Genomic DNA, 218,857 nt, shown 5'->3' with positions numbered 1-218,857 from the left:
AGGCTAAATCGTATGATCGCTAAAACTCAAGACTAAGAAGGGAAAGAGTTAAAGGATAGTACTTCCTTGGCAAGGAAGCCAAAGACAACCCCCCAAAAAAACAGTGTGTGTGTTTGTTTGTTTGTTTTTAATCTGTTTATTTGTTAGCTATACTGGAAGGAAAAGGATTTTAAAAGGTCTAGGACATCTGTTTAGGAAGGATGGGATAGTAACTGACAAGAGAAAGAAGTCAGAGCTGCTTAAGTCTCGTTCCTGTTTTTACTGAAAAATTTTACTGGAAATGACGGAGCAAAAAAGAATAACAGGAAATTGATATCCGAGATAAGTAAGGAGATGCTAAGAGAACACCAATCTTGATGAATTCAAATCATCTGGCCCAGAAGAAGTAAGTCCTCAGGTCCTGTGAGAACAGGCAGATGTGATGACTAAGCCACTCTCAGTGATATTTAAAAACAGGAGAGGTACCAACAATTGAAAAATGACAAATGCTGCTCCAACTTTCCAGAAGAGAAGAGATTAGGAAACTGTATACCCCGGAGTCTGACTTTAATCCTAGGAAAATTCTAGAAGATGTCATTAAAGAGACACTTGCAGAACAGCTAGGAAAGAAATGATGACATGATGACAAAGAGTCAATATGGCTTCCTCAAGAACAAACCTCATTTTCTTGAAAGTTAAAAGACAGTACTAATAAATCTGAGACTGTGTGTCCAGCTAGTATAAAGAACAATATTCAGTGGATAGAGAGCCAAACCTAGAGACCTAGAGGTCCTGGGTTCAAATCTGACCGCAGACACTTCCTAGCTAGGTGACCATGGCTTAACCCCCATTGCCTAACCCTTACCCTTCTTCTGCCTTAGAATCAATATATATATATATAATCAATAAATATATAATATTGATTCTAAGGCAGAAGAAAAGGGTTTTTAAAAATACTTTATTGAGAAGATGGCGGCTTAGCAAGCAGCAAAAGTTCAGACCTCGTGGAAGACCCTTCCTTACCGATACAGACTGAATGCTCCTAGGGCACTGAAATTCAAGCTGAACAACAGGACAGAAGCGGAAAACCCTCCTTCTGGACTCAAATCAAAAGGTACACCCCCCAAAAGCCAGAATCCGAGAATACTCAGGGCTAAGGGGAAGGCAGAGCGAAGGTCCCAAAACCCCTCCCCCACAACCCAGAGGGCTAAGCCCCCAGCAGCAGCGGGAACCTCTGAGCAGGCAAAGTTGGGTTTGGAGGGTCTACCTTGTGAGCAGTGGGGCTCTGGGCTCGGAGCATCCAGCTTGGACAGCAGGGAGGAAGCCAGGGAGAGACAGGGCCATGGCTGGGTCCCTCCATTGGGCTCCAGTCTCACCGTTGCCTCGGGGCACATCCAGACCAATCCAGTTGAACATAATTCCATCAGAACTCCTCAGAGTTTAGGGAGGCAGGCAAAGGCACTTGTGGACAGCGGAGAAGCAGCTGGAGAGAACTGGAGAGAGCCTGGGAGGCCCAGCCTTCCAGGAGTCTTCAGAACCTCAGAGCTTCATACTACATACAGCCCGACCCAGTTGAACTCAATCCAATCAAAAGTCCCCAGAGGACAGGGAAGCTAACATTCCTCCCCTAGAGACTGTACCAAGAGATCTGACAAAGCTCCAAGAGGGGAGACTGACAGCCCCAAAACCAAAACAAAATGAGAGGAGCAAGAGCACAGCCAAATGCGGGGAGCAAAGAAGGGGTAAACTCGAGCAAACAACAGAAAAAGAAGAAAGAAATTACAATAGACAGTTTCTGCACAGGTAATGAGCAAAGAGCAAATGAAACAGAGGGGGAGGGATCAGAAAAGGAAAAATCAGAAATCCCAGCGAATTGGATACAGGCTTTGGAAGAACTCAAAATGCAATTCAAAACACAATTAAGAGAGACTGAAGACAATTGGGAAAAGAACTTAAAAACTAAGATAAGTCATCTGGAAACAGAAAATAGTGTCTTGAAAGCCAAAATCAACCAGCTGGAAAATGAGGCAAAGGAGATGAAAGATGAGGCAAAGCAGATGAAAGATGAGGTAAAGAAGATGAAAGATGACCTCCAAAGAAAATCTGACCAAAAGGAAAAGGATGACCAAAAAACTAAGGATGAAATCCAGTCTTTAAGAACCAGAATAAAACAACTAGAATCATGTGATCTCACAAGGCAGCAGGACACTATAAAACAAAACCAAAAGAATGAAAAAATTGAGGAAAATATGAAGCAGCTCATTCACAAAACAGAGGATTTAGAAAATCGTTCAAGGAGAGACAATTTAAGAATTATTGGCCTACCAGAAGACCATGACAAAAGAAAAAGCCTGGACATTATATTACAGGAATTTATTAAATCAAACTGCCCCGAAATCCTTGAACAAGAGGGAAAAGTGGAGATTGATAGAATCCACAGATCACCTCCTGTACTTAATCCCCAACTGACAACACCCAGGAATGTCATAGCCAAATTCAAGAACTATCAGACCAAAGAAAAGATATTACAAGCTGCCAAGAAGAAGTCATTCAGATACCAAGGAACCACAGTGAGGATAACTCAGGATCTGGCTGTATCCACACTGAAAAAAGAAAGGCATGGAATACGATATTCTGGAAAGCAAGGGAACTAGGTCTACAACTAAGAATCAATTACCCAGCAAAATTGACTATATTCTTTCAGGGGAAAGTATGGTCATTCAACAAAATAGAAGAATTTCAAGAATTCATAAAGAAAAGACCAGACCTGAAAAGAAAATTTGATGTACAAGCACAGAACTCAAGAGAATCATCAAAAGGCAATTAAAAAAGAGGGGGGAAAAGAACAAAATAAAAAATTTTTAAGAGACTCAAAAAGTTAAAATGATATGTATCCCTATAAGAAAAGAGGTCATTGGTAACTCTTAAAAATTGTTGTTATTAGCTGGGCAGCAAAAAGAATTATACTTAGTGGGAACAGCAACAAACTGTATAGGATGAAAGGACAAGACATAAATAGGTATATAGATATATGCATGCAAAAATACATACGCATGAGTATGCATATATATATATATATAACTAGAGCTTAAAAATAGGTTAATATTAAGAGAAATGGGAAAAGAAACAAATGGGGGTAAATTTATATGTCATAAAGAAGCTCATGGTGGGAGGGGGGAGAACATCAATACACTGGAAGGGTAAAGAGGTTGGAGACAGGAAATACTCAACTTTTACGTGCTTTGAAAGTGACTCAAAGAGGGAAAAACAATCCAATCCATTGGGGACAGAGAATAGATTTGCACCCTATAGGGGAGTAGAAGGGTAACAAACGGTCTGGTGGGGAGGGAAGCAGTACAAGAGAGGGAGGGAGCGGGGGATTAACCTTAGAAAGACTACAGGGAAAATAAGGGGGGGGAATAAGAAGGGGGGTAGAAAGGGAAGTAAAATAAGGGTGGGAACAAAGGGGACTGTTCAAAAGCAAACATTGGTGTAGAAGGAAATAGTGAAAGAAGAAAAGGCAGGAAAAGGAGCAGAAATCAAAATGCTGGGAAATACACAGGTAGTAATAACTCTGAATGGGAATAAAGCGGTGGTTATCAAAACAATTTGGTACTGGCTAAGAGACAGAAAGGAGGATCAGTGGAATAGACTGGGGGCAAGAGACCTCAGCAAGACAGTATACGATAAACCCAAAGACCCCAGCTTTTGGGACAAAAATCCACTATTTGACAAAAACTGCTGGGAAAACTGGAAGACAGTGTGAGAGAGATTAGGTCTGGATCAACACCTCACACCCTACACCAAGATAAATTCAGAATGGGTGAATGACTTGAACATAAAGAAGGAAACTATAAGTAAATTAGGTGAACACAGAATAGTATACATGTCAGACCTTTGGGAAGGGAAAGACTTTAAAACCAAGCAAGACTTAGAAAGTGTCACAAAATGTAAAATAAATTATTTTGACTACACCAAATTAAAAAGGTTTTGTACAAACAAAACCAATGTAACTAAAACCAGAAGGGTAGCAACAAATTGGGAAACAATCTTCATAAAAACTTCTGACAAAGGTTTAATTACTCAAATTTACAAAGAGCTACATCAATTGTACAAAAAATCAAGCCATTCTCCAATTGATAAATGGGCAAGGGACATGAACAGGCAGTTCTCAGCCAAAGAAATCAAAACTATTAATAAGCACATGAAAAAGTGTTCTACATCTCTTATAATCAGAGAGATGCAAATCAAAACAACTCTGAGATATCACCTCATACCTAGCAGATTGGCTAATATGACAGCAAAGGAAAGTAATGAATGCTGGAAGGGATGTGGCAAAGTAGGGACACTAATTCATTGCTGGTGGAGTTGTGAATTGATCCAACCATTCCGGAGGGCAATTTGGAACTATGCCCAAAGGGTGATAAAAGACTGTCTGACTTTTGATCCAGCCATAGCACTGCTGGGCTTGTACCCGAAAGAGATAATAAGGAAAAAGACGTGTACAAGAATATTGATAGCTGCACTCTTTGTGGTGGCCAAAAATTGGAAAATGAGGGGATGCCCTTCAATTGGGGAATGAACAAATTGTGGTATATGTTGGTGATGGAATATTATTGTGCTCAAAGGAATAATAAAGTGGAGGAATTCCATGGAGACTGGAACAACCTCCAGGAAGTGATGCAGAGCGAGAGGAGCAGAACCAGGAAAACATTGTACACAGAGACTGATACATTGTGGTATAATCGAACGTAATGGACTTCTCCATTAGTGGCAATGAACAATCTACAGGGATCTAAAAAACACTATCCACAAACAGAAGATAAACTGTGGGAGTAAAAACACTGAGGAAAAGCAACTGCTTGACTACAGGGGATGAGGGGATATGACTGAGGAGAGACTCTGAATGAACACTCTAATGCAAATACCAACAACATGGAAATGGGTTTGAATCAGGAACACATGTGATACCCAATGGAATCTCGTGCATGGGCTATGGGAGAGGTGGTAGGAGGGGGGGGGGAGGAAAAGAAAATTATCTTTGTTTCCAATGAATGATGTTTGGAAATGACCAAATAAAAATAAATAAATACTTTATTGATTCTAGCTTAAACCATCTGAACAAAATTCATGTTATATTGCTTTTATTTTATTTAAATGGGCATGAACACACACATGAAAACCATGGCATAGGAGATAGAGGGACAGTCTCAGAGTCAGGATGATTTTTAGTTCAAATACTTTCACTAAGATACTCTATGTTTGGCTTGAAAGTCATTTAACCTCTTAGTGACTCAAATAATCAGTTCTCAAGACTGGAAGTTTCAAAACAATTGCCAGAATATTGGTAGAGGGAGTTTCTTCTTAGGATGTTGTTTATGTAGCTTAAAAAATTTATAGATAGATAACTGATTTCAATATCATGGTTTTCCTTTGCAATTTATATGTATTTTATTTTATGCATTTAAAAATGTTGTTCTGAGCAAGGGGCCATAGGCTTTACCACATTGCCAAAGGAGTACATGATACACTAAAAGGTGGAAATCTTCCTTCCCCCAATCCTATAATCATATAAACATAATCATGGATCTCAACCCAAAAAAATTAAAAATCAATACAGTCATAAATGGAAAACATTTGTGAGTGAGGGTTCCTACCTTGAAGTCATTCTGACAGTCTTCTGTGCCTTCCTCCAATTAACAATCATTGAAGACAACTGGGTGGCTCAGTGATTTGAGAACCAGGACTAGAGAAGGAAGGTCCTGGGTTCCAATCTGACCTCAGACATATCTTAGCTGTGTGACCCTGAGCAGGTCACTTAATTCCAATAGCCTATCCCTTACCACTCTTCTGCCTTATAGTCAATACTTAATATCGATTGTAAAACAGAAGGTAAGGGTTAAAAAAATTTTATTGGTACATGGTTTGTGTGTTTGCTGTTTAGAAATGTTTATAGTGATTTGGGATTGGGGCAGTAAAGAGTGGAGATGGGATCATGAATCATGTAACCCTGGAAAAATATTCTAAATAAATAAAGAAATATAAAGAAATGTTTATAGTGGGGGCAGCTAAGTGACCAGGACTAGAGATGGGAGGTCCTGGGTTCAAATCTGACCTCAGACACTTCCTAGCTGTGCAACCTCGGGCAAGTCACTTAACCCCTATTACCTAGCCCTTACTGCTCTTCTACCTTGGTACTAATACACAGTATTGATTCTAAGACAGAAGGTAAGGGTTGTTGTTGTTTTGTTGTAGGTTTTTTTTGAGTGTTTGTAGCCTGAAATTCTATTAGCAAAAACAGTTGAATGAATGTTAACCCAATTCTCCATGTTGCTCACTTTAGAGATGTATTATTCCCTACTGGAGATGAAATCAGTTCCACAATTGACAGCCTTCCTAATGGGGTCTGTGCCTGACTTTGACCTGGGCAGTGTAGCTGATGATTATTCATTCATTAAGGATGCTAAGTGGAGGCTTTGGAACAGATTGTAAAGAAGGGACAAACACATATTCCCCACAACTAAGATGACATTTATCAGAATCCTTTGTTACTTTCTCAGTGGTGTTATTTACCTTCATCCAGGGATCTGCTTCTGCTGAATTTACCTGAGCAAAATTTCTCAGTAACTTCCACAAATTTTTAAGCAAGAGGTCTTCAGAACAACAATTCCTTTGAACAGCAGCAACCATCAATGGCAAACAAAATATTGTTGCTTCTTAAAAGGATAGCTTTAAAAAAAAACTGCTTTGGTTGCAGAGAAGGACATGGGAAGGAAGAACCACAGAGGGGAATATGAGAATTGCTGGAAAAGACAAGATAGAATAAGGCAAGAAAGGAGCAGGTACATTTAAAAATGTGATAGAACAGTAAGAAAAAAAAATCTGGATGAGAAATGGCTTCTCTTTTCCCTAGATATGCATTCTCTTTGTTGGAAAGAATATCTTTTTTCTCATCTCTATTTAATCCATTGAGTGTAAAATGGTGATGATTCAGAGTCCAACAAAGAGGAGAAGGAGTGGGAATGGGAAGGCAGAGAAGACCTGGGAATATTTTCTTTTAATATTCACAAGGAAATCTTGCTGGCATTTTCTCTCTATCAAGCATAGTGACTTGGAATTAGAGTTATGTTAAAGAGTAAAGCTGAGGCTAATGTTCTTGCCTCTTCAGCCTAGAAAAAAACTTTCAATGTTCTTCCACAGGAGACAGAATGAGCCTGATGTTACTGACTATCCACAGGGGGTGTTTTCTGGTGTTTCTTTGGCACCTCCCTTGCCATCTTTTGCCCGTTGGCCATACGGGGCTCTGCTGGAGACTGAGGCACAATAACTTGCCTTGGGGCCAATAAGTGTGACTTCACTAATTGGTGAAGTCTGTTCAAGTGTCTAGCCACCAGCTGGCAGACACAAGTTTGGGGAGCAGCAAAGAGGGAGAGTGGTTGGGGGAGGGGGAAAGGAGGAGAGATAAGTAAGGGTGGGTGTCCACATTGGTGATGGCCAAAATGCTGTTGCGGGAAAAGCTGGGCACAAAGATTTTGATATGATTCAGCTTCTCCAGCCTCTAGCCCATCTCCCTCGCCCCACTCCCATCTCTGTTAATACAAAAGGACATCAGCAACGGAATTGGCTGTTTGTGTCAAAGACGATACAGTAGAGAGAAGTAGGGTGCTCACTCAGGGACATCTGCTCTACAAAGCTTCTACAAAAATAACTGTGTGACGGCGGGAGTGAAACGCTGGTGCAGAGCAAAGCACGTTGGGAGAGGGGAGGAGGAGGAAGACAAAGAGGAGGTAAGGACCAGCGGAGACCTAGATAAAGTGCCCCACCGAGCCCGGCTACACCTGCCATCCGTTCCGTGATTAAAGCTCAGTGCTGGGGGATAACGATGATTTGTGGCAGAATGAAATGTACTTCTGTCTTGTCTCCGCTCTGTAGAATCCCTAGCTTCATTCAAAATACAGCTCAGGTGCCGCTTTCTGTACCAAGGGCTTTCCTAATCATCATCCCCCACACTCTCCCTCTCTTGGTATCACTTTATATTTCTTTATACGTACACCTATGTAGTGCGTATGTATGTATAGACAGACGCACAGCACCTGGGCTGTGCTTTGAATGAAGGAAGCTAGAGAGAGATTTGTTGAGGCAGAGGTAAGGAAGAAATATTAGTGTGATATATACATATACATAGAGCCTTTCCCCCTTTTCCCTTATTGCTCTTTTTTCTGAAATTAATACCCACAATAAAAAAATTTTAGAAACAAAAAAAAATACCTATGAAAGGAGAAAGGGAAAACAAAAACTGCAGGTCCACAGAAGTTAAAAGACAAAGGGCATTGAAAGATAATAAGGAAAGCCTTCAGATACAAAATAGGCTATCCCAGTTTTAGAAAAGGTGCCAGTGGGATTTTTTATTATCTATGAAGAGGCCTTCTTTTATACTCTTTATTCCTAGCTATTCATCCCCAAAGAGTGTATAGGAAGTGCAAATGACCAAACTGAAAGTAATCACCCCAAGGCAAAATGAAGTGGCTTAAGAAGAAAAGGACCTGTTGAGCAAGGAAGAATTTGTTGAAAGGAGAGGCATGGGATAGCTAGGCAGCTCAGTGGATAGAGCACCAGGTGTAGAGATTGGGGACCCTAGATTTAAATCAGGTTTCAGACACTTCCCAGCTGTGTGACCCTGGGCAAGTCACTTACCTTCCATTGCCTAGCCCTTACTGTTCTTCTGCCTTGGAACCGATACTTAGTATTGATTTGTTTAATACTCCTTGCAGAAAGAAACTAATTTCTACCTTCCCTCAGTTTCCCCAAAATTTTAATCATAACAGTTGAATTTTAACTGTTACAGATTCTAAGATGGAAGAAAAGGGTTTCTAAAAAAAGGGTCTGGTCACATACTACGCTGTGCCATGTAAAGAGCCAGCCCAAATGGACACTGGGACCATTCATAGTGAACTTTGTCGGGACCATGTGGGAAGAGAAAAAAACACTGATACCCTGTAGTTGTTGCTTACTTTGACTATATGTATCCCCTAAATAAATGCTTCCCTACCATGGTACTTTTAGTTTATGGGAGCCCCATATTGGACATTGGTTGTGTTGTGGAAGACTCTTCTATATTTGAATGAAATGTTTTCTAACTGCTTTCCTTGCTGTGCCATTTGAGTAAATGATATTATGAAAAAGGAGAGAGTCTATTGGCTGATTAAAGGGAAGTGCACAGTGTAAGGATAATTTAGGGTCGTGACCTAATCTAAATTTAATTTTTGGTCACCAGGGGATATCCCAAATAAAAATACCCAAGTCAGTTTGGAAATATATGGTGGTTTAATCAATATGCAGGGAAGAAATCAAGGAGAAGAGAGAGGGAGAGGTATAGGATTTCTCCCACCCAGCCTGTGCCAGGTGAGCCATGAGATCCTTGAAGATTAGAGGCTTTCTTTAAGAGGATAGTGTTTGGAAGGTAAAGGAGAGTAAAATCAGCCTAAACTCCTAGAGAATCAGAGAAGAGCCACACCGAACTAAGTTACTAGGCTTCCTCCAGTATGGTATCAAGGAAAACTCACTGCTAACCCTGGACAATAGCAGCCGCCACACCAAGATGCTGACATGCTCAACAAGCTGCTGCCAGCCACCTCTCTGTCGACAAAAGAGCCGGAGAGAGGAAGTGATGCAAAATATATAGATGGTTTTACATCACTTTCCTGCATCTCACATATACCAATGATATCTTGGGCTTGACTTAGGACAGCCCAAGGGTATGTCAGTTGTTTCTGATTTTTCATTTGCTAGCACATATCTGTCATAGGCCATCCTGGTAAATACTTAATCCTTAAGTATGGGTATAGACACTCCTGATTGCGTTAGACTAAGTAGGGTGGAGTAATCTAAAGTTCACAATTTTCTGATTTTTGTTAGACTAAGTAGGGTGGAGTAATCTAAAGTTCACAACAGTTGGGGGCTTATAGCCTAGGCTGGCATTTAGTAGTGTGGCCATCCACAGAGTTACCCCTAGACCTCTGAGCATAGTAACAGCCAACCTTCTGGGGACGCAAGATGCCAGGGGGTAATGTAAATTAAGAGTCTGAGCCTGGGTATTACATATGTTTTGTATTTATTTATGTTCATGTTGTATCTCCACAGTAGAAAGATTTCCTTGAAGGAAGGAACCATTTTCATTTTTTTCTTTATATCCATTATACCCAGAACGTTGCCTTATACATAGTTGGTGCTAAATAATTATTTTTACCCTAAATATTGAAAATACAATTGGGCCTCTTGGAAGTGGAGAAGCAACTAGGATTTCACAAATATGAGATCATGTTTCAACCCATTCACTACAGGCATTCCCTGACTAACATCTTTTATTGGTTTTAATAAAACAGGATATTAGGTGAAACAATGGGAGAGGAGTGAGGCAGTTAGTTCTATAGGAATTATATTCTAAATATTTTAACTTTTATAAATGTTATGACTTTGGCAAGTATCCAATGAATGTTAACAATGTGGTTCTAAGTCTACAATAAGGTTGGTTATGACATATTAATAAGGTTATTATAAACGATAATGTTGGACCAACTTTATGTAGAGTGTGCAGAAATATGCTGGTAACACTTTAAATAATCAACTCTCTGGAGAAAAATATATATACATGATACACTTTTAATTTTAATCTACATTATTAAGATTTTCTCCACCACTTTCTTGAAACCAGACAGTGAACAAAACAATAAAATAAACTGATTTCTGGGTCTGGTGATTTCCAAGGGATGAATGTTCATACTAAAAATTTAAAAATCAGATTTTGTGAATTATTATGATCTAGCTTTGGCACTTCCCAGGAATGTATATTTATCTACTCAAGCCATCTCAATAAATCAAAAAATTGAAAAAAATTATTTGAATGGAAACTGGAACACAAAAGCAGCCATTTGTTCAACAAATTTAACAAATATAGCATCTAGTACAGTGGTTCTCAACCTTTCTAATGCCGTGACCCCGCAATACAGTTCCTCATGTTGCAGTGACCCCAAACCAAAAAAATGATTTTGGTGGCTACTTCAAAACTGTAATTTTGCTACAGTTATGATTCGGAATGTAAATACCTGATATGCATTATGTATTTTCATTGCTACAAATTGAGAGGTTGAGAACCGCTGATCTAGTATATATAGCTTATAAAACCCTACTAAGTTAATCATAGTAAGATCATTGTGAGATTTTCCCAAGTAGAATCATATAAAAATAGACTTTCAGATTTGGAAGTGATCTCAGAGCAATTCTTGCTCAACCCATATTGGAAGCATGAATCCTCTCCATAATATTTCCAGGAAGAGGTCATTTAGCCTTTACCTGGTAGTACAAGGGTCAGATTATTTCCAGTCAGCAAGCTGAATTAATTCTTTTAATGTAGAACTTTAGGGGTACAGAACTTCTGGGGATTGATGACTTTCTATGGAATGTCACAAGGGATGCGGAAGAACTTCTGAATTCTAAATCACTAGCTTGTGACCATTTCTCCCACTTTCTGACTCTCTTAACTAACCCTTCCCCATCTAGCACACTGTCGCTTTTGAAAAAAACATGTATAACCTAGGGCCCCACAAGATTCTGGGCTCCCATAGAATAAGTCTAATTCTTTGGAGACTAACCCAAAATTAATTTTCTCTTGGGGGCAGTGGTGTTAAGGGATCACTGACTCTGGAGTAAGCTCCAGGAGAATCTCCCAATTTAGCTTACGTATAGCTTTTGTCTAGATTTTCTCAGTATAGGTAAAAGGGATGTCATGTTACTATATAAATACTTAAGAAATAAATGAAAACTGAATAGGATGGTCTTTATTTCACTCCACAAAAAATAAAGTCAATGCAGAGGACCCACAAGAGTTCATAAAATGATATAGAAAGCCCATAAGGCATTATCATAGAAACGCATAAGAAGATAAAACAAACCATTAAACTTCCCCTGGTACATAATAATATTTTGGGACTACCGAACAAGCAATATTCCTTTCTTCCAGGCATGTATTATCCAAATTAGTCACCATAGTATTGAGAAGTAGCAAGAGCCAAGTCCCTTGTTTCCCCTAAGATACATTTCTCCTTCCTTGTTCCTCTTCATATCTTGAGTAGGTGAGACTAGATCTTAATCAACCAATCACTCACAGGCCTTGGACTAAATGACAAAAGGACTTTGAACTGGAATGATAATGGACAAGAATTTAAATGAAACTTGGTCATGCCCCAGGAATCATCTATAAATTAAAATCTCCAGCAAGTTTAGAAGGATAAAATTTCAGAAAATGCATCAAAGATGGCTTTACATTTCATCCCTGTGGAGGAATCACCTAGCAGGGAAGAAAAGTTCTCAGCTCAGCTTTAGCCAGGTTTCATTACCCTCTCGCTCCTACCTCTGGCTAAAGGAGGGCCCTAAATACTCTTTAGAGTGCACAGGATGTTGGACCTTCCCATAAGATTCCTAAATGCATTCCCAGATGACCAGACAATAGTGTTTGTTTTAAGAACCAAGGGCAGAAGAATGGAGATTCACCATATTTAAAAAGAACTTCTGGAGCATTGCTTGAATGAAAGAAAAGACTTTTAGTAACCAGAAGATGTGTTACCCTACACACACACACACACACACACACACACACACACACACACACACTCACACACATACACTCTCCCTCTCTCACACATACTCACACACATGCACACATACACACACATACTCTCCCTGTATCTCTCTCACACACACACATGCACACACACACATGCACACACACATACACTCTCCCTCTCTCACACACACTCACACACACATGCACACATATACACACATTCTCTCTGTCTCTCACACATACTCACACACATGCACACATACTCACACACACACATGTATACACACTCACACACATACACTCTCCCTCACACATACTCACACACATGCACACATACTCACACTCATGCACACACTCACACACATACACTCTCCCTCTCTCTCACACACACACACACATGCACACACACATACACTCTCCCTCTCTCTCACACACACTCACACACACACATGCACACATATACACACATACTCTCTCTGTCTCTCTCACACATACTCACACACATGCACACATACTCACACACATACACACACGTACACACACTCACACACATACACTCTCCCTCTCTCACACATACTCACACACACATACACACATACTCACACACATGCACACACTCACACACACATACACTCTCCCTCTCTTTCACACACACACATACACACACACTCTCCCTCTCTCTCACACACACTCACACACACATGCACACATATACACACATACTCTCTCTGTCTCTCTCACACACATGCACACATACACATATGCACACAGTCACACACATGTACACACTCACACACATACACTCTCCCTCTCTCACACATACTCACACACATGCACACACTCACACACACATACACTCTCCCTCTCTCTCACACACACACATGCACGCACACACACACACACATCTATGAGATGTATGCTCCCTAACTTTAAGTCTACTTACCACTGGACTCTGCAGTTACTTAGAGATAAATATATCGCAGATTTTCTAGGAGATGTTTGCTACCAAATTTTTTATTGCACCACATTAATGTTATCTTTTCTGAAAACTACAGAAAGGTGGCTGACTAAATTGATTTTCAACTGGTAATTTGAGGGAGAAGCATGCCAGTGGGGGCTCAAGCTAAGGCATTAGAGAAATATTCTTTCAGCTCTTCAGAGGTAATGTCTAGAATTCTGAGGTGACCGTGTAGATAGTCTTACTCTGAAAGAATGAGATCAGGGCCAGCACTACATATCAATTCCCCAATTGCTGCCATTTTTTGAGTTGGGAAAATCTAATCATAGGGCCTCTCCTTTCAGCCTGCATAGACAAATACATAGATAAATACAAGTTCTTCACACAGAAGAAATAGCTCTTCTCTGCTCTGCTCTGTAAGGTCTTGTCTTCTGAACAAGTTTTTAAAAAAAGCAAAAAGATGGAGAGTTTTTTTGTTCACCTTTAACAGACTGATATAAAAGGGCAATTTCTACAAGTCTATCCTCCTGAATTTCATCAAGTCCATCATTGTGCTGGCAGTTCTAGGCACTAGAAGTCAATAAAGACTTGTCAATTATCCTCTTAACAAGGTTCCAGTATGTCCATCATCTATAGAGGAAAATGCATGTTCAAATACAAGTGAGTAACACTTTCTTATTTCCCTTTCTGACCAAGAGGTTAGTTTAAAAACCATTAGGAAAATGTTCAAATGCCCTAATGTAGCCTGACCATAAGCCAAACTAATTATCTGAGGGAAAATGATCATAAATTCTTTCTGCAGGTTTCTGATTTTGGTAGGTAATATTACTCTGGAGCCAGATATATTTTTTGCTAAGCCCTAAAAAAGAAAGGAAAGGGAATAAGCCTTTATATAGTACCTACTATGTGCTAGGCACTACTCTAAGGTCTTTTACAAATATTATCTAATTTAATTCTCCCACAACCTTGTGAAATAGGTGGTAATATTATCCCCATTTTACAGTTGAGGAAATGGAGGCAGAGATTAGGTGACTTACCCAGGGTCACATGGGTAGGAAGTAGCTGAGACTAGATTTAAACTTAGATCTTACTAACTCCAGGTCCAGTACTCTTTACTGACTTTCTAGGTTTAATGCCCTGGACACCCTATATATTCATCTGCTCTCTGTTGGTTTTGTTGGTTTAACCAACACCAAGTTCAGTGTCTTTGTGTTTCTGCCAAAGATTATTATACAACTATAATCTTTCTAACTTAGACTTTTATCTGATGCATAATTATGCTTCTAGCGGATGACCAACATCCCAACAGATGATCTAAAATAAAAGTTAAACAGATATAATTTACATTTATTTTTGTCTTATTGTAACCAAATAATATAAAATTGTTGGTCTATTTTGCAATAATGGTTGGAAGCAAGTAGATAATAGCTTTCTTATAAATAGCTTTCTTGAAGTCAGAGCCAAAATGGTGGAAAAGCAAGAAGTACAACAAGTTTCCTCTACTCCAGCACCTCCAAACAGATCTAGAAAATGTAGCAGATGGAATTCAGATAGGGAAATTCTAAAGGGGGGGGGGGGAGACAAGCCACTGAGTCATTTTTCCAGTCCAGGTCAGCACAGGAAGACAGACAGAAAAGTCTTTGGACATGAGGGCTTGGGACTAGCCAGGAAAGGCCACACAAAGCATCTCCACACAAGGAGAGGCAGTGCATCAAAGCATGAAGAAGTCATCTTAGGAAGCTTGCACTTGAACAGAGGGTAGGAAGAGAGGAGAACTGGTAACTGTTGCTCATTAGCCAGATCCAGGGCTGACTGTAGAGGGAACATATGCCTGGGACTGGGCATTCCAAAATGAGGAGCAAACAGAAGCTGTGGCTCAAACACTAGGAGAGGAGCAGATTCTTATTTCTAGCCCCCAGACTAGTATAACGCCTGCCCCAGAAAAATCAAGATAGGGAACGCAGGCACACACATAAATATAAAAACATGTACATAGAGATGCACACATATAAATATATACACATGTAAATATATACCTATATATAGATATACACATATACATATGTGTATATAAAGTATATATTTGAACACAAATAATAATTGAATTTGTTTTGCTTTATATATTTCTATTAAAGTATATGTATATTTTATCTTCTATATCTATGAAATAATATATTTATATGATAATTTATAATATATGTGTATATGACAATATATCTATATTACATATATATGATATATGTTGTACATATATAAAATAGACAATATATGTATGTAACAATAGAATATATAACGTACATTTAATATATTAGATATATCATATATTTCTATCAGGTTTTGTTTTTCTTACTTTATTAATAGGAGGAGGAAGCAGGAGGGAGATAATTCAGAGTTGAATATAAAATAAAATTCATTTTAAAAAAGAAACAATGAAAGAGATGGTTTCAGAGAAACCTGGGTAGACTTGTATAAATGGATGCAGAATGAAGTGAATAGAACCAGGAAAACAATGATGACAATAATGCAGAAAAAACATATCATTTTGAAAGACTTGGGAATTCTGATTAGCATAATGGTCAATTATGATTCCAGAGAACTCATGATTTGCTACCCATCTCCTGGTAGGGGAAAGAAGTTCTCAAAGTAAGAATGAGACTTGGGGGAGGGGAAATGAATTATGTGAGAATCTGTTTTCCATGATTATAAATGTTAGTAACAAGTTTTTCCCCCTTTCTCAGGGAGGGGTTTTTAGGGGAAATGGGAAGGGGGAAAAGTCAGATTTTTGTTCCTTAAAAAAATTTAATTTCCCAAGTAAAATATGCAGGAATAAAATTTCTATTTATATATTTATATAAATTTTATATTTAAATAAATGCAGGAATGCAGGAATAAATTTTATTTGCTAAAAGAAAGGGAAGAAAGGGATAAAGCTAGTTCTGTTGCCCATCAATAACTTTTTTAGGTTTCATTTTTGTTTCCTAATCTTCATTTTCCAGAAGGGCTGCTCTTTGAAAAATATTGCTCTTTGAAAAATTAAACCTTGTCAGAAGGAATGACAAAAATCATGGTAGTAGGCTGGAAAGAGCATTGCATTTGGAATCAGAGGACCTGTTCTGAATCATGGCACTCCATGGTGCAATCCAAGTTCTCTCACTTATTTACAATGTGACTTAGGGTGAGTTACTCTGGCTGTGCACAAGAGGAATGGAGTAGACTTTCCCACTCTAGATCTATGATATTTATTACCTTGGGAGAGTTACTTTGCTATGTTTGGTTCCTATTTCTCAAACTCTAAAACATGAGCTCTAAAATCCCTTCTAGTTTTGAATACTCTCATCTTATGCTTAACTGAGTTAATACTTGTAAAGTACTTAGCATGATGCTAGATGTGTAGTTTGTCCTTCATTTGGAAGAGGACCAATGTCATCATAGGTGATGTCTTGATTTGGAGACCTCTGAAGAGCAGAATAAAAGTGTTACCTTCTTGAGTATAGAATCCAGAAGTGGGATGATGGGGGGTGGAGAACCTCGGGGGACAATTAGTTAGTCAGTGAACATTAATAAGCACTCACTTTGTGTCAGGTTATGGGGTGTGGAAGAAGGACCAGCAACTCTGGTGTGAGGACTCGCCAAGCCCTTTCCAAGGCCACTCACCCATCTTTGATGTCTATCTGTCACTCAGCTGCCACCTGTGATTCAAGAAGCCACAGCCCAGTTAAACCTTCTCAGCAGCTGGTCTAAACCAGTGGAGAGTAACCAACAGTCCTCAAACTCATCAGTGAGTAAGGGTAATGTCTTCCCCAAGAAAGTGAAGACTTGTCCCAGTAGACTGGGTGGACAATTTGGTCCAACGACCTAGAGCTGGCACATAGTAGGTGCTTTATAAATCCTCATCCTTCTTCCCCTGACTTATGAGCTTACAGAAAACAACCCAGACGTTTATAAGGGATAACTTTCTAGGCAGGATACAGAAACATAAGCAATGTAAAAACAAATTATATCAATAAAAATTTATTTTAAAAATAAAATAAATCAATCAAAAAAGCTATTTTTTCTTCAGCAAATAAAAATATGATGATGATCACCTACACTTCTGTATAATCTTATTCAATGATGTTACACAGGGATCTTTACAACAAGTAATCAGTGTACATAGCAACTTATTAGTATTATTAGTTTGGGAACTAAAAGGGACCTTAGAGACCATCTAGGGGTTCTTAATCTGGGGTTTGTGAGCTTAAAAAATGTTTTAATGTATTTCAATAACATTGACTTCCTTTGGAATCCTTTGTATTCTATATTATGCATTTTAAAACATGAATATGAGAAAGGGTCTGTAAGTTTCACCACAGTCTAGCAAAGGGGTCCAGGGCACAAAAAAGGTTAAGAGCCTCATCTAATCCATTCTCTCACTTTATAGAGGAAGAAACCATAGTACAGAAAAGTTAAGTGATTTACCCAAGACCATATAGGTGGTAAGTGACAGGGCTGCCAAAAAGAGAAACCAGGTCCAGTAGTACTACTCTGAGTCCAAAACCAGGGCGCCATCTTGCCCCCTTGGCTAAACTTTAGATTATTCTCTAAAACTTCTGCCTGAAACGCAACCATGTAAAATTCCTAAATCCCAGAGAATATCAACATTTCAACCTCAGTATGCCTAGGTCATTAAAAAACCAGAGTGAAATATTGGATAGTTAATTTTTCCCTTTTGGTTATGACTTTGGCAAGATCTTCTTATTCATATAGGGTACACAAAGTTGCACAAGTAATTATGGAGTATATAAGTATTTATAGAATCCTCCTTTGATAAGAGAATTTGTGGCAGGAAACCCAGACTTTTTTCTTATTTTTGAGAGGCTTATAAGAATATACATTAAAATGGATGAACTAAAATGGCAGTTTTCAGAAATAACCTAGATGTCTCAATATTTCAGCTCAATCACTGGTAAGGGAATCTTATAAATACTTAATATTGTTTCATAAGATTGTGATTAAGGCTGTAAAGGAGACAAAAACAAGGAGAAGAATCTTACCTTAAGAAATTTATCTGGAAATACTTCATCATTTGAAAATGATTTCATACTTCCAGATTATGATATCATTCTTGCTAAAATATATATATATATATAATAAAAATTGTGAACTAGGTAAATTAATAGATGACAAATTTATCATGGATTACTAAGAGAAATAAGGGCAAACCAAGGTACTTGGGTATAGCCTTCACTTATCAAGGCTGATATCTAAAAGAACCATTTCTTTCTCTCTTCCCACAACACATCCCTTTGCCAACTTGTCAGAGATAAAGTTCTAGACTTCAGCTACCTTCTCCTATCTCCACTGTGGCCCCTTTATACCACTGGTGAGCTCCTCCCAAACTTTCATTATGAGGAAGGGCCCAGAATTGTCATTATTCATTCTCTGAATTTCACTACCATGCCCCTAATGACATACTTCTCCCACCTCTCCCACCCTCATCCCTACTTTCCAGCTCCCTTTCATATATTTTCTCCCATTAGAATAAATGTTTCTTCTGGAGAGTCTTTTTATTTTTTGTTTGCATATGTATTCCCAGACCCTAATATTATGCCCACCTGACACATAGTAAAAATTTTTAATAAATGACTTGAAATAACTCAAGACTAAATGAGAAATTGGTGAAGAAGGTACACAAAGACACCTGATCTCTATGAAATTACTCTATAGACAACTTTGATATATCACTTCCAAATGATTTCTGGAATGGCAGAACCTACAAAAGGATGGGGGGCGGGGAACAATTTTTCAGCCCAGAACAACTTAGAAGAATGCCACAAAAGAGCTATAACCCTGGGGTTAAAATAAAGCACAACCATCTGTGCTATGAAAGGTCTCACCTCCACAAACCAGCAAGGGCCTGGGGGAAGGCTGAATCAGCAATAAAGGCTTCCAGAGCTTTCAGTAGCAGATGGTAAGGAGGCTTAGATTATTGCTCAATAAGAGATTACAGGGGTCTCTTCACTGTCTCTGTGTGTAAGACTCTGTCACATTGGCCATATACAGAACCAGGTTGTAGTCGTAGGTTATAAACCCAGCTTAAGGAGTAGCACTAGCATATACTTGCACTTGTAGCAATAAGGGAATAGGGGATCCTGGTCATAGTTCCAAGATGGAAAAAAGTACTTATGGTTGCTCAAAGACAAGAGCACAGGTTAGGAAAGTATTAACCACACCTTTCCTTCAACCATGCCATTTTGGAAGAACTGAAAACTTATAGATCCCAAGAGATAGTTCTGGAGGCAGCTGCCCAAAGAACCTGATGCTTGGAATAGTGCTCCCTTCATCAAAGGAACAGAGTCCATCTGTAATTTTTTAAGTTAAAAGACAAGGGAAAAGCTGGAAAGAAAGAAACAACACACAAAGTTACTTTGGTACCAGGGAAGATGAAAACACAAATTCAGAAGATAACAAAGTTAATACTGGTATACTCAAAGTGTATAAGAAAAATATGAATTTGGCTCAATCCCAAAAAAGAATTAATAGAAGAGCTCAAAGGGGATTTTAAAAGTCAAATAAGAGAGGAAAAAGCAAAATTGGAAAATCATGAGGAAGAAAAACAGTTTGTTAAAGGAGGCACAGAAAATATTAAAGAAAATAATACCTTAAAAAACAGAATAGACCAATTGATGAGAGGCACAAAAATCCCCAGAAGAGAAAAACTTCCTAAAGCAGAAATGGCCAAATGAAAAAGAAAATATAAAAATTCACTAAAGAAAGAATTTCTTAAAAATTAGAATTGGGCAATTGGAACTTAATGACTCCATGAGACCACAAGAAACACAGAATCAGCTAACTGCCCAGTGAATTAAGAACCAAGACTAGAAATGAGAGGACTTGAGTTCAAATCTGCCTCAAACAATTCCTAGCTATATGATCCTGGGCAACTCACTTAACCTCCATTGCTAAACCCTTACTATTTTTCTGCCTTAGAACCAATATGAAGGACTGATTTGAAGACAGAATGTAAGGGGAAAGAAGCAGAACAAAGAAAATAGAAGAAAATATGAAATCTCTTATTCAGAAAACAACTGACCTGGATAATAGATCCAGGAGAGATAAAATTGCAATTGAAATACTGAACTGCCTGAAGCCTTGATCAAGAAAAAGTGCCGAGATGTCATCATTTAAGATATTGTCATGGAAACTGCCCTGATATTCTAGAATCAGAAGGTAAAATAGAAATGGAAAAAATTTACTGATCACCTCCTGAAAGAGGTCCCCAAAGGAAAGCTCCCAGGAATGTTATAAATTACAGATCCCCACATCAAGGAGAAAATATTGCAAGCATCCAAAAAGAAATAATGCAAAGATCCTGGAGCCACAATCAGAATAATACAAGATTTAGCAGATTCTACATTAAAGGATCAGAGAGCCTATAATATAACATTCCAGAGGAAAAAGAATTAGGATTTCAACCCAGAATTGGCTACCCAACAAAAACAAACATAATCCTTCAGAAGAAAAATGAGCATTCAATGAATTACAGGACTTTCAAACATTCCTGATGAAATGATCAGAACTGTGTAGAAAATCTGACTCTCAAATATATAAGACTCAAGAGAACCATAAAAAGGCAAACAGGATTTCTAGGGGCAGAGCCAAGATTGCAGTGTAGAAGCAGGGAAAGCTCAAATGCTCTCCAACCAACCGTATAATAATTCTTCAAAACAAATTCTGGAATGAAAGAACCTACAAGCAGACAGAGTGAAGCAATTTTCATGCAGAATACAACTTGAAAGGTAGGCAGAGAGGGTCTAGTTTATTGGGGTGACAGGGGAGCACTTCCCACAAGAAGCCATGCAAGGAGTACCAGCACAAGCTATCAACAAGCCTCCTCACCCCACCTCTACTGTTCCAGGCTCTGAACCTGGCCAATATTAAGACCCTGAGACTGCCTAAGCCAACAAAAGTGCAACACCAAGCCCACTCCTTAAATTTCCAAGCCCCAATTCAAGCTTGCAGTGAGGTCCCAAGCCCTAGCCCAAACTGAGGCCCAAAGCCCCAGTGCAAGGCAGTCTGCAGTGCAGTGCAAGCCCAAGGGGAGTCACAGAGCCCTTACCCAAGCCATCCGTGAAGTCCTGAGTTCCAACACAAGTCAATCCACACAGCACATCAGGTTTGTGTCAGCATAGAGTGGGGCCAGGAGCCCCACCCCGAGACAGTCTTCAGCACACCTGGCCTGTATAAGCCCAGAGAAAGGCCCCAATCCCTACCCAAGCTCAAGGCAAATTGGAAGTAATAAAAATTAAAGGAAAAATTAATCAAATGGGAAGTAAGAGAACCACTGAACTAATAAATAAGACTAGGAGTAGGTTTTTGAAAAAACAAAAAAGAGAGAGCATTGGTTAATTTGATTTAAAAGGGGAAAGAAGAAAATAAAATAATCAGCATCAAAAATAAAAAGGGTAAACTCATCGCTAATGAAGAGGAAATTAAAGCAATTAGAAGCTATTTTGCCCAATTATATGACAATAAATCTGACAATCTAAGTGAAATGGATGAATATTTACAAAAATATAAATTGCCCAGATTAAAAAAGAGAAAATAGAATATTTAAATAATTTCATCTCAGAAAAAGAAATTTAACAAACCATCAATGAACTCCCTTAAAAAAAAAAATCCCTAGGACCAGGTGGATTCACAAGAGAATTCTATCAAACATTTAAAAACGGTTAAAATCTCAACACTATATAAACTATTTGGGGAAAAAGACAAAGCAAGAATCCCACCAGATTCTTTTCATGACAAAAATATGGTACTGTTACCTAAACCATGAAGAGCAAAAAAGAGAGAAAGAAAATTATAAGCCAATTTCATAAGGAAATATAGTTATAAGCTCCATGGTAAGGCAGTCCACAGTGTATATGAGCTGATCAAGCCCAAAGTGAAACCAAAAGCCCCTAGACAAGCCTAAGACTAGACCCTGACCAGGTGGATTTATACCAGGACCACAGGACTGGTTTAATATTAGGAACACAATTAGAAAAATTGACTATATCAATAACCAAACTAATAGAGATCACACAATTATCTCAATAGATGAAGGAAAATCCTTTGCTAAAATAAAACACCCATTCCTATTAAAAAAACTAGAAATCACAGGAATAAATGGGTCATTCCTTAAAATAAGAAGTATTATTTACCTAAAACAATCAGTTTTAGGTATCATCTGTAATGAGGATAAGTCAGAAACCTTCCCAATAAGATCAGGTTGATGCAAGGAAGCCCATTATTACCACTATTATTTAAATTGTACTAGAAATGCTAGAAAAGTTTACCTCACAGATCTATGAAGAAGGGAAGAATTTATTTTATTATTTTTAAACCCTCACCTTCCATCTTGGAGTTATTACTGTGTATTGGCTCCAAGGCAGAAGAGTGGTGAGGACTAGGCAATCGGGATCAAGTAACCTGCCCAGGGTCACACAGCTAGGAAGTATCTGAGGTCAGATTTAAACCTAGGACCTCCCATCTCTAGACCTGGCTCTCAATCCACTGAGCTACCCAGCTGCCCCAGAGGGGAAGAATTTATGACCAAACAAGAGAGAGAGAACATAACAAGATGTAAAATGAATAATTTTTATTATATTAAATTTTAAATGTTTTGTATAAACAAAACCAATGTAACCCAGATTAGAAGAACAACAAGTGGGGGGGGGAGGATTTATAATTAATATCTTTGATAAACATCTAATTTCTCAAATCTCTAGAGAACTAAGTCAAACTTATAAGAATACGAGCCACTCCTCAACTTGAAAATGGTCAAAGGATGTGAACAAACAATTTTCACATGAAGAAATCAAAGCTATCAATAATCTTATAAGAGTTCCAAATCAACCTTGATCAGAGAATTGCAAATTGAAACAATGCTGAAGTACCATTTCACACCTATTAGGTTGGCCAATATGACAGTGAATGAAAGTGATGAATGTTATAGGGAACATGACAAAATTGGGACACTAATACATTATTGGTGAAGTTGTGAACTGATCCAACAATTCTGGAGACTCATTTGGAACTATATCCAATGAACCACAAAATTGAACATTCCCTTTAATACTGTAATACCACTACTGGGTCTGTGTCCCAAAGAGATAATAAAAAATGGGGAAAGACCTACTTGTGCAAAAATATTTATAGCAACTCTTTCCATGGTGGCAAAGTAATGGAAATTGAGAGGATGTCCATCAATTGGGGAATGGCTGAACAAATCATGGTATATATGCTGATGATGGAATACTATTGTGCTGTAAGAAATGATAAGCAGGATGACTTCAGAAAAAGCTAGAAAGATTTACCTTTGAATTACTTTGAAATAATGCAGAGCAAAATAAGCAGAAGAGAAGAATATTGTGCATAGTAACAGAGTTATTGTACAATGATCAACTGAAAATTTGGCTACTCTCAGCAATGCAATATCTGGGACAAATCTGAAGGACTTATGACAAGAAATGCTCTTCACCTTCAGAAAAAGTACTGTTGGAGTTGGATGGATGTGGATCGAAGCATACTATCTTTCACATCAGTTTTTATTTTGGGATTTTGGTTTTCTGTGAGTGTGCTGTTACATCCTTGACCAATATGGACGTGTGTTTTGCATGTTAATACACATATGGTCCAAATCAAATTGCTTGGTGGAGAGGAGGGAAGCAAGGGAGGGAGACAATTTGGATCTTATAATTTTGGAAAACTTATTTTGAAAATTATTATTACATGTAATTGGGAAAATAAAATATCTTTAAAATAGAAGTGGTTTTTTTTTGTTAAAAAAAGAAAAAAGGTTAACAGGAAAGAGAAATCCAAAGACATTCAGTAAGGTTAAACTGCTTATATCCCAACATGAGAAGATGATTCTTATTGACTCCTAAGAACTTCATCATTCAAAATCATTAGAAGGAACATACAGAGACAAAGGACAAGGATGTGAATTGAATATGATGGAAAGATATCTTAAAAAATCATGTTAAGGGGTAAGAAAAAAGAAGTGCATTGGGATAAGGGTAAAGCAGGAAATAGTATGAAGTAAATTATCTCCCATAAAAGAATATTTAAGAGCTTTTACAGTGGAGAGGAAAATGGGGGAAGTGAGGAGGGAAATGCTTGAAACTTACTTTCATAAGAACTGACTCAAAGAAGGAAGAACATACAAAATCAGTTGTGTACAGAAATTGATCTTACCCTACAGGAAAGTAGGAGGGAAAGAGGAAAGGGAAAAGAAAAAGGAGCGGTGGTAAAAGAAAAAAAGGCAAATTGGGTAAATTGGGTCAGAAATTAAACACTGTTGAATATAGAATGAAAGGAGAGAGAAAATGGTAAACAAGGGAAACTAGGATGGAAAGTAATACACAGTGGTGATTAGGGCAAAAAAAAATTTTAGAAGTCTCTAATAAAGACCACTTCTCAAATACATAATGAGTCAAATACATAAGAATACAAGTCTAAAGCTTCCTCAGAGGGGAGAGAAGCTTTAAGGTAGGAAGATAGAGACAGGATAGAAGTTTTAGATACCACGAGGGGGATGACGGAGTCAAATTAGAGATATGAGGTGGCAGGAATGAGTCTTTATTAATTATCCATAAGCCACAGCCAAGCTTTGATCAAAGGACCCTTCCGAAGGCTTTTACAGGCTCCAGCAAGGACAGCCATCAGTTAGCCTGAAAGAGAGAGAGAGAGAGAGGCAGAGCTTGCTGGGCTATATATAATCTTTGATATGCAAATATACACAGTACATAGGGATGATTCTCATTGGTTAATGACAAGGTATAGGTGTGGTTTCTCTTAACCAGGTGAGCACAAAGAAACGTGTGTTCCCGCCTAACCTGGGAGAAGCTGAGGTCAAGGGTCAGAGGCTTTCCCAGCCATGTGCAATACTGAGCATGCTCAAGACTGAGCATGCTCTCTTCTAAGACAATCTGTACATACCAACAGTTTCCCTTGCCCATAGCTAGGGGTGGACTGCTACAAAGTCATTTCCCAGTTGATAAATGGTCAAAACATAAGAACAGGTAGTTCTCAGACAAAGTAATTAAAGCTCTCTATAGTGGTGTGGAAAATGCTCTAAACACTATTAATTAGAGAAATGCAAATTAAAACAACATTGAGGTTCCACCTTCCATACCTATCAAATTGACTTTTATGACAGAAAACAACAAAATTTGAAAGGGATGTGGGAAAATTGAGACACCTATGTTTTATTAGGAGGAGTTATGAACTGATTCAACTATTCTGGAGAACAATTTGGATCTATGTCCAAAGAGCAATAAAATAGTACATACCCTTTGATCCAGAAATACCATTACTAAGTTTGTATCCCAAAGAGATTTAAAAGAAAGGAAAAGGAAACTATACATACAAAAATATTTAAAGCAGCTCTTTTTGTGGGGGCAAAGACCTGGAAAGTACGGGAATACTTATCAACTGGGGAATGACTGAGTATGTTATAGTACATGATTATAATGGAATATTATTGTGTTATAAAAAATAACAATCAAGCGGAGCTCAGAAAAACCTGGAAAGACTTACAAAAGCCGATGCAGAATGAAGTGAGCAGAACCAGGAGAACCTCATACACAGTAACAACAATATTGTATGATGAAAAATTGTGAATAACTTAGCTACTCTCAGCAATACAATGATCCAAAACAATCCCAAAGGATTCATGATAAAAAAAAAATCTGCTTCCAAAGAGAGAATTGATGGGGTCCAAATCCAGACAAAAACAAACCTTTTTCACTTTCTTAATTTTTTTTGTTCATGTTTCCTTACACAAAACGATTAATATGGGGAAATGTTTTAAATGATTGCACTTATAAAATCTATATCAGATTGCTTACCACATCAGGCCAAGAGGGTAAAATCTGAGACTCATTTTTTTTTCTAAATGTTGGAAAAATGTTTTTACATGTAATCAGGGAATAATAAAATAAAATAAAAAAAAACAACTAGGTAATACCTATATATAACAATTCTTCTTTGAGAAGTGATGGCATAGTAGAAAAAAGTCTAGTATTTAGAATTAATAACCTGAGATTAAATATAATTCTTACTTCCTATGTGACATTGGACAGATCACATCCTCTCTCTGGATCTGAGTTTCCTTGTCTATAAAATAAGGGGGTTGAACTAGGTGGTCTTTGGTGGTTTTATAGTTCTAGATATATGACTTAACTTACTTCCTGTGGAACTTTGGACAGATCACACATTCTCTGGGCCTTTAGGATCCTCATTTGTGAAATAAAGTTGTTATCCTTATCCTTATTTTTTTATCCTCATCATTGTTGTTTTGTGCCCAACTCTTTGAATCCCCATTTGGAGTTTTCTTGGTAGAGATACTGGAGTGGTTTGACATTCCCTTCTCCAGTTCATTTTACATATAAGAAAACTGAGGCAAACAGGATTAAGTGACCTGCCCAGGGTCACACAGCTAGTAAGTGTCTGAGGTCACATTTTAAATCAAGATGGGACACCCAGACGAAACATTCTACATACTGTGCCGCCTAGAGCTTAAATGAATTTTATGGTCCCTTTCAACTCTAAATCTATAATTTTATAGTTTTTATACATAGTTAAAAGAAGTAGTTATTGCTGTCCTTAATAGAGATGACATGGTCATAATTATTTCTTGTGATATAAATGCAACCATTAAGAGAATTTGCAAAATAAGGGAGATTTGATTTAGGAGACAAGCTCTCTTCTCCCTTGTGTAGAAACAGAATTATAAGGGGGTAAGAGAAAGTGCAAATTGTCTCCAAAAAGACTGAGGAAAAATTTAGCCCTCACATTCCAGAATCTTTTCCCAGGGTCAGTGGCTAAACTTTTCTTCAATCTTTTTGGAGACATTTTGCACTTTCTCTTATCCCCTTATAACTCTGTTTCTACACGTTCATAATCAACACATTAAGGAACACTTCAAAAAGGAGTACAGGGTGAAATAAGGGAGAATGATTATACTATTTTTGAAAACATATTCATATATTTTTTAAATTGCTGACTTCTTTCACAAGCAATTAGAAGCAATTTTATTGTATTATCATTTTCTTCATAATTAGACATTTTTAAAGTATATTTTTTCAAAGATAGCAATGAAGGGACTCTCAAAACAGAAATAAAAAATTAAGAAGTACCTTCATACAAAATAAGCCTTAAAGTTCCCCTTGAACACAAACCTACTATACAGGCTGGAATTTTCAACATGATGATGTGTAATTTACAATTTAGTTGTATGCTTGAATAATAATAATAACAATAATACTACCAACTTAAATTTCTATAGAACATTAAGGTTCCAAAGGACAGCTGGGTGGTAAAGTAGATTGAGTGTGGTTCTAGAGTCAGGAATACTAGAGTTCAAATACAGCCTCAGACATTTACTAGTGTGAACTTTAGATTATTCCACCCTACTTAGTCTAACAAAATTAGGAATGTCTACACCCATACTTAAGGATTAAGTATTTAGGAGGATGGTCTATGACAGACATGTGCTAGCAAATGACAAATCAGAAACAACTGACAGACCCCTGGGCTGTCCTAAGTCAAGCCTAAGGTATCATTGGTACATGTGAGATGCAGGAAAGTGATGTAAAACCATCTATAGATTTCACATCACTTCCTCTCTCTGGCCTCTTTGATGGTGGAGAGGTGTCTGGCGGCAGCTTGCTGAGCATGTCGGCATCTTGGTGTGGCGGCTACTATTGTCCAGGTTTAGCGGTGAGTTTTCCTTGATACCATACTGGAGGAAGCCTAGTAACCTAGTTTGGTGAGGCTCTTCTCTGAGATCTCTCAGAGTTTAGGCTGATTTTTCTCTACTTTACCTTCAAAACACTATCCTCTTAGAGAAAACCTCTAATCTTCAAGGACCTCAAGACTTTGAACTCACCTGGCACAGGCCGAGCAGGAGAAATCCTATACCCTTCCCTCTCTCTTCTTCTTGATTTTTTCCTGAGAAAATCCTATACTTTTCCCTCTCTCTTCTCCTTGATTTCTTCCCTATATATTGATTAAACCATCATATATTTCCAAACTGACTTGGGTATTTTATTTGGGATATCCCCTGGTGACCAAAAATCAAATTTAGATTAGGTCACAACCCTAAGTTATCCTTACACTAGCAATATGACCCTGGGCAAGTCGTGTAATCTTGCTTGCCTCGGTTTCCTCATCTATAAAATGAAATAGAGAAAGAAATGGCAAACCACTCTAGTATGTTTGCCAAGAAAATCCTAAATAGGGTCACTAAGAGTCAGACACAACTGAAACAACCAAACTACAACAACAAAATAAGGGTTCTGAAGGATTTTCTTCATAATAATGCTTTCATAGGTATTATTATTCCTTTTAAACAGGTTAAGAAACTAGGTTTCTGAGAGGCTTAGCAATTTGCCCAAGGGTCACATAATTGGAACCAGGTCTCAAGACATAGTTTGATTCTAAGACCAGTGCTCTTTCTCACAGCTCATCAATAAGAAGGCAAGCGTGAGTTATAGGAGCTGCCCCTGAGCTGTAAGAATCAATGATTCAATGATCCTTTGAGAGAGAGAGAGAGAGAGAGAGAGAGAGAGAGAGAGAGAGAGAGAGAGCGCAAAATGCCTTCCAGCTAACTCTCTAACTTCAAATCTCTGAAGGGTCCTCTGTCCTTAAACTCCTTGTGAAAGTATGGACTCAACTTAGATGAGCTTGCCCTTGAGCTTTGGTTGCTTTTTTCTCTGATTTGTGTTTCCTTGGGCAGCAAAAGCAGCTAATGGCCTGGCTTGCCAAAAGACACAGATTTTGAGGAACACAGTATATAGCCAAGGTGAAATGTAAAGTTCTTCATGTTGAAATGAGATTTAAGTATCAGCATCCAAGAAGATTATAAATGAAGCTACTAAATCCTACTTTAAATTGTTCTGTCAATGTGTACCATGAGTCTTTTGTGTCCTTTAACATTTCTTTTGAGGGTATAAAGTAAACATCTGTTCCATGCCACTATTTACAGTTCTTTATACATTGACTATCTTTTTACTACCTCCTTTGGGAAAACATAGACATAAACCAAAACCTAAAGCCATCAGCAATTTTTTTGTAGAGCACCAGCGCAGAGAAAGATACAATGGTGACATGAGGGAACTTAACATCTCTCATTAGAGGCAAAGCTTCTCAAGGACTGAACCATGCATGTGGTTCCAGAACAGATGGATCCTTCAGTGGAAATGGAATGGACCCAGTGGCCAAGTCCTCAAGCCAAAGAGCAGTACTTTAAGGTTGACTATTTCACTCCCCAGTGGATAACTTAAGAAGTAGAAATAGTACTTAAGTAAATGAAGTCTCAAAGAGTAGCTGAATTAGTCCAAATACACACCCAGGAAATCTGTACTGAAAACTACACAGTCTTAAAAACATTGAAGCATCATTTTAAAAGAGATATTAAAGAGAGGAAGATGCTAAAAGAACTGAAAAATCACAGACAGTATTAATACCCCAAAAGATGAAGAGGAAATCAGTAACTATTGACCCAAATACTTTATCTTCTCTATTTTTATAAGAATGAGCTACATATGTATTCAGGGATCCCAGATAAAACTATGAGAACACAGTCTTCCATAAATATTTTTAAATCCTTTCCTTTCATCTTAGAATCAATACTTTGAATTAGTTCAAAGGTAGAAGAGTAGTAAGAGCTAGGTTTGCCCAGAGTCACACAGCTAGGAAGTCTCTGAGGTCAGATTTGAACCCAGGACTTCCTGTCTCTGGGTCTGACCTCAAACTGCTGAGGTATCTAGTTGTCCCCCATAAATAATTTTTTATTACAAATCACAAGGATGAATAAGCGAATGGAACACCATTCTATCTTGGCAGACAGGCTAAACCAGGTTGCAGGTGGCCAAGAGACTTTAAACCTTTTGGTGATCTAGAGGGATGTCTTCTCTAAGCATGTCTACTCTAACTTCTCCTAGCTGACCAGTAGATGAGAACGATTTGTTCCAAATGCCACAAAGACAGCTGAAGCAAACATTGTGAAACATGTAGAGCTTAAGATACCAAGGTCATACATTGCATCCCAAGCCATTACCAGCTGTTCTGAATTTTGTCTTACCACTGGACTAGGATGACCCTGGAGGAGCATATGAGGTTGAGGATTTTACACAGCTTCAGCTCACTAAAATCTCATCATCATGCATCACAATATAGTTGATCTTTTTCAATAATGAAGTATTAACATTTTTTAATTATAAAAAGTTATTTGACTGGATAGAATAAAATATAGCCTTAAAATAATATTGGGGGTAGGGATAGGGGGACATTCAGTGCTGCATTCCTCATTGGGGTCTCCCACTGTGGTGGCAAGGTCCTTGGATTATCACAGGTTTTGTCCTCCAACAAGAACTCAGATTCATGTGTCAATATCGTATAAGATTCCTAGATAGAGGCAACTATGGAGATTGCTCTTCAAAAGCTCTATAATTATTAACTACAAATACGACATGAAGCAGAAAAAAATATGTACTTAACTAAAGTTGCCCACCATTGTTATGGAAGGTGATCTAGAAGAGGCCTAAGTAGAAAAGGCATTCCCTATAGATATTCTCCAGATACTCTGGTTTATGCATGTTATTCTATTAATCGGGGAGCAGCTAGGTGGTACAGTGGATAAAATGCTAAGCTCTTCCTGAGCTCAAATCTAGCCTTAGACAGCTGTGTAACTCTAGACCAGTCCCAAAACCCTTTTGCCTCAGTTTCCTCATCTGAAAAATGAGCTAGATAAGGAAATGGCAAACCACTCCAATATCTTGGCCAAGAAAACCCCCAACTGGGGTCACAAAGAGTCAGACATAACTGAAAAATGAATGAACAATAACAAAATTATGCTAATTGCATTAGGTCCCAAATTATCATCAGCAAGATTCTTAATCAAAATGACCAAGAAATTCACATAGGGAAAAACAAAGTGGATGAAAAATTCATAATAAAAAAAATTTTTTGTTAAAAAATAAAATCTATTGGAGCCTACTCATTCCTATTGTGAATGAAGAAATGAAAGAATAAATAAATGAAAGGGTAGATTAAATCTGCCTTTATCATTTTTATCACTGCTTCCTATTGGAAACAGCCCTGAGCTCAAGATTTCTGAGAATAGCAGCACCTCCTATACTACTTGTCATATTTCTAGGATAGCCCCTTCAACTAACATCCAGAGGAAAATGCTTGTGCAAAAAGGGCTGCCATCTTTAACACCACCAACACCAATACACAGAGCAACTCCCCCTTGAAATGCAGGTCAATAAGAGCCCTACTCTAAGCAGGGTCCCCCAGACCATTGTACCTGCTTTCAATCTATACCCACAGCCATCATCCAGGGAAACAACCTTTGTGGAGAAGGAAACTGGCAAATTCCTTTACATATGCTGCAGTTCCTGCCTTTTGTTAAAAGACTTAAAAAAGGAAGCTCTTATTCTCAAAGTTCTTGGCACTCTCCAGTGATTCAGTATTAGAAATGGAAATGGCTTTATCAATGGAAATGGCATTAAAGAAAATGCATTATCATCTGCCTTGAGGCTGTACTCCAAGGACTATGGGACCTTTCCACCTGACTTGCTACTAAAACCTCCTTTGTGGGTTTTTCTCCCCCAATGGAGTGGGAACTCATTGAGAATGGGGACTGTCTTGCTTTTCTATATGAATCTTTAGCATATGCTTTGGATATTACAAGCACTTAATAAATGCTATTTCATTCATTCATTCATCTATGATGCCATGAGTAGGCTATGCTATATTTCATTTTCAACATAATTTTTTTTAATGAACTTAATGAACATCAACAAACAAGAACATTTCAACATGACAACAAAGAACAAAAAGATTGTTTGTTTTTTTAAGGGCATATTAAATCCAACACAGTAGTAGCAAAGCTACCAAGCTTATCTGTATCCCCTTCTGCTCTGCTCTCTTCTGTGTATTCAGTGTTTTATTGATGCTCTGTTTTTTTTGTCATTATCCCTACTTAAATTGCCTCATGGAGAATAATGGATTAGAATTGGTATCCCCCATGAAAATTCAATTAACAGGGGGAAAATATGAAACTATGTACCATGGGGAATATATTTGAAACTTGATTGTTTGGGTTTATCATGTATACTTATGCCTTACTCATAAATGTCCTGATTGGGCATCAGTTTGTCATTTCTTCCTTGGTTCCCAGAGAATGGTTTTCTTGATCTTATCCTCCATTTGGACTTAGTTTACATCATGATTGAATACACGATTTATAAACCCTTGACCTATCTCCCCATTCCTATGGTGTCTCTAAGTCTCTATTTAAATTTGTCCATATGTTATATATTCAGTCTCAAATCAAACCATCAATTACATAGATTGGGGTCCCATCTCTGCTGGGACCAGTCCTACCTTTCCTCCCTGGAAACAAAGGAAACCTCAAGGCTCAATCTCCTTGAAAAATGACTGGGACTGTCATTTTTCATCTTTATCTCCTGAGAGCCTGAAACAATACCTCATACACAGTGGGTACTTGGGAAATATTTACTGAATTAAGTACCTTTTCCACTTTCTAAAAACACTATACAAGAAACTTCCTAGTGATAAGAGAAGCAACAATTGGTAATAATTTTATGTAATGATTGCTATTAAAACCAGTGGTTTTTAAATCATCTTGAAAGAGGGATGGGAGAACACAAATTGGGGTGTCTGTTTACACCGATGAAACAAGCATTTATTAAACTCTTATTAAATGCCAGGCACTGGCAAAAAAAAAAAGCAAAAAAGATAGAAAGTGCCTGCACTCGAGGAACTTATATTTTTATGGAGCAAACTACCATGTAGAAGGAAAGTGAAAAGGGGAATGAAGGACCTGGGAAGTTTTCTTTAAAAAGGAGGTTCTAGGAGTAACTAACTAATCAGAGGAAGGGGAAGAGTGATCTTCCAGGGAAAGAAGGCTGCTGGATTATGGAAGAGAAAGAAGTCCAGAGAGTAAGGAGCAGAGAGGAACAAAGGCACGAGCAAAAAATCTTTTCTAATATTTGTTTGCCCTATTTCCAGAGGCAGCAAAGTGACTCAGTAGGCAGGGTCTGGAGTCAGGAAGACCTGAGTTCAAATCCAGACTCCGACACTCAATATTCTAAATTATAAAAGGGGCATAATAACATCAAGGATCTTCCAAGCTTGTTAAGAGGATCAAATGAGATAATAGTTGTGAAGTGCTTAACAGGATACCCGGCATATAGCAGGTACTTACTAAACATTTGTTTTCTTTTCTTCCTCCCTCAAACCTAACCATTATGGCTTATAGAGAAGGAGAAAGGTTTGACCTAACATAGACATTCTCCTATTGATTTATTCACAATTGAGAATGGGATTTCTATAAAGGTTATACTGGAATTAGGAGTGCCCTTGCCAGGTCCTCTGGAGTCATTATTGCATCATTTCAATCACTATAGAAGTTTTTTGTATTCATTTATTCAGGACTACTTGACTACTTTTAAAAAGATCTGGTTTATCTATAAAACAAAACACTACAATGAAGAGTAGGAACAAAGGGGAGACCATATGAATTAGCAAAGAGAATAGATACTACTAGAAGCAGATTTCTTTTTTTTTTTACATTTTATTTTTTTCTTCAAAGTATTTTATTTACCCAATTACATATAATAACAGTTTTCAACATAGTTTTCTGAAATTATAAGATCCAAATAGCATCCAAATAAGATCCAAATAAGCAACCTAATCTGGGTTATATACACATTAGCATGCAAAATATACTTCCACATCTGTCATTGTTGTAAGAGAATATTCCTATAAAACCAAACTCCCAAAATAAAAACATAAATAAACTAATGTGGAAAATAGTATGCTTTGTTCTATCTGCATCTGACTCCAACAGTTCTTTCTCTGGAGGTGAGTCTCATTCTGTGATTTCTATACGTGAGTACTTTATTTGGCTCTGGGTTTAAGTGAATAAGAAAATTTACTGGATTATAAAGTTTTCTTTTTCTTTCCTTCTTTTAAAAACCTTTACCTTCTGTTTTAGTATCAGTTCTAAGACAGAAGAGGGCCAAGGGCTAGACAATGGAGGGTGAGTGACTTGTACAGGGTCACACAGCTAAGCAGTGTCTGAGGCTACCTTTGATCCCCAGACCTCCTGACTCCAGCCTGGCACTGGATCCACTGTGCCACCTAACTGCCCTTACATTTTCATTTTCTACCCAAAGAAAGCGTGCAAACTTCTCTATAGATATAACGTTTTCCTTTGAAATAAACTGAAGGAAGAATTTATCTTGTGTGTCTTTGTATGAAGAAAGGTTGATATGTTCTTCAATCGCTTTGGAAGAGACATAGAAACACTATTTAAACAGTTGATTCTTGCATCCATCCTTTTACAAGACTGGGAAAGTAATATTGAATTTTAATTCAGTGAAGGAATCAGCAGGAAACTGAAAGAAAGCAACATCGTAGTGGAGGTGTTTCTCTTGATCATGACATACGTTCCTTAAGAAGTATATATCTTCGAGACTTCCGGTTAAGATGGCGGCTTAGAGAAAGCTGAAGTTCAGATCTCCGGAAAACCCTTCCCGACCGATCTCAAACTAGAAGCTCCTAAGGCGCCGAAATTCAAAACGATCAACAGCACAGACCCTGGGAACCCTCCTCCTGGACCTGGACCCGGTTCAAAAGGTACGGCTCCCCTTAAAAGCCAGAACCCGAGATCCCTCGGACCTCAGGGGTAGGAGCGCAGAGTCCAAGGCTCCCGGAAGCGGCAGCCGCGCCGGGCTCAGAGAGCAGGGTCTGAGGAACAACAGCCCTCAGGGTCTTCTACCCAAGTCCCAGTCCGGGTGAAAGTTACTGCCTGGGGCTTCCGCTGCAAAGAGCCTGTTGGTCCCGGTGAAAGTTACTGCCTGGGGCCTCCGCTGCAGAGAGCTGGTCAAAACAACAGCAACCCTCAGGGCGGGCAAGACAGCCTCACGGGCTGGATCCTGCTATCCAAGTCTCAGTGAAAGTCTGTGCTCTCGGAGCTTGGGGAAGCTGCAGCCCATCCCCCCGCAGGCCGACTAAAAAGCCTCATGGCCAGTGACTCTGAAGGCAACTTCCGGAAAGCGAGCCGGGGGGGGGGGGGGGGGGGGGGGGGGGGGGGGGTAGTGTGGCCTCGTGGTCCGACCCTTCCATTCCAGTTCCAGGGAGGCATATTCAGTTTAACCCAGGGAACGCTCATAGAACCAACATCTGCCCAGGACTAAAGCCTCTGATCACCAGATAAAGACAAGAAAAGCCAATCCTCCACGTTCAGAGATGACAAACTCCACAGAAGCACAGAAGCCCCAAAATACCAAGAAAAATAAGAAGAAAGGGGCGACTCTGGACACATTCTATGGAGCCAAAATACAAAATACAGAGCAGATAGAAGAAGATATACAAGAAAATTCTCCAAAATCTTCCAAAGGAAATAGAAACTCTCCACAAACCCATGAAGAATTTGAATCAGAAAGGACCAAAAAGATGGAAGCCCTCTGGGAGGAAAAGTGGGAAATGATGCAAAAGAAATTCACGCATCTACAAAACCAGTTTGACCAAACTGTAAAAGAAAACCAGGCTTTAAAGCAAGAACTAATAAAGCAAAGCCAAAACACCAAGAAATTAGAAGAGAACATAAAATATCTCACCGACAAGGTGATAGATCTGGAAAACAGGGGGAGAAGAGAAAATTTAAGAATAATTGGACTCCCAGAAAAGCCAGAAATAAACACCAAACTGGACATGGTGATACAAGATATAATCAAAGAAAATTGCCCAGAGATTCTAGAACAAGGGGGCAATACAGCCACTGACAGAGCTCACAGAACACCTTCTACACTAAACCCCCAAAAGACAACTCCCAGGAATGTAATTGCCAAATTCCAAAGCTATCAAACAAAAGAAAAAATCCTACAGGAAGCCAGAAAAAGACAATTTAGATATAAAGGAATGCCAATCAGGGTCACACAAGACCTTGCAAGTTCTACTCTGAATGATCGTAAGGCATGGAACATGATCTTCAGAAAGGCAAGAGAGCTGGGTCTCCAACCAAGAATCAGCTACCCAGCAAAACTGACTATATACTTCCAAGGGAAAGTATGGGCATTCAACAAAATAGAAGACTTCCAACTTTTTGCAAAGAAAAGACCAGAGCTCTGTGGAAAGTTTGATACCGAAAATCAAAGAGCAAGGAATACCTGAAAAGGTAAATATTAAGGAAAGGGGAAAAATGTTATCTTCTTTTACTCAAACTCTCTTCTATAAGGACTACATTTATATCAACCTATGTATACTAATATGTGGGGAAAATGTAATGTATAAATAGGGGGTAAAGAAAGACCAAATAGAATAATGGTTCTCACACAAAGATTCACAGGGGAAGGGGAGGGGAAGAAAACTCCTATAAGAAGGAGAGGAAGAGGGGGGGGGGGGTTTACTTAAACCTCAATCTCAGGGAAATCAGCTCTGAGAGGGAAAAACCTCCAGATCCATTGGGATCTTGAATTCTATCTTACCCAACAAGGGTAAGGAGAAGGGAAAACCAAGGGGGGGAGGGGGAGAGGGAGAACAAAAAGGGAGGGTAAGAGAGGGGGGAGGGGGAGGGAACAAAAAGGGAGGGACTAAAAAGGGAAACATCAAGGGAGGGGACAAGGGGGACTGTTTCAAAGTAAATCACTGGACTAAAAGGTAGAGCCGAAGAAGAAAAGGTTAGAATTAGGGAAGGCAATCAAAATGCCAGGGAGTCCACAAATGACAATCATAACTTTGAACGTGAATGGGATGAACTCACCCATAAAACGTAGACGAATAGCTGAATGGATTAGAATCCAAAACCCTACCATATGTTGTCTTCAAGAAACACACATGAGGCGGGTTGACACCCACAAGGTCAGAATTAAAGGATGGAGTAAGACCTTCTGGGCCTCAACTGACAGAAAGAAGGCAGGAGTGGTAATCATGATATCTGATAAAGCCAATGCAAAAATAGACCTGATCAAAAGGGATAGGGAAGGTAATTATATTTTGTTAAAAGGGACTCTAGACAATGAGGAAATATCATTAATCAACATGTATGCACCAAATAATATAGCACCCAAATTTCTAATGGAGAAACTAGGAGAATTGAAGGAAGAAATAGACAATAAAACCATACTAGTGGGAGACTTAAACCAACCATTATCAAATTTAGATAAATCAAATCAAAAAATAAATAAGAAAGAGGTAAAAGAAGTGAATGAAATCTTAGAAAAATTAGAATTAATAGACATATGGAGAAAAATAAATAGGGATAAAAAGGAATACACCTTCTTCTCAGCACCACATGGCACATTCACAAAAATTGACCATACATTAGGTCACAGAAACATAGCACACAAATGCAAAAAAGCAGAAATAATGAATGCAGCCTTCTCAGATCACAAGGCAATAAAAATAATGATTAGTAATGGTACATGGAAAACCAAATCTAAAACCAATTGGAAATTAAACAATATGATACTCCAAAACCGTTTAGCTAAAGAAGAAATCATAGAAACAATTAATAATTTCATCAAGGAAAATGACAATGGCGAAACATCCTTTCAAACCTTTTGGGATGCAGCCAAAGCGGTAATCAGAGGCAAATTCATATCCCTGAAAGCTCATATTAACAAACAAGGGAGAGCAGAGATCAATCAATTGGAAATGCAATTGAAAAAACTCGAAAGCGATCAAATTAAAAACCCCCAGCAGAAAACCAAATTTGAAATCCTAAAAATTAAGGGAGAAATTAATAAAATCGAAAGTGATAGAACTATTGATTTAATAAATAAGACAAGAAGCTGGTACTTTGAAAAAACAAACAAAATAGACAAAGTACTGGTCAATCTAATTAAAAAAAGGAAGGAAGAAAAGCAAATTCACAGCATTAAAGATGAAAAGGGGGACAGCACCTCCAATGAGGAGGAAATTAAGGCAATCATTAGAAATTACTTTGCCCAATTATATGGCAATAAATACACCAATTTAGGAGAAATGGATGAATATATACAAAAATACAAACTGCCTAGACTAAAAGAAGAGGAAATAGAATTCTTAAATAATCCCATATCAGAAATTGAAATCCATCAAGCCATCAAAGAACTTCCTAAGAAAAAATCCCCAGGGCCTGATGGATTCACCTGTGAATTCTATCAAACATTCAGAGAACAGTTAACCCCAATACTATACAAACTATTTGACATAATAAGCAAAGAGGGAGTTCTACCAAACTCCTTTTACGACACAAACATGGTACTGATTCCAAAACCAGGCAGGTCAAAAACAGAGAAAGAAAACTATAGACCAATCTCCCTAATGAATATAGATGCAAAAATTTTAAATAGGATACTAGCAAAAAGACTCCAGCAAGTGATCAGAAGGATCATTCACCATGATCAAGTAGGATTCATACCAGGGATGCAGGGCTGGTTCAACATTAGGAAAACCATCCACATAATTGACCACATCAACAAGCAAACTAGCAAGAACCACATGATTATTTCAATAGATGCAGAAAAAGCCTTTGATAAAATACAACACCCATTCCTATTAAAAACACTAGAAAGCATAGGAATAGAAGGGTCATTCCTAAAAATAATAAACAGTATATATCTAAAACCAACAGCTAATATCATCTGCAATGGGGATAAACTAGATGCATTCCCAATAAGATCAGGAGTGAAACAAGGATGCCCATTATCACCTCTACTATTTGACATTGTACTAGAAACACTAGCAGTAGCAATTAGAGAAGATAAAGAAATTGAAGGCATCAGAATAGGCAAGGAGGAGACCAAGTTATCACTCTTTGCGGATGACATGATGGTCTACTTAAAGAATCCTAGAGATTCAACCAAAAAGCTAATTGAAATAATCAACAACTTTAGCAAAGTTGCAGGATACAAAATAAACCCACATAAATCATCAGCTTTTCTATATATCTCCAACACAGCTCAGCAGCAAGAACTAGAAAGAGAAATCCCATTCAAAATCACCTTAGACAAAATAAAATACCTAGGAATCTATCTCCCAAGACAAACACAGGAACTATATGAACACAACTACAAAACACTCGCCACACAACTAAAACTAGACTTGAACAATTGGAAAAACATTAACTGCTCATGGATAGGACGAGCCAATATAATAAAAATGACCATCCTACCCAAACTTATTTATCTATTTAGTGCCATACCCATTGAACTACCAAAATACTTCTTCACTGATTTAGAAAAAACCATAACAAAGTTCATTTGGAAGAACAAAAGATCAAGGATATCCAGGGAAATAATGAAAAAAAACACATATGATGGGGGCCTTGCAGTCCCAGACCTCAAACTATATTACAAAGCAGCAGTCATCAAAACAATTTGGTACTGGCTAAGAAACAGAAAGGAAGATCAGTGGAATAGACTGGGGGAAAACGACCTCAGCAAGACAGTATACGATAAACCCAAAGATCCCAGCTTTTGGGACAAAAATCCACTATTCGATAAAAACTGCTGGGAAAATTGGAAGACAGTGTGGGAGAGACTAGGAATAGATCAACACCTCACACCCTACACCAAGATAAATTCAAAATGGGTGAGTGACTTAAACATAAAGAAGGAAACCATAAGTAAATTGGGTAAACACAGAATAGTATACATGTCAGACCTTTGGGAGGGGAAAGGCTTTAAAACCAAGCAAGATATAGAAAGAATCACAAAATGTAAAATAAATAATTTTGACTACATCAAACTAAAAAGCTTTTGTACAAACAAAACCAATATAACTAAAATCAGAAGGGAAACAACAAATTGGGAAAAAATCTTCATAGAAACCTCTGACAAAGGTTTAATTACTCATATTTATAATGAGCTAAATCAATTGTACAAAAAATCAAGCCATTCTCCAATTGATAAAGGGGCAAGGGAAATGGATAGGCAGTTCTCAGATAAAGAAATCAAAACTATTAACAAGCACATGAAGAAGTGTTCTACATCTCTTATAATCAGAGAGATGCAAATCAAAACAACTCTGAGGTATCACCTCACACCTAGCAGATTGGCTAACATAACAGCAAAGGAAAGTAAAGAATGCTGGAGGGGATGTGGCAAAATAGGGACATTAATTCATTGCTGGTGGAGTTGTGAACTGATCCAACCATTCTGGAGGGCAATTTGGAACTATGCCCAAAGGGCGACAAAAGAATATCTACCCTTTGACCCAGCCATAGCACTGCTGGGTCTGTACCCCAAAGAGATAATGGACACAAAGACTTGTACAAAAATATTCATAGCTGCGCTCTTTGTGGTGGCCCAAAACTGGAAAACGAGGGGATGCCCATCAATTGGGGAATGGCTGAACAAACTGTGGTATATGTTGGTGATGGAATACTATTGTGCTCAAAGGAATAATAAAGTGGAGAAGTTCCATGGAGACTGGAACAACCTCCAGGAAGTGATGCAGAGCGAGAGGAGCAGAACCAGGAGAACATTGTACACAGAGACTAATACACTGTGGTATAATCGAACGTAATGGACTTCTCCATTAGGGGCGGTGTAATGTCCCTGAACAACTTTCAGGGATCCAGGAGAAAAAAAACACCATTCATAAGCAAAGGATAAACTATGGGAGTGGAAACACCGAGAAAAAGCAACTGCCTGAATACAGAGGTTGAGGGGACATGACAGAGGATAGACTTTAAATGAACACTCTAATGCAAATACTATCAACAAAGCAATGGGTTCAAATCAAGAAAACATCTAATGCCCAGTGGACTTACGCGTCGGCTATGGGGAGTGGGGGGGAGGAAAAGAAAATGATCTATGTCTTTAACGAATAATGCTTGGAAATGATCAAATAAAATATATTTAAAAAAAAAAAAAAGAAGAAGTATATATCTTCAAAGTAAAAAAAAAACTATTGAACTAATAAATGAGGCTAGGAGCTGGCACTTTGAAAAAACAAATAAAATAGATAAAGTACTGGTTAACCTAATTAAAAAAAAGAAGAGAATCAAATTAACAGTATCAAAGATGAAAAAGGTGATCTCACCTCTAATGAAGAGAAAATTAAGGTAATTATTAAGAACTACTTTACTCAATTATATGGCAATAAATATGACAATCTAGGTGAAATGAGTGAATATTTACAAAAATATAAATTGCCTAGATTAACAGAAGAGGAAATAGAATACTCAAATAATGTCATCTCAGAAAAAGAAATTGAACAAGCCACCAAGGAACTTCCTAAGAGGTATACACGTTCCTTGAGGGCAGGGATTATTTCATCTTTGTCCTGGTACCCCAAGCACCTCCCACGGTGTCTGGCCCCCAGAAAACACCTAATAAAATTTGCTGATTGATCAGGGACTTTGATTTCTACAATTTAGAGAATCTAGAGGAACGGCTCGCTAATTAATATATCCATTAGCCTGACCTTCTCAAATGTCAGGGGGCTTAAACCTGAAAAGGTCAGAGAAAGAGAGATCCAGGAGAGATGTGTTCATGGGGGAAGTGGGAGAAAGGTCGTAGAGTCTCTCAGAATTCTATAGCCTGCACAGCAGTTGTTATTTGTTTAGAACAGGCTTTTAGAATTCTCTAGGCAGCTTGGCACTGGCTGTTCTGCATAGAACAGAGGGGCTTTGGGGAGGAGGTTAAAACAATTTCCTTAGCACAATGTCCCTTAATCCATTTTTAAAAATATTTTGAGGAAATGGATCCCTGAGGAGATTTACCTTAACCAAGAGGAATGATGAATCCTAAAATGGATTTCTGAATATAAATTAGGTGACAGCTGAACTGAGAGGCACAAGGGAGGGCATTGTAGTTCAGTGGGGCTCAGAGATGAGAAGAGTCAATCAATCAACTTAATAATAATAATCGCATTTATATGGTGCTCTAAGGTTTACAAAGTATTATTGCTGTGTTGGATAGATATGATATATATCTATAACAACATGTGAAATCTTGTTTTCTCCTTACAACTACCATGTGAGATAAGTACTATTATTATCCCCATTTTATCAGGGTGGAAACTGAGGCTACAGGAGATTAAGCGATTTGCCCAAAGTTTTATATTTAGTAAGCATTTACTTTTTGCCAGTCACTGTACTAGGTATTAAGGATTATTAAGATTAAAATTCTCTGAGATTGTACCTTAATTTATCTTTATTTATTAAATAATAAAGAGTGGATCAGAGAAAGAAAAGGCAATAGCCACACGTGGTCAGCTGATCCCTTCACACATCTGTTCCCCTAGGTCACCCAGGCTCACATTTCGTTGTCTCACTGTCTTTTCCATGGCAAAGAAAGAGGTGGGCTTTTCTCAGACCTTAAACTTAAGTCTCCCGAGTCTCCAATTTTCTGGGGCTCTCTGACTGACCAAACTTGACCTCAGTCCAGTCTTCCAAATGCCAGGAGTCACATGGAACAAGGGACAAGCATCTTCCAAGTGCCAGGGGACTTCTGGAATCCTCCCAGAGTGTGCATGGGTCCACCTGAAACAGATAAGCCCCAGACCTTGTTCTTAACACAATCAAAATATGGGGTGGGTCATTATAACCTCAAAAGAAGGGGGGAGTTGCCAGTGGAATTGCTCATTGACTATGGGAGGGGGGAGGGAAAAGGGGAGGGATGAATCATGTAACCATGGAAAAATATTCTAAATTAATTAATTTAATTAATTATATATTTTTTAAAAGAATAGGGGTTCAGGATAGTAAATTCTCACAGGATACAAGGACAAAATTCTCCTTAAGTAAGGAGATTAAGTGGAAAGGGAAGCAAAGTTCTGGGGCAGATAAGTGGCTTCGAGGCTAATGCACCAAGTCTGGAAACAGAAGATCCTGGGTTCAAATTTAGACTCAGACACTTCTTAATTGCATAACTTGTCAAGTTATTTAATTGCAAATGCCTTACTCTTACCACTCTACTGCCTTGGAACTAATACTTACTATTGATTCTAAGACAGAAGGTAAGTAGTTTTAGAGATAAAATAAAAGTGGATCAAAGATATGAAAAAGAGAAATAATTAGAAGAATTCTAAGAAGTCAAAGGAGCATAGATTCTTTCCTGGTACAACTTGACTAAAAGCCATTGGCTAAAGAAAGCCTTACTAGGGAGATTAAAGTAAGTGTCATGGTTGATGGCTAAGAATTCTGGCTTAAGAAAGGTGCAAGGAAAGGCTTACTTATCATAGCACCACTGCTAAAGGGGGTGATTGAGCTGCCCATCCTTCTAAGGAGAACATCTCCACTGAGAACTCTGGGTTAAGCACTAATGGGTTGACAGAGGTATCTAAAAGAGATTAATTGACCAAATTAATACTCCCTCACTTCCCTTCACCCCCAGTAAATAAGCCATAAACACATCATTCCTGTTGGATGTTGTTTAGGGATATAAAGTGACTAGACAAATAACTGAAGTTAATCCACCTGGAACAGAAAGTAAGACCCAGTGGAGAGTAGCATAAAACAATACGTTGTAGAAAGAAATAAAGAATGATGCCCAGTGGAAGCAGTAGAAATCAATTCTGAACAAAAATAATAAAAACCATATGATTATATTAATAAATGCAGAAAAAGTCTTTGACAAAATAAAACACTCATTCCTATTAAAAACAATGGAAAGCATAGCTATTAATGGGGTTTTTCATAAAATGATACAAAGCAAAGAAATGCAAACCAAAACAATCTGAGATGTCATCTCACACCCAACAGACTGGCTCAAATGACCAATGTTGTAAGGGATGTGGAAAGATGAGGACACTAATACATTGTTGGTGGAGCTGTGGACTGAACCAACCATTTTGGAGAGCAATTTGGAATCATACCCAGTGAGTGATAAAACTGTGTATTACAATACAAGTGCTGGGTTTGTTTCCCAAGGAAATCAGGGGAAAAGAAAAAGAACTAATATGTTCCAAAATATTTATAGCAGCTCTCTTTGTGATGACAAAGAATTGGAAACTGGGGGGGATGCTTATCAATTGGGGAATGGTTAAACAAATTGTGGTATATGACTGATGGAATACTATTGTATTATAAAAAGTGATGAGCAGATGTGAAAGGAAATTCTTAGTTCTCTTTGTCTATTCTGTTTGCACTTGTGAAAAGAAAATCCTTTGTTCTCTTTGCCTAGTTGGAGTTAACACTTTGGAATAGCAATAACTTAAGTACCCTTTCTTAGTACCTCACCAGACTGGGGACAAGATTAGCTCTCTTTTGTCTACTTTTGAATTAACCAACAAAAGCAATACACCCATACTTAATCCTAAAGTAAGGGAAGTCCACAAACTCTTACTCCTAGGAGGAGAGTTAACACCTTTAGAGGTGAGAAGCCAATAAGAGATACTTGGAGAGCTCCACCCTTTTTTCTAACTCAAACAGACAGAAACTTTTGAATTGTTTTAAGAGTTCACACACTCAGAAATATGTGAATCCAAAGGTGACAACTCAGAGATGTGAATACTAGGAGGAGAGTTGTCACCTTCAGAGGATTAGAGGTATAACAATTTTGGAAACTGTGATTGGCCCCTGTGAAGAGGGGCAGGAAGAGGAAACTACCATAAAAGCCACAAAATCCTTTGTCTTGGAGTCTAGTGAAGTTGAATCTCCTGAAGAGTGTCTCCTGGAGATAGTCTTCCAGAGAACTTCACTGGAGACTGGCATGGATTGTGACTTGAATTTAGACTCTGACTCCTGGACTACTTGGTTGTATGAGTGAAAAGGCTGACTCCCTTCCTAGTTTCCTAAGAGACTAGCTTCTATCTTGCAGGAGGCCACATGATTAGTTACTACCGGCCCTTCTGGCTGAGGACTAGTATAGGTATTTTCTCTAACCTCTTTCACATTTCTCTACTTTATTGTTTCCCCTCTATTTTGGTAAGTAAACTGTATCCAACCATTAAATTTAACCTTTACACAGGCTAATTTATTATAAATTTGAAGAGAACTCCAGGATGATGAATAGTGAAATGAATAGAACCTAGAGAACATTATATACAGCTACAGAATTAATGCTGGCAGAATAAACTGTAATATTACCTCCAGAGAGGTAACTGAACAGTAAAACATGCATGAAAGACTTAATTTGTATGAACAAGACAATCTTCAGGGAGATACCTTCTGTGATGTGTAAACCTTAAAATTTCTTAGACTTATAAATGTTGGAAATTTCACCATTGGGAAATTTCATACTTGAAAAATTTCCTACTGATAGTCTATTGGAATGTGAACCCCCCCTTGGCATGGGAGGGTCCTTCTCCTCCCTACTTAAGATTACTTTAGGACAGAAACCTTTTGCTGAACAATGGAAAGGGCTTTGACCTATGCTTAAGCATAGAACAGGAAGTTCTTTGAGTCATGATTGATTTTAGAATTGATACAATAGAGATACTTGGAATGACAGAACCAGGTCTTGGAACTTCCAATCTCCACCCTACTCAGGGTAACAGGATTTAGGAAGGGCTGCAGCAAAGGATCAAGATTTAATTATTTGAGAATATGACCTTCAACAGACATGTGCAAAGCCACAGACCTTTGGGCAGTCCTGAGTTAAGCTAGAGCCACCATTGGCACAGGGAAGACATGGACAGTGATTGGTAGATGTGAGAACTGAGGGGAGGGAACTTGGATGGTTTCCTTAAAGATAGCGGGGTCTGAGGACTAGGGAGGTTGGAGAGGTTTTGCTCTGAGAGGTTGTGCTCTGAGAAGCTTGCTCTGAAGGAAGCTGGAGGTGGAGGCCCCTGAGACTGTTTCTCCATTTTGGTCACGTGAGTGATAGGGACTGATCTCTTTTCTTTGCCTCAGCTATCTAAGGGCTTGGGCCTTTTGGCCCAGCCTAAACAGAGGGGGTATTTAAGCCCTATTCCCTTCTCTCTCTCTCTCTCTCTTTCTTTCTCTCTCTCTCTCTCTCTCTCTCTCTCTCTCTCTCTCTCTCTCTCTCTCTCTCTCATACCTTTCTTCCTCCTGTTTGTAATTAAACTCCATATAAGGTTGACTGCTGACTTGAGTTTTCATTAAGGAATTACATAGCTGAATTCCTTGGTGACCTTAAATTAATATATATCAGTCTTTTAAAGTGATTTCCTTGTCACAGATGTGAGGAGAATAGGAAAGGGTTAAGAAATTTTATTTAATTATTAAAATGGAAGAAACTTTAGAGATCATCTAATTTAACCCACTCATACTTGGGGATATTATCTTACTATTACAGTTCTCATTAAGATAATTATACTTGAATTAATTTATAATTTCATTACTTAATCTTTTAAGTCTATCTCATTCATATTCCCGTGATTAATTTTCATTTTATTGTATTATGGTATATATCATATGTAGTTCTTTTTACTTTTGAGATAAGCTTTTTATTTTTATATATCTATGAAAATAATGAAAGGATTGGTTAATTTTTTAAAATTATTTAAATCCCAAACTGAGTCACATTAAAAAAAAATCAATTCTGTAGGGGAAAAAGGCTAAGATAGTAAAATGCCTTAGGAGAATTGACAACAATGGTTTGCAGAGAGCAGGTCCAACAAAGCGTGAAAATGACTATGCAATATTATAAGTGTGAGTTTCTCTTTCACATATAAATGTATGCAACCTGATCATCCATGCTCCCTCTGTGTGCCTTTTCACACTAGCCCTGTCCACAAGCGTTCCTCCTGAGTGGATGTTCCATGTATGGTGCTCATGGAAGTCCAATATTCAGATATGTGGGAGGATGAACTCAAGGTTTCCTGTGTGTTTGAGGGGGAGTATAACTGTTAAGGGGGATGTGTCATATTACTATTTTGTTTACATTGTTATTTAATCAAAATGTCTATTTTGGAACTAAGTGTGCCATCTGCCTGACTGGTAAAAAAAAAAAAGTAAAACATTAACTCATGAGTTATAGTTTATAGAGAATTCTAACTCAAAAAATAACTAGAACTGGGGGTAGATCCCTGCGCAGGCAACTGTTCCAGGCACATTGATAATTATGTCAAGTCAGAACTCCTCTGCAAGCTAAACTTATAAGTCCTTAGCAGGTGTTAAAAAATAGTCAATGAACAATTGTTGTGTTAATAATCTGTCATAGGTTAAAGTGGGAGGCATGTACTTTAGATGTGAATCAAAATGAAGAGGGTAAATTTGTAATATATTGTGCAAATTTCAAAGAACATCTGGTATTTTCACTCAAGCAAAAGACTAGCTCCCTTCAGTATGAGTGTCGACTGCAGGGGTAGTTGACGGTTGAGCCAATATTGTCAGTAGCAAAGAACTTTGGATCTCAAGAATTTTTACAACTGCTTGGTTTAGATCTCACAATTCTAGACCATAGAATATCAAAGTTGTGTCAACTGCAGACAGAAAGAAATGGGACAGCTATATGAAAAGTCACAATATACTATGTATATACTTTTATAATCTATATATACATTAATAAAATACTTCCATAATATATAAATGTTTATATAATAATTAGCTATTAAAACCTATATAATAATGAATAAATATTTATTAACATAAAACTTATATAATAACAAATAATTCTCTATTCATTTAATGTTTTTTTACATTTTTGAAGCTCTTATTTCTTTTACACTATTGTCATAACAATCCTCTAAGTTAGATTGGAATAGATATTAGTGAACCCATTTAACATATGAGAAAATAGAGGCATGAAAGAGTTAAATCAAAGTGACCAAAAACCAAGTGTTTTAACTCTGGGTTTAGAATTTCTTCCCCTACTAAAATATCTAATTTTTTGTCTCTTTTTTAAAAAACCCTTACTTTCTGCTTAGTAGCTTTTTAAAAAAAATTTATTTAGTCAATTTAGAACATTATTTCTTGGTTACAAGAATCATATTTTTTCCCTCTCTCCCCTCACCCCACCCTTCCAGCAGTCAACATGTAATTTTATTGGGTATTACATGTGTCCTTGATCAGAACCTATTTCCATGTTGTTGATGTTTGCACTAGGATGATCATTTAGAGTCTACATCCCCAATCACATCCCCCTCGACCCATGTAATCAAACAATTGTTTTTCTTCTGTGTTTCTACTCCCACAGTTTTTCCTCTGAATGTGGATAGTGTTCTTTCTCATAGATTCTGTGAATTGTTCAGGATCACTGCATTGACACTAATGGAGAAGTCCATTACATTAGATAGTACCACAATGTGTCAGTCTCTGTGTTCGATGTTCTCCTGATTCTGATCCTTTCACTCTGCATCAATTCATGGAGGTCATTCCAGTCCACATGGAATTCCTCCAGTTCATTATTCCTTTGAGCACAATAGTATTCCATCACCAACAGATACCACAATTCGTTCAGCCATTCCTCAATTGGAGGCATCCCCTCATTTTCCAATTTTTTGCCACCAAAAAGAGAGCAGCTATGAATATTCTTGTACATGTATTTTTCCTTATTATCTCTTTGGGGTACAAATCCAGCTATGGCTGGATAAAAGGACAGACGGTATTTTAGCACCCTTTTGGCATAGTTCCAAATTGCCCTCCAGAATGGTTGGATCAACTTCACCAACAATGCAATAATGTCCCAACTTTGCCACATCCCCTCCAGCATTCATTACTTTCCTTTGCTGTCATGTTAGCCAATCTGCTAGGTGTGAAGTGATACCTCAGAGTTGTTTTGATTTGCATCTCTCTGATTCTAACTTCTTTTGTTTATTCCTTTCCCAAAGTTCTGACAAGTATACTATTCTGTGTTCACCTAACTTGCTTATAATTTCCTTCCTTATATTCAGTTAATTCACCCATTCTGAGTTTATCTTGGTGTAGGGTGTGAGTTATTGATCCAAACCTAATCTCTCCCATACTGTTTTCCAATTTTCCCAGCAGTTTTTATCAAATAGTGGGTTTTGGTCCCCAAAACTGGAATCTTTGGGCTTCTCATAGACTGTCTTGCTGAGGTCATTCACCCCAAGTCTATTCCTCTGATCCTCCTTTCTGTCACTTAGCCAGTACCAAATTGTTTTGATGACGACTGCTTTATAGTATAGTTTGAAATCTGGGACTGCAAGGCCACCTTCCTTTGCATTTTTTTTCATTATTTCCCTTGATATCCTTGATCTTTTGTTCTTCCAAATGAAATTTGCTATGCTTTTTTTCTAAATCCATAAAAAAAGTTTTTTGGTATAGTTCAATGGGAATGGCACTAAATGAGTAAATTAAATTGGGTAGGATTGTCATTTTTATTATGTTCGCTCATCCCAACCATGAGCAATCAATGCTTTTCCAGTTGTTTAGATCTAGTTTTAATTGTGTGGAGAGTGTTTTGTAACTTTTGTGTTTCATATAGTTCCTGTGTTTGTCTCGACAGATAGATTCCTAAGTATTTTATATTGTTTAGGGTGATTTTAAATGGAATTTCTCTTTCTAATTCTTGCTGCTGAACTGGGTTGGAGATATATAGAAATGCTGATGACTTATGCAGGTTTATTTTGTATCCTGCAACTTTGCTAAAGTTGTTGATTATTTCGAGTAACGTTTTGGTTGATTCTCTAGGATTCTTTAAGTAGACCATCATATCATCTGCAAAGAGTGATACCTTGGTCTCCTCATTGCCAACATTAATATCTTCAATATCTTTTTCTTCTCTAATTGCTACTGCTAGTGTTTCTAGTACCATGTTAAATAATAAAGGTGATAATGGGCATCCTTGTTTCACTCCTGATCTTATTGAGAAGGCTTCTAGTTTGTCCCCATTGCAGATGTTTGCTGATGGGTTTAGATATATACTGTTTATTATTTTTAGGAAAGGCCCTTCTATTCCTATATTTTCTAGTATTTTCAATAGGAATGGGTGTTGTATTTTATCAAAGGCTTTTTCTGAATCTATTGAGATAATCATGTGATTTTTGTCGGTGTGATTGTTAATATGGTCAATTATGTGGATGGTTTTCCTAATATTGAACCATCCTTGCATTCCTGGTATTAATCCAACCTGGTCATAATGAATAACCCCTGTGATGACTTGTTGGAATCTTTTTGCTAGTATCCTATTTAAGATTTTTGCATCTATATTCGTTAAGGAGATTTGTCTATAGTTTTCTTTCTCTGTTTTTGACCTACCTGGCTTTGGGATCAGTACCATATTTTGTCATAAATCGAATTTGGTAGAACTCCTTCTTGGCTTATTGTGTCAAATAGTTGGTATAATATTGGGATTAGTTGTTCTTTGAATATTTGATAGAATTCATTTGTGAATCCATCAGGACCTGGGGATTTTTTCTTAGGGAGTTCTTTGATGGCTTGTTCAATTTTTTTTTCTGATATGGGGTTTTTTAAGTAATCTTTCTTCCTCTGTTAGTGTAGGCAATTTATATTTTTGTAAGTATTCAACCATATCACCTAGATTGCTGTATTTGTTGCCATATAATTGGGCATAATAGTTTTTAAAGATTTCCTTTAATTTCCTCTTCATTAGAGATGAGGTCTCCCTTTTCATCTTCGATACTGTCAATTTGGTTTTCTTCTTTCCTTTTTTAAATTAGACTGACCAGTACTTTGTCTATTTTATTTGTTTCTTCAAAGTACCAACTTCTAGTCATATTTGTTAAATAAATAGTTCTTTGACTTTCAATTTTATTAATTTCTCCTTTGATTTTTAGGATCTCTAATTTAGTATTCATCTGAGGATTTTTAATTTGTTCACTTTCTAGTTTTGTAATTTGTATGCCCAATTCATTGACCTCTACCCTCCCTAATTTGTTAATATATGAAATCAAGGATGTAAATTTCCCCCTGAGTACTGTTTTGACTGCATCCTATAGATGCTGAAAGGATGTCTCATCATTGTCATTTTCTTCAATGAAGTTATTAATTGTTTCTATGATTTGTTCTTTAACAGATTCTGGAGAATCGTATAGTTTAATTTCCAATTAATTTTTTATTTGCCTCTCCATGTACCCTTTGTGATTATTATTTTCATTGCATTGTGGTCTGAGAAGGTTGCATTTATTATTTCTGTTCTTTTTGCACTTGTTTGCAATGTTTTTATACCCTAGTGAATGATCAATCTTTGTGAATGTACCATGTGCTGCTGAAAAGGCGTATTCCTTTTTGTCCCTATTTCTTTTTCTCCACATGTCTACTAACTCTAATTTTTCTAAGATTTCATTCACTTCTTTTACCTCTTTCTTATTTATTTTTTGGTTTGATTTATCTAGTTCAGATAGAGGAAGGTTCAGGTCTCCCACTAGTATAGTTTTTCTATCTATTTCATCCTTGAATTCCACTAGTTTCTCCTTTAGAAATTTGGGTGCTATGCCATTTGGTGCATACATATTGAGTACTGATATTTCCTCATTGTCTATACTGCCTTTTATCAGAATGTAATTACCTTCCCTATCTCTTTTAAGTAGATCTATTTTTACTTTGGTTTTGTCAGATATCATGATTACGACTCCTGCCTTCTTTTTTATCAGTTGATGCCCAATAGATTTGGTTCCATTCTCTTACTTTTATCCTATGTGTATTGTAATATTTAAAAGAGGGTCTTGCCATAAACTGTAGAATTAAAATAGTGGTGAGCCTATAAACTGTTATATTTAAAAGAGTTAGAGACATAAACTGTAAGAGTTAAAATAGTTGAGGTTGTAAACTGTAGTGAGTAAAATAGTGGAAGATATAAATTATAGTAGATATAAGAGTGTGTGAGTAAATTTGTGACCTCAGAAAATATGTTTCACTACAGTGTCTTGGGTTTAAATCAAATATAAGGTGGTCGCCAGGGAAATATTCCCAATTATGAATATACCCAAGTCAACTGGGTTTTATAGAGAATTTAATTAATAATACAATGAGGAATTAAAGAAAAGAGAGAAAGAGAGAAAAAGGAAATAAGTATGAAGGGCCTTAAGCCAACATGGCCTAGACCTGAGTCTTAAGAGAGAGAGATCAGTCAGTCAGTCTTTTATCACTCACCACAAGGTCTGTCTAAGCAAGGATTCTAGTGACAGAGTCTCCTCAGAGAGAGTTCCAGTCAGAGTCCTCCTCAAAGAGCTTTCCAGCCAGAGACTGTTTCAAAGGGCCTCTCTCAAGAGCCTTCAGAGGGACAGAGTTCCCTCAGAGGAGCTCCAGCGAGACATCCTTAGAGATTGTCCTCCAAGAGCTTTCCTTCTCCAGAGCCTCTCCTCAAGAGATTCACCAAAAGGATTTCTTTCCTCAAGCGATTCCCATAAGAGATTTCTGCTTTTTCTTATATAGGGGGTTTTCTCCTATGTCACCTCCCCTAAGTCCTTACATCTACCAATCCCCATAGACATTTTTCCAAAGGACAACCCATTCTAAAAATACTGCTGGGTCGACTAATCCCTTTAGTAAGTTTGAACCTTTTTGTCCTGGCAAGTTTACAAGTTGCCTGACCTTTAATAGGTACTTAGCACCCCATTGTATTAATTCTAAAAATAGGCATGGCTTAAAGAACTTTTGGCCTCATTATAAGTATGGGTTAGAGTACTTTTATTGTTTAGCAAGGAGTTCTCTCCTCCAAAGCAGTCCCAAGTATGGGTGGAGCAGAGGTCCTCCCATTTCTGATCCAAGTAGAGTTCTCACTGTCAAAATGGGGAATGTTCCCAGTAGGGAATTGTTCCAATGGAGAATTCCCCAATGTGGAGATTTTTAACATTCACAAGTGTGAGAAATTTCAAGATTTACAGTATCTACCTTCCTCATGTGTGTTTCTTGTAGACAGCATATGGTAGGGTTTTGGTTTCTAATCCACTCTGCTATTCACTTGCATTTTATGGGTGAGTTCATTCCATTCACATTCAGAGTTATGATTACTAGCTGTGTATTTCCCAGCATTTTTATTCCCATTCCTAGTCCTGCCTTTTCTTCTTTCACTATTTCCATCTACAACAATGTTTTGCTTTTAATCAGTCCCCCTAATTTCCACCCTTATTTTGCTTCCCTTTTTACCTCCCTTCCTTCTTATTCCCCTCTTGTTTTCTTTACAGTCTTTTTAACTTTTTTAACTATCCCCCACCCTGTCCCTCCCTTGTACTTCTTCCCTCCCCACCAGTCCGTTTGTTACCCTTCTACTTCCCTATAGGGCACAATTCAATTCTCTGCCCCAATAGATTTAATTGTTCTTCCCTCTTCGAGTCAATTCCAATGCATGTAAGAATTAAGTATTTCCTCTCTCCAAACTCTTTACCCTTCCAATGTATTGATGTTTTCCCCCCTTCCTGCCATGTGCTTCCTTGTGACATATAAATTTACTCCATTTTGTTTCTTTTCCCATTTCTCTTTGTATTAACCTCTTATTTTTAACTCTAGTTGTATATATGTATATACATATATATACACATATATATTTATGCATACATATATCTATATACATATTTATGTCTTGACATTTCATCCTATACAGTTTATCACTGTTTCCTCTAAGTATAATTCTTCTATCTATCCAGGTGATAATAACAATTTTTAATAGTTACCAATATCCTCTTTTCTTATAGGGATACATATCATTTTAACTTATTGGGTCCCTTTAGAAAAAGTTTTTGTTTTGTTTTGTTTCTTTTTTCCCCTTTCTTAATTACCTTTTGATGATTCTCTTGGGTTCTGTGTTTGGGCATCAAATTTTCTGTTAAAGTCTGGTCTTTTCTTTACAAATGCTTGGAATTCTTCTATTTTATTAAATGACCATACTTTCCTCTGTAAGAATATAGTCAGTTTTGCTGAGTAGCTGATTCTTGGTTATAGACCTAGTTCCATTGATTTCTGGAATATCATACTCCATACCTTTGTTCCTTCAGGGTAGATTCAGCCAGATCCTGTGTTATTCTCACTGTGGTTCCATGGTATCTGAATGACTTCTTCTTAGCAGCTTGTAATATTTTTTTCTTGGTCTGATAGTTCTTGGATTTGGCTATAACTTTCCTGGGTGTTGTCAGCTGGGGATTGAGTACAGGAGTTGATCTGTGGATTCTTTCAATCTCCACTTCTTCTAGCTCCATGAACTAGGAAATCAATGTATACAATGACAACATCAATGCAAATAGAAAAAAATGCCATATTATTTTTAATGGCCAAACATGACTGTGGAAAAGAGTTGAGAAAATTAACTTCTATTAGGGAGAAGGCAGCATTAAATAATGGCAATTAGATAGATGGATAGATAGGTTTTGGCTATAACTTTCCTGGGTGTTGTCAGCTGGGGATTGAGTACAGGAGTTGATCTGTGGATTCTTTCAATCTCCACTTCTTCTAGCTCCATGAACTAGGAAATCAATGTATACAATGACAACATCAATGCAAATAGAAAAAAATGCCATATTATTTTTAATGGCCAAACATGACTGTGGAAAAGAGTTGAGAAAATTAACTTCTATTAGGGAGAAGGCAGCATTAAATAATGGCAATTAGATAGATGGATAGATAGGTCGATAGATAGATTGATGGATGGATGGATGGATGGATAGATAGATAAATGGATGAATGGATAGATAGATCGATAGATAGATAGATGATGGATGGATAGATAGACAGATAGATAGATAGATAGATAGATAGATAGATAGATAGATAGATAGATAGATAGAGATAGAAGATAGATAATTCATTAATGTCTACTATTTGCCAAGCACTGTGCTAAGCAGTGGGAATATAAAAACAGGGGAACAAAAATGCCCCTACTTTTAAGGAGTTTACAGGGAAGTGCAGTTGGGAAGTGCAGGTAGAGAGAGGATGCTTAGTGACTGTGTGACACTGAGCAAGTCATTTAACCTCCATGAGCCTCATTTTCCTCATCTGTAAAATTAGAGTGTTGTATTAGATGGCTTCTGAGGTGCCTTCTAGCTATAGATCAATAAACTTTGGGTATAGAATACTGCATGTACTGCCAAGTAAAGCTGATGTATTGTTTTTGCTGAATTGCTTTTTTTCCTCTTTCTTTTAAATTTTTTATTTCAAATAATGTCTTGCTGAGTAGGGAATGGGAAGAATTGGAAAAGATACATAGAAAAATAGTGTATTGTATAAATCAAAGGAATCAATTTAAACAGTTTAAATTGGATACTGAATATAAACGAAATAGAGAGATAGTCATAATACTTTGAAAATGAATGTTGTTAACAAACTTTAAAGAAATAAAAAAAGAAAATGAACATTATATTTGCAGATAGCTGTTAAATTGAGGGCATTTAAGGCTTTCATTCTGGATAAAATGTTGGCCTAAGAGCTGGAAGAGTTGACGTTCAGTCTCCCTCTCTCATTAGCGATGTGACCTGTGGAAGAGGCATGAAGGAAGAGAGAGCTTCATGCATGCAAGACAGAAATCTGGGGACATCATCTGTCAATCAAGGTGAACATTCCAAATAGAATGTTCCCAGAAAAGACAGTTGGAGAGTCAAACTAGGCTGAAGGGGGAAGAAGCTCTGAACAGCTCCCCTGTTAGCTTCTGTCCTAGGCTGAAGGACCCTTGGGGAGGCTTCTGGAGGTAGGCTGAGAAGAAATTAACTTTTGTTGATGGCTTAGAGTGTGAAGGACTGATTATATATTTGAGACTTGAGGTTGGAAGGAAGAAGAAAGAAGATTAAACAGTTGTCCTCCCATCTCCCTGACAGATTTTTGTATCACAGTTGTGACAGAACCGACATTTTCCAAAATCCTCCTAACCCTCCTTATAGACTAGGGGCAACCCTATCCCTCTCACCTCAATTTCCATCCTTGTCCTGTTTTTCCCAATAAACCTCCTTACCTGAGAAAGAGGGGGAAAGTATCTTCTCTAAACCTCACAGTTCATCTTTGAGTTACATAGAAAGGTGGCTGACTAACAGGGAGGAGGGGAAGGGTGGCAGCAGGGCATGGGAAAACTGGGAGGTGAAGGGTGGAGGTTAGGAAATATCTTGATGTATTTGCCATCAGTAGTGATCAATACGCAACCCCAGAGTATCCCCTCTAGTAGCATCTCTCTATCTATCAGAAGTATCTCCATCTCCATTACAACTAGGCACCCTGAAGTTTCCCTAGTATCTCTCTAGTCACTGCCAAAGTATCTCATTTATGACAACTAGAAATATCTCCTCAGTATCCTTTCTAGTACAGACCATAGACAAATAATTTAATTGTTCTGAGACTCAATTTTCCCCTTATGTAAAATGGGAATATTAATACCAGTGATTTTCTTCAAGGGGTTTTTTATGAGACTCAAAATCCTTTCCATTCTAAAACTATGCTTCTATGACATTCTTTCCAAGACAAATAGCAAAGACTTTTCTTTTATCCAAGTTGCCTTAATCAAAGTAATTATCAATAATATTGACTTCTCTAAAATGGAAATATGTTTTCCTTGACTGAATGTTTATAATTTATATCAAATTGTGTGCCTTCTCAAGGAGGGGTTTGGGAATGGCAAAAATTTGGAACTCAAAATTTTTAAAGAGATAACATATTTAAAGCTTACTGCAACCCTTAAAACATTCTGCACATACCAAGTATTATTAAAAGACAAAATAAATAAGAACAAGGAATTAAGCAAAATTAATCAGTTTTGTTTTCTAAAATGTGAATATAAAAATGTCAATTTCTGTTTGAATTGTCTTATGCAGGCTCCTGTTTATTAATTTAAATGCTGTTCAGTTATAGCAATAAATCAGTTATGGTTTTTGTGATCTAGAATGCTATAATTTGCTTGACTTGCCTTAATTTCTCTGGCCATATCAAGTTATCTTGTCTTTATTTTTTAGGACCAACTTAGTTATTTTTGATATCATATTACCTTACTTCTGGCCACTCTTCCCCACTGTGCACATCACAGTATTTTAATTGCTTCCTCAATATACATAGAGGCAACAGTGTTAGGCTCTAACAGTGGTTAGAGCACTAGACCTTTGGGGTCAAGAAGACCTGAGTTCAAATCCAGTCTCAGACATTTCCCTAACTGTTTGACCCTAAACAAAGCATTCTTGTTGCCCAACTAAAAAATAGGATCCACTAAAGCAACCATAGATGGATAAACCCCAAAGATAGCTCTTGTCCATCTTGTCACAAAGAGTTGGAATTGACTGAACAACAATATCAAATCAATGTGTATATATATATATATATATATATATATATATATATATATGCTCTGTAAACTTTATATAGTATCTCTTTGGCCATTTTCCAATTTATCAATAGCTTCCCTCTCTTGTAGCTCAATACTATGAGTAGATATGTTTTAATAAGAAATAATTTGAACGGAGACCAAAAAATATTTATGATTTGCCCCTTTTAAGTAAGAACTGGCTAAAGGATTGCAAAACTTCACAGAAGAAAGGTGATATTCAGATACAAAATATTACAATCAAATGTTGTGTCATGTAAAAATCAGTAATTATTCAATAGTAGCTAAATACTAGAAGTTCTCCTAGTTCTTTTCTAATTGGTCATATCTGTACTAACAACTTCTAAATGCCTTTCAAGAACTAATTCTGATGAGACTTTCTAATGAGACAACATTGCAGGGGTGCCTTATTTTAACCACATTAGATTCATTTAACAAATCTAATATATACAGGAAATTGATTCATAGAAAGTAAGATTTTCATAATAGACAAATTAAAAATTAGGAGCTATTTGTTTAATAAATGATTCTTTACTGTATAAATGTATTTACAACCTGACTTCTTGTGTGATACTGAAATATTATGTTGAAATTATATATATATATATATATATGTAACTAATTGTTTATTTAAAGATAAGGGAAGGAAGGGAAAGGCAGCTTACTCCTTTTCCTTATAACAATGCAGAAGAAAAAACACTGGATTTTGTGATATGGAAATCACTTTAAAAGACTGATATATATTAATTTAAGGTCAACAAGGAATTCAGCTATGTAATTCCTAAATGAAAACTCAAGTCAGCAGTCAACCTTTTATGGAGTTTTTAATTACAAACAGGAGGAAGAAAGGTATGAGAGAGAGAGAGAGAGAGAGAGAGAGAGAGAGAGAGAGAGAGAGAGAGAGAGAGAGAGAAAGGGGAGAGAAGGGAATAGGGCTTAAATACCCACTCCATTTAGGCTGGGCCAAAGGCCCAAGTCCTTGGATAGCTGAGGCAAAGAAAAGAGATCAGTCCCTATCACTCACTTGACCAAAATGGAGAAACAGTCTGAGGGCCTCCACTCCAAGCACCAGGCTCCAACCACCACACTCTCCTCCACACAGGAAGAAGGAAGCCCTCCTCAGCTGTCCTCTACCTCACTTCCTGTGTCTCACCTGTGCCAATGGTGGCTCTAGCTTAACCCAGGACCGCCCAGAGGTCTGTCCCCTTTGCATGTGTCTGTTGAAGGCCATATTCTCAAATAATTAAATCTTGAGCTTTTGTTGCAGCCCTCTCTAAATCCTGTTACCTTGAGTAGGGTGGAGATTGTAGAATCTGTCATTCCAAGTATCTCTATTGTTATTGATCAGGAAATAACCAAATCCCATCCTCTAAAGAATGGTTTGAACAGGGTTGAGTAGTTTTGAAATTCATAATTTGGAGTCTAAGGATTTGTCTTTATCTAATTTTGTGTAATCTAATCTCTCTGGACATCAGTTTTTTCATCTGCAAAATAAGAGTAGGATTAGATAGTCTCCTGAATCCTTTCTACTCCAAACATATGCATTTATGACGTTTTTTCCAAAGCAAATAGTGCTGACTCTTCCTTTATTCAAATTACCTTCAATCAAGGTAGTCATCAATAATAATGCCTTCCCTAATATGAAAATATTCTATGCGTGACTGCATATGTATAATCTATATCAAATTGCTTGCCTTCTCAAGAAGCAGAGAGGGAGAGAATTTGGAACTCATAGTTTATTTAAAAAACAAATGTTAAAAATTGTTTTCTATTTAATTGAAAAAATATTAAAATTTCCCCAAAAAATGCCTTCCAGTTAGACAACTTCTCCAGGCTCAGTTTTCACACCATCTTCTCTTTATTTTGACACTGGATCTCCCTATTTCACCAAACTTGGAAATATACTGGTTGTTTCTGGATCCAATACCAGTACAGATTGACACAGACGCTTTCACCTGACCTTTAAATGGTTAAGAATCCCTATTTTAAGTTTCTTTGTGGGTTAGGAGAGTTAGGGAGCCAAGGTTCAACTTGGTTTAAGGACCTTGCTCAAGGTACAAAATCTTCTATATACAAATCTCAAACTATACAATAAAGCAGTGGTAATCAAAACAACATGGTACTGGCTAAGAGATAGAAGTGAGGATCAGTGGAATAGACTTGGGATAAGTGACCTCAGTAAGACAATCTATGATAAATCCAAAGATCCCAGTTTTGGGGACAAAAATCCCCCACTTACCAAAAACTGCTGGGGAAATTGGAAAATAGTATGGGAGAAATTGAGTTTAGATCAACATCTCACACCCTACACCAAGATAAACTCAGAATGGGTGAATGACTTGAACATAAAGAAGGAAACAATAAGTAAATTATGTGAACACAGAATAGTATACTTGTCAGATCTTTGGGAAAGGAAAGATTTTAAGACCAAGCAAGAGTTAGAAAAAATTACAAAATTCAAAATAAAAGAATTTTGATTATATTAAAGTAAGGCTTTATACAAACAAAACCAATGCAATCAAAATTAGAAGAGAAGCAACAAATTGGGAAACAATCTTTATAACAAAAACCTCTGACAAAGGTCTAATCACTCAAATTTATAAGGAACTAAATCAATTGTACAAAAAATAATCAAGCCATTCCTCAGTTGATAAATGGGCAAGGGACACGAATAGGCAACTTTTAGATAAAGAAATCAAAACTAATAATAAGCACATGAAAAAATGTTCTAAATCTCTTATAATCAGAGAAATGCAAATCAAAACAACTCTGAGGTATCATCTCACACCTAGCAGATTGGCTAACATGACAGCAAAGGAAAGTAATGAATGTTGGAGGGGATGTGGCAAAATTGGGACATTAATGCATTGCTGGTGGAGTTGTGAATTGATCCAACCATTCTGGAGGGCAATTTGGAACTATGCCCCAAGGGTACTAAAAGACTGTCTGCCCTTTGATCCAGCCATAGCACTGCTGGGTTTGTACCCCAAAAAGATAATAAGGAAAAAGACATGTACAAGAATATTCATAGCCGCACTCTTTATGGTGACAAAAATTGGAAAATGAGGGGATGCCCTCCAATTGGGGAATGGTTGAATAAATTGTGGTATGTTGGTGATGGAATACTATTGTGCTCAAAGGAATAATAAAATGGAGGAATTCCATGTGAACTGGAACAACCTCCAGGAATTGATACAGAGTGAAAGGAGCAGAACCAGGAGAACATCATACACAGAGACTGATACATTGTGGTAAAAATCAAATATAATGGAATTCTCTACAAGTAGCAATGCAATGATCCAGAAAAATCCTGAGGGACTTGTGAGAAAGAAAAATGCTATCCACATCCAGGGAAAGAACTATGGGAAAAGAAATACAGAAGAAAAACAATTGCTTGATCACTTGGGTCAATGGAACTATGAATGGGAAAGTAGACTCTAAAAGATCACCCTAGTACAAATATTAATAATATGGAAGTGGATCTTGATCAATGACACATGTTAAACCCAGTAGAATTGTAAGTCAGATATGGAAAGGGGGTGGAAAGAGGAGAGGGAAAGAACATGAATCTTGTAACCATGGAAAAATATCCTAAATCTTCTAATTAAATAAAATAAAAAATTTTTTCAAGTAAAAAAAAACCCAAATCTTCTATATGAACATTTCCCAAATCAATTTCACCATGGAACACTGGCCCTTGATATACATTGATAATCCTCAAAACCACATTCTGGTAGTATGGACTATTCCTGAATTAAAGAAGGATTGAAAAAATCCACGGGCAAAATAAAGGGGGTCAATTTCCACATAAAATTTGTTGAATATAATATTGTTTTAAACCCTTACCTTCCGTCTTGGAGTCAATAAGGCAGAAGAGTGGTAAGGGCTAGGCAATGGGGGTTAAGTGACTTGCCCAGGGTCACACAGCTGGGAAGTGTCTTAGGCCAGATTTGAACCTAGGATCTCCCGTCTCTAGGGCTGACTCTCAATCCACTAGGCCACCCAGCTGCCCCCTCGAATATAATATTTTTGATAGACACATAATTCCTACATATATTTTATAAGAGAAAATAATACTAGCACCAAAATTCCTTTATAGTATCCACTTTTCCCAATATGTAGAATAGAATTTGAGAAATATTACAGTGTGATATGGTAGACATAATTCTGAATTCAGAATGATAAAACCTAGGTTTATATCTTAATTTTGATATCACTACTTTAGGCAAATCACTTAATCTTTCTGGGCTTCCTTATAGAAATTAAGGAAGTTGAATAGATGACATTGAAGATTTCACCTTCCTCTTCTAAGTAAAGACCTCCATGTCTTCTTCCTCTAGGTAGAAAAGTATTGCAAGCCAATTTCCTCTGTAGCCGTATAAAAGTGGCTTTACAAGACTAGTTCTACTGGACACATACAGCCTTGTGGTCTCATGGACCTGATCTTTCACACTTTGTTGGAACAATGTGAAAATCTGGTTCAATCAGTTTTTCCATTCTAAATTTTAAAATGAACATTTAAAAATAAATATGAAAATGAACATTCGTTCAAACTCATTCATTCTTTTCTTGCTTTTATAGCTCAACTTAAATATCCTTCTTTCTCTAAAGCTGAACTTTTCTATTATTAGAGAATTCCAAAATACCAAGTCCTTCCTTTTCTCTCTATCAATCACCTTTATCCCTGTCCCTTACCCATCATGGAGGAATCATGCTCTCCAGTTTAAAAACATATATGCTAACTAATGAAAAGGAAACCCTATGAAAATGGTGCATGAAAATTCTAGAAATCCCTGAGCTATTTTCTGGAAAATCTGTTTAGAGTTCCATAGAGGAAACACCTAAAATTGTCATGGGTATCTGGAAAAAAGTAACAAATTCAATAAGGAAATAATGAGATAGAAAAAGAAAAGAAATGTAATAGGATCAGCTATCTTTGTGTGTCAGTGACACTATATCAAGATTTACTGTAAATGCATCTGCTTTTAAATGATGTGGTAATACTTTCCACTTGGTTCCTACCCAACTGTTGCTGATAGTAAAGGAAAAAGAAAGGAAAGAAAGAAAGAAAGAAAGAAAGAAAGAAGAAAGAAAGAGAAAGAAAGAAAGAAAGAAAGAAAGAAAAAGACAAGAAAGAAAGAAAGAAAGAGAAGAAAGAAAGAAGAAAGAAAGAAGAAAGAAAGAAGAAAGAAAGAAAGAAAGAAAGAAAGAAAGAAAGAAAAGAAAGAAAGAAAGAAAGAAGAAGGAAGGAAGGAAGGAAGGAAGGAAGGAAGGAAGGAAGGAAGGAAGGAAGAAGGAAGGAAGGAAGGAAGGAAGAAGGAAGAAAGAGAAAGAAAGAAAGAAAGAAAGAAAGAAAGAAAGAAAGAAGAAGAAAGAAAGAAAGAAAGAAAGAAAGAAAGAAAGAAAGAAAGAAAGAAAGAAAGAAAGAAAGAAAGAAAGAAAGAAAGAAAGAAAGAAAGAAAGAAGAAAGAAAGGAAGAAGAAAGGAAGGAAGGAAGGAAGGAAGGAAGAAAGGAAGGAAGAAAGAAAGGAAGAAAGAAAGGAAGAAAGAAAAAACAAGCATCTAGGATGGAGATTGACATTTGTGTCTTGATGGAAAAGATAAGGGTAAGTTTTCTACCTTCTCTTTTCTATCTTTTTTTTTTAACCTCTTCCTCTATTTTATGTTAGGAGATATGGTAGCTCATCAAAAGAAACCCAATCTTCTTTTGCTGAAGTTTTAATTGTGTCAGAAACTCCTTGCCTTCTTAGTTACCTAAGATTTTATTTGCAAATATAGCCCTGGCTGAGCACTGAATCTGTTTCATCTAAGCACACCCACCCTCCACCCTCAGAGGATGGGAAATGCTACTGTATTTACAGCTCAGCATTTATGAGTGTAAAGAGGGAAGACTTATTTGGGATGGGGCAAGGGGAAATAGGTAGCCACTCTGGGCCACCTCATGACCTAAAAAAGGAGGAAGCGCCATTTTAGAAGATTTTAACCTTGTTAATATACAAAGCTGACCACCCCTAGACTGGTGCTTGGTTTCTCTTTGTTTTAGGGGCAGCATCCCACTCTTCCATCAGCTTGGACCTGACTTCAGTTAAATCCCAAATCCCAATCCTATCGTTCTGACCAAGAGAAAGATGCCCCTTTCTCTCTCCTCTTCCCTCTTCCCCAGCCCAAACACACACAAGGTGAGAAGTAAATGTAAAAGGATGCTCCTGTACTTTAATTTAAAATTTGCGGCTCCCCCACCCCCCACCCCAACAAAAACTTCACATGCAATGTGTTGCTTTCTAAGCGTTTCTCTACCTAGAAATTTGCACTGATTTGTGGTTTAAGACACTCCACTCGGATCCCATTGAATAGAAACTGTTTTAAATGTGCAACCCTGTAACTCAGCATGCCTCTGTTGTCAAAGAGAAAACCCCCCTCACATCTCCAGGCTGCCTTTGGCTCTCCTAGTCCTCAGCGACCTAGGCAACGAAATGAACAGGAGGGGGAAGGGCAGGGAACTCAGGATGACCATACTTTTGGCATGAGCCCAGTTTTCCAATTTTCTAAGTTCTTCAGCCAGTTTCATTCTCTCCTCCATTGTGTCATGCTAGTTGAAAGACCCAGAAAAAGGGGGGGGGGGCTATGGGAACACAAAGAAACAAAAGAACACCCACCATGGGGTGAACAGACAGGAAACTCTGCTAATAGATTTCAAAAGTGTAAAATTCTGAACCAATCTTGTATCTTCAAAAATTTACTAGATATAAGCAGAACTCTGATGCCTATTAAATATTAAAATATTAATTTTTATTAATTATAATATATAATATAATAATTATTATTCAAATATAATTAATTATAATTAATAAAATATAAAATAAAATATTTTTAAAAATAAAATAAAAATACTATTAAATAGTAAATTAGCATAGTTAGGGGTAGGGAGGAAGTAAAAACCCATATTAAAGTAATAGTGAAATAAATATTTATCCTTAACAAGGCTCTACCTATTTTTATGGCGTAGTTGTTTGTCTATTTGCTGAAGTAACACTTTTAGTATCTTTTAATTTTCTTTATTTGCTTCTGCATAAACACACATTTTCACTAATTTGTACATCCTAAAGTTTCTTTGGCACCAGAAATCTATGGTCTCAAGAATCCTGAAGACTATTGCTTGCCTGAATCCTAAGGCTTTTTCTGCTATAATATTCCTCCTTCCTATCAAGTATTAGGAATGGAAAGCACACAAAAATTTGCCTAAAATGAGAACTATTCTAAATCTGACACATAGTTATGGATTTAGAACTGGAAGAAGAAACTGAGACCTAAAAAGGCTAAGTGACTTGATAGAAAAGGGTAAGTTCTTTTAATAACTTTTAAAAAATTTTTAATAAATTTCTGCATAAGTTTTCTAAAGTTATATGATCCATTATGGTCTCCCTCACTTCTTCCCTCCCCTATCCTGGAGCTGACAAGCAATTTAATCTGCATTATACATGTATTATCACACAAAACATATTTCTATATTATTCATTTATATCAGTGAATAATCTTATAAACCAAAATCCCAAACCATGTATCCATATAAACAAGTGATAAATCATACAGTTCCATCTGCTTTTATACTCCAACTGTTCTTTTTCTGGAGGTGGATAGCATTAAATCCCTCAGAATTGTCCTGGATCATTGCATTGATATTAGTAGCAGTCTTTCACATTTGATGGTACCCCAATATTGCAGTTACTGTGTATAATGTTCTCCTGGTTCTGCTTATTTCACTCTGTTTCAGTGCACATAGGTCTTTCCATTCTTATAGAAATCAAGCAGTTCATCCTTCCTTATAGCACAATAGTATTCCATCACCATCATATGCCACAGTTTGTTCAACTGTTTCCCAACTGAGGGACAGACATCCCTTCAGTTTCCAATTATTTGCCACCACAAAAAGAGCAGCTATAAATATTTTTAATTACAAACAGGCCCTTTCCCTTTTTTTTTTATCCATTTGGGATATAGACCAAGTAGTAGTATTGCTGTATCAAAGGGTATGCATTCTTTTATGGCCCTTTGAATATAATCCCAAATTGCCCTCCAGAATGGTTGGGTGAGTTTACAGTTCCACCAGCAATGCATTAGTATCCCAATTTTGCCACATTCCTTCCAACACTTATCATTTTCCTTTACTGTCATACTAGCCAATATGCTAGGTGTGAGGTGGTACCTGAGAGTTGTTTTAATGTGCATTTCTCTAATCAAGAGGGATTTAGAACATTTTTCATATGATTATTGATAGCTTTGATTTCTTCATCTGAACACCACCTATTCAGATCCTTTAGTCATTTATCAATTGGAGAATGACTTGGATTCTTATAAATTTGATTTAGTTCTTTATATATTTGAGAAATGAGACCTATATCAGAGAAATTTGTTATAAACTTTTTTTCTAGTTTGTCATTTTCCTTCTAATTTTGGTTGCATTGGTTTTGTTTGTATAAAAACTCTTAAATTCAATTAATTAATTATTTTATTTTTTATTTAATTAATTTAATATAATCAAAATTATTCATTTTACATCTTGTAATGTTTTCTATCTCTTGTTTGGTCATAAATTCTTCCCAGCTCCATAGATCTGACAAGTAAGCCAGTCTATGTTTCCCTATTTTACTTAATAATATCACTCTTCATGTTTAAATCATATACTAAGGGTAAATGCTTAAGAGTAAGGAAAAGGGGCAGCTGGGTGGCCAAGTGGATAGAGAGCCATGACTAGAGTCAGGAGAACCTGGATTCAAATCTGACCCCCACTTCTTAGATGTGTGACTATGGGCAAATCACTTAACCCCATTTGCCTCACCCTTGCCCTTCTGTCTTAGAGCTGTGACTGTAAGAAAATACAGAAAATAAGGGTTAAAAAAAAGTAAGGTTAAATCCTTTCTTTTTAAAAAACCCTTGCCATCTGTCTTAGAAGCAATATTGTGTATTGCTTCCAAGGCAGAAAAGCAATAAGAGCTAGGCAATGAGGGTTAAGTGATTTGCTCAGGGTCACACAGTATCTGAGGCCACATTTGAACCCAGATCCTCCCATCTTCCTGGCCTGGCTTTCTATCAGCTGAGCCACCTCGCTAGCCCAAGGATCAGTTCTTGATAGTAAAGGGAATTTATTAATTAATTTGCCCAAGATCTCATAGGTAGTGCCACCATAATAGTTTTTTAAATTTTGTTATTCTGATTTGAGAGCCATTTTTTTCACACTGCCTGACTATTATTTGATAGGAAAAAAGGCATTTCCACCTCCCACCCCCTTGCCTTTTTTTTTTTCCGTGTGGGTATCACCCTGTGAGTGCTTTTAGTATGGAATCTAGTTTCACTGATGACTTTAAAGGTTGCAAGGATAGATTCGTTTGATGGCTGTAGGTGACCATGTATAAAAGTTCTAGGAGTCTTCTGATTGCATTGGAGTTTTAATATTTTGGCTATAAATCAAAATTGCTCATCTAGTCAGAATTTGCTGGCTTTTGTAGTGTATATGGAACACTACCAGGTACTTAGCTGACGTGGCAGTTAAAAAAATAAGCAATTAGGGGGAATAGTATGGTATTGTGGCTAGAGTTCTAGGCTTGGAGTAAGAAAGACCTTGGAGAACTTTTGGAGTAGAAGACCTTAGAGTAATATTAACTTTTCTAGGCTTTTTCTATAAAATAAGGGGATTAGACTTGATAACCTCTAATGTCCCTTCCAGTTCTAAGGATATGACTCTATAATTTATTAGAGATGTCTGATGGAGAGAGTTAGTAAAGCTTCCTACCCTACTTTTTGTGGGAAACCCTATAGCAAATAGCTAGGGGAACTTGCTAAAGCTACAGAAACAGTTAAGACATCCATTTTTGAAAGTTTGCTAACATTTGTGAGATATAACAGAGTATTGTGATGGGAGTCAGAAAGACTTGGTTTGAATCCTGCCACAGGTAACTAGCTACATGATCTTGGGTAAGTTCCTTCTCCTCATCTGTAAAATAGAGAATAATAGCATTTATCTCACAGGATTGTTGCAAGGATAAGGAATATATTTGTTAAGTGCTTTGCGAACATTAAAGAATTATAACTACTTTAGTTATTATTATTTAAGGTCACTTGCTACACTGGAAAAATATTTGGAAAAGACAGTTAAACTCTGTTATTACACTATTGTGTCAGGGCATAGGATCCTACATTTTAATGCTATCATATTATGTTCTTATAGCTGTTCATCTATTTCGGTGGATTTTATGTAAGGTATAAGTATAATACATATACTAAGTAATTTTCTCATGGCAGAATTCTCCTACCTAGTGTTAATATCAGCTTCTGAATTTCTGCTATACAAAAGTTTTTGGTTAGGATATTTTTATTATGAAAGTGCCATCATTTGAATGCCTGAATTCTGTCTTGTTCTACACTAGAATTATTTTTGTCCTGGATTAAAAATAATTATTGTTTATGTTTACAGGTTTAAAGCAATTTCCTCATAAAAATCCCATTGAGCTAGTACAGGTATTATTATCCTCATTTTATAGACGAGGAAACCAAGACTGAGAGAATCTATTTGACTCTCTGTATAGCCACACAGCAAGCAAGTGTCCAAGAATTCAGCTTCTTTGATACCCTGTCCAGTGTTATTTCCACTGGGCCACTCTATCTTTCTTATCTTCATTCACTTGGTCCCCATGGTAGAATACACTCCATTTCTACCCATTTTTATTGGTTGAAGTTCTTCCCTGCCTTCAACATCCAACTCAGATGTCACCTACTCAATGAAACCTTGTGGGACAATGAAAGGTACATCTTCCTCCTGAATTTCTCAATTCACTAGTCCTCTTATTGGCATTTATCTTATCTTCTCTTCTGTCCTACTCATTTATTTACATATATATTTTTACTTCACTGGATTATACATTCCTTGAGAATAGTCTTTGTCATATTTTTTTAAACTCATCTTCTATCTGAGAATTGATTTTTATTGATTTTTAATTTTTATTGATTTGATTTTATTGATTTTAAATATTTAATTTTAAATATTTGATACCCATTCCAAGGCAGAAGAATAATAAGAGCTAGACAGAAGGGGTTAATTGACTTGCCAAGGGTTGCACAGTTAGGAAGTTTCTTGAAGTCATATTTGAACCCAGGACCTCCTGTTTCCAGTCCTGGTTCTTTATCTAGTGAGCCACCTAGCTGCCTCTTTGTCTTATATTTCTGTGCAGTCCTAAGGACCTAGCACATTGTAGGCATTACCTTTATTACATGCACACACAACTGACCATTCTTTTAGGTATATAAACATAACATCAGGCACCTGAGTTCAACCTTGTAAATACACTTTAAAATTTTACCAGCTCAAGCAATTTTTAAACAACCATTTCTCCATGAGGTAGTAAAATGAATGAATTGATTTTTTTCTCCTCCATATAAACTGCGATTCACACTGGGTTACAAGGATATTTCCACAGCTGTCTTTTAACACAATATTCTACAATAACTACAGCTTGGACTTCATTTATTTGCTGGACATCCTCATAAAACATCTCACTCTTAAGGTGGACAAAATCTCAAAGAATCTCAAGACGTTTTGGTGTCTCTAAGAAATGATTGAAAAATATAATCCTGTTTGGCATGTGGTACCTGTGATTAATTTTTGGAGTGGTTTTAGCCATTAAACTCTGAGGCAGGAACTAACAACGTATTAGTATGTATAGTAAATGTCAATATTTGCTTGTAGATTAATTGATCCAGTTTTCTCCCCTGTAAAATGGGAGTCATCTTATAGTTACACTCACAGTTCTGAAGTCCCTACTATGTGCTAGGTGCTTGGGATAAAAAGGCAAAAATACCACCTTCTTTGGCTTCGAGGTAAATTTACAAACTAAAGTGCTAAAGGGGAGTTGACTTGCCTGTGCTCACCCAGGAAATAGTACAATAAGATATCCTAATTCCCAATTCCCTTCTGCATATTATGTCTAATGTAAGTGTGGCTCAAAAGGAATAAAAGTAAATGCAGTCTTTTTAATTATCAGAGTATTTAGTTTCAAGTGCTCCATTTTAACACATCTGGTAGATCTTAAATTGTTAAAGGAAAGGAAATATATTTTCACTCACTCTGGATGTCATACCTAGTAGAACACATCATATCAATAGATGTCTAATAAAGGGCTTCGATAATGACAACTTGTCTTGCAACATTTATAACATACTGGTTGTCACTCTAGTAAAGCATTTGGTAGAGAATTAAAAAAAAATCCCTACAGAAATTTGTAGCCATTGACTTATTAAGGTTAAAATTAACTTACATTCATAAATGGTACTTGGCAATTTTTAAAATCAGTTTGTATTTAATGGCTAAATTAAGATGTAGACATGGGGCTTAAGAAAAAGAAATTGGGAAGGGTAGTTGAACCAAACAGTCCAAGTGAAAGAAATCTGTGCTGAAGGATGTACAACCTTGAGAGCCTTGAGGGATCATTTGACAAGTTTTATTAGGGAGGAGATGAACAAAGTTATGGACAGTAATACCACCTCAAAAAAAAAAGTGACTTAAGAAGGCATCATATGTTTACTCTACTTTCTTTATAACATTAAAAAAAAAAATCCTTACCTTATGGCTTAAAATTGAGAAGGCAGAAGAGCAGGAAGGGCTTAGGAAATTGGGGTCAAGTGACTCACCCAGGATCACACAGCTGGAAAGAGTCTGAGGTCACATTTGAACCCAGGACCTCCTATCTCCAGGTCTGTCTCCCTATTGGCTGAGCCACCTAGTTGCTCCCTTCATAAGAAATTTATGAGAATGAGCAACATTTTTGTTCAGGGTAAACTAGATGAAAACATAAGACACAGACCCACAGTCTTTCATGAAAGATTTTCTCCAGCAAAACACATGAATGAATGAATGAATGAATGAATGGATGAATGAATGAATGAATGAATGAATGAATGAATGGATGAACGAATGAATGAAAAAGCATTTATTAAGCACTTAGTCAACAATCATCTATTATGCACCTCTTAAGGTCTGGGGATGCAAAGAAAGGTAAATGACAGTCCCTGCTCTCAAGAAGATCCCAATCAGAATCATGAGACAACATGTAAATAACTATGTGCAAAACAAGATATGGAAAGGATAACAGTCTCAAGGGGGGGAATCATCAAGTGGGATCTGGAAGGACTTCGCATAAAGTACGATTTTAGCTTGAAAGAAGCCAAAGAAACAAGGAGATTGAGACAAAAAGAGTGAGAATTTCAGATAATTCATGGAGTCTAGAGATGAGAGGGAGTCTTGTGAAAGAATTAGCAAGGATGCCATAGTCCCTGGATCTTAAGGTATATCGAAGGGAATAAGGTAGGATTTGGAAAAGCTGGAAAGGGCCAGATTATGGAGTGCTTTGAAAACCAAACAGAATTTTATATTTGATCCTGGAAATAATAGGGAGTCAATTTGGGTTTATTGAATGGAAAGGGTGACATGATCAGACCTGTAAATGAAGCATTGTGCAAAGGACAAGAGAAACAAATAGAAAAGACAGTCTTTGCTCTCAAAGAACTCAACATTCTACCTGGAAGAGACAACACACACAGGAGATTTCAGCTGCAAGTCAGTGGAATGGTCCCATTGTTCTTAGGAAAAAGCAGTAAAGCAGATGGTAATGCTTCATCTTTAATGATCTTTCCACTAATAAAATAACCCAGGACTCCTGCAGTATTTAATCCACTCATCTGGACCACCTAAAACCTTCCTGAGGAATCCAAATACTTTAAGGGACTAAAGAAGGAAACAAGACAGAATGATGGCAGCTTGTCAATATGTACTTTGGGTTGTGCATTCATTTGGTACAGTTTAAAGTGCTGACTTGAGAGTCAGAGGACCAGAATCCTGACTGCTACTTATTACATAGGTAACATTGGGAAAGGGACTTAAAATTCCTGAGCCTCAGTTTCTTCATCTGTAAAATGAAGGAATATAATCAGATGATCTCTAGAGTCATCTCTAAAGCTATGATCCTATGATCTCTGGGTTACCTATCAGATGAAAGAAGTTTCTCTATCTTCATACATTTTTTTTTAAAAGACCTAGACTTTTGTAGAACAATGAAAACACTTAAAACCATGGATGGGGAGAGTTAGCAATAGCTAGATGAGAATTCAGGGTACTTAAAGTATTTTCAAAATGATCCCTGCTTTTCTCTCTTATCCTTTGGATTTTTTTTTAAACCCTTACCTTCTGTTTTAGAATCAATACAATGACCTGGTTCAAATATAGAATGATAAGGGTTAGGCAATGGGGCTTAAGTGACTTGGCCAAGGTCATACAATCAGGAAGTGTATGAGTTCATATTTGAACCCAAGACTTTACATTCCCAGGCTAGGCTCTCTATCCACTGAGCTACTTTGCTGCTCCCTTTTGAGTAAATTTAAATGTTTTCTCTAAGATCATGTATCAAAAGGTTCTTTGCTTCTTATAGTATTTTTAAAGGGGCCAAAAGAAACAGTGTTCTTTGGGGACATCAGTATGTTCTGATTTGCCTTTATAAAGGAGGATATAAATATTAGAGGCTTCAGTAGCTTTGGTTCAGTAGCTTTGGAGTGAGTCAAAGAACTTCTGCCACTACTTACTTTGTTACCTTGGGAAAGTCATGAATCCTCTTTTTGGCTTTAGTTTTCTTAACTGTAAAAAGAAGTTAGAGGGTCTCTTAAGTCCCTCCCAACTCTAAAACTATAAAGTCTTTATGTGGTGGGACTGTAGGTCCATCTTACTCTCTTGTAAGCCAATCAAATCTGGTACAGAGAAGGCAAACAGTAATATTTGAGATGTATTTCTTTCTCTCTTGAGTTATATCATTAGAATTTTAGATTATTTGTAAGGAGGAGAGGTTACCTTGCACAAAGCATTAAGAGCAATTTGTTATTATTAAATGAATTCATTCTAAGCGAGTCAAGGTAAAATGTTTAGATAAACAGGGATCAACTTTCGAGAAAATTAGGAAGGCAAAGTTTTCCTTTTTATGTAGATACATCCTGTCATACAAAAGTCAAATGATAGGAAATAAAGAATGATGAACCCCTAAATGAATAAAACTCAGAGTGTATCATTTTATTAAAAAAATAAAAAGTCTGAACTACAGAACATGCAGCAGAGGGCAAAGGAGTGGGAAGCTCAAATGTCATCTGAAACCAAAGACAACATTTGGAGAGACAACCCCCAGCTACTATTACACATGATTCTGAAAAAATGTGCAAACATAAGCTTCTACCCTATGATTATGGGATACACACACTTGAATATCTCTTCTTTCCACTCAGCTCTGAATATAATCACCACCAGGCTTGACCACTTTGGGAGTGGGAGGAACCATCCTAGAAAAAAAGAATCCTGTCTTTGGAGCTTCTCTCTGTCTCCCTCCCTCCTTCCTTCTCTCTCTCTCTCTCTCTGTCTCTCTCTCTGTCTCTCTCTGTCTCTCTGTCTCTGTCTCTCTGTCTCTCTGTCTCTCTGTCTCTCTGTCTCTCTCTGTCTCTCTCTCTGTGTCTCTGTGTCTCTCTGTCTGTCTCTCTCTCTCTCTCATACATACATACACACACATACACAATTTCTATCTTGGGGAACTTTCTCCCCTTCTTCATACTGTAAAGCATATAGCTCTCCGAAAGAACACTGAGCTCATTACCCTAATAATTTATCATGCTGTCCTCCCACCCCTCAAACATTTAAACACCAGAAGGTCAAGACGCTACTTTTGTCAAACAGGTTTCCATGGTTTTAAAGGTGGAGGGGGATGGGAAAATGCTAAAACTATATTGAAAGGAGTGTAAGGGAACCAAAACTTGTAACGCTCGAAGACTTAACAAACGACAGCACACCCCACCCACTCCTCAATTTTTTTGCGGAAAAAAAAAATTCTCCAGAAGCCTCACTGCTCACACACTCCACTCAAAGAAGTCAAACCTTCCTCCCCTTAGCGATGCCCACTGCTACAACGAAGCACAACCAGCTCTCGGGTGCACCCACTCTTGCCCCCGCCCCCAGAGCTGAGGCCAATGGCCGCCATCCTTGGAGGCTAGGGCTCCTGTGATAGGACCAGAGGACCTGCCGCTCTGACGATACAGCCCTCCCTCTTTCTCCGCCCTTCCCCTCCCTTTTCTCTTTCTCTCCCTTCCCCAAGCTGGAGGGGCCGGAGCATCAGGGGGAGTAACCAAGCCCGAAGAGCAGCCGCGGCGTAGTTGCAGTTGCGCCATCTGTCAGGAGTGGGGCTGGGAGGGGGTGGTGGTGGTGGTGGTGGTGGAGGAGAAGGAGGAGGAGGAGGAGGAGGAGGAGGAGGAGGAGGAGGAGGAGGAGGAAGAGGAGGAGGAGGAGAAGAAGAAGGAGGAGAGGGAGAAGAAGAAGGAGGAGGGGGTGGAGGAGGAAGAGGAGGAGGAGGACAAGAAGAAGAAGAAAAAAGGAGGAAGAGGAAGGGAAGGAAGAGGAGGAGGAAGAGTAGGAGGGACTGCTGTGCAAAGGATCAGCCGGAGATTCGCCCGCCGCGCTTGGAGAGGGGAGGCCACGGCCCCTTAGAGCCTCCTCCTTTCCTTGCCAACCCGGGCGGCGCTGCGCTTAGCCCCCGACACCCACCCGGGGGTGGTAGGGGTGGTTTGCGGAGCTCCTGCACAAAAGCCGCCGCCTCACTAAGCCGCCGCTGGTACCCGGAGGGAGCCGGCCGCCCTGGGCTGGAGGGGGGAGACCCTGGCGCTGTCCTCCTCCTGCTTCTCCTCCTCCTGCTCCCGCCCCCTCGGAAGGGTCCCCAGCCTGCCTCCCCGGGAGCCCGCAGAGGAGGAGCCGGAGCTGCCACCGCCACCGCCGCACAGGGAGGGCGGGGAGAAGACCATGTGAATGGGGCTCCGAGCCTCAGGTAAGCGGGGCGGGGGAGGCTTCTGGAGACGGGTGGGGGTGGGTGGGTGGGTGGAGGAGAGGATGCTGCTGTCGCTGCTGCTGCTGCTGCAGCTGTTGGCACCCCGGGTTAGGTTATCCCTCCTCCTTCTCCTCCTCCACTGGACCCCCTGCATCTCCTTCTCCGGTCGGGGTCGGGCGCTGCGCTGCTGCTCCCGCAGTCTGCGGCTGCCGATCCACTAGCGCGCTCGTGGCAGCTCTGGAGCATTATCCTTACCCTGACTTATTAATAAGCGCAAACAACCGCGCGGCATGGGTTTCCCTGCAGCCGCCTTAGCGCGGCAGACAAGTCTTGGGGGAAAAGGGAACCGGCAGGGTCGGGGGCGCAGCCTCCTCCAACCGCGGTCCGCCCCTTCTCCCTCCCCCCCCCAACTCTGGCTCCTTTCCCTTTGCTTCCTTCCTTCGCCCCCACCCGGGAAGGACTGGACTGAAGCTGAGGATGGGCTCTGGAGGGAGAAGTGGGTTCCGCCCCTGTCTTCCTTTTGGAGCCCCCCACCCCCACCCCGAGGGACCCTGGCGGTGTGTGTTGTTATAATGACAGGGATGATGTAATCATTTAATAATTGATGATTCCCAGTAAGCCAGGGCTTGGCCCCTTGATGCTTCACCCCTCCCCGCCTCTCCCCAGGCTACTTCTCCACCTCTCCATCCTCTTGCTGCCCCTGTAGCTGACGCTTTCCCTTTTCCATCCTCCTACCGGTTTCCATCACCTCCCTAAGCTACTTCCCCCATCTTCTCCTTCACTCTTCTTTCCCTTCCCCCTAATTTCGCTTTCCTTTTGCTTTTCCCCATCTTCCGTCTTTCTGCTCCCCTCAAGCTTCTTTCTCCTCCCTTCTCTGCCTCACCCTCATACCCCTATACACCCCCACCCCCCCCCACCCCCTGCGTTTCCTCTCTACTTCCCCAGATCATTTGCTGTTTTTTTGTCTCCTCCTTTCTCTTATCTCTAAGCCCACAGGCAGAGGGTAGTGAGCCAGAAAGAGGCAACCAAGACTCCTTGCAGGGCGTTTATTTGCTGTGACTAACTGCAAAAAGGAAGGGGGGGGGGGGTATAATAAAAGTATCCTCCCTCGTCTCTCCCTCAAATAAATCTCAGAAGCTCTGTATGTGTGTGTGTGTGTGTGTGTGTGTGTGTGTGTGTGTGTGATACACACAAAGGGTCCTTTCAGTTCCTAGAGAAGAGACACACAAAGTACCCAAGGATAGTGGGGTTTCCTGCTTGTTTCTGTTCCCTGGGGCTTCCCTTTCTCTTTCCAGATGAGGCAGTAGATCTCCCACATCCCCTTTCCTGCCACATTTGGAGGAAGGATAAAGGGCACCAAATGCCAGCTAATGGGTGCCAGTATTTAACAGTGTCCCAGAAACTGTAGGTGATTTGGAAGCGGACCATTTCTCATGTTTGTTGTTGTGATTGTGTATGTGTGTGTGTGGTTTTTAAAGATTTCAGTAGCCTAGAGAAATTGCCTTTCTATGTTAGATGGCTTCTTTCCTGACTTCTTCCCTTTGTGGGGAAGATACTAGGAACTTGGAGTTAGGGCTTGTGTTGGTGTATGAGGCAGGAGTAGTTTACTTATGAATCAAGAGAATGAAATTGATGGGTTGATCCATTTCTTAGTGATAGGGGTGGGAAATGGCTGGGAGAGGACTGAGCCTCCTGAAAGACTTAGTTTTCTTTCCAGTCAAGTATCAGCAGAGTCTTTTGTTATGAAAGTATTTTTCTTTTTCTTTTTCCCAGTGGATGTTGGTGTAGCTTTGTATATAAGTGCTCAGAGCCATTGTGAAGGCAATGTAGATTAACAAGACTTGTGCCCCTGGAAATACTTCTGGAAACCTTGTCTCTTTCCTGCCTCTGTCTTGCCTTTTTACTCCCACATCCTTCCTCCCACTTTTGTATTTTCTACTCTTTGTGTTCTAACCATTTCACCCCTTGCTTCTGCCCCTTGTATCCCCATTATTCAGGTGAAGATTGTTGGGTTCAGAAACTCTCAGAGGAAGTGGTTTTGTTCAATATCTAAGACTTTTGGGGGAAGAGATTAGCAGCAAACTATAGAAGTTTCTATGTAATCTGTCTAAACTCTAAACCATCTCTTTCTTAACACCCTCTTGGAAAGACGTTCTTAGTCTAGGGTTTGTGAACTTTAAAAAAATATATATATTTTGACAACTATTTAAATATAATTGATTTTCTTTGTATCCCAGTGTGTTTTATTTTATACATTTAATAATATTATTCAAAGAAACAAAGGGTCCATGGGCTTCACCAGATTGCCAAAGAGGAAATTCATGATAGAAAAGGTGACAGCCTCTGTATGTGTATGTCTGTATGTGAGAAATAGTCCTACTGCAAGAGGAAGTGTTGATGTAAAGTTGGATGCTTACTTTCTTATACCAAGATGTATGCCAAGTTCATAGTGGTTGAACTTTTTATTAAGAACCTGGTGCCAAACCAATACAAATGAGGGGAAATGTCTCCCTAGTTAATTCTTAAAGAATAGTTTTTTATAAAAGATTTGTTAGAATTGAGATGTATCCGTGCATTTTTGAATTTTAGAAGGCTTTCATTGTGAGAACTTTTTATTTGGAAAAAGTAATGTGGTTAATGGGGTTACTTTTGAAAACAAAGGATGGTTTGTTCCGAGGCTCTAGAAGGGCAGTCAGTGCACATTAAGCTCAAACTCTGTGTTGTCTAATTAAAAGTGGCTTCATGGACAAAGTTGAATTTGAACAAAACCCCCATACTTTGGATTCTAAAGTTACTTATCATTAGCTTTTCTGTTACTTTCCTTCAATATTTCTAGGTCCTTGAGACTTTTTTAAGTGCACCCACTTTTTTTACATGCTCAAAATCATTCAATTCTTATTTTAATAAGCTCTTGAAATATAGGAATCTGTCTCCATCTTCTCTCCACCTTCTTTTCACAGCTTAGCCCATTCTTTACTCTTAGCTGAATTTTTCCCAGCATAGTCTTTTGTATACTCCTAGATCAGGGAAGAGAACCTTACAGGTTATCTAATCCAACCCACTCATTTTACAGATGAGGCAACTGAGGTCTTGAGGTAACACAGCTGAGGTCATACAGCTTTGTTAGTGGCATGAGTTGGGACCAGCACCCAGGGGGCCCTTTACATTACATGCTCCCTCCCTTATTTGGCTTTGAATGGCATCAGATTTCAATTATTTTGTATAGTTTTTAGAAGAGAGCTTCCAGATGGACTGCTAAGGCATATTTCAATGCTTCGAGGTCACAATGCTTTGAAAGCATGTCAGGACCGACAAGCAGATTGAAGTAGGATCAGTCAACATAAGGATAGGGCCTCTATTCAGTGCATGGTGCCAAATTATATTGGTTGGAGCCCTAGGGTAGTATGCTGTCAGTCTAGCAGCAGACGTGGGGTGGGGAGGGGTACCTCCAATCTTTTTTAGGCCAAAATTGATGAAGTCTTATCTACCATCTGGTGAGGACTGCAGTTAAGACAATATTCTCCTTCCTATTAAAAGGGTTTGTTTTGTTTTCCTCACCAGTATGGAGGATGTAAGAGTAATCACTGTATCCTTTTTCTACTTCAATACTATTTTTCTCTAGTTTTTAGTGATAGCAAGACTAGTGGAGAGTTGTTTTACTAGTGTGAAGACTAAACAAGTTTGTTTCTTCATATGACCCACAAGACCAAAAAGAGAAATATTTTGTATCCTGACAGGGGTAATTTGATTAAAATAAAAACCTAATTAAATCCTTAATCAGGTAGATGCTGTTGAATTATATTTTCTACAAAAATATGTCAATTTTGATATAACCTTACTATCTATTATAACCCCAAAATGTAATTTTCCTTTTTAGCAAAGATTTTACATTTTAAGGCATTGATTTATTTTGCTATTTTAAGTTGACTTGAAGAACCATCTTTATCTTCATTTTAAAAATCAAATTTGGCTGCAGCCTCCTCTTTGAATCTTACTTTATACAACTTTCCTCAGATATTTCATACCCTGGCCAAACTACTATTTGCTGTCTCCTAAACCACCCTCCACTACCCTATTTCCTATTTCTGTTCCTTTTGCTAACACTGGTCCCTATCCCTGAAATGCTGTCTTCTTCTTGTTCCACTTATTGACAACCCAAGTACCTTCAAGACCAAGCTCTGGTGCTGCTTCCTCAATGAAACCTTCTCTAATCTCCCCTATGCCCTCCCCATCCTTCCTCCTACCTCATCATTTTATAGTCCTCTCACTTTATATATGAAATGATATTTCGATTTTTATTGTAGTCATCTATGTATGTATGTTATCTTTCCCAACAATATTAGCTAACATCCTCACTCCTGGACGCTAAAGGCTATGTTGTATTTACCTCCATATCTCTCCTAGCATGGTACACTGCACATATTAACTTAAATGTTTGTTGAACAAATTAGTTAATTAATGAATACACCTGAACTCATCACTATATTTTTATTCATATGAAAACTGGTTCTTCCTAGAGTAGGTAGGATAGTATGCTTGTTGTCCTCTGTGACAATTCAGAAATGCCTCTAGCTCGAACTAAGAGAATAAACAAAATATTTAGCTCATTAAGAGTATATATGTAAAGCACACAAGCATTAAATATTAGGCTAAGTTCTTACTGAAAACACTAGTTCTCACATGAGCAGGAGATTGTATATTTTATTTAGTATTGGTCTACTTATAACTTAACAAGTTTGCATTACTCCCATTTCAACTGAAAAAAAAAAAACCCAATGAGTAAACTTATTGTGCAAAAGTTCAGCCTATTGGACATTTTGAACTTATAGGCATTTTACAGAATTCTTTCCAACTTTTCTATTATTCCTGAGGGTACCACCATGCTTCTAAGTCACTGAGGTTTGCGACTTTGGCATCATCCTCTGCTTCTCCCTCCTTCACACAGTTTACCTAGCTAGTATTTCCCTTCCTTCCATCCTTCACAAGCCACCAGCCTCGTTTGGGTCCTCATTACCTCTCTCCTGGAATATTGTAACAGAGCCCTAAGGCACTCCATCCTACCCTTTCGAACTTCTCCATGCTATTCCCTGCCCTTTCCTCTTCAGTGCTGCCACACTGGCCTGTTTGCTGTCCTTCAAACAGGGCAGTCTGTGTCCCATTTCTGTGCCTTGGCACTGGCCAGAATGCTCTCCCTCTTTTACCTCTTCCTCACAGAATACCAGGCATCCTCTAAGACTGGGCTCACCTTCTCGCTGTGAATGCCCCTCTGAGGTTACCTTGTATCTGTTTTGTCTCCCTTGGCTTTAGAATGTAGGCTCTTTGAGGGCAAGAGTTTGTCTTGTTTTGTTTTAAATCCCAATAGTCTGGAACATAGTAGATCCTTTAAATTTTTTTGATTATTTTAGATATAAAAAGTATGCAGGTTCCTCATCCTGAAGGAGATAATTAGTAAAACTCACTGGAGGTAAAAGAATACATTCTGTGATTGGTTATGAATAACTCTGAATTGTTCTCCACCAAAGTCTTTTTTTAGTCATCCATGGGTATAAGTAATATGTTTAAGGTGGCATATAAATATTATAAATTTGTCTTAATGTGATTTAAAAATCTTTTGCCTCTTTGGTCCCTTCTAGCTATCACTAAGGGGCAGTTAGGTGGTGTAGTGAACAGAGCATTGAGTTTGGAGTCAGGAAGATCTGGCCTCAGATATTTACTGGGCACGTCATTTATTCTTGTTTGCCTCAGTTTCCTCATCTCAAAAATAAGCTGGAGAAGGAAATGGCTAACTAGTCTATTATTTGTGCCAAGAAAACCCCAACAGGGGTTACTCTAGAAGGGAGCATAATAGATATGACTGAAAAACAAGCTTATGATCTCCTTTAGAGTAACAATATATAATTCTTGGGAAGTGACAAGCAGAAACTGTGTGAGAGGTTAGGAGAAATTTAGAGTCCTTTTAGGATAGACAGTTAGAGAAGAGACATGAATGATGGAGGCAAGAATGTCACTAGGAGAATTTTGTTTATTTTCTCTAAGAAGGGAGCTTGGGATGTGAGAGTGAGTCTGAGTAAACGGGGTCTAATGATCTTTTGTAAGAGGTGGGAAAGTAGTTTATAAGGTATGGTTGTGAAATGACATTTCTAGGAAGGGCCTCTGGGTTTAAGAGATCCAGTTATCCTGAATTCTTGGAAATGGAAAACATGGGGAGAAAATACAGGTATCCCTTCCAATGGATATATCATGAGTGAGCATAACGAAATTAAATGGGATTTTTTTCCTTAATCTTTTCCATCTTAGAATCAATACTGTATATTAGTTCCAAGGTGGAAGAGTAGTAAGGGCTAGGCAGTGGGAGTTTTAAGCCCGAGGTTTGACATATCTAGGAAGTGTCTGTGGTCAGATTTGAACCTAGGACCTCCCATTTCTTAAATGGGAATTTTGTGGAAGCTGCAAATGACACCCAAAGGCCAATAGATGACACAACAAAAGTTGAGAAATTCAGAAATGCATAAAATATATATCATATTGTGTAATATCAATATATTTTGCCTTTTAATACCACAGACACAATTTCTTTTTAAAAAATTAAACTAAGTAAAATTTAAAGTTTTAAAAAAAACTCAAAAGCCCCAAAATTTTACATGCATTTTCCAGATTGCATACATGGATGTGGAAGGGATACTTGTTTTTGTAAACAGTTTTAAAGAATAGTTCTTTTAGTTAAGTGATAATTGGTATTAATTTTGTTTCAACATGAATTTATTGGGTTTGACTTTTTGAACTCCTGAACATGGATTCAGTTGTGCAGATATAGAAAAAGTATAAATTGTGCTTCTCTGCCTTCCCCCCACCCCCAGCCCACATTATATTGCAGATAGCTCTTATACAAGAAAAATGTCCCCCCCTTAGTGAATAGATTGGGTCATTAAGTTGGAGGTGCTAGTTTACTAAATCTGATCATTTTTATCAGCCAGAAAATCTAAGAGTCTCACTAATACTATCCAAACAGGCTTGGGTGGTACATAGTACAAGGAGACCTTTGGGTTAAATGACACTGGACTTGATTAGAAGGGAGTAATCCAGGAAAGATATAAATTGAATTGGATTTATGGCCTAATAAAAATGTGGGAAGAAAAGATAATGTCCGCTGCCTCATGAAACTTTAACAATGTTTGTATCTTACTGCATCGTAATCTTTGGATGAGAGCTCTTCCCTATTCGCAGGGCTGTCTCCGCTTTAGAGGTAGTTTCCATTTTCATGGGATCAGAGATCTTTGGCTTGCAGAGCCCTTGGAAAGCCTCTAGCCCTGCAATGGATGCTGAAACTTGGGCCCAGTGACGTTAAGAGATTTGCTCAAGATCACAGGGGCATCAAGTTACAGACCCCAGTTTTGAACTTTGCCCCCCCAACTTCAAAGCCAATTCCGCCATCCTGTCCTGGCTTCTTTGTTACAAAGTACCGGTTAGTGGCTCCTTGGAAGGCTTTTGAAGCAGCTATCAATATGCTCTATTACCATGGAACCTGGAAAAGATGGGTAAAAACTGTAGGGTGAGAGCTGGTCGGTTACTCTATACTTTTATGACCTAGAGCAGCCCTCTGGGAGGGATGGAAAAGGGGAGTGATGCTCAATGTTGGGGAAGCTTGGTCTTCTCTATTTAATGCTAAGAAGTGATCATGGATCACTGGTGCACATTTCATGTCACCACCTCCCATTTTAGGAGAGATGAGGGAGAGAGAAGGGGAAGAAATCATAGATCTAGTGCCCAAAGGGATCCTACAAGTGGTTGAGTATTAACTTCTTTATTTTATAAATTAGACACACAGAGAGGGTCATCTCAGGGTCACACAGCTAGTAATAAGAACTAGGGTTTTACAATTTGAAGAAAAAAAAACCCTTTAATAAATGATCTTATTTTATCCTAATATCAACTTTGTGACGGAGGTGCTATTATTATTATTTCCACTTTGTTGTTGTTGTTCAGTCATTTCAATCTTGTCCAATTCTTTGTGACTCCCATTTAGGTTTTTCTTGGTAAAGATTCTGAAGTGGTTTTCCATTTCCTTCTCCAGTTCAGATAAAGAAACTGAGGCAGACAGGGTACAGTGACTTGCCTAAGGTGTGGGGTTTTCTTGGCAGAAATACTGGAGTGGTTTTCCATTTCCTTCTCCAGTTCATTTTTACAGATAAAGAAACTGAGGCAAACTGGGTACAGTGACTTGCCTAGGGTGTGGGGTTTTCTTGGCAGAAATACTGGAGTGGTTTTCCATTTCCTTCTCTAGTTCATTTTTACAGATAAAGAAACTGAGGCAAACTGGGTACAGTGACTTGCCTAAGGTGTGGGGTTTTCTTGGCAGAAATACTGGAGTGGTTTTCCATTTCCTTCTCCAGTTCATTTTTACAGATAAAGAAACTGAGGCAGACAGGGTACAGTGACTTGCCTAGAGTGTGGGGTTTTCTTGGCAGAAATACTAGAGTGGTTTTCCATTTCCTTCTCCAGTTCATTTTTACAGATAAAGAAACTGAGGCAGACAGGGTACAGTGACTTGCCTAAGGTGTGGGGTTTTCTTGGCAGAAATACTGGAGTGGTTTTCCATTTCCTTCTCTAGTTCATTTTTACAGATAAATAAACTGAGGCAAACTGGGTACAGTGACTTGCCTAAGGTGTGGGGTTTTCTTGGCAGAAATACTGGAGTGGTTTTCCATTTCCTTCTCCAGTTCATTTTTACAAATAAATAAACTGAGGCAGACAGGGTACAGTGACTTGCCTAGGGTGTGGGGTTTTCTTGGCAGAAATACTGGAGTGGTTTTCCATTTCCTTCTCCAGTTCATTTTTACAGATAAACAAACTGAGGCAAACTGGGTATAGTGACTTGCCTAGAGTGTGGGGTTTTCTTGGCAGAAATACTGGAGTGGTTTTCCACTTCCTTCTCCAGTTCATTTTTACAGATAAAGAAACTGAGGCAAACTGGGTACAGTGACTTGCCTAGAGTGTGGGGTTTTCTTGGCAGAAATACTGGAGTGGTTTTCCACTTCCTTCTCTAGTTCATTTACAGATAAGGAAACTAAGTGATTTGTCCTGGGACACCCAACTAGTAAGCTATTGGGGATTTTCTTGGAAGAGATACTGGATTGGTTTTCCATTTCTTTCTCCAGCTCATTTTACAGATAAGGAAACTGAGGCAAACAGGATTAAGTGACTTGCCCAGGGGCACACAGCTAAGAAGTATCTGAGGTCACACTGAACCCAGGACTCAAAGCTTCTTTTAAAACTGCATGAGCATTTGTCAGACTAGGGTATTCTGATGTCAGAATAAAAGAGACTTTCATTGGACTGGAGGAGGATGAGGCTTTAGGGTTGGCCACTGACTCTGCCTGAGATGGAGAGAGGTCGATACTTGGAGTCCTGGAGTCCTTGGAGGGCCTTTTCTTTAGCTGGCTTCAAGTTGGCCATTCGGAGGGGTTTGCAACTGTGTTTGGGCTGTAAGCCTGGACTCAGAGGAGCAGGAGGCAACTTGGAAAAGAAATGAAGGGAAACCTAGTGCTTCTGTAACCATAACTGTTAGAGTCAGGTAGTAAAGGGATGGAGAAACATTAATCAGCTGAGTCAGAGACAGAGAGAGAGCAGCCAGAGGGGAGGCTAAAGACCATAAATCCACCATAGAAAGACCTCTTAACTTCTATTTTAAAAGGCTTCTAAGTACCTGCACCTTTTTGAATTTGCTGGTGGGGTTTTATCTGGTTAATTCAATCACTTTCATTTTCTTCAGAGCTTCCATCTTTGAGGTAGCCAGAAATAGCAAGCTTTCCATGATGCTGCATAAGGAATCCGTCTGCTTTACAGAAAAATGGGGCTTTGGCGGCAAATAAAAATGAAGCAGTTCTCCTTCCTCACTTCTAAGGCGGTGGCACATTTCCCAATCCTTTCTTCCTGCAATCACCAGAAAAAAAGTTACTGGATAACACATAGGATGTATAATTCTATGAAATCTTGCCCAATTAGAATTCAATTGAAAAAGCAAATAAACACTGGCAATTTATGTTATTCCACTTGGATATAGTATTTGTTTTGATGGTGATATTCTTCTAAAAGACTGAAGTTTTTTTTTTAATTTTAAATTTTATTCACAGATAATTGGCTTAACAAATGTATTTATCCACTTGATGAACATTTATTAAGCACCTACTGTAAGGAAAATACTGTGCTAGGACATGAAAAAATCGGTTTCACAGTCTCCATCATTATGTTTTCTGTTTTCTGAATGAATAAATAAGAGGAACTTATCCAATATGCCTGGAATGTACTTTGCCCATCTTTGTTAAAATCTTCCTGGTCTTCCAAGGTTTAGCTTAGAGTGAAAACTCTTCTTGAGTTCAAATCTGGCCTTAGATACTTACTCTAGCTGTATGACACTGGGCAAGTCACTTAACTCTGTTGGCCTTAGTTTTTTCATCTGTAAAATGAGCTAGAGAAGAAAATGACAAAGCATTTCTTGCCAAGAAAACCCCAAATGAGGTCACAGAGTTGGACACAACTGAAAAACAACATATCTCTTGTAGAATTTTAACACTTATTTTTCCTAGTATATGACTAGGGTAGAGTGAAAAACTGAATTGATTCAGGGTCAGAAAGTTGGGATAGAAGTCACAGTCCTAAGACTTACTGGTTGTGCCTTTGGGCAACTTTTCCAAATCTTCATTTATTTCTTTATCTGTAAAATGTAGAGAGTAATATTTTCTGAATCCCCCTCACAGGGTTCTGAGAAAAGTGCTTTTGCATACCTTTACGTATTACATAAATGATTTATTATTAAGATACTTTAAAAGAACTCTGTATAAGACCATTCTTGTTATGTTTCTTTTCTTTCTGACTAGATTGTAAACTCCTTAAATTTTTTTCCTTTATTTTGTTTTTAATAACAAATTACCACATAAGTTTTCTCAAGAAATATGATTCATGGTGTCTTCCTCCCTTCTTCCCTTCCCCTCCTCAAGTTGACAAGCAATTCAATCTGGGTTGTACATATATTAACACAAAACTTATTTCCATATTATTCATTTTTGTAAGTGAATTATATTGTAAACTCCTTGAGGGTAGAGTAGTTTTACTAGGGAACATGGAAAGAGCAGAGAGTCCTCAGACCATGGTTTGAGTCCTGGCCCTGTCGCCATGAGATATTTGACTTTGTGACTTTGTTTCTTCATCTATGGAATAGAAATCTTCATAAGGGCACAGCCTATATCTTAAGTTTGTAAAGGAAAAGTATTTTATGAATCTTAAAGGCTACCTAAATGTGAACAATTATTATAATTGCTATACAAAATAGTCACTTAATGTTAGAGCAGAATTCAAATAAATTTAATTCAGTGAAAGAGAGGAGGCATATTATTTTTCATTGTATTCTTTAGTACTTTGGCCTTCCTCCAATATTCCAGTGAAACTGTGATCTCATAAATTTGAGTATTCCCTCCAATGGTGCAGATTGCAGCCTATTCATGCCTGCCCATCTTGTGCAATTTTTGTCCACATCACTCCCAAATGGGAGCCACCCAAACTCTGGGGGCCTTCCTCATTTTCTTTTGATATTGCTTGGATACCAGTGAAGTATATAAACTTAAGATCTGTTATCCTTCCTTCTTAAGGCAATGTAGTGCATTGGAAAGAATTCTAGATTTGGAGTTTAGTATCCTGGATTCCCCGGGTAGATGTGGCAGTGGATGGAGTGCTGGACCTAGATTCAGGAAGACCTGAGATGCTAATTAGCTGCTACCCCGAGTAATTCACTTAACCCTATTTGCTTCAATTTTCTCATGAGCTGGAGAAGGAAATGACACACCACTCCAGTCTCTTTGCCAAGAAAACTCTAAAATGGGTCAAGAAGAGTCAGACGCGATTGAAATGACTGAATAATCCTAGTTTAAAATATTGAATCTTCTTAACTTCTGAATTACTGTCAAAGACAGCACAATCCTCACAGTTTCTCAGTCTTGGACTCTCAACCTGGGTATCACTCTCTACTCTACTGTCTCACCCCACATCCATTCTGTTGCCAAGACCCATCAATTGCATCTTCCTACCATCACTTGTGTACAAACACACACACACTGCCGCCATCTTGCTGAAGGTCTTCATCATCTCATGCCTAAACTACTGAAGTTACCTTCTGGTCGACCTCCCTACCTCAAATCTTTTCCGTCTTCCACTCAGCTGTCAGATTAATCCTCATAAAACAGTGGTCCGGCTACGTCCCTTCCTCCTCCTCCTCTTCCTCCTCCTCCCATTCAGTAAACTCTAATAGTTCTCTATCACCGATAGCGTCAGATATAAAATCTTCATTCAGAGCCCTTCACAAGTAGACTGTCTCCTACCTTTGCAGGCTTTTCACATTTGCTCCTCTCCACATCCTCTGTGATCTAGTGATGCTGATCTCGCTGATGTCCCTCTCAGACAGCATCCCAATCTGCCAGGTCTTTGCATTGTCACCAGCTGTTCCCCATGCCTGGAATACTCTACCTCCTCTAGGAGAAAAGATCTCTCCTGACAACCTATCCTGCTTTCCTTAAAGTCCCAGCTAAAATCCTGCCTCTTCTAAGAAGACTTTCCCCATCCCTAATGCTTAAGCCACCCCTTTATTGATTATCTCTCATTTATCCTGGAGAAATCTTGTTTATGTTTAGTTATTTACATGTTGTATCCCCCATTAGTTTGTGGGCCCCTCAAGCCCAGGGACTGCTTTTACTTTTCTTTGTATCCCCAGAATTTGGCACAGGGCTTGACTTATTGTTGTTCAGTTGTGTCTGGCTCTTCCATGATCCAGTGGACCATTCTATCTATGGGTTTGTTTGTTTTTTTCCACAAAAATTTGAGTGATTTGCCATTTCCTTCTCTAGTAGATTAAGGGAAATAGGGGTGTCTAGGCCAGAGATTCTTATCTTTTGTGTGGGTCCTTGGACCTCTTTGGCAGTCTTGTAGAGCTCTTCTCAGAATCATGTTTTTAAATATATCAAAGAAAATACATAGGACTACAAATTTTTGAATTATAATTATCAAAAAAATTAAAAATCCAACTGCAGTTTCTTTATTCATTTTCAGTCATTTCTGACCCTATTTAGGGTTTTCTTGGCAAATCCTGGAGTCATTTGCCATTTCCTTCTCCAGCCCATTTTACAGATGATGAATTAAGACAAATAAGGTTAATTGGCTTGCCCAGTCACATATCAGGTAAGTGTATAAGGCCAGGAAGATGAGTCTTCCTGACTCCAGTCTCAGCAGTCTATCCCCTTTGGCATCTTGTTACCCTAAAACCAACTGCAAGGGCTCCCAATTATAAACCCCTGATCTATGACTTTGATTCTGTGTTAGATGTTCTCCATAATAGTGGTAAGGTAAACATCTGTTTCAGTGAATAAAATGATGGTTTTTGTTTTATCTTTGAAGGAATAATGTATAATTTTGATGCATCCATGGGAGACATCTGTGTGGAGAAGGATTGATTGGACTAGGAAGTTTATTTCAATCGTCTAGGCAAGAAGTGATGAGGGCTTTTGAACAAAGGTGATTGTGTAAATAGAGAGAAGGAATCAGATTTGAATAATGTTGTGGAAGTAGAAGTAGCATGATTTGGAAACTGGATATACAGGATGAAGGAGAGCGAGGCAATGAGGATAATACTGAGGTTTTGAACGTGGGAGATAGAAACAGGGAAGTTTGGAAAAGGAGAGAGTTTTGTAGAAAGGATAAAGAATTCTGTTTTTAAGTTCAAGATGTTTCCAGGTCAGTGTTTGAAATATATAATAGGCAATTGGGGATGCATGATTGAAGCTTGGAAGAAATTGGGATTGGATATAGAGATCTTGGAGTCATTGGTGTAGCTGCTTAATTAGAGCCTTGGGACCTGGTAAAGTCACTGAAGGAGAGTGAAAAGTAGGGAGCCTGAGGTAAAGAACCCCTTTAGTATTCCCCATTCACCTCCACCCTTGGAGATGGAATCATTTATGTCATCCATCTATCCATCCATTCTCTGGTGGCTTTGTGGATGCCTACCAACAGGTTAATTCTTCAAAGAGAAGGCTATCGTGGAAATATACTTCATGGGATGTCATCTGAGTTGTGTGGGAAACTAACGAGACTTTATGTCATCTCTGTAACAAATGACATACCAGTATGTCAGTACCTTCGCTAAGAGTCTTCCTAAGCTTTATGCTGTGACTCACTTTTTACTCCTGGTTTGTTGCTGCCCAAAATGTGTACGAAGAGAAGACAGAAGTAAGAGCGTTTTATCCAGTCCTTCTTTGAAGTGTTTATTATATTGGGGTTCTTTGTGGGGGCCCCTTTTGTCAGAGTGGGGGGATGAATTTGGATTGAAAAAATGTATATCTTTATTATACCATATATGTATGTATACATGTACGATTGCTTTCCTTTGAAATCCTATGCATCTTATTTTATGCATTTCAAAACGTGCCTGAGAAAGGATCTGTAGATTTCACCAGAAAGCCAAAGATATCCATGACACGAAACAGTTAAGAACTCATGGCCTCAGATACTTATTAGCAATGGGATCCTGGGTCCCTTAATCTCTCTATGCCTCAGTTTTCTCATCTGTAATATGAGAACAGTAATAGCTCCTACTTAACAATGTTGTGGTAAGGATCAAATAAATTGCCTATGCAAAGTGCCAGCAATTATCCCTCTTCTTCTTCCTTTTTTTCCTTCTTTTGTTATTATTATTACTGCTATTTTTAGATAACATGTCCATGCTTAAACCTCCTTCACTCCCACTTGCCACCCCGCCAAGAAACATACTTTCTCTTTTTGCTGGTAATGACAAGAACACGTTACATGTTTGTACATGATGTTAACCCTTGATGTACTTACCTGGTTTGTTTTATTTTAGTAAGAACTTGTTTGACTGGCCTCTTTGGGGAAGATAGCACCATGCTCAGATCAGTGCTTATTAAGTGATTTCTGGGAATGGATGAAAAGTCTCTCACCCTGTTGTTCCCTGGTGGGATGAGCTGTCTCATGAGGAAGAATCACCCTTCTGTGTGGTTAGAGCTAGACCCTTGGAGTTTTCCAACCTACATCATCAGGCTCATTTAGGGATGCCTCTTTGGGGGGAGGCTTTTCACTCCCTCTTGGTGTCCCATCTTGGCATGAAGGTGACCCAAGCTTCCAAATTAAAAAGACTTCATCCACAGCCCTAGAGATGGATGATGTCACCATGGTCAGAAAACCAGCCCAGTCCAGTTTTCAAGAGGCTTATCACCCCAGTGGGTTCAGGATAGGAATTTTTTTGGCCATGAAGACCTTCTTTCAAGTCAGGAATGTTGTCTTCTGCATCAGGGAAGGGAGTACCTGCACTGAAGGAATTCAGGATTCTGAAGGTTGGAGTGGAAATTGCTTTTTTCATTATGGTGATAGCCTCCTGGAGTGAAAAGCTAATGGTTCTGTGGGCTCATATATGCTGGGAAGGTTGGGTGCATTTATAGATTTTGCCTTGATCCTTGATCCTATTTTCAGTCCTGTTACCAGTGATGTTGTTAAGTAGTCATAAAGTAATAAATGAAGAGAATCCTGCTTCCAGACTGTTGTGAAATTTCAGACTGTTCTTAGGGGCAGAGATAGTTAGATGAAAGTCAATTTAAGGATGATGGGCTAGAGATCATAGAAAAAAGTATGCTCTTCTCTATTTGTGATTGAATTGGGCACCCTAAAAAGGGTTTTGGTCCTAAGCTAAGTTACTTTGTAAGTCTGAAACAAAGAACAGAGTTAATAGCAACCTAAATCTTTTTATAATCTAACTTCAGATTTAAGTGTCAGAGTAAGGCTACCCTGGGGGATTATCAGTGTCCAATCAGGGAACCAGCAAACATTTGTTAAATACTTACTGTATGCACAGGTACTGTACTAAGTGCTAAGAGGAAAATGATAAAAATAAAATGGACCTTGTCTCCAGGATCCTACATTCTATAGAGATCAGGTTTGATTAAGTCACAGGTATAACTAGTTGCAAATATCAAAGGTGTTTTCTTTAATAAAATTGTTTATGTGCCCTTGACTTCTTTGGGCTTTTGGAGAATAATCAGCTACATGAAAATAAAGGAGAATTCACTTTTAAAAAAACTAAGTAAATAGGATTAAGTGACTTCTTGGGTGGCACAGCTAGGAAGTGTTTGAGGCTAGATTTGAACCCAGATCCTCCTGCCTGTGGAAATTTTACAATTGTCTATCCTTTCTCCCCCCTCTACTCTAAACACATAGAAACATAGGCGTCTACCTCCTCTTCCTTAAGAGGGAAAATGTATAAAACAATCAATGTAAAGGTCTTTTTTATGAACTACTTTCCCAGTAACCATATAATTTTCCATTAACTCTAAGTAGTCATTTCATCCATTTGTTAAAAACAAAAACAAACAAACATGGATAGCATTGTGCTGAGTGTTGTTGGGGAGAGAAGGGAGGAGAGGGAGAAGGATAATTTCCCTTAAGGAGCTTATATTCTGTTAAGGGATATATAGTGCACTGGATAGAACACTAGATCCAAAATGGCAGGGTGTATTTTAGGAGATGAAGAGATGGCTGATTAGATACAATGTGAAGCATATTCTGGGGTCTGGGGCTGGCTTTGTGCATTTGTACTGGATGACTCAGTAGTCAGGAAAGCCCAGCCCAAGGGAGGTGGTTCTAAAACTGAGTAGATTAAGTTACCCTGTCCAGGAAATGGTCTCTCAGTAGGTCTAGTGGTTCAGAGGGAGCAATAGCAAAGCAGTTGGCTGGAGTGGATTGTTGGGTGAGAGGGACTATTTTCAGAGGAATATGTTAGCAGGGAGGTGCATTGACCTCACACAGTGTCACCACCTTCAGTGCCCACCCTCTTTCTCTGTTCCAGGGTCACTAACTACTTTCTACACATCCCATAGGCACACTGGCTAGCTTTGTAACTAGAAAAATTGGTGAATGTAAGCTCTTTTTAGGACAGGAATGTTTCTGTTCTGTCTTTGAATTCCAAACATCTAGCAGAGTGAGTTACACATAGAAGAAGGTGCTTAATAAACATCTATTGAGTTCATTGAATTTAGGAGGTGGTTTAAGGGTTAAAGTGCTCTCAGAATGGACAGACAGGTGGTTTGAGGTGCCAGTGAAACTCTTGGTGTAAATGTCCAGTTGGAGCTAAGGGTCTGGGCTGAGTGGAGAGTAAAGAGCTAAATAAAAAGAAGACCTAGTGTCCCAAAGAGGAGATAATTAAATGTAGAAGAATGGGTATGATGTATAAACAGAGCAGAGAGCTAAGGATTTTAGGAGGTAGAGAAATCACCAATAGAAATAAAAGAAATGAGAACCAGGACACTACTATACAATAAGCCAGTGGATTAAGAATGTTTTGAGGATAATGGTAGTCAGTGATGTTGAATGTTGCATGCAGGTCAAGAGAATAAGGACTAAGAAGGTTATCTTAGGTTATTAGGAAGTCATTACAATTGTAGTTAAGTAATAGAGCCAGATACACAAGGTTAAACAGTGAATAAGTGATTAAAAAAATAGAAATGACAGGTATAGACCTTTCTTTTGAGAATTTTTGTGGAATTTGAGCATGTTTATTAGCATATTTATAAGTCAGAAGGCAATGAATGAAAAGATTGATGAGTAGCCATGGGGTTCCAGTTGGATTGAGTTGTGTGATCATTTTCAGTAACATATGGCCATCTGGGAGTGTGGAAAGCAGAGAATGAGGATTACCCAGGGTTTGGGGTTGGCATGAATAGAATAGTAAAATTTTGTGTAAACAACAAGGTTTTCTAGAGTGCTAGGGAAGGCAGTATTAAACAGTTGATCATCAAAAAGAAAAAGAAATCAGGAGACAAGGGATAAAGGGATCCGAGGTCTTGATGCCTGGGTCAAGAGAGTATAGCAGGTTTAAGGGCATATTTGATGTTGAAGGTAATGTGTTTGTGCTTAGATGTTAGGAACTTGAAGATCAGCAGCCTGGAGTGATGAGGAGTTAAAACAGCAGATGGATGAGTGTCCATAAATGGCTTAAGCAGAGTAAAGATGAAGGACATTGTATTGAGAAATTATAGAAGAGGAAATGGTTTACCATACTTATACTGAGAAAATCCAGATCTCCTTTGGCGATAAATTCATTTAGTCTCACTAATATAATAAGTTCCTTTGCTTTATGGAATCTGTAATTCCCTTCTCTTCTGTTGTTTCAAGTGGGAGTAGAATAGTCTTGTGTAATTTGAATAGCCTTTCCTTTACAATTCAAGGTCTTTTTTCTGGCCACTGCAGAATTTGTCACTTATTGGAATTGTGAAATTTAATCACTGTCTTGAAGATTGCAGTATAATTTGTTTTTCTTAAGAGACAATCTTTGTATTCTTTTGATTGGCATTTTGTTTTATGTATTAAGAAGTTCTGAGAAGTCTTCTTACACTATTTTACACATTATAGTGTTCAGGTTTTTTTCTTCTTGAAGGTCTATGATCCTTACATTGTCTTTATGCATCTTGTTTTTTAGATCAATGCATTTTGCTTTTATATAGATCATTAACATTATTGATTTTTGTTTTTCTTCTTCCAGATTGCTCCTCACCTCAGGATGTTTGTACTATCAATCTGTTACTCTTTCTTTTGCTTTTTTGGAGAGAATCACCACTGTGGACTCAAGATTTTTAATTCTACTAATTATTTCTGCTACATAGACCATTTTGCCATTTATTCATATCTAAATTCTTTCTTCATGGTTCTGGTTTGTCCCTTGAATTGTTCTGCAACATCTTGCTATGGTTCCAAGTTCTCTCAGGAATCTAAAGGGTTCTATGTTTTGTCAACTGTCTGCTCAATTTCCCTTGTCTTGCAATTTTTATTTAGTGTCATTTCCAATCTTTTAAATGTGTTGTTATTCATTTTTCCTTATGACTTTAATATCTTCACTGTTTTAAGTTTTAAACTAAGTTTTCTTCTGGTATCTTCAGTGGTTTTAATCTTTCTTTGCTTTTGTTCTATTCCTCACCTTCCAACTCCATCCTTCATGTTGGGGTTTATCCCTAAGGCTAGACTTCAAAACAGTCTCAGCCTCCTTCCACTTTGGGTTTTTTTTTTTTTCCATTGACCTCTGTCCCTATCCAAGTAATTTCTGGGTGGAAGGATTGATCCCAGCTGAATTTCAGTCCCTTTTCCTTTTGACTAGATGCAGCCTCATATGCTAGCTTCTGCCCTCATACTCCATTATTAAATAATCTGGCTGGATTCTGAGTGGGTGCCTGCCACTTTTTGCAGGCTTGGAGGATGGTGGCGTGGGTGTTCTGGGGTAGAGTTTCTGTCATTTTGGGGTTCTCTAATCCAGGGGATACCACATACAGGAAAAGGTCCTACCCACTTAAGCCTCTTCCTTCCCCACACTGGGTTGGGCAGAGTTGCCATCCAGTGCTTGTTTGCAACAGAATGCCAGGTAAGAGAAGCTGCAGTGTTATGTTGAGAGAATGCAATAACAGTAAAATTCCTGAGTGGATCTTAGATCACAGGCCTTTGGATCAGTTTGTGGACCCTGGATGCTTAGGCTGGTGGGGGAGGGACTCAGAGTGATAATGTTAGGAACTAGTATTCTCCACTGTTAATTCATTTAGTTAATAAAGCTTTGTTGGACTTCTCGATTTCTTGTCCTCTGGGGACAGTTGTAATTGCTATACCTTTGGTACATAATCTATCTTTTGTGGTATTGTTGGTGGTGGATTTTGGGGGGGAGGGGGAGAATTAGTGCTGCCTTCTTGTTGGTCATATGATTCCACTATTCAAGCATTCATTGTTATTGACAGAAGTCTTTCTGTATTCCAATATGGAAATGTTGGCTGTTCTCTGGTTAAAGTATCAGGGGTATGTATGCATTTTTTAGTTTAGATTTACTTTTTAGTAATAGTTTATCTCTTGAATATTCTTGGTTGTAACAACAGTATGTGCAATACCTCAGATGAGGAAGACATAGATAAAAAGCATGAGAATTTTCAGACTATCTCAAGCCAGACTTCAACTGCCATGCCAGATTAGAACCGAATTTTCATTTTTAATGTAGCTTTCTGGGATCTAGGATGAACATAAGAAATTACAGTCACTGAATATAAGAGAAAACTCTTCATCTTTATTCAGTTTCCTTGTACTAAATAAAGCATCTGTTTATGAACGGATTAATTTCCAAGTATAATTTGGAAATAGTTGCTGGAACATTTAAATGAAGGGGGGTAGGGTGAGTGTCTGCTCACACAGAGTGAGGGTAACTTTCCCTTTGTACTTGTGGTATTTCTGACAGGTATAGGAAAAAGATTCTGCGTTTTAAAAGGTATTTTAAACCTATACTGTTCCTATGAAAAAAATAGTTAATAGTTTGTCTCAAGTATGACTATTGTTAGACATTTCTATTTCTATATTTTCCCAACGGAAGACAATTGGGATAATCAGATTTTATGTAGGATTCTAGATTTAGAGCTAGAAAAGACCTTAGAAGTCATTAAGTCCAACCCTTTCATTTTATAGATGAGGAAACTGAGGCACAGATGTAAAGTGACTTATCTATGAGCGGGATTGAGCTCAGGTCTTCCTCCTCCCAATTCAGAACTCTAGCCTATTTGAGAAGACTTAGATGAACCAACCTGTTGCTTTTAACGAATGAGCCTGGACCTGGAAGGAGTTGAGGGATATTCTAGTCCCCTAAGAGCTAGGACAGTGGTAACTGAGGAGTAGACACTGACTTTCCTATATGCCCCAGATGAGCAGGAAGGGAACATCTATATTCCTGTGCCACCATGGCATAGGCAGAGGGAGATATCTTTAAGAGAGCAGCTGTGTATGGCTTCTGAGTCTCTAAGTGAGAGAGGGACCATCCTAAAAGAAGTGGAACCCTTCAGGGAAGCCTCAACCATCAGAGGGGGAGTCTACATCAAATCCTTCCCATTTCTCTAATCCTGACTGTCCCAAGACTAGGACATATCCTGGCTACAGACCGGAGGGAATAGAAGGATCCTAGTTCATTCTGGGCTTTGCCATTTATTCCTTATGTAACCATGGACCTCAACATTCACATCCCTGAACTCCCATTTCAGGATAAAATTGAAAGAGCATCCGTATCTACAGACGAAAAGCAATTTCAGGAAGCTTTATAGGAACACAACCAGGCCTCCAAACTTCTGAATTATAATTATTCCTTCACTAACATCTTCATCTATGATCTTGGGACAAGTTATATCAGTTTTGTATGTCTCAATTACTCTATTGTAAAATCCCCTGATTTCTCAACCAAAACAAATTTGCGTATGGACGAGGTGACTTCTAAGCTCTCTTTCTTTTAGCTCTGTGATCTAGTGTTCTAACATTATTTCTGACTCCGGTAATGAAGTTTGATAGTAAAGTAAGACCCTGAATTGCATCTTTGTTGACTGAGGTATTAGTATATACAGAAATCATATTTCCCCCCCTTTTCTTTGCCTTTCACTTTAAGCCTCTATTATTTGTTTTAGGTAGGATCCTTCCTACCATAAAGTGGGGACAAGGAATCATGAGATCATTGGTGGGGATCTAAAGCTGGTGGGAACCTTAGAAGTCATCTAATTTAATTTATTATACAGAAGAGGAAACTGAGGCCCAGGCCCATGGGCATAGCACATGGCATGGAGATAGCCAGAAAAGCATCAGGGTTACCCCAAAGCTGAGCAAAATATAGTGAATCACCAGTTGGAATCCAGGGTTACAAGGGTTGGAGATGTCAGGTAGCAATGGATAGAGACAAAACCAATATAACTTGTCCCAAGGTCTTGGAAGAAGGCATTCATTAGTGAAGGGATAATTTACAGTTTGGAATTTGGAGGCCCAGTTGTGTTTCTCTACAGTTTCACAAAATTGCTTTTCCTCTTTAGACATTCTCCCTTTCAATTTTATCCTGAATGCTTTTCCAAGGACAGTAAATGGTTTTATCCAGTATGATACTGTTTCCATGGTGACTAATGTATTTCAGAGAGGGTAGGCTCCGATGGAGGGAGTCTAAAAAAGGACAAACACAGAAGTGCCATAGCATAAAGCATAAAACAATGCCCAGCAGAGAGTCAAGTTTGAGCTTTTTGTATTCTAATGGCTACTTATTTATTGGAAACCTGCACAACTTGCTTCTAAATGTGACACAATAAAATCTTTACAGTGATCCATACTGTACCATATTTAGTTGACACCATTCTTTGGTTAGTCCTTGATTTGTTGCTTGTATTGAACTCAACCTCAGGTTTGTTCATTTTGTTTCTTCAGAAGCTTAACATGCATCAGCATAACTAGAAGACTGGATCTAAGCTAGTTCTACCAATTGAGTCTCATTTATCACATTGGGTGTAATAGGGTTTGAAAAATTAAGCCATTTATAATTACATCCTTTCAAGTCTCAGACAATTTTGTGAGATGATAATAAAAATCACTTTGATCTCCCCAAATGAACCCCAAGGGGAGTGTGGATAATCATCATAATAACTCCCATATCTGTAGCACTTTATGGCTTACAAAATGCTCTGCTAACAACAGTCTTGTGTGGTTGTGAGTATAGGTATTATCCCCATTTTACAGATAAGGCAATTGAGGCTTAGAAGTTGAGAGATTTGCCAAGGCTCCCTTAGATGGTAAGTGTCAGGGTCTGAACTTTAACCTAGATGCCTTGATTTCCAAACCCATACTTTTTCTTCTAGTCTACCTTAGTAGAACACTGAACTCGTGGCGTTAAACAAATCACCTAGAAATTAAGTCTGTGGCAGGGTTAAGAAAAGAATTTGTCTCAGGTCAAAGTTGGGTTGAGGTGATAAATTCACAAAATTATGAAATCTGTGCTGAGGTGGTAATATAGTAATAAATTTTATTCGTTACTGGTTGAAAATAGACATTGGAATTATTATAATGTTAGTTTTATTGAACTAACTACCCAGATTTTTAGTGATTTTCTCCTTCCTCCTTTATTTACAAGTCAGTTTAAACAGTAAAAAGTAAGCTTATGAGGTAGAATATATAAGAATTTGCCACCATTCTCAGTGCCATGTTCTCTACTTTCCTTTACCAGATGTTCTCTCTTTACCAGAATCTTTACTTCTTTTCTGTCTTATAATAACTACTAAAAGACCATTCAAATCCCAAACCAGAAAGTTTGATGCCCTGGGCAAGCACCATAAAACAAAACAAAAACATTAAAGAACCTAAATTAAATCTACTTTTTAAACATAATCAATACATGATCAAACTTAATTAAATCATTTAAATATGTGATAATTTAATCAAACCAATTTAAATTAATTAAAAATAAGTTTTAATGGAAATTTAGTTGTGGGGCAGGGAGGGAAGATCTTAGGACACAAAGATCCTTGAAGGGAAGATAGACCTTGAAACATCAGGAGACTACTACTGAGGGAAAGAAACAAAATAGAGCCAGGCTAGGGAAGAGCTTACCTGGAATACTTTTACGGAGAGAAGGAAGCATGCCATCTAGGAACTTTTGTCTTTTAATTATTCTTATTAATTAGTTGCTAAGTGCATTTGTTTCTGTCTACTAAAGGAATACAAGTCTCATCAGAGTCCTCAAAAATTTGGTGCACTGGGACGAAACCTTAGTTGTCTTGCCTCTGTTATAGCTTTGGAGTTGCCTGGCAAATGAGGATTATAGATCTTGAGCTGGAAAGGGACTTTGGAGGACATCTAGTCCAGTTCTCTCCCTTTGCAAATGAGAAAACTGAGGTCCAGTGAACTTGAGTTGCCCAACATTGCACAGGTAGCACAGGCAAAATTTGAACTTAGGTCCTCCTCTGACTCCGGATGGAATACTTCTTTGACTCTACTACAAACATTGCTATTCTTGTCTCACAGATTTAAGGTAAAGGGGCCATATTCCAATTCAACAATCATTTATTAAGTGACAGCTATGTTTAAGGCACTATTCTGGGCCCTAGGGGTACATAGATTAAAAATGACCATACCCATACTCTGAAGGAATTCACATTTTTACTGAGAGGTATATAATATCTAAACAGGTAAGTTTACCAGGCAGAGTAATAGGAGAAAAGATCCAGAAGTAAGTGTTCTAAGAAAATTTGAAACATAGAGAAATGCTGTAGATTTATATGGGTTCATTTTGTATCCTGCAATTTTGCTGAAGTTATTAGTTACTTCAGTTAGTTTTTTAGTTGATTCTCAAGGATACTCTAAGTATATCATCTTATCTGCAAAGAGTGATAGTTTAGTTTCCTCTTTGCCTACTTTTAACTCTTTCAATTTCTTTTGCTTCTCTAATTGTAAAAGCTAACATTTCTTAATATTAAATAATCTTAAAATTAAATAATAATGTCAGCTTTGTTTCACTCCTAATCTTATTGAGAAGGCTTCTAACTTATCCCCATTGCAGATAATACTTGCTGATAGTTTTAGATAGACACTATTTATTATGTTAAGAAATAGCCCTTTTGTTCCTATGCTTTCTAGAATTATTAACAGGAATGGGTGTTGCATTTTGTTGAAGGCTTTTTCTGCATCTATTCAAGATAGCCATGTGATTTCTGTTAGTTTGATTATTGCTATATTCAATTATGCTGATAGTTTTAAATAAACTACTTATTATTTTAAGAAATAGTCCTTTTATTCCTATGCTTTCTAGAATTTAAACAGGAATGGGTGTTGCATTTTGTTGAAGGCTTTTTCTGCATCTATTCAAGATAGCCATGTGATTTCTGTTAGTTTGATTATTGCTATATTCAATTATGCTGATAGTTTTAAATAAACTACTTATTATTTTAAGAAATAGTCCTTTTATTCCTATGCTTTCTAGAATTTAAACAGGAATGGGTGTTGCATTTTGTTGAAGGCTTTTTCTGCATCTATTCAAGATAGCCATGTGATTTCTGTTAGTTTGATTATTGCTATATTCAATTATGCTGATAGTTTTAGATAAACTACTTATTATTTTAAGAAATAGTCCTTTTATTCCTATGCTTTCTAGAATTTAAACAGGAATGGGTGTTGTATTTTGTCAAAGGCTTTTTCTGCATCTATTGAGATAGCCCTGTGATTTCTGTTAGTTTGATTATTGCTATAATCAATTATGTTGATAGTTTTCCTAATATTAAACCAGCCTTGAATTCCTGATATAAATCTCACCTCTTAGAAAATTTGAGGCAAGGATACTGTGCCAGAAAGAATCACCTCTATCACCCCAACTCCATTGCCCCTAAAAGACTAGCAGAGTTTGGGATGAGATAAAAGAAAAGGATACAAGTATAAAGCCATGAGAATGGATAAAAGCTACGACTGTATGCCAAGGAGGCTGAAGAATAATAAGTGCAGAGCTAATGAGGCTCACTGTTATGGTGGCTAGTAGCTTCCTAGGTTGAGGAAAACCTTCTTCCTGAACTCCTGAAGGAGTCATAGAGTCAGGAACACCACCACGAGGATAGAGCAGCTCCTGGATACTTTGGGGCACTAGCAAAAGGCTCTCTGCCTGTCTGTTGCTCAGCCCTTCCCAGCTGCTGGACACAGGATGCCACAGAGACACTGGATGTATAGGGGAGCCCACAATGCTTTGTTTCTCCAGCAGCTGCACCAGCAGCCACTGAAGAGCCTTCTATGAAGCTATGTGTGTGTCCCAGGCTTCGGGCAGGAAGCCTTTGCCTGCCCTGTTTGGAAAGAAAGCACTGAGGAGGACAATGTTTGCTACGGGATCACCCTCCTGTCTCCCTCCTCATTCTGAATGAGAGCCCTGCCTGCTATTTGTCTGTTTCCTGTGACCTAAGGAGGAATGACTAAAGTAACATTGTCCTATTGGAATGTTCAGTAAGAGACTGTATGGCGAGTCATATTAGCCCAATGGCTGTTTTATTCACTGTTTTATTCATTTACATTACAGTGTGCTGAATTCTATAATTCTCACTGTTGTAGTGAATGAATAGAGCTAAGAGAATTGGAGTGAAAAAGAGGCCATTCAGAATATGTGAAGACGTGCCTGGTGTAATGAAGGCTTTTCTGACTGGTCTATAAATATATTAGATCCTTTCAAGAGAATAAAATGAGTTCCAATGGCAATAGAGAAGATGCATTGATTAGTTAGTGGAAATATGTCTCATTGGCTAGCTCTTCTCCCCACGGAGCCTCCCCCTCCCCAAATCCTCTGTATTATATTTTAGTTTCTTCTTTTGTGTCACTGAAATCTGTCTTATTTACATAGAAGAGCTGCTGAAGATTTAGGGTTTGTGAGCCCTCATCTTCAATCAAAAAGGGAAAGCTTGAGGAGTGATTTGTCCTCCCCTGGACTGCTAGATCAGTATATTTTCATTTACTAATAGCTGAATAAATAGACATAAATTTAAAGGGGAAGGCTTAGTTTATGGTTTTGCAATTTTAATCTTAACTAAGACTTTTGGGAAATCTTATGAATGTTAGACATCCATTTGCCAGATTTGTTCAAATATATGCCACGCAGCATCCTAACTCTGGCTTATATAAAGCCTTTTTAGGGCTAAAGATTGGACTTGTAATATAATTAGTAAAGGGAATTTCTGAGAGAAAAAACTCCCATCTTCTCCAAGGCAGCTAGGTGACTCAGTGGATACAGCACAAGACAATCTGAGTTCAAATCTGGCCTTAGACATTTAGTGCATGGATGACGCAGAGTCATTTGGCTAACTTTTGTTTGCCTCAAGTTTCCTCATTTGTAAAATAAGAACCTAGCTGGGTTGTTTTGAGGATCAAATGAACTGATATTTGAAAAGCACTTGGCACAGTGCTTGCCCTTCCTTTCTAATGTAGATAGGTACCCTCAGCAATTTATAGATTTAGAAAGTTACCTTAAACTCTGAGATACGTTAAGTGATTTGTCCAAGGTCCCACAACTGGTGTCAGAGGTGGGACTTGAAATCAGGTTTTCCTATTTATCCACTAAACAACATTATATGACAACAAATGTAAAATTTTGATGCAGAACCTTATTTTTTTCCCTTTCAAAGTAATCTCATTTTAAGTGTGTGGTCCATATCCAGGGATAGCCTGTATTAATTATTAATTATGACTAATATAGCACATGTGTGTGCGTGTATCCTAAAATATTTTAAGGATTTCTATCAGCATAATTGGCGAACCCTTCCTGACCTTGGTATTTAGTCTTCATAAGTTCTTGTGGCCAAAAAAATTCATTGCTTGGGAGACAAACCTTTGGGCATCTGGCAGGAAGCATCTAATTGCCCGTCAAAGGCTGGTGAGCAAGTTAGCATCATCTCTTGAGAAAAGGCAGGAAGAATGCTATAATTAATGCTTCATTGACTGAGCCCCCAACAAGGTGAACAGGCATAACCAATGGGCAATGCTACCATAGCATCATCTTGCCATAAGTGACAGAAGACTAAGGAAGTCATTTCCAACAAATAGGGAGGACAAGGGGAACTTTTCAGGGAACTGCATAAATTGCTCCATTTGTATATTTCTGCCATAGCCAAGTAAATGTTTTCTTCTCTTAGATTGGTTCTTCTCCCAAAAAAGGAGGTTAAAAAGGGTTTAGAGGAATGCCACTCTACTCTCCAGATTATCAGGGAGAATAAAGTGCCCCTTGAGAAAAGGAAGAAGACGTGGTTTAAGGAAGAGAGAAATAGAAGTATTCTGTTTTGACAAGACAGAAAGGGGTCATGACCTGTGTTTGGAGGTTGGAGGACTGAAAAACAAAGTATAAGAAAATAGGGGAAGAAGGAGCTAAGTAATGGGGTAAATGGCACTTTTCATGTAGAGGGAAGCTCAACCCTGTAAGTAACATCAGCAACAGCTTGAGCTCTGAGCAATAATGATAGGGTTCAAAAACATTGTTTTTTTATTACTATTTCTGGCTGTTGAAGGCTGGGTATTTTGAAGATAAAAGGCCAACTTGGAAAGTGAACAGCTGCTTAAGAAGATCAAATATAAGAATATGATTAAGATTTTCAAAGCACCGTTTAAATCATAGGAGGGACTCTTGACCAGATATGGTGTATATCTAAGAAGAACTGGCTCAAACACTGACCTATCACCTTGCACATCTGATTAGAGGAGGGAGGAAACTACTTGTGTGTATCCACCAAGTCAGATACCATGGACCATATGAGTTATAATGGAGCAAAAAGAGGGCTAATAGTGTTATCCAGGAGACAAAGTCCCAGACAGGACTAACAAAACACACAGTTCAGATGTCCATACACAAAGTAGGGTGATGAGAAAGGTCAACTAGAGATTCTAATGCAAGGAGGACAATTTGATCTCATGGATATCATTGAGATTTAATGGAATAGGCACCATGATTGGAATATGGCTCTGTTAGAATATACCTTTTTTTTTTTTTTAAGCCTCTTAGAATCAACACTTAATATTGGTTCCAAGGTCAAAAAGCAATAAGGGCTAGGCAACTGAGGTTAAGTGACTTGCCCAGGATCCCACAGCTAGGAAGTGTCTGAGGCCATATTTGAACCCAGGCTCTCTCCACTTAGCCACATAGCTGTCCTCAAAGTATACCTTGTTTTAAAAGGAACAGAATAGATAAAGGGGGACTATATATTATTATATATTGAGAAGATACATCTAGGAGAAAATCACAGGAACCAGAGAGAAGAAATATAGTAGTGACATTGAAGGAAAAATTAAAAATTGGGTTATATTATTATGTATATATACGTAGACAACCTGGGCAGGAGCAGGGAATAACAGGGAATTGGGAAAACATTGCAGGCCTGGGAGAGTGTAAGAATTAGTAGTGATGTAAGATTTTAGTTATCTAGAATTCTATTGGAGCCATGTCTCTATAGCAGAACGGGCCATACATTCTTAGTTTATCTTTGATGATAATTTTATCCTTCAAAAGGTAGAGACAAAAGATCTTATGTTCTAGGACTAATTCTGACTGATGAGGAGGCACTGGTTGTTGAAGTAGAAATGAGGGTAATCTCAGGGAGAAATGACTTAAGTCTGAAAAATTTTTAACAGAAAAGGAGGTGAAAACCAGGCAGCAAAGGCTTGACATAGTCCCCAGATTTTTGGAAAGAAGATTTAAAAGCATTCAGAAAGGATAGTTAAGATTCCATAGCCTAAGATTTTACAAGGGTAATTAGCACAGGAGAGAGAAGTTCTTAAATAGGAAATTTTGAAGAAAAAAAAGCAGAAATTCTTCTAATGATCAAAAGGGAGAAAGGGGATAGCAAGGGGATAGATAAGGAGATCAATGTGAATGCATCAAGAACCCATGTACCAAATTAGATTTTTTTCAAAGATATATAGAAGGCAAGACCAAGTGATTCAGGGTGATTATAATAGAGTAGGACATTAAGGAATTCCCCAAAATTGATATTTTTAAAAATTAATTCAGATTATTCATTAGAAGGTCAAATGCTAAAGCTGAAGCTTAAATATTTGGGCCACATAATCAAGAGGGCAAGACCCTGCTGTTAGGAAAGATGAAAGACAAAAGGAAAAGACAGCAGAAAATGAGAGGTATATATAGATAGTGTCATGGAAATAATGACCCTGAACTTGGACAGACTTCAAGAGATAATAGAGGATAGAAGGGCCTGGCTAGCTGTGGTTCATGGGGTTCCAAACTGAATGATTGAACAACAACCAAACAGTCATGTAAGAACAGTTCTGGAGCATAAAAACCCAGAATGAGCCAAGGCTGGCAATTAAGGACAGCAAATAGAACTTTTGTAGCTATATTGGGGAAACCAATGAGGATAGAACTGCTGTGTAGGGTGGATAGGAAAATGAAGATGGATCATGAAATGGGCAGAACTAATCAACATTTATTTTACTCTTGTTTTGTTTTCCTGTCAAGAAGAAAAATCTTTGGACTGGAAAGGACAGAATAAAAATGGCTACTAGGGCATCGAAACCCAAGTATATAATGAGAAAATTAGAGCTCCATCCACACTCTCTTCAGTGAGTTCAAAGAGTCCCAAGACTAGACAAATTACATCCCAGGGTAGTAAAAGAACCAGCAAATGTGATTTCTGTGCCACCTTTAGTGACTATAGAAAGATGGTGTTGTGTGGGAGAGTGCCACAGAACTTGAGATATGTAAATGTTATCCCGATTAAAAATCACATGAACAAGCAAACAAAGAAAATAGGTGGAATCTGCAGACGATAGGCTCTGGGGTTTGACTTCACAGAATATAGAATATATTAAAGGGAGGGTTAGTGAGCATCTAGAAAAGCAAGTAATGGTAACTAACAGCCAGTGTTTCTTCATCAAGAAAAGGGTCATGCTCTATTGGCCTCGCTTACTTGTATGACAGGATTAGAAGGCAGTGAGGTCAAGACACTGCTTTGTTTGATGTAAAAGGATGCTCACATTTCTCTGATAAAAGGTAACTTATTGTTCTTGGAAAAAAGAATTAAGTTGCGCCTCATCTGGATTTACAGTGTGTGTGGTGTGTGCCTATAAACACACACATATATGTATGCATACTTAAATATACATATATATGTTGTAGCTCAACTGAAAATTTCTATCCTTGGAGATCTGGATTTAAAGAGAGAGACACACACAGAGAGTCAGAGAGAGAGGAAAGAGGAGGTGGCTGTTCACTTTATGGAAGTATTCTTTGCACATTCCCTCATAGGAGTCCTCTGAATAGAGGATATCCCTAATTGATTTTAAAATAGAGTTCTATTGAAAAAAAATGGGGGATATACATGGAACAATTCAGAAACATCCATTCAATAAAGAAAGATACTCCTTCTCTTGGTTTTATAACAAACGCTACTACTCTCCATTCTTAACAGGGACTGACATATGTATTTTAATTAGGGCAATTCTATTTTCATCCATCCTTATCCTTTCTGCAATAATGGAGCTGATGACTAAAAATATCACAAGCCTTATGTGTCTGCCATGTCTTTGAAGTTAAAGCCGTGGCATCCCTCTTTGGGTTTGATCTGCACATTGTGGGTACAATGTGATGCACAGATGCATTGTCTTTGCTAATTAACTCCATCTGTTTAGAAAGACTGAAAAAGAAATTGGATTAAGGGTGTGTGCCTGTATGTATAATGCATGTTTGAGGCACCTTGTGAAATGGTGAGCTGGCCTCTCCAAACATGTTTTCATCCTTCTTGTGGGTACCAATTGTTAAAGTCCCCTCAAGCAGAGAATCATAAAATTGGCATCTTGTGTTGTTGAAGTTATGCACACAATACAAGTCCAAATTGTCAGTTTTAAGAGGGTCACAATCTGAAGTTTCTTTGGGGAAACAAAACAAAACAGTGAAAGATTCTCCTCTCCATCCCTAATTGTGGAAGTTAGAATACCACATGATGCCCTTCAAATCCATGTGATCGAATGTGGTTTTCCCTCCTTGGGGAAAACTGCCCCAGAAATTAAATTTCTCTTTGGGAGGAGTTACAATTTCCAAGAAAGGAAAATCTGTTTCATTAGAACTTACTAGCCTATAGAACCCTGGTCATTTGGCTAGAAAGGAGAAGATACATGCATATATTCCCATGTAGTAAGGAATACATCCTAGATTTGATCTTAGATCTCTGGCATCAAATTCATTGCTCTTTTCTAGTCCCTCCATGGGTTTGGGCAGCATTTCTTAGACGAGAAAGTCACCAGAAAGTTTGTGTTCCTTGCACACTTTCGTGTTTGGCCAGTTAATAAATATTTACTAAGTGTTCACTATGTAATAAATTCTAGGCTAGGTGCTGGGGATAGGAAGATAAAAATGAAAGGCTTGCCCTCAAGAAGCTTAGGTTCAAGTAAAGGGAGACCACATGTCCCTATATAAGCACATACACAATGAATTCAAGATTTTTTTTTAGTTTTGGAGGGGGTTGGGTGAAGAAAGGACTAGCAGTTGGGAGAGGCTAGGAGTTGATAGGTTTGTTTAGTTGATTCTGAATTGGAGTTAAGCTTAATTTAAATTTATTAAAACTAGAGTTTTATATATATGTATATAATAATATATAAATGTAATATATAAAAATATAAATAAGTCTATTTAAAATATACACTATATATTCACTGGTGTTATGTTTGTAGTTTATTTTCCTGTGGACGGTTTGTTTTGGCAGAGGTATAAATTGTGGGCAGGTAGGAAGGGTGCTGGATGGATCATATAAGAAGTTTGTAAATCACTCATTAGAGATTTTTGAGTTGCTTCTCACTGTTTTAATTCCTTTAGTTCTAGATTATCACTTGGAATTCCATTCAGCGTAGAATCCCTAGAATCCTAACCTCAGTGTTGTTGGGTTGGAAGTAGAGGGGAACTTGAAGATCATCTAATCCAACATTTTTATTTTACAGTTGAGGAACATGAGGCCCTGGGGCCTGGGGTGACCTGCTGGAGGTCTCCTGACCAGTAGGAAGGGGGCAGAATCAGGGCTAGAGCCAAAGCTTCTGGACGCTCAGGTTATCAGTCTTGATCCTGGGCAAGAGCACCCTGCTTAGAGCATGTCATTGAAGCTCTGTAGCTTATTGCTATGGGTGTGTTTTGCTTTTCCTTTGTTTTTGAATTTCTATACACAGCCCTTGCTGCTATGACAGGTGAGCCAGGGGTGACATGCCAAGCCTATAGCTGTAAGATTATCTAAGCACACATTAAGTGAATGCAAATTTATAATTTTTTATTTTCCTCAAAATGCCTAGATTCCCCAAGTTGTTAGTTTAAAATGACCAAGTGGTGACTTAGGCCACTCTATTGTCCTAAGGTGAGTCTGTTTTAGGATGCATAACATATAATAACATCTTAAAAGCCTTAAAAAAAAAGCTTGCCTTCTTCCAGATAGAGCTATTAAAAGCTGGAAATTCAAGCTTATAATTTTCTTTTTTTTTAAATGTGATTTATCTTTTGTTTCTGTATTATATTCATTTTCCAAATATATTCCTCTTTCCTTCCCTATTTAAAGAACTGACCTTTATAATAAAGAATGAAGAAGAAAGTAGGAGTATTGGGATAGGTCAGCAAAAGTAACCAACCTAACACCTGAGTCTCAATATGGGCAGTTTTCCATGTCTGTAGCCACTGGCCACTTCTGCCCCACAAAGAAGAAAAGAAAGGAAATTGTATTTCTTCTTTTAGGGGGCTAGCCTTGGTCCTTATGATTATATGATGGTCAGTTTCATTCTTCTTGTTTGCAATGTTTATATTATGTCCATTCTCATAGTTGACTGTATAGATGTGGGAGTGTATGTAATTCTGCTTACATCCCTTGACATCAGTTCATAGAAGTCTTCCCATGCTTCCCGGTACATATTCTTTAGGGCTGTCATTTTCATGGCAGTGTCTTCTTCCATTATACAATCAAGTGCCACAATTTGTTTAGCTATTCCCCACTCAGTTCTCCTTTCTCTTTAACCTGTGTCTGTGCCATATCTCCAGTGGAACAAAGAAGGGTTGCATTGACATATTACAAGTGGAAACTAATGAGGATGATTAGTGTCATGAAATATGCAAAGTGAACATGAATACTTTAAAAATTAAAGATGGTTATTTTGTTTCCCCAAACGACCTTTCTCTTCTACCAGGAAACTTTTCCCCCAGTAGAACCGGGAAGGGCTCTTAAATTTTTTTTTGTGTCATGGATCCCCTTGGGCAGTTTAAGGACCCTTTCTCAGAACAATGTTTTTAAATGCATACAATTAAATATGTATGTATGTAAAGGAAACCAATTACATAACATAGAATTTTCAAAATGTTTTGTAAAACATACACATTTGATGATCCCATGAAATCTTGTTTTGTTGTCAAATGCCATGAGTTCAGTGGAATTTTATGGTTCACTGGTTCAGGAAAAAAAGGAGGCTAGATCATTAGTAAATTTGGATTCCAGGTTTCCTAGTAAAATTTTATTTAAAGGGACCTCCCTCTAGTTCTCCAACTCCAGGAAGAGAGCCTCCTCTACTCCTAGGGTTGGACACCACTCCTCATTCTTTTGTGGGCTCCCAGACGCCTCAGGGGTTATTGAAGTCTCTGTGATGCCTGTGGTTCTGGTCCCATGCCAGGAGGAGGAAGGTGGGTGTAGGGGCAGCAACCTGCTGGCACAAACATCTTTTAACAAAATTTTCTGCAACTAGCCTTGGTCCCAGAGGCTTCGCTCTGCCTTTGACCACATGATTAGATTCTGTCCTTCCTGTATCTTTAGCGCTGACCATTTTGTTGGCGTTTGTCATCAACACATTTCATCAACTTGAGATTGTTCTGGAGGGACGCTTCCTTGTATTACAATCTTCTTTGTACTTAGCATTGAAGGTACTTAGGATAGAATTGTGTGTGTGTGTGTGTTTTGCTTTTGAATTTCTAAACACAGCCCTTGCTGCTCAGAACAGGTGAACTAGGGGTGACATGCCAAGCCCATTGCTGTAAAATTGTCCAAATACACATTAGGTGAATGCAGATTTATAATTTTAATTTCCTTTCCTTTTCTTTTTCTTTTTTTCTTTTCTTTTTATTTCATTTATAATATTTCATTTATTTATTTTTATATATATTATATTACTATAATAATTTATTTATAATATTTGATGTGTGTGACACCTGTAAACCAGAAGGATCTTTTTTTTTAATTAAAAAAAATTTTTTTTAACCCTTACCTTCCATCTTGGAATCAATACTGTGTATTGGCTCCAAGGCAGAAGAGTGGTATGGGCTAGGCAATGGGGGTCAAGTGACTTGCCCAGGGTCACACAGCTGGGAAGTGTCTGAGGCCAGATTTGAACCTAGGACCTCCCATCTCTAGGTCTGGCTCTCAATTCACTAAGCTACCCAGCTGCCCCCTGAACCAGAAGGATCTTGAAGATTTCTGATCTAGAGATTTACAAGTGAAGAAACTTAGGCTCAGACAGGTTAAATATTTTGTTCAAAGTCATCAGAAGCTTACTAGCCAAGCCGGGACTCACCCACAGTACTCTTACTTCCAGCCTCATATTCTTTTAATTTTTTTCATTCTTGCTAGACCATTGTTGTTGAATCACTCCTCCAACCTTCTCTTCTCTAGGCTAAATAACCCTTTTAATGATTTGACCTTTTTCTTTTTTTTTAAACCCTTACCTTCCATCTTGGAGTCAATACTATGTATCGATTCCAAGGCAGAAGAGTGGTAAGGGCTAGGCAATGGGGGTCAAGTGACTTGCCCAGGGTCACACAGCTGGGAAGTGTCTGAGGCCAGATTTGAACCTAGGACCTCCCGTCTTTAGGCCTGGCTCTCCATCCACTGAACCACCCAGCTGCCCCCTTAATGATTTGACCCATTTTTATGGCTTCCTCTGATGCTGTGAAAGCCAAGCCTACTTTTTAAAGGACCAGAGCCTTATCTTTCCTAGGCTAAATTACTCTATTTTTTTTCCCCTTGACCTCTCTTGATGCTCTCTTCTGACACAGTATTCGTCAGTCAATCAGTAAACATTTATTAAGCACCTACTATGCGACACTGTGCTGACCACAGTTGGAAGTGATACGCAAGGCACGGGGACATGAGCTCTTCATCTTTTGGCTGGTGGTAGGTAGCCAGGGTATACCAGCCGAATGGAACGTTGCCATCCCCCAGCCTAGCACTTTAAAAATTAACTAGTAATTAGGCCTGTGTACCAGCAGAAACAGCCTTCCCAGCCTTGCCAGGCACTTGGCAGTGAGTCTGCAATCCACCCTCACTCTGGTGTTCTGTGGGCAAGTGGTTGCCACTATCTGTGCTTTCTGCGAGGGGGAGCCCATACCAACTGTGAATGGTAAATGATATCAGCCCATGTATTTGGCTCTGGTAAGACCTCAGAGTGGGGCTGGATATAGGGAGAACAGACGCTTCCAAGGGCTGATCTCTGCCTTGATGGAACAGCGACCCTTGCAGAGAGTGGCACCAGGCAGTCCTTCTCCTTCCGAAGAATTCAGAGTCCAAAAAGTAGGAGCTGTGGCATTGACTTTGCTGAATCGTTGGCTGGGACGAGGTCCTTCCAAGCAGTGTGCAGGCAGGTGCTCGGGGCAAGAGTGGCTGAGTGAAAATTGTGTGAACAGCGATAAATTTGTGGGCAAATCAAGTGTGTCTCTATCGAATGGAAATTCCGTGGTGGTGTTTTGTGGGTGGCTTGCAAGGCACCCAGTGCTCAGTTCTCTGGTGGTATATGGGGGCGTGACTTTTTTTTTCTCACCATTTCTTCTTCATTTTCTTCTGCAGGTCTTTGAAGAAGCAGGATGTTCATCTAGACGTGGAAAAAGTAAGTTGACTAATTTCATACCAAAATCATGTGATTATGAATTAGAGACAGGATTTCCTACTGTCACAGATGAAGAAAACCTTTTTCTTTTCTTCCCAGAACTGTGGCAGGAGAATTTAGTAAGTAAGTAAGTAAGTAGTAAGTAAGTAAGTAAGTAAGTAAGAGTTTAGAGAAGTTCCTATGGGCTCTCCTGATTTTAAAGTAAATTTGGTTTTTACTAATTTTTTTTTTCTATTTTCTGCATTTTGATCCCACTGATAGCTAGGGTATTGGAGATGCAAAGGTAGGTAGAGCCCTGATCCTTACTCTATTCTTAAGGGAATTCTTTTTTTTTTTTTAAACCCTAAATTCCATCTTGGAATCAATACTAAATATTGGGTCCAAGGCAGAAGAGTGGCAAGGGCTAGGCAGTGGGGGTTAAGTGACTTGTCCAGGGTCACACAGCTGGGAAGTGTCTGAGGTCAGATTTGAACCTAGGACCTCCCGTCTCTAGGCCTGGCACTCAATCCAGCTGTCCCCTTAATGGAATTCTTGATGGAGAATGCAATAGTTCTTCCACTTAGTTTTTTTAACTTTTTAAATTATTAGACCCTTTTGGTAGTCTGGCAAAATCTTTTATCAGAATGACATTTTTAAATGATAAAATAAAATTACATAAGGTTTCAAGGGAAATGACTTATACTGAAGAGAATTTGGAGCTTAGATTTTTGGAAAACAAATATTAATTGTTTCTGCATGCATTTGGGGAAAAATAAAATATATTAAATAATTATTTTAAAAGTCAAACAGGAAGAAAAAAGAAATAACCAGTTATTTCAGGTATAAATTAATAGCCAATTCATGTAAGTACTAAGTGTCTTGGAAACTAGAGAAGTGTTCCATAATTGTCATACGTCATTACTATACTGTATGCTTACCATTAGTAAAATGAGCTATTGTGTGGAGATGAGGTGGCAGTTACATGAACTTTTAGTCTTGACATAACAACAGTTTCTTTAAAATTCATGAGATGTTTCACCTCTGGATCTCAAAGCTCACAGATCACAAATTTTGAAGTTCAAAGGGACCTCAGAGTCCATCCAGAACAGCCCTTTTGTCACAGAAGAGGAAACTGAGGCTCAAAGGGGTTTAATAACTTTCTCAGGGCTACCCAGATAAGTAAGTAGTGGATGCTACAGATTTGAGCCTATGGCCTCTGAGTCCAGACAATTCTAGGGCAGAAACTGAGACATTTGGAAAGTAAATTACTTTCTCAAGTACTATCTGGTGTATTTTTGTCATCCCTACAATGGTGACTTCAAACTTTGTTTCCCCCCCTAAAAAAAAAAATAGTAGGGAAATTCCTGAACTAAAAAATCCACTTTTAAAATTGAGAAATTTGAGCCAAATTTTTTTCTGTCAGGCATCTTTATGTTTTTCACTTCCTTTCTCTCCCACATAAAAAGCTGTAGTTTCTGGGTCCCTTCATTTCAGACCCCTAATTTTAACATTGACTTACAGTATCATTTCAGAGAGGTTTGATCGTAATTTCTTACCAATTTTTCATAGAAAGTTACTTGCCTCATTTCAACAAGCACATATTAATTTGAATGACTTATTTGAATTATTTGAAATATTATTTGAAAGACACCATGTTACAGTACTAAAAGTGGTGGCAAAAAAAAAAAAGTAGAAAAAGACTGTCCTCAAGATGTTTGCCGTGTTCAGTAAAACTTTGATCGTCTGGGATACTACCCCTGCACCCCTTCTTCCAGTAAGAGTATGAGTCTTCTTAGCCAAATGTCCCTGGTAGCTGTTGACTGTTTAAATAAAATTCTCCATGCTTTACAAAACATTCTTTTAGGAATGTATGTCAGAAATCATCTTGTCTAACCATCTTCATTTTAAGCATGAATCCTGTCTATCATGTTACCTACTTGTCAGTCATCTTCCTTTTGTAGATCTCCACCAAAGGAGAAGTTGCTTTCTCCTGAGATAGCCTGTTCCCTTTTTGGATGACTCTGTTAGGAAGCTCTTCCTACACAGAGATGAATTGCCTCCCTTTAGCTTCCACCCACGAGTCCTAGTTCTTCTTTCTGTCACCAGGCAAAATAAATCTAATTCATTTTTTGCATGACAACTTTTCAGATGTTTGAAGGAAACAACCTCTTCTTTCAATTCAACAAGCATTCATTAAATAGCCTACTGTGTTCAAGGTGTTCAGGATGTGAAGGCAAAATGAAAAATAGACACTTTCTTCAAGGATTTTGAGAAACTCTTTCATGAGAAGATGCTCTCAAGTGTTCTCTCTCTAGGCTAAACAACTCTGTTGTCCAAAAGTTGTTTTCCGTCATGTCCAACTCTTTGTGTCCCCATTTGGAGTTTTCTTGGCAAAGATATAGGAGTGCTTTGCCATTTCCTTTTCTGGCTCATTTTACAGATGAGGAAACTAAGGCTAACAGGATTAAGTGACCTGGCCGTGGTCAAACAGCCAGTAAGCGTCTGAGGCCAGATTTTAACTTGGGAAGATGACTCTTTTTGATTCTAGCTGCCTAATCATCTCTAGTTCCTTTAAACCTTTTTATTTTAGACTTTTAACTTATGTTTTAGAATCAATACTATGTAATAGTTCCAAGGCAGAAGAGTGGTAAGGGCTTGGTAATGGGGGTTAAGAGACTTGCCCAGGGTTACACACAGCTAGGAAGTGTCTGAGGTCAGATTTGAACCCAGGATCCCTCACTCTGAGCCTGGCTGTCAAACCACCTTTAAACTTTTTTAATGGAAAGGGTTTTTTTTTTTCCCCTAATGTGCAATATAATTTCCTATTTTCTTAACAAGAATAAAAATGAATATAAATAAACCTTCTTTTGATGACTTAAAGTCCTCATTAGGACGATTAGTTATTGCAATGTAGCATGGATATAGCTGTAGATGTGAAATCATTCAACAGCCAATTATTAACATCCTTCTCAGTGCCTTTAAGGAGGTGTGTGGTGCAACTAGTAGAGAGAGTGCTAAACTGGGTGTCAGGAGAATCTGGATTCCTCTCTGGCCTCAGACTCTTTGTAGCTGGGACACCTAGGATAAGTCACTTAACCCCACCTAGCCCTTACTTCTCTTCTGCCTTAGAACTGATACTAAGACATATGGTAAGGGTTTAAAAAAATTATTTCTCCATCACCTGGAATTCTTAAGACATAATTCCTAATTTCTTGAAGTTCATACGCTAGCATAAATATGCAATAATTATTTTGTAGGAAGCAGCGTGACATAATGGGTAGACAGACAGCCTCAGAGCCAAGAAAACTTAGTTATAAGTTATAAAACTAAGTAATAAGTTAACACACACCAACCGTGTGACTGAGAAAGTCACTTAGCTTCTCAGGACTCAAGGCAGCCCCCTATAACCATAGAACTTGGAGAGAAGACCCTGAACTGCATTTGTCTGTAAAGGAATTTCCTTATCCGAGAATTCCTAAAACCTGGGAAATCACAGCTCTAGTTTGTTCCCTAAATATTCCAATAACTATTTGGAACAGCCAGAAGAAGGCAAAGCTCAAACAAAATGGCATCAAATTTTTTTAAATTGTATTTCTCATATTATTCCTTGTTGTGAATTCTGTGTTCTTTTTTTTTTAACCCTTATTTTCCCCCTTGGGATCACTATTTTGTATTGATTTCAAAGCAGAAGAATGGTAGGGGCTAAGCAGTGGGGGATCAAATGACTCACCCAGGGTCCCACAGCTAGGAAAGTGTCTGAGATCAGAGGAACTCTTGAGTTCTCACCGAATTGGATTTATTCTTCCTTAAACTCCACATTCCATCTCCCATCTCCATAGACTTGAACAAGCCATTCTCTCTGCCTAGAATAACTGTTCAGAACCTTATCTCCAGAGCCCAGAATACTTCCCTTCCTTTGGGGCTCAAGTGAGGGACCCTTTCCTCGGGGAATCCTCTCCAACTGTAGGGGCTCTTCCTCGCCCCAGTTTTCCTCGTACTGCACTGATTTCTCTATATGCCGGATTCTGGCTTCTACTCCACCTACTCCCAAACCCCGCAATGTAACCTCTTTGATGCAATTTATGTCTTTGATTTCCCAGCTCTTCCCGCAGTGCCTTGCATAGAGTAGACGCTGGTGGAATGGAAATGACTTCTCAAACTGGATTTTCAGCCACAGAACTCATGTGCTTGCTAACAGCAGTACAGAGAGAGGAATAAGAGAAGAGCCTCTGTCAATAGTCAGCTCTCTTCAGGAGAGCTTGTTGTCCAGAAATAGAGAGATTTCTCAGGCAAGGAGGTAGACTAGATCAATGAAAAGGAAGATAAATACAAAGGAAGGCAGTAGAAATAAAAGAAGATTGTGGACAAAGCATTCCAGAAGTCCTGAGGGAGGAGTGCATAGCTTCTTTAACTCATTGCTCTAAAATAGTATCATGGGTATGTTCTAAAAATGAAACCCAACCTCTTCACGGTTAGAGAGACGTTGGAAAAGTTATGGCTCAATTGGAATGTGAGCTCCCTAAGAGCAGAGACATTTTTTTGCTTTTTTACTTTGTATATCTAGCACTTAACAGCCTGGCACATAGTAGGTGCTTAGTAAATGTTTATTACTTGATTAAACAACAAGAGTATGCTTTTGTAGCATGGTAAGTTGATTGATCAAATGCAGTCCTCTTCATTGCTTTCAATTGACATTATTCAAGTATCCACTTGATTGTAACTCCTCTGGAGGAAACAGTTAATGAAACCTTTAAGTTTCACCTGAACTCTGAAGGGGGAAAGGGAGTTTTTGTTTTTCCAAACTTGTAACTATCCAGGGAATCATGTAGACAGTGTGTAGAGTAATTCGAGGGTCCAGCCCTGAGAACCCTCTTAATATTTTAGAGCCTCTAGTTTTACTGATAAATGAAAAATATTTCCAGAAGTACAAATAATGGCAGCAGAGTAGTCTATTCCCTGGCTGCCCTTCCTGCTGATTATTCTTTATACACAAGGCTACAGCTCCCTAACTCTCTGATTTGCCCTGGCTGTTCCTCATCCCTAGAATGCACTCTTTCTTCCTCTCTACTAGGAATATCTAGCTTTTTTCAAGATTTATTTCAAATACCACCTGCTATAGGAGATCTTTCTAAGCTCCTCCAACTGCTTCTGCCTTTCCTTCTAAGGTTACCTTCTATCCACTGTATATATATATATGTATATATATATATATATCTTGTATGTATCTTTGTTTAGACATCTTGCCTCTCTCGTTAGAATGTAAGCTCCTCCGACAGGGTATCAGTGTCCCCATTCTTCTACATCTCCTCCAACATTTGTCATTTTGCAAACTGATCCAACCATTTTGGAGAACAATCCAGAATTGTACCTAAAAAGTTTTAAAACTGTGTCTACCTACTGACCCAGCAGTACCACGATTAGGTTTATTTCCTGAGGTGGTCAGGGAAAAGGAAACCCGTACATCCTAAAATATTTCCAGCAGCTCTATGGTGGCAAAGGACTGGAAATTGAAGGGATGCCCATCATTTGGGGAATGACTAAACAAGTTATGGCATCTGCTGTGATGGAATACTACTGTGCTGTAAGAAATGACAAAGAGGTTAATTTAAAAAAAACATAGAAAACCTACATGAATGTGTGAAGATTGAAATGAGCAAAACCAAGAGAACATTATCGGATTATATATTGTTTGAAGAGTAACTTGTATATATGTCCACCTCCAAAGAAAGAACTGATTAGTAGAAATAAGCAAGACATAGTTTTATATAGACTGCTATCTTTTTGTCAAATGATGCCTTCTCTAACAGGGACAGTGGAGGAAGGGGAGGAGTTACCTGGGTATTTTAATGTGACAAATAATGAATTTAAGTTTAAAAAATAAACTCTCTGAGGACAGGACCTTTCCCCCTCCTTTTCTACCTGTATCTTCGGCTTTTAGCATAGTGCCTGACACATAGTAAACAGTTAATCCATGATTACTGATTGATTCCTAATAGAATCAGCAGCTTGATTCAGGCCTCAAAAACATGCTGCCCAAATTTCTCATTATATGTACTAATTGTTCCAGAAGCTTCCCCATCAACAAAACTATCATTTAAAAAGAAAACTGGAGAAATTGAGGAGGTGGGGAGCCTTGCATGACATTATTGTCCCTGTTCCATAGAGTAAGGGAAGTATATATTTCCAAGATTTTGTTGGCTTGTAAAAATATAAGATATTCACAGAAACTGCTACATTCTTAGATGTCTGTTGCTCTAAAGAGTCTCCAGGGAAAAGATAAAAATATCTGCAGTTCTTACTGTGGGGTTAATAAAGTCTTGTGAAAAGCATTTTATGTCCCTGAACAAATAAAGTCTCAAAATACATAGGCTCCATATGGAGGAGCCATTAAGGCTGTTCCTGCCTTATAGGAACCTGAGATCATACATTTTAGAGCTGAAGGGAATTTTAAATACGATCGAATCCAACTTCCTCAGTTTACCTAGGAGAGAACCGAGACCTAGAGAACCAAAGTTGACTTGACTCAGGTCAGATGCTTCTTCATTTTGTTAGTCAAGGGTTCTCTCTCCATTGAGGAAATTCCATCCATTTAATTCATCTCCATTCTGCAACTTAAATTCTTAAGAGAGTTGCTCAAGAAACTGAGAGGTTATGTGATTCAACCAGAGGCAGCACTTGAACCAGGTCTTCCTGACTCCAAGGTTGGCTTTTTACTACCTCTCTAAGTTCAAAAGTTGTGATGTAAATAAAGAGGCAAATTCAGGGGAAATTCCCTAACAATTAGAATTATTCAGAAGTGGAATGGCCTCTCTGTGAGGGATGAGGGGTTACCCCTCTCCCAGGAGGTCCTTGAGCAGATCCTGGATGTCCACTTGTTGGGAATGTTATCGTGGAGATTCCTTTTGTGATGGATGGCCCTAGAGGGCTGACGGCATCCCTTCCAACTCAAAAACGCTGATTTGAATACAGGTCCCTTGACTCCAAATCTAGTGAAGACAACTGTATGAAAAAGGAATGATGAGGCTTTTGCAGAGGAAGCATCCATACCAAGCAACTTCCTATGACCAGGAAGAGCCTGGAAAGAGGAAGCACTAGGGAAAGTGGAGGGCTGACTAGAGAGTACTGAGTGCTAAGCCTGCTGGTTATTTGGAGGGCTGGTCCAAAGTAGAATAAGGAGCTTCTCAGGGAGTGGGCTGGTGGCTGGGGTTGGGATAGGAAATATTTACATTAATATTTTCTACTACCTGCAGAAATTGTCCCTGACCCATAACACTCCTGAATTGGCCTGAGCCAGATTACAATATATTTGGAGGGGGTTTGAGAGCCAGGTCTGGAGATGGAAGGTTTGGGGTTCAAATCTGATCTCAGACACTTCCTAGCTATGTAACCTTCTTCAAGACACTTAAACCCCGGACTGCCTAGCCCTTACCGGTCTTCTGACTTGAAACCAATAGACTGTATTGATTCTAATTGGAAGATAAAGGTTTAAAAAAATGTAATTGGACACATTTAACAAAAATATAAAAAATACATAAATATTTTTATATTTTATAAATACACATTAGAACAATAAAATATTAAACTGTAAAAGTCAATAGGAGGCCTAAATTACCCCTGTGGTCTGGGACAAGAAGGCAGAAGGGTTTGTCCACTCCTCACCCTGGTGGCAGGATATGAGCCTTGCAGAAGTGCCTGCTCCCTGGCCTGTCTGATTCCAGGTGTTTGTCATCCTGCCGGACTGACTCGGACTCCTGGTGGTCTTGGACACTGCCTAGGCAGTCCAGCTCCTATTGCTGAGTGAAGACAAATACTCAGGGTCCAGTTCTATTCAGTCTCCATTGTTTATTTTGTAGCTCATCCATTATAATTTGTAAAGGAAGTTGCTGCTTCTATGGAATGTTTCTCCTTGTTTGTAAATTTTGCAAAAGGGTGGAGAGCCGGGCCAGCCTGTCATTTTCTGGGACTTGGGACAAGGATAAATTAGGGGGCTCGCCGGCATGCATCAAGGAAAGCAAGAGGACAGCTTGTAGGAGGCAGAAAGCAGCCCCCTCTCGTAGCGACCAAGGCTGGGTAGGAGGAAACAGCTTGGTACTGATGCTTCAATTGTGTTGAGGGTTGGGGGGAGGAGAGGTTGAACGTTTGCAGCTGAAGGGCAAACTTTTTTTTTTTAAACCTTTAACTGGAAATAATTATTACTCATCACCTCTGGTAGCTTGTTAACTTCACTTCTGTTCTATATACAACCCAGGATCATGAGGCTGGGTCTTTGTTTGAACACCCTCCTCTGCCATCTAAGAAGGAAAAGGTGACCTTTGTTCATTAGAATTTCCAAATTTAATTAAAGCTAACCCTTTATGGACTGTATGCACCCAGCTCTTGGGTGACATTTTGAATTGCTACCGATGGCAACGTTTATGTTGTGTTTCAGGTCTCTATGAAGTGTTGGAGTAGGAAGGGGACCTTTGAGATGAGCTTTGAGATGTTGTTTCCCCAACTTCTCAGTATGAGCCATTTTTCAGTGATTTGCAAATTTATGCTTCTTGGTCCTTGAACCCCTTGAGCTGCTAAGAGCAGCTGCCTCAGAGCAGAGGGTACAGTGTAGGAAATTTGGAGTTTGGGTTAGAAAGCGCTTTGTGTAACCCCTTAACTTCACTGAGGCCCAGGACACTGAACCCCAACCATAGTCCCGCTCTTTTGACTTATTGTGGCATCAAGGTGATACTGAATTCTCTAAAGGCCTTGCCAGAAGACTGCCAGCTCTGAGAAAGCCTACCAAGCTGGAATAGACCTCAATTCTGGAACTTTGACAATTTTTTTGTTTACAGAAATTCTCAAAAGTTTTCTATTAAGAGGCAGCTAGGTAGCAAAGTAGATGAAATGCCAGGTCTGGCTGGATTTGAGAAGATCTGGGTTCAATTCTAGCCTCAGATATTTCCTGACTTTGTGATTCTGGGCATTTTAACCCTAATTGCCTAGTCCTTACCATTCTTACCTTTGAATTAAAACTTAGTATTGATTCTAAGACAAAGGGAAGAGTCTTTAAAATATAAAAATAAAATAAAGATAAAACAATTTTGCAGTAGCAGAGAAAAGTTATAATCCGTATCAGGGAAATGATAGCTTATTTAAGAAAAAATATATAGTCCCAGAGAAGTTCAGGAACTACCAAGACTCAGAAATGTTTAGGAATAAAGCTGGGGTCTGGAATCGGTTCCTCTGACTCTAAGTCCAGTGTTCCCTTTTGAGATGAGCTAGCCCCAGCTTTTCCAAACAAGACCAAAACAAAAGTCAGTAGTCAAGCATTTTTTTCTTTCTTTTTTTTTAGGCAAATAGGATTAAATTATTTGCCCAAAGTCACACAGCTAGGAAGTGTCTGAGGCCAGATTTAAACCTAGGTCTTCCTGTCTCTAAGCCTGGCATTCTAGCCCCTGCTGCCTCTTCAATAAGCATTTATTCGGTATTTACTTTGTGACAGTCACTGTGCTCAGCTCTAAAGGATACAGATAAAAAGAAAGACAGTGTCTGCCCTCAAGAAGCTCATAATTTAATAGGGGAAGATAATACCCAGAAAGAAGCTGAAAAAGGATGGGAGGGCCAAGGGGGCACAATGTTGGTGAGGTAAAACCAAACAGAGGAGCTGGTAGAAAATGAGGAGTTGGCTAGAAATTTTGAGCCTTCTAGAAAAGAAAACTACGGGAGGAGTTTTGTGTGCCAGCCCTCCAGTCAGAAAGGAGAGTCATCTGAGAATACTGAGCTGTGAGATGAAGCATCCTCCATGATGATGTGATTTCTGAGGATGGGCTTATCCTGGAGGAAGATTGATATCAGGAATAGAAACCAAGCCATGAACAGGGCTGGGGAGAAATGAAGACAGAGGAGACTCCTTCCTCCAAGTCAAGAGAAGGGAGGTGATTGTCCAAGATCATATGGGTAGTGAAAAGCAGAACAGGAATTTAAACCCATGTTCTTTGGATTCTAAGTCCATTTTACTTTCCTACTAAACCAGCAACCAATAAATATTAAAATATTTTTTTAATAAACTCTTATCTTCTGTCATAGAATCAAGTATTAAAACTATCATTTTTATTTCTTTTCTCTGTATTTGGCAGGACCACAACCACAACTTTTAATTGTCCAAATAGTAACATGGCTCTTACCTCAGTGGGAGGAATTTTCTTTTTTCCTTTTAGTTTTAAAGGATTAGCTTCTAAAAAATTTTACTCTTTCTGCTTGGCAAGAGCCCCACACTGTCCTACTGGTGTGATTGATTTCCTATGGTGGCATTCTAAGGAGTGAGGGAGCAAGAGGACTTTGATGCTCAGGCCCATTCCATTGCTCATTCCCAGTCTTGGGAATTGTTTTATTGAATTTTTCCTAACAGTAGTATTTGTCATCTCGACAGGATGGAAGTTGTTTGTTACCATGAACCTTCTTCTGTGGGTGGTGAGAAACATTGCCTACAGGACAATAGAGAATGAAGTACAGTTTCCACTTTTTTTAAATTTTTTTGGCTTAGGGGCAAGGGAGTAATATTTATTTTTTACACAAGGGTTTTCTGCTATAGCAGTAAGCAATTGCATAATTGGCCTCATTGCAGTAGGGCCTGCTGTGTGGATGTTGTAAGCCTTTTTCTGGTCTGTCTTAGACTTATTGTCAGCTCAAATAGCGTGTGAAGGAGAGATCATTTAATAAAATATATATGGGGATGGCTCAGAATTTGCATGTGTCATCATCCCTGAAAAATGCTCTCAAGAACAGAGATAAACATGACTTGTGTTAAAGCTAACATAAAACTGTCCAGAGACCATTTTCATATTCTTCCTTCTAGGAACTTTCCCACCATCTGCCCTTGAGTCCTTTACAAAATGGAATTAAAGAAGAAAATCTTGTTTGAGGGACTTTCTCTTTTCCCTTTTTTCCTTATCATCTGTGGCTTCAGTTCAATTTTGTATTTGTGAAGGATGCCATGCTGGCGTTCTCTGAGACCTCAGAAAAGGTCCAGGACTGAATTCACTCTTTCCTGTATCCTTATGGGATGGCAAGTGTTGCTGGAACAGACAAGAGAATCGTTACATTATAAACTCTGGAAGTTAGAAGACAGTCCCCAAGTCAGGTCCTCCAGGCTCTGAATGTGTGAAGGAGTTCCCTCTGTGGTATCCAGGGAGGAGGACCTGCGCCTGCTTTCCAAAGCATCCCCCTATTTTGTCTGACAGCCCTAATGATCAGGAAACGCTTCTTCTCATTGAACTGACGTCACTTTCCTTCACTGGTCTTAAAGTTACTAACTTGATTGGTCCTTCTCCATCCCCTACAGGCACAATCCACCAGAGCTCTGTTGTCTTCAAGATGGCTCTTATATTTTCCCTTCTCACCTTCTCTGTTTATCGAAAGGTTTATCTTCCCTTCAACGGCCCTTCTGTGACAGTTTCTAAATTCTAAACATCCTGACAGCTGTCCTTTGGGGTTTTCAGTGTGCCTTTAAAGAAAAGAGCTAAACACAGTATGTTAGAGGCAATTTGATTGGTACAGTCTATAGCCAGTGATCTAGACACGTACCATTATTCTGTTATTGCAACAGTAGTTATTTTAATAGCCCCAAGACACCGTTGTTTCATATTGAGTCCTCCCAGCCATCCCATCTCCCCTCATGTCTTTCTTACATGAACTATACAGCATGATTGAATAGATTGAGGATTGGTATTAGAGTTGGAAAAATTTGCATTCAAATCCTGCCTCAGACATTTACTGGCTATAATGGGAAACTGTGACTCAGTTTCCCCATCTGTCAACAAGGGGGCTAGACCTAAAGATCCCTTAGAGTTCTAAATTTTTTTTCTTATAAATATTATGTTTCTTGTTCTGTACTCATGCAATTTGATTTTTTTTATGATTGTGTAAAACTTAATATTCATTCCTATTAATTTTCATCTAGCTAGTTTCATTGATATTTTTCTGCCATTTAGTGAATTGGCTACGTCTCTCAAATTTTTGTCTTATGCAGATTGGATAAACATTCCTCCCTAAAAAAATGTTGACCACACAGAACTAAGTACAGAGCTCTATGGCATGTCACTTGAAACTTTTACCTAAGTTGACCTCAGTTCATTAAATCAACACTTTTGGGGATTCAGTTGTTCAAGAGCTCTGAATCTATCTATCATTCAGCCCATTTCTTTTAATCCTTTTCATGACTGCCAAACACCTGGCTAAAAGACATATACATATGCTTGTGATGTTTCCCTGACTTACCAGTCTAGTAAGCATTTTTTTTTTAAAGGGAAGTAAGATTAGAAAGGGAGGTGATTTGTTTATCTCTTCTCTGCTTTGATTGCCAATAGAAGGTATAATCATTTTCATTTATGTTTGTAGCCAAATTTTCCCATGTGTTGAGTATAATACATCTATCAATCAGCCAGTGGATGATTTGTCAAGTGTTATGATACTTTATTTATCTGTGGAAATTCATAATCTTTTCTTTGTGTTCAACTGCATTTAAGGCAAACTTTCCCTTTTCCTGGGCAGGGAAAATTCCTATATGTTGGTTATATAAAGTGTACCTGCTTCAGAACTGTAATTTCGATCTCAAAGTAAATAATAAAAACAATAGTATTCATTTCTTTGAATTCGTATAGTGCTTTATAATAGAGTCCGGAGGAGACATAGAGAGCAGGCATTTGATAGCATGTGGCTAGAGTTCAAGGAGATTAGGGCTGGATGTGCAGATTTGAGAGTCACTGATGATGATACTTGAACATACGGGAATTGATGAAGTCTCTCAGAGGGTAATGAGAGAGAGATGATGAACTCCCCCCACCAGGAAGCCCTGGAGAGCATTTATGCCAAAGGAATAGGAGAGAGATGATGGTTCAGCAAAGGACTGGTCAGAAAAGTCAGAGACATCCTAGGCAAAGAGTAGTGTCCTGTGAAGCGATGGAGGAGAGACCAGCGGATGATTAAGGGTCCCCAAAGCTGCGGAGACATCAAGGGGAAGGAAGGGGGGAGCGGAGGCCAATTTTGGCTTTAATAGTCAAGATTACCTTGGAGAGAGGGGTTTCAATTGAGAGACAGGGCTGGAAGCCAGATCTCAAAGGGCTGAATTGTGGATGGGGAAGTGGAGATAGCAAATATAGACCCTTCTTTCCAGGAATTTGGCATTGAAAAGGGATGGAGATTTGGAATAGTAGTTAGAAGGCATGGAGATAAGTGAGGGGCAGACACCCTAAGTAAAGCAGGTTGACTTTCAGCAAGGAGAAGGACTTTATTGTGCCTCAGAGACAAGAACAAAAGTAAAGAAATTAGGGGGAAATGGAGAGAGGCTTTTATGATATGGAACGGGGGAGAAAAAGGAGTCTGCCCATGGCAGATGGTGTCTGTTTTCTTTGTAAAATAAGAGGCAAGGACATCTGTTTTGGAGGGGTGGTGATGGGGGGATTCAGAGGAGACACTAAGGACTTGAGGAGAGAAGGTTTAGAACAGCCGCCCAGGAGGGTACGACAGAGAATCAGCTCAAGAATAAAAGTTTTGTCTTGCAGAATTGAGTGAAAGATCCTGTGGGGATCTGCTTACTGATAAACCAGCCAAAAGACATTTGGTTAAGTGACTATTTGTAATTCCAGAAATTATTGCTTGTAGACCTTGGGAAGGAGTTATCAGAGTAAAAGACACTTGGCCACATTTGGTATTCACATATCAAATTACCAATAATCATGCCACCAAATGTCTTTTTTGATGGGACTTCTTGAATGAGCTGAAAGATGTTAATTCTAGAGGGGTAAAAATGAATTGTGTAAGGAATTTTCCATGCCACCCAGCCATAGAAAATGAAGTCATTTTTTAAACCAACCTTAGGAAGATAATATTAATAAAAATGACAATAATGATAATTAGCATACATATACTTTCATGTTTGCAAAGATCTTTACTAATATTTTCTCATTTCCTCCCAACATCAACCTTATAGGGCAAGTATTGTAATTATTCCTAATTTTATAAGGGAGCTGAGGCAGACAAATTGACTTACCCAGGATTATATCATTAGTAAGTATCTGAAGCAAGACTTGAACTCAGGTTTTCTTGCCTCCAGGTCTAGCTGCCCTTTTCATCAATAAAATGATTAGATGGTTTCCAGACTTTAGACCGAGGGCCTTGTAAGCCTTTTGGAGGTTGAATAATGACTCTAAATGGAATGTAGGGGGTAGTGTATAGAGAATAATGTTATGTTAGAGGGCTAATTGTTTTTCAAAAGTCAGGGTTCTTTTTCCTGAATGTGTCTCATGAGCTGGTTGTACCAGTTAAATTCAATAAGCCCAGAGTTCTGACAACACCCATGGATGACTTTTACCATACTTTCTCATTTGTGACATACATAAAATACTAGCTACTAATGGAATAGTGTATCATCAAACCACTTTTTGTGTTACTATTAAAAAATATATATATATATAAAACACATGATTTGTTATAAACATGGAATAAATTATAACACATATGCTTATCCAAGAGAAACAATTCTCACATTAGCCATGTCTAAAAATTTTTTTTATTCTTTTTTTCCCCTGCCTCCTAGTTTTCCCCTCTCCCCAAGAAGGCACCTACATTATCTTATACACACTTCCTTGTTCTTCATGTTGTAAAACAAGACACATGTTGCTTACACTAGAGGAAAAATTTATGGAGGAAATAAGGTGAAGAATGGTGTGTTTCTGTCTGTATTTGGACTTCATCTGTTCCTTCTATGGCAGTAGATAGCCTTTTTTTGTCATGGTTCCTTTGGAGTTGTCCTGGATCCTTGCCTTGCTGGTCATAGTTAAGTCATTCAGGGTTGAACCCACTTCAATGGACCTAGATGAAAAGATAATTAGATTTTTGTGTTTTTAAGTGGAGAGTTTTAAAAAGAAATACATTTTGGCTAGGAAGGAGTTCTCAGGGAAAGAAGGAAAGCTTTGCAAATAGTAGTCTTACCAAAACAAAACTTGTACCTGGATTATTGAATTGCTTCTCAGGATATATTTAATGAGCAGTATAGTAGAGGCTAACAACTTATTAAATGTATATGCCAATTTGCACACAAATCATATGTTCTGATTTTTAAATAATAAGTAATACTAATAGCTAACAGAACACTTTAACGTTTTCTAGGCATCTTACGTAAATTATTTAACATTTTGAGGTTTTGTTCTGATTCTTAAATAATAAGTAATACGTTATATATATATATATATAATAATAATAAGAAAACGTTAAAGTGTTCTGTTAGCAATAGCTAACAGAACACTTTAACGTTTTCTAGGCATCTTACGAAAATTATTTACATTTTGAGGTTGGTACTAAAAGTACATTATCTCAGTTTTCTGGGTGGGGAAACTGAGGTGCAACAATTAGCAAATATCAGAAATAGGATTTGAACTTAAGTCTTCTTGAGTCCAAATTCTGCCTTTTTTCCTCAAGACTAATAAGCTCACTGACAAATAAAAAGTCTATGACATTGCATCATTAATTCTCATGTTTCTTTGGATTCAATTCAATATTTGTTAAGTTTCTAGAATGTATAAGGTACTGTGCAAAACACTGATAATGCAAGACAAAAATGAATCGATCCTTCCTTCCAGAAGCTTGTTTTCTAATGGGGAGGAGAGAATACAAACTGTCTGGGAGAGGGAGGAGGAAGAGAGAGAGACAGAGAGAGAGAGAGAGGAAGAGGGGCATGCTTTTATTTTTTTTAGATTAAATCTCATTGTGGGGGGACACTGTTTTCTCTACACTTATTTTCTCCACTAAACATTAATCTGCAGTACTGATCTTGGGAACAGGTGCTACCAAGTTAGCCTGGCATTTTGAAAGAATGCTGCTCCCAAATCGGTGCTGATGGTGCTATGGGTTTCATAGTCTTTGAAGTGGTTCCTGCAAAAAGTGACATAAATATTTTGGAGAGAATTTTTCCCCCTAACACACAAAGCTCCCCTTGAAATATCACATCTGTGTGTGTGTGTGTGTGTGTGTGTGTGAGTGTGAGTGTGTGTGTGTTTAACTCCACTGTCTTATTTTATGAGAATTTGTATTTTTAATAGTTATTCATGTGTAGAAAATAAAATAGGTCAGCCTTTTTATAGGCATTTTGAGATTTTAAAAATTCTGACCACCTTTCTACATCAGGGATTATGAGAATTACTTTCTTTTAACCTATGCCAACAATTTCCCAAAAGGTCTTAGAGCTCATCTAGTTCAACCCCCTCATTTTACAGATGAAGAAACCTATATTTTGGGGAGAGGACTTTTTTTTATGACTTTCCTAAGAAACTGAAATGGAAACATTTAAACCATCAAAAAGTATATGTACTTTTAGCTTTTTTTAACTGGTTCTTTTGGGTTAGCGCTCATTAACAGTCTCTACTAGGCTCATCTTTTCCAAGTCAGAGAGGCTGTTGTTGTTGCTTTAAAAATAAAAGGTTATTTTTATTACCATGCCGTGAGTCGACTGATAGGATGAATTAGAAGCTTCTGATAGTGAAGGGCACTATTCTAAAGCTGGTGATGTCAGAACTTGTGCCCACGAGGACAGCATCCCTCTAGTTTCTGTTTTATCTAGTTGTGCCCAAGATAGGGTCATGGGCTATATTTGTTTCTTCCCTGAATGACTAGCAGTTTTGGGCACCATGACCAATGTTTATTTTAGAGCAATGACTGTTGGGCTTGGAGTTTTATAACAAGTCTAAATAATGTAAAGACCTGCAGTTCCTAGAAGTTCCAAAATTTCAACTTCTCCCATTTATATATTTGAATGGCAGAATGACACTTCCTAATTTCAGAGTATTATTGTTTATTTGGGGCAGCAAAAAATTATCTGTCATAGGCTGATGATTCACATTGTCCTTTTAAAGCCATTCAACAAACAAGTACCTTCCAAGGAGTAGGAGCAGCTAGGTGGCACAGTGAATAGAGGCAGGAAGATTCTTCTTCCTGAATTCAAACCCAGCCTCAGACACTGACTAGCTGGGAGACTCTGGGCAAGTCACTTTACCCTGTGTGCCTCAGTTTCCTCACCTATAAAATGAGCTGAAGAAAGAAGAAACCTATATTTTGGGGAGAGGATTTCTTTTTATGACTTTCCTAAGAAACTGAAATAGAAGCATTTAAAGCAGTGGCAAACCACTGTAGTATCTTTGCCAAGAAAATCTCAAATGGTCCCCAAGATTCCACAGCTAAGTTGTAGAACTCAACTCGAACCAAGGTCTTTCTGTTCCTAGTTTGGAGCTCTCTATTGACTATATATTATACATTATTAATATAGACTGTGCACATATATATAAAATACTCTTATACATATATTATGACATAACATATAATATAATAAATAGTATTACATATTATACATATATAAAACACATCCTATCCTATCTCATGCCATACCATACTTTTAAACTCAAGGTGATGAGGTGACTTGAAACTGTATCATAAGATATTGAAGGGATTCTTTAGGAGAGGAGAAAAGTTGGGTGGAAGGAGAGGACTGAGTGATTGTGATAGCTATCCTTAAATCCTTGGAGCCCAGAGATGAAAACAGATTAATGTCATTATAGAAACATGAATAGTTTTTGCACAAGAAAAAATAAATGCATCTATCATGAAAGGGGAAAAAAATTTTCATTCTTTGTACTCCCATCCAAACTACTCTCTAATGAACTACTTTGTGTTTATTTGAATTTATTCCCTTTATATTTATGTTGTCTACATTCGTCTATCTGCTTGTCTTTCTTATGAGAATGCAAGCTCACTGTGAATAGGAAAGTTTGGTTTTTTTTGGTATCTATGTCCCCAGCTCCTAATACAGTGCTAGGTATATAGGAGGTGACTTTTTTTTTTAATCGCTTTTCTTCTGTCTTATAATTGATACTAAGTATTGATTCAAAGGCAGAAGAGCAGTAAGTCTCGTTAGTAAAGTTCTCATTAAATAAGACAGTGGAGTACGCACACATACAGAGAGGAATATACATACATATTTGGTTGTAAAGTGACTTGCCCAGGATCACATAGCTAAGAAATATCTGAGATCAAATTTGAACCCAGGACCTCCTATCTCTAGGTCTGGCTCTCTATCCACTGGGCTCCTTAGCTGCTTTTAGGAAGTGACTTTTAAGTAGTTGTTTATTGATGGACTGATAACTCCAAAGGGGACCCGACAGATCTCAGATTAAGAATCATTCTCCAGTAGATAAGTGTTCAGAGGACATGAGCAAGCAAGTAGTTCACAAAAGGAGAAACACAAATATCAACAATATATGAAAAAATGTTAAAAAACCTGCTAATTGGGAAAATGCAAGTTAAACAAACTCTAAAGTAATTCTCCACTCTGATATCTTTGCCAAACTCCAAGTGCAATCACAACTGAACAACAGCAAAAGTAGTTCTACTGGACACCTAGCAAACTGATAATAAATAATAATTTTAATAAAGAACAAATAAAATGAATAGCAAACTGATAATAATAAAATAAATAATAAATATTAATCTGCTTATAGAGTTGGGAAAACAGTATGGAATCTTACAGTGAGAGTTACAAGAATATACAAAGTTCTTGACCAAGTGGTAATGTCAGGCTCCTGGGACTATGCTCAGGATTCTTTATTTTATTTATTTACTTATTTATTTGATAATATAAGATCTATTTGTCAAAAAACATTCCTGGCGGCACTCTTTGTAATAATAGAAAACTAACAAGGTTTCCAATAATTGGGGAATGGCTATATACAGTATGGCATATGTTCAATACTATAACATAAGAAATGACATTAAAATAAGATTGATATGAAATGATGATAAGGAGGGAAGAAAGTAGAACCTGAGGAATTCAATGAGCATCCCTAGAGAATTAAAGGTAGCAGTTGCTGCCAAGCCTTGGCCCCAGAAAACAAAAACAAAACATGAAAGGTTTTTTGTTTTTTGTTTTTTTTAAATTTGAGAAACAAAAGTCATATGTGTTATTGTGTTAAAATAAATACACACATCTTTTAATTGGGGCTTTAAAATAACAATAATCACAATCACATTAATTATAATAATAATATTGGCAAACATTTATATAACAATTATTATGTGCCAGGCACTGTGCTAAGTACTTGGCAGTTATTATCTTATTTGATCTTAACAACTCTTTGAGGTAGGTGTTATCTTTATCCCCATTTCACAGATTAGGAAACTGAAGCAAATAAAGATTAAGTGACTTGCCACTAAGTGTGGCAGTGAATATCTTCACATAGATTTAAATTCAGATCTTACTGAGAATAACTATTGGAAATTTATAGTCAGAGACACTCATTGATTATATTTTGAAGTTTCATTTTATATATTTTTCTTATTTTCTTGTGTCATTTCTGTATTTAGAAATTTGTTCTTGTCAATGGAAGTTAAAAATTAAAATTTGTATAACCAACAAATATTTGGAAAACTGTCTTGTGACTTCTGTGTATTTCTGGAGGGCAGAACTAAGCCTCTGGGTTAGAATTTGTAGGGAGGCAGATTTTAATTCATTATAACTCCAACTTCCTATTTCTTAATTACACCCTTGCTCTCAAAACTACCTTGTATTTATTTGTTATCTATTTTGCATACATGTACATGTTGTCTCCCTTCTTGGAATGTTGTAGAAAGATTGATTTCAGTCTTTGTGTCCCCGGCACCTGACACATAGTTACTACTGAGTTAATGAACCTAAGGAAAAACTTCCTAATAAATATAGCTGTCAGAAATTGGAAGGGACTACATTTTCTTAAATAGACTGCTTCATGGACTAGCGAGTTCCATCCTCATCATGATCACTTGCTTTGGAAACTTTGAAGGGGATTCATGCCCTGGATTAGAGTTAAATTTAAGGTCTTAGGTACCAGCTTCTATAAGGAGTGTTTGAGATCTTACTCTATCCTGAGATCTCACTCAAAAATGACAATATTGCAACTTTGAACTAAAAGACCTTGGAGCCTCCTTCCAGCCCTGAAAAGTTCTACAAAGCTGTGATTCCCTTTAAGCCTTTGTTTAAGGTGGAGTGAAATAGTCACAAATTCCCCTGACTTAAAAGAGGTTTAGAATTTTTATGTGAAAGCCATACTGAGCAATCCCTAGATTTTCTGATTCATTTAAAAGAAAAGAAAAAAACTACATCCACATTTCCTATTGAAGAAAGGATCTTCTTACCTGAACCAGGAGCTGCTTTTTGGCCTCTTAAGAAAGGAAGGTAGGGTGGAAGGAGGGGAAAATAAGGAAAGGAATCCCTGGAACTTATAATAATTCTGACTAGCAAGGCAGCTCCTCATCCCATCCCTACTCTGAATTTCTCCTAGGGAATTAATTTAGTACTTTGTATGCCACATCTGACTTCCATGGAAAAAAAGTTATTTCAAACCAGCCTAATTGTTCCTCATCATCAGTGACATGAATGATGTTGTTAATTCACATTCAAAAAGTCAGCCACACTCCCAGAGCCATTTCATAATTTACCTCACACTCATCGACACTCAGGAGATGGGGGGTAACAGTAATGTGAAGGGCTGGATTAATTCTTCTGGCTCTGGAAAATCTATTCTAGAAGTGATTCCCCCCATTCTCTATTTCCTCTTCTACTTTTCTCCAGGGCTCAGGGAAGTATTTCGCTCTTCAGAAATCTGCAGAAGCTGTGTAATTGATTTTGACATACTCAAGGCCTTTTAATAGATCTTTCTTTTCAAAGGCATCATAACATACTATGACTGTAAGAATACAAAGTTGACATTAAAATGGAATAGGGACGCAATAATGTAAAAGAAGATGACATTAGAACATGTTGGACGCCGATCAATCCAGCGACCAGTTGAGTTGGCAGAGATGTGGTAGAGCATAGGTGTAGAGTGAGAGGCAAGGCCAGTGTTTTAATTTATTTTGCTTAAAAGTGTATCTTTGTAACAAGTGAAGCTCTACTTCATGGAGAGACAGAGACCCAGAAAGTGCTTCAGATTAGATTTATGGTTGAGTTTGGGGCTATTTGTCCAGAAGTTCCCCTTCCCCATAATGTAATCTACTCATTTATAGCAAACACTCATTCAAAACACAGTAAAAATCAACTTATCTTTAACTGGAGACAGAAACCCATTTAAAAAAATAGACAGCAAATAAATAAGGTTTAAGGGTAGAAAGTGCCAGTTTACCAGGCAGGAGTGCAGGGGATAAATCCATCTAATCTCATGGGGGTAGCAAATTCTGTCTATTTCTTAAATTAGACTAGAGAGCCCGACGGGTATATATATATATATATATATATATATATATATATATATATATATATATATATATATTCAGTTCAGATTAGCAGTACCCTTTCCTTGCAAATGTCTCCATACCTCATCACTCCATCCTCTCAGGGATGTTTCCAGACTTCCATTCTTTATACCTTTAGCCCCTTCCTCCATCTTATTTTACACATGAGAAAATCTACACTTCCCATCAGTCCCTTTGCCAATAAAAGACTACCCAGGAAGGGCTCTATTGCTGCATGACAGTGCGGAGATACATTGGGAAGCAATACCAATTTTTTAAGAGCATCAATAAAGCATTTATATATTTTCTTTAAATAGAAGGATCCTCCCCATCCTCCACCATTTTCTGGATTCAGCCAACGGTCCTTAGTGGTATTGCTCTTTAGCTAAAGAATAATTAAATGTTTGAGAATGTCTAGTGTTTATTTATAGTAACATGGAGAAGCTATGAATTTAGAATATTACTGAGCATTTGACTTGATAACATCATTTCTTCAGTAAAAGCATTATGGATAGTTAAAAGTAGGTTCTGTAATTCTTTTTGACAGGCCCCTCAAATCTTTGCCACAAATATGAACAGACCTGGTTTCCTCTAAGGAAAGACCTTTCTTATTAAAAGCTTTGGGGTTGCACATGAAAGGGTTCTTCAATTTAAAAGGTTTAAGATGAACGAGCTTGCCAAAATTGTTAATCTTTAGAGTACTTTTATTATGCCCTAACTTTGCCAATTGGAGGAGATAATTGGGGAGCAATCCTTCTGTGGGATTTTGTCTGTAATCAGTTTATTTATAACTTTAAGCTTCTTTACTTTTAATGGGCCTTTGGTCCACCTGATTTGACCAGCTGACCAGGTACAGATGTTCCATCAAGCAGATACCAGCATTCCAAAGGGAAGAAAAAGGTTCAATACAAAAAAGCATAGGAGGCAGCCTTTTGGAGGTTCAGTAAAGAACACTAGTTCTTGTTCAGGAAACCAGTGAGGTGAGGTTTTCAAATGCAGGGCCTGAAACCTCTGAGGACTTTTTTTTTTTCCCTTGGAGGGATAGGATGAAGGTCAGGGAATAGATAGGAGACTGAGGAAATAGAAGTTCCTTCAATGAATTTGGGGCTTCTGCTCTCTGAAAAAAATGTTTTGTGGTAGATGCTCTTAGCTTTCCAAACAATCTTCTCAGCTAGGACTTTACATATAACTTCAGCCTCCAACCTTGATAGGAGTAACTCAGTTTACTTTAGGGATAGGATCTAGGTTCTAGGATCTAAGATTTCTTAACCTTTTTGTATATGAGTGTTATGGACTTCTTGGGCAGTCCAGGAAAGCCTGTGGATTTCCTCTTAGAATAATGTTTTTAAATAATGTAAGGAAATCCTAAATTTCATTTACAGATTGGTAAAGTTTTTTTTTTCCTTACCCAAGTTCCTAGACCCCTTGAGATCTAGCTATGGAGATCAACTTAAAAACCTCTGTGGGGCAGCTGAGCGGTACCCCAACATGCAGGCATTGTATTCCTTGGAGCTCATATCAAGCAGATTTGCACTTATGGGAAGTGTAAAGTTAGCTGAAGATTCTAAATTCTGCCCTCATAAAAAGGATAGCTTCTTCTAGAGGCATCAAGCGCACCACCCTCCAGCCCTCCAATCCCAGGGAAGAGGAATCTCCCAGGGAGTTGGAAAGGGATGGAGGATTTAAAGCTGAGTGAAATAGCATAATGATGACATGTCTGGTTATCAGCTTATCCTGAGAGGGACAATTGTGTTAATTAATTGCTACCCTAACTAGCTTCAAGGCTGACTAAGAAATATTCTTCTGAGTTCTATAACTTTGTAACTTTTTTGTATATTATCTTAAAGCCTGTAGTCATTAGTGGTTTAAGAAATGTACCCTTAATTTTTATTTCAAGGAACATAGCAAAAGGGGGAGGAGACAAAAGTTCTTTCCACAGGCAAAAGCTATGAGGCAAAGAAGCTAAGTCCTCCAAGGAGGGATGGTAGAAACCCACACATCAGGTGGGGAAGCCATTAAGCTAAGCCCTAGGGTAGAAGAAATATGGGATTCATGAGGTTGGGAAAGGCTTGAGGCACAGAATCACAGAATTTCAGCTAGAAGGGACTCCAATCTGGTCTCCTTTTCATACCTGCTAAATGCTCATTTAGCCTTTGTTTGAGTGATGGGGAGCCCATTATCTCTTGAGGAAACCCATTCCACTTTGAGAAAACTATTTTAAGTGTTAGAAACTTTTCCCTTACATCAAACCTAAATTGAATCCCTTGCAATTTACACTAGTATATTTCTCCTAGTTCTTCTTTTGAGATATGGCAAAACAAGTCACAAACCACATCTCTAATCTGTTGCCAACACATGTTGCTTTCTGATATCTCCATCTTCTCCATTTTTGCTACCAGCCTTAGGGTGGTGTAGCATTGGCTGTCTCTATCAGGGCTGCTGAAATCTCTTCCCCGCACTGTTTATTTCTACCATGCTACTTCTCAGAGGCCCTGTTAAGATGCTTGCTGCCTTCTGTCTCTCTTATTACTGTTTTACTCTCTGTCTCCCTAATATAGTGTGCCACCGGGGCTTGCTAGATGGAGTGACACTATAGAATAAATTCCAAATCCTTAGTTATTGCTTACTTTGATGTGTCATCCAGCCTTTGCTTTGGTGCCTCCCTTTAACCATCCATCCCCCAAACATTCCTGAAATTCCACCTCTTCCTTAAAGCCTTAGGAGGCTGATTCAGTCAGTTGACCAGCAAGCATTTATTGGGCCACTCCCATAGGTGGACTATTAGTTTTTAGATCTTAATTTGGGGTTGTGAAGAAGAGAAGGAAGATAGAATTGAAATGAAGGGAATAATAATATTAAAAAAAAAAACAAGGTGAAGTGACTGACCTTGTGAGAATAATAGAATCATAAAAAAGAAAAATCATATATCTAGATCTAGGGCACTTAATCTTACCTCTCCATTTTATAGTCAACTTTTCAGATAAGATTTATTTATTAAGATCCTACTATGTGCCAAGCACTGTGCTAAGTATTGAGGATGCAAGCTGTCCATACTCTCAAGGATCTTTTGGTCTAATGGAGGACAACATGCAGATAACTATGTACAAATAAGATACATACAGGATAAATTAGAGAGCATCTCCAAGGGTAGGCACTACCATTTAGGAAGACCTGAAAAATCACAGAATGTGGACATTGCCTGGCACTTGAAGGAAGTCAGGGAAGCCAGGAAGTAGAGATGAGGGAAGAGAGCATTCTAGGCATAAAAGGACAGCCAGTGAAAGAATTCAGCGTGAAGGACTAACAAGGAGGACAGAATCATTGAATCCCCCAAAATGCAGGGCTCAGTAAGGGGTAGGAGGACCAGAATGCTTGGAGGGGCCGTGGTTATTCTCCAAGAGCTAAAATCCAAATGGAAGATGCCATATTTGACCCTGGAGGCAATGGAGAACCACTAGAATTTTTTGAAGAGGAGGGTGATGTGATCAGCTCTGCATTTTAGGAAGATCATCTTGACAGCTGAGTGAAGTGGGAAGAAGTTTGAAGGAGACCAGACAACTGGCTGTTGTAATAGTTCAGACATGGGGTGATGAGAATCTAACCCAGAATAATGACAGTGTCAAAGGAGAGCAGAGCCGGTAGGCAGGTGATATTATGAAAGTGGAAATGGAAGGGCTCAACCACCGACCAGAAATGGGGAGTGAAAGAGAATGAGGAATTGAGGAAGACACAGAGTTTGTGAGCCTGGGTCACTAGGTGGGTGTTGTTGCCCACCACTGTAATAGGGAAGTTAGAAAAAGGGAAGGGTTTAGGGTTTAGTTTTGGACATGATGTTTAAAGATGTCTACAAGACAGTTGGGGAAACCAAGGTCCAGAGAGGTTTCAAGGGGATTTACCAAGACTATTGCTTTCCCAGAGGCAGAATTGAAACTGAAATCTTACTTCTCTTGATTTTAGGTAATAATATTAAGGTTTATCCAATTTGGAAGTAGACTTCAAGCTCTGGAATTCTTGTTTTTATTTCCATGAAATTTCCATTCTTTTTTTTTTAACCTTTACCTTCTGTCTTAGAACCAATGCTGTGTATTGGTTCTGAGGCAGAAGAGCGGTAAGGGCTAGATGATTGGGATTAAGTGATTTGCCCAGGGTCACCCAGCTAGGAAATGTCTAAGGCCCAGTTCAATCCCAGGACCTTTTACCTCTAGGTCTGGCTCTCAATCCATTGAGCCACCTAGCTGCCCCCTTTTTCATTTTGATAGCTTTCCAAGTTGTTTTTCCTTCATTTCCAAGTATCTCCTTTCCTCCTCACTAACCTAGTGAAGCTACCCATTATCCTTTATAATCAAGGATAAAAGACAAAGAAAATTAGTTGGTTATTCAGCAAAATGAACCAACACTCCAATTTCCAGAAAATTAACCTTTAAAAAATTTGGGGCTATTTCCATTATTTTACTTAGTTCTCTGGTATGCCCTGCTTTTCCATAGCTTCCGTACTCAAAGTGACTTTTCATAGGAAAGGTTTGTGGCTGAATCAGTATCAGAGTCCTAGGGGTATGGCAGCAGGGGTTAGAGAGATAGGAAGAAATGACTGCCGGATTTCCTTCTGTTCTAAGTAACCAACAAACAAGTATTTCCAGGATGTTGGTCTTAATGTTGTTCCTTCAAAAGGCTTCCATCAAAAGGGTGGGGTTAGTTATTCAGAGAAAGGAAGTTCGGAAAAGGGAGGACTGATCCTAGAGTGTACAGGGGAAACCTGCTGAAGGAATTTAAAAACTCAAAGCTGCTTGCTATAGTTGTGGCATGGGGTGAAAGGAGCTGTGGTTCCACTAATAAAAAGTTCTGCACTCATTTGAGCTGTCACCTTCATTTAAGAAACAGGAAAAAGAAAAGAAATCTTGGTCCAAAGAAAGGAGATTGGATAATACTTTAGTGGAGTCTCACTGGATTTTGAGATCTAGTGTTTTCTGAATTTTACTTCAGAGAGAATTACAACAGTCCTGGTACCCTGGTGATCAGCTCTGTGACTTGGGGCATCTATAGAAGAAGTGTATGGAAGGATATTTTGAAGATGTAATAAAAAAAAAAGTTAACATTTTATGGGAGGGGGGGGATGAGAGAATCTTCCCTATTAAGAATATAAATCTGATTTTCCTCTGTACTTGTGACAATTTAATTTAATTGAAGCATACAGTAGAGAAGAAAAAATAATCGTTCTGGAGTCCAAGTTGCTGGGTTTTCATCTTCCCTCTGATGCTTACTGTTGAGCAGGCCACTTAACCATTGTGGGCCTTAAGTTTCCTTATCTATAAAAGGAGAGAAACTGGACCAGATTGCTTCTAAATTCTCTCCCATCTTTTAGGTTGATAAGCCTATGATTCTGTAGTTTCCCCATATAGTTCTTTGATGTTTGGAGGATAATTTAAAGTACTTTCATCAGTTCAGAATTTTAACTGAATTAAATAAGTTTTGTTTTAGAGGAGGTGAGGGTTCATGTGGTAGAATGAACAAAAGAAAAATCAACAATTCTCTCCTCAGAAATTCAGTGACATTAATCACTACATTTCTATTCTGAGTATCTCTTATCTCTAACCCTTCTCCAAAATTCACTTTGATCCAGGTAATTTTTGAATTGGGAGAAACCAACAGTTTAATGCAATGGGCAATTGATCAGACATCCCAAATGGCCTTTAAAAACAAACAAACAAAAAAACCCTCTTACCTTCTGCCTTATAATTAGTACTAAGAATTGATTCCGAGACAGAAGAGCAACAAGGTCTAGGTGATTTGGGGCTAAGTGATTTGGTCAGGGTCACCCAGTGTAAAGATTAAAATTTAGGGAAACTGAGGCATGTAGAAATTAGTTTCTCTCTGCAAGGAGTATTATATTTTTATGAGATTTATTAAAGGTTAAGGATTAAAGAAAATATAGAATAAGAAAGCACATGCCTAGGCCAGAGAGGCCTAGACAAGATAACCTCACATCATGAAAGAGGCACGTCTGCTCCAAAACAGAAGTCCAAAGAGCCTGAGTCTATTCACAACCAGTTTAAATACCCCATCTTGCTCTTGGCCCAGGTGAGAATTCAGTGAGATTAGAGGGCATTCTGGGGAAGTGGAGCAAGGATTTCTGGGGATTGAAGTCCTGGATTAGAGTCTTATTTTTACACCAGCTAGGAATTGTCTGAGGCCAGATTTGACCCAGGACCTCCCAACTCTAGATCTGGCTCCCTATCTCCTGAGCCTCCTAGCTGCCCCCTCCCCCCCAATGGTCTTAATTCAGTCGTGAGAACGACTTCTTGTTCAATCTAGCACAGAGCTCAGACCTTCAACATGAAGCATTTCTTAATCTCTTTGACTCTTAGTGCCCTCCCTATCCATCCTACTTTGTATTCTTTCTGTGTTTGTTCTATATATGTTTATTTGTAGTCTTGTTGTCCTTGGTGGTAGAATATAAGCTCCTTGTGATCAGGTACTGTTTCATTTTTGTCTTTGAAACCACAGCAAACAGCATAGTACCTGTCACAGAGTGGATCCATAACAAATGCTTCTTTCTTGATTGATTAGTGCCATGATTGTTTGTGCAAAATCTTTAAACCTAATGTAATCAAAATGATCCATTTTTCATTCCATTATGTTCTCTCTCTCTTGTTTAGTCACTAATTCTTCCCTTTACAATAGATCTGACCAATAAACTATTCCATGCTCCCCTAATTTGCTTATATGGTATCTTTCTTGATGTCTAAATCATGTACCCATCTTGACATTATCTTAGTATATGGTGTGAGGTGTCAGTCTATACCTAGTTTCTGCCAAACTACTTTCCAGCAGTTTTTGTCAAATAGTGAGTTCTTGTCCTCAAAGCTGAGATCTTTGCAAGATTACTGTGGTCTTTACCTACTGTGTATTGTATATCTTTTCCACTGATCCACCACTTTATGTCTTAGCCTTTGCCAGATTATTTTGATGGTTACCACTTTATAATACAGTTTGAGACCCAGTACTTCGTGACATGCTTGTAAATGGTTGTTGGCCTGAAAGGAATTAGGATAAGCCTTTAAGAAAATAAGTAGCAAAAAAAGAAGAATCCATTTTTGTGTCAGTCAGACTCTCTTTCTTAAGACCTTGGCTGGGCACTGCCATCATCTTGCTGATATGGGTGGGGAGAGCCTGGTGAAGAGCTGAGCTCCAAACCTACTTTGCAACTATCCGCAAGAATGCCTCTAAACTTCCATGACTGCAAAACTGAGATAATAACACCTCCTATTGTGTTAGGAGGGTTTCATGTGCTCTCTGGGATCCTTAGAGCAGAGGTGCCACAGAAGCAGACCCTTTGATTAATAAATAGGAAAGCCTTCCCCATGCAGTCAGTAAGTGTCCTAACTCATTCCCTCTGACTACCAGGACTTTATAAAATGTGCTTAGATTTAGTCTCTCTCATTGGCTAGCCATTATTTGATGAAACTGCCATATTTTTTTCCAGAAATTATTTTGGTATGCTATATAATTTATTTTTGAGGGCAGGATAGGAAGAAATGAGTTTAACAACTAGTAGGTGGGACATGAGTAAGATAGAAAGAAGAGTTTATTTTATTTAAAATGACAAATGATACTGGAGGAGTTATGTAATATGAAGTACTATGATTTCCTATATTATCTCCCCACTCTTCCCCCTACACCTTTTTTCAGCAAGAGAAACTAAACAGAGTTGTTAAACGATTTGACAAAGTCACTCAGTGAATCAACAAAGGAGTAGGAATAAATTTCCTAACATTTGGGCCACTAGTCATACTCCCCAAATAAAGTTCCAGATAATCTCAGTGAGACCGTCTTTATTCTTTTTTTTTTTCACTTCCTCTTCTTCTTGTCTTCTCTGAAGTGTAAGAACCCATGCAGGAAATGCATAGTGGTCAAAGGATGTAATTCCTAGTATTGATTCCAGAGATAGAGAAGAGATCTTTATACAACCATAGATGAAGAAGTAGGTAAATGGAAAATGATTCTTTTGATCCCTGTGCTTATGGAACAGAACCTTTTTTAATTTAGAAACAAAGAGGTGGATTCATCTCTAATGGGTCCAATTGAACTACATCCCCTTAAAAATTCCCTTTGTAGCCCTAAAGAGAACCTTCAATGAGTATAATAATGATTTTTTTTTTAATCCTTACCTTTTGTATGTTTGGTCCCAAGTATGATTGGTCCCAAGGCAGAAGAGCAGTAAGGACTAGACAATGGGACTAAGTGATTTGCCCAGGTTCACCCAGCTAAGAAGTGTCTGAGGCCACATTTGAACCCAGGACCTCTTGTCTTTGGGCTTGGCTCTCAATCCACTGAGCCCCCAGCTGCCCCCATGATAAGGAAATATTAAAGAAGATAGTCTGTGGTCATTTTTCAATGTCATTTGCAATGTTAACAGGTACATCTTTGCATTTGAAAGTCATATAAATTGAAATCCAAAATAAGCATTGAGATGCATTTGAACATTATAGGGTTTCCAGGTTCATTCTAAATGACACTTTGGTGCAGTCGTGCTAGATTTGGAGTCAAGACATCTCCAAATTCATGATTGGGGAAAACAAGGATAACTATGAATGTCGCAGAAAGAGCACAGACTTGGGGTCAAAATATCTGGGTTTAAATCCCAATTCTCTCATTTGGAGTGAAAGAGAAGTCACTCCCTCTCTCAAAGCCTTAATTTCTTCATCTGTAAACTAAAGAAAGGGGTTGGACTAGCTGGCCTCTTAAGATATGTTCTGACTCTAACATACTGTGAATTAATGATTTGGTCTTAGTGGTAAGAACCTATTCATCAACAACAAATATTCAGTGTGATCAGAATGATGAAAGAGATAAGAAAAGAAGGACAATTCAGTTGTAAGTATTACAGTTTAGGGAGGAAAGGGGAGAAATGAATGAATGAAAAATAATTTTAAAGTATTTTTTGTGTGCCAAACACTGTGCTACATTCAGAGAGATACAGAGAAAAGCAAGTTGGTCCCTATTTTGTTCAAATTCTAATAGAGGGAGCCAGCACACGAAAAAGTTCACCTCTAGGATGAATAAGGCCTGGAAGTATAGTAGTTTTGGAGTACATCAGAATGTGAAATGGCATTTCTCTGAAGGGAAGAGTTTTGGGATAGATGATAAAGTTCAGAGTACCTTTTAATATAATGGAAGGGTAAATGGTAAGGCCTGGTGGCCCTCCCATCTCACTAGAAGTATATTGTCGTCCTTATCCAAGTATTGTGAGCCGCCATATTGCTTTCTTCCTCTCTCTTCCACCCCAGGCCACCATAGATAGAATTTGGGAACCCTGAGCAATAGTGAGTGATAGGGAGAAGCAGGTACAAGACAGAAGGAAGCAAAGACCAAGAACTAGGAAGTCAGGAATAAAAAGAGAAGATAGTCTATAGATAGAATAGCAGAAGTAAAAGAAATAAGTGGGGGAAAAAAAGTTATATTAGAAACACCTCATAATGAAAAGTCATTCCTGTGCCCATTTCTTATTTTAACAGTGTATCATTATCAGAATTGTGGTAGGCTAATTTAAAGCATACAGAAGACTCTTACAAATGCCTTCTTAACCACATGCACCAGAGACTAAAAGGGGAAAAATCAGGATGTGAAAGTAGAGGGATGAACATTCAGTCTCACCCAGAGCCCTTTTCCAGATTAAGAAGAGGAATATGAAATAAACCTATGATGGGCTCCCCATTTATGGTCCATCATGAGATGTTCTTATGAGGCACTCTCAAAAGAAATTTAAACATAAAGATTCAAAAGAAAGCTTGCAATGTTTTTTCCCTCCATGTAGGGAAGTAGTAATAATATTTTAATTCAATTCAAGAAACATTTATCAAATGCCTACTACCTGCAAGTCAATATGATAGACACTGGGATTACAAAGACAAAAAATTAAAGAGTTGTATCCTCAAAGAAATTGCATTCTATTGGGATGAGCCAACACGTTTTCAGATATGTGAAGAAATTTCAAAAGATAGAAATACTAACCACAGGGACGAGGGATTAGAAAATGCCTTATATAAAAAAGGTGGCACCTTAGCTATGCTTTTGAGGAAGCCAAGAATTCTAAGGGGGTGTGCATTCCAGATTTGAGAAACCACCAGCAAAAAAGCATGGATAGAAGAGGTGAGATGAAGAATGAAACCTGGTTTACTCCAGTGGCAAATGGGTGAAGAGAAGTCCTAATAACTTTGCTACCTTACATTTGTTTGGTGCTTTAGGCTTAGTTTGTTATCTCAAGATGTGTGAAGTTAATTAAAAAATTTCAGTTAATTGAGTATTATTGGCTATCCAGTTAATAAGTAAATTTTCCTTGTGCCCATACCCAGGGGTGTGATAGGACCAGATATTTCATTTTCTTTTGTTTTAGTTCTACTAAAAATGAAGAGCTTTTCGCTGAGGAAATTGGGATAAACAGAAAGTGGACTTCAGTGTATTTATATTTTTATTGAGGATCTTATTGTCCTTTAACATGCTTTCCTTTTCAAATGTCTTAGTTAATTTGTGCCTCCCACCCAAACACATATTTTGACACTTGTAACAGTTAGCTGAAGTCTGTTATATTAACATGACATTAAAATTTCAGATTAAATGTTTGCCAACAGAGTCAGTATGTGTATAGGACATTAAGGAGAAGCAAAGATATTTTCGATTTCAAATTTTTTTAGTTGTCTAAAAATAAAGGGAATAGAGGACTTCCTCATTTACTTTTAGTATTTCCCTTTGTTTGGAGACCTCCTTTGAACTCAATGACATTTTATCACTTGAATTCAGTTTTAAGAATTTGAATCTTTTTAGTTATAGCTTTAAATTTAGTCATTCATTTAAATTAATTGTCCATTAAGTCACACTCTAATTTTTTATTGACATCTGCATGTGATCTTAGGTTCTTTAAAAAAAAAAATTTAACTGTTACTTTCTCTCTTAGAATTAACTGAGAAGAATGGTAAGAGCTAGGCAATGGGGGTTAAGTGATTTATCTAGGGTTATATAGCTAGAAAGTATCTGAAGCGTGTATTTGAACCCAGGATATGTCTTTAGACCTGGCTTACAATCCACCGAGCCACCTAGGTACCCCCCACCTTAATTTCTTGAAGGCTGATCTAGTGAAGCAGCTTAAAAGGGCTTTGAGTAGAAGTCCTGAGAAAAACTGCATTGGTCATCCAAGAATCAGCGTAGCCAAGGAGGTGTTAATCTCCTTGACCCCTAGATAATGGATTTATTTTTGACCCTAGCAATTCATGAAAACCATCTGCTAAGGAAAACAATTTATCAATATGAAATATTTAGACCAGCTCTTTCCATGCTGGACAAAAAAACTGGAAATAAGGGGAGAAAGTGCCCACCAATTGGCAAGTGTTATTGGAACACTATTATTATGCTATAAGAAATGATGAAAGGAATAGTTTCAGAGAAACCTGGGAAGATTTATACAAAGTGTGATACAGAATAACGTGAGCAAACCAAGAAAACAATTTCTAATTTCAACATTGTAAGGACAAACTACTTTGAAAGACTCATAGAATTCTGATCAATGCAATAACCAGTCATAATTCTGGAGTGCCGAAGAGGAATTCTGTTTCCTATCTCCTGGGGATTGTGAATTCAGGATGCAAAATGAAATAGACATTTTTGGACGGGGCTCGTGTGGGAATTTGTCTTCTTTGACTATGCATATTTGTTTCTAGGGTTTTGCTTTTCTCTAGATGGAAGGACTTGGGAGGGAAAAGAAAATAAATGTTTGTTAATATGATTTTTTTAAATGGGAGAAAAAGACCACTTATTATGACATTTGCATTGATGGGAGATATCCCAAGAGCAGTGAAACCAAGGATCCTTGAAGCATATGTGTGTGTATACACATATATCTTATAAGAAACACTTATTTGATTACTAAGAATTCTTTCTAAAGGCAATCATCATTTACTCTTTTCTTTTTCTGTTCAGATTGCCAAATAAACAAAGGAAGGGTCTATTGGTCTCTTTGTTTTGGTGGGGAGAAAGATCCCTAGCAGGTGGGGTTCTTGTAGTTAAACCAGCCATTTGTTTTGGCATCCTCCCAATCCAGATAGTTTTTGTATGCAATTCATTCTCTAAATGTAGCATTTATCTTTGAAAGGGAGCATCATAAATACATAATGGTTGTGTAAACAGTGCCATAATACAGTACCTCTTCAGTAGGCAGATAGTGAGGCTTATAAAAGTGAGGCTTGGCAGATAAAATTTGTGCCACATTACTGATAGCTCCTATTTAGCATAGAGGTTCTGTTAATAGCTCTGATTTACAGAGAAACCAGTGAAAATATCTATCATCTGATCAGCATGGGCTGCTCTCCAAATCTGTGTTATGGCAGCACACTGTTTTGCAAGGATGAACTGACTAGCCCTTAGACTGTATCCTTAAGCTCTTCCATTCAGGAGTGGATGGACATAGATCCTGGATTTAAAGATAGAAAGGGTTTTAGAGATCATCTTGTTCAATCTCCATTCTTTTTTTTTTTAAATAAATGAGGAAAATAAGGTCAGGGAGGTTTAAATGACTTTTCTAAGACCTGATAATTGATGATAATAATAATCTTAGCTAGCATTTATTTTCATATAGTGCTTTAAGGTTTGCAAAGCCCTTTATATATGTTTGGGCCCCACCACAAGCCTGTGAAGTAGGGGCTATAAACCTTCGCAAAGTCAGTCTTCTGAACCAAGGACCTTAGACTTCAAATTCAAATGCAGTGCAGAAAAGTCTGGATTTGAGAGTTTGAGGCTCTCTGCTTATGACTTATAAAAGACTTTTCATTTATTTGGTCCTTTTAAATATATTCAATTAATATACAGGCTTTATTTTAAATTTTTTCATCTTTTTCATTGTTCAGATCATTATTTTGCTGCTAAGAATGCAAAAGTCACAATAGTCAGGTTTTAATGGCAGCCAAGTTTTGTTGTTTGTTGGGGGAGACGTGAGACCAGAGACAGGAAAGGGGAATTGTAAACTATAGGCTGTATTTATACCAATATGGTAATTAATGATAGCTGTATAGAAATGCTGGTTGCACTACAGGAGAGATATAGATTCTTATCCAGACTCTGATATTTATATTTTTTCAGTTGTGAAATTTGAGAGAAAATCACTTAACCTTTTGAACCTCATGAAGGAAATGGGTACAATTTACCTTCAAAGAGGAATGATGAAGATGCATTCGAAAGCCAAAAGTGCTAGATAAATGTCAGCTGTTGTTACTCTTATTCTTTTTATTGCAGTAGTGATCAGAGTGACTAAAATCGTGCAATATCAATAGATAACGGCTTCATGAGGGAAGCCGGGAACATAGAAGGCATTTAAAAAAGATTAAAGATGGTTTTTGAAAATGTTTTTAAGATAGGGCTACCTGGCTTAAGGGAATGCTGATGGGAAAAGGCATCCTCCCATTTAAAGAGAATGGTATGATCCTAAGCACGGAGATATACCCATGGGTAAATAGTATGAAGTCAAAAAGGAGAACTACTTAGAAGGAGCCAAAAACAGAAATCTGTAATATAGCAGGAGATTCATACAGGAAGGGGAAGGCGAGATGCGAAAATGACACAGGGTCTTGAGAAATATTTTAGTTTATTTTAAGATGCAAATCGGGAGTCATTCCTAAGACAGCAAGCAATATGACCGAAATGATGGGTGCATAGAATCAGTTGCAGAGAAGAAGAAGCCAAGAGCCTGAAAATCACAAAGAGGTTAGTGTAGAAATGGTTAACAGGCTTAAGAGGACCTGGAGGGTTTTGGCTGTAGGTAGATGGGGGTAAAGATGGAATAAAAAAGCCATGAAGGAAAACATGGCAAGAATAATGGACTGGAGATGCTAGAAGGTTCCCGGCAACATTGGACACCGGTCCAGGACTCACCTCCTTCCTCCTTGTAATCCTTTATTCCTTATACTTCTTTTGTCCTCAGTTGCCCTGGCTCTCTTCTTGCCTCACTGGCCAGTCTTCTTTCCCTTTCAAAGATTCTTTCTTCCCACCCCACCAAAAATTGTTCATTCCTGAGATTTTGTTTTGGGATTCCATATTTCTTTCCAGATACCTTCACTCCTGGAGGTTTTGTGAACTCCAACAGCTTAGCCTAGTCCTTCTGTCTGCATTACACCAGTCTTCAACTCTTACTCAAGCTTTGATATTTCATTGCCAGTAACTACCTACAGGACATTTCCACCTTGATGTCTTCTATCAATTCATAGTTAAAATTTCTAAAACTTCCTTTTCTATTTTCTACCCCAAACCAATATACTTTCCTGTGGTGCAGCAAATAGGAAGAACATATATGGGAAGACTATATGCCTCTAAGGTACTTTCCATATTAAATTCTGTGGTCCTATCATCTTTTAATAGGACTATTATTTCTCCTATTCACCCAGGGATGAATTCACCTTGGTCTCATCTTTGACCGTTTGCTCCAGTTCAAGCCTGTAGCTAACCAGTCGACAAATTTCTGCCAATCTGTCCACGTGTCTCTGACACTAATATCTCTCTTTTCATTGCCCCCCTCTTAGGTCAGGTCCTTATTTTATCATGTTCCAGACCCCTGTAATTGTAGTATTTTTCTAACGGGTTTCTTTACTCTTAATTTCTCACACTTCTCCATCTATCCTGTGAGTTACCTACATAATTTAATCCTTCTAAAGTATGCCTTCACCATTCCTCTGCTAAAAATCTTCCATGGCTCTTTACTGTCTATAGCTTAAAGACTATGGAAAGTGTCATTTTTCTTTGCATCTTCCACTGTATTTAGCATAAGACCTTATATGTAGGAGGATAGCTGGATGATGGGGAAAGAATAGTAAGAACTGCCTGGTGAGAATTGAGGGTTAATATTGGGAAAGAGTAAGAGATAAAAACACATGAAAAGTGTTTTATTTCTTTGTTTCCTCCACTCTATTTAGCATAAGACCTTGTAGGTAGGAAGAAGGCTAGATGATGGGGAAAGAATAATAAAGACCAAGATAAAATCTGAATAAGTGAGAAAAAGAGAAACCAGTCAAAGAAAAAAAAAAGAAAGCCTTGAATACTAAGATGGAGAGTTGGAGTTTATTCTTATAGGGAACTAAAGTTATATCTTTTAAGGAGGAAAATAATATGATGAAAGATGGAGCATTGTGAAGGATGAATAAAGAGGAACTTAGAGACTAAATATAGAGAATGAAGAAGAGGAAGGCAACAAAGATGACATTCTAATTTTTTGAACCTGGATATCTATGGAATTGGTAATATACATTAATATGCATAGAGAAGTTAAAGAGCCTAGAGATGTGGGAGCAAGAGGAAGATGGTGGAGAATTAGATATTAGCCATGTTGGGTTGAAGGAATTGGCCACAGAAACTAAGTAGATATAGAGAACAATGTTAAAGGAGTAGAAGATATATTTATCCAGAAAAAAAGAGAAGACATAGAGGAGAGGGGTGATGATTAAAATATTAAAGGCAGTGGAAAAGATGACCAAAAGATTGAGGTATAGAAAAGATTTAGTCAGTGGGAAATTACTGCTATTCCTCTAAGAGTAATTTCTGTAGAACAGGAAGCAAAGAACTCAGATTGCAAAAAGCCAAGCAAGAAATTAGTGTGAAAAAAATGGAATACCTGGTATAGCCATGGAAGGGAGAAGAGAAATAGATAATAGCTGAGGGAAACAGAGGATCAAATTCTGCTTTAAAATCAGGGTACCCTGGGCATGCTGAAATTTAGAGGAGAAGCTGCAAGACAACATGAGATCATAATTTGTATTTTTTATTGTTCGTTTGCAGTTGTGCTGATTTTTTTCTAACCCTCAGGAAATAGTTGTGGCTGAGATGCAGACAACTCTAAGTAGACAGGACATTTGACCGTGGCAGTAAGAGTTGGCTACTCAGCAGCATCTAAAGAGCAGAGAAGAAAAATTATTTTAGTTTACATGAAAAGGAATCCAATCATGACCAAGGTTCAGGTCAAAGTCCCAGGCCTCATCTTTTTCAGGTTCAGTCCTATGTGCATGAATATCACGTGCCCTGTTCCTTATCTAGCCATCTTGTAAGTTGGATTCTTTTGATATCCTACAAGAGAATTCACAGAATCACAAAACTTCAGTTTGAAAGGAACTTCTTTTTTAAATCCTTACTTTCTGTCTTAGAATCATGGATTTCAAGGCAGAAGAATGGTAAGAGCTAGGCAATTGGAGTTAAATGACTTGGTAAAAGCCAGGTAATTGGGATTCAGTGACTTGCCCCAGGTTACACATCTAGGAAGTGTCTGGGGTCAGATTTGAATCCAGGAGCTCTCCTCTCCAAACTTGGCTTGTCCCTACGGTTAGTATCTTCTTTTTGCAATCTCATCACTCCAGTATAGGTCACAAATATACATGTTTGAAGACCTTGTTGTTCAGTCATTTCTGTTGCATCCAACTCTCATGACCCCATTTAGAGTTTTCTTGGCAAAGCTACTGGAATGGTTTTCCATTTCCTTCTCTGGCTCATTTTACAGATAAGGAAACTGAGGCCGACTGGGTTAAGTGACTTGCTTAGGATCACCCAGCTAGTAAGTGTCAGAGGTCAGATTTTAATTCAAGATCGTCTCGCCCTCTCTCCACTGCACCACTTTCATGAAGGCGAATTCTGCCTTTATGCTTCTGCCCCTTGCTGTTTGTTAGCTCTGTCTCTGGGCACCAAGAACACTTCTAATCCCTCTTCCACTTCACAGCATTTCCAGTACTAGAAGAAAGAGAAGTCTTGCCATGGAAACTCAATTCAATTCTATAAGCAATTATTCCATTAATTATTATTCATTTTAATAACTAATAACACATGATTAAATTAAAGTACTCTGTTCGAGGTTGGAGCACAGGCAGATCCTTGCCCTGAAGGAGTTTTCATTCTATTCTGGTCCTTGAGGGTAGAATTGGACCTGTCGTGAGTAAAGAATCTCTGGGCTAGTGCAGGCTGGCATCTTCTCTGCACCCTACAGATACGTGCCTAGAGAATGAAGAGGTCAGGCCACTCGTCCAGGGCCAGTAAGGATGTGTCAGAGGCAGGACACTGGCCCCCTTTGGAGATTGATTCTTCATTCTCCTGAGCGGCTTTTCATGGTTAGATAACAGAGTCTAAGCAAGATCAGTGTCACTCATTTGCGGAAGGAGGATAAGGAGCTCTGAGCCCTTTGAGGATCAGGAAAGGAGCAATTGAGCAGGATGCCAAGAGACAAGGGTGCGATCCATCAGGGATGTAGCGCAACTTACTGAAGACATTTGCCTTAGTGAGGCTGGGTCATAGGGCTAGTCTTGCATATATATATATTTATATTTTTAAAAACCAAACACCAAGTGGAATATTCTATTCCTAATGACACTCACAGTAGGGTTGGTCAAACCCAAGCAGCCACCTTGATCTGCCAGCGTGCCAAAGATTCAGAGTGTTTTGTGTCCTCCTTTGGATGCCTCTGATACTGCTAATTCTCTACTTTATGCTGAATTAACAGTAAAGTCCCTGGGGCCATGTGGAGAGACACGACCACATACATTTTTCCCCCTCGTTTTTTTTTTCCTCATTCGTTTGTAAAACTCAAATCATATCAGATAACCCAAGGATAGGGTCCATGCTTGACTTGGCTAATCCACATATGGAGATGGGCTCAGAATAAAATTTATGCAAATAGGGCGCACGCTTCAGCAAATTTATGTAATTCAGATTAATAGGCCCCAGAAGAGAATGCTTGTCAGTAAACAGTTCATCTGTGTCCTCTATTAACAGACCTTACAGTTTGCTGATTCTTCAAGGCTCGGACGCTCCGATGCAGCGTTTGTTGGCCGTGCTCCTGGTCGTCCAAAGGTTGCCTAGAATGATAGACTGACATTGTTTTGGCCAGACAGTGCGCTATTGGTGATTAATTTCACGCTGCCCTTGTTGGGACCCAAAGACACACATGGACGTTTTGTTTATGTCAGATCGGGAAACAAAAAGCATCATTGAAACGATTGGTTTTTAATACAAATTATTCATTTTCCAGACTCAATCAAGCCTTACAGGAGACTATATAAAGAATAAAACCCATATTTCTTCGCTGAGTAACTGGTAAGTCTTTGTGGGTTAGGCTGACAGATGGAGGTCCCCGATCTGGGGGGACTCGAGTCCAGTCGAGAGTGTAAAGAAAAAATTAAGACAAGATGAAGCATTAATGTCTACAGATTCTCCCAATGATACTAAGTGTGTAGCTCTCACTAACTGATCACTGTCATGGCTGAAGCAGATAGACAGTGTCTTCTGTTCATTCATCTACGTAGAGCATCGGGGTCTGGTGCTCAGCATCATGCCTGGCACGTGCTGGGCACTTAAATCTTTATTGAGGAGGAGTCTCAGTCAAGGGAAATGTTGGCACGAGGAGGGAGAAATCATAGCACGAGAGATTGTAGCAAAATAGAAATCATGAATATTATAACATCGTAGGTGAGAATTTGTAAGTTCTCTTGCTAAATGGCCGGGCGACGAGGGATACTACTTACTACTAGAAGCATCAGAACATTAGTGCCTCATTCCATAGAATATCTTCCATTATTGTGAATTCTAAGAACCACCCTCCTCAATTAAAAATGAGGGAGAAGTTTTAAATTTGCTTCCCATCCCCCCCTCATTCATAGTAATAATTCATTTATTCTATAAAGGTCATCACATCCTCATAGAAAACAGACATTGTAAATCTTATTTGTGATTAAAAGAAAATGAAAACAATCCAGCAATATTTGTTTTTATATCTATTTAGAAGCCAGAGTAAAATCTGTGGTGTATAGGATGTGAAAACACTAGTTTCACTTAATAATTAAATAAATGTTATTCTTTGAATAAACATAAAAAGCATTAGAATCACTTATGAAGGGATAATAATAATCTACCAAATACATAACTGGGACCTTATTACTCTCATTTAAAATTTCACATTCTACATACTGCTTTATGGATTTTTTAATTTTGTCAAAAGATATATGTTTAATTATATATGAATGGAGATAATTTTTAAAGAGCTACCCAGATTTATTTTTACATGACTCATTTACCAAAGATGTTTTATTTTTGTTTTTGTTGATACTCATTTCTCTGTAATCATTTCTTCATGAGAATGAAGATGGGTGTAATTTGAAAATAATTTTGAACAATTAACACCATAAACACTTCTGTTGTTCCTACTTCAGTTAGTAAAACCATTACTTGTTATGGAATTCAGAAATTATACTGACAAATTTCATGAATAGTTGGGGAAATATTTAAATAGCTAACAAATGGAGCCTATTAGAAAATGGTGTTTTCCAAGTTTTAGCATTAAGATTTTGGTGTGTTTTGTTCTCATGATCTTAAGGAGTAGCATATGCCTGCATTCTCTTACATTCAGAATTGTGATTCTTCAACATAATATATCAATCAATAAATATTTATTAAGCATCTACTGTGTGCCAGGCACTACGCAAAGTTCTAGAGATACAAAAAGAGTTAAAAGACAATCTGTGCCCTCCCCATGTAGGAGCTTACAATCTAATGGGTATACAGGCACCAGATTCCAAAACTTCCTCCTCCATGTTCTCTGAGCTGCTTGTGGCCATTTGGGGAGCGGCTGGAGGGTGGATTGAAGGGAGGAAAGTTGCCCCTGTGATTTCACTGGTGTAAAAATTCCTGGTGAGGGACCTTCCTTTGCCAAAGCAGACTAGTAACTATTCTACCATTTAGGAAGGTGCATGGGATGTGGTATGTCATTTGCTCAGGGGCACACAGCATTACATCTTAGAGATGAGACTTAAACCCAGGTCTTCTTTGCTTTGAGACTGGCTCTCTATCCATTCTACTACACTGTCTCATTTAGAAGTTTAAATCTCTGAACCTAGAGAGAATGGGAAAAAATGGTCCAACCTACTTAAGAGGAGGGGATGGGTGTTGGAGGAAGAGTCATCTTAAAATAATAAAATGAGAGGGCAGAAATTGGGTTAGCTCCCTTTCTGGGAATAAGTCTTCTTGGAGCAACAGGAAAGCTTGACTTTAAATCTTGAGACTCATTTTCTTGAGTTCAAACCTGGCCTCGGACATTTATTAGCTGGATGACCCTGAGGAAGTCACCCAATTCTACCTCATCTATCCTCATCTGTATACCTCAGTATCCTCATCTGTAAAATTGAGCTGGAGAAGGAAATGGCAAACCACTCCAGCATCTTTGCCAAGAAAACCCCACACAATTAAATAATGACTTGACAGCACCAAGGAGATAACGTCCAACATCCCTTCTTAATCTCTTTCAGTGACTTTCTATTGTCTATGGAATAAAATACAAATGCTTTAGCTTAGCATTCTAGTCCTTCTGTAAGCTAGCATTGAACTACTTTTTTAGCCTTATTTTATATTTTCTCCCTTTGCTTATTCTAAATTCTAGCAATAAAGTCATTCCCTAGTCTCACCCTGCCTTCTCCTACAAACCCAATGCCTCTATATAAATTGTACCCTTTTCCTGGATTTATTTCTTCAACATATCTCTGTCCCTTGAAATCTTTTTCAGGCTTGAAGACCCCCTTAGGTGCCCCCCATGAAATCCTCCTATTGCTTAGCTAGAAATGATCCCTTTCCCCTACCCCCCCATATCTTATAGCATTTTGTGTAGACCTCTCTTGTCATATTCGATCTCTGTCCTATAATTATTCATGTCCATGACTTCTTCTCTCCTCTATTAAATTCATCAGCCCTTATATTTCCTTTACCTAGCTCAGAGCATCGTATGAGGCCATTTCATAATAAATGTTTGTTGACTTCTTTTATGAGTCACAAGCCTTTGAAGGTCTTGTCTTCTGTTAAAAAATCTATCTGTAAGTTGTTTCTTTTCTTAATTGAATACTGTATCTACGTAATTTCTGTGATTCAGGTTGTCCAAGTCTTTTTTCCCCAATTCTGATGCCTTGTTCTCTTGTGCTTCTTAAAAAAGTTCCATTCAAAGAGAAGGTCAAAAGTGACCTGCAATGACTCACGATTTCAGCTTTTTCTTCACCTTTCTCCAGAAGATTCTGAAAGCTCATCTTGTTTCCTGCTGAGAAATGTTTCAGTTTTTTATGTCATTTTTGGCGTGAACTTTTGAAGTCTTGTCAGTGGATAATTACTTGATTTGTCCCCCCCCCCTTTCCCTTTATCCTCAAAATAAAAAAAAAAAGTTTCTAAAAGCTAGAGCCCTTTCTAAAAGTTCCCTTGATTGATATCTATCTCAACACCTGTTCTCTTGTCTTGGTAACTTGGAATAAGAACAGTATTGAGCAGTTTGGGATTTTCCTGAACTCTTTAAATATACAATGGAGAACTGCTAATTATTCTTACCTGGTTAATGAGAAGTGTAGCATGGAGGTACTAATTTTTTTTTTTCTCCAGATCTGTGATTTCATAGATCTGGTGATCTTCAGTGAAGAAACTCCCTTTTCCAGATACATATTAGCAATTGTTTTAGTATTATTTTTTTTCAACTCTTTCCTTCTGTTCTAATATTGCTTCCATCGTAGATAAGCAATAAGGGCTAGGCAATTGGGGTTAAGTGACTTGCCACACAGCTAGGAAGTGTCTGAGGTCATATTTGAACCCCAGGACTTCCTGTCTCCAGACCTGGTGTTCTATCCACTGTGCTTCCTAGCTGTCCCCTGTAATTCGTATTCTTTGAAGATTTCATGAGTTTTTGTTTTTTTTTTTTTTACAAAAGATTTTCTTAACCAGTATGTTCTAAGGCAGGACTGGAAACCAATGTGTTCCTGACTCAGTGACCAGTCCCTTGTCCAGTATGCCATACGTTCCTCACATCGACAATTCCTCTATTTCAAATTTCCTAGATTTCTAATCTTGTGCTTCTTTCAAGCAAACTTTGGTGCAACCAAAATCTTAGCACATAATTTGAGCAAACCTCTGGTGCTCATTTTTAATAAGATTTGACCTAGATTGTGTCTAAGCTTTCTGGCAAGACAAAACCTGGTTCCAAAATGAGGCTAATATTTATCAGAGCGTTCTGGAAAGTGGGCATTTTATGAAGCAGGGTCGTTTCCCTTAGCTGGGGTTTGATGGATTTTTTTTCCCCTTTTGGTGTTTTTTTCCTATAGTGTGTCAAAACATCTGTCATAGGATGTTGCTATGCTTGGCCTTTGCAAAAAAGGCAACTGAAGAGAAAATATGTAGCTCATTGGGCGTTTGGTAGCAGTCATTTTGAACTTAGGCCAGCAGAAAATTAGAAGTGTTCTGATGATTGCCAACCTACAAATTGAGGAAAATGCAAACTATTCAAAATTGAAAAGTACAGAGCCAACTTTGTGGCTTGGAAACAACCGAGAGTATTGAGATGAAGGTTTGAAAGAACCGTGGAACATGTTCATGTGACATGCCACGTAGGTAGGTGTATTACTCCACATTTAAATTATTCACAGGGCTCTGAGGCAATTAAAAAAAACTGTGATGAAGCAATAATTCAGTGTATCGATGGATCTTTGAGCTTATCCATCTGAAAACTTTCCTAGTGTGCTGGAATTTTTTTCTCTGAGGTAGTGAACATTATGGAACACCAGAAAAACCCAAATAAATAAAATAATTCTTATTTTTCAGATTGTGATATGAAGTTGGAAGGAAACTTTTAGAGCTGGTCCATTATTGTATACATACATACATATATAATCTATGTGTACAGATACATATGTATATACCCAGTAGTGTCCTAAAAGCCTTTTAGAAGAAGATTTTGGGGACACACACACACATACAGTGTATCAGTGTTGCCACACATAAACATATTTGTATATATATATATAAATGTACATATTTGCATGCATACACTTTTTTTGAACACATCCATAGTCTATAATCTCTCTGACTAGAAGAGGAGGAAATCGATTTTATCACACGTCACATCTGAACCTAAAAGTCTTTGAGGTTCATCTGAATGTGGATGCCTTTTAGTATTGTTTTCATTCACTTTAGTGCAGTCTTAGAATTACAGGATTATAGATTTAGAGCTACAAGGGCCTTCAGGGGCAGTCCAACCTCTTTATGAAGAAGCTGAGGGAGAAGGAGGTATTTAGAGCCTGTCTGTAGCTATACATACTTACATTTTATATGTGTGTGTTTATGTGCCTTAGAAATATACATTGAACAGAAAAGGAGCCGAATTCAAAATTGATCAGAAGGAAGAAAAAAGGCTGAATTGTCTTTTGGAAATATCACGGCTCTTTTACAGAAAGGCCCATCTTTTTTACATCTGTATTCCATCAGTGGTGCTTTATTTCTGAGCTGCAGAATGCCATCATTTCCATAGATTTCGTTTTGGATGATCTAAAAGGCAGAAATGAGGCACACAGTGGACATGAATATGCCACAAATTATTAGCAGTGAAGAATTTTGTAGGAAAAATTTTATAAAGGATGTCATTAGAGAAATATTTGACCAGAAAAAGAGTAGATTGGTCCTGTAGTGAAAGCAGGGGTAAAACCAGCGTTCACCTAATTTGTTCCATCGTTAGCCATGCAGTGTCAGGAGCCCTGAAGGAACAAGACCCTGGATGAGACCAGGCATGACTAGGTTGTAAGTTGTACCTTGGAGGGAGAACCCACATCAGTTAGGCCACTGATGTATTAAAATAGATTCTTGGCTAATAGATAGAGGGATCCTTTTATTAAATGTTCTTTTGAGGGGTAGAAATGGGTATATTGGTTGGCTTTTATTGACATTCACTCAAGCTTTGAGGAGGAAGGTCAGAAATACCACCTATGGTTTTTTCTAATCTTTTGATGCCTTTCAGAAATGTTGAAAATCAGTCTCTCCATCCTCTCAAATCATGTTCCTTTCAGCTTGAATTTCCTCTGGGCCTACATGAACTGATTTGGCTTTTCTTCTCTCTTTTCTTTACTTGCATTTCTGCTTCTCCATTACAATATATTGAGGAATGTGATGTTAGATTTCACATTTGGTGACTCTACTACAATTGACGAAGAAAATGATTTGTTGTAGATTTGTTCATAGACTTTTTCCTATTTTTCATCCGTTTGTTGTTTTTCCTTTCAATTTACTCTTTAATGTTCCTGATAGGATCTAACTTATTTATGCCTCTTGCCAAGAGTTCAGAAAACTTGCTATTCTCACTACTGCTTCTCTTATCATCTGATGCAGTTCATAATCTTCTATCAACCTCCTCTCTGTATTTTTTTATTTTACTTAAAATTTTTCCTTTTATATTATAGTTTCTAATAACCCTTCTCCATATCATATCAACTTAAAAATCATACTTTCTTAAAAAAAGAAAAGTAGTTCTAAAAAATGAGATGCCAGGCTTAGAGTCAAGAAGATTACTCTTCCTGAGTTCAAATCTGACCACAGACATTTACTAGCTGAGTAACCCTGGGAAATTCACTTAATCCTGTTGACCTCAGTTTTCTCATCTGTAAAATGAGCTGGAGAAGGAAATGGCTAAGCAATCTGGTATCTTTGCCAAGAAAACCCAAATGTGATCACAGAGAGTCAGACATGATGAAAAAATGACTAAAAAAAGGTAACAACAATGTAGGAATAAGCTTGGCACAAAAAGGAGGGACCCTTTGGAATGCTATTCCTACAACAATGACTATGTATGAAAGGAAATGTAATATTTTATGTCCATAGTCCAAAACCTCTCTAGATAGAGGAGGGAATTAGGTTTCATCAACAGTCATCTAGAACCAAAATCAGTCAAAATTAATCTGATGTTTTATCAATAAATATTTATTAAGAACTTATATGCCAGACATTGAGAATACAAAAACAGGTAAAAAATAACAATCCAATGCAGGACACAACAATCACACAAATATGTACAGACAAACTATATTCAGAATAAATAGGAAATAATTAAGAGGAGTCTCTAGAACTAAGAGAGACTGGAAAGACTTCCTAGAGAAGGTGGGATTTTAGTTGGGACTTGAAGGAAGCCTTGAAGACAAATAACAAGGAGGTCAGTGTCACTGAATCAAAGAATTGGAAGAGAGAGTATAAAATATAAGAAGGTCAAACAGTGATGGATGGAAATGAAGAGCAAAGATGTTAGGAGAACCTTTGGACGCTAAACAAAGTATTTTGTGAGTTTCTAGGGGAAAAGAAGATAATGAATTCAGGTTATCTTTTAGATTTGTTTTCGTTTCTATTACTATAGTGCTATAGAATCATAAATTTACAGCTAGAAGAGACCTCAGATACCATCAAATTCAACCTCCTCATTTTTATAGATGAGGAAATTGAGGCATATGGAAATGGGTGATTTATCCAATTGGGATCATATAATATAGCTAGTGGGTTTCTCAGGCAATACTTGAACCCAAGTCTTCTTGACTTCAAGCCCAGTACAATGAGTATGTTATTCTCTTAGCTCTGATACTTTTTGCTCTAGATAAATTCATACATGTAGTCCATTATATTCCTATACCATAACTTGTTTAATCACTCCTCAATCAATATGCACTAAGCTTTTTTTTCTCCCCGTTTTTTTCTTCTTTAAAAATGTGCTTCTATGAATATTGGGGACTTTTCTTTCCCTCACTTACCTCTTTGAGTTATGGATATGTTTGTGTGAGGAATTACTAGGTCTAAGGGTTTAGTATCTTTTTTCACCCTAACCCAATTCTTAACTCCATCAACAGTATATTTGTACGTATTTCCCATAAATCCTTCCAACATTGAATATTTCTTTTATCACCTTTGCTGTAGTGTTTGTTGTGAAGTAAAACTCCAAAGTTGTTGTAATTTGCATTAATTTTCTTCTTATACTTGTTAATAATTTTTATTTTTTTGAAAAATGTTCGTATCCTTTGATATTTTATTTGAGAATGACTCCTATTCTTATGTATTTGTATCAATTGTCAGACTTGTATTAAAGATATTTGATGCAAAGATTTTTTCCCAACCTGATAGCTATTCTTATTAATTTTTTCATGCAAAAGCTTATAAATTTTTTAAATTGAAATTATGTATTTGCCTTTTATAATCTCCTCTATCCTAATTTTAGATATGAATTATCCTCTAAATATTGTTGTGAAAAGTACCACCTTCTATCCTAATCTTTATGTGATCTTTTACATTTATTTTGCATATCTAACTTTTTTCTTCACATAAAAACTTATACATTTTCTATAATTGAAATTATCTATGTGCCTTTTATAATCTCCTCTATCTTACTTTTGGATACAAATTACCCTCTGAATTTTGTTGTGAAAAGTACCACCTTCCGTCTATTTAACATTTTTTTTTTTGCATATTCATTTGGAGTTTATTGTGGTGTGTGGTATAAGATGCTGGTCTACATCTGATTTCTCTCGGATTGCTTTCCACTTTTCCTAGCAGTTATCATTGAATAGGAATTCTTTCCCCTAAACATTTTATGGTCTGGGGACTTCCCAGAAGGTTTTGAAATGAGTTTCAATCCTAAACTGGTGTTGCTTTAAGTTGTTGTCACTCTGCTTGGCAAGGAAATCCAGCATTTGCTATCTGAAATAATTTAGAAGTTCTCTTCTATTTCTCTTTGTAGACATTACTTTATATTTCAGTTTAACCTCCAGAGGAAATGAGGGTAATCTATGCTGATAATCTGTTTTTTAATTCATGTCTTTTTTTTCCTTCAAGTCAGAACTTTGTGACTGAGTGGTTCTGTTGTCTCACCGATGTGAGCACATCCTCCGTCGGTACAGATTGCAAGTCATCCATGCTTTCTCATCTTCTAAAATTCTTTTCTATGATCTCTCATAGATCCTCCAGAGAAGATTTTTTTAGTGTTCTTGTGTATCTTCTCTAGTTTACTTTCCATTTCCTGAGTATAAATGGAGCACTCAAGCTGTCTCTATATTTCCCATGTTCTTACTTTTTTTTTTTTGGTACATTTCTTCAGCAATATCCCTTATGGCACTTCTTGAGTGCAGATCAGTATTAGAAATATTATGGCAACCTGCATGCTTCTATTGATGATGTAGGTTTAAGCAGTCATATTGGAGCTGTTTTAATTGTACCTCACAGATTTGTTCTCATCTTCATCCTGTCATCTAATTTTCTGTTGATTTCTGAGTTTTGTTTTAATTTGTCAGACTTATTTGCGTACAGAAATTAGATCTCAAAATGACTCCCCACTTCAGTAACCACTCATTTTCTGTTTAAGATTGCGTTGGTTTCCGCTTTTTTTTTTATGTTATTCGGGGCTCACTATGTTCACTGGCTTCCATCTGCCTTTCTGATTAAATTATTCTGAATAATTTAGATTGATTTTAAGATATTGATATAAGATTATGAATAAGATTAAAATCTGAATAAATATATCATCATCACTAACATTTATGTAGCACTTTAACATTTGCAAAAATGCTTCACAAATATTCTCATTTTATCCTTACCACAATCGGGGGGGTGGGGGCAGGTGCTATTAGGAAGATAGCTATTACTATCTTCATTTTGTGAGGTTAAGTGACTTGCCCAGAGTTACAAAGCTAGTAATGTCTGCGTCACGAGGGATAGTCATTTCAGAAGCACAGACGTGGAGAGACCCTATTCACCTCTGCCCTGTGATGAGACATCAGAATAGAATTTTGTGGAGAGTGATGAGCCAGGCTAGCCTATAAATGTGAGCAATCATAGTCTATTCATGTACACTCAGGTTATTTTATGAACAGGTCTGTCTGCCTCAAATAAAAATACTTTATAGGATCCTATTGTCTTTCATCCAACAATCCTGAAGTGTTTTAGGCTCTAGTTAATTTTCCAAATACTGATGTGAGAACAGCAATAGATATTATCCCCGCTTTATAAATGAGGAATGTAAGGCTGTGACTGGCTAAGCGACTTGGGCAAATGCTAGTAGGAAGAGACTTGTTTTCCAACTTCCTTTTTTTCAGCTGATAGCATGCTTTCATGTCTTGGGAAGTCACGTAGCCACCAAATGTCTGATGTTCCAGCCCTGCAGGATAGGAAACACATTCATTTCTGAACAGATTGAGGCATCGGTAGCCATCTGGTCTTTAACGCCCATAGTATAGGGCCTGATAGACACACTCTTATTAGTACATCTGAATAATCCAGTGGCAGGGAGACGTTGTGGAGAGAGACCCCAGAACCCAGGGAGACCCAGCTGAAGTCCTGCCTTTGATACATACTGGCCTTGTGACCCTCGGATGAGTCATGGAAGTACTCACTGATCTTGGCGGTGCTCTCAGAGAATGGGACGCCTGGCACATAGTAGGTCCACGATAAATATTTATTGACTCTTTGGAAGTTTCCAGACATGGGAGTGTGCCATATCTGCGAAAGGAAAGCTCTAGTCTTTGTAGATCCTAAATAATGTTTCCAGCCATCTAGAACAACCTCCCTTTCCCCACCCCCAAGCCCCAAAACAGACCAGGGTGAAACACATCCCCCCAGATGGGGAAAGCAAATGAATGGTGTGTCTGCAGCGAGGCTCGGCGACAGATGCAAGTCTGCCAGACTCTCCTCTTCCTCCGTCACGGGGACCACGAACGCATCTCCTCCAACGATGGCATCTTCGGGTTTTGCTTGCTGCCTCCCCGCTCCATGCTCCTGTTTCCTGGCCATCTGCTGCAGCTCACCAGCCCTGGTGTCCCTGCCACGTGCCCCTGTAGTCAGAGCCTCTGTTTGCCTGAAGGTGCTGGTGCTCCATCCAGCGCAGTCCCCTTTGGTCAGAGCAGCGATAACCGGCCTTTAGGGGCACTTTATGGGTTACAGAGAGCCTCTCATGGGTCATCTCACAACGCCCCTAGAAGAGGGCCTTTTATTATCCCCCTCTGAACATTGAGATCGAGGAGACCAAAGTCACAAATCTTGCGTTGTTATTATTGTCGTCCAGTTGTTTCCACCTTTGTCTGACTCTCCAGGATCCCATTTGGAGTTTTCGTGGCAAAGATATTGAGTGATTTGCTACTTCTTTTGCCGGCTCATTTTACAGATGAGGAAACGAAGGCCAACTGGGTCGCCCAGCTAGGAATGCGCGGAGGGGATGAATCTTCTGACTCCCAAGGGCTTCGCGCTCTTCTCATGCCCTGGGTTTTGGCACTCTTCTGCCTCTTTCTTGTCTGCTTCTTGTGGATGCTCTGTGGAGGACCAGGGAGGTCAGAGCTCGGCTGGACCGCCTCCAGACCACTCTGGTGCCTCATTTTAGAATGGCTTTAACAAGTGGGGAGCCTCCAGAGGAAGGAGGAGCCGGGAAGTGAGAGGATTGGCAGCTGTCCTGGACGAGGGTCTGTCAAAGGCACTGAGGATTCTTAGCTTAGGTTTGGATTGGGGACCTGACATCTGTCTTCAAATATCCGAAGGGCTGTCCTGAGGAAGATGGATTAGACTTGCTTTCTTTGTTCTGCGGAATGCAGAATTAGGAACAACGGGTAGATATTTCAAGAGAACATTTTGTGTCAATATAGGGAAAAACTTCCATTTCTCAAAGTGAAATGAGCTACTTGGACAGGTAATGGGGTCCCCACCCCCCCTTCCCGATCAGAGGGTTTTTTACGTGAAGGTGGTGAGGTGGTGTGACCACTTTGTTGGGAATGTGGAGAATACCATGTACAAGTTGGATCTGATGCCCTTTTGGGTCCCCCCCCAAACCTTGATTTTGTTTTGTAGTTAATCAATACTTCTCTTCATATGGAATGTCAGCTCTGAAAATAGTACTTCAGTTACAGTGCAACTCCTACAGAATTCATGGTGATTTTTAATGCAATCTAAGATTTCAGTGCCTTTTTTAGGCAGCCTTAACAGACTACTGACTCATATGGAATGTTCAGCCAATTCTTGGGTCCTATTCTTATTTGGTTGATTTTTTTAGTTTTGTTGTTGTTAAGTCATGTTAGACTCTTCAAGAGCCCAATTGGGGTTGTCTTGGCAAAGATACCAGAGTGATTTGCCACCCTTCTTCAGCTCGTTTTACAGATGAGAAAACTGAGGCAAACAGGAAAGTTACTTAACCTTCCCAGAGTCACATTGTTAGTAAGTGTTTGAGGCAAGATTTGAACTCAGCAAGAAGAGTCTTCCTGACTCCAGGCCCAGCCCTCGCTGCCCATAAACCTATAAACAGGTCTTCGTGTTTATGTCTGTTAACTTTTCTCTGATAGTTTGGGATCGTCTTTCTAGTTAGTTTTTTTAAGTACTTCTGCATATATATGTATGTGTGTGTATGTTATTAAAACTTAAAACTGCACAAACACATGTATATATAAATAATAGATGCCTATGTGTGTGCTTGTGTATATTATAATCCTTTTTGCTCGATTTGTGTTTTTATATTTTAATTTTATTTAACAAATTAACAAAAAATTATTTTTCACTCCCCTCTCCTTTGCAAATGTGAGAAAAACAAAACTCAATATAATCAAGCAAAAAAAAAATTACCATGTTGCCCATGTCCAAAAATTATTTGTCTCAGTGTGCAACTTGAGTCTACACATCAACCTAGTTTTGAACCTTGATTCTGCCATCTAAGAGCCAATGAAGTGGTATCTGTTTTTATTAAATATGAGAGAGAGACAGAGAGACAGAGAGAGAGAAATAGAAAGATAGACAGATAGATGGATGGGTGGATGGATGGACGGACGGACGGACAGATAGATATGGAAATCATTAATAATAAGCTTACTGGTGTCAATTCTCTTTTTTAACCCTTATCTTCTATCTTATCTATATCCTTCTACCCTGATTGCCCCCTATTCTGATTAGTGATTTCCTTCTGGAATCTCTAATTAAAAAAAACAAACAATTCTGTTTGTTTTTTTTTTAATTTGTAAATTCTGTCTTGGAATTGGTACTAAGTATAGATTCCAGGGTAGGAGAATGGAAAAAGCTATGCAATGGGGTTAAGTGACTAGACTGGGGTCACATAGCTAGGACGTATCTGAGGTCCCATTTGAACCCAGAACCTCCCAACTCCATCTCTATCCACTGAAATACCCAGTGGCCCCCCTTTTTCCTTTCAAACATCTAAGAGCATGACAGGGCTTAATGGATGCCATATTACTGAAGTTGAGACCTGAGTATTAAAAATGAATGAGAACTTTATCATGCAGCAAGTACAAAAGTGCCTGTTGATTGATTTGGTTGATTGATTGATTGATTGATTGATTGTAGAATGCTGAGGTAGTGTTGTTTGCAAAATGTATCAGCTGTTGCTGATCTAAATCTGTGCCCAGTGCCAAGCAACCCCAATTATTCTTTGATAAACAAACTTTTATTCATTGAGGAGCCATCACTATTGTCCCACACTATTATATAGCAGAATGAGGACAATTAATACATTGTGAAAATATTTTAAAACAAGTCAGCAACTGACTGTGGCTAGCAGGAAGTTCTAACACAATAGAGTGGGGGTTTGCTGAAAACTACATTTCAGATATTGTACACAGCAAGAAGTGAATGAAACTATTTTGTTTAAGTATAAACTACTTGGTAATGAGTCTGGTAGAGATTGCTTTCTATTATTGGTTAAATTATACAGATGTTCTCATATATGTATATGCATATATATATTAAACCTTTACCTTCTATCTTAAAACTGATACTAAGTTTCCTAAGAAAGAAGAGAACAGTAAGGGGGTAGGCAATTGGGGTAAAGTGACTTGTCCAGGGTCACCCAGCTAGGAAGTGTCCTAAGCTAGATTTGAACACAGATCCTTTTAACTCAAGACCTGGTACTCCATCCATTGTGCTATCTAGCTGCCCTGAGGTGGGCATGTACTATGTACAGCTTCCAAAGCAGAAGAGCAGTAAAGGGTAGTCAATGGGGTTAGGTGATTTGCCAAGGGTTACACAGCAAAGAATTATCTGAGGCCAGATTTGAATCTAGAACTTCCCATCTCTAGGCCTGACTCTCAATCCATGGTGCCACCTAATTGTCCCCTAATGTATATGTTTTGTTTTTATTTTAAGTTGATATAATGGGGCAGTTTTTTGAGCTCCAAACTGGAGAGGAGCACTGGGGTGACTTGAAAGGCTCTGAGACTGAATTGGATTATCGGAGAGATTTACTGCTCATGTAGAAGATAACTTAAGAATGTTTTCTCTGGCCATTACCATGAAATACATAGTATTTTCACAAAATTGACATCAGCAGGCATTCACATCCCATGACAAATTACCATCATAATTTAATTTAGTCTGGGTGACCCCTGAATACTAACAATAAAGGTCTTCTAAGAATCGGAGAAGCATTTCTGGCTTCATGGTGACAGCAGAAGAGCCCCTTTTGGACCTATTATGGTAACAGAAGAGAGTAGCATTTGGCTGATTAGTTTTGCTCTCGTTTATTAGCCTCCCTTTTTACTCTGAATGTAAATCTTCAAGTCAGACTCATTTATTCTGGAAGGTCTTCATTTTGGGGAAGCCAGGTAAAATTTTGATTGCAAAAGCTATTTTCCCTTATTTTTGTTGCTCTTTTGATTTTTAACATTTTGTGTACAGTTAAAATTAACCAGGCAAGATTCAGACTGTCATAATTTATTTGCAGGGAAATAAAATCAGTTCCCTCTATTTATGTAGCAGAATTGCTAGGATTAGCATGAAGACATCCTAACTCCCAAACATGCTAGTCTTTTTGAACACTCAGAGAGCTGTTTTATTCACACAAGGGAGGCAGAGGTAGGAACATAAATAGGTAGATATGATAGATGATGGAGAAGATAAATGGTAAAGTTGATGGGTAATAGACATTAGATACATAAATAGAAAGATAGAGAGAGATGCATAGATGGATGGATGGATGGACAAATAGACAAATGCATAGATGGATACATAGTGAATAAATAGATTTAGAGAGAGAGAGAGAGAGAGAGAGAGAGAGAGAGAGAGAGAGAGAGAGAGAGGATGGATGAATTGATAGATGGAGAGTTGATAGATGGATGGAGAATAGATGATAGAGAGATAGATTTGGATGGATACATAGATACATGATATATAGATAAATAGATTTGGATGAATGGATAGATGAATGAATACATAGATACATTCACAATATATACCTGCATAGGCGAGTTTTTATTTATGTTTACAGTGTGCTAGCCTCTGAAGTGTTGGGAATATAAATAAAAACAAGGCAGTACCTGCCCTCAAAGAGCTTACATTCTAATGAGAGAATATTGTACATATAGAGAAACTAGAAATGGTCAAAAAATAAACTGATGCCTGGGCATAAGGCAAAGAAGAGCTGTCCAGATATAGAATACAGGCTTGTTTATAGGTCTTTCCCTGGGAGAGGTAGGAAATAATTGTATAAGCACCTACCGAGTGCACTATGCTAAGTGCTTTTTGTGAACATGATCCCATTTGATCCTTACAACTACCCTATGAGGTTGGTGCCTCCCTTTTACAGTTGAGGAAATTTAATCAAACAATGATTATGCTTTCCTGATGCTGGATTTGAACTCAGGAGTTCCTCAAACCAGCCTTGGCACTCTGTGTACTATGGCACCACCTAGGAGAGAGTCACCAATCAGGAAATCAGGGCCCCCAGGCAAAGATTTCTCCACATTTGTGTGTTACATGAAGAAAATTAACAGATGAAATTATTGATTTAGAGCTGGAAAGGCCCTTATATGGTATCAGGTACAACCTCCTTATTTTATAGATGAGCAAACAGATCCAGAGAAGTTTAAGTAATGTAAGTGTCTTCCAGGTACACAACTTGTTAGTGTCTGAGGCAAGACTGGTCCTTCCTGAGCCAAACTCCAGCACTCCATCCATTACACCACTAGAGTGACCTCAAAAGACCTGTCTACGGGGCAGCTAAATGGCTCAAGGGGTTGAGAGTCAGGCCTAGATATGGGCTTTTTAAAAAAATTGCTACAAGGTGGGGCAGTGGGATGGCTCAGTGGATAGAGAGCCAGGCCTGGGGACAGGAGGTCCTAGGTTCAAATCTGGCCTCAGATGCTCTGGGCAAGTTCCATTGCCTAGCCTTTATCACTCTTCTACATTAGAACCAATGCACAGTATGGATTCTAAGACTAAAGGTGTAAGGGTTTTTTGTTTTTGTTTTTTTAAGTCATGTCTAATGCCACTTAAGAGAAGGGTTAGAAATCTTTCCAGAGTTTACCCAGCCCTAGTGGCTTTGCCAAACCTGGAATCAAGACAGGAATTCAAATATGGCCTTAGATACTGTGTGTATTTTAGACTAACTGTGTGACCCAAAGCAAGTCACTTAATGTCTATCTCAGTTTCCTCATCTCTAAAATGAGGATAATAATTGTACCTCCTAGGGTTGCTGTGAAGATAAAATGAGATAATATTTGTAAAGCACTATATAAATGCTAGTTATTATTATTATTATTAAAGGAAAGCTTACTTCTAATCAATAGAATCAATTAAGGAGCATTTTTTTGTGCTTGCACTGTGCTAGGTGCTGGGAATGCAAAAACAAAAATGAAAAAAATTCATAACTTCAAAGAGTTTATGTTCTTTTAGAAGAGGTGAAATGTGCATGAATAAGCATGTACAAAATAAATTTAGGGAAAAACTTTTGATGGGCAAGCTAAATATCAATCAGCACTTGGAAGTTAAAAGGAGGATGAGTTAATGAGTTAAAAGCACAATTGCCTTAATCCGCTTCTACCTCTCTTTGAGAATTGAATTGTTAGCAAATATATACTCAGTGTTTATTATTACTGGATTGGGGGCCTCTAGGTAGTTCAGTGCATAGAGAGCCAGGCCTAGAACAAATCTGCCCTCAGACACTTCCTAGCTGGGTCACCCTGGGCAAGTCACTTAACCCCATTCCCTAGCACTTACCATTCTTCTACCTTGGAACAGTGTTGATTTTAATACAAAAGTCAAAGGTTTTTTTAAAAACTGGATTAAAATTTTTATGGAAAAAAAGATTTCTTTTCACACTTGTGATTTCATCAGCTTGGATGTATATACCCTCTGCTGATACAAATAGCAGACCCTCTACAAATCACTTTGTGGCAAAATTTATGGCAAAGACCCTCTATGAACTCAGCGACCGTGGACCTCTGACAACAGTCATACATTACCTCCAACACTATTTCCCTCAGGGATCTCATCTGCCCACCATTCAGTTATCATCTCTATGCTGATTTTTCACAGCTCAATTTGTCCAGCCCTAATCTCTCTTCTGAACCATCTCTAGCTAGATGTCCCATTGGATGCCTTAAATTCCACGTATTCAAAACTGAATGCGTTACCTCCCGTCCTTCCTTCTTGAATGCTTCCCATCATCCTTCCAGAAACCCTGGCTCCTAACCTAGGTGCCCTCTGAACTCTCACCTTTGCCCCCAGCTTATTCAATCTGTTACCATTTTTACTCCACGATATCTCTATTTGTCTCCTCTCTTCTTACACAGCTGTCATCCCGGTGGAAGCCCCCATTCCCTCACACATGGACTGTTGCCATAAGTCTTCTGCTTGGCCTCCCTTCCTCAAGTTTCTTCCCACTCCAAGCCATCCTCTGCTCAGCCGCCAAATTACTATGACCCTATCACCCCCATGAACTCCAGGGGCTCCTTATCCCTTCTAGATTACATAGAAGATCTCTGGTGTTCACAGACCTTCATTATCTGTCCCCCTTCTTATGTGCTTCTCACACATTACTATTCTCTATGTAACTATGATCAGTGACACTGGACTGTTGGTTTTTCCTTGCAAACTCCATGTTCCAGCTGCCTTTTCACTTGCTGTCCTTCATCCCTGGAATGTTATCTCCTCTTGTCTACTACTTCTTGATTTCCTTTTCTCCCTACAGGATTCAGTTCAGCTCTAACCTTCTGGAAAAAGCTTTCCCTATTCCCCCTTCCATCTGCTAGTTCCTTGGTTTTTGAAACTGCTTTTAATTCTTCATCTCTCAGGCTCTCTCTCTGTAAAGCACTTTGCAAGCCTTAAAGCACTATATAATTGCTATCATCATCATTATTAAAAGGAAAGCCTACTTTTGGTCAGTGAAGTCAATTAACAACCATTTTTGTCTGTATCTTCCTCTCTCTCTATGCCTCTCTGTCTGTTTCTTTCTGTCTCTGTGTATATGTCTTTCCCTGTCTCTCTCTGTTTTTCTGTGTCTGTCACTGTTTCTGCTTCTCTGTCTCTCTTTGTCTTTCTCTGACTTTTTTCTGTCTCTGTTTCTCTCTGAGTCTGTCTTCTCTGTCTTCCTCTGTCTCTGTCTTTCTGTGTCTGCCACTATTTTTCTCTTTATATCTCTGTCTTCTCTCTGATTCTCTTTGAAACTGCCTGTGTCTACTGTCTTCCTCTGTCTCTCTGTCTTTCTGTCTGTCACTATTTCTCTCTTTGTCTGTCTGTGTCTTCTCTGTCCCTGTTTTTCTCTGAATCTGCCTGTGTCTTCCTGTTTCTCTGCATCTTTCTTTCTGTGTGTCACTGTTTATGCCTCCCTGTCTCTTTATGTTTCTGTTTCTCTCTGAATTTGTCTGTATCTTCTTCTGCCTCTCTGTGTCATTCTCTCTATCAATACCATCTCCTCCCCTAGATTGTGAGTTCCTTGAGAGCAAGGATTCTTTGTATCCAAGAACTTATCACAGTACCTGCCATGCAGTAAACATTTAATAAGTATTTGCGGTTTGACTTGTTCCTCCTTTGTAAAAGCTGTCAGTTTGTTCTCTACTGAGGTAGCCTTTGAGAATCTATTTGAAGGATGCCTTAATGAAGCAATTACAAGAGTGCAGAGATTAGAAAAAACATAAACCCACTAGGAAGCTTTAGTTAAACACTGAAAAGAACCACCAATTTTTGTTTGTTTTGTTAGAGACCAGAGTCTCAAAGAAATCTGGGAGTTGATGGGGAGCCTTTAGTTTAGAGTTTATCCAATGAGGTATGGTTGGGATGACTCACTCACATCCATTCTTTAGGAATTTGACAGCTGATGGAGGATGGATTTGGAGTAGGTAGAGCGCTGATCTCCAAGGGCATCCTTGACTTTAGCCACCGTTCCATGTCAACTTTTTTTCTCTGTGAAGAGCACCAAAGTCAAATAGTCACTTATAAATATCTTTAATATTTACTTTTTCTCCACTTGTGTTCAAATATATCATTGGAACTGAAGCTCTGAAGACAGGAATGTATTTTGATCACAGAAATCAGTTATTTACTAGCAAAAATGAGAACCCTGATGGAACCTACCTTCATCATTTGCTAGATTAAAGAGTAATATGACTTTCAGTGGCTAAATCTGGGATGCCTCCAAAGGGTTATCTGGCGAAAGAACCCCAGATGCTGTCACTTTGCCTCTTTCAGATTTCATCTTCAAGAAAACTACCCAAGAAGATTAAAATGAAACCTCAGATAGCAAATAACAATTCCACCATTTATACAGATCATGGATCATTCCAGAATCCATTATTTCGGGGAGGCTCAATGGATTGAGAGCCAGACTTAGAGATGGAGAGGTCCTGGGTTCAAATATAGCCCCAGACACTTCTAGATCTGTGGCTGGGCAAGTGGCTAAACCCCAATTGCCACACCTTGTAGTTCTTCTGCCTTGGAACCAATACACAGCATTGATTCTAAGGCAGAGAAGGTGAGGATTTTTTTTTTAAGAAAATCAGTGATTTCATTTCCATGAGCAATGTTTCCATCTATTCACATAATGGATTTTTTTTTTAACTCTTAGCAGATCAGTTTAATTACAGGTATTTATCAAACATCTACCGTGTGCCAAGATAAAGGCAAATCAGTTCCTACCTTTAAAAGAGTTTCTGAAGGAAAAAGCATGAAAATATATGAGTCTGTACAAAATTGATAGCCCTAGTGGGGGAAGGCAGTGACTGACAGCATGGGGGAACCAACAAAGGCTTCATGCTGAAGTTTCTATTTGATGCAAATCTTATTGGAAGAAACCAGTAGTGGGTTTGAATTGTTTGGCTTCCTCAGGGCTTTCTGGTGATGACACTTTGAAACTGGACCTCAGGCCCACTGAGCGTCCATCCTCAGCCTTTCTGGCTTGACTGAACCCACCAGAATTGGTTCTCTGCTGCCCAGAATTTAGGACCTGTAAAGGAAACCTCCCTGCCACAAGTGGGCATTTCTGGAAGGCCCTAGAGGAGGAATTCAAAAAACATTAAGCCAGAAGTTCTTAAATTTTGTATGGAGGACCCCATGGGTAATCTGGTGAAGCCTATGGGGCTCTTTCTCAGAATAATCTTTTTAAAAGCTTAAAATAAAATACAAAGTGTTACAAATAAGACCAATTATATTAAAATAAGGCCATCAAAGTACTTCAAAGATCCTAGGCTATAAATCCTTGTATTAAGTGGCTACTGCTTGCCAGCCTCTGGGCTAAGCCAAAAAATTAAACAATCCTTGGCCCCAAAACACAATATGTTAGTCAAAATTAAAACAGTCTGAAAGAGAAGAACCTAATTTCTTTGCTTACCACATCATCATTAACAGTCTCCAGATGGAGTGATGAGTTGGCATGAGTGATGAGCTAGAATGAAATGGTCTAGTGAACCGTTTTCTCCTTTTTGGGGGGAGACATCAATGTTACAAAGTTACCATCAGGGACTGCTGGTTGGCACAGTGGGTAGAGGGCCATGATTGGAGTCAGAAGGACCCTGGGTTCAAATATGACACTTCCTAGCTGTGTGACCCTGGGTAAGTCACTTAACCCCAATTACCTAGCCCTTGTTTGCTTTTCTGTCTTAGAGTTGTTATTAAGACAGAAAAGTAAGGATTAAAAAAAAATTCTTTAACCCCAAATCCGTTAAAGAAAAATTCTTTTGGATTATTACTAAAACACAGGTCCGTACTAAAAACATTCCTAATTTCATAGTGTAAGAGGTGGAAGGGACCTTAGAAGTCATTGAGTCCAACCCCTTCATTTTACAGCCAAGGAAAATGAGGCCCAGAGAGTTAAGTGACTTGACTAGGGTCACCTCGCTAGCAAGTCTCTGAAGTAGAACTCAAACTCAGGTCTCCCCAACTCCAACCCAATATTTTTTTCACTAGACACTGCTATCTCAAGTCCACTCCACTCACTCCTGTGCAATGCAATTATCTAAAATTGGCCAATCTTTCTTTGGAGGGAAAAACAAAACAAAACAAAACAAAACTATAAATACACTCTTTGTTAATAATGCACATTCTCCAAGGAAGGAGAACCTAGCAAACAGAGTCTTTTTGTGTCATGTCTCTGAAAACACTTAGAACTATCCTTGTCCATTAGCACATGCCTGATAAACCATCAGCCATCTCTCCTCTGGAGAGGAAGGAAAAGTTGGAAAGAGTGTCTTGAATGAAATGAATTATTCAAGTCAGTTCCACCATGGCTAGAGCCCAGGCGTCACCCCAGTTAAGTCTTTTTTCTTCCCTTAAGACTAGAATGAGTGAAGCAAGACAGTGTGCATCGAGTGCCAGGCTTTATAGAATCTCAATCAAAAATAGACAGGGGCAGCTGGGTGGATTAAGAGCCAGGCCTGGAAATGGGAGATCTTGGCCTCAAATTTAGCCTCGGACACTGCCTAAATGTGTGACCCTGGGCCTGTTACTTAAACTCCCATGGCCTAGTCTTTACCACTCTTCTGCCTTAGAACCAGTACATTCTAAGATGAGAGGTAAAGGTTTTAAAAAGAAAAAGCAATGGTTAATTCACTGGCCTTCTATTTGTTTTAGAGTTATTATTAATAGAAAAGTAAGAATTTTTAAAAAGTCTTTAATCTCAACTAGGTTAAGGAAAAATTCCTTATTTAATTAAAATTTAAAGAAAATTAAATAAAATTTAATTTAAAACTTTAAATTTTAATTTTTAATTTAATAAAGATTTAATTTAAAAATTAAATAAAATTAAAGAATTCTTAGTTTCATAGTTAACAAATCATTTAACCCAGATTTCTTGGCTCTTCTGAATTAGAACTGATACTAACATAGAAGGTAAGGGTTTTGTTGTGTGTGTGTGTGTGTTTTTTTTTTTTTTAAAGCATAGAGTTGGTAAGATTTTTAATAGATGAGTGCCATATCCAATGATTCCTAGTTCTCATTTGGGGACACCTTGGGATTTTGCCAGTTATTTCAGTGGGTTCTAAAAAAATTCTTCAACCAAACTTTTTTTTTTTCCATTCACTTTAAGTGCAAGAAACAAAGAGGCTTTATTAGTTCATCTGTTTTCCAAAATCTACCAGTGATACGGATAGGTTTCACAGAAGATTTCATTATGTGTTTTGCAGTGTCTTCACAAATACTTTACTTTTTGTTGTATTCTTTGTTTCTTTTAGTCATTTTGTGCTGAACATTCCAATAAAGGATGATCTTACCTACACTATCCATCACTTAGCCATTCTATTTATTTCCCCTGGAAACAGGGTTCAGGAGCCACAGGCCTTTCCAGATCCAGTAAGACTTGGGATTAAGGAGAAATAGACATATCCCTATCAGTAGTTTTTGTGTAATGCCAACTGAAGGGAGTCTCAGCCCCCTCCCTACCCCACTCCATTTAACCTCTTCCCTGAGGGGCAAAGCTTTCAACTCCATCTAGATGTAGCACTTGAAATCAGAATGACCTGCTTAATGGCCCCTGGAGTCATCATTGACCCACATTTCAGTAGCCAGAAACTCAAGTTGGTGCAGTGCTGTTTTCCCTCTTCTGAACTGGAGAAGGTCAAGATGGGAGGAAGGTAGAAAATGCTGCAGTGGGTTTAAATATTGTAGTTTCTTCCCCATGTAAAATTTGACAACAGACACCAGAAAATTCTGCGTATGATCCCGGGTCTCCTGGGCACCGACATGAGTTTTTATATCTATAGAGTATTAATTAAGTATAAAATAAAATAAAAAAGTATAAATTGAATAAATTAAAAGAGTAATTAATTAATTAATGATAAAACTTAGGAAGGGTACTGGAACATAGATTTAGCTAATACCCAAGAAGAAAAGGGGTGGGTGGAACTGAAGGTAATTCCAAAAACTAGGACTCGAGCTTTAGTTCATAATTTAGTTAATTAATCTACTTCACACTTTTAATTCAGCAATGGAGTTTATAGAATATTAGAAAAGACATCTGTGTTTAGGATGTTTAAGATCACAGATTTAGAACAAAGATGTACCTTAGAGGTTATTCATTCCAACCCCCTATTTTTCATATTAGAATTTGGAGGATCAGAGAGGTTTAAGTGACTTCCCAAGATCTCACAGACAGGAATATTAACAGAGCCAGGATTAAAATTCTTGCCTCCATAATCAAACCCAGGACTTCTTTCCATTGTCTGTGTTCCCTACACTACTAAATGGTCCCCATTTCAGGCAGATCTCTCAACAAGGAGGAGAAACCCATTCTGCCAAAGATGTGTCCACAGAGATTAGTAATGGTTGATGAAAATACAGCTAAAAAAGAACAAGCGAGAGCCTCAATTTCTCTACTGAAATAAACACTACCTATCCATCCCCTACATGCCTAAGAAGCTGAATATCATTTGTGTTCCATCAGCCAAGGGGTCTCTTAATTCCAAGATTTTGCTTGGGGATCAACTTCTAGCTTTCCTCCTGCCTCAGAGGAGGCAGCATCTTGGGGAAACCAGATGTTTTCTAGCATCTGACAGCTGGACAATTTTATGAGAGGGAGGTCTTGGGAGTAGAGCTCCAGAACTGCTGGTTCTTTGGGTCACCTGTGCTGTAGTACAGGAATGTGGCATTATTTGAGCGAGGACAACAACAGAAGTGGGGGGTGGGGGAGGAATCTTTGCAGTATCCAGCATGGTTCTTGAGCCTATACCTTTTTTGTAGCTCTGTCTTTGCCTGCTCCCCTGGGAAATCGGTCAAGATCAGAGGATGGGTGTTCAAGAGCTAATGGCTCATTTCCCCCATTTGTCCAGAATCTGTCTACAAAATCCCTTTGGTGTTTTCTGATGGGTCCTGGAATATCTCTTGGTTTTGAAATGTGCAAGGACTAAATTTTCTTTTCAAGTTCGTGTCACTTTTATTTGGAGCTCCTGTTCCAAGCAGGAGATCTGAGAGGAGACACTGCTGCTTCAGGGATACCCCTTGTTGAACATAGACTGCCTCCGTCAACATCCCCTTCAATCCGAGGGGGTGGGAAACTATTTTGGAAGGGAAAGGGTCATTTTTCAGAAGGAGAACAGTTTTCTTACTTGCTTTTCATGGGGTCTGTTTCATTCATAACATGATGGATATTTTGTGGTGTTTAATGGAAAGTTCTAAATGCTGTATTAAAATAAAATAACTTCTGTGAAAAATACACATTATGAGGTTATTTAATTAAAAATTCATAAAATACCTGCTGTAGACAAAGCAAACTCATTAACCTCAAAAAAGGAAATAGACCCTGTCCTCAAGGAGCATACCTTACCATCATCACTCAGGAAAGGTTACACGTTATATTGGAATGACGTGACAAGGAAATATAAAATTATCTAAGGAAGGAGTCAGCATGAACAAGGAGCAGTAAGCTTTGCCATGGGAGATGGGGTCAGGTCTGAGCTTTGACAGTAAGCTTAAGATTTTTCAAAGGTGGATATGAGGAAGGAGCACATTTTAGGCACGGGGAGACAGTTTGCAGAAATTGGAGACCATCAATTCAGCCAATTGCTGATTGAATGGTGAATAATGCAAAGTATGTTTAAGAATGTAGGCTGTAGGCTAATGCCCAGTTATGATTTTTATAGTATTTTATTCTAATGGCAGTGGGGAGTTATTGAAGATTTTTGAGCAGAAGAGTTGAGCATTAGATCTATGATTTAGAAAAGATTGTTTTGGCATCTGTGTGGAGCATGGATTAGAAAGGGGGAGAGGCTAGAAACAGAGGCTAAATAAGAGGTTTCTCAGATCATGTCCAGTTTTCTATATCTTTGTTCTTTGAAGGAAGGATTAAAATCACATTTAGCTAGTGTTTCTTTTTTGTTGTTGTCATTTTTTTTCAAACATAATAGATACCAGCCAAAATTGTAGGTAGTAATCCCTGTTCAAGTTTTTTGTGCTTTTCTCTATACCTTCCCCACCTCAGTTGGGACCATTGACTATTCATTTCAGAATTTATTTCTTCTCTTTACTAGATGCAAAGCACAATGTTGGACGTAAAACAGTTACTGCTTTCCGTGATCTTTGGTTGTATATCTGGTGTCTATTAAATTAAGTACTCATTTTTCATTGAAAAGTTACTTTATTACTGACTTCACTGATGAAGAATGTTTAGAAGGCTAAATTTGGGATCAAATAACTTTGATTTTAGACCTAGCTCTTCCACTCACTAGCCAGGTGACCAACACTTAACCTCTGACCATGGGTTTCTTCATCTGAGTGGGTTGAATGAGGTGATCTCCACAGTCCTGTGTGATTCTCTGCCAGTCAACTGAAAATGTTCCCTGCAGCACAGAATATTTGATCCATATTTGAGAAATTCTTCAAACTATCATTCTAAAGCAAAATGCTTCCTTCAGAATAATAAACCCTTTTGGAGATTTATTGATATTACCATTAACTTTTTAATCAATAAAATATTTTAATTTGGAAGAACATAATATAAGCATTAATTCTTAGCATTTTAATAATTTTTGACCCTAAAATGTGTGTTTTGCCAAGTAACATATCAGAAAAATAAATATGGTATTTTTGTACGTTAAAATTGTATTTACAATTGCTAATCAATCAAAAAAATCTTAAAAGTGAACTTATTCTTTGCAAACCACTCTAGGAGATAAAAAGAATAAAAGACAATCTTTAGACCACAGAGAATTTACTATCTGCTTAGAGAAGGCCAGATACCTATCATCAATCATTGATTAAATGTGAGAGAGTGAGAGATATTCTTTAAAGCTTTTCTCAAATGGGCCATTAAATGTTTTTTTTTTTAATAATTATCAAACTTTACTCTCAGACTTTAGGCAAAACATTTAAAAATTAAAAACAAAAGCAACTTTAATACTCCATTTCTTAATTTGTTAGCTGATAATAGTTCTCAAGGGACTAAATAAATAAATATGACTAAAAAGTCTCTAAAGAAAGTAGACAAAAAGCCTGCAGTTGAGAATCAAAGCCTTTTCACGAGCTACTTTCTTCTCAGTCATCAGACACAGAATCACACAGAGCAGTGGCTACTGAAATTCCTAGAGAAGTGGCTCCCAAAGTTCTTTGTTTGTAGAGCTCTATCATTAAAAAGCTTTGAGCACTCCTTCCCTAATATGTGTATATTGACTTATTCATAAATTACATCCATGTATTCCTATGCTCATAATCACGTACATGACAACGTTTATCCTATTACCTGCCTTCTTGGGGTAGGAATAAGTAGGGTGAAGAATGAGATATAAAATTTTTGGACAAAGCCTAATGTCAGAATTTATTTCTCTTAGATAAGTATATTGACTAAATTTATTATATATTTATAACATCATATTTATTATGTTATGTAAAACGTAAATAGTAATTAAAAAAACTAAAACTAAAATAGTGGTTTATATGAAAAAGATGATTTAAAATAATATTTTATTCTAAAGTCAGTGGGAGCCACTGTGATGTATTAAGAAGGGTCTGATCTATACTTTAAGAAAAGTATTTTGGCATCCTTGAATGGACAGATCAGAGAAGGGAGAGACCTGATTAGAGAAGCATCTGAATAGCAGATCCAGTTAAATGAGAAACGATGAAAGCCCACACTATGGAGGTGGCTTTGACTGGAGGGGGGGGTTCAGACTTAAATAATATTGAGGAGGAAGAAATAACAAGATTTGACTCCTTAGTGGATATGGGGAGTGCGAAAGGGGGAGGAATCCTCGATGCTTCCTCACTTGGGCGCCTGGAAGGAAGTGCTGTCCTCACTAGGAGTGGGCAAGTTTAGAAGAGGGATAGAGTTTGGGGGAAAGAAAGGCTGATTCATTAAACCATAAAATCAGATATTTCTAGTTAGAAGGGATCTTAGAGGCCTTTTAGGGCATTCTCCCCCATTTGGCAGCTGAAGAAATTTGATTCCTAGTAAAGTAAAATGACTTTTCGGAGGTAACAGGTAGTAATTGCTCTCAATTTTAAAACACAAATTCTCATACACTGTACATGACTACTAAAGTGTGAGAAGGTAAGAAAAATAGTTTTTGTATTTTCTCAGATCACTCTGTTAGAGAAGTTTCTTGTTCTTTTTTTAAACCTTTACCTTCTGTCTTAGTGTCAACTCCAAGACAGAACAGCAAGGGCTAGGCAATTGGAGTTATGTGACTTGCCCAGGGTCACACAGCTAGGAAGTATCTGAACCGAGGTCCTCCCAACTCTAAACCTGGCACTCTTTCCCATGTGCTACCTAGTTGCCCTGTTTTCTTGTTCTTGTTGCCCCTCTCTACAGGCTGATCCAAAAGTCGTAGTGAAAATTTAAGCCTTAGTAACTTAATCTCTTTGATTTTTATTTTTAAGAAAAAAATTTTAAAGCATGACTTGTAAATTTTGAGACCCCTAAATGTAAATTAGATCCAAAAAAAAAGATATCCTTTGAAGATGTGGTCAACTTTTAGTAAATATTTAGCAACTATTTTTTCATACTTGATTGTTAGATTTGGGTTCTTAGAAATCAAACATTTACTGCCAGTCAGATGAATGTTTTTCTGAACAGATAAACTCTCATAACACATTTGGATTTTCTCTCTCCATCTACACTTCTAATGGATGTCAATAATCCTGTATTTGTCTCCTGAAGAGAAGTTTTCAGGAAAAAAAATGTAATACTTAAGGATGATAGGGTGATAGACCAGAAAATATGTTTTTCAGCCTTAATTAAGAAATCTGTAACAGCACCTTGTTAAATAATCCACTCACTGGTTATTCTGACACATCATCTTCAGAACTTAATTTCCTATTTCATGTTAGTATATATTTTTGGAAATCACTGAATAGTATTAAACCCCCTAAAATAGAAAAAATTAATATGACAGACAGTGGCACTAACACAATGATTCCAGTTTTATAGTATATTAAACCTAATCATTTTTTAAAAAAATTCTTTCATCACATTCATTGTTATCTTGACAAGTTCCATTTTTCTCATCACCATTCCTCGTCCTCTTCCTCATCCTCCTCATCCTCGTCCTCCTTGTCCTCCTCCTCCTCCTCCTCCTCCTTCTTCCTCTTCTTCTTCCTCCTCCTCGTCCTCGTCCTCCTCCTCCTCCTCCTCTTTCTTCCTCTTCTTCCTCTTCCTCTTCCTCTTCCCCTTCATCTTCCCCTTCTCCTTCCCCTTCCCCTTCTTCTCCCCCAAGATATAGCATAGATCACAACTTGGCAAACCTCAGGCTCCGTGACAACCAACAGCTTCCTTAGACTTTGGGACTCCTTCTTAAAACTGCAGACCAGCTCTTGGTTCTTCCCATTTTCTGCCTCATTGCACTGGACAGAACCACTTAGGATGAACACTATAGGAGGTCTGGCTTTCTTCTGTCACTCTATTGACTCCTCCAATTTCACTTCTCCACTCAAGGAGAGAAGAGTAAACATGCGCAACGCTGATGGCTACTAGGGTCTATAATATTCTTTGTCTCTCTCTTTCACTCATCTTTCTTTGGAAACTAAAAGTTTTTATTGGACTTCGAAATAGAAGAACTGGCTCCTAAAGCCAAAGCAAATCTGTGTATAGGACATAAGACAGTGAATCATCTCAATTGATTAGGTTATTCTCTTTCCCCACCTTACCCCCCCCCCATTCTCTTGTCTTTCTTTGTCTCTCTGTCTCTGTCTCTTCTCCCTCTCCTTTTTTCTCCCCCACCTTCTCCCCCCCACTTCCTATCCACCCCATGAAATCTGATATTTAATTTGTGGCTATCCTGGGGAAGCATTTCATTACTTAAAAGAAAATTGGAAAGCATTTTACATTGCTTATTACAAATCATTTATTGAAGCTCCACTAAGTAAAGGAGATTTATCTTCCCATTGGTGTGCGGGTAACTCCTATTAACACTAATTGAGGTGTTAAAATCAAAGGACATGTGAAACCCATAATACAGAACGCATTTGATCTGAGAACCTCCTACTTCACAAAGAATGACTCATGCCCATGGAGCATCAGCAAGCACTTTACATGCAATTTTTTTTATGACTCTTTTTAAAAATTAGAAAATTACTGAGTATTTCATAGCACATTCCTATTACATCCTGCCTAGTAATCTTAAAGGTTGCCACCTGACCAGTGTTAACCCAAACAGGTTGGAAATTATAGGTTCTGTATACTCCTGAGCCATATTTTAAAGTCAGAGACTTTATCTGGGACTACCATTCTTTTTTTTTTAATTACATGTAAAAAATAATTTTAACCATTGTTTTCTGACCTTTTGTTATCCAAATCCCCTTCCCTGAGACAGTAAATAATCTGTAAATAATCCAATGCTGTCATGCAGCACATGTTTCCAAACTTCTTCATATTGTGAAAGAAGACATATATCACATGCAAGAAAAAAGTGGTAAGGTTTGATCTGCATTCAAACCTCAACAATTTCTTCTGTGGCTTTGGATAGATAGCATTTTTCATTGTGAAGCCCTTTTGAGTTTTCTTGGATCTTTGCTGATAATAATTTAATCCTTCGCAGTTGAACAATATTTCCATTATTCTATGCAATATTCTCCTGGATCTCCTCACTTTGCTTTGTATCAATTTCCTTTAAATCTTTCTACATTTTTCTGAAATCGTCTTATCTTTCTTAGAGCAAAATGGTATTCCATTACAAGCATATACCACAACTTGGTCAGTCATTCCCCAACTGATGGACATCCTCTCAGTTTCTAATTCTTTGCCACTTCAAAAAAAAAAAGCTGCTACAAATAATTGTATCCATTATATATCCTTTTCCTTTGATTTGTTTGGGATAAGGACCAAAAGTGGTATTGCTGAGTCAAAGGGTTTGCATAGTTTTATGACCTTATAGATGTATTTCCAGATTTCTCCCTAGTGTGATTGTATTAGCTCGCAGGTCCACCAACAGGGTATTAGTGTGGGACTGCCACTCTTGTTGTTTTTCCTGCAATCATTCTTGTTTCTGTATGTTTTTAACCCCTGGTTCCTGGTGAAGTCAGTGGCAGCAGTTATTGAAAAGAATACACTAGAACTGGAGCCAGGAGAGAATCTGGTTGAAACCCAGGTTCTACTATTGATTAGCTGTATGATTCCTCTTGGGGAAGTGGAGATAATAACACTCATACGACCTTAACGTGCTTTATATGCCTCCTAGGTTCTACTGTATAAATGTGAGCTGTTAAGGGAGGCAAATGGAGAATCAAGAATTTGGAGCAGGAAGGTATAAAATGGAGATTTGAACCCTAGACTTCAATCCCCAGAAGTCCTTGGTACTTCCCAGAATTCCCTATAATCTCACCTGAGTTTCCACCTGGGCAAGATCACAAGGAGTATTTATCTGGCAGCAATGCCTATTTCACCCTCTCTTCCATTGCAGTGATGTAATGGGTAAGCTAAGCTCCTGGGTTTTGAATAGGCTAATCAGCCCTAGGGATGTGGTTTTTCTATTTTGTATTTTCTTTATTCCTTGATTTCTAATCATATTTAATAAACCTCTTAAAATATAATAATTCTATTACTAGAGACTAATTTAATTTTTAGAGAGGGGAGGGTACAGGAAGTGCATTGCATGGAGAAAAGGCATTTCTCTTTATCTCCCTGTATTTCAATCCTGAATATTTTTGGTATAGGATTGAGGTGGCAGCATAATCAACTGTTACCAAGTTGAGAAGGTTGTAGGTTGCAAATATAATTCACCTGTTTGTAAGACTATGCGTTCCTTTGGATACTATCCTTAGAATAGGGAAGGAGCCTTGAATCTTTCTGAATATTCTAGAGTAAATTTCTGGGAATTGGAATGCAACTCACTCCTTCAATTAAATGCATATTGTTAGAAATGAGCTCTATATATGTTGATGGCTATTAAAATATTTTTCTTCAATAAATGTTTATTCAGGGGGACAGCTGGATAGCTCAGTGGATTGAGATTCAGACCTAGAGACAGGAAGTCCTGGGTTCAAATTTGGTCTGGGACACTTCCCAGCTGTGTGACCCTGGGCAAGTCATTTAACCCCTTGGAGGTTAACTAACCTTGGAGGCAGTATTGCCTCCAAGACAGAAGATAAGGGCTTAAAATAAATAAACAAACAAACGAATGAATGAATGAATGAATGAACTAATAAATAAATCCAAATGTTTATTCAGTCACTAGACCATGTACCACAAGTAGTTAATGGATTATATCTCTGCTAAAATTTCTCTATTTTTAGACCTGAGTAGTTTCCCCCTTTCCCACCTGCACTATCTTTCACTTTTCTTTTTATCTTCAAGAGTATTTGAAATTTTATGAGGGTTTTAGATATTTGGAAAATGAATTCAGCTTTGGGTAGGAAATTGGGGAGTGACTCTGCTCTTATATTTAAAGTCACCAGTATCATTTTAGAGCCCTTTAGTCAAATTGGAGAACATATAAAATATTGGGATACTTGCTTGTTGTTCTGGACATTTTTAATTGCTTTTCCTCCAGAGTGGGGGAAAAACCTAAATGGATTTCTCTAATGTTGTATTTATTCATCGATCACAGAGAGAATGTTTTCTCCATGGTGACAGGCTGAAAGAACCCGTCTAGCTTTGTCCTTGGGAAATGACTGAATCTTTCAGTGATCTCTTCTGAGAACTGCAGGTTTCATTTGTAAAAATGAGCCGGCATCCATTTCTGTAAGTGTTAGCCTAGATATTCCGAGTGGGCAGAATATAGAATATTCCCCTTCGTGACTGCACTGCCTTTTCAGCTGTTCTTTCAGAATAAGCACGCAGTTCCCGAGGGAAGGAGGCAAATCCTGGCTATTATTAATATGTAGCATCCATCTGGCATTGTAGAGAAACAGATACAAAGAGCAAAATGATTTCCATTTATTCTTCACTACAGCTCTGTGAAGTAGGTCGAGATTTTTCTTGTTTTACAAATGAGGCAAAAGAAACAGGCAGAGGTGAATGGAGACTTACCCAGGGTCCCAGATCAAAGCTGGAAATTCTGTATTACGTAGTGAAATCTCCCTTCTCTTATCAGCCTGAATGTACTAAAATTTCCTATCTGAAAGGCATTTAAATTGCTAGTTTGGCAGAGAATACCCAGCTTGCAAACTGTTTTCTATCATATTTTTTAATGTTTATAGTTATATTTCAAGAGATATAATTTCCAGCTTGGAATCCTGTGAACCTTCTAAGAGCTGCATAAAAGTAGCCACAATAATGTAGGCTCCTTCCTAGTGGATCCTCTTCAGAGGTCCTACTCGGACCCCTCGCCCTGGCACAGGAGTAACTCTGGACTCCCGAAGGTAGATTCTCCCGGAATAGCTGGAAAAATAATGACTAGAGAGACTTGGCTACAGTCTGGGTGACAGACTTGATCTGCTGTCCAAGAACCTATTTCTTGAAATACAGAGAATATATTTACAGAATATTTATAGAAAATACAGAGATTCACCAGAATGTTGGTCAAGTCTATTTACAGATAACTCATTGACTAGATGCAACAGAGGTAAAAAACCAATTCCCACTTAGAGGAGAAGATTAAGATTCTATGAATCCAGGGGCAGCTGGGTGGCTCACTGGTCAAAGAGCCAGTCCTGGGGATGGAAGTTCCTGGGTTCAAATCTGGCTTTAGATACTTCCTAGCTGTGTGACCCTGGGCAAGTCACTTAACCCCCACTGCCAAGCCCTTTAAGGTTTTTCTGCCTTAGAACCAATGTATAGTATTTATTCTAAGATGAGAGTAAAGGGTTGTTTTTTTGTTTTTTTTTTAATGATTTTATGATTTCATTTGAGGACCATTATAGAAACTACAAATCTGGTCTATTAGAAAAAAAAAAGTCAATTCTGAGAAAGGAGGAATAGCCCAAAGTTAAGGACAATCATTAAGATGGTCACCATTCTTAATGTTTTTTTTTTTTTAAGTTTGACCAGTGACAAAATACTAGCCACAACAAAGCTCCCAGAAACCACCATAGCCACCACAGCATTTGATCTGCTTGCCAAGGGGAAAGACATAGCCACAAAGAGTACAAGCTCATTTGGGAGATTTTTATGGAGTGGGATGACACTAGAGTATGAGCAATATCTACTCACAAGAGGGCAAAGGTCAGTTGGGAAAACAAACCTTAATGAGACTCAGCTCCACAGATTATTCCAAATACATTCATGGCTTTTCAACTGGAAGACAATAAATAGGCATTAAATGGATCAGATCTACTAGCATTTCCTCCTTCTTCCTCCATTCCCAGTGAGGAATTTCTCTTCCCATTGTAGATCAGTATTTTCTCTGTTTCTTGTTTATTTATATGAAATTTATATTATCTGTTGTCTGTTCATTTGTTTAAAATCCTTATCTTCTTTCTTAGAATCATTCAAGTATTGGTTCCAAAACAGAAGAGCACTAAGGGCTAGGCAGTATTTGCCTGAGATCCCATAGCTAGGAAGGTATCAGAGGGCAGATTTGAACCCAGGACCTCCCATCTTTAGGAATGTGTCTCTGTCCAGTGAGCAACCTAACTGCCCCTTTCTCTGTTATTTAGAGGAGAGCTGCCTAGAATCCTGGGAGATTTAGTGAATTGCCCAGCATCACACAGACTGTGGGTCAAAAATAGAATTTGAACTCCTGACTCTTTGGTCAGATTTTGTTCCATTCTCTACTCCAAGGTGCCTCTTTTTTCCTTCTTCCTGTATTCTGCTCAGAAACAGTAGAGAAACCCACCACCTTACTTACCATCTAATGGACTTTGTGAGGAAGTACTTGAGTATTTAAGATCCAGTCAGGAAGAACAGCTCCAAATCCACAGAAAAAATATATTCCAGAGATGACTGTGATATTTAAAAAACACTCAGGGATTGATTTTTATCAAGGAGGAAGATTCCCAAAGAAAGAAACATCAAAAATGATATTTTATCCCTTTCTCCCAAAAGGAACTGAGAAGCCATCCATCGTTATCTTCTTCACATACAAATTATTTCCTTTATGTTTTAAATGTTTTTTTTAAATAATAAATAGCCCTATATTTATTGAGGCTATTCTTGATCTAATAACAATCACCATCATAATAAATCGCTTGTCTTTACACAGTGCGTTACGTATTTTATCTTGTTTGATCCTTACCACAACTTTGTGAAGGCGGTTCTGTCATTATCCCCATTCTACAGAATAGGAGAAAGGTTTTCCTGTTTTTGAGGAGAAAGGTAGAAATGGAAGATCCTGAACTGGGAATTTAAGGACTGGTGGATTTCACTGTCATTTCCTTGCTGTGAAACCCCTGGCAAATTTCTCCCTGTGTCAGAGCTTCCGTTTTCTCACTTGTAAAATGAGGAGAGGGGGCCCACTGATCCCAAAGGTTTCTGCTAGCTAGAACCTTCCCTATTAAAGCAGCCCACACAGGTCTGACCAGTCTCCCTTGCATCCCCACCAGGGGGAGACATCCATATCCAGGCAGCAAAAGCTTGCCTACAGGTGTGTTCTGACCTGTGAATACACCTGGACCTTTTTTTAGACCAAAAGGTCTGGCTGGAATTAGAGGCATAAACCCTGAGCAAAAAAAGTTCTTGTGGAAGGAGAGAGTGACCACTGTTGAAAAGGGTAGAATTGATCAGATATACCAAATGGATAAAATGAAAGGGGATCCCACTCTCCCCAAAAGGAGGAGAAAAATAGTCTATTTATCTCACCTGTGGAAGGTAGATATACTCTTATCTGTTGAAGAAAGAGAGGTAATTATTGGGGATGAAGGGAAAAGATTAGGTTATATAAAATGTTTAAATCTATAGAGAAAAAATAACATAACCAAAATGAAAATTAAAATAGCAACTCAGAGAAAAATAATTTGGTAAATAATTCTGACAGTTGATAAAAGCACTTTTTAATCACCAGTGGATTGAATGGGTCCAAGGATTTGAACAATTTATAAAAGAAGCAAAAATATAAAAACTCTTCAACCTTTAAGATAAATAAAATTCAAACTAGAGCAGCCCTTAAAATGGCCTTTGAGATAGCAACTCACACTTATCAAGTTTGCACAAAAAAGCGACAAAATTGTATTCGTGAGATTCCAGGAAATAAACACTATAACACTTCTGGCAGATGTTAAATTGGTCCATTGTTTTTGGAGAACAAACCAGCAGTTCACAAAAGAAGTTACAAAACTGATCATGACCTTTGAACCAGAGATCCTTTTATTAGATGTATATCTAAAAATATAATTTTTCAAGAGCTCTAAAATATTCATTGTTGCTTTTTTTTTTTTGGAAATGTGTGAGCTGAGCAAATTGCAGAATGTCTCAATAATCATTGCACAACTGAAAATGGCAGATGAGAAGACATAAAGAAGTATATGAAATAAGACATCAATAAAAACAGAAACAGAGGAATAAATGCATATTCCCAGCTATCTTCTCACCATGATGCCTATGCTCCATCCCCTCCAACAAACTTGTTACCCCACTCCTCTCCTCCCTCCCCCATTCCACTTCCTATCATCTTGACACCAAACTCTTCCTCATTTTAGCTCCTCTTGAGTTTATCTTTCCCTCATTAAAATGTAGCCCAGTGGACCTGGAATCAGGAAGTCCTGAGTTCAAATCTGGCCTCAGACACTATAAGGGATGAAATAACTGTAATAATCGAATGTAATGACTTAGTATTGTTTCATGATAAACCTGAGGAATTTGGAAAACTATGAGAAGACTATGAAATAATGCTGTATAGCAAGCAGGACCTGGAAAACAATATATGCAATGACTATATATGTAATGTTAATGAAAAGAATATGGAACTTACACACTGTGTAATTACAATCAATCTTGGTCTCAGAGGAGAGATCAGGAAATACATCTCTATTTTTTCTTGAGAGAGGTGGGGAAATATGATCGCTACATATGCTCTTAGATGTGGTCGCTGCGTTGGTTAGCCCTGGAACATTATATAACTTGCTTCTCCCAGAGCTGATGTGGACTTTTTTTTAATTTTTTTGGCCTGACTTTATGATTGTACTGATATGGAGAATTCCATGTATAGAAGGAGCTCTTTCAATTTAGCTAAAGCAACAACTCATCTGTATTTTATGGTCTCGGAGAGTGACCACCTAGCATGTACCAGAGACAGGATTTGAAGTCTAAATCCAAAGCTGATCCTCTACCCACTGAGCCACCCAAAGGACCTGATAGGACAAACCATGATAAGAAATTGAAAGTCTAGCAGTATAGTGTGTAAAATTCAGGGTACTCCTTTCCAGGGTGGAGGAGTGAAAAGGGGAGTTTTTGTTTAATAACTGACATTTATATAGTTTTTTAAATAATAGAAAAGAAAGTAGCTGGTATTGAACACATCTCTCTTAATTCGTTTTTATATAGATTGTTTATAGTAATAATAGTGTATTTTTTAGACAGCTGGCACCAGTTAAGATTCCAGATTATGGCCATCATTGGATAGTTGTTTTCCCCTCCTCTATATGAAATTAGCTGGTTTTCTTTTGATGTCTAACCTTTAATTGCCACTTTTCTGAGTATTCTATGCATTTCGTGTTAGACCAGAAGTGGATCCCTGTGGCAGTCTGAAGTGTGCCACTTTCTCAGAATGATGCTTTAAATGAATAAAATAAAATAAGCGAGGTTCAGTTTTCCACTTTTTTCTCTCAGAAGTCTGTCATTAAAAAGCAAATTAATAAATTTTAAGGTATGACCGATCTCACACCTATCTAATTGGTTAACAATGCTGGATGGGATATGGAAAAATAGGGACACTAAAGCACTGTTGGTGGAATTGTGACATAGTCCAACCATTCTAGAAGATAATTTAGAACTGTGCCCAAAAAACCCCAAGACAATACGAAACAAAAAATTTAAAAAATAAGTAAAACTGTAATCTTTTGACCCAACAATACCACTACTAGGTCTGTATCCCAAAGAGATTTTTAAAAAAAAGGAAAAGAACCTACATATAAAATAGTTATAATAGCTCTTTTAGTGATGACAAAGAACTGGAAATTGAGGGGATGCTTGTCAAGTGGGGATGGCTGAGCAAGTTGTGGTATCTGATTGTGATAGAATATAAGGAACGGATGAGCAGGATGGTTTCAGAAAACCCCAGATGGCTTCTATATACTGATTCAAAGTGAAATGAGAAGAACCTAAAGAGCACTGTATACACAGTAACAGCAAAATCGTAACAATGCTCAACTGCAAAAGTTTTAGTTACTCTTCCATACAGGAATCCAAGACAGCTCTAAAGGACCACCTCTAGAGAGAGAACTGATGAACTCCCAGTGCTGATTCGAGCACATTGTTTTTCATTTTGTTTTTCTTTCCTTTTTTAAAAAAAACTTAGTTAATATACAAATGTGTTTTGATTGACCTCACATGTAAAATGAGTATCATAATTCTTGCCTTCTTGATGGGTGAGGGAAAGACTGGAAGGAGAAAAAAATTGGAACTCAATTTTTTTTTTTTAATGAATGCTTTAAAAAAAAAAAGGTATCCCTCAATTCCTCTGTTCAGTCTCTAATCACTTCATCCTAAAATACTGGGACAGATTCCTAACTGCCCTCATGGATGTGTCTTTCCACAGATCTCTTCTGCCCATTAATACTTGATATTATCTTCCTTTAGAAACATTTCTGTCATTGACCTCTCTTCTGTTCAAAAACCTGTTGTTTCCCCAGTGTTCTGCTTCAAGTCTCTGCCTACTTTTCATTCCAGGGAGGAATAAGATGGACTCCTACTACTTAGCTGCCCTTATTTCCCAAGACAGCCCCCTCCCCTACTACCCCACATCCTCAGCTTTTACTACCTTTGACTCTCATTCCCTTTGCCTGGAATGCCCCCTCCTTACATCCACCCATATCCTGACTCCCTTGCCTTCACATATCTCCCTTTTCTGAAATTCTCTAGCACTACTAGTCTGTCCTATATAATTTAACATTTGATTATATGTTATCCTATATTGTTTTAGCATTGTTTACCCATTTAGATGATAAACTCAAAGACTAGCATTGCATTGGAAAGGCAACAGAGTAAAATGGAAAGATCGCTGGTCCATCAGTCCAAAGCTCTGAATTCAAATCCTATCTGCCTACTTTTGAGCTATATGACCTTGGACAGAGTAAATCACTTCCTTTCTTGTCTCAATTTCCTCCAGTAAGATGTGAGGGCTCAACTAATGTTCTCCAAGGTCCCTTAAAGTTCTAAAATTCTATAAACTTGTATTTCTTCTGTATTTTTCATAGAGCATAGCCCAGTGCTAAACATCTAATAAGGGTTAAGCAAATTCTTACTGATTGTGTGGAAGTAGAACTTTTATAGACAGAGTTCTGAACACTTTAGAGGAGCTGGTTTTTTTACTCTCTTGAGGAAACCCTTTGTGGAGAGAAAAGCCACCCCCTAATTTATCTCCTTTGCAAATTCAGGTTTTTGTCTATCTCTTGTGGATACACCTTTATGTAGGAGAGCAAAAACATATAGAAATGGACCATGAGCTTTAACAGAGGTGGTTGTGGAAGTTACCGAGGGTCTTTTTAAGGAGAGCTGTAGTCAGCTGTAGATGTACTCTATTCTCCCCCCACCAGAGCTAGCTGCAGATAGGAAATGTGGCTCTTAGCCACAGTGGCTGCCAGTGTGAAGAGTGGAGGATTATCTGTCCTCCATACCCTTCTCATGTTTTCTCTTGACTTCTTGGGGTCACCACTTCCTGGTTTGCAGCGAGCTTCCTTCCCCCAACCCTTCTAGTTTTGCCAATAATAGGCTCAAGGGGGAAAAAATTGGCTTGTCTTTTTACCATCTGCCTTCTCTACCTTCTCTCCTGTGATTAGTCTTTTTTTTTTTCCCTTGGACTGGTTTCTTCCCTGACATCAGTCCATTGCTCATTCATTTTCTGTCCCTTCTCCTCTCCTTGTGCCTCCTTTGCCATCATTTCAATCCTCCCATCCCTCCCCCCCCTCTTCCAAAAAATAAAAATAACCTTGTTTAAGCCTGGGAGAAAGTTGAAGGGATTTGAACACCTTCAGGGGCAACAGTTGGAAATGAGTTTCTCCAAAGGATTCTGCTGCAGGACTCTCTTGAGGAGGGAAGGAGGAGGCTGCTGTCAGTCCCTGGTAGGCTCTGTTTCCTTGGGAACCCTGGGTTTGCAGGGTCTTTCTCCTTCTTTCCCACTGGTGATGAGCCCTTGTTTGTTTAGTGTATTAGCCTCTTGCCAATCGTTACCATCTTTGTTTTTCAAACAGTTAGCTTTAGACTCGCAGAGCAATTTACTGAGGATGGAAAGATGTAAGGCTATTGTTTAATTGAATTTTTTTTTTAATGAAATGGCCTATCCTGCCCTCCTTGTCTGGCTGCATAAATTACAAGCCGCAACATACTGCAAAAGAAAAAATAAATCCTTCCTCTGCCCTAGTCCCTGATATTTTCTTATGACCAAATGCAGCAGAGCGTCACAGGATGTAGACATAAAAGTGACCTTGTTGTTGTTGTTCAGTCATGTCTGACTCTTTCTGACCCCATTTGGAGTTCTGTTGGCAGAGATACTGGAGTGGTTTTCCATTTCCTTCTCCAGCTAACTTTACAGATGAGAAATGGAGGCAAACAGGGTTAAGTGACTTGCCCAGGGTCACCCTGCTAAGAATTGTCTGATGTCACATTAGAACCCAGGACTCCAGTCTCTATGGTTGGTTCTCCATCCACCAAGCCACCCTTTGCCCCATTCATTGACTTTAAGTCATCGCTTATATTTATATAGAATGAACCCCTTAATCTCATCCTTATTTGCATGTCACAGGTTGCCTTCCCTTTGGATTGTGGATTTCAGCAATTAGCCTGCCATTGTCTTTTCAGGAAATGACATCTGTGTGACTTCTGGAGTAGGCCACAGGTGACCTCTGTGATTAAAATAACTTGGAAGGCTTTTTTAGCATTTCCTCTGGGTTGTTCCTATAGGATGGATGATGTTGAAATTTTTCTGGAATACAAAAAAAGGAACAATTCTTACCAGGACTGGAAATTGTCCTAGCTCACTAGGCAGCCCCACTTGGAAGAGATGGATGCTTCTCAAGTAGGGTTCGATCCCTAAACTCCTACATCTCGTTCTTTGATGCTGGGAGCATTTTTTTTAATCCTCCATACCTCCGTTTACCCATTTCCATTCTGGATTTTTCTTGAAGATTTAAATAAAAGGAATAGTCCACTTAAAAATATGTTGTACATTAGGGATCAAACTAGAACTTGTGTTTTTATATGTTTAGAAAATTCCTAGATGAGAAAACTCTCCCTACCAAACCAAGTTGGTATGTTCTCTACAACCCTGAGGTTTAGAGACTTGTGAGTAAATGGATTGCCCAGAATCGCCCTCACACCAGCTGTATGTGTCCGAGGCTGGACTTGGACTCGAGACTCTCTGTGACCCTGGGCAAGTCAATTAACGGCTTTCAGCCTCAGTTTCCTTATCTGTAAGGTAGGGTTAATAATAGTCCCTACTCCCTGGGTTGTGGAGCATCAGTTGAGATATTTGCAAACCTTAAATCACAGTATCGATGCTATTATTATTGTTGTTATTGTTCTGGCTCCAAGGCCAGCTCTCTCTACTGGTTATGTCAGACTGCCATTATATCCGGCTTTAGAAATGCTTAATCTGTGTAATGCCAATTCACAGAACCTGTGGCTGTGTACTAGGAAACAAAAAGACCATCAGCTTTGTCTGGTTTTGTGAACACGTTCAATAAAGATAGGAGGATCTTTACACTGTAATCCATTGGATTACATGGAAATCTTTCCATATGACATTCTAGTTAGCGCAGCTTGGCATAGGGAATAGAGTTAGCCTCAGAATCTGGAAGACTGTGTGACCCTGTCCAAGTCATTTGACTGCCAAGCAACTCTCTAAGACTATAAATTATAGACTATTGATAGATCTATAGTGAGAGAAAGAGCTCCCACCTATAGAATTACAGGTGATTGTTGCTGCTGTTGTTCAGACCTATCTGACTCTTCCTAATCTCATGTCTGTAAGGTTTTCTTGGAAAAGGTCCTAATATGGTTTGCCATTTTTCCTTCTCGGGTTCCTTTTACAGATGTAAAGACTGAGGCAAGCAGGGTAAAGGTATTCGCCCAGGGTCACACCACCAATAAGTGTCCAAAGCTAGATCTAACTTCAAACCCAAAGCTCGATCCACAGAGCCACCCGGCTGCCTCTGTCCAGCCCCCAATTAATCAGTTTTCAGTGGGTGCTTAATTAATGTGTATTGATTTGAAAATTATTCAGTTTATATCATGAAATAGACGTAAAATTTCCTTCAGCATACTTTAACGCCAGCCGTCTTCCTCCATATTGCTATGTCCTCAGTCTAAATTTTCAATGTTCTTCTACAACTCCTGGATGTGGGCAGGCTTCTTCCCTGTTTATACTGAGCATCCCTGGACATGATGTCAAACTTAGTCAATTGCCAGGATGAACTTGTGCCAATGCGCCGATTCCTTTCAAGTTGTGTTTTCATGTCGAGACTCCCCTTGCACGGGGAGATGGAAAAGAGATCCTTCTGTTGGGTTGTTTTTTGTTGTTGCTGTTTATTCTGGCCAAAGACTCAGAGGAGCCCTCAAGCCGAGCTTTTTGGGCCAGTAACTAAGGTTTCTGTGTTTCTGTTCCTTTTTGTCTTTGAACCAAGGAATAAAACTCCTGAGATGGCTCTTAGGATCTAGCAAAACCAGACTGCTCTCCTCTGCTGCTTCCTATGGCTGAATGTTCTCAATTCCACGAAGAGTGCCCCAGTCCCCTTAGAGTTAGTTGTTAAACTCCCCATCCCCTTATAGTCAGGATCCCCCCACTGCCACCAACACCGCTACCTTGGACCTCATGGAAAATTCCGGGACTTGTCATTTATCATTTTATTCTCTAATTATTTGTCCTCTCTAGTTTATTCTTCTAATAAACTCCATGAGGACAAGAAGCTTTAAACTCTCTACCTGCAGAATTTCGAAGTGAGGTCTGAACTTATGTCATTGGGAGGAGTGGTAGGTAGCACAATAGATGGAGCACCAGGACCTGGATTCAAATATGGATTCAGATACTAACTAGTTGTGTGACGAACTAGCTGTGTAATGATCTTGTGTCAAGATGATCCAATAAAATTTCAAAACAGAAAAAAAAAACCTTAATCCCAATTGCCTACCACTTTATCATAGTGCTTTAGACACTATACTTAAATATACTGATTATATACTTGTATATGTTGCTTCTAAGAAGAAGATAAGAGTTTTTTTTAATGTAATTGGGGAAATGGTTGTCAAAATAAAAAAAATAATACAACATATATAATGTTAATTTGTGGTATTCATAGGGATTATTTTCTTTAATGATATAATAGGCAAATCTAGGTCCAAATGCAATGGACTTCTAGGAAGACTTCCTCAATCCCCTTTCAGTTATGAGCCCCCTCCTCTACTTTGGACCTCATGTAAAATTTCAGGTCCTGCCTTCAGGCAGTTCCCAGCTGCATGATGCTGAGGAAGTGATTTAAAGGTCTTTTGAGCTTTAGATTCCTTATCTGTAAAATGGGCCAATAAGAGTAACCCCAACTCTCAGAGTTGTCATGATGATTGAATGATTGAAAGTAAAGTACTCTGCAGATATCAGAGTCCTAGATGAGCGCAGGCTATTATCATCTAACTGTTTCATCTCCTAATTCATCAATAACCATTTACTAAATGCCAGATACTCAGATGGGTGCTATGGATACAAATACAATTGAGGGACCAATCCTCCTTTAACAAGCTTACATTTTATTGGGCAGGTATACCTATAAACCTATATGGAATAAATGCCCCCCAAAACTATGTGGTAGGTGAACACAGAGTCATCTGGAGGGAAAGCAAGAGCATCACCACAGGAGGGGATCCGGAGAGGCTTCATAGAGGAAGCATTCTTTGAGTTGGGGCTCAGAGGAAGAGAGGAATTCTTTTTAAGAAAAGTTAAAGAGGGAGGATATTCCATGCAAAGGGGACCAAAGAAGGCAAGCCTGGTAGGAGGAACAGCCTGGAATACTGATGGTGAAAGTCATGAAAAATGAGGCTAGAAAGATAGATTGGGGCCAGACCGTGAAGATCTCTTTAAAAGCTAAATAGTGGAATTAAAAATGGAGTTAATATTTTATCTTAGAAGCAATAGGGAATCCCTGGAATTATTTAATAGGAAAATAACAAGGTCAGATCTCCACTTAAGAAGAAAAATCTCTTTGGCTGCCTACTTTGCCTGAAATAGGTGTATTTTACATGAAATAGGTATTTAGTAAAGTTTTATTCAAGGGCAGTTAGGTGGCAGTGAATAGAGTACTGGTCTTGGAATCAGGAAGACTCATTTTCATGAGTTCAAATCCAGCTTCAGACACTTATTAGCTGTGTGATACTGGGCAAGTCACTTAACTACCCATGCCTCAGTTTCCTCATCTGTAAAACGTACTGGAAAAGGAAATGGCAACTATTCCAGGATCTTTGCCAAGAAAACCCCAAATGGGGCCACAAAGAGTCAATTACAACTAAAAGTGACTAAAGAACACCAAAATTGTATTAATTGTATTGAATCTATGGTGACATGAAAGGGGTTCTATGTGGTGGAACATCTCCATTTTCTAAAATAGTCAATTTCTCACAGTAGTGATAAGTGGAAAGCTTGGTCACATTGAATTGTTTCTCTAGTCGTGGTGATGGTTTTTCTCTCACCCATCCACTTTCCCTCCTGGCTTCCTTTGTGACTAAGAATACAAATTATGAGACAGATAGCAAGCTGAGATTAGAAATTATCCTAGTCCATTCTCATGATTTAGAGACTTTTGGCAGCTTGTTTATTTGCCAAATGCCTATTTTCTTTAGACAATGTTGTAGGAAATATCATAGAAATAGGCAATCATGGCCCCTGCCTTTTTAAGTAGCTTATGTTCTGAACAGAGTGCTGAGATGATCTCTTTGTATTCTGAGGAAAACACAAACATGCCTAAGATTAAGAAGGCAATAAGTGAGCCATGATCTTAGAAAATGACTTATTCCTGCTGTTTATCTTAGGTTATTTGTTTGTTTGTTTCCCCTCTATGATCAACTATTAAAGACATGCAAAAAAATGCAGTAAAACTGTTGTCAACTCAATTTCCAGCTTTATTCCTTTATAATTACGAATTTTTCAGGTCTATAAATTTTCATCTCTTCCTTGACCATGAAGACTGCTTAATGATCATTAATCAATTAGCATGGGGGTTTGATAGGTCAGGGAAAGTTGTCCAGGTTTGAAAGAGTTGTTGGGGAAGGAGATTGTTCTAGATTTGAGTAAAGCAATATGAGTCACATTATTGCAGCTTAATGCTTTTCTCACTCTCTGTGTGGTATTGTTTTTCAGGACCAGTCCTACAGCTGTGGTAGAAGAAATGTGGTGTATATAAAATTTGTGATAGCTGGGAGAAATTCTGGTAAGTGTTGCTGCATTTAATCCTAATAGCTTTTGTTAGACGATGGGGCCCATAAAAGATGGTTGCTTCCATGTTCTTTGCCTCTTTAAAATCCGTGTTAAGCTGAGGGAAGGAAAAATTTTATGATGATGAAATGTAGCTCTGCTTCTGCGTTTCCTGGTAGCAATTGCAATTTTTGTTGCTGTTGCTGTTTTTAAGGAATTTGGTGTTTCCTAGGATATAATGAGGATAGCCTTCTGAGCCAACGGCAAAGGATACTGTTGTCAGCTTAATTTACTTAGTTTCTTGTGTTCTCTCTGCCTTCAGTGTAAGATCAAGGTAATAATAAGCCTCTTTCCTGGGGGAGAGACAGAGACAGAGGATGAGAATACAGAGCAAAGGAATCTTGACAGGCTGTGTATCTGATGTTATTCCAAATTCATCAGCCTAGGTAGAGGGGGAGGAAGGCTAATTGCATTTGGGGCATGGAGCATCAGAGGGAACCAGAATGGCTAGGCGCCATTCCACAGACCAGTATTAGAAGACCATTGGGACAAAGTCCCTTCAGTTTAACAAAAATCAGTGAGTGGTCCTGGACCTATTCTGTGACAGCTGGAGAATACACATGCAGAGTTGCCCCAAAGAGGGGGCACATTAGTGGAAAGACCCCTGGCTTGAAGCCCATGTTCGAGGACGTGGGTTTAAATTTCCATCCTGGTGCTTAGTCCCTGGATAAGTCCCTTATCCTCCTTGGGCACTCTCAGCCTCAGTTTCTTCATCTGTAAAATGAAGAGGTTGGGCTCAGTGGTCCCCTGAGAGGCCTCTTCTGTAGCTCTAAATTTATGATCCTAACACTAGACAAAATGCAAAGCTTCCTCCTCTGTAAAATGAGGGGGATGGACAAAATGGCTTTTGGAGGTCCGCTCAGAATTTGTGGTCCTTTCACCTATGGGGGGCATTCCAGAAGATAGCGCAACAACGGGAAGTTGGGCAAACTCTAGAAGCCAAACCCCACAGAGACATGAGCCTTGTGGGAGGATACTAAAGCACCGATTGGTTCTATCCAGGGTGATATCACAAGGGACTCAGATCACAGAATCCTAGATTTGGAGCCAGAAGAGACTTTTTAAGCCATCAATAGAACCCCTTCATTTTACACAGGCGAAAACAGGTCCTGAAAGCTCCCAGCTGGCAAGGGTCTGAGGTGGGATTTGAAACCAGGTCCAAGGCTAGTATTCTGTCCACTAGCCATATTGCTTCTTCCAAAGATGATAAAAATGTTCATTCTTTGCTATACTCTACAATTAGCCATTGCGTCTCTCATTGCTTATTTGTCAAAGAACTGGTCTGATTCTTGCAGTTGGTATCTTAGAATTATCATATATAATCACAATTATGTATCATATGATTTGAAGAATACATAATGTATTTAATATAATTAGAATTATAATATATTTAATATAATTAGAATTATAATATATCTAATATGATTAGAATTATATATTATATAAAATGTAAAATTTAAATCAATATCTATGACCCCAAGTATTAATTTTATAAAATTTATTAATTACTTGAAGTGAAAGGAATAAAAAAGAAATAGAAGTATAAAAACTAATTATCTAACAAAAATAAGACCACATGAGTAAATTCTCCTGATTGGCTCAAAGCCAGCTTCCGCTGCCTCAATCAGAGGAAAAGAGAGGGGGGGAGTCAACCAGAACTTTATCCTACATACGTATGCAGTGTCTGTACTCAGCGTGAGGATGCAAATGGGATGCTGGGGAGTAGAGTTCTGGGGAGCAAAATTCTGATTACACAAATCAGAATTATATATAATTAGAATAAAACCTATATTAGAATTATGTAGAATAAAATATATTGGAATTATATATATTAGGATTATATAGATAATTCTTACACATATAAAACGTGTGTGTGTGTGTGTGTGTGTGTGTGTGTGTGTGTGTGTGTGTGTGTGTGTGTGTGTGTGTGTAAAACTCATTGATTCTTCCTTCCATTTCCTCTGCCACTGAGTGAAATCACCTTGGTTTGAGTTTTGTTTTAATTTGGCAGTTGACAATTTCATTTGGAAACAAGTAAGCGAGTTTTGAAGGGAGGAGGGGAGGGAGTAGATTGAATTCTCAGCTTCAAACCACCTTACAGAGACTTCCTGTGTGGGAAAAAAAATGCTGAAAAAAAAAGAGTGAGAGAAATGCAGGAAATGAGTAAGGTAGGTCTATGTGACCGAGGCATTTTTTTCTTGGAGGCGATACTTTCATTTCAAGCCTTTTTCACATATGTAGAACCTTCTCTGAAAGCTAGATAAATTGCTGAAATTTCTTGGGTCCTCGCTACAGGGGAGTTTGAAAGCCACTTAGTACCAGGGAAGAACTTTGATCTGTGTGTAGGGAATTGAAGGAGATACACTACAGTGTGTTAAAGGCTCAGACTGTGTGCTTGGAGTTAACTCAGCTTTATTTCAAAGCCTGGGACTCTCATTTCATTGAATTTTATTTTCTTTTAAAATATCAACTTTTCTTTATCTTTTTGTTTTAACCTACATTTCTTAATATATCCATCCCTTCCTTTCTCTGTGCCGTTCCTTATAAAAGAGAATTAAAAAAAAAAAAACTGGCAATACTAACCAACATATCAAAAAAAGTATTCTATACAATGTTCCATATCTGCAGTCCCCCACTCAGCAAAGAAGCAGAGAGGGGTAGATTTAGAAGTTTATTCAGATATTTATTTACTCATTTCCAATAATGATTTTATACGAGGCAAAAAGAAAAAGAATTAAAAGGTTTTGAAAAGACAGACAGATGGGTCAGTGGACTGAGAGCCAGGCTTTAGAGATGGGAGGTCCTGGGGTCAGATCTGACCTCGGACACTTCCTAGCTGTGTGACCCTGAGCAAGTCACTGAACTCCATTTGCCTAGCCCTTACTCTTCTTCTACCATGGAACCAATACTTTGTATTGATTCGAAAACAGAAGGCAGTGGATTAAAAAAAAGCAAAAAGGAAAAGCAGTGGGGGGGGAGTGCCTTGTGATATCTCTTCTACACTCATTATAATTTCACAGCATTCAGGCTAGATGGTCATTTCATAGACTCTTAGAAAAGGAAGAGACCATAGAAGTCATTGATGTACAACTCCACACGGTGGACGTCATCCCTGAGAGACGGCCATTGTCCATCTGGTGGAATACTTCTAGAATGCTTCTAATGCTCCCTGTTCTGCAAGGGAATTTTATTTTATCTTTGGGACAGTTTTATTAGAAAGCCCTCTAATTCTGAAGGCTTGTGTGAACTTGTCCAAAGCAGGGGAACCCCTGCCTTTCAGGGGTTCTGCAAAAATACTTTCCTAGCAAAAGTAAGATGTTATTTTTCCCTTTTTTACTCTCAATCTTTCACGAGTATACAGTGGAATTTCCCAAAAGCTTGAATTAAAAAATTCCTTGTAAATATGAAGGCAGTTCATATATCATACGCAGAATTGCACTTTTGCATGACAAATGAACAAATCTACAGAAATCTTTGGACTGGTATTTTCTTTGTTCTGTTCTCATCTATTATCACTACCAACTAATCATGGAAGAAGACCTTTTATGTCTATGCTTGGAAACAAACCAGAATGGTGCTGAAATATTCAGCGTTGGATAACTTTTTGAACTTCATGGTTCAGCTGGAATAACTCTGCTGACATTTGCACTGATGATGAAAAAGCAATGGTGGGGAAAACTGCTGGCGCCTTCGCAGGAATCAAGGCAGTGGCACCAAAATGTGCTGGTTGTTATTATATTCTCCACTGTCACAAACTTGCAATTTAAAAAAAAAAGGAAAGAAAAAGCAAAAGCCAGTTTCCTTAATGCCAAGGACATTGGTAATGTCCTTGAGAAAGCAATAAAAGATATTCATTTATTAAATCTTGGCCCCTGAGCATACTTCTTTTTCATATTCTGTGTGATGAAATCAGAAGTATGCTTTAAACACTTCTGCTTACTGAAGTACCATGATTGTCTCAAGGAAAACCACTCATGCAATTGAGTCATGGCCGGAACTAGCAGTTTTTTTTTCATGGAACACCATTTTTACCTGAAGGAATAACAGAGTAACAATGATTATTCAGACTTCAAGGTCTGGTAGCCATTCTTTCAGAAATGAAGGAAGTGAGCCTGTTACTTCAAGGTAAAAAAAAACAAACTGACAAATTCGCTGCCAATGAAAAAACTTGAGCTTTTGAGCAAAAAAACAGAATTTTGGAAACCTTCTATTCACCACTGTGAGCTTGACAGCTTCCCACAACTTAAACACTTTTTTAATGAGATCAGTGGTGATATTAATGACTGTGAAATTTTGATGACAAAATGAAATGTGTCAACATTTGGGATATCTGCATAAATCAGTGAACCAATATTTTCCAAATGACCAATGCATTATCTTACAAAATCATGCATCAGCACAAGATGCATTCACCATACAAAAAGTTCATTGATATAGTTCCCAATTACCTTTAAAAACTTGTTGGATTTTGGTGTGGTATCAAAAAATAGCCACAATTATCTGAAGAGTCTATTAAAATATTCCTCCTTTGTCCAACTGTGTATCCATATGATGCTGGTTTTTTTTAAAAAATATTTTAAACTAAAATAACATTTCACAGCAGATACAATATAGAATCAGAAATGAGGTCAGTTTGTAATATCTCCATTCTTCCTTCTATTAAGCCAAAATCTATATCCCCATTAGAGGTCTTTCATCAGAATCAACATCAAATAAATCTACTCCTTTTCCCACATAATATAAGTTTTTAGAGTGTAAGGGGCATTAAAGATATTTGTTCTAATTTTCTCAAGTTTACAAATGAGGAAATCAAGATCTAGAGAAATTAAATAACTTGTCCAAGGTGGTGTATTTAATGGCAGCACCTAGAATAGAACTTAAATGTCCAAACACTCAGTTTATCCTTAATAGCTACTTTTAGATATTTAAAATCTATCATTCACTCCCAGATTTCTCTTCTCTGGATTTTAAACTTCCCAAACTTTTCAAGTTATTTCTCCTGTGCCCTTGTTTCCATACCCAAAACTACCCTGTGCTCTCTTGAAAATTTCTATGTTGTTAAATATTCTTCTAAAATATTATGTTGTGTAAATCCAGTAAGTGCTACCAGACCTGGAGTCAGGAAGGTTCCTCTTCCTGTACCAAGTCCAGCCTCAGACACTTATTAGCAGTATGACCCTGGGAGCATCATTTAACCCAGTTTGCCTCTGTTTCCTCATCCATAAAATGTGCAGGAGAAGGAAATGGCAAACCATTCCAGTGTCTTTGACAAGGAAACTCCAGATGGGGTCATGAAATGTTGGGCACAACTGAAAAAAGACCAAACAACAACCACAACCAAAAAAAAATGTAGTGCCTTTAAGTGAACCCTGAAATTCAGAGATGACTCACCCAGGACAGAATGCTATGAAGTTCTTACTTGGCATGAAGGTCTGCCTAGCATAGTGAGGAGAGAGCTGGCCCCACACTCAGGAAAACCAGGGTTCAAATATACTGTGTGAGCCTCAGGAAAGCCAGGAAAGTTACCATTTTTCGTCTGTATTGCTAGAGGTAGTTTTCTTAACTAGGAACTGAGGAGAGTTCCCTTCAACAATAAAATCTTGGTCTGAGAAAACCACACAAAAATGTCATTCTATAATCTAGTTACTATATTGATCAATGGTTTTAATAAGTGTACACACTACTCTCCCCTTTAACTTCCTCTTCTCCTTTTCCTTTATCTTGTCCATTTTCTCCTTTTTTCCTCTTCCTCTTCACTTTCTTCTTTTCTCCTTTTTTTGCCCCTCTCTTTTCCCTCTTCCTTCTCTTTTTTCTTCTTCCTCCTACTTCTTGCCCGTCTTTAAATACATTAGGAAGGATTTCTTAAGAACAGCTCCCCTGGAGGTGTGCAGATAGCGGTGCTCACAGAGCCATCAGCAGTCCCTTTTATACCATTCTTCAGCTTGTCCTTTCTGGATCAGCATCACAAATCTTCTTAAATCCATGCTCAAATTGAGTCACAGAAAGTTTGAAGTTCTTAAGCCTTGTGACTTTCTAGAAAAACCTAGAGTTTTTTTGCATGGTTTTGATGAAGTGTGGGTGTAGTTAAAGTAGTTGCAATATATTTTGTAAGTTAAAAAATATTTTAATGGAACATATAATATATGATAATTAGATTGGTATAGTAATATAATTAGAAAATATATAAATAATCCAATTAGCATATGATATATTAATATTATATAATTATATTATAATAATGTACTATGTGAACTTTTTTTTTAATAACTCTTATCTTCCATCTTAGAATCAATACTGTGTATTAGTTCTAAGGCAGAAGAGCGATAAGGGCTAGGCAATGGGGGTTAAGTGATTGGCTCAGGGTCACACAGCTAGGAAATGTCTTGAGGCCAGATTGGAACCTAGGACCTCCCACCTCTGGGCCTGGCTTTCAATCCACTGAGCCACAAGCTGCCCCTTGAACATATTATATTAACATAATATGTTATATATGACATCTATGTTATATAGCATATAATTATATTACATTATAATAAAATAATTCTTAAAATAATTTATTTTTAAGACTCCTCTGAGTGAAAGAAATTATTTGGTCCACCCTTAAGACATCCATTCAGGTCTCCTCACCTGACATGAGTAGCATGGTATGTACAGCTGAAAGGGCGTTATAGTATTTAATTCCTTAATTAAAAAAACAACAAATTATCTTCCATCTTGGAATCAATATTGATTCTAAGGCAGAAGAGCAATATGGGCTAGGCAGTGGAGATTAAGTGACTTGCCTAAGGTCTCACAGCTAGGAAGTATCTGAGGCCAGATTTGAACCCAGGTCCTGCCTTGCCAATGCTCCCTCACCCAGCTAGACACTGTGAATGGCACAATTCGAACTCAGATAGGGAGACTCCAATCCAGTCCTAACCCAGCCAAGTCAGACAGATGTGGCTATCCACTGAGACTGAAAAGTGACGACTCACAGAGCCTGTGTGTTCCATCATTAGCCCAAATGTCTGTTGTTACAGAATCACATTTAAAAAAGTCAGCCTCTGGCTTGTCATTTGATGCCTTCCTAAAGGAAGCGGTGTTTGTTGGGCCAGCAGCTCGCCGTTTCTGCCGGGATGAGCACGTGCGGTGGGAGGAGGAGATCTCATGACACAGGAAGCAGGCCAGGTATTTGGGGACCCGCTGATGTCTATTTCCATCTCTCTTCGAGGGGCTTGCTCTCTGGCTGAGGGAGAAATGAGAGTCAAGGCTTTGTCGTCGAATGCGGCTCTCTGAAGACGGCCCATTTTAGGTAGGGAGATGGGGCAATCCGCTACCAACAGCAATTTACTTAATGACGGGCTTTATTTTGGGATTTGCACACCCAGCAGCTAAGTATGCTCTGTCGCCTAGGATGTGGCGTATCTCTCTGTGGACACAAATATCCGTTCCCAGATGCTCCGCCGTCGTCTTCGCTGGTCCGCTCCTCCTTTTCCTTTCTCTTCTCCTTCTTTTTCCTTCTCCTCCGCTGCGGACGTTATGGAAAGACATTCAGGAAATGAGGAGGAGAGAAATGAGGAAGAGGAAAGGTTTCATTTCCGATGACCAAGGCAGGACATAGTCAGACTGCTGAGGCATCCCTAAGAAGGCGCTCAGACTGTAGGAGATCAAGGTCTGCGGGCCAACATTTGTGGTGTCGCTGTGCTTGTAGAAAGATGGGCATCCGGTGCCTCGTGCCCCCCGGCTCCCACCAGCAAAAACCGGGACGAAAAAGTCGTGATTCAAGAGACACATTTTATTTGTCGTCACATTTCCTCGTTCCTCAAAACTGGTTGTTTTCTTTCTCAGGTACTTCCTAGGAGTAAGCGTTAATGTCCTCAAAGCTTCTGTTTTCTAGGTTAAGTCCCCAAGAAAAGTCAGTGTTGCCCAAAGAGGCTTCTGGGTAGTCTGAGGGTTACAGTGCTGACCATAGAGTCAGGACAACCTGAATTCAAACCCTGCCTCAGACCCTTAATAACCATGTGCAGTTACTCCCAGCCTCAGTTTCTTCATCTATAAAAATGAGGCACTTTTCAGCTCTAAATTTATGGTCCTTTAGTTTAGATGGGGAAGTGGAGAGATCCAGGTCTGAAGTCAGGAAAATGAGTCTTCCTGAGTTCAAATCCAGCCTCAGACACTTAGTAATGATGTGACCACCCTGGTTAAGTCATTTAACCCTATTAAGCTTAATCTGCCTTCTTGGCATTTTCTTTTCTTTTCTTTTTTTTATAAATTAAATTAAATTAAATTTTAATTATTTATTTAGAATATTTTCCATGATTTCATGATTCATGATCTTTCTCTCCCTTCTTTCCTCCCCTCCCCCCCCCCGAGCTCTCAAGCAGTTCCACTGGGTTATACATGTATCATTGTTGAAAACCTATTTCTATAGTATTAATATTTGCAATAGAGTGATCTTTTAATGCTTCTTGACATTTTCTACATCACTTTCTTTTTTTTTTAAACCTTTACCTTCTGTCTTAGAATCAATACTGAGTATTGGTTCCAAGGCAGAAAAGTGGTAAGGGCTAGGCAATGGGGGTTAAGTGACTTGCCCATTTTTTTTTTTTAATAAAAACCCTTACCTTCCATCTTGGAATCAATACTGTGTATTGGCTCCAAGGCAGAAGAGTGGTAAGGGCTAGGCAATGCGGGTCAAGTGACTTGCCCAGGGTCACACAGCTGGGAAGTGTCTGAGGCCAGATTTGAACCCAGGACCTCCCGTCTCTAGGCCTGACTCTCAATCCACTGAGCCACCCAGCTGTCCCCCATCTCTTTCTTTAGTCTAAGTAATCAACTAAATAAGAATCGAGCCCTGATTTGCAGCCTTTGCTGAAGTATAAAGTCTCACTTTGAAAATTAATAGCTAATTAACAGATTTACAGTTTCGCTATTTCCAGCATTTAGCACAGTGCCTGATGTGCTTTTTCTCCTTTGGTCTCTTCATGACTCCATGTTGGGTTTTCTTGGCAAAGACGGAATGGCGTTCCATTTCCTTTTCAGCTTACTTTACAGATGGGGAAACGGAGGCAAACAGGATTAACTGACTTGCCCAGGATCACTGCTAGTGGGTCTGATTTGACCTCAGGGCTTCCTGATTCCGGGTGTATCACTCTATCTACTGCACTGCCTAGGTGCCCTGTCATTGGTTTGAGCGGTTCCATCTTGCCCTGCTCTAAGCTGCCATTTTGACTCCGCCCCCGGCCCCATCATTATCGAGGCTTAATAAATGCTTATTGGACCATTTATGGTCTCCGGCACACTAACACCATTTTCCGCTGCTGAATCTCAGATAGTCTCCATGGTCTCTTCCACCATCAAATCCATGATACCCGTGTTGTGAAGAGTAAAAATTATGAGAGGCTGGATTCTGGCTAAGAAAAGTCAATTTATCAATGAAACTGGCAATCATCAATAAATTAATGGTCAGTGATCAGACACAAACCCATTCTCCGTCTTGTGTCATTAAATACCATTTTGGAGGCTCATGACGGAGCCTCCCCTAGACATCTCCAATTGGTGGACTCCTAATGAGGAAGTGGGCTAATATTTCCTAGTTCTTCCCTGCTTCCTTCTTGGTGATGGAGGAAGTCACATCTCCAGTCACAGGATTCGAATATCCTTGCCCATCCGGATAGAGAAATCAAGGAGAGTCTGCTTAAGATTGCCTTTCCCCGTGGGGGAACTCAGAAAATCAGGAAATGGTCACGCCACCCCCTGAACCCATTTGGCCAACACTAGTTTTTGTTTATTAGACAGGATGGAGCTTATCACCATCATCCCAGTCTTAGAAGCTGCTCTGGGGCAAGCAATGTGAGAGCATCTCTAGGATTGTCTGGACAAGAGAATGAGGAAAAAGGCTTTACATTTTTATAGTGTCACAGAGCCCAATTAGGAATTAAAGAATATATTTTAAAATGACAACATTAGGAATAAATCTTCTCAGATGTGAAGTTACAGAAGGATTTCGATCTGCATTGGTGGAAAAAAGTCCCCCCTAGGGACCACCCACACTGTTAAAATGCCAAGTCTTGTATTCGCTTATATCCGTATCACTAGGACTTCAAATTCCACTCTTTTAATTCAGTTCCCCTTTTCAGTGTTATTTCTACCAGATCTTAGCTGCCCTTTTTAAACACGTGTGTGTTTTGCCCAAAGGAAGGTGGGGAGGGTTCCAGCCCAGGCATCCCTCCCTGTTCCTTGTTGGGTTGTGAATTTTGATCCCTGAAGGTATCTGATCCCTCTCAGGCACCTTTTCATCAATCCCACATGGAGATAAGGTATATTTTTCATCACAGGATAGATTTGCCTGGATCTTAACGCAGACTTTTTTGATGTTGCATTAAAGGGCGTCTTCTTTTGTTGCAGATAAAAATCTAGGTATTAGCCATCTGCAGTAGCAGTCTAAAACTAAGCCATTGCCTATTCTTGCCTGTGCTATCATTTTGATCTGCAACAATTTTCACGGGCACAAATTACGGACGTATTAAGGGAGAGTGATCTTTTGGAATGGTTCCTAACGCATTCATTGCCATGTGGGAACGCTAAATGTTCTGGGAGAGCCACTGGGCTTTTCCCTAAGAATGTATATAACAGTATACATAGTAATGACTGATATTTATCTACTGCCTTGAAGTTTATAAAGCACTTGAATTATCTCGTTTGTAGTAAACCTTCAAGGGATGCCCTAAAGGTATTATTAGCCCTATTTTTCCCCCTAAATGCTTACTTTGTCTTAGTATCAATTTTTTTTTTAACTCTTACCTTCTGTTTTGGAATCCAATACTATGTATTGGATTCCAAAACAGAAGAGTGGTAAGTACTAGGCAATGAGGGTCAAGTGACTTGTCCAGGGTCACACAGCTGGGAAGTGTCTACAGTCAGATTTGAACCCAGGACTTCCCATCTCTAGGTCTGACTCTCAATCCACTGAGCTACCCAGCTGCCCCCCTTAGTATCAATTCTTTTTTTTTTTTTTAAACCCTTACCTTCTGTCTTGGAGTCAATACTGTGTATTGGCTCCAAGGCAGAAGAGTGGTAAGGGCTAGGCAATGGGGGTCAAGTGACTTGCCCAGGGTCACACAGCTAGGAAGTAGCTGAGGCCGGATTTAAACCTAGGACCTCCCATCTCTAGGCCTGGTTCTCAAGCCACTGAGCTACCCAGCTGCCCCCCTTAGTATCAATTCTAAGAGAGAAAGAAGAGCAAGAACTTGGCAGTTGGGGTTAGGTCACTTGCCAAGGGTTACCCAGCTAGATTTGAACCCAGATTCTCCCAGAGTCCCATGTAGCTGGCCTCTGTTTTCCAGAAGTGGAAACCAGGACTCTAAGGAGTAATTAGGTGGCAGGATTAGACTTCTGGTTTTCCTGATTTCCAACACCAGCACTCTCACCCAATGAACTAGGCTGCCTTCATTAAATTAAAATTAAATGAATTAAACCCATGTCCAAAACCAATGGCTTTTGGACTCCATTTGTATATTTTCTGTGAAATAGAAATTGACTCTTTTTTCTGTATATATCATCATTGATGTTGAAGATCGGAGCTGCCTCTCTTACTCAGGCTGGAGTGGAAGCGCCGGGATCCCTTCGGATCACTAGGGGGGTTTTGACCTCTGCAGCTTGGTTCCAGGAGAGCCATGCTAATAGCAAGTTCAGACAGCAGATGGGCTTTAGCCCCCTGGAGCTCGGAGATCCTCGGAACTCTGACCGTGCCTGGCTGCTGAGTAAATCCGAACAATTCTTAACCAGGCCAGACCCAGGAGTGAATGTTCAGAAAACCATCGGAAAGCCCACCTTGGACAAATTTAAGTGAAATCACAATGCAGAATAAACAACTTTGCAAACATATTTTAATAGCCCAAAATGAGTAGTAGAGTTTACATTTAAATTCTAACATCATTTACCTTTATTTTAACTTCTTATTCTCCATAAAGTAAGAAATGGGAAAAAAAGGTGACTATTCTATGTTTGCTTAGCAGGTTAGAGAATGGACAGAGAGTAGCCATCCCAACTCATTTTTATTTTTAATTTTTAAATATTTTTTAATTTATTACTGTGTTATAACAAGTTTCCATACAAGTTTTCCTAAGTGATAGGATCAAATTTTTCTCCTTCCCTCCCTTCCTTTCCCCTTCCTGGTGGTGGCAAGCGATTTGATCTGAAAAAATCTATAGTTTAGACCTGGCACAGTTGGTAGAGAGTTGGATCTAGAGAGAGGATCTAGAGACATCTTCCTGAGTTCAGATCTGGCCACAGACACTAGCTGCGTGACTCTCGATTAATCAGGTAACCCTGCTTGCCTCAGTTTCCCCATTTGTAAAATGAACCAGAGAAGGAAATGGCAAACCGCTCTTGTATCTTTGCCAAGAAAACTCTAAATTGGGTAAAGAGACTGACATGAGTGAACAATAAATAGCTTAGACTAATGAAAAATTTGCAAGCTGCCTTTTCTTCCCATTGAATCTAAAAAATTTGCCAATTCAAGGACATCTCAATTGCATAAATTTGCTGTTGCCTCATTTGCCCCTTAATACTTGAAATTTTCTTGAATAATTGTGACCAATTACATAAATTTTTCATTTTAAAAATGGCTTTACATTTTTTTCTCAATCTTCCAGTTTTGAAATGTTAGTGATGTCCCTGTAACAAGTTAGACATACGTCCTTGTGCCACCAGTGGGCTGAGCTTTATAGGAATTTCTGACAATCCATTCATTCATTCTACAAATCCCTATTGAATAGGAGTCTGTGTCTTCTTTACAAGTGTATCCCATTTTAAGGAGGCCTGAGCCATTAATCCAAATGTAGAAAATAGATAAATTTGGCCAGAAAGGGAGATTATTTGCATTACTAAAAGATTCCTCATTTTAAAAAAGCATTCACTACAAGGTTTCTTTCAGATAAGAACAAGGAAGGAATAAGTCTGTGGACTGGGAAGGATGGGTGTTAACATATGAAAGAGAGAGAGCCAAATTATTCCATTCCTATTTTCCCTCTGTTTTCTCTGTGAATGGAAAATGATCTGACTAGAAAGAATAAAAAAGCAAAAACTGAAACCCCAAATTAGTGAAGTTAGTTCAGAGAGCATTTGTGTGCTCTTATAAAGGAGGGGGGACTCACCACTCCAAACCTCTCAAATATGTTTGCTGGATTCTTTATTATAAATAGTTTTTAAGAAACTATGAGGGAAATGAGATAGATGAGGGCTAGAAAATGGGGAAATGTGGTCCTGATTTTTTTTTTTTTTAGGCAAATGGAGTTAAGTGACTTGCCCAGGGTCACATAGCCAGCAAGTATCTAAGGTCGCATTTGAACTCAGGTCCTAAGGACTCCAGGCTTGCTGGTCAATTCACCAAGCCACCTACCTGCTCCCTGAGTTTCTTTTCTTAAATTAAAAAAAAAAATCAACCGACAGACATTTTTAAAGTACTTACTAAAATTATAAGAATGCAATTTAAAAAAAATATTTAAATTCTAGCATTAACATTTAGCTTAAAACTGACTTGCCTATTACATTTTAAGGACTATTCAACTCCACTTTCTTTCCTTCACTTTATCCTTGTCTAGGTTGGAAGCTAAACAAAGACACTCAAACTTCTAGGCATGTTGGCCCACTTTTCAAAAGAGGGGGAAAGGTGAATTCTGGAAATGACACCATGGGGCATCTCTATATCTCAGTGAATCAAGATCTAGGCCGGTAGATGGGGAGGTCATGGGTCCAAACCAGACACTTTCTGGCTGTGTGACTCTGAGTAAGTCACTTAACCCTAATTATTTAGTTCTTACCTCTCTTTTGCTCTGAAACCAATGAATTCTATAACAAAAGGTAAGTTTTTGGTTTTGTTTTTTAAATCAGAGATTCCTGAAGGAACTTGCTAATCAGAGGGGGCAATCAGGGTATAAGAATATCTAAGGTAGAAGGTAAAGATTAAAAAAATAAAAATGGCACCAGTAGTCTTATTATTAATGGCTTCCATATCTATCTATCTCTCTAATTATCTATCTATCTATCTACCTATCTATCTATCTATCTATCTATCTATCTATCTATCTATCTGTCTGCCTGTCTGTCTGTCTACCTATCCATCCATCTGTCTGTCTGTCTGCCTGTCTTTCTATCCATCCATCCATCCATCCATCCATCCATCCAGAATAGAACTTGTTTTCTTTTCCCCATCTCTGTATTCTTAACTTTCCCATTTCTGTCAAAGGCAACACCACCCTCAGGTCTCTCCCCATTTCCAATCCACCATCCATACAGCATTCCAAGTGCATTCCACATCAATGGAAAGAGTAATGTTCTTTTTGAAAATGGAATTAAGTGAATTCCCTGGTGAAGCAAAGATTGGGTGACCACTGGCCCAGGATGTCATAGAGATGGGTTATACTAGATTACCTTATTGGCTACTTCCACCCTAAGATAACAAAAATTTTATGATAGTAGTAAGGTGCCCTGTGTTAAAAGTATATATAATTTAGATAGGGGGAAGGAAAGTAATACAGAGGGAAAAGCATATAAATTTTGAATTTATTTAACATAGAAGGGATGAAGGAAAGGGAAATGGAAAAGGGTAAAATCTGAACTCTTTTACGGACTAAATAAACAATATCTGACTTACACTAGACTACAACCTAAGTTATCTAAAGGCAAGTCCAACAGGGGATCAGTGAGCCAGAAACAGGAATCCCAGGTGTAATGTCCACAGATCGTCTCTTCCAAGTAGACACTCCACTCTTCAATCACTGCCCAGCAGAACCACAGCCAGTAGATATTAAAAAGGCCAGTATCTTGATGGATGAGTTTCAAGATCATTCACACATACACCTGTCTCCTTCCTCTCTCAGGTCCAGAGTGACAGTTAATCAACTCTCTAGGAATTCTGACCCAACCAGGCTCAGAACGATTCTGATCTCAAGCCCCTGTCCATCATTCCTTGCAACCTTTATTTTCCATTGCTACCCCTGCTATAGTACATTTTGAACAAGTTTTGATAAAACTGTACATTAGCTTTAAAAACAAATCTACTTATATAGTACAGCCATATTTGTAGAGGCAACAGAAATCATCAGAATGTTTTTGTAAAGTTTTACTGGAAATGTTTTATCTTTATGGATTTTCCTTTTTTTTTTCATTAAAAAATAAATATGATTTCCTTTTAAAAAAAATTTCAGAATGTAGAAACAATTTTTGATAGTTGTTTTTTGACATTTTAGAATTCAAGTTTGCTCCCTTGTCCCTAGTCTGATTTCAGTTATATCCATACTTTCATATAATACATATTTTCATATTTTGCTTATGTCACAATAGATGTCACATATCATACATACAATAGAAATCTTACAAAGGGAATATAGTGGAAGATGATATGCTTTGATCTGCACTCAGACTCCAACAGTTCCTTCTCTGGCTGTGAATAGCATTTTCATCATGAGTCCCTTGCAATTCTCTTAGAGATTTGCTTTGCTGATAATGATTTTTGTCTTTCACTGTTGATTATCATGTAACATTTTTGTTATTGTGTATACTGTTCCCCTGGTTCTGCTCGCTTCACTTTGCATCAGTTCATAGAAGTCTTTCCAAGTTTTCTGAATTCAACCTGTTTGTCATTTCTCATGGCACAATAGTATTCCACATCTTATTCATCTATTCCCCAAGAGATGGACATTCCATTTCTTTACCACTACAAAAAGAGTTGCCAAAAATATAATGGTACAGATAGGTGCTTTCCCCTTTTCTCTGATCTCTTTGAGATACAGACTCAGTAGTGATATTGCTGAGTCAATTCTTAATCTTCTTTGTCAATCACAGTTCCACCAAAAAAATGTATTAATGTCCCAATTTTTCCACATCCCCTCCAACATTTATCATTTCCTTTGTGGTTGTGTTAGTCCATCTGTTAGGTATGAGGTGTTTAAATTTGTAATTATTAATTAATAGTGATTTGGAGCATTTTTTTCATCTGACAATGAATAGTTTGAATTTCTTCCTCTGAGGACTGCCTGTTCTTATCCTTTGACCATTTTTTGATCAGGGAATGTTTTGAGTCTTATAAATTTGACTGAGTTCTTTCTATATTTAAGAGATGAATCTTTTGTCAGAGATACTTGCTAGAAGATTTCCCCCCAAATTTGTTTCCTTTCTAATCTTGTTTGCATTGGTTTCATTTGTATAAAATCCTTTTAATTTAGTGAAATCAAAATTATCTATTTCATTTTTCATAATGTGCTCTGTCTTGTTTGGTCATGAATTCTTCCCTTATTCATATATTTGACAGGTAAATTTTTCCATGTTCCCCTAATTTGTTTATGATATCACCCTTTATTTCTAGATCAATTATCTATTTTTATTTTATTCTGGTGTACAGTGTGAGATGTTGGGCCATACCTAATCTCCGCCATACTTCTTTCCAGTTTTCCCAGCAGTTTTAATCAAATAAGTTCCCCCCAAACTTGTATATTTGGGTTTATCAAACACTAAGTTGCTATGGATATTCACTGCCATGTATTAATTACCTAATATATTCCATTGACTAACCACTATTTCTTTGCTAGTACCAGATTATTTTGATGATAGATTTCTTTTTAAGAAACAATCTTGCATTTTCAAAGTTATTAAAGAAAATCTGTTTTCAATAAACTAAAATTTAAATAGGGGAAGTATTTTCTGAATAGATAATACATTTATATACTTGAGAATTATATAATTTTTTGTATGCAAAAAGTGTTGAATCCCTTTTGCTTGCAAAGCTCTTTACAAATATGGCATATGGTCCTCACAAAATATGGTAAAAAGATATTATTATCTTTATTGTTATTATTATTACAGTTAGGGACACAGAGACAAAAGGGAAGTGGCTTGTGTAGTCACACACAAAACTTGTAAGTATCTGTGACTAGATTTGAACTCAGATTTTCCTGCCTGCTGGTCTAGTGCTCTATCTTCTCACTCGCCCAGCTTCCTATCTAGTTTTGAAATGTACAACTAGTATTAGTGGGCATATGAAGCCTGGTGATGTTTCTCCTACTTAAATCATCACTTTCAGTGATATTGCCTACAGAAAATGAATTTATACTTGCTAATGCATTTTAAAGAACATCTGATCTCTTGGGCCCCTCCAGATTGTCACCAGTAGGGAAGACATGTATACTAGGGTGGAAATGATGGGAACCTTTCCAGAAAGTAGCTGCTCCCTCCTGGAGTTTATGCTAAAGGAGAGGAAAGCCGGGTGTACTCTGGCATGCACTCCAGAATTTAAAAGAGCCACTATCATGAGATTCAGACAAAGGATATGTAGGATCTTGTAGGACAAAAATTCCACAGGGGAAGTCAGCTATGTTCAGGAGGTGGCAGGGGAAAAAAATAAAAAGGATGAATACAAGAGGATGACAGTCCTGTAAGAATAGTTTCAGAGGAGCTGAGGCTAGGGAGGACAATGATAGTTTTATTAAATATAGTCAGGAAAGGAGAAAGAACAAATTAGGGATAGGGCTATTGCTCCTCATGGATGTGACGCTAACAGAGAAGGCAAAGCTCTTTAATTTCCTAGTTTTCTCTGTTTCCTCTGCAAAGGAGGATGGCCTTTGGGAAAGCATAGAACAAAGATGTCAGATAGGGAGCTGACCCCCTAAATAAGTAAAGAAATATTAAAGGAGTACTTTTTAACCCTTGAAAAATCCAAGCCACCTAGCTCAGATGAATTACATCCTTTGCCACTTAAAGAACAGATGCCTGTTTTTATTGAGTCACTTGTTATCTGGCTAACATGAAACATCCTAACTTCCTGGATCCCAATGTCGTTTTGGCTAATCTTCAATTGAAAAACTATCAAACCTTCAGAGCTAGTTTCTTCTCTAAAATATCTTCCATTTTCTGCTGGTTCGTAACCTATGCAAAGGTGACCATTTTCTTTTCCCAAATATTTTTGCCTGAACCTACTTCAATGTTTATATAGTCCAGTGTTTTCACTGTGCATTAGTAGGGCTATCTCTTTTGAGTGTCATCCCATTGAGCTGGTTTTTCCAATTTTTAGACTGTGTAATCCTCTCCCAGGACTTGACCCACTAATATTCTCTTCACCATGATTCCACAACAATGTCCAATGGCAGAGAAAATCATATTTATAAATCAGCATTGATGTTAAGATATATTCTGCCTTTGTCAGTATTCATGGGCATTTAATTGTCCCATTTATCCCGTGCCAAAAATGTTGGATGGCTGTGTGGTCAGCCCACTTAATATGTGTACTCTCACTAAGAGCACGCACATTTAAAAACATGTCCCAATTTAATTTTGTTTCATTGCCACTTCCCATTCCATGGGAATTGTTAAACAGCCATAGAGTGGCTGTACTATTGTATCAGGTGGTCACCAAAAGAAAAAAGTGAATAGCACACACACACACACACACAAATCAGACTGCAAGAATGGGCTAAAGATGCTAGGGGCAATTTTTGTTTATTATTGCTACATGGAGCTAGGTGGCTCAGTGGATAGAGAGCCAGACCTGGAGACAGAACATCCTGGGTTCAAATCTGGCCTCAGAGGCTTCCCGTCCCCTTCGCTGACTCTGATTAACCAGTCGGATAAGTGCGTGTCCAGTAGGTGCCAATTTCTAAAAGCTTAGAAAGTTTTCTTGGCTCCCCGTTTGGCAGACTGAAATAGATAGGCATGTGCAGCTACTGCCTGGCTTGTGTGAAGTGTTCTGATAGCAAGCAGCAGAAAAACCAGGGCAGTGACTCTATATAGCCATCTGAAACTTATCAGAGCAACAAAATTTGTAAGAGGCAAATGTGCCTTGCAGACTTAAAGCTTATGTGTGTATAGAGATAGATAGATAGATAGATAGATAGATAGATAGATAGATAGATAGATAGATAGATAGACAGACAGACAGACAGACAGACAGACAGACAGACAGACAAATAGATGGATGGATAGATAGATAGATAGATAGATAGATAGATAGATAGACAGACAGACAGACAGACAGACAGACAGACAGACAGACAGACAGACAGATAGATAGATAGATAGATAGATAGATAGATAGATAGATAGATAGACAGACAGACAAATAGATGGATGGATAGATAGATAGATAGATAGATAGATAGATAGATAGATAGATAGATAGATAGATGGATGATAGATGGATGATAGATGGATGGATGGATAGACAGACAAATAGGTAGTTAGATGAATGGATGGATAGATAGACAGATGGATGGATGGATGGATGGATGGATGGATGGATGGATGGATAGATGGATAGATGAATGGACAGACAGACAAATAGATAGATGGATAGATAGATAGATAGATAGATAGATAGATAGATAGATAGATAGATAATAAATATATGTATGAGACAGCTAGGTGTCAGTGGATAGAGCACTGGGCTGGGGGGAGACTCATCTTCATGAGCTCAAATGTGGCTTTCAGACACTAAATATGGGATCCTGGGCAAGTCACTCAACTTTGTTGGCCTCAGTTTCTTCATCTGTCAAATGAGCCAGAGAAGGATATGACAAAACACTACAATATTTTCACTAAGAAAACCCCAAAGGGCGTCACAAAGAATGAAAGAAAACCGAAAAACAACTAAACGACAAACTGACTTAAACCAAAATTTCTGTTTAGCCCCATCCCCCTTGTGCTTTACCTCACAATTCTGGCTCCCATCCAGCTAACACCAAGCACTCCTAGCCAGCTAGCCAGCCACCTTTTTTAGGGAGATAGACCCTTGTTTTTAGTGCCAGAAACCAGAGAAGGTACTTAGTACTTAGTACTGCCTGAAGATTAGGACAAATCATTAGCCACCTAGTGATTGTTATTAAGCAAACATTAAATTTTGAAAGGCCATATTATAAAAAAAAAAGAGAAGCTATTCATTTTCTGGTTAGTAAGAGTATTTTGATTTGTAATTTGGCTCTCTGAATATAGGAGAGAAAGAAAAGAGAATCTTACTCATTTCTGTGCTATTCACATTTTTTAAAATCTCGAATTTCTTTAGCTGATAGGACAGAACTGTCTACATCTGATTTACAGATCTGAAGAAAAGCATACATATTTTCCTTGGCTTAGCCAAATGCTAGAATTCTTTTTTTTTTTTTTAGTTTTTTTTCCACAAATCCTTTATGGGTGACTACAGTCTACTAGTTTTACCCATATTGTAATGAATATTCTTTTCTCTGTCTGTGTTTTAATCGTTAACTATTTGTTGAAGCCTTTAAAATCTGTTCATATAAAAGCTTTCTCTCCTTAGAAGAATGGAAAAAAGATAACTGATAAATGTGCTTCCTTTGGGAAGCATAGCCTTTTTAATCCTTCAGAAGGTTTCTGACCCTCAGTTGTTAGATCTTTTACCCAAGAATAAAGAACAGGGATGATTTTCCTCATTTTCAACCAGATTATTCTTTTGACTTAAGTGCAAGAGTAAGGAAGAAGATTTGCCTAGCATACCTACTATGTGCCAGGCACATTGTTAAGCACTTTACAGCGATGACCTTGTTTGGTGCTATTATAATAACTAGCATTTATATAGGGATTTGTTTGCAAAAGATGGTTTTAATTAAGATATATTGTCAATATATATTATAGTATATATAATCACTTATTATTATATATTATAGAAAATATAATTATATATAAATATAAAATATATATAAAACCTCAACCCTGTTGTAAGAGGTAACCAAAGAACCATTCCTATGAGGGTCATCCAGGTAGCTGAGAGGATAGAGTAAAGATCTTGGCTTGGGAGGCCTTGGGTTCAAATTTGACCTCAGAAACTTCCTAGTTGTACCCCTTAACCCTTATTGCCTGGTCTTTGCTGTTCTTCTGCCTTAGTAATGATACTAAACCAGAAGATAAAGGTTAAAAAACAAAAAAAGAAAAAGAAAAACAACTACTCCTATCTTCCCAGAATGTAAGAAATAGAAGGGACCAATGCAATTCAGTGTCTGGCACTAGTAGGGACCTAATAAGTGTTTATTGACCAACTGACTTCCGAAATCACCCCATCTATCCCTCCTCATTTGACAGCTGAAGAAATAGACATAGGAAGTGACCCGGGGAAGATGACACATGGATTAGTGCCGCCTTTTAAGCATGCTCCTCCAGTCCTACCTGCATCTTGCTGTTTGGCTGGTGCAGCCTTTAAATCCCTTTAGGAAAAACAGCAAATCAGCATTCTTTGCTTCTGTCCCCCTCCCCCCCAACCCCCACACCCTACATTTCTATCCTGATTTTGCTGTTTTTTCCCCCCTAGTTAGCTATAATTATAGGGAGAGGCTTGGTTTGGATAGAGCCACTAGCTCAGCAGTTTTTCCTACTGTCCTGGTAGCTGGTGAGGCCAAAACACAGGGTCATGTAAATGATAGCTCATTGGATGCCTCCACTTTTCCCCACATCCGTTTCAGTGACTTCACTTTCCCTTGAGCATAACTAAAAGGCCATTTCTTTTTTTTTTTAACTTTAATTACATTTTATTGATATGTTTTGTTTTTTATGTCACCTAAATTCCCCCTATAACTCTCCCCCATCCCCAAGGGCCATCTCTTATAACCAATAATTTTTTTTAAAGAAAAAAAAATGAGGTTATAAAATGTAGCAAAATTCAGTCAGTACGTTAAAAAAAAAAACTTAACTATTCAATGTTCCACATTGCAGGTCCCTTACAATGGAATAAGGGTGGTGGCGGACTTATTCTCATTTCTCTTCTTTGGAACCAAATTTGCTCTTTGTAATTTCTCAATATTCAGATTCACTTGTTTTGTAATTGTTATGAAATGCCTTGGTTAAGCACAAGGCTTTTGATTGTTCAAGCCTTCATCAAACACTTTTCATTTGTGTAGCCTCTCAGTCATCCACTATGTCCTTAGTTTGATCATTTAAACCTGGTAGATTTTTATATTCTTGTTTTTTATTCTCTTCTATTTTAAATAATAATGGTTGGGGTCCTCCCTTGCTGTTCCTTCATAATCAACCTGTTCTCTTTGGAGTGAGAAGTGAGAAATAATCCCGTAATTATTTAAGTGTAGGCCACTTTATTATTAATTATTTAATATTTAATTATATATATATATATATAATTTAATAAATAATTATTAATTATTTAAGTGTAGGCCCTCGACCACCAAAATTTTGGAGGCAATGATTCTTCCCCAGGGGCCCTCCGTCCAATATCAGAATACAACAAGGGGAGAATTTGGCCTGTCTTTGTAGACCTGAAAGGAGAACCCAGGCCTCCTGACTTAGCCTAATCTGGGTGCTTTTCTCCTGTATCACCTGCTTCCACAGTGTTTCTGCTGAATAATCAGACATTATAAGCCTGCCACGGCCAACTGGCGGAGTGACCTAGGTTTTGCTTCCAAGCCTGGTGTTGAATAGAAATATTTCGTTTTCCTCTCCAGTCATTCAAGCCTTTGTGAGGGGCAGCAGGAGGTCAGAGGAAGGAAATGGAGGAGAGGGAGGACGAAGAGCAGAATGGGATAGAACTGTGCCTAGGGAAACTTCAGGATTCCAAAATGGAATATACAAAGGACAGCAGGTGGCTCCAGGAGAGAGAACCAGGGTTCAAATCTAGCCTCAGACACTTACCAGCTGGGTGACCCTGGGCAAGTTACTCAAGTATTCTTTGCCTTGGTCACCTATAAAATGGGGATAATCACAACACTGGCCTTCCATGGTTGTTGGGAGTTTATATTATTACACTTTTATTACAAATTGAACCAAAGAGACAATATTCGTAAAGCATTTAGCACAGGGCCCGATTCACAGTAGGTGATATATAAATGATAGCTGTTATTAATTACCTCTCTTCCCCATGGATATATTATATTACCATTTGTATTATAATTACCTATTTTATAATTTTAAATAATATTTTATTTTTATTTAATTTTAGTTACTATTTAATTGATAATTATATTACATATTATATACTATCTCAGAGTATATAATATGTACAATATACTATAATATATAATGAATTATAATCATAATAGAATAATATATTTAATTTTAAGAATAAATATGCTGCCAAGTCCATTCTGGAGCAAAACTATGTTAGTTACAGCTCTCTGCTTCTCATGTTCTAATCCTAAAATCTAACTACTAGAAAGTCAGCCCTCCTTGATTTGAATCCAGGAGATACCTTGTGTTCAAATCTAGCCTCTGCTGTTAAATAAACTATGAAAAAATAACTTAACCTCTTCATTTCAGTTACCTCTCCTATAATGTGATTATAATACTTATATTTATTTTCTTTTAACTCTACCTTCTGTAATATTTACTAGGTAGGTTTTCTCCCTCATATTTTTTTTTAATCTTTACCTTCTGTCTTAGAATGAATACTGTGTATTGGTTCCAAGGCAGAAGAGTGGTAAGGGCTAGGCAATGGGGGTTTAAGTGACTTTCCCAGGGTCACACAGAGAGGAAGTGTCCAAGGCCAGATCTGGGCCTGGCTCTCTATCCATAGAGCTGGCTGTCCTTCCTTGTATTTATCTTACAGAATCATCTAGATTATTTTTGTAACACATTGTTCTTTCTTTCTTTCCTTTTTTCCTTAGGATTCTTTTTTTTTCTTCCTTAGGAGGGTAAATAAACAGCAGAGCTTGGTGAACATTTATTTTCAAGATAGGTGGCCTTGTCCCTCTATAAAAGCCTTTTTTCCCCAAATGTGAAAATGCCTCCTGTGTCTTTCCGTCTACTGCCATGAGAATAAAGAACTTTTCTCCAACACACCAACCCATGACATTTAGAGGATACATTGTACCATGTGGATGCAGGCCTGTAAGGCTGCTGTCGTGAAAACCACTGAGAAAAGGCTCTGAGGCAGGCTCCCACCCCCAGCAAGATCACCTCACCTCCCACTGGGGAGAACCCCAGCTCTCTGTCACACACACACTGAGAGAAATGAGACCAGAAGATTGTGGTAGAAAGAAGGATCCATTTTTTTTCTCACTCTCACGTTTAAATTTTGTATCAATGATTTATTTTTCTTTTAAAATTCAAATTTTTTTCTTTTTAGTTAAAATTACCTTTTAATTTACAAATTGGAATAAAGACATTTCTGCAACTTTTCCATGGTTATCCTTGAAAGCATGTCACATAGAAGGAATGGGGCCCTCCACCCAGGCAAAAGTTTAAACCCTTTGTAGATGATATGGGAAATGAGCCTCAATCTGTTCTTCTGGGAACATCCCTAATGGATCCACTTTCTTGGTGAGTCATTCATTTTGTTATTCTGACACATCACATCTTCACCAGCTGCTTAGCCTGGCTTTAGACTAGCAGGAGGAACAGGCCTTACAACGTCTTACAGATCTTTTCATAGTTAATAA

General features: G+C 38.2%; 1 protein-coding gene across 1 annotated transcript; it reads left to right on the top strand.

Annotated features, from left to right (window-relative positions):
- The first annotated feature begins 73,629 nt into the window (after positions 1-73,629).
- On the top strand, positions 73,630-200,603 carry LOC130456950 (uncharacterized). Its single transcript, XM_056814736.1, has 5 exons — positions 73,630-73,701; positions 73,895-74,553; positions 110,727-110,766; positions 150,059-150,123; positions 194,382-200,603. Exons 1-5 carry the CDS (start codon positions 73,630-73,632, stop codon positions 194,422-194,424), a joined length of 879 nt encoding a protein of 292 aa, XP_056670714.1. The 3' UTR covers positions 194,425-200,603.
- Positions 200,604-218,857: the final 18,254 nt, after the last annotated feature.

The sequence above is a fragment of the Monodelphis domestica genome, chromosome 2, assembly GCF_027887165.1.
Source record: "Monodelphis domestica isolate mMonDom1 chromosome 2, mMonDom1.pri, whole genome shotgun sequence".
Classification (NCBI taxonomy): Eukaryota; Metazoa; Chordata; class Mammalia; order Didelphimorphia; family Didelphidae; genus Monodelphis; species Monodelphis domestica.
The sequence above is the reverse complement of the archived record's forward strand: the minus strand, read 5'-3'. Positions and strand labels throughout refer to the sequence as shown.

Bases quoted from the DNA above. Each gene is read 5' to 3' on its own strand.
- LOC130456950 (XM_056814736.1), top strand. From the start codon at position 73,630: ATGCCCACTGCTACAACGAAGCACAACCAGCTCTCGGGTGCACCCACT. The intron at 74,554-110,726 runs GTAAGCGGGGCG...TTTCTTCTGCAG, and splicing joins AATGGGGCTCCGAGCCTCAG to GTCTTTGAAGAAGCAGGATG. The intron at 150,124-194,381 runs GTAAGTCTTTGT...ATTGTTTTTCAG, and splicing joins ATTTCTTCGCTGAGTAACTG to GACCAGTCCTACAGCTGTGG.